Genomic DNA, 218,262 nt, shown 5'->3' on the forward strand with positions numbered 1-218,262 from the left:
GTGCGCTTGACGGGCACGTGACCACCCCTGCCATCCAAGTGACTCTCCGCTGGCGCCCACCTGGTGCTAATTAGGATCATTCCCTCTATCTACACTAGAGGGCTCTCGCTATGGGACTTCCCGTTGTGTGAGCACGTGACCTGCGGGAGCGGGGGAGGGGGCGCGTGATCCGCCCCCGCCGCCCACGTGACCCACTCAGGGCACCCCAGGTGCTCGTAATTAGGCTCATTAGTCCTTCCTGCCATAGAGCGCGCTGGATATGGCACTTCCGGTGCGATGAGCACGTGACCCACCCCCCCACCCCCACCCCCCCACACCGTGACCCGCCCCCGCCGCACCAGGTGCTGCTAATTAGGGTCATTACCTCTTCCGGCACAAGAGGGCTCTCGCTATGGCACTTCCGGTGGGGTGAGCGCGTGACCTACCCGGGAGAAGCCTGTGACCTGCTCCTGGCGCCCACATGTTGCGCCCCGCCCCCGCCCTCCACGTGACCCGCACGTGACTGAAACAGCCCCAACCCCTGCCGGGCATGTGACCCGCTCAGTATGCCCACGTGGCAGTCATTAGGCTTATTCCATCTATCAGCATTAGAGCGGGCTTGGTATCTGATTACTGATTGGAAACCACTATTTCGAGGAACTTATGTTGTGGAAGTTTCTAATTCATCTCTAGTTTTAACCATAGCAATGGAGGTGAAAATAAAATTTTATAAATGCTGGAGGACTCTTTCCTCAGCGGATTAAGCTTCTGACTGTTGAAATTAGGTAAGATTATGAAATCATAGATTTGGAGACTCTTTTTTTGAACCGGCCTTCTGGAGAAATCTAGCAATAAGTATTAGCAACAGGAGTATCTGGACCCGCTCGTAACAGGCACGTGACGCCAATATTACGGGCACCCCTCTGCCCCGCCTAGGGTGAAAATGGACAAGGCAAGAAACAACAAATACTGGAGAGCATGTGAAGAAAGGGGAACCCTCTTATGCTGTTGGTGGGAGGGCAAGTTGGTGTAGCAACCTTGGCAAACAGTGTGTAGGTCCCTCAGAAAGTTAAAAATAGAGCTAACCTATGACCCAGCAATTGCACTACTGGGTATTTACCCCAAAGATACAAAGGTAGTGAAGAGAAGGGCCACAGGCATCCCGATCTTCATAGCAACGTCCACAACAGCTAAATTCTGGAAGGAGCCGAGATGCCCTTCAACAGACGAATGGATAAAGAAGATGTGGTCCATATATACAATGGAATACTACTCAGCCATCAGAAAGAACGATTACCCAACATTTGCAGCAACATGGACGGCACTGGAGGAGATAATGCTAAGTGAAATAAGTCAAGCAGAGAAAGACAATTATCATATGGTTTCACTCATTTGTGGAACATAAGGAATAGCAGGGAGATCGGTCGGAGAAGGAAGGGAAGACTGAAGGGGGGGTAAACAGAAGGGGGAATGAACCACGAGAGACTATGGACTCTGAGAAGCAAACTGAGGGCTTCAGAGGGGAGGGGGATGGTGGACTGGGATAGGCCGGTGATGGGTATTAAGGAGGGCACGTATTACATGGAGCACTGGGTGTTATATGCAAACAATGAATCATGGAACAATACATCAAAAACTAAGGATGTACTGTATGGTAACTAACATGACATAATAAAAAATAAAAAATAAATAAAACAGAAAGTGTACCATCTGTGACTCCAGAAGCTATCAGGAGCTGGAGAAATCTGTATGTCCAACTGAACAATCCCAGTGAATTCCCACATTCATGGGACACCTGGACCAAAATCCTGAGACCCACATTCACCCCAACCCATTCTCTCTACTTAGCCCCAGACTGCCCACAGAATGGTCTATCAGAATTTCCATTCTCCTAGGCACTGACACTAACCATAGTTTGGGTTTCAGCGGTCCACCCCCAGAGGCCTGGATCCAAAGACATAGGGATTGGGGAACCCTGAGTCATAGGTGATCCCTCGGCATGCCGCACAGAATGAAACCGTGCCATTTGGGACTCCAGAAACTATTCAGAGCAGGAGAAATCTGCATGTCCCACTGAGTCGATCCCAGACAACTCCCATATTTAGGGGACCCTTGGACAAAAATCCTCAGCTGATATTCACTGACTCCAATCAGGCCCCCCAGGATGATCAGCACAAAGCTGGTAGATCAGACCTCCCATGCTCCTAGCCCTAACCCAAATGCTAGGTGGGGTTCTCAGAGGTCATTCCCAGTGGCCTATCTCCAAGACAGAGGGCTTGGGGAAACCTGAGCCATACCTGGGAATCAGCATGACACAGAAGGAAACCATGCCATTTGGGAGCTGTAGACAGAATCCGGAGCATGAGAAATCGGAATGCCCACCTGAGCCGATCCCAGGGAACCCCAACTTTCGCCACACTACTTGCTGAAAACCCTGAGCCTGACGCTCACCCCAACCCACGCCCTGAATTCAGGCACCCAGGTTCGTGTGTATCCAGCTGGCATATCACATCTCCTATGGGCCTAGGCCCTAACCTTACCCCAAGTTGGGTTCTGAGGGTTCCATTCCCAGAGGCCTGGCCGTAAAATCCAGAGACTGGGCATCCATTAGCAATACCAAAGGCCTCAGGCTGACAGAGAAGGAAACTGTTTCATTTGGGACTCCAGAACGTATGCAGAGGAGGAGAAATCTGAATGTCTACCTGTGTCAATTCCTACGATTCCCACATTCACTGGTCCCCAGGCCACAAACCCAACACTTGACAATCACCCCAACCCATGCCATCAACACCCCCCTCGGGTAATTAGCCACACAGCCAGCCTATCGGAACTCCCATTCTCCTAGGCCTAACCCCTAACCCTAGTTTTGGTTCTCAGAGGTCCATTCTGAGAAGGCTGGAAAGGGAGATGTGGCTCCTGATGGGGACACGCAGCTACCCTCCGGGCAGGGCATCATCCTTGCCTACAGGGGATCCATGGAAGTGTTCCATCGGGCGACTGACAGGGCTGCCTCTCGAGAAGGCTACCCTGGCATCGGTTTGCACAGAACAGAGGAGGAGAGCTAGATGGGAAGGAAGACAATACCCTGGAGGCCATGGTTGCTGGTTGCTGACCTGGGGTCATGCCATGAGCCCACATGGCACCTTTCTTTTAGAGAAGGCTACCCATGCACCTCCTAGAAAATATTTCTAATGAACTACAAGTCCATCAGGACTACGGTGTGAACCATGATGGAACGTGGCCAACATGGTAGGAGTCAGTGATTCTAACAAGGGCTGACCCCCCCATCTCACAAAACCTTCTTCTGTCCCCATGCAACTCATGGTCTACCCTCAGAAAACCCCCCAGGAAACAAACCTTTAATCTGAATGGTCCCTTCACCTTCTGCTTCAAATCTCGTCCAACCACAATCATAGGAAACTAGAAATCCATCTCAAGAAGAAAATGGAACAAAAATAGGTGGCGATTTCCCAACATGCTACCGAACAACCCACAGAGAAGAAATCAAAAGAAATTTTACAAGTACCTTCACACAAATGAAAAAGAGAGCTTACAAAAACTTACCGAAGGCAGCAAAAGTGGCTCTAAGGTGGACGTTCTCAGAAATGCAGGTCTTCCTCAATCCACAAGAAAGCTCTCCATAGACAACATAATTTTAAATGGTAAAGAAGTAGGGGGAAAAAAGCAAAGCCCCCAATTAGTAGACATAAGGAAATAACAAAAAGGAATATGGAAATAAATCCAATGGAGACTAAAAGGACCAAAAAAAAAAATCAATGAAAATAAGAGCTTCCTTTTTTGGAAAGATAAACAAAAACATAGCTAGACTCACCGAGAAAGAGTGGGCTTGTCAGCTGGTCCCCTGAGTAGAGCTGGATAGGTACCAGACCATCCTAAAAACCCAAGGAATCAGCCTGAAACGCAGGAAGATACATCTGGATCTCTACAAATGAACTTCTCCAGCAATAAGTATTGAGGTACGAAGCGGGGAGCCGTGAAGCCACGCACAGATATCGGACGATAAACGGAAGGGGGAGGGAGCCGCTGCATTCAGGTGCCAGGGAGCGGTAGCCACCTGCACAAGGGAGCGGGCGGACCGTGAGCCTGGGAACGCGTGTGTGAGCAGACTGAAAACCGGAGCTCTGGAGCGCGCGCAAACCACACTGAAACGGAGAGCTCGGGAGCGCGCGCGGAGGCAGCTGGCGGCTGGCAGTATTAGAAGCACAAAGGACAGAGATGTGCGGGCCCCGGAAGTGAGGGCTGAGATGCTGGCTGTGGGGGCACATCCCGGGATGCTGCAGGATTTAGCAGCACCAACAGAAACAGAGTTAAAGAGGCCAGAAGAGCTCAGTGGAGAGCGGACTACGATCTCTCTGTTCTGAGACAGAGGCTGGGATTCGGCCACTGCTGCTCTGACTCTCAGAAGAGGCACAGCAAACCGCCAGGGAAAGCTGCCACAGAACAAAACCCTGGAAATACCGGCTCACATTGTGCCCATCCCCATCCCCCCTTGCAGGGGACAGGGTGACTCTACCCAAACAGGGTTGCTTGAGTATCGGCGCAGCAGGCCCATCCCCCAGAAGGCAGGCTGAAAAATCAAGAAGCCCACATCCCTAAGGTCCCTATAAAACAAGAGCACACTGCATGGGTCCTGGTAAATAATTTGGGCTCTAGACAACCCCACAACCTCTCCTCATCAGAATGACGAGAAGGAGAAATCCCCCCCAGCAAAGAAAAGACAATGAGTCTGTGGCCTCTGCCACAGAACTGAGGGATATGGATATAACCAAATTATCGGAAATGGAGTTCAGAGTAACAATGGTCAAGATGATGTGTAGACTTGAAAAAAATTAATGAAAATATTAACAAGCATATAGAATCTCTAAGGGTGGAAATGAGAGCGAATCTGGCAGAAATTAAAAGTGCTATGAATCAAATGCAGTCTAAACTAGATGCTCTGATGGCCAGGGTGAATGAGGCAGAAGAACGAATCAGTGAATTGGAGGATGGGTTAGTAGAAGAGAAAACTAAAACAGAAACTTGGCTCAAAAAATTCCAATCTCAAGAATGTAGGTTACGGGAGATTACTGACTCCATGAAATGTTCCAATGTCAGAATCATCGGCATCCCCGAGGGGGTGGAGAAAAACAGAGGTCTAGAAAAGATATTTGAAAAAATTGTAGCTGAAAACTTCCCTAATCTGGCAAAGGAAACAAGCATTCGTGTCCAAGAGGCAAAGAGGACCCCTCCCAAGTTCAACCATGACAAACCTACACCACATCACGTCATAGTGCAATTCGCAAATATTAGATCCAAAGATACAGTATTGAAAGCACCCAGGGGAAAGAAATTTCTCAGGTACAAAGGCAAAAATATCAGAATTACGTCAGACCTGTCTAGACAGACCTTGAATGAGAGAAAGGCTTGGGGGGGGGGCAATTTTAAAGCTCTTTCAGAGAAAAACATGCAGCCAAGGATCCTTTATCCAGCAAGGCTGTCATTCAGAATTGATGGAGAGATAAAGACCTTCCAGAATCGCCAGACACTGACCAATTTCGTAACCATGAAACCAGCCCTACAGGAAATATTAAGGGGGGTTCTATAAAAGTAAAAAGGCCCCAAGAGTGATACAGAACAGAATGTTACAATCTATAGAAACAAGGACTTTACAGGCAACATGGCATCATTAAAATCATATCTCTTGGTATTCAGTCTCAATGTGAATGGCCTAAATGCTCGCATAAACGCCACAGGGTTGCAGACTGGATAAAAAGACATGACCCATCCATTTGCTGTCTACAGGAGACTCATTTTGAACCTAAAGATACATCCAGACTGAAAGTGAAGGGATGGAAAACCATTTTTCATGCCAATGGACCTCAAAAGAAAGCTGGGGTAGCAATTCTCATATCAGACAGATTGGACTTTAAACTAAAGACTGTTGTTAGAGATCAGAAGGACACTATATTATTCTTAAGGATGTATCCAACAATTGGATATGACAAATATAAATATCTATGCCCCCAACAGGGGAGCAGCAAGATACACAAGCCAACTCTTAACCAGAATAAAGAGACATATAGATAAAAATACGTTAATAGTAGGGGACCTCAACACTCCACTATCAGCAATAGACAGATCACCTAAGCAGAAAATCAACAAAGAAACAAGAGCTTTGAATGATATACTAGACCAGATGGACCTCATAGATATATATAGAACACTACACACCAGAAAAACAAAATACTCATTCTATTCGAATGCACATGGAACATTCTCAAGAATATGGGGTGTCTGGGTGGCACAGCAGTTAAGCGTCTGCCTTCGGCTCAGGGCGTGATCCCGGCATTATGGGATCGAGCCCCACATCAGGCTCCTCTGCTATGAGCCTGCTTCTTCCTCTCCCACTCCCCCTGCTTGTGTTCCCTCTCTCGCTGGCTGTCTCTATCTCTGTCGAATAAATAAATAAAATCTTAAAAAAAAAAAAAGAATAGACCATGTTCTGGGTCACAAAACAGGTCTCAACCAATACTAAAAGACTGAAATTATTCCCTGCATCTTCTCAGACCACAGTGCTTTGAAATTGGAACTCAAATACAAGGAAAAATTCGGAAGAAACTCAAACACTTGGAAACTAAGAACCATCCTGCTCAAGAATGATTCAATAAACCAGGAAATCAAAAATCAATTTAAACAATTTATGGAGACCAATGAGAATGAAAACACAATGGTCCAAAACCTATGGGACACTGCAAAGGAAGTCCTAAGGGAAAAATACATAGCCATCCAAGCCTCACTCAAAAGAATAGAAAAATCTAAAATGCAGTTTTTATATTCTCACCTCAAGAAGCTGGAGTTGGAACAGAAGAACAGGCCTAACCCACGCATGAGAAAGCAGTTGATCAAGATTAGAGCAGAGATCAATGAATTAGAAACCAGGAGCACAGTAGAGCAGATCAACAGAACTAGAAGCTCGTTCTTTCAAAGATTAAATAAGATCGATAAGCCCCTGGGAAGACTTATTCAAAAGAATAGAGAAAGGGCCCAAATTAACAAAATTATGAATGAAAAGGGAGAAATCACGACCAACACTAATGAAATAGGAAGGATCATTAGAAACTTTTATCAACAGCTTTGTGCCAATAAATTAAATAATCTGGAAGAAATGGATGCCTTCCTGGAAACCTATAAACTAAGACTGAAACAGGAAGAAATTGATTTCTTAAACAGGCCAATTAATTATGAAGAAATTGAAGCAGTTACCAAAAGCCTCCCAAAAAACAAGACTCCAGGGCCTGATGGATTCCCTGGGGAATTCTACCAAACACTCAAAGAATAAATAATACCTATTCTCCTGAAGCTCTTTCAAAAAATAGAAACAGAAGGAAAACTACCAAACTCATTCTATGAGGCCAGTACTACGTTGATCCCCAAACCAGGCAAAGACCACATCAAAAAGGAGAATTACAGACTGATTTCCCTAATGAATATGGATGCCAAAATTCTCAGCAAGATCCTGGTTAATAGAATCCAACTGTACATTAAAAGGATTATCCATCATGACCAAGTGGGATTCATCCCTGGGATGCAAGGGTGGTTCAACATTTGCAAATCTATCAGTGTGATAGATTATATCAACAAGAAAAGAGTCAAGAACCATATGATCCTCTCAATAGATGCAGAAAAAGCATTTGACAAAATACAGCATCCTTTCCTGATTAAAACCCTTCAGAGTGTAGGGCTAGAGGGTACATTCCTCAATTTCATAAAAACCACCTACTAAAAGCCTACAGGGAATATCATTCTCAATGGGAAAAAGCTGAAAGCCTTTCCCCTAAGATCCGGAACACGACAAGGATGCCCACTCTCGCCATTATTATTCAACATAGTACTAGAAGTCCTTGCAACAGCAATCAGACAACAAAAAGGGATAAAGGTATACAAATTGGCAAAGAAGAAGTCAAACTGTCTCTCTTCGCAGATGACATGATACTGTATATGGAAAACCCAAAAGAATCCACTCCCAAACTACTAGAAGTTATAGAGCAATTCAGTAATGTGGCAGGATACAAAATCAATGCTCAGAAATCAGTTGCATTTCTATACACGAACAATGAGACAGAAGAGAGAGAAATTAGGGAATCCATTCCATTTACAATTGCACCAAAAATCATACGTTAACTCGGAATTAACTTAAGCAGAGACGTAAAGGGTCTATATTCTAGAAACTACAAATCACTCTTGAAAGACATTGAAGAAGACACAAAAAGATGGAAAAATATTCCATGCTCGTGGATCGGAAGAATTAACATAGTTAAAATGTCTATGCTACCCAGAGCAATCTATACTTTCAATGCCATCCCAATCAAAATACCAATGACATTTTTCAAAGAACTGGAACAAACAGCCCTTAAATTTGTGTGGAACCAGAAAAGGCCCCAAATCGCCAAGGAAATGTTGAAAAGGAAAAACAATGGGGGCATCACGTTGCCAGATTTCAAGCTATACTTCAAAGCTGTGATCACAAAGACAGCATGGTACTGGCACAAAAACAGACACATAGACCAATGGAACAGAATAGAGAATCCAGAAATGGACCCTCGGCTCTTTGGGCAACTAATCTTTGATAAAGCAAGAAAAAACATCCAGTGGAAAAAGTCCTCTTCAATAAATGGTGCTGGGAAAATTGGACTGCTACATGCAAAAGAATGAAACTTGACCACTCTCTCACACTATACACAAAGATAAACTACAAATGGATGAAAGACCTTGATGTGAGACAGGAATCCATCAAAATCCTAGAGGAGAACATAGGCTGCAACCTCTTTGACATCAGCCACAGCAACTTTTTTCATGACACATCTCCAAAGGCAAGAGAAACCAAAGAAAAAATGAACTTGTGGGACTTCATCAAAATAAAAAGCTTTTGCACAGTCAAGGAAACGGTCAAAAAAACTAAGAGGCAGCCCACGGAATGGGAGAGGATATTTGTGAATGACACTACAGATAAAGGACTGGTATCCAAGATCTACAAAGAATTTCTCAAATTCAATACACGAGAAACAAATAAACAAATCATAAAATGGGCAGAAGATATCAACAGACACTTTTCTAATGAAGCCATACAAATGGATAACAGACACATGAAAAAATGTTAGCCATCAGGGAAATTCAAATCAAAACCACACTGAGATACCACCTTATGCCAGTTAGAATGGCAGAAAATTGACAAGGCAGGAAACAACAATTGTTGGAGAGGATGTGGAGAAAGGGGATCCCTCCTACATTGTTGGTGGGAATGCAAGTTGGTACAGCCACTCTGGAAAACAGTGTGGAGGTCCCTTAAAAAGTCAAAAATAGAGCTACCCTATGATCCAGCCATTGGGTATTTACCCCAAAGATACAGATGTAGTGAGGAGAAGGGCCTTATGCACCCCAATGTTCATAGCAGCATTGTCCACAATAGCTAAATCGTGGAAGGAGCCGAGATGCCCTTCAACAGATGACTGGATTAAGAAGCTGTGGTCCATATATACAATGGAATATTACTCAGCTATCAAAAAGAATGATTTCTCAACATTGCAGCAACATGGACGGCATTGGAAGAGATAATGCTAAGTGAAATAAGTCAAGCAGAGAAAGACAATTATCATATGGTTTCTCTCATCTATGGAACATAAGAACTAGGAAGATCGGTAGGAGAAGAAAGGGATAAAGAAAGGGGGGTAATCAGAAGGGGGAGTGAAGCATGGGAGACTATGGACTCTGAGAAACAAACTGAGGGGCTCAGAGGGGAGGCGGGTGGGGGAATGGGATAGGCTGGTGATGGGTAGTAAGGAGGGCACGTATTGCATGGTGCACTGGGTGTTATATGCAACTAATGAATCATGGAACTTTACATCAAAAACTAGGGATGTACTGTATGGTGACTAACATAATATAATAAAAAAGAAAAAGAAAAAGAAAGAATGTAGAGCAGAATTCGCAAGCGTTGCCAATGTGAATGCAAAATGGGGCAGTCACTCTGGAAAGTGTTTCACTACCTTTTAAATAAAGCTAAGCATACACATACTATATGATCCAGAATCCTACTCCTTGGTATTTACCCAGGAAAAATGAAAACTTATGTTTACCAAAAAACAAAACAAAACAAAACAAAACCCTTGCACAGGAATGTTTCATAGCAGCTTTATTTATAATACTCAAAAATCGGAAAGAACTGAAGCCCCTAGCTGGTGAATGGATACACAAATTGTGCTGTGTCTGTTAGAGGGTTGCAGGGTTCTCGTCTCATGGAGCCCAAGAACAAATCTCACAGACACAAAAGGATGAAGTGAAGTGAAAGTTTATTAGGGTAAGGTGACAACAGAAAGGAAAGAAAAGGCTTTCTGCAGTGACCGGGGTCCCGAATGGGTGGCCACTGAGGGCTGTCACTGGCAGTCTTTACTGAGAACTGACCAGGAAGCTTGTGCCCTTGAGATTCTGGTGCGGTCTTCGTTTGAGCACGGACTATTGATAACCCCCTTAATGGCTTACTTCTTTGAGGTTTGGTCATTTTCTGTGATTACAATGTAGCCGCCAAAGAAAAATACTCCCTAACATCCGGGGCCACGTGGTCTGTTCTGGTCTATTCCGTTTTCTCTTGTCTTAGGCTTTTGTGGCCAGAAATAATTTCAAAGCCTAGTCAGCCCCATCCCCCAACGAAGGCTCCCTGTCTACACCTTAACCCTTTCCTTACTCATATCCATCCAACAAATGGAATATGACTCAGCAGTAAAAGGAACCAACAGCTTGCCTGGATCTCAAAGACATGATGTTGATTGGAAAACGCCAGTCTCAAAGGTTACATCCTACATGATTTCATCTACATGACAGTCTCAGAAAGACAAAACTGTAGTGACAGAGAACTGAGCAGTGGTTGCCAGGACTTAGGGGAGGGTTCCTAGGGAAGGTATGACTACAAAGGAGCAGTACCAGGGAATTTCTTAGGGTGATGGAGGTATTCTGTACCCTGATTATGGTGGTGATCGCACAAATCTATATTTTTAAAAAGTTATGGAACTGTGCACCCCCAAAAAGGTTAGTTTTACTGTAAGTTAACCTTAAAAAATTAAATTAAATTATAGAACACAAAATAACAATAATAAATCTATTACATGTTAACATAAATAACACAACTTGTGGAAAATAGTTATATTGTAACAAGGAGAAGCTTAGCATGTCTGACTCCACTTATTTTTATTTCCCTTGCTGCTGTGACCTATATATAGCTTAGAACTTTCTGCTTACCCCTGTGCGTAGGCATGGTGTCATCAAAGAAATTTTGCTTACAGCCAAGAATTACAAAACCGATTTCTTACCCAAAACCTACCTCATCCAAGGAGGTAAGAAATTACGTACAGAAATGACTATGCTATGTTTAAGAGTTACAGGAATGACCTGACCAGAATCCTGTAACAAAAATCAGCTGACCAGGACAAAGAAGCTACACGCCCTTCCTCAGATGGCAACAGACATCAGTCACCCTTTGACTCCCACCCCTCCCAGTTCCCTGCTCAAATTTTTAACGCTCAGAGAGATGGGTTTTTGGGACAATAGTCTGCCATCTCCTTGGCTTGCTAGCTTTCCAAATACAGTCTCTTTCCCTGCCCCAACTTCTTGCTCTCGACTGATTTGTGTGTTTTCCAGCAGGTAAAAAAGGCTTGGACTTGGTTACAACATTCCCAAAAGAAAAAAAAAATGTGGTGAGAAAATTGGCATTGTCTTACGATTTTGCAAATCTCTTTAAGTAATGTCTGCTTTGGTATTTGACACTGGATTCTCATATATGCTTCTGCATTCGATTTCTTCTGTTTTTTTTTTTTTAAGATTTTATTTTATTTTTTTTTTTATTTATTTGACAGAGATAGAGACAGCCAGTGAGAGAGGGAACACAAGCAGGGGGACTGGGAGAGGAAGAAGCAGGCTTCCAGCGGAGGAGCCTGATGTGGGGCTTGAACCCATAACGCCGGGATCACGCCCTGAGCCGAAGGCAGATGCTTAACCGCTGTGCCACCCAGGTGCCCCTGATTTCTTTTGGTTTTGCACATCATGTAGTCTCAGAAAAATTCAATTATACACTCATGAGATAAGAGTAAATTAGGCAAATATTCTTAGTATTATTCTGAGAATAGTATGACCTCATGTCCCCCCAGAAAAGTGTTGGGGACCCTTTGGGTTCCCTAGAGCACACTTTGAAAACCACTGGCCTGTGATACAACTTTCTACCAGAGGAAGTGCTTTTCTTTGTACGATTAATTTTTTAGAAAAATATTTCTTTATTCTCCACAGAAATAAAGTCACTTAACATAGTTATTGTTTGATTATGATACACAATCATAATGTTTAAAGTCAAAGTTGGACGTTATTGTAGTTAGAGGACCACTTTGATTTATGATTTCCAGCAATGAATTGCCCAGGAACATGCCAAAGATGTTATTTTCATTTTATGGGATTAAGAATATCAGTTATTTGCCATCAAAACTTTAACGCTGTCATTTCTTTATTTGAGTAAGTAATAGTATTCCTTGCAAGAGGAAACTCACCTTGGTTGAAAAGATGTTTCCATAACTGCAGGTCATAACTGCAATGTTATATGGGCAGAGCTGTTCTGCTTATAACCCATTTACAGTCTCTAACTCAGAAAGCTTTACCTCCTCAGAAACCACGAAATCAATAAGCAGCTTAGGTAATCTGCACATATGTATATTGGGACTGGTTGCAGCATCAGAAAGAGCCATTTCCCTGCCTCTCTGAGTGTTGGGCAATGCAAAGCTGGGGCAGGTGCCACCGCCCTGGGGCTCTGACTCTGCAGGTTTGCCTGGGTCTCGGCTCTGAAAGTCCACCACCATCTCAGGTAACAAAGACTGTAACAGAATAATCTGACATAGTCTAAACCATAGTTGGAGCTGTGTTTCCCCAGTAACCAGTCTCATTATCGAGGATTGGAAGCTGACCATCTCGCTAACAATTACAGATGGCTCGACTACCTTTCCAGCCACTCTCACAAGAAGTCAAGGCAGCCAGGCCTTCAGTGGAAAAGGAGAAAAGAAAGACCAAGCTAGCAAGACTCTCCTTTGTCCTAGAATATTGTGAATGAAGGGGAAGTTTTTCTTCTCTAACTAGGCCTTGTTGAAACACTTAAGAGTCTAGACTCCCAGGGAGCACTCCATGGCCCAGGATCTCCTTTAGAGGGAATCCTGGATCTAGTATGCAGACTATGTCAAGAACTCTCACACAGAATGGTGGTTGCCAGGGGCAGCCAGACTGTGTGGGTGGTACAGGAAGTGGGGAGAGTCGGCCAAAAGGTACAGACTGCAAGTTATGAGATGACTAAGTTCTCAGGCTGTGCTAAAGAGATAGTGACCACAGTTAACAACACTGTGTTATATACTTGAAATTTGCTAAGAGTAAATCTTCGATGTTTCACCACACACAAAACAATGGTAATTACGTGAGGTGATGGAAGTGGTCATCATTGTGCATGTACCAAATTGATGCAGGCTGGCTGGGTCCAAGGATCAGACGGGGTCCCACAGGATCCGCCAAGAGGGCACTTGGCTTTGGGCAGGGTAGAAATCAACTGTGAGTTGAGAGGAGGTGAGAGCAGAGTTTGTGGAAGACCTAGAAAGAGAACAGGTACAGACAGAGGGTCCGGGAGGCTTGGGAGGAAGAGTGAGTCTCATCTTTGCTTGGTGTCTGGGGTTTTTATTGAGGGATGTGGTCTGATGCACGTGTCCTCTCGCATCCAGCAACGAAGACGAGTGTTTAGGTGTTCTCCGTAAGTCACCTATGCCCTGGAGCCAGGGGTCTTGACATGATGACCCCGCCTGGTCACTCCTCAGGTGTTCTCTGTTGTGCTGGGAGTTAAAGAAATCATTAACTCTTTGACCTTTACAAGGACGACACACATTATCTGTACTATAAGGCGTGTGTAAGGGGGGGTGCAGGTCCTAGCAAGAAAAGAAGCAGGAAAGGGAGCAAAAAAGCAGTCCTTCATGGGGTCCCTTTAGTTTCCCTGCCACAAAATCATCCTGTTGTACACCTTATATGATAGTATCTATCAACTATATCTTAGTAAAGCTGGGAAAAATCATCTTTCAAGAATTAAAACAAAAGAACTCCTACAAGTCAACAATAAAAAGAAAAAGAACCCAGTTAAGATGTGAACGCGGACTTGAGTGGACGTTTCTCTGAAGAAGATCTGCAAACACTCAACAGTCATATGAAAGATGTACAGCATCATTAATTGTCAGGAAAATGCAAATCAAAGCCACAGTGAGGTACCACTTCACAAATATGGTACGTGTCAACATTAAAAATAAAAGAGCCAGTTACCATACTATCAAAATGAGTTTATTCAGTAACAGCAGAGGAATTGCAACTGGGGACAAGCAAACTATGGAAACCACGGGCAAGTCTGGAGAACGAAGGGAAGGTCAATTTTTTTTAAAGATTTATTTATTTATTTGGGGTGGGGGGAGGGGAGGAGAGCATCTCAAGCACACTTCACATTGAGTGGGGAGCCCAACGCAAGGTTCGCTCTCACAACCCTGAGATCATGACCTGAGCGGAAACCAAGAGCCGGACACTTCACTGACTGCACCACCCAGGTGCTCCAGGAAGGTCAACTTTTATGAGGTTTTAAGAGGAAATTGGGGAAACTCGTTTTGAAGAAAAGTTTGAGAAGAGTAAGACTCTGAGGCTGTGGTGATTTGTCATCAGCCAGCAGTGGTTAGTGTGCTGTTCCTGGGGCCAAGACAGAGCCTCCTTCTTTTTTATGAAATTCCTACCTGTGTCCTCCCTGGTCGAGGTCAGAGTTCTGTTCCTTCTTGCTGCTGGTTACGGAAGCAGCAGCGAGTGGTGTACATGTGACAGTCCCCACCCAGGGCTTCCCAACTCTGTTCTTACCTGAGGCTTTCTAGGTCTGTTTTCACACAGCTATAACAAAAATAAGAAAAACAGAGAATAAGTACCGGAGAGAATGTGGAGAAACTGGAAGCCTCTCTCATTGCTGGTAGAAATGTGAAACGGTATAGGCAGCGTGTAAAACAGTTTGGAGTTCTCAGAAAGTTAAACGTAGAATTAGGAAGCAGCAATTGCATTCCCAGGTATATACCTGAAAGAACTGAAAAAACCTTGTGCACAGACGTTCATCGTGGCGCTATCAATGACGTTCAAAAGGTGGAAAGAGCCCAAATAAACAAATAAACAAATGTGGTATATAAATACAACAGGATGTTGTTTAGTTTTAAAAAAGAAAGAAAATTTCGCAATATGCTACAGCATGAATGAAACCTGAAAACACTGTGCTAAATGAAATAAGCCATTCACACACACACACACACACACACACACACACACACACGTAATTCCAATTTATGAGATCCCTGGAGGAGGCGGACTCATAGAGACAGACAATAGAATGCTGGTTGTCACAGGCTGGGGGACAGAGAAGTGACCGGTTACTGCTGGGGAGAGACTGCCTGATGGGGACCCGGTCTCCTTGGCTGTAAGACAAACAATATGGCGCTGGGTAGAGGGGATGTTTGCACAACCTTGTGAATGTACTGCATGCTGCTGAACTCTATACTTTACCTTTTTATTTATTTTTTATTTTTTTTTAAAGATTTTATTTATTTCTTCGACAGAGATAGAGACAGCCAGTGAGAGAGGGAACACAAGCAGGGGGAGTGGGAGAGGAAGAAGCAGGCTCATAGCAGAAGAGCCTGATGTGGGGCTCGGTTCCAGATCGCTGGGATCACGCCCTGAGCCGAAGGCAGACGCTTAACCGCTGTGCCACCCAGGAGCCCCTATACTTTACCTTTTTAAAGATGTATTTCTTTATTTTATAGAGATAGAGACAGAGAGACAGAGAAAGAGAGCCAGCGAGAGCACAGCAGGGGGAGGGGCGGAAGGAGAGGGAGACGGAATCTCAAGCTGACTCCCCACCGAGTTTGGAGCCCGACATATGGTTTGATCCCACGAACCTGAGATCATGACCTGAGCCAAAATCAAGAGGCGAACACTCAACCAACTGAGCCACCCAGGCGCCCCTGAACTGTATACTTTAAAATGGCTAATTTTATGTTCCTTAAATTTCACCTCAACTTTAAAAAAAACAAAAAAGCAGGAGAGGGTCCTTCATGGTGAGGAATAGCCTGGAGACCAGTGCACAGATCATGGAAAAGAAAAGAAAAGAGATCTTTGGCACAACGTAGGTGTGCAGGCCAGGAGCTGAGAAGAGGTCCCTCAGCCTGTCGGCCTCCCTTACTGAATGGCATTGACCACTGTCATCCTTATCTGAAGCTCAGATTTTATTTTGTTCTGTTCTTTTTTTTTTTTTAAAGATTTTTTAATTTATTCATTTGACAAAGATAGAGACAGCCAGTGAGAGAGGGAACACAAGCAGGGGGAGTGGGAGAGCAAGAAGCAGGTTCCCAGCGGAGGAGCCTGATGTGGGGCTCCATCTTAGAACACCGGGATCACGCCCTGAGCCGAAGGCAGACACTCAATGACTGAGCCACCCAGGTGCCCCTATTCTGTTCTGTTCTTATCAGAAGTACCTGTGTTATTCCCACGTCTGTACTCATGCTTTCTTCACTGTTGCAACCAATAGGTTATCTTGAGAACTGACATGCTTGGAAAACCAAGAAAAGGAAGTGTGTGTTGCAAACAGCTTTGGCCTGGAGAAGAGGTGATAATGCAGAAAATGGAGCAAGAGTTGAGAGGAAGGATGCAGACAGCCTTCCCGAAAACCTTTGGGACAAGCACACATTCAGAGGCATGAGAAAAGGCTAGACTCCCAGCATTCACTCAGGTGGGCTAGATAGACTTTTATGTGGAAATCTAGAGAACTTGGGGACATCTGGTTTATACTGAGAAGCACACAATACGGCAGAAATCTGCCTGTGGAGTGGAATTCTGGAAAGGCTCATGGCCCAGAACATAGTGCGTGACTCCAGGCACAGCACCTGCCAATCCCGAGAAGACTGATAATTCTCATAACATTCCCGTAACATTCAGGGAGAGGAATTCACACAAAGGTCAGACTAGCTTCTCAAAATCCGGCTCGCAACCCTTGCCTTTGAAATCCCAAAAGTTGCAGAAGAGATCGTATGAAAAGTGCCACGATAGGAGTTTCTTGGGGAGGCTGGGGCTTGGTAGAAAACTGTCATTAGTTCTGGTTGGTGGCAGCCTGCCCTAGCACCAAGCACAGGGACTCTCTGGGGTATCCAGGATTGTTGGTGATGACACCAAAGCACAGCTGGGGAGACCCAGGGGACACAGGCTCCATGTGGCTGGGATGATGGCTGATGCCGAGAACGCTATCTGGCACACAGGAGCTGATAAAAATACTGATATGTATCTGAATGAGTGGGAGATAGAGAAGGGGGCTTGATCCCAGCTGCAAAGGAAGAGACCTTACTGAACCCTCATGTGCAGTCACTAAGGAGCACGGAAAAGAAAGCTGCTGAGTCAGAGCTCAACCCCATCAAAATCCGGAGTGGGGAGCATCGCTGCAATCCCTTCATTACAATGCATTCAGGTTATTGTTTGGTTGGCTGGTTGGTTGTTTTTTTGTAGGCTCCACACCCAGCATAGAGCCCGATGTAGAGCCCATGCAGGGTCTAACATAGGTCTTGAACTCATGACCTTGAGATCAAGACCTGAGCAGAGATCAAGAGTCAGAGGCTTAACCCACTGTGCCATCCAGGTAACCCTGTTTTGGTTTGGTTTTAATCCTTCTATTTTCAGACACTAATTTGTCACTTACTTGTCCATAAAAATTCCCTTCACAAAAAATATAAAAAGGAGCCTGAAAAATACGGCTTAAGGAGTTTTTTGTGTCTCCTTCTGGTAGTTTCTTGTATACTCCACCACAGTTTCACTTTTAATTTTGGGTAACTACCAGCTGTGGGAATTGACTTCTAAGTACTTTACGGACCACACCCACGAAGGCCGAAATACTGAAACAGACAGAATGCACTCCAGAAGGCTAGGAGCTCACCGGGACCTCAAGTGCTTAGCCGTAATTTGCATATTAATGGGACCATCAAGGAGCTTGCGAAATTCCTTTACAAACCGGTGAAGGAAGTCTGAGATTTAGGACCCAACCTTTTTTTTTTTTTTTTAAAGACTCATTTATTTATTTGAGAGAGAGAGAGAGAGCGGGATGGCGGGGCAGGGGTGGGGGCGTGGGCAGAGGCCTAGGGAGAGGGAGAAGCAGAGCTGAGCGTGGAGCTGAGCGTGGAGCCCCATCCCAGGACCCTGAGATCATGACCCGAGCCAACGCTTAACTGACTGAGCCCCCCAGGAGCCCCAGGGACCAAACTCTTATCCAACAGACTATCAGCTGCCAGTTACCAGCATCCGGGGATGTCATGCTGTGTGGTCTTAAGCTCTAAAACACCCTCTGCTCTCTTCTCAGCCGAAACGTCTATATTTCCATTATAAACATTGTGCATGGAATGTTAGTAAGTCCGTAAGATTTCCGTGACTACATTTTTGGAAGGCAACTCTGCACTATTAATTAATTAATTACAACGGACAGCACATGTTTACAGCCAGGCACCCATTTCAGGCACTGTAAAAATATATGTGCAGGCTTACTGATGATGTTCCCACCCCTACAAAAAAACACTCAAAAAATAAAAAATGGAAAACAAATTGGAAACAAGTTAACGCCTACCCACAGGAGAAAGATGAGTGAAGTCATGATCTATGCAGACTGAGACACAGGGACGCTGGTGAGGGACGCCCTGCTGGGTGCCCGAGGTTCGGTCTCCAGGGCACAACAGCTCTACCAGGGCACCTGTGACTTGGCATTTGCTTCCTTGCTGAGACCAGTGAGCTCTGACCTCCATGCTGTCCCTTCTGTCCTGCTCCCCTTTGTCACGTCAGACGACCCCGGTTCCGCGTATAGTGAAGCTCTGCGCACTCTGCCTTGATCTGATGGCCTCACAGCCCAGTCATCAGACTTTCCCTCTGAAACACTTTGGATTCAGCAGCTCACCACCCCCACTGTCATTTCTCACCTAAACGCTGGTACCAGCCTCCTAACCGGCCTCCTTGTGTCCGCTCTGACCCTTTTTGCCACACACGAATCGAAGAGATCATTGCACAATGCAAATTATTGTGTCATTCTTGAACCCTCTGATGGACTCCCCCACATTTGGAGAGAAGTTGACATTGCCTCACGGAGGCCACACCTCTTGGCTTTATCTTCCTCTCTGTTGCTGTCAGTTGTCTCTCAGCCACCCCAATCTCACTCCCTTTCTGGGCCTTACACAGGCGGTTCCTTGTGTTTCCAACACTCATCTTTCAGATCTTCCCAGAGCTGCTTCCTCTTCGTCATTCAGATCTTTATTAAAGTCTCTGCTTTTCAGAGAGGCCATCCCAAATATCAGATGAAAGCAGTTTCACAAATTCTTATCTTTTCCACGGTAGATACCAGTGCCCTACATGATCTTTTATTTTTGTTTAAATATTTATTCCTATCTTTTCAGAAGATAGGACTCGTGCGGAGGACTCTGGCTTGTGATTGGAAAAAGACCCAGCTCACAAGAGGGAATCAAAACATGGAGGAAGAGCAAAGAGTAACACACCAAATTGTTCACATTGGTTTCCCTGAGCATGGGGAAGGCAAGAGAGATGAGAAAAAAATAAGACCATAAAATTTTTTTTCATGTCCATGATAAGAATGAATGTATAGTGATAACTGTTTTGCACATACATAAAAGCGAGCATGTGTTAATGTGTGCTTATGTGATTAATGAAAAATTACTTATGACTTTTGATAAAGATAGGCAGGAAGACTTCATTTAAGGAGGCTACCACAACAGGGTGTGTAGTCAGGGGAGAGAAAGAGGGTTGACTCAGAATACAACAAAGAAAAATGGGAACTTACAACCCAGCAAGTCAGTGGATAGAAAACTTAGAGGAAACATCAAGGGTAGAGGGGAGTCTGGCCCAACAGGATCCTGCTGAACCCTAACAGGACCCTGCTGAAAGCAGGCTAGGGTGATCAGATAGGACCCAACACCCCTGAAGAGGCCATGCCTTGAGCTTCCGTGATGGGCGTCATTGTCAATGAGCTAATAGCATGCTGAGAGCAAGTACAGGAAATACATGTGGGGGCCCTGCTGGGGGTAGGAGCCAAGGCTGTCAGCAGGGAAGGCAAGCGTATCAAAGACAAAAGTCACCAGGAGAGGCCTGCCCCAGCGGCCCAGCAGCCTCTGCCCGCCCTCATGAGGCCAGATCACCTGCAGGTACGGTTCCAATGAGGACGTGGATGCCGCAGAGGTGTGACTGGTTCCTTAGCCCTCTCCACCACGCAGCTCTGTGACTGCCTGGGAGAACCTTACATACAAGCAGAAAAGTCCCAGGATAAAAATGGATGAACCGTCCATACACTTTTTAAAATATTTTGCTTATTTATTTGACACAGAGAGAGAGAGCACGAGCACACAAACAGTGGGAGTGGCAGAGGCAGAGGGAGAAGCAGGCTCCCCACTGAGCAGGGAGCCGGATGTAGGACTCGATCCCAGGACCCTCTTATCATGACCTGAACTGAAGGCAGACATTTAACCGACTGAGCCACTGAGGGGCCCTGAAACCACATCACTCTTTGAAAATTTGATAAAATCCCTGATAATTTCCCTGGCCATTCGATATTTTATTATCTGTAATCTTTCAACACATCTATTTGGATGAAGTTTATTCAGTAATCAATGGATGGCAGATATGTCTGTTTTGTCAATTTAGACTGTATTTTCCTCTGAGTTTATCGTCTCCATTTTATGGGTTTCAACGGGGCCAATGGCTTTCAAGTTCGATTATAAGAAACTCTCGTTTTCTACATAGGTTACAACTGGCCATTGGTCTTGGTTCAGATCATGGTAGTCTGTTACTTATTTACTTCCAGTATAATTAACATACAGTGTTATGTTGGTTTCAGGTATAGATAGTTGCATTTTTATGGAAACAAAGCTAAACTTGGGATTGCGCTCTGACCAAAAGTTCACTAACAGCAAATAAATCATAACCTGTTAAGTAAAGTCTTCAAGGCAAAAATACTATAGTAATCCACTTTGAGCACTTATGTGGTCATGCTCCCTGTCACTGTCTCTGAGATTGTGAAAGCAGAGTGGAATACAGATCATCCTTGTTTAATAGACGAGAACACTGTGTTTCATGGGTATGAAGTAACTTGGTCAAAGTGACACTGGTGTTAGTGGCTGAACTTTTGAGAGCTGGAAAATGCTCATTGTTGGAGCCGTACAATGGTGCTGTGATCCGGTCTCAAGCTGTTAAGCCCATGTTGAGTGTGAGGACTGCATAAATGCAAAAGCAAAAATGTTCTGATAGGAAATGAGAGAGAACTTTATTGAGCACTTTTTTTGGGCAAAAGATTTAAAATAAGCATAAATAAGGTTGATGCACTCAGAGAACTATGGAATACTTTCATAATTTCTTAAAGAATTGTAGTGAAAACGGAGTATCCCAAGATTTCCCAGCTGTTAGTAACACAGTGCTACCACGTGAACACCAATGCCAGTCTCGCAGCTCTGAGTGCCCTCCAACCACATCACGCCGCACTCGAGGTGAGCCCCTGTACTCTTGGGCCTCTCGCGGGTGCTGCTACTTGGTACTTTTCACTGTGCTGCTCTCGTGCCCTTTAAGCCCTGGAAGCAAGGCCAGCGGTGGAGGCTCAGCTTCCTTGTTGCCCCACAGCTCTCAGATGAGATGAATGTTCCTCTCTTAATCCAGGTCACGGTGGGTCACGTGAGCCACAGTTTTCCCAAAGCCTATTGAAACCACATCAGTAACGTGGAGCTGTCTTGTTCATTACTTACCCAAGTCGACAAATCCAATTTGTGAGATAATATCAAATTGTGGTGAGGAACTCTGGGGTCATTCTACCTCAGTTTGAGCCCTGGCCCCACCACTCATTGTTGGTGTGGCCTCGAGTGCCATAACGAATCTATTTCTGTTTTCCTGCATTTTAAGTGCAGGCAATGCCCAGGGGTTTCTCCTGACACGCCGACTGTGTATTAATGGGTCAGCACCAGCTTGACATTCCACTGACTCGCAGTAAATGTGCTATTATTCTTTTTGTGTTGACACTGCTGCAAACTGTGAATAATACAGACTTGTCCTCAAGATGTTTCTAGTTCAGTTCAGTTCATTTGGGTCAGTGGAGTTTATTTCAACTATTTGTCAACGGTTAATAATAAAAAAAAGTATTCTTCTAAAAAAGATGAGAGTCTTCAAAGAAATATAGGCTGTTTGGTAAACAAATAATTGTAATGGGTACAATAAAAAGAAGTGTGAGTAAGGTAAAAGGTGCAGCCACAGAAAAAGACACCAGGAACTTTAAATTTTATTGTAATATTAACCTTAAAAATAAAACTGTTAGTTATTTTACCAGCAAAATGGGTTTATTTGGGAATAACAGAGAATTGCAAGCTATAGCCCAAGCAAAGACAAGTCCAACGAACAAAGGAGAGTAACTGTGATTTCATGAAGAAGGTGCAGGAAGTTGGGAGGGGTTGTTCCGAACGCACATCCATTGAAGAAAGGCAAGAGCTCAGGGTGGTGTTTCTCACTGGCTGAGTTGCAGGGATAGTCGATTTCTTGCCCGTGATGCAATCAAGATCTTTTCCTTTTGGGGCCTGATATTGACCGTTCTTTCCTGTTGAAGATTCTTCTGCTGGAGCGTGTAATTGACAATTCTTCTATGATGAATGTTGAATAGTACTGCTCCCTCTTGGAGCCTCCACTTCCAGCCTCTCAAGTCTACTTGAGTGAGGTTTCCCTTTGTTAATTTCCACAGTAATATGAGCCAGGCTACATTGGCGGACCTGCACTTCCCAACCACACTCCATGGAAAGCTGGAATGGGATCAAGTGCCAGGACATTCCACTATTCAACTAGACAGTGGTGAACGGGGATAGAAAGGTAAGCTTTGAGCCAACAGAGGGCCGAAGTCACATCAGTGGAGCTAAGATCAGCTGACCAGGCTGAGGGGAGAAGCAGCACTAAACAAGGAAAGCACCATAGCGTTCAGTGAGTCAACAGCAGAAAGATGAGGGCCTTGGCTGTGGTTTCAAATGGAGTTTGGAGTTCTGGAATTTTCTTCCCAGGCAAATGGCTTCAGGGTTTTGATGGTTGCTCCTTAAAAGAATGTTAAATAACAAGCAAACAAACAGAACCTATTCAACACCACACCAATTTTTAGGTTATTTAAATTGCCTTATCACTTGTTTACAAAAACAAAGAATTTATTTGCCAGGATGTTGCAGACAGGTTTTTAACACAGTACTGTCAACCTCTTGGAACCAATGTGACTCTTCCACTTTATAGAAAATAACCACCCTCTGACCTGGCTAAAGCCAGTCCTCATTGTCAAAGCAATCAGCCAAATCAAACACCAACTCACATTCTGACAGAAAAATCTTATTTTTTTGTTTAATTCAAATAAACACAGTATTGAAAGTCTGTGACAGGAGACTTGACAAGAGCCTGTTGCTTCCATAAAACATCACTCTCTCGGGGGTGAGGCATTCTCAAACTATCCCCTTGTTTAGCCCTCAGAAGTATTTGTTTATTTATTTATTTATTTGACAGACAGAGACAGCCAGCGAGAGAGGAAACACAAGCAGGGGGAGTGGGAGAGGAAGAAGCAGGTTCCCAGCAGAGGAGCCCGGTGTGAGGCTCGATCCCAAGGCCCTGAGATCATGCCCTGAGCTAAAGGCAGATGCTTAATGACTGAGCCACCCAGGCGCCCCTTTTGAAAGTTTTTATCATGAACAGATGTTGAACTTTCTGCTGCATATATTAATATAATCCTTTTTTACTTTTTATTATTATTTTTAAAGATTTTATTTATTTATTTGACAGAGATAGACAGCCAGCGATGGGGGGAACACAGGCAGGGGGAGTGGGAGAGGAAGAAGCAGGCTTCCCGCCGAGCACGGAGCCTGATGTGGGGCTCGATCCCAGAACACCTGGATCACGCCCTGAGCGGAAGGCAGACGCCCAACGACTGAGCCACCCAGGTGCCCCCCTCAGAAGTATTTAAATCCATGCTCCACAGTCAGTTTGGGAATGGGTGAGAGGCTTTGGTGAAGCAGGAGAAAGGCGGCTGTGGAAGGGAAGGTGAGGAAGGCGACTTTGCAGAGCAGAGATGCTTTTTAGAGCAGGTTAGCTGTAGAAAAGAATACACGCCCAAGGTGAGAATCTGGAAGTCGGTTAAATAAAAGCCATAGAACCTCCAGAAGTCTTCCCATATCCCAAGGGGTAGACATACCCCAACTTGAACACCAATGATCTAAGTTCCCTTAAGTTTGGCGTGTGTGCCAGGATTGAGTGGATTAAAAAGTACACTATCAGAGTAGTAACTGAGAGTGCTAGGAAAAACTTCTCCAAACTTGGAATTTAAAGAGGGAGATGCTGTATCCATACTAGAAGACAATTGTTCAACAATCCCACCTAAGGGTCATCTAACTCTCCAGGAAAAGAACTGATTGTTTATTTTTATTTTTTTTTAAAGATTTTTTATTTATTTATTCGACAGAGATAGAGACAGCCAGCGAGAGAGGGAACACAAGCAGGGGGAGTGGAAGAGGAAGAAGCAGGCTTATAGCAGAGGAGCCTGATGTGGGGCTCGATCCCATAACGCCGGGATCACGCCCTGAGCTGAAGGCAGACGCTTAACCGCTGTGCCACCCAGGCGCCCCCTGATTGTTTATTTTTAACTATTTATTATTAGTAGGCCCAGACATTGTACAGCCCTGTAAAGTTAGAAGTTAGACTGTAATAAACTGATCAGTTGATTTTTTTCTATGGTGGGAAAATTACATAACCCCAAATGTTACAGTTTAATTGCCCTATAGGACATTAACTAGGGCTGCATCAAGTTTAGCAATCATTATTCCCTTTTTTTCTCACTCACTGTAACAATCCTACTTTTTCAGATTCTCTTCTGAACTCACTTTATGTGTTCCCTCATTAATAAAGTAAATTATTGCACTCATATGTGGAATTTAAGAAATGAAACAAATGAGCAAAGGGGAAAAGAGAGAGAGAGACAAACGAAGAAACAGACTTTTTCTTTTTTTAAGATTTTATTTATTTATTCAACAGAGACAGAGACAGACAGCAACAGAGACAGAGACAGCCAGAGGGAACACAAGCAGGGGGAGTGGGAGAGGAAGAAACAGGCTCATAGCAGAGGAGCCTGATGTGGGGCTCGATCCCATAACGCCGGGATCACGCCCTGAGCCGAAGGCAGACACTTAACCGCTGTGCCACCCAGGCGCCCCCGAAGAAACAGACTCTTAATTAATAGAGAACACACTGACGGTTAGCATAAGGGAGGTGGGGGGGATGGGTGAACTAGGTGATGGGGATTAAGGAGTGTGCTTGTGAGGAGCACTGGGGTGATGTATAGAAGTGTAGAATCACTGTCTCGTACACCTGACGCTAATATAACACTGTATGTTTACTAAGTGGAATTAAAATAAAATAAGATAAATGAAATATTGGCGTGTCCTCACTAACTCTTTGGGTGAGAATTATGTTAACATTTAGATGATTACATGTTGACAGAGAAATATGCATGAAGTGCAGAGAAGGCACAAGGAAAGGGTATATGACACAGAAGAGGAGAGATGAAGAATACCAGGTGCAGATGGTACCTGAGTTGAGGGGAGGGGTGCAGGTTATTCTAGACAGAGGGAGCCTCATGTGTAGGAGCTCGATGACATGGGCATAGAATTATGCCAGGTAATGAGGCTGAGAGATGGGCAAACTGAGAGATCCAGGGCCATCCATGTCATGCTAATGAATTGGAGGTTTGCCTTGCATAAAAATAGGATACCTTGAAGAATTTTTAGCAAGCAAATGACCTAAGATGGATTTGTATTGGAAATACCAATTTTGTTTGAAGAGTGCATACGTAGATGGAAGTAAACCCAAAGAAAAAGACACTAAATTACTGAGAAAGGAGAAGGGTATGAACTAAGGCAGTGGCAGTGGCAGTGGCAGTGAGCAGGTGCAGAATGACTTGAGGTATAGAGTAAATAGGGCAAGGCGGTTGCTTGGATGTGTGGGTAGGAAAAGAGAGGTAGGAGTTGGGAAAGGCTATACGCAACATTTGATAATTGATTATGAGGGGGTGGCAAGGAGGAGGAGCTGACCTACATCACCAATAATTCCTGCTTTAGGCACAGAGATTGCATCAGGCGGCAGCAACACACATTCAGCATGTGAAACAGAGAGAAGTAGGGCAAGGAAGAAAGTCCTTAAGTTCCTCTCCTTTTACGTAATTCACACACATTATAGAATAAACTCTTTGTCTACCTGCCTCGCTCAAAATGCTATCCTTCCTTATGAAATGTTTGCCTGTCACATCTGATTCTGAATCATCCTAGTATCCATTACAGCCTAATATACACTTTTTTTAATAATAATATTTTTTTTATTATATTATGTTAGTCACCATACACACTTTTTTTTTTTCAAAAGGTAAATCACAGGATGCCTGGGTGGCTCAGTCAGTTAAGCATCTGCCTTCGGCTCAGGTCATGGTCCTGGGGTCCTGGGATTGAGTCCCGCATGGGGCTCCTTGCTCAGCGAGGAGCCTGCTTCTCCCTCTGCCTGCTCCCCTGCCCCACTTGTGCTCTCTCTGTCTCTCTGACAAATAAATAAAATCTTTTTTAAAAAGTTTTTAAAAAAGACAAAAACAAAAGGTAAATCACATTTACCTTTTAACCAAATTTGCTAAATGGAATGGCTCTGTAATGCAAGGAATTGGGAAGATTAAGGATAGTTCTCCATTGAAAAAGCAGGAGGCAACTAAAGTGAATCCTTTCGAACAACAAACAAATATGGAAATATAGATATGTGTACGCTTGAGAGGGCCTAGATGCATTGACAGCTCAGTATCAACAAGCACACCCACCACCCAAATCTTGGTTTCTAAGTACCACTCTTATAAAAGGAATCAGAAATGGCTGACTCTAGGGCTGGGCTGAGAAAATACAAGATGAACCTGGAGTATCTTGTAGCATCATAAATAACAAAGTTCTTTTTTTTAAAGTTGATTTCTCTAGAGGACACAGGAGAAAACATGAAAGAGCCCCCAATGACCAAAGATGGAACAATTTGAACAACAAAAAAAAAATGTTAGAATTCTAGGTTGAGGTTGTCCTTTTCTCTTCTTTCAATACTCTCAAAATGTCACTCCACTGTCTTCTAGCTTGCATTGTTACCAAGAAAAATATGCTCTCATTCTCATCTTTGCTCTTCTGTATATGATATGTCTCTTTCTGGGGGCTGCTTTTAAGATTTTCTGTTTATGACTAGTCTTAAATAATTTAATTATGATGTGCTTTGGTGTAGTTTTCTTCATGTTTCTTGTGCTTAGGGATTCTGGAGCTTCTTGGATCTGTGAGTTTATAGACTTCATCAAATTTGTAAAACTTTGGCCATTATTTCTTCAAATACTTTTTGTGCCCCTCCCCATTCTCCTCTGGGGACTTGAAGTATATATTAAGCTAATGTGTGAATCTGCCATGCACACTCCAGTTCCAGTTTTTGTTTTCAATCTGTGTCATTTTGCATAGCTTCTATTGCTATTTTCAAGTTCACTGATTTTTTCTGCCAAGTCTAAAATATGTCATTCATCCCATCCAGGGCAACTTGCATCTTTGACGTCTTATTATATATTACTAACGCCAGTGGAGCCCACAGCACGAGTTTGTTGTATAACCTGCATGGCTGATTCTGTTATTCTTCTTAGAAAATATACCTCTGTATGGATACTTTCAAATGACCTTTGAGTGTGCAGATTCTTTCTTTTTCAATGAGTCTGTTGTTGAACTCTCTGTTGTGTTTTTCATTTCATTCATTGTGTTCTTCAGCACCAGAATTTCTTAGTTCTCTTTTATAAATTCTGTCTCCCTGTGGAACTCATTTTACACATGTATTGTTTTCCTGATTTTGTTGAGTTGTCTCTCTGTGTTCTTTTGTGTGCTCACTGAACTTCTTTAAATAATTATTTTGAATTCTTTGCCAGGAAATTAATAGCGTTCCAGCGGAGACTGTAACTGGAAAAGTATTCATTTTAACCTCTGTTAAAATGTAGATGTAAGACAGCATGATTAATTCATTTAAGTGGAAAAAAATCAACAAAAATATATAATCAAAATGAATAAACTCTTGCATTCCTCCTCCTAGGGAAAACAAACTGTATTAGCAGCGGCACCTGTGTGGCTCGGTCAGTTAAATGTCTGTCTCCGGCTCAGGTCATGATCTTAGGGCTGGGACTGAGCCCTGCATCAGGCTCCCTGCTCAGTGGGGAGCCTGCTTCTCCCTCTGCCACTCCCCCTGCTTGTTCTCTCTCTCTCTCATTCTGTCAAATAAATAAAATCTTAAAAAAAAAAAGAACTGTATTAGCACATTTTGCTCTGACATGGTAATACTGATCATCAACAATTGTTAGAAGATGGAAGAGGGATAGTCAAGTATCCTCCAGACTGAGAAGGCACTTTAAGACCAAAAAATGAAGAAGGCCACTCCATACCGTTTACACAGTTTTATTCAGGGTAACGTAATGGCAGTGGGGGGCAGGCGGGGAGCATCAGGCAGATGACCATCCAGGTGCTGTGTGGCTATTCTCTGATAAGTCCAGACCTTAATCCACAGATTGTACAGGGCCAGTTAAAGTGGAGCCATCTGTGTACCAGAGGGGAGGGAGGGGAAGAAACTATGTTATCTCTACTAGTTATCTAAAGAACTTTAGGGAACATCAGAACAAGCCTTCTGCATGCTGGTCAAGGCATACATTAACCTCCAAAGGGCTTGTAACACAGAGCCCAGAGGGAGGTCATTGCACAAACGTAAACAAGATGTGGGGCCAAAGACGGAGTCAGTATTGTCAGCACTCTAACCAGCATTACAATGGCATTCTTACCTTCTACTGATTCTAAGATTAACCTTAGGAGATTCATACCTTGTTCTATATACCCTGCCAATGTCATAGCAGATTTCAGTGGATGCTATGGTAAAGAAAAAAATAAGCTTCAAAAATCTCCAGTGCTCCCTCTAGAACAACTCTACTGTGAGAGTATCTTAAGAAAGTGGCTTACAAATTTTTCTGGTTTTTGGTCCCAGCAGACAGGAAATGATACTCTAGCTCATAAGTGATATCATCGTTATAATCAAATCATATGACATCGTGCATATATTTTCCTTCTTGTCTAGAAAACTATTTGTTGAAATTAAATACTCATTCAGAAAAGTAGGCAAATCTAAGTATATAACTGATGAATTTTCACCAAGTGTACATATCTGTGTACCAGAACCCAGATCTAGAAAGATAACATGATCAGCCTTGTAGAAACCTCTACAATACTGATTACCCTGACTCTGAACAACACAAATTAATTTTTTTGTATTTTTGAATCATGTAAAAGGAATCATATTGTCTATATTCTTTTATGCTTGACCTCTTTTGTTCAACATCATCTTGAGATTCAGTGATGCTATTGAGAATAGTTATAATTCATTCATTTTCACTGCTGAATGGTATTCCACTGTGTAAGCCACCATAATTTAGGAGATAATGTGTATATTTTCTTTCCAAAATAATTCACTGACTGCATTACACTTTACAAATTCCTTTGTGTAAAACAGGGTTTCTCAGCCTTAGTACCATCGACATTTTGGACTACATAATTCTTTGCTGTTAGGGACTATCCTATGCATTGTAGGGCGTTTATTAGCGTCCCTGGCCTCTTAGCAACATCCCCTGTCTGGTGATCATGACAATAAAGAACATTTCCAGAAATTGCCAAATGTGCCCTGGGAAGCAAAATTACCCCAGGTTGAGGACCATTGGTTTGAAGAATGGGACAGTTTCAGAGAAACTTGGGACATGTGTATGTGCCATTAGAGAAAGTCTACTTAAAAAAAAAGTTCATCTTGTTTTTGCTTAGATTTAAGCATGTGAGCAAATATAGCCTACTCATAAGTAATGCAACAAATAGCAAAACCCAAACTATTTCTTTTATTTCTTTAAAATACGTTTTAATTTTGGTTTTTTTGGGGGGTTATTTATTTTATTTTAAAATTTTTTTGGATTTAATACTTTTTATTTATTTTTATTTATTTATTTATTTATTTATTTATTTATTCATAATAATATTTTTATTATATTATGTTATTCACCATATAGTACATCCCTGGTTTTTGATGTAAAGTTCGATGATTCATTAGTTGCATATAACACCCAGTGCACCATGCAATACCTGCCCTCCTCACTACCCATCACCAGCCTATCCTATTCCCCCACCCCTCTCCCCTCTGAAGCCCTCAGTTTGTTTTTCAGAGTCCATAGTCTCTCATGCTTCATTTCCCCTTCTGATTACCCCCCTTTCTTTATCCCTTTCTTCTCCTACTGATCTTCCTATTTCTTATGTTCTATGAAACCATATGATAATTGTCTTTCTCTGCTTGACTTACTTCACTTAAATTCCAGCTAGTTAACATACAGTGTAATATTAGTTTCGGGAATACCATAGAGAGCATACAACACCTGGTACTAATTGAAAATCTCCAAGAAACAGACTCTTAGCTCTGGAGAACACACTGATGGTTACCGGAATGGAGGTGGGTGGGGAATAGGTGAAATAGGTGATGGGGATTAAGGAGTACACTTATGACAACATAACACTATTTCAACAAGGGAGGAAGTGTACATAGCACATTAAAAGAGGCAACAAAGTCAAAGGCTTCTGCAAAGTGTGTGTGCGCAATATATTCAGATGTTACTCAACTCTTCTCAGAGTCACTTGGAGAGAGGATATCCAGAAAGAGAAAATAATTGAGAGCTTTACATAATAATCTCAACTAATTATCTCAGTCAATCATCTCTACATATATATAATCATATAATGTGCTTTCTGTAATCATCACAACAGTCCCAACAAGGTGGGTATTAACATCCCAAATTTGTAAATGGGGAGAATGAGGATTACAGACGTTAAACCACTTTTTCAAGATTATACAAGCAATAATCAGTGAAGCAGATCCCAGCTCAAGTCGGTCTTTCAACTACTATTGCTACCACTACCTTTCGTCTATTTCTTAAGAGTTTCCAGTTGAAGAACCACAGGAGTTTTCAAGTATTAAATATCTGATCCACACGAGCCTCAACTAACAATTCCAGCTAAAGTTCTAAAACTCGGCTTAGACATATCAGGTAAGAACAAGAGGCATGTACTTGTTCATCATTCTTTGGGTTGTCACTTGTTCCATTTGTACATGAACATTTCTGCCTTCCAAAACAGGATTAGCAACACAATATACTGTAGGAGTCCAGAAAAATGAAGTAGGAAAGACTTCCAGGACATACTATGGGGCCTTCCTTCCTAAATACACCCTGTCTGGAACAGTATTAAGCTGGTTTAATTTCTGCTACAAGCATTTACTGACCATCTCCTACGTTCTGGGCACTAAGCCAGGCCATGAGACTACAAAGGTTAAGGGAGAGAAGTTCCTTGTTCTAAAGAAGTGTATGGTGTGATAGGCAGAATTCTAAGATGGTCCTTACAATTGTTCTACTCTAGTGGGCATACCCTGCATTATCCCTCCACTTGCCTGCAGGCAGGACCAGTGAATAAAATGGGATATCACTTCTGTGATTAGGCTACTAATCAGTTGACTTTGGTTTAATCAAAAAGGAGATAATCCTGGGTGGACTTGGTCTACTCAAGTGAGCTCTTTAAAGGAAGGTGAAGTCTCAGAGAGAAGTGGGAGGAAGCAAACTGTTGTGGAAAGGACCACTTAGCAAGTAACTGAACAGCCTCCAGATATTGAGAGGAGTAGCTGACTAACAGCCAGCAAGAATATGGGGCCCTTAGTCATAAGGCCACAAGGAAATGAATTCCAGCAATAACTTGAGAGAGCTTGGAAGCAGATCTTTACGTAGTTGAGCTTCCAGATGAGTATGTTGTCAGCTGACATCTTGATTTCACCCTTGTGAGACCCTCAGCAAAGCCAGTTAAAATCTGCCAGATTCTTGCCCCACAGACACTGAGATAATACACTGGTACTGACTTAAGCCACTAAGTTTGTGGTAATTTTCTATGTAACAATAGGAAACTAATAAAAAGTGTATAATTCATTGTATTTTTTTAGCGTGGGAAATTGGTTTGTTTTCTTTTTCGGATTATAAAAGTATACTATTACATATTCATAGCCCCAAATCAGAAATTTATATGAAAAATATTCTTAATTCTAGAGCCAATCATTATTAAATACTTTCATTCTTTTTTTGATTAATGTTTTTAAAAAAGATCAAACATTACTGTTTGTCTTTCTATGCTACAGTATTGTATGCATCTTTCTATAATATTTCATGTTCATGTATATCTTTAAAAATCAATAAAGATAAAAAGGCAGCACTTACCACACTGTGTCCTACACATCTACAGGATGTTAATCAGCGTTTCAAGAATAAAAATGTTTGAGAAACACTGCTTACTATATTTTCTCTTTCGAAAATCATGATACCCATCAACATATTAAAACTAGAGGAAATCTGGCAAAAAAAAGAAAACATTTTAATTTTGTTATTATTTAACACACAAAGTTATTTCCTACCAGGGGAACACTCTTCCTCTTGCATACCTATTAACAGAGGAGCATCTTTTCATTAATAATATGAATTCAAACAATGGAGATATCTAAACCCTCTTGGATGAAATAAGGTAACACTCTTATCTTTCAGTGAGCACCATTACTTTCCTAGAGTCTAAGATGTTGAGTTAAATTATGTGGAGTCCCAAGTTTTTGACCTTGATTAGTGCAGAATTAAGAGGTAAGGACAAGGGTCTATTTAATTCCTACGGTATAGCTCTCAACATAATGTAATTGTACAATTCACCTCTTTAAAATTACTTTCACGAGTCTCCAGATCAAGAGATCAGACCTCACAGTACCATCAACAAATGCTTTTTACAGTGTTATATTTCTGGCAATGCATTTTAAGTGGGATTTTCATAAACTGGTATGCATCTGGAGGATAATCAGGAAAGACGGCAGGTTTATCTTGACATTTTAAACAACTGCAATTAGACATTTTTGTATAGACATAGAAGGCAGAAGCAGGATCAAAGCATAGCCAAAAGAGGCAAGTAGTCTTTAGCTCAATAAAAGAACATAAATTCAAAAAATGACAGCTATCCACAAGTGAATCGGGTGTGCTTACCATTACCTCTTCTCTGGCTTTATTTAAGTAGAGGTTAGAGGACAACCTGCTTGAGATATTGTTGGGAAATTTCCTACTCTCAATTCAATGCTGTTGACTTCTAAAGTCCAGTCAGTCTCCTATTGTGAACTAAAGGGTCTTCAGTCAAGGCCGATAGCAGTACAGTCTCTGCATTAAGGGGCAATCCGGGTTGGTTGCTTGAGATAAAAAAAAGAACAGTGTTCTTTCAGGAAAAGCCAATTTTGGAGATCCATGTACTTTGGCAGGCAATGTCTGAACAGTAAGTATAAATTAAGTTATAGCTCTGTACACCAAGGGCTATGAACTAAATTGTATCCTCCCCCCAAATTTAGATGTTGAAGTCTTAACCCCCAATGTGATGGTATTTGGAGATAGGGCCTTTTGAGAGGTAGTTAGGTTTAGATGAGATCATGTAGGCAGAAGTGCTCATGATGGATTTGTGCCCTTATAAGAGAAAACAGAGCTTGTCCTTGTGAGGACACAGTAAGATGGCCATCTGTAAGCCAGGAAAAAAAGCTTTCATCAGAACCTGATTACTGGCACCCTGAGTTCAGACTTCCACAGACTTCTAGCCATTGGAACTGTAAGAAATAAGTTTCTGTTGTTTAAGCCATCAAGTCTCTGGTATTTTGTTATGGGAACCTGAACTAAGACACCGAAGTTACACTAGCTCAAGGCCTGGGAGGGACCTAAGCCAGCGTGTAGACTATATCAGAGCACACAAAAATCTTAAGGATTGTGCATGAACTGTTTGGAATGTTAACTTTAAAAATAAAACTGCCACTTATTTTACCAGCAAAAATGGGCTTATTCAGAAATATCAGAGAATTGCAATCCAGGGCAAGAAAGCAAGCTGTGTCAAACCCATAGACAAGTCCCAAGAACCAAGGAGAGGAAGGTTCTCTTACAGAGGAAGTTGGGAGGGCTGTTACAAACAAAAAGTCCTCTTGGGTAAACCAGGGGTTTGAAGTATAATGGCTTTTCCTTGGTTGGGCTGGTGGAGCTGGGGAGAGAACGGTTCTTCCTCCTGCTGGAATAATACAGTAGCTAAAGCACCCTGGACTTGCAAGCTGAGTCTCTTCTTGTTGGGTCTACAGATGATGGGAAGTGATAGGGCATGAGAGCTCGTCCTTCTGGTTTCCTTTTATTAACTCTTCACAGTAATAACACGAGTTGTAAATCAATGGCAGACTGACTGGACTTATTTCACCGTTAAGTCCATCTGGGTCTCCCTAATAAGGAGAAAGACATAAGGTCTTCAGGGTTTCAAGGCATTCCTCTTCTTTCAAAGAGGCATTGAATGCTCAACCACCTAGCAGGAAAAAAATATTCTGAGTACATTTGTACTCCAAACTGGTGCAACGGTCCTACCTGTTTGTTACCTTAGCTTTGTACCTACCAAGTCACGTTCCCTTTGCAGGGTTGGCACCTGCAAAACAGGATGTATCTACAAGGTCCTTCAGGGCCAGTCATCACGAGAGCAGCATTTATGAAGCCCGGATTAGTGTAGCCTGCTTCTGTACATCATCACCTTACCCAGAGCAGGCTATTATTCCTATTTCACACATGAAGTTCTGTGATTCGGGGTAGTCGGTTCATATTCGCTGTGGAACCAACAAGTAGCTCGAGACTGAACAGGGGCCTGCATGTTTCCCATACTGTCCTTCCCACGCATCCCGCAGCCTAACGGAGCTCTCCATCAGCTTCTTTAGATTCTGGAGAGGACAGTTAGGGTTATTCCAGACCGGGGTGGGGGAGCTCGTGGGGGAGAACGTGTCCGTGCCTGTACCTGATAAGGACACCAGGAATCCCGGCAGAGGTGCCGCAATTACAAATAGCCCGCGCACTTGCGTCGGCGCGCCACACTGGGTGGTGTGTCAGGAAACAGAAAGTACGGCTGGGGCGGTGCTGGGAGATGACGTACTTCCGGCGCGCGGCGGCGTCCGGACGCCCTGGGGCCTCAGGAGACGTGGAGGCGGGGCCCGAGGTGGGCGGGGCGCTGCTGGAGGCCTCGGGAGCAGGCCCTGAGCTTGAGGCGGGAGCTGAGGCGCGGGGCGGGGCCTCCTGACCGGCCGGGGCCGCCGCTGACGCCGCTGGCCGCCGCGAGAGTTGCGGTCGTTGCGGCGGGTGCAGCCGGCGGGTCCTGCAGCTGCGCTCCCTTCCCCGCCTCCTCAGCGGCTCCAGCCCCAGCCGCCCTTCCAGCCCTCGGCGTCGCCGCTGGCGCCGCCGCCCGACCCGCAGGCCGCCGCGGGCCGCGGAGCCCATGAGGGCGCGGGCCCCGCCGCCGCATCCGCGGCGTCGCCGTCGTCCCGGAGCGTCCCGAGCCGGCGCGGACATGGCCGCGGCATGAGCGCGGAGCCGCCGCCGGAGCCTGAGGACAAGGCGGCGTCGGAGCCCGCGGCGGGAGCCATGCCGGAGAAGCGCCCGGGCGCGCAGGCCGCTGGCGGCATCTCGGTGAGCGCGGGTGCGGGTCCCGGCCGTGGTGCTCAGCGCGAGGCTCAGGGTCAGGGGAGGCTGGGCGGGGCGAGAGCGCGGGGCCGCGGCCGGAGCGCGGGGTGGGAGCGCGGGGCCGGGCCCTGCGGCCCCCGGGCTTTGGGGAGACGTGCAGCGTCCGCTTCCGAGTCGGCTCCGGTTCTCGGAAAGCCCGTCCTTTCCGGGCTTAGCCATTGGATTCCTCACCACTGGGCTTTCCTAGCGCCGCTGTTCGCCACACGGAGCTCGAGGGCCTTATTGTTTCCAAGAGCGCTAGACGCGGGGCCCGGAGTATAAGTGATTCTGTTCTTTGGAGAGTTTTCAGACGTGTGATTGGCGATAGCATGTCCGTGGTGCAGTTTCTGGCCGAGCCTATATGATGTGTGCGGGCCTCAACCGGGAAGTTGGCGGTAGAGGCTGGGCAGCACCCCGCTTCTTCCTCCTCTTCCGTGGGAGGGCAGGAGCTCGGAACAAGCTGCTGACGCCAGGGCCCGGCTGCGGAGCGTGTACAGGCCGGTCTCGCGCTCCGCCTTTACTCCAGGTTCAGGTGGCTTCCGAAGCCCTGACTTAATTGGCCCGGGTTCGGCAGAACAGCCTTTGTCAGTGGCGCTTTGGTTCGTTGTGGGGGAAGACTAAGCAGAGAGAGTCAGTCATTTCTTAAAGACTTTTTTTTTTTTTCCTTTTTTGGTCTGTTTAGGACAGGAAATACAGAAATGTTACAGTACTAGAAACTAACACACACAAAAACCTTGAAATTTTAGGAAAATTAAGTGTACGTAGTCGGCTTCACATTTTTTGCTTACATACCTATATTTGCTTTTTAAAAATGCTACATGATTATTCTTGGGTGATGTGAGTCCCTATTAGTAGAATTGGGAGGGTGGGTGAAGTGGCAGGAGCAGTAAGTAGAATGGAGCCAGAAGAGTTGGCTTCTAGTCTTGGTTCTCTGAGAACCAGGGTGCACGAGGCAAGGTCTTGGCGCAGCCCTGCCACTCAATGCCTCACCTGTAGCAGGAGAGCTTAGTAATGTTGAAGGACCCTCGTTGCTCAAGTGAGTTCTTATTTTTGAAAAAGCGTTAGGAGTTCCTCATTTCAAAGATAAGATTTCTGTAAAGGGAATTTTATCTTCAGGGGGGGAAGGAAATTCCAGAGAATTCGTTTCTCTCATTTTATTTTTGATTGTTTAAAAAGTAGACTTGTCATCTTCCTTCCCCCTCTAAACTAAACCAAACTGCCAGGTCCTCCTCCTGTCTTTGAATTGATAGACCATAATTACTAACCAGAGGCCATGCTAGCAACATGAGAGGTAGCTTCCTTCATCCCTTAACATGCTTACAACATCCAGTACATTACTAAGTCTAGCTAATTTTACCAGGCAAAGTATTCTGTGCATCCCTATGATTCATTTCCTTAGCATTTTGACTTAGATTTTGAGTTACCTTTTGGGACCCTTGCTTACCTCACCATTAGTCTGCTGTCCACAATGTTGATCAGTGTGATCTAACATGTAAATATAATTACTGCTGTCCTTAACTTTTTTCATTGGCTCCCTTTGGTTTATAGGATAGAAAAATAACCTGGCAGGTAGAAGCATTATAGCATAGTGATTAGGTGAGCATGCTTGGATCCCAGTTCCCACCTTTTATTACCTGCATAACTTTGGGCAAGTTACATAATACCTCTGAATTGATAATAGTATTTACACAGGGGATTGTGAGGGTTACTGCAACCTTGCACCTACTAAGTTCTCAGTAAATATTCGCTGTTATTAGTTCTCAGTAGTTTTCACATGAATGATTGGTCAGAACGTATAGGTGATTCCTGTCAGTCCTTTAGTAAGATAAAGTCACTAATTTTATGTGCTTAGAGCTAGACCTTTTTTTTTTTTTTTAATATTTTATTTATTTATTTGACAGAGATAGAGACAGCCAGCAAAAGAGGGAACACAAGCAGGGGGAGCGGGAGAGGAAGAAGCAGGCTCATAGCGGAGGAGCCAGATGTGGGGCTCGATCCCGTAACGCCGGGATCACGCCCTGAGCCGAAGGCAGACGCTTAACCGCTGTGCCACCCAGGCACCCCTAGAGCTAGACCTTTTGAGGGATGTTTACTCAAGGAAACTTTTAGACTCTTTATTCCCTGATTCCTTCTCCTGTGGACCCTGATGCTAATCTGCTAATTTGGGCACAAGTACACTTCTGCCCAGTTTTTCCTTGTCTCTGAGGATGCATGGAGTCAGTATTGATAAACCAGCGAATATGGTTTTCTGATGCTTGCTGTTCCTAGTGAAATGACTAGCGTGGGCAGGTGGCACAGTTCAGACGCTGGTGCTTTTTGGAATGTGTGGTGGCTGGGAAAGCAAATGAATGCCTTTAATCATATAGTTTCATGTTGTATGCCGGTACCCCAAAATTATGTGCCTTTCCTGCTTGCACTTTCTGCCTATTATCACTTCCAGGAGCTACGTTCTGCAGCCTCCATGACTTGATTTCATTTTAATGTATTGGAATTTCCTTATAGCTTGATTCCAGTGATACTCATGGTTTCAGGTTCTTAGATGCTAATGATTATGGAGAAGACTGCTCATACACAGGGAACCTGTGGACAGCTTTTCAGCCTTGTTTGGCAAAGAGATGTATTGACCTGGAAGAGATTGACAGATATGGATCTCTCTGTGAAGAAGGGACTCAAGTATTTACTTCAAGAGATCAGTGCCTTGTAAAAAAGGGATGTATGTTTAGCAAATAAGTTCTTGTTTTATTTCCTCTTTGCTCTATCCTTCCCTAATCGTGTGTACAAACAACTTGAGATGCTTTATTAGAATTGTTCGCATTATCATTAAATGTATATTTTTCATTATACTTAACCTTCATAGCCAGGTAAGGGAAAAGGGTTTTTTTTGGCATCATTTACCCGTGAGCATCTGATGAAAATTAAGGATTTGCTGCAAAGAAACCACAACTAAGTTGAGCATTCTATTTCAGGATGTTCTTGGGCTCCCAGAAGCCAATGCTTGGAAACAGGTTAAGAGCCCTGGTATAAGGCCTCTCAGGATCAATGTTGTTCTGGTGACATTTGATGTCTTTTAAGTTGATTTTCCTAAGACTGTTTCAGAGGGTTTCCTATAAGGCTAATTTTGATTTTTGAGAACAAGAATATTATTTATTATGTAGGCAAAATGGAAATAATAACTGAAGAGCAGCTTCAGGTAAAAAAAAATGCTAAAATGACTTTATAAAAAGATAAAAGAGGATCTAGGTACAGATTAGGGAAAATTAACTATAAGCTTTTAATTCTTTCTTGACAGTGTTAGGGACCAGTATGATCATTTCGATACTAAAATAGTATGGGGACATTGACATAGCAACCTCTCAAGTAAATTATAGCAGATAAGGGGAGAAACTGAAAGCATTTGTGAGCGGTTGATATATTGCAATTTAGAAAAGCCAATATGTGGTGCTTTCATAGAAACATTTACTATATTTCATATTTAGAATTATGCAAATTTCTAGTCAGCTCACTGTCATCACAGCTAGCCTTTGTCATAACACAGGCTTATCCTTGCTTTTGTGTTGTTCTGGGCCTGGCATAGGTGGGATTTTGGAGACCTTGCTACTTAGGATATTTGAGTGTTCTTTTTTTTGTTGTTTTGTTTTGTTGAAGCTTTTTTTTTTTTAAAGATTTTGTTTATTTATTTATTTGACAGAGAGTGAGAGAGACAGCCAGCGAGAGAGGGAACACAAGCAGGGGGAGTGGGAGAGGGAGAAGCAGGCTCTCAGGGGAGCAGGGAGCCTGATGCGGGGCTCGCTTCCAGGGTCATGGGATCACGCCCTGAGCCGAAGGCAGACGCTTAACGACTGAGCCACCCAGGTGCCCCTATTTGAGCGTTCTTTTCCACCATTATTCTTACTAAATTAAGTCTTTAAAGGTAGGAACTATAGCTGTGTATTTTTAAATCTGAAATAGTCTTTTAGGAGATGATCAGTAAATATTAATAAAGAAGTAAGTCATTCAGTCTAGCTTTAAGCTGGTTTTTTGGCTTATCAATGACAAGCTTGTCTTTGACTTCTTTTTCCCCTCTTGTCATTTATATAATATGCTTTGGCCTCATAAAACAAATTGGGGAGTTCTGGTTTCTTTTCTCTGAAGGTTTTGTGTAAGATTGGTAAATTAATAACAGAACTTTATGGTTTTTAGGCTGGGGTAATGTAGTTATGTTTCTATTTTGAGTTTGGTTTTCTTTTTTTTCTGTTTTAGTAAGTTGTATTATGTTAGGAATTTGTCCATTTCACCTGCAGATTAACTGGCATAAAGTTGTTCCTAATAGCCTCTTAGGCTTTTTTAAACTACTATAAGATCCTTACTATTTTTATTGCTGAGACTGATAATTTTCACCTCATCTTTTAAAAAAAAAACAATTCTCCGGTGTATTGTGGGTAATCATCAGTTTTGCAGATGGTGATGATTTTGTGTCTTGCTTCTGTATTTCTATGTTATATGAACTAGAATATCCAGGGAAAGGTTAGTAGCAATGGTAAAAGTGCACAACTTTATTTTCATAACAGAAATCCATTTTTTTTTCATTAAGGATGGTGTAAACTATATGTATGAGATAAATATGCTTTATTACATGACAGAAACATCTTTTTATTTTTCATTCTTTTTTAGTGCTCTCCCTCCTTCCCCTCTTTTTCTTCCTGTTTAGCTCCCTCGCTCCTTCCTTTCCAGTTCAGTGTCTCATAGAACCTTCACAAGTGGGCTACGAAGTCTGAGATGTGCCCTGGAGAAAGAGGTTGTGGCATAGTAAGGACATTGCTTTATGAGAATTGGAGAGAAATTTGTCATTAATCCCTGTAATCAACTATAATAAATAATCTGCTAAAACATATATATATATATATATATATATATATATATATATATCTGTGATTTATGTCAGCTTCTGTCTAGCTGCCTGACTTTTTAATACTTAGTTCTTTATTTGCTTATATTTCTAAAATAGCTTTATTGAAATAAAATTGACATAGTAAAAACTATGTTTAGAGTGTATAGGTTTGTGTTTTGAAATGTGTATACACTTGTGAAATCATTACCCCAATCAAGATAGTGAATATATCCATCACTCCCAGAAATTTCCTTGTGCCCATTTTTACATCCTCTCTTCACCTACTCCCTAGGCAAGCATGTATCTACTTTCTGTCACTATATATTACTTTTAATTTTTTAGCATATATTCTTTTTGGTTTGGCTTTTTTTCCCCCTCAACATAAATTATTTTGAGATTTGTCCATGTTGTACATAAATCAGTGCATTCTCTTTTTTGCTGAGTGGTATATTCCATTGTAGGGATATACCACAATTTGTCCGTTCAGCATTGATGAACATTTGGTTTATCACCAAGTTTTGGCTAGTGAAAATAAAGTCTCTATGAGCATTTGTCTACCAATCTTAGTATGGGATATACTTCTTTTAAAAAATTTTTATTGTGTTATGTTAGTCAGCATACAGTACATCATTGGTTTTTTGATGTAGTGTTCGACAATTCATTGTTTGCATGTAACACCCAGTGCACCATACAATATGTGCCCTTCTTGGGGACCTGGGTGGCGCAGTCGTTAAGCGTCTGCCTTCGGCTCAGGGCGTGATCCCGGCGTTCTGGGATCGAGCCCCACATCAGGCTCCTCCGCTATGAGCCTGCTTCTTCCTCTCCCACTCCCCCTGCTTGTGTTCCCTCTCTCGCTGGCTGTCTCTATCTTTGTCAAATAAATAAATAAAATCTTTAAAAAAACATATATATGTGCCCTTCTTAATACGCATCACCGGCCTATCCCAATCCCCCACCCCTCTCCCCTCTGAAGCCCTCAGTTTGTTTCCCAGAGTCCACAGTCTCTCATGGTTCGTTCCCCTGTTTACCCCCCCTTCATTCTTCCTTTACCTTTTCCTATGGATCTTCCTGCTATTTCCATGTTCCATAAATGAGCGAAAGCATATAATTGTCTTTCTCTGCTTGACTTATTTCACTTAGCATAATCTGCTCCAGTCCCGTCCATGTTGCTGCAAATGTTGTGTAATCGTTCTTTGTGATGGCTGAGTAATATTCCATTGTATATATGGACCACATCTTCTTTATCCATTTGTCTGTTGAAGGGCATCTCGGCTCCTTCCATGATTTAGCTGTTGTGGATATTGCTGCTATGAACATTGGGGTGCATAAGGCCCTTCTCTTCACTACGTCTGTATCTTTGGGGTAAATACCCAGTAGTGCAATGGCTGGGTCATAGGGTAGTTCTATTTTTAACTTTTTGAGGGACCTCCACACTGTTTGCCAAAGTAGCTGTACCAACTTGCATTCCCACCGACAGTGTAAGAGGGATCCCCTTTCTCCACACCCTCGCCAACATTTGTTTCTTGCCTTGTTAATTTTTTGCCATTCTAACTGGCGTAAGGTGGTATCTCAATGTGGTTTTGATTTGAATTTCCTGTATGGGATATACTTTTATCAGAGTGGAATGGCTAAATCATATGGTAGGTATATTGTTTAACTTTTTAAGAAAACTGCCAAACTGTTCTCTAAAGTTACTGTACAATTTTACATTGTCACTAGCACTGTGTGAGTTCCACTTCATCTACACCCTCAACACTTAGTCAGTTTTAGCCCTGGTAATAGATTTGTAGTAGTGGTATCTTACTGTGTTTTTAATTTGCATGTCCCTGTGGCTAATGATGTCAGCACATTTCATAAATTTATTTGCTATCTTTGTATCTTCTTAGTGAAGTATCTGCTCAAGTCTTGCCTATTTGTTGTTTTAGGTTGTTTATTATCTTTAAATTGATTTTTGAGAGTTCTTTATGTATTTGGGTTTTATGTCTTTTGTCAGATATATGCTTTGCAAATATTTTCTTCCAAGCTGTGCTTTTAGAGGAACAGAGTTTTTAATTTTCATGAAATTTAATTTATTCTCTTATGGATAGTGTTTTTGTTTTTACATCTAAGAAACGCTTGCCTAACTCATTATCACAATAACTTCCTTCTGTGTTTCTAGAAGTTTTTTTAGATTTTACAATTAGGTTTGTGACCATTTTGAATTAGTTTGTAATATGGTGCAAGGTGTGGTGGAATTTCTTTTTTTGTGTATGGATAATTGATTGTTGCATAATTTGTTAAAAAGACTTTTTTTTTAAGACTTTATTTGAAAGAGAGAATGTGTGGTGAGGAGGCACAGAGAGGAGAAGGAGAGAGAGCCTCTCAAGCTGACTCAGCTCTGAGCATGGAGCCTGATGTAGACCTCAATCCCACAACCCGAAGACCATGACCTGAGCTGAAACAGAGTCCAGTGCTTAACCAACTGAGCCATCCACGCCCCCTGAAAAGACTTTTTTTTCCCCCCACTAAATTGTGTTTGCACTTTAGTTGAAATTCAGTTTCAGTTGTCCATATATGTGTCAGTCTATTCTGGATTCTCTGTTTCATCTATTTATATCAGTACTGCTTAATCTGTATTACTGAAGGTACATAATACTTGAAACAAGTAGTGTTAGGCTTCCAGCTTTGTTTTCTTTTAAAATTGTTTTGGCTATTATAGGTCCTTTGCATTTTAGAACTATAGAATCAGATTGTCGACTTCTACAAAAAAACAAAACAAAACAAAAAAACAACCCTGCTTATATTTTCATTGGGTTTGTGTTGACTCTGAAGATGAGTTTGGGAAGAATTGAAGACAACATTGAGCCTCCTCATCCACGAAGGTGGTACTGCTCCATTTATTTTGGATCTTCTTTTAAATTTCCCACCTGTATTTTGTAATTTTCAGTATATAGGTCTTTTACATCATTTGTCAGATTATACCCTATTTCATATTTTTTGATGGTATTGTACATAATAGTGTAAACGTATTAAAAAACGTGAACTCTTGGGGCGCCTGGGTAGTGCAGTCGTTAGGCGTCTGCCTTCAGCTCAGGGCGTGATCCTGGCGTTCCAGGATCGAGTCCCACATCGGGCTCCTCGGCTGGGAGCCTGCTTTTTCCTCTCCCTCTCCCCTGCTGTGTTCCCTCTCTTGCTGGCTGTCTCTCTGTCACATAAAAAAAAAAAAAAAAAAAAAATCTTAAAAAAGTGAACTCTTAAAAAATTCAGATTCATAATTGTTTGTTGCCAGTATATAGAAATACAGTTAATTAAAGAAATTCTTAACATTGCGATATAATACACATAACATCAAATTGACTATTTTAACTTTTTTTTTTTTTAAGTGGGCTCCACTCTGAGCCCAGTATGGGCCTTGAGCCCTGAGATCAAGACCTGAGCTGAGATCAAGAGTTGGATGCTGAACTCACTGAGCCACCCAGGTGCCCCTTTACCTTTTTTTTTTTTTTTTTGAGATTATTTATTATTTGAGAGAGTGAATGAGAGAGCATGAGGGAGGTGGAGGGTTAGAGGGAGAGGGAGAAGCAGACTCCCCACTGAGCAGGGAGCCCAACACAGGGCTTGATTCCAGGACCCTGGGATCATGTTCCCGGCCAAAGGCAGACACTTAACCGACTAAGCCACCCAGGTGCCCCAACCCCTTAACCATTTTTAAGCATGCAGTTTAGTAGTGTTAAATATATTTACATTATTGTGAAACCAATCTCTAGAACTTTCTCAGTTTGTAAAACTAACCCTCTGCATCCATTACATACCCTTTACCCTGTCCCCCGTTCCCTGATAACCACCTTTCTGCTTTCAGCTTCTGTAAGTTTGACTACTCTAGATACCTCATGTAAGTAGAATCATAGAGTCTTTTTGTGACACTTAGCATAGTGTCCTCAATGTTGTTGTTGACACATGTTGAAATATGTTGTCTTTAAGATTGTTGAAGACGTATAGTCTGCCTCAGAATTTCCTTCAGGACTGAATAGTATTCCATTTTATGTGTATGCCACATTTTGTCTCCATTTATCTGTTGAGTATTTCATTGCTTCTGGGTTTGTTCAGATTTTTGTTTTTTGGTTTTTTGGGGGACTATTGTGAATAATGCCTTTGTGAACATGGTTGTACAAATAAATATTTCTTTGAGACCCTGCTTTGAATTCTTTTGGATAATTACCCAGAAGTGGAATCACTGGATCATGGGATAATTCCATTTTTAATTTTTGAGGCACCACCACGCGGTTTCCCTTTGTGGCTGCACCATTTTAAATTCCTGCCAACATTACACAAGGGTTCCAGTATCTCCACGTCCTCACCAACACCCATCGTTTTCTGGTTTTTGTTTTGTTTTGGGGAGTAACCATCCTGATGAGTGTGAGGTGATACCTCATTTTGATTTTGCATTTCACTAATGATCAGTGATTTTGAGCAGCGTCCTTTGCTCATTTTCAAATTGGGTGGTGGTTGTTGTCATTTTGAGTTGTAGAGGTTCTTGATAAATTCTGGAAATTACTTTCTTATCAGATACCTGTGTTGCAGATATTTTCTGCATAGGTTGCCTTTTCACTCTGTTGATCGTATCCTTTGATATGCAGAATTTTAAATTTTGGTAACTTCCAACTTACTGCTTTTACTTTTGTTGTCTTTGTTTTTTGGTGTCATATCAAGATATCATTGTCAAATCCAGTGTTACGAAGCTTTCCCCTTATGTCGTTTTATAAGAGTTTTATGTCTTACATTTAGGGTTTTGGTTCTTTAAAAGTTAGTGATTTTGATGAAGCCCAATATCTACTTTTTCTTCTGTTGCTTGTTTCTTTTGTTGCTTTGGAGTCATGTCTAAGAATCTATGACTAAATCCAAGATTTACCTCTGTTTTCTTCCAGGAGCTTTGTGGTTTTAGCTTAGGTCATTTATCTGGTCTAAGTTAAGTTTTGTGTAAGGGGTGAGGTGGGGTGAGGTAGAGTTCAGCTTCATTCTTTTTTTTTTTTTTTTTTAAGATTTTATTTATTTATTTGACAGAGAGCCAGCGAGAGAGGGAACACAAGCAGGGGGAGTGGGAGAGGAAGAAGCAGGCTCCCAGCAGAGGAGCCCAATGTGGGGCTCAATCCGAGAACTCCAGGATCACGCCCTGAGCCGAAGGCAGACGCTTAACGACGGAGCCACCCAGGCGCCCCCAGCTTCATTCTTTATATGTGGATATTCAGTCTCAGCATTGTTTGTTGAGGAAACTGTTCTTTCCCTTTTGAATGGATTTGGCACTTTTGCCAAAAATCAGCAGGACATAGATATATGGGTTTATTTGTAGAATCTCAGTTCTAGTCAGTTGGTGTATATGACAGCCTCTCTTCTCTTCTGCTTCCATGTTGGCAAGTTTACTGTGTACTGTGATCTTTGAGTTGGGGATCATGTTTGGGACAAATGGGAGTAGCTTTCAACCTTAACTTTTTCCAATTGAAGGTGGATGACCTGATTGACAAAAGCCAGATGCTCTAGTTCATCTGATGTTTTCATGTCACGGTGAGAGAGCAAGTGAGGGGTTTAGTGGAGATTGTTCTTTTGCCCAGATAGACACTAGCCAGGCCAGACTCCTTAGTGTGGGAAAGGGGGGGTGGTGGGTCAGTAAAGGGCTGGCTGCATTTTGCCTGAGGAACTGTCTATGTTTGGCTCCTGTCACCTTTCTTAGGCTGTTGCAGCCCAGGCTACCTGTCATATGTATGTGCTGTTTCTGTTTGTGGCGAACTTCGGGCTCTGTAAGAAAGAAAGGTAGTGTAAGTAATACAGTGGTTAGTAGCATACACTCTGGAGCTAAGTGATTTTCTGGATGGAATACCAGCTTAGGCACTTAGTAACTGTGTAGGATGGGCCAGTTACTTAAATTCTCTGCATCTGAGTTTTGTCACCTATAAAATGGGAATAATAATAGTTTCTATCTCAAAGAATTTATTGGAGATAAAATGGTAGGATCTGTAATGTGCTTTCATCAGGTCTTGGCATGGTGTCTGTTGTTGATTCTGCTGCTGTTGTAGGGTAATTTTTGCCTAAGTATAGCTTAGGATCTTTTGTGGTAGACTGCCCCTAACCTGTGTCCTTGTTCTTTAGAGTGTTTATTTCGGTTTAAAATTTTATGTTCCATGAAATGGGAACACGGATGGTATCCTCTGTTGATACCATTGCCCCCAGCATCTAGCTGATATAATAGAACTCAACAAATACATGTTGAGTGAGTTGGAATTGAATATTTTCATTCTTAGAGAAGATTGATAGAAATATTTCCAAAAGCAGGGGGCGCCTGGGTAGCGCAGTGGTTAAGCATCTGCCTTCGGCCCAGGGCGTGATCCCAGAGTCCTGGGATCGAGCCCCACATCAGGCTCCTCTGCTGGGAGCCTGCTTCTTCCTCTCCCACTCCCCCTGCTTGTGTTCCTTCTCTCGCTGGCTGTCTCTCTCTCTCTGTCAAATAAATAAATAAAATCTTTAAAAAAAAAAAATATTTGCAAAAGCAGTCCTTGGCATCTCTGTTTGCTTTAAGTCAAGTGATGGTTAGTAAATTATAGTTTGAAAAGTTGAGTTAAAAGCAGTTATCTTACAAATGTTTAATAAATGCTTAGTCTATCCAACATTATAGTCATTGCAGTTATTCGACTATTTAATGCAGTGCTGAGAAAATATTCATAATTTTTATGGAAAAGTTATTTCATCTAAAGAAGCAGTAAAATTGTTTTTCCTACTGGCATTCCAGTATTAGGTGGAAGAAAGCAAAACCTTCAGGTATAATCATTTATTTGTTTTAAAACTATTTGTATTCTTCATCTTTGTGTTTATATTTAAAAAGATTTCTGATAAAGAATTTATTTTTGATGGAGCATTTTACTAACCAGATAAATACAAGTGATACAGGCAAGAAGTACTAAATGTCTGAATTATTAAAATACTAAGAGCTTATAGTGAAACATCCTTCTCATAAATGTCCTCAGAAGTACTGCAGAGATGACTTCGAATCTTATGGCAGTACGTACCAGTTTTCCATTAAAATGTGTTTTACAATAATTTTTCTGCTTAGAAGTACAGTAGAGCCAACAGTTTACAGTTACAGTGTTAGTTCCTTAGCTTACCCTTAAAAATGAAACTCAAATATTTCATTTTTAATAGCTTAATATTGTTCATGGTATAATGATATACTTGATAAGGGGATTTTTTATTGCACATAATAGGAAGTACAGGAATTGTGTGCTTATTTTAGCAGTTTAATATCACCAGAGACCTACTGGACTCATTACGTTCATGTGCTCTGCTCTTCCCAGGTGCTAGTTTTTGGTCTTTAGGATTGACCACGTGTGGTCTCCAGTTGGTGACGTTGCTAAGTATCACATACTTACACAACAGCGCCCTTGCACTGGAAACAGCAATGTTTTGATACATGTCCTTAGAAGAGTGAAGCAAAGTCCCTAAACCCTCCCACATATTTCCCCTCATATCTCACTGGCCATAATTGGGTCATGTGGTTCATTCCTATTTTAAGTCATTGAATTATCCTGGTCAAGTTGGTTCGTCAAGATTGAACTTCTGGACCTGAAGAGTTCCCGAGCCTGCAGCATCAGTCTCTATGTACACAGTTGCTGAATCATGAACACAGTTGGAAATTTGTTAGCAAATATGTTTTGGGTATGGGAAGTAAACTTTTTCTGTCACAAAAGCCTGTGATCTGTTGCGTTCAGGGTACATTTAGAGAAATACTATTGAGATCCTTGTCTTCGAGAGGTATTGTGTAGAATAGGAGAGACTAGTTGTATGTGGAAGAGAGGCTACGGGGATTTGGTAGGGAAGCACCTGCCTCTGCTCAGGGTAGTTAAGGAACGTCAGCAGCTTCTCAGGTATTTTATCTGGTATTTATGAACTCCACTCTGTATTCCACTTACTCACGTTGGGGCCAGCAAACTTTTCTCTGTTAAGAATCTGATGATAAACACAGCTTTGGAATAATTTCGGAAATCATGAGCTGTGAGTCCTTTCACTTTATTATTTTTTTTCAAGATTTTTTGACCATTCTGACTTCTTTGCATTTCTGTGTGAAGTGTAGGATCGTCTCATCGAGCTCTGTAATAAAAGACTGCTGGGATTTTGATACGGATTGCATTTAATATGTAGATCCATATGTGGAGTATTAACAGTCTTAAACCTTCTGATCCATGGGCATGGAATATCTGTATATTAATTTCAGCTTCATTTTGTTTCAGCATACAACCTTTGCATTTCTTTTGGTAAACTGATTCCTAAGTATTTTTATGCTGTTGTAAGTGGACTTGTTTTATTAACAACAACAAAAAGAATCTGAGTAAATATTTTAGGCTTTGCTGCCATATAGTCCTTTGCAGCTACTCAACTCTCCCAGTGTAGCACAAAAGCAGCCATAGACACACATAAATGAATGAGCATTGCTAAATTTCAGTAGAACAATTTATAAAAACGGGTGATAGATTTAGACTGCGGGCTATAGTTTACCAGCCCCTGCTCTGATATTTCCTGTACTCTTTTCTTTCCTCTTTCAGGATGTTTTTGGTATTCCCGTCCATTTATTTTTTAAAACTTTATTTTAGGGTAGTTTAGACTTACATAACAATTGGAAAGATTACATAGAGAGGTTTCATAAACCCCATCCCCATTTCCTTCTATTACTAGCATTCTGTATTAGTGTGGTATATTTGTCAGAATTAATGAACCAGTGTCCATGCTTTACCATCATTTAACGTCCACACTTTATTCACATTTTCCTGGTTTTAACCGAATGCCCTTTTTCTGTTCCAGTATTTCATTACATTTAGTTGTCATGTCTCCTTAAGTTCTTCTGGGCTGTGATAGTTTCTCAGACTTTCCTTGTTTTTGATGACCTTCACAATTTTCATGAGTCCTGGTTAGATATTTTGTAGAATGTCCCTCAGCTGGGATTCATCTGCTGTTTTCCTCAATATTAGGGTGAGATTATGGGTTTGGGGGTGGAAGCCCACAAAAGTGAAGTGCCATTTTCATTGCATCGTATCAAGAATCCAAATCACTGTTGATGTTAACATTTTGTCTGAGGTAGCGTTTGTCACCTTTCTTTATAAAGTTACTCTTTTCCCCTCTTTCTGTGCTGTACTCTTTGGAAGAGAGTATGTGAAGCCCGCATTTGAAGAATGGGAAGTTATGCTTCACTTTGATGAGTGCAGAGTACCTGTGTAAATTGTTTGGGTTTCCTCTGCATGGGAGATTTGTCTGTTCTTCCCCCATTTGTTTACTGCATCATCTTATTAGTATAAACTTACAGATGCTTACTTTATAACTTGGGTTATAATCCAGCGCTGCTTTATTTTGTTGCTCATATCACTCCAGCTTAGGCATTGGGAGCTCTTCGACATATCCCCATGTTTTTGTTGTTTTGTTAGGTTTTGTTTGTTGTTGTTGTTGTTTTAGCGCCTATACTCTGGCACTAGATGCTCCAGGTCCCTCTTGTATATTTCCTGCCTTAGTCCTAGAATTAGCCATTTCTCCAAGGAACCCTGGCTCCTTCTGTAGGAAAATTGTATTTGAAACCAAGACCTGCGTACCAGATAAAGTGCTGTTGGGCTGCCAGGGTCATTACTTTTAGGTTCTCAGGTGACAGGTCAAGGAAAATACATGTGTGTTTGGGTTAGCCTGTGTATATACATACACCTATAAATATGTCTATATATGGCCGTCTATATCCATGTGAAGCTAGAATTAGTTCATAATGATATCCAAATCTAATCTGTTATCACATGGTTCATTCTGTCTCTCCCCTCTTGTTTATTTATAACCTTCCACTTGGGCAATGAAAAAAGTTAACTCCCACCATTTGCTATCGTTTACATAATTGTTCAGTTACCAGTTACAGGACACTGGTTTCAGAATTATTACCTGTACCCTTTTGTCAGAGTACAGTGAGGTTCCTTTTGCCTTCAGTCTTGCAGGCTCTACTCATTCCTGATGTTACTTAGATCACTAACTTTTCCCCCTACTCTCTTCAGTGAAGTTGACATTTCATGAAATGACATGAATACCGTTAGCTCTTTGTCACATTCTGCAGTCCATGTTGAGATTCTCTGACCTCTTAAACATTTTTTAAAAAATTAACATGTACTGAGGTTCACTCTTTGTGTGAAAGTCTGTGGGTTTTGACAAATACATAGCACCGCTTATCTACCATTACAGTGTTATATGTAAGTTTCACTGCCTGAAAAAGTCCCTTGTGCTTTAACTGTTTAACCTTACCTCTTCCACCCCTAGCAACCAGTGATCTGTTTACTGCCTCTGTAGTTTTACCTAAATGGAATCATACAGCATATAGCCTTCCAGACTTTGTTCTTTTCACTTAGCAGTGTGCATTTAAATTCTGCCATCCAGCAATTGCATTGTTTTAATTTGCATTTTTAAATGACATGTTGAGCATCTTCTCATATAGTTATTCACCGTATCATTTTTGGTTAGGAGTCTGTTCAGATTCCCCCTCCCCAACCCTGCTTATAATTAGGGGATTTATTAACTCACTTAACAAGAAAGCTGTTGATAAGACGGTTTCATGATTGGTTCAGTTAGCACGCAAGCAGTATAGTCTTGAACCCAGGTACTTTGTGTTTTCTGTGTATTGACTTGTCTGGCTTTTCTGCTCTCAAGGTGGCTGTCATCAGTTCTAGCCTTTACACACCATCAGCAAAGTCCAGAGGCAACCAAGAGATAGTCTCTTTCTGTATCTTTCTCTCTCTCTCTTTTTTTACCATTGCATTTTTTTATTGAGATATATTCACGTAAAATTCACTGTATGCAAGTGTACAATTCAGTTATTTTTGGTATATTCACAAATTTGCCCAACCATCATCACTGTCAGAACATTGTCATCTCCCCAGAATGAAAGCCAGTACCCATTAGCAGTCACTCTTCATTTTCCCCTACTCTCAATCCTTGGCGACCACTAATCTGCTCCCTCCGTGTGGAATTGTGTGTTCTGGGTATTTCAGTTAAATGGAATCCTACTATATGTTGTTGCCTGTCCTCCTGGCTTTTCTTAGCATTATGTTTTCGAAGTTCATCCATGTTGTAGCATGAATTTATACTTTATTCCTTTTTATAGCTGATTAATATTACATTATATGGATATATCACTTTTTGTTTATTCATCAGTTGGTAGACATTGGGTTGTTTCCACATTTGGTTACTGTGAATGATGTTGTATGGACATTTGTTTACAAGTTTCTCTATGAACATGTATTTTCAGTTGTCTTGGGTATTGGAGTATACAGTTGCTGGTAATTATATGGTAACTGTTGAACATTTTGAGGAACTGCCAAACTGTTTTCCATAGTGGTTGTACCATTTTATACCCCCAATAGTTCTGTATGACAGTTCCTATTTAAATCCTCATCAATGCTTGTTTTTATTTTTTTTATTATATCCATTCTAGTGGTTCTGAATTGGTATATCGCTGTGGTTTTGATATTCATTTTCCTGGTGGCTAATGATGTTGAACATCTTTCTTTTTTTTTTTTTTTAATTAATTAATTAATTAATTAATTTGACAGAGAGACAGCCAGCCAGCGAGAGAGGGAACACAAGCAGGGGGAGTGGGAGAGGAAGAAGCAGGCTCCCCGCTGAGCAGGGAGCCGGATGCGGGGCTTGATCCCAGGACCCTGGGATCATGACCTGAGCCAAAGGCAGATGTTTAACGACTGAGCCACCCAGGCACCCCTGAACATCTTTTCATGTGTTTATTGATCACTTGTATATCTTCTTCAAGAAATGTTTATACAAGTCCTTTGCCGGTTTTTAAGTTGGGTTACTTGTCATTATTTTATAAGTGAGTCGTAAGAGCTCTTGATTTAAGTCCCTTATCAGGAATGAATTTTGCAAATACTTCCTTCCACTCTATGGCTTGTCTTTTTGTTCTTTCAGCAGTGTTTTTCACAGTGTAAGTTTTTAATTTTAATGGAGTCCAACATACCAACTTTTTCTTGAATGGATAGTGACGTTAGTGCTGTATATACAAACTCATCATGAAACTAAGGGACGTACTTTTAGCTCTGTGGTCTATTTTGAGTTCTTTTTTTTTTTTTTTTTTTTAAAGATTTTATTTATTTATGTGACAGAGAGACAGCCAGCGAGAGAGGGAACACAGCAGGGGGAGTGGGAGAGGAAGAAGCAGGCTCATAGCAGAGGAGCCCGATGTGGGACTCGATCCCGGTACGCCGGGATCATGCCCTGAGCCGAAGGCAGACGCTTTAACGACTGCGCTACCCAGGCGCCCCTTGAGTTCCTTTTTTTTTTTTTTAATTGTGGTAAAATATACATAACACAAAATTCACCATTTTAGCCATTTTTAAGTGTAAAGTTCAGTGGCATTTAAGTACATTAACATTGTTGTGCAACCATTACCATTGTCCATCTCCAGAACTTTCCATCATTTGAAACTGAACTCTATATCCATTAAACAGTAACTCATCGTTTCCCTTTCTCTCTAGCCCCCAACAACCATCATTCTACTTTCTGTCTCTTTGAATCTCATATAACAGAATCATACAGTATCTGCCCTTGTATGACTGGCTTATTTGAATTAGCATGATGTCATCAAGATTTAGCCATGTTGTAGCACTTATCAGAATTTCCTTCCTTTTCATGGCTGAGTAATAGTCCATTGTATGCACATACCATATTTTGTTTATAAATTTATCTGTCAGTGGACACTTGAATGGCTTCCACCTTTTGGCTACTATGAATAACGGTGGTATCAACATGGGTGTACAAATATCTGCTTGAGATCCTGCTTTCAATTCTTTTGGATACATACCCAGAAGTAGAATTACTGGATATTTAGTAATTCCATTTTTAATTTTTTAGGAACCCCCATACTGTTTTTCACAATACACCAACAGTGTGCAAGGGTTCCAGTTTCTCTACATCCTTGCCAACACTTGCTGTTTTCAGGTTTTTAATTTTTTTTCTTTTTAATCATAGCCATCTTAATGAGCACAGGATACGATCATTGTTGTTTAACTTTGCATTTCCCTATTGATAAGTGAAGAGCATGTTTTCATGTATTTTTTTGTCCTTTGCCCATTTTTTAATCCGTTTGGTTTTTTGGTCTTTGAATTAATAGGAGTTTTTAAAGTATATAATCTGGGTAATCCTCATTGGTTATACGATTTGCAAATATTTCCTTCCATTCTTTGGGTTGCTTTTTCACTCTGTTGATAATGCCCCTTGATGCACAAAAGTTTTGTTTTTTTTTTATCAGATTTTCTATTTTTTTCTTTTTTGCCTGTTCTTTTGGTGACATTGAAGAAAGCATTGTCAAATCCAGTGTCACGAAACTTTCCTTCTTTGTTGTCTTCTAAGAGTTTATAGTTTCAGCTTTTACATTTAGGGCTTTGATCCTTTTTGAATTAATTTTTTGTGCATGGTGTGAGCTTTGGTCCAGCTTTATTATTTTGCATGTGAACATCCAGTGTCCCCACACCAGGTGCTGGAGAGACTGTTCCTCCTCCGTTGAATGGTCTCAGGACTCTTGTTGCAGATCATTTGGCCATTACACAAGTGTTTATTTCTGGACCATTATTATATCCCACTGGTCTTTATAAGTCTGTTTCTATGCTAGTACCACTCCGTTTTGATGAGCTTTGTAGTCTGCTTGGAAAGCACGAAATGTGAGTACTGCAGTTTTGTTATTTTTAAACATTGTTTTGGCTATTATTTCAGGGTCACTTGAGATTCCATATGAATTTTAGAATGGGTTTTTTTTTTTTTTTTTGCAAAAAATGTAATTGGGATTTTTGTAGGAATAACATTGAATCCATAGGTCATTTAGGGCTATTCACATCTAGACAACATTAAAATTTCCTGATTCATGAACATGGAACGTCTTTCCATTTATTTTTGGTCTTAATTCCTTTCAGCAATGTTTTGTAGTCTTCAGTGTTGAAGTATTTTCCCTTACCTTGTTCATTTTTCCTGAGATTGTATTCTTTTTGATGCTATTGTAAAAGGAATTGTTTCTGTAATTTCCTTTCTAGACTGTTCATTGTTACGGTATAGAAATGCACCTGAGGGGTGCCTGGGTGGCTCAGTCAGTTAAGTGGTTGCCTTCAGGTCAGGTCATAATGTCAGGGTCCTGAGATGGAGCCCTGCATCAGGCTCCCTGCTCAGTGGGGAGCCTGCTCCCCTCTCTTCCCCACTCATGTGGGCTCTCTCTCAAATAAATAACAAAAATCTTTTAAAAAAATGCAACTGATACTTGCATGTTGGGTTTTGTTTGTTTGTTTTTTGTCCTGCAGTTTTGCTAAATTCATCTATTAGCTCTAAAGTTCTTTTTGTAACCTTTAGGTTTTCTTTATGTAAGATGATGGCATCCCAGAACAGAAATGGTATTACTTCTTCGTTTCCACTTTGGATGCCTTTTTTTTCTTATGTAATTATTGTGGCTAGAACTTCTAATACTGTGTTGTGTAAAAGTATTGAAAGCAGGCATCCTTTTCGTGTTCCTAATCTTAAAGGAAAAGTTGTTTCAGCCTTTTACTTCTGACTGTGATGTTAGGTGTGGATTTTTCATTTGTGCCATTTGTCATATTGAGATAATTTCCTTTTATCCCTTTCAAGATTTTTTATCATGAGAAGCTTTTAAGTTTGTCAGATGCTTTTTCTGCATCAGTGGAGATGATGTGTTTTCCCCCCCTTCATTTTAATGTGATGTGTTCCATTGATTGATTTGCATATGTGAACTTTTCTTACATTCCAGGAATAAATCTCACTTGGCCACGGTATTAGAGCCCTTTTAATAGGCTGCTGAATTTAATTTGCTGGTATTGTGTTAAGGATTTTTGTATTGTAACATAAGGGAAATTAATCTGTAGTTTTCTTTCAGTATCTTTCTTTACAGGTAAATGCTTTCTTCATACAATGTGTTAGGAAGTGTTCCCTCCTCTTCGTTTTTGAGAAGACTTTGAGAGTGATTGATTTTAATTCTTCAGATGTTTGGTAGAGTTTACCAATGAAGCCATGAGATCCAGGGCTTTTCTTTGTTGGGAGGTTTTTGATCACTGATCCAATACCCTTACTAGTTTTAGGTATATTCAGATATCCTGTTTTTTCATGATTCAGTCTTAGTAGATTGGATGTTTCTAGAAATTTGTCCATTTCATCTAGTTTATCCAATCCATTGTACAGTTGCTCATAATACTCCTTTATAATCTCCCTTTCATTTCCAACTTTAGTAATTTAAATCTTCCCTCTATTTTTCATGGTCAGTTTCACTTAAGATTTGTTAGTTTTTTTGATAGTTTGATGATTCTGTTGCTTTTCTGTTCAGTATTGCATTTATTTCTGCTCTAACCCTTTATTATTTCTTTCCTTTTTCTTTGGTTTAGTTTTGCTTTTTTAGTTTCTTACAGTGAAAAGTTAGGTTATTGATAGCAAATTTTTTTTTAATAATAAGGCATGAACAGCTATAAACTTCCCTGTAAGCACTGCTTTAACAGCATTCAACAAGCTTTGATATGTTGTGTTTTCATTTTTGTTCATCTGAAAGTTTTTGTGATCTTCCTTGTGATTTCTTATTTCACCTATGGTTATTTAGGTATGTTGTTTACTGTCCACATATTTGTGAATTTTCCATATTTTTTAATGTTGATTCCAGGTTTCATTACATTGTGGTCAAGAGAACGTACTTTATATGATTTCAGTCTTTTTAATTTATTTAGACTTGTTTGATGGTATTTCTGTGTATACATGAGAACGTAACTGCTGTAGTTGGGTGGAGTGTTCAGGAAATGTTTGTTAGGTCTAGTTAGTGTAGTGTTACTAAAGTCTTTACTTTCTTGTTGATCTTCTAATTGTTCTATTCATTATTAGAAGTGGGTAGGGAGGGGCGCCTGGGTGGCATAGCGGTTAAGCGTCTGCCTTCGGCTCAGGGCGTGATCCCGGCGTTATGGGATCGAGCCCCACATCAGGCTCCTCTGATATGAGCCTGCTTCTTCCTCTCCCACTTCCCCTGCTTGTGTTCCCTCTCTCGCTGGCTGTCTCTCTCTCTGTCGAATAAATAAATAAAAATCTTAAAAAAAAAAAAGTGGGTAGGGAAGTCTCCAACTATTATTATGAATTGTCTCTTTCTGCCTTTTATTTTTAAAGGGTGTGAATGCCAGTGGGTGAGGGAGAATGAATGATTTAATGTTACATAATACAAATATCTTTGATATTGACTGTAAAGAAGTCCTATAAATCAACATGAAAGATTCCATTCTTCATTGAAAAAATATGCAAAGGAATGATCAATTAGTAAACAAAGAAGTACAACTTTCTAAAAAGCATAGGAAGTTCTTCTTCACTTGTAATCACAGAAATGCAAAATAAAATGATATAACCATTAAAAAGTCTAACTAGCAAATATTTAAAACTTATTTGCAGTCTTAGAATATGGGGAGATAGGTATTCTCAAACACTGTTAATGGTTCTACAGGTTACTCTTCAAAAATCATTAAACTGGTCCTTACATATCTGCTAAATTGAATCCAGGCTTTGTGTTTGTTTTATTTTGGCAAGAATACTTTATATGTGGTTTATTTCTTGTGTATTGCATCATGCAGCAAATAACCTTTGACTCTTTTTGTGATGTTTTAATTGATCAGGTCTTGTCAGCTTGATTATTCTCTTGTAAAGTGCCTTAACAGCTTTTACCTAATGGTTTTACAGCCATTAATGGTTGTTGCCTAGATTGACTATATTAGGTTACAAGGTGGCAGGATTTTAGGTTAATCATTTCTTCATTCATTATCAAAATTCTTTTTTAAAAAAAGCACTTTTCCTAGTCAAATGTTTGGTTATCTTATGATACAGAAAAGCAGAATAAATGCTTCCTTTTGCCCTCTCCTTATTTAGGAGTTTCCAGAATAATGGCTTAGTTTTCTGGCTTCCTCCAAAGATTGATGGACTTGTGAATTTGAACACATATGATAATGTTTTCAACCCATGGCTGATAGTACTCTTTTTACTCAGTCTTTGCCCTGTGGGGGTTCTTTCAGGTTGGCTCTTGAATCCTTTTGATATGACTGTAGTCTTCAGTAACATCTTTGCTTTTGGCAAGATAGGTTCCAGAATCATTCTCTTTTTAGCCCCAAACCTGGAATTTGTCCAAAAGTCCCCTTTTCTTTTAGTGGGAAATGATATTTGAAGACCATAGTTTTGAGCTCTAGGGGGTATTCACTCCTGTAGGGTTGCTCAGTTTTTTCTAGGTCTTTTCAGTGGATAGAACTAGAAAATTCTAACTATTTTTCATTAAGGCAATGTAGATCATAATGTGTGTATTTTTTTAAACCAAATTTAGAGTTTCAAATTTTTACTATATTTTATATTTACTATACTGTATTAATTTTATATTTGTATCTTTTCTCTTACAGTGAAAATCTCAGTTCCTAGTGACAATAGCATGGTAACTTATAGTCTACTTACATTTGAAAGTTTGCAAAAAATAAAAACAATGTTATTACCACCAATATGATTACTTAACATAGTTTGATTTGATTTTCTATTTATCCTTAGAATATAGCTTCTAAGGGTATTCATTCGAATTCTGTGTTTTAAAGCAACTAAACCATGACACTCTATATGGTAGATGGACATATTTAATTTTGTTTTAGAGTTAGCTAAAGCATTTGCTGGTTCCTCAGTTAAGTGTATGAAGCAACAGAGGAAATACAGCTTCCCTCGTGTCGCTTTCACTCCATTCTCTCCTTCCTGTATGGAACTGCATGGGTGCTTACTTATCTTGACAGCTTGTGTTTTGTTTAAGCAAATAAATGTGTGTGCAAAGGTATTCATATTCTTTGATCCTCTCTCAGGTAAAAATAAAAAGGTACTACACATGGCACATTATTCTGTACCTTGCTTTTTGTTTTGTTTGTTCGGCTACTGTAGTGTTCCCCTAGCCTTGTGCACATGACACTGCATATTTTTGCCATATTGTCTTTGTGAGAAATCCCTATAGTGGGGTTGTTGCTTCATAGGATAAATACGCAAGTAATTTGGCCAAATATTGCCACATTGTTCCATTTCTCATCCCCATCAGCAGTGTAAGATCATATTGTCAAACTTCTGAAATTTTGCCGTTCTGATAGTGAGGAATTCTGAGTATAGCTTGATTTTGCATTTTTCTAATTATGAATAAAATTGTTGAAGGGCTTATTCTATGAACTGTTCATATTTCTTGCCCATCTTTTTGTTGGGTTGTTAGGCGTCTTGATTTTTTTAGAAACATTTTAAATGTTAGAGCTATTAACTTAGCTGATACAGTAAGTTGAAGTAGTTTTTTTCACCCACAGTTTGTATAGCCTTTTTTTTTAAGATTTTATTTATTTATTTATTTATAGAGTGCACATGAGCAGGGGGAGGGGCAGAGGGAGAGAGAATCTCTAGCAGACTCTGTGCTGATTGTGGAGCCGTATGGGGGCTCGATCTCATTACCCTGAGATCATGTCCTGTGCTAAAACCAAGAGCCTAATGTTTAACCTACTGAACTTTCCAGGTGCCCCTGTACAGCTTTTTGATTACAGTTGGTTCAATTTTAATTGTAATTGATTACAATTGAATAAACAGAAAGCAATATATCCACGTAATGAACTATTATTTGGCCATAAAATTGAATGATGAACATGGATGATTCTTGGAAACATGCTAAAAATGGAGGAAGCAAGGCACAGTAGGCCACATGTTCATTTATGAATTCCATTTATATATGATTCCAAGAATTGGCAAATCCATAGATACAGAAAGTACGTTAGTCGTTACTAGGAAATGGGGTGAGGAGAGAATGGGGAGTGACTGCTAATGTATATGAGGTTTCTTTTTGGGGTAGTGAAAATATTTCAGGATTAGATAGTGGTGGTAATTTTACAGTCTGTGAATATACTAATAAACACTGAAATGTACACTTGAAAATGGCTAATTTAATGGAATGTGATTTATAGATCAAGAAAAAATTAAAATTGCTTATCATCAATCTAATCATTAGAGCATTAAACAAATTCAAATTGAAGGGCATTCTACAAAATAATAGGTAAAGAGTATACCAGTGGTCCTCAAAAGTGTCAAGATCATGAAGGTAAAAAATAAAAGCCTCAGAAGCTATCTCAGATTGGAAGAGCGCAAGGAAACTTGAGAAAAAAGTGCTAAATCCTGGTTTAGATCCTAAATTAGGAAAAGAAAACATTAGTAGGAAAAATGGTGACGTTCAAATAGCATATAAATGAGCTTAAATTAGTATAGCAATGTTAATTTTTAGGTTTGGGTAATTGTACCATAGTTATTTAGGACACTGACATTTGGGGAAGTTTGGTGAAGGATATACCGGAACCCTGTACTGGTTTTGCAACTTTTCTGTAGGTTTTTAATTGTTTAAAAATAGAGCGGGCGGCTCAATTGGTTGAGCATCTGACTCTTAGTTTCGGCTCAGGTCATCAGGGTCTTTCTCCCTCTGCTCCCCTCCCACAACTCCCCCCCCCCCCGCCCCACTCTTGCACATTCTCTAAAATAAATAAATCTTTAAAACAATAAATTGTTTAAAAATAAAAACTATTAATTGCAGCAACATTAAAAGTGGAAATTCCATAGTAAGATCAATAGTGGAATGGTTAAAATTATGGTACATTCATACAGTGGAATACTGTATAGCCATTATAAAGAATGAAGATTTGCATGCAGTGACGTGGAGATAAATAGATAAAGGTTAAAAAAAGGCAACATGTATATTCTGTTACCAGTTATGAAAAAGTATGTTTTTACCATGTGAATGTACATGCATAAAAATACATGACCGATTTCTAACATTGTGAATACCTACGGGAATAGACGTGTATATTCCCTTACTTTAAGGGTTTACAGTGTTCGTATATTAGTGTAACAGTTATAATTTCTATGTATATTTATTCTATACAAAATAATGCAAAAAGACAATAGTCTCATTTGTCTCCTGCTTTATAAAAATGCTGAGTGCAATTATGTATCCCTTTAATACTGGCTTTCACAAGTTCGGTATTCTGCCTCTTTGTGTTAAGGCTCATCAGCTGACTTTCAGCGATATGTGTGCAGTGAATCATTGGTTGGTTGCTGTGTTCTACTTCGAATGAAATCTCAGGGAATGCTTGTTTTGCACAGTGTCTTGTTTTGATTACTAGTTATAAACTTCTGAATAGCCAGAGTGATGTTAAACCTCTAGTCACTTCTCTTTGGGAGAGAACTATGGTGGGGTTAGTTAACAGGACTGAGTCTAGAAGTTGTTTTCCCTCTCAAGCAATACAATGTTAATTTCTCAAATTAGAAAAAAAATACTCAGTGCTGAGTATTTCCTATGATGCATAGTATAGGGTCTTTTAAACAGAATGCTGGGGACCATGTCTTTTATTCACCTACAGGCTAACTTCAGTATGCTAGGAGAGTCATCAGTTCGCATTCTGGTGGGAGGGCCTTCTGTCTCCGTTTTAGAGAGGTTTCCCTTTATGGATTTTCACAATTATGTGTGGACTGAGGGATGAGATTGGAGAACTACAAAAGGGGTCTCAAGAAAGTTTTGAGTTTAAACTTAATCAAGGGGGGGTGTATCACTTAATGATTGCTACATAAGAAACTACCCCCAAATTTAGTGGCTTTAAAACAGTGGCCATTTATGACCATTCTTCAGCTTGGGGTTCTTCACTGGATTTGTTTGGAGTTCTTCATGCTTCTGTAGTCATTTGCAGGCTTGATGGAATTGGGTGACCTGAGACAGCCTTGTTCCTCTTTCAGGCAGCGAGTAATGGCTGTTCACTGGTTGGCCCAGGACTCATGCTTTCATCCTTCTGTGCTGGGCAGGCATTTCCATGCAGTCTTGAAGGCGTCTGGAGGCCTAAGGTCAGAAGTCTGTGTTGTCACTTCACCTGACATCTGTTGGTTTGAGTCAAGTTGTTAAGCCAGCCCAGATCCAGGGAAGTGGAGAAATAGACTCCACCTTTTGATGGCATAGGCAGCACAGTCATACTGCAAAAAGATGATGTGCACAGGAATGAGATTCGGAATCTGTAGGTCAGTCGTCTTTGCAGTCTTCTGCAGGTGTCATAGGATGACATACGTATTTTAGAATGATCACTCTGAGTGTGGTATCAAGAAAGATTTGGAGAAGGCAGGGAAGAGAAGTCAAGGTAGAGGTAAGAGGCCATTGCAATCCTCTGTAGGAGGGATGGTAGTGTGAATGAATAAAGACATCACCACACACTTATCATCGAAACCTCTCTCGATGTTCTGTACTGATGTATAAAAGGGCAGATGGACAGAGGAGACTTCGAACTGATCCAGAGAGGCTGCACTAGATCAGGCCCAACTGGAAATAATTGGTTAGGTTTTGTTAAAGTTTTTCTGACAAGCTCAGATAATTTAAGGGAGAAACTTGTGATACTTTTTTTCATCAGCATACTGGCCACCAAGAGCTTAGGAAGAATTGGAAGGAAGGCAGATTTATTTTTGTCACCTCCTTATATCCCGTTGCCCACACTAAAGTTCCCACTATACCAAGGCCTGCCTGCCTGTCCTAGTACATTTCTCTCACGTATCACTGGTATTGGCTAGGAGTAGTTGATAGTTAAAGTAATCTGCGTAGAGGTGAGAATGAGAAAGTGTTTGCATTTTAGAAGAGGTCTTTGTTAAACAATTTCTAATTGATACATCTAAATATATAATACGTAAACAAAAAGGTGGGTTGTCTGTTTTTTTTGGAAGGTGTTAAAATAGCGTAATATCCTAAAAATACATCACACAGATTAAAGTGTGTATCTGTTTTTATGTGTAATCAGCATTGCCACCACATGGATCTCTATCCCATTGGTCTCCGTAAATAGAGCTTCATTGCCTCCGAGAGCACCAAACCATGGAAACGGCAAATGAGAAATAGAGTTGTCTTCTTATGCTTCCTTTTGTGCACTGTTTTCAGAGTTTTTTGAGATTCTTGTATGCGTGATACTTAATAAATGAAATGATGCAAGAGCAGTAGTTGGGCTATTTATTTACAGGTTCACAACAGCGTTCAGAAGCAGTTGTTTTGTAGTGTGACTACACTTGGGTTGGTGACTATCAGAATTTTTACCCAAATAACTAGGAATTATTAGTAAATGTGTATACGCTAATTTACTTTTTTTAAATGCGTTTTTGCCACCACTTATACAGTTTTTTTCCTGTAGGTTTTGAAAGGTTCTAAACATAACTCATTTTACAGACAAATACATAAGTGTGTATCTCTGAGCTATAAGGATTGTTTAAAAACACACCTTACTTCAATACCATTATTACAAGGAGCATAATTCTTTTTTTTTTTTTAATATTTTATTTATTTATTTATTCGACAGAGAGAGACAGCCAGCGAGAGAGGGAACACAAGCAGGGGGAGTGGGAGAGGAAGAAGCAGGCTCCCAGCGGAAGAGCCTGATGTGGGACTCGATCCCGTAACGCCGGGATCACGCCTTGAGCGGAAGGCAGACGCTTAACCGCTTTGCCACCCAGGCGCCCCAGGAGCATAATTCTTTAGAACCAGCTAATATCCAGTCCATTTTCAAATTTCCATGATTGTCTCAGAATTGTCTTTTTTCCGGGTAGTTTGAGTCAAACCCCAAAGTCCTACAATACTGCTTTTGGTTAATATTTTCCTAAATTTCTTTTAATTTATATACTAACATAGTTCTCCCTCCTTTTTCTTTTTTTCTTTGCCCACACCATTTCCTTGTTGAAGAAATTGGGCCGTCTGCTTCAAAAAATTTTCTGCGTTTTGGGTTTTGCTGTTTAAAAGATCAGAGAAAAGATGTTAGTCTCTGAAGATGAGATTCTTTTTCCATCTCAGAGAGAAGGGCTATTTGGTTACGTCATTGAACAAAGACAAAAATCCTTTCCTTCATAGCATTTAAATTACCATTTCATGGGCAGTAGACAAAAATGAATCCTAAAGTTTGTTGGAAATCCTCTAGAAAACAGTAAGAGCATAACACGGGGATAGGGAGCTGTGGGGACCTCCTTGGACTAGTGGGATGTGGGTGGGGCTGAATGCCCTGGAAGTCTGACAGGGTGGAGCCCGAGGAGTTGCCAGGATCTGATTTACATTTATATGGGGACCCTGGCTGCTGTGCAGTGGGTGAAGGAGGAAGGGTAGGAAGCCAGTCTATGACCTGGGCCAGAAGTGGTAGAGGGTTAGATGGAGGGCAGTGTGGGGCAAGTCAAGGGTAACGGCAAAGTTTCTGTCTCTAGCAGCTAGAACGACTTAATCAGGGGCAGAGGCTGAGTAGTTCCTGCCGTTTCCATTCACTATTCTGTTGGTAAAGGACTGTTGAAAACTAATACTTTTTGAAGGTTATGTTCAAGGCCTTTTGGTTTGGAAGGGGTGAGTTATTAGATACTTAAATATTTTTTCTTTTAAACTTTGTAAAATGCTTTCTGTTTTTGCAGATGTGTTGTTTAATGGCATTTAAAGGTACCTTTCATTGGACATTGCAAAAATTTAGAGATTTGCAAGTTTATATTTTTAAGAACATTTGTTCTTGGCTCTGAAAATTTTCAAAACTACAAAAAAATTCAAAGTAAAATTATATTTCCTTCATCAAAATTCAGCAGTTAGCATTTTTTGACATTTGCTCTAGGAAGTATGTATGTACCTTTGTTTTTTGTTGTTGTTGTTTTTGCCAAACCATTTGACAGTAAGTTGCAGACATCAGGAACACCCATATGATTACCTAATGGAAAGTCCATATTCATATTTTATCCTTTATTCCCTTTTCCTCCAGGATCCAGTCCAGGATCCCGCATTTCGTCATTGTGACTCTTGCCTCTTTCAAGATGTATGAGTCTCCTGACCTTTACTGTCATCTTCTATGACATTGACATTTTTAAGGAGACTGTGCCTGTTATCTTGTAGAATTTCCCAGAGTCTGGATTTGTCTGATCATTTCCTTATGATTAGATTCCAGTGAAATGATGCATATTTACTTCTACCTTTTAAAGACTTAAAAATATAAGCATAGGAATAGTGAGGGTTTTACAGAGTCTTTTGCAAGCATCACTTCCTGTTACTACCAGGTGGTAGTAAGGCATCTAATCTTGTAATAAGCATTGTCACAGAATCAGTGTGAAGTTGAAGAGAATTTTAGATTTATCTCCAGAAGTGTTAAACTGCAGACAACTAACAGAATAGATACCAGAAACAGAAAGCTGGATTTTGACCCCTTGGTATGGACTGTGTTTTCCTTATTGTTCTTCCTTCCTCCATCATTTAAATCATCTGTGCTGCCCTTGAAGCTTTTGAGGAAGTGACCACTTGCCCACCTCTTTCTTTACATAGCTAGAGAAACCAGGCTTAGAAAGGCCAAGTTGCTGAGGAACACGTAATTGGTAAGAGACAAAATAGTCGGGTCTTGGAACCTCAGTCTCTTAAAGACCTAGTTGACTCTCAACCAGAGCTCAGTTATTTGCATTGATGGTAACTTTGGCACCTTCTGTGGCTAGGTGAGGAATCAGGGATGCCACACAATGAAGTTTTATCATATATTACATGGATAGGCCCTACGCTTATTTAATGCGGCATTTATTTTGTGTGTTAGATATCATTTTAGCAAAATGGATTTCTTTTATCTGTCTGCTATTTTTCATAATAACTTTCTTCCTTTTTTAGCTACAAGGCTTCGGCAGACCAAGTGTATACCATGCTGCTATTGTCATCTTCCTTGAATTCTTTGCGTGGGGCTTGTTGACAACTCCAATGTTAACTGTAAGTATTGCTGAACAGGTCCTTGTTCATGAAAGCAAATCAGAGGCTCTTAAGCAACTACCCCCAGGGCCAAATGTTTAGCTTTGTGTTTGAGAGAACCTCTTGACAGCGCTTTTAGACTGTTTATTCCACTGGGTTGTGTCCACTGTGTAGACTGTGAACTACCTGCAACAAGACACCTGGGGTGCACGTTCAGTATTCTTGGGCAGCAAGGCCCTCCCACTGAACCGGAATCTTGGATGTGCTGTGAGTGAACTGTAGGTATTTAGGAAGACGGTGAAGATGCACTGGGGAAACCACTGCAACGTTTTGTTGAACTTTGTAACTTACCTTGTATGGATGTAATGGCCTTTGACTGAGAACATAGTAAATAGATTGGTAAGTACCTTGGAACAGTGAAAGTGATCATTGTAAGAATGTTCAGATTTCATATTTGATAGCTAACTTCCCTATAGCCACTTCTTCGCAGAGGCTGTACTGAATTTCTTAGCAAGAACGTAGATGTTTGATATGTGTTGTGGTTAGAGGAAGGGAGATGCTTAAGAAAGGATTGGCCTGTAGATTTTGGTGCTTAATTACTATTTTATTTTTTTAAAAGATTTTATTTATTTGAGAGAGAAAGTGCATGTGCACGCGTGTGTGCGAGCAGAGGGAGAGAGAGAAGCAGACTCCGGGCTGAGGACAGAGCCCGACACCAGGTTCAGTTTCAGGACTCTGAGATCATGACCTGAGCCAAAATCAAGAGTCAGACACTTACTCGACTCAGCCACCCAGTCGCACCCCAATCACTTACAATTCTAATAAAAATATTTTAAAATTGAAGAAAAAGATATTTTTAAATTGGCCTTACATTTCAGTTGTCTTAAATTGTTCTTTAAAAATCTGTGGTGGTGAACTCTTCCCAGTCACCATTTTGCCTTATCAGAGAATCTGAATCCCTTTGGATACAGATCAACTTTGTTCCGAGATTAGCTTTAGAAAACAGGGAACTTTAAAGTGTGGCTATTAGCCTTACGTAAGACTTTGTTATTTTTAATTCTTCTGGTGCAATTAAAATAAAATTTGATTAATTAATTAAAATGACAGCTTGGATGGAACAGTCAACTTAAAAGATTGCCTGTGTTCTTAAACCGCTATTTTATTCTTTCTCATTACGCTACCTTTTCCTTCTTAATGCTTTACTACAGAAGGTAATTGGTTATTAGTTAAAGGGGGTAAGTGGTCCCCATTTTAAATTTCATGAGCCCGCTGTGTTCACCACTGTTTTGGACTGCCTATGACATAATTGGTGCTCAGTAGATATTCTTTGAATAATAAGTATATGCATTGTAGGCACACATGTGTCCTTGAGGGATTGTTTCTTTGAGACATATTTTCAGTATGAATATAGACACACCAGGCTACTCATTGTAAGGAACTGTGTTACTTAATTCCCCGACCCCCTGCCCACTTGTGTGTTAAGTGTTTTAAATAGTATTTTTCTAATGCAACCAGAAATCTGCTGTAGTAGTTCAGCAGGTTTCTCAGTATAGACTTCATCCTATAATCATGCTCTAGTAAGAATTCAAAGCAAAGTGAAGAATACTTTAATGTTTTTGAGGCCTTTTAAGAAATTCTAAAACCACCTTCCAGACAGTTAAAATCTTTGGGGACCTTTTTGGCCCTAGACCAGATTGTCAGATCCCTTTTAATTTTAATTACTTAATTTTATGTGCCTTTCTTCTTACTGCCCAATGCAGATAATTTTCCTAGGGGTTCTTTGTCCTTGTTAGACCCTGGAATGCAGCCTGAGAAGCCAGCTAGAACTGCTGCTTTATTTCTTCTTTGCAGTTTCTGAGTGGTTTTGCTGCTTGCAAAGATTTGGTTAAAATAAACATGTGTGAGGAGTGCAGGGTTGCTAGCATCACTCTGACACACTATATTGTCATAGAAGAAGTGTTGCTGAGTTAATAGGTGGGTTCATTCTCTTTTTTTCTTTTCTTTCTTTTTTTTTTAGATTTTTATTTATTCATTTGAGAGAGAGGGAGAGAGCAGGGGGAGGGGGAGAAGTAGACTCCCTGGTGAGCCGGAAGCCGGACATGGGACTCGATCCCAAGACCTGGAGATCATGACCTGAGCCGAAGGCAGACGCTTAACCATCTGAGCCACCCAGGCGCCCACATTCTCTTTTTTTCTGAGCTCTTGGTGTTGCTAAATTAAGCTACGTGTCCTTTACTGTCTATCTCCCTTAGCCTTTACACCACAGTTTGCTACCTGTTTCTGTTCTGATGGGGTGGGGCTAGCTCCTTCCTCCTTTTGGGGGAAAAAAAAGATTTTCTCTGGCATATCCCCTCTACCTCCTCCCTTTTCTGGTTGGACAGAGAACTGATAATGTTAGGTTGTTTGATAAGAGACAAAATTTAGGGTTTACTTCATTACAGCAGGAGTTTGTTTATCCTCTTCCTTTATGTTGGGGTTTGGCCTCCTGTATCTGTCACCCACTGTGGTGTAACTGTTAGGATGATGGTTCATGTGTGGGTTTTTCCAGCTAAAACTAGTGGCCAGCACTCTGTCCTGTTTCCATCGGGTGAGAAAACCAGTCTGAAGTAAGGAGGTGGGGATACAGAACAGTACCTACATATTAATATTTGAGATTTTTTTGAGAACTGAGATATTTGCTGTCCTTTATTTTCTTTCCTATTTTTCCAGTACAGAGAGGTAGAGTTCAAATGCCACTAGCTGAGATGACAAACCTTTCCTAAACCTTAAGAATAATCTTGTTAGGGGAAAGGTTGGAATAATTTCTGTGAATGCGTTTTACTTTCATAGCATTCCACGCGACCTTACTGAAGTCTGATGTCGGTATCTTCACCCTCATCCAGGGCGGCAGTGTCAACACGAATGAGTTGAAGGAATGTAAACACTTCATGCTTATTTACCTCGTTTATTCTAGTGTCATTAAGTCTTCTAATTCCACACAATTAAGAATAAAACCTACAGGACACATTGTTTTGTTGTGTGCATCACTGTTCATTTATATCCACCATTGTCTTTGCTGTTTATTTCATGTTGTATCTCAGGTCTTACATCTGGACTATTTTCCTTCTTGTGGAAGTACACTTTTTAAATCTCGTTAGGTGGAGTCCATAAGTTAGTAGACTCACTACTATAAGTTTTTGCTAGGTTAAAAATTGTGCTCAAAGCACATTTTAACCAGGTAGAATTGTAGGTTGGCATTTGTCGTCTTTTCCTCGTTACGTTGATGACAGAGTAGCATGCTTCTTGTCTGGGCTCCATTGTTACTGTTAGGAAGATATCTCAGCTGTTGCTCATTTGAAGGCAGTCTGTATTTCTCTTGCTGCTTTTTGTTTTGTTTTGGTTTGGTTTTCTGATTGTGAGTTTGGATTTCTTTTTATTTTGCTTAGAATTTATTCTGCTTTAATCTTTGCCCTAATGTCTGTCATTGGTTCTAGTACATTCTCAGCCATTGGCTCCTGAAATGTTGTGTCTGCCTCATTCGCATTACAAGACAAGTTTAATTAAAGTTGTATCATACTTTCTTACAGGATCCTTTGTGTCTTTTACTTTCTCTTTTATTTTTTATCGTTCTGTCTCTCCATGCTGCATTCTGGATAGTTTCTGTTACTCTCTTGGGTTCAGTAATTCTCAGCCATTTCTAATCTTGTTAAACATCTCCATTGAGTGAGTTCCTAACTGAAGTCAGTACATTCTTTTCTGTTTTGGAATTTCTTTTTTTTAAGATTTTATTTATTTATTTGACAGATAGCCAGCGAGAGAGGGAACACAAGCAGGGGCAGGGGGAGAGGAAGAAGCAGGCTTATAGCGGAGGAGCCTGATGTGGGGCTCAGTCTCAGGACTCTGGGATCACGCCCTGAGCCGAAGGCAGACGCTTAATGACCGAGCCACCCAGGCACCCGTGTTTTGGAATTTTTGTTCTTTTTAAAATCTGTGCACTTTTCTTACAGCTTGTAGTTCAGAAATTTCAAGCTTATTTTCTATGTCTTGGAATATACTAAGCATATTCATTTTTCTTTTTAAAGATGTTATTTGAGAGAGAGAGAGTGTGTGTGTGTGCACGGACCAGTGAGGGGAGGGCAGAGGGAGAGGGCAGCAGACTCCCTGCTGAATGAGGAGCCTGAGATCATGACCTGAGCCAAAGTCAGATGCTTAACCAACTAGCTGCCTAGGTGCCCCAAGCATATTCATTTTACATTATTTCTGTTAAGTAGTTCCAGAATGGGAGGTCGTTGAGAGTCTCTTTCTATTATTTATATATTTTTATTTATATATATATATTCTTTCTTGCTGTTTCTTGCTCATAGTGTCATATTTCCTTTTGTATCTGATTACCTTTGATTATGTCCTGGTCATTTTATTTGAAAAAAATACATGTATGGTTGATTTGAAGCCTAGATGATGCCTTTTCAGGATTGATTTTATTTTTTTAACTTTTTTTAAAGATTTTATTTATTTATTTGACAGAGATAGAGACAGCCAGCAAGAGAGGGAACACAAGCAGGGGGAGCGGGAGAGGAAGAAGCGGGCTCATAGCGGAGGAGCCTGATGTGGGGCTCGATCCCATAACGCCAGGATCATGCCCTGAGCCGAACAGACGCTTAACCGCTGTGCCACCCAGGCGCCCCTCAGGATTGATTTTAGATTTTTTGTGTTAGCCAACCAGAGATGCTACCAGTCTGGAATCACTATGATCCAGATTTAAGGCTTGAGGGTTCCTGGACTGCCTCGGTTACAGGAAGCTGGGCTGCGGGTTCATCCTTGAGCTTATGTAACCTTTTGTGGTACCTGCTTGAAATTGGTGGTGGTGAAGGGTGTAGCCAATTAACAATTTATGTTTGCGGCAGATGCTTTTGTAAGAAAAGCACCTGAGTGCTCCCATGTAGTTCTTGCCTTATTTAGATTTCTGCCTCGTTATTTTTTATGTTTTTGTACTTCTAGGATATTTTCCATATTTCACTGATACTTAAAATGTTTTCATTCCAGGGTTCATCTTATTTACCTAACCTAACATTAACAGAGGCAAAAATCTTTCCCTTTATTTTGTTTCTGAATTTCTCTTGGTGTCTGTTTGCTTCTTGTAGGTTCTGCATGAAACATTTCCTCAGCACACATTCCTCATGAATGGTCTCATTCAAGGTGTAAAGGTAAGAACAGTGTTTGTGTGGTTCACAAGGAACCAGAGGCAGGAATCCTTAGTCACTTAACTCTGGAAGTTTAAATGGGAAGTAAATAATCACTGTTTGTTCTAAACTTTCACTTGGATTATCAATGTCAAAGTGAAATACAACCCAAGTCCATAAGGCATAGAACGGTTTACTGGTAAAAGCAGTACTTCATTTTTATTAACATGTACACAGCAGTCTCTAAAGAGTTTAATTATGTGAGGCTTTTAATTGCACTCTCATGTTCTTGTCTACTTTTGAGATTGACTCTTGTATTGAGGAAGAAGGCAGCATCAAGATTTCGTCAACTATATGGTAGTCTTTTGTCAAAGCTTGTTTGTGTTCCCGTCGCAGCTAAGTTCTCAACTGTGTAATTAATTAGCCTTAATTCATTGTTTAAATTTTAATGTGATATTTTTCAGAAAAGCTTGTAAATGAGAGATTAAAATAGAAGGTTGTGTTCTAGTCCCACTTCATAGTATAGTATACGGGAACAGTGTCTGATGGGTCCCTCCCAGCTTAGATGGACTTGACCTGTGAGCTGAGGAGCACACTTAAAATTATACCCTAGTAATTTGCTGAATTTGCAGCTTTGAGCAGCATTATTTGTAATGAATGTTATTTATTCTTTTCCTATTTTCTAAAAGAATTTGAGAATGCTTACAATAACAGCATTTTATTTTTTTATTTTTTTAAAGATGTATTTATTTTAGAGAGTGAGCATGCGTGGGGGGAGGGGCAGAGGGAGAGAATCTCCAGCAGACTCCGCACTGAGCCCAATGTCTCACCACCCTGAGATATGACTTGAGCCAAAATCAAGTCGGACACTTAACCGACTGAGCCACCCAGGTTACCCCTAAAGTGGCATTTTAAATAAAGGTTGAAGCAAGAAGTTTTTAGTACTCATTGAGAAGAGGAATATTATCAAGAATCTGGCATGTAGTCATTTAAGCACCTGTTTGTGATCAGCATAGATAAAAAGAAAAAATAAATGAGAGAATGCATTAATAAAAATATAACATACATTTATCCTTATAGTAGATTCTTGGGGAAGTTACTCCATAGATCTTTTTATTTTATTGACTAGCTAATAAAATGTGTTTTACTCTGGTTCTGCAAAGTAAAAGCAGCTAGGTCGGCACTCTGAAGCCAAGTAGCATGCTACACTTTGACCTAGAGACACCTACAGTGTTATTCTAAAAAAATGCAAAACACAGGCGTTTGGCTTGATTCAGGGGCTTGAACAGTGGCTTTGGCTTATTCCACTTCAGTATATAGAACTTCAGCTAATTGAGCTTTAATAAGGACTTCTGTCCTGTAATGATGGGTTATTGTGTTAGGGGTAGGGATAAGATGATAGCACCTACAGCGAAGTGTAGCTCTGTTAAGATTAATGTGCATGTTGGCGCGCCTGGGTGGTTCAGTCGTTAAGCGCCTGCCTTCGGCTCAGGGCGTGATCCCAGCATTCTGGGATCGAGCCCCACATCAGGCTCCTCGCTGGGAGCCTGCTTCTTCCTCTCCCACTCCCCCTGCTGTATTCCCTCTCTCGCTGGCTGTCTCTCTGTCTGTCAAATAAATAAATTAAAAAAAAAAAAAGATTAATGTGCATGTGAGCAGAGTGAAGCGAATGTGGCTTCAGATTGCTTTAGCTTTAAATCTCTGTTCTGCACATACTACTTTTGTTACCGTAGTCACAGAGGTCGTGGGATCGAGCCCCACACTGGTCTCCATGCTCTGAGGAGTCTGCTTGGGATTCTCTCTCCTTCTCACCCCCCCCCCCCACTCGGTCTTTCTCTAATAAATAAAATCTTTAAAAAAGAAAAAAAAAAGATCTTTGTAACAGGGTGATTTTACAGATTACATGAGCTAGTATTTGTAAAGCTATTAGCACAATACCTTCATGTGCTGAATAAAATGTTGCAAAGAGAAATATGTAAAAAACAAAAAACCATTAGAAGGAAGTCTTGGTAACCATTTTCTTACCAGTTTGGGAAAAGATTTTCTTTTCTTAGAAAAAGAATTTATAAAGGAAAAGATTGAGTCATTTACATAAGTATTTTAACTTTGGTAAATCAAAACCACCATAAAAATTAAGACAAAGGACAAAATGTTGTTTGCAACATGTGGAATAGAAGGAGGAGTACATAAATGTGCTCTCAAAGTAAAATGTTGTGAAAATGATTGATATCCCAGAAGGGCAAGGAAGAATGTAAGCTAGCAGTTTCCAAGAGATGTCAGCGTTAAAATAGGGTTATCACTAGTAAGCAATGAATCCCAAATGAAGTGAGATTATATTTTCACATAGACATTGGTAGAAAAGTTTAAACTGACAATACTAGTTCATTTTGTGGTAAATTGGCCCCACACATGGTTGATGAGAAGATAAATTGGTATAGCTTTCCCGGAAAGCAGTGTTTAAAGAACTTCAAAATATTCACTAACAAAGCAATTCCATTTCTAGAAAATTATTCTAATCAAATAGTTATTCAGAGAGTCAGGTAAAGGGCTGTTTGTGATAATAGCCATGGGAGCAATTAAAATGCCTTAAAATGAGAAGTACTTTGTGGCACAGCCGTATGATGCCATCGGTACGTGAAGAATACCACATAATGTGTGCGCCGGAGAGTCGTAAGACTCCAGTAAGGGTTTGGGTTTGTTTTGACCAGAATACATGCGTATGAGCAGGGGGGAAATGTGGTTAAAATGGAGGCACCTGAAGCGTTAAAGCAGATGGAGTTAGGGATGATGTGCAGTTTTCTTTCTTTGTAGATTTTCCGCGGCTAACTTGAACTTTGTTAAGTTTACTGTCGTAATGCATGGATGAGAAAGTTTGTATTTGGGGTGAGCACCCATAAAAGATAAAAGAGGAAACAGGTCTGTGAATTCTCCAGTTTCAGGTTTCTTCTCCGGCATCTTTATTCAGATAAAATTCCCACACCATGCACGTCACCCACTAAAAGTGTACATCCCACGGGTTTACTGTGTTTGCAGACTTGTACAGCTGTCAGCACACTGTCAGGTTTAGAACGTTCTCATCTCCCCAGACAAGGACTCTTGTACCCACTGCAGGCACTCCTCATTTGCCCCCATCTTCTTCAGCTGCAGGCAAGCACAGATCTGTCTGCTTCTATAGATTTGCGTGTTCTGGACTTTTCATATAAACGGAGTCATACTAGGACGCCTGGGTGTCTGTTGGTTAAGCGTCTGACCTTGGTTTCAGCTCAGGTCATGATCTCAGGGTTGTGAGATTGAGCCTCGTGTTGGGCTCCACGCTCGGTCAGTGTGGAGTCTGCTTCTCCTTCCTGCCTGTGCGTGCTCCCCCCCCCAATAAATAAATAAATAAATAAATAAATAAAAATAAATAAATAAATAAATAAATAAATAAATAAAACAAACAAACCTTAAAACACTTCAAAAAAAATGGAATCATACTATAAAATGGTCTTTTGTGACTGCCTTCCTTCACTTCCATGCTGTCATCCAGGCCCACCTGTGTTGTAGCACATGTTAGTACTTCATTTTTTATGGCCAAATAATATTCCACTGTATGAACATTCACAGTTCATCTGTTCATTAGTGATGGACATTTGGATTGCATCCGCTTCTTGGCCTGAGTAGTAATAACTGCTGTGAACATTACATTTGTATACAAGTTTCATGTGGCCCTATGTTTTTACCTGACCCTAGGAATACACCAAGGGGTACTGGAATTGCTGGATCATAGGGTGACTTGATTGTTTTAATTTTGTTTTCGAATTAACGTCTTTCCTAACCCTCTCTCTGGCAAGTCGTATGTGTTCTTCGTCCCCTAGACTTCTGAAATATGGGTGACTCAAGCCTTGGACAACAGTTTCTTCTATCTCTACACTCACTCCCTAGATGACATTATCAGACTTAACCACTTTCACATCTCAAATATCTTCCTAGACCTTAGTCCAGAACTCCAGAGTTGCATACCCAGTGGCCTTACTGACACCTCTCTTTCCTTGTCTGATAAGCATCTCAAAGTTGACATGCCAGAACTAAGTTCCTGATCTTCCTCTCTTGCCTGACCTCCTAAGCCTTCCTCATTTTAATTACTGGTCATGCCATTCTCACTCAGACCAAAATCCCTGGAGTCAGTGTTGACTCCTTTCTCTTCCCAAAACCATTCCATCAGCAGACTCTGTGGTTGTACCTTCAAAATAGATCTGTAATGAAAACACTTCCTGGTCTGCTTTCGATAGGATTCTGATAAAATACAAGCCAGCTTGTGGCATTCTTAACCAATCCCATCCCCACTCCATTTTCTCCTCTGGCATCATCCCTGTTCTCTTCTGCACTCCCTGCCGACCTTGTTCCCAGCAAAGCTTCCTTAGCCTGTGCTTGCCTGAGGGCTTTGTAGGTTCTGTTTTTTTCTGTTTGATTGCTTTCCCCCCAGATTCTGACCTCACTCCGGAACCCTTAGCTTTTCACCCAGATGTCGTTTTTTAGTAAAGCCTTTACTGACCGTTGTCTAGAATAATGTAACCTCATCACTTCAGTCCCTCTTCTCTGCTTTGTTTTTCTCCAAAAGGGTTATAATTTCACCTCTGACATGATATGTGTTTTGCTTTATGTTGTTATTGTGTGTCCTTCTCAACCTTTTTCTTTTGGACTAGAACCTACTTGAAGGCATGAATTTTTGTCTGCTTTGCTTACTGCTGTCCTCAGCACCTAGAACAGTTCTTGGCAAATGACAGATATTCAGTAAATATTCTTTTTTTTTTTTTTAAAGATTTTATTTATTTATTTGACAGAGATAGAGATAGCCAGCGAGAGAGGGAACACAAGCAGGGGGAGTGGGAGAGGAAGAAGCAGGCTCATAACGGAGGAGCCTGATGTGGGACTCGATCCCAGACTGCCGGGATCACGCCCTGAGCTGAAGGCAGAACGCTTAACCGCTGTGCCACCCAGGCGCCCCAGATATTCAGTAAATATTCTTGATGTAATATTTCTTTCCAGTCTTTTTCTTTTCCTTTTTTTTTTTTTAAGATTTTATTTATTTATTTAAGATTTTATTTATTTATTTGACAGAGAGAGACAGCCAGCGAGAGAGGGAACACAGGCAGGGGGAGTGGGAGAGGAAGAAGCAGGCTCCTAGCAGAAGAGCCTGATGTGGGGCTCGATCCCAGGACGCCGGGATCACGCCCTGAGCCGAAGGCAGACGCTTAACGACTGCGCCACCCAGGCGCCCCCTTTCCAGTCTTTTTCTGTGCATTTTTAAATAGTCAAGATCCAGCTTACACAGAGACTGTAACAATTTATCTTTGTTCTTGTATCAGTAATCACTGATTATATCATAATAATTTCTCTGCAACATTAAAAACTACATGAAGTATAGGCAGCCCCGTTTTTGCACGTTCCAGTATGCACAAATTTCAGTTATTCAAGTTCAGTTAAAAAATACCAGCCCCCTGCAACAATACAGCTCAGATCTCCATTACTATGGTATATTAACTGTGAGTAATGCACAAAGTATGAACTGCAGCTAGCTCCTCGGTCCGCAGAACACTCCATAAACAACGGAAGAACGTCGTGATCAGTGACCGTCCTCGGCACCTCAAAACGTTGGTGCCCGGTCACTCTGCATCTCTCAGTTCCTGCACAGACAGCAAAGCGTGTAGCTGTGTTGCCTCCTTGTCTCCAGTGATAAACCCATATGACAGTACAGAAATGGATCATTGGAAAGGAACTGGCCAGCAAGGGTGGAAGTGCAGTTAAGTAATTACCGATCATGCTAGAGGTGAAATTCAGATAGGACCTCTGCAGAATTATAGAAGGAATGAGCTGGTTGGGGCGTACAGCCAGAGGAACGTAGTAAAGATAAATTCATCAGCATGAAGGAGAACAGTGTGATGAAGATGTCCCAGGGGAAGTGATGTCAGCAAAATGCTTCACATTGAAGGAACTCTCAGAGATGGTATTTCATGACATTGAAAACACAAAGGACAAAATGTTGGAAGTTGATTCAGATGTAGAAAGGCATCTGACAGTTTGCCAATGCACAGAAGTTACTCACTGCACATCATATGTTATAGGGCTTTGTAGGAAGGCAAGCACTGTTCAAGTGACTCTTGATAAGTTTTTTATAAGGAAATAAAACACTTCATTTCTTAAGGTTTTAAATTACAGTGTAAATAAACATTAGTAAATATTTTGCTGTTTTTTCTTTTCATTAGTATTAAGAGATGAATAACATATTAAAAGGTTTATTTTAAGGAATGGACTCACATGAAATGGGGGCTAGCAAGTCTAAGATATGGAGGGCAGGCAGAACTCTTTCTTCTCCTGGAAACCTCAGATTTTGCTCTTAATACCATCAACTAATTGGACGAGCCTCCCCCCATATTATTGAGAGTAATACCCTTTACTTTGAAACCAACTGCAACAAAATACCTTCACAGGAGCACCCACACTGCACTTGACTAAATAATGGGGTACTGTAGCCTGGCCAAGGTGACACCATTGTAGTAGTTTTAGCCACACCAGACTGAGATGCCATGGTGTAACTTGGCAGATGAAGTCTGGTTGTGACTGCTGGGTAGTAGCAGCAGGTGCGGTGACTGTAATCATCTTCAGCATTAAAACCAGTTGGTCTGATGACCCAGTGTCTGCCTTGTAACTTCTCGAAGCTTTACCTTAGCAGCTTTGTTTTACATTTATTACAAAATTAGACCCAAACACAGCGGCCATGGGTCGAGGTTGGGTTATGCTCAGAGAGGTCAGTATGGAGAGGGCGGCTCTAAAGCAGGAGGTGATGATCTTGTCTACCTTTGTATCCCAGTGAAGGCTTGGGAAAGCGGAGAAAGTAGAAACCCAGCAGGCCAGCTAGTGGGGGGCCGCAGGGGTTCACATGCAGATGAGCTGCTTCGCAGTCTACACTTGACCACCAACTCTGATGAAGGAAATGGCATGTAGACCTTCTGCCAGGATGCTCTTCAGGGGTGTTTGGTATGTCCCAAGTTTCTCTACTCCAGGAGTTGCTGCTCAGCTGTCTCCTGCTGTTTAAATGAATTAGATCATCAAGCAGTGCTTAGCATAGTAGCTTAGCATAAGGACACACAAACTTTTGGTTGACATATATATATATATATATATATTTTTTTTTTTTTAGATTTTATTTATTTATTTGACAGACACAGCAAGAGAGGGAACACAAGCAGGGGGAGTGGGAGAGGGAGAAGCAGGCTCCCAGCAGAGCAGGGAGCCCGATGCGGGACTCGATTCCAGGACCCTGGGATTCATGACCTGAGCTGAAGGCAGACGCTTAATGACTGAGCCACCCAGGCGCCCCATTGGTTAATTTTTTAAAAGGTTTATTTATTTATTTATTTATTTATTTATTTATTTATTTGGGAGAGAGTGCATGAGCGGGGGGAGGGGCAGAGGGAGAGAGAATCTCCAGCATACTCTCTGCTGAGTGTGGAGCCTGGCACGGGGCTCACTCTTACAACCCTGAGATCACGACCTGAGCCGAAATCAAGAGTCAGATGCTTAACCGACTGAGCCACACAGGTGCCTCTTGGTTGGTGTTTTTAAGAATTAAAAAATCAAAAACAAGGTATTTTTAAAGTTCCCTCAAGCTACTCTTTGGTATTAGTAAGTCCAGAATGTTTTCCTACATACACACAGACACACACACACACGGAATAATTCTTTATTTGGACAAGGATTTAAAGGTTGTCCTTTTTATTATCTGTAAATAAAATTATCAAACAACCTACTTGAGCAATGACTTTGTAAGTTTTAAGTACAGTCTTTTCATGACAGACTGCTAATTTATCCATTTAATAAAACAGGTGTGGGACACCTGGGTGGCTCAGTCAAGCATCCAGCTCTTGGTTTCAGCTCAGGTCATGATCTCATAGTCGTGGTATAGAGCCCTGCATTAGGCTCCACACTCAGCATGGAGCCTGCCTGGGATCCTCTGGCCCTCCTGCTTGTGCGTGCACGTGCTTTCCACGCTGCCTTCTGAAACAAATCTTCAAACTAAAACTAAAATAAACACGTAAGATTGCCCATAAATAGGAAAGACTAGTACTTTTTGTGTTTCAGGTTGGAGACCCTGAAACGTCAACAGAGTAGTTTAATGATTGGTTTGAATTGCAGGCTTAGGGGTTAGGACCCAGGTTCTGGGGCCCCCTCACATCCAAGCTGAATCCTGCCTCTGCTGCTGTGAGCCTCGGGCTAGCTGCTCACCCTGCTAGTGCCTCCCTCTCGGTGTTGGACGTGTGTGTGAAAGGCGTGGAGGTTTGGCTTATCTGGATGCTAGCAGTTATTGTTACTGTTAGTTTAAAACATACAGAACTTCTTGGAGTCAGAATTTGAAGCAGTGGCCCTACTTCTAAGATTAAGGAAAAGTCTGTTTACTTATGTTTTAATTAAAACAATTTAATTTCACTTTCATCTGCTTTTTGTTTCTTTTAGTGAATCTTCCCTATTCTCTCCCTTTACCTCAAAACAAAACAACACACCCTGGCCCTCCTGCCCATGCCATTCTTTCCTTGAAGTCTCTGGCACCAACTGTTCTTTGACCCTTCTCCAGCTTTGCAGATTCACTTTTCCAAACTTTAATTGAATTAAAATCACTTTATATGTCACATTTCTCGTTTGCCCTCTTGCACTGACTGATGCATGCCCTGTGAAGGGAAGCTCTGCACTGTGCAGAGTCTCAGTGGGTCCTAGGGCAGAGAGGTGACCCTGTGTTAATATTGTTCTTACGTGAAAATATTTGTACTAGTCAATTATACAAATAACACAGTTCCATCGGTGTATGATTTTCCCTTTGATCTCTTAAGAAATGAGCTAGAAGTCATTATTAGTAAATTACTGTACGAAAGATCGAGATGAACAGATCTGACTTTGGGGTAACCAAGTCTGCATGTTGCAGGTTCCTCACAGCTTATTGAAGAGTATGGAAAATTTATCATAGTATGTGAACTTTTTCATGGAAAATTGAAAATTTTCAGAAGAAGTTAAATGACTTTGTACTCTATTCTTCAGTGAAGCCATTGCTCCCTCACATTCATTTGCAAAGTTAATTATGAACAGTTTTAGTTTTAAAAATATGGACCCAGCTGTTTTAGTCAAGTATTTGCCAACTGCGTCTGTTAAGGACAGCTTCTGTGATGGCTCTGTGAAGTGTAAATTCTGGTGTGTTTGCTTCAGGTGAGTTGTATTTGTCATTCTTTGTATGCTTTAAAATGTTTATTGGATAGGTGCATTTCACTGAACACTAAACTCTAATTAGAGCCTAAACGTCCTGTCAGATATACTGGCCAGGGCGCCTGGGTGGCTCAGTCAGTTAAGCGTCTGCCTTCGGCTCAGGCCATGATCTCAGGTCTGGGATCCCTGCTCGGTGGGAAGCCTGCTTCTCCCTCTCCCTCTGCTGCTCCCCCCTGCTTGTGCGTTCTCTCTTTCCCACTGTCAAATAAATAACATCTTAAAAAAAAATACTGGCCAATTAATTATGCCACCTTAAACACCCATGCCCGCTGGGAAGTTAACTAACTGCAGGGGCCGTGTGCACCTTGGAGAATTTTGCCGTCTGCAGCTGGACTCCTACACACCAGGTTGCGTCTAGTACTGGTTTTGCTGTGCATAGTATCCGTTGATCCTCCTCATGTTTGGATTTCATATTTGCAAATCCACCGACTCACTGAGTTTATTTGTAACCCACATCGACACAGTGCTTTTGTGATCATTCATGCACCTAGGTGGGGGGGGGGAGCGTGAGTTACCAGCCATTCGTTTGTAGCTGAGGTCAGATTTCTGTCTGCTTGGTTGAGGTCTTATACTGTACATGTGTGCTTTTTGTGGTCCATTTAGTGCCACATTTTTTTGCATCAGGGTGTCTTTTGTTGGTGATTTGGCTGTTTACAATGTCCCCCAGTGTCGTGCTGAAGTACTGACCGGTATGTCTAGGGGAAGGAGGTCTGTGATGTGCCTTAACGGAGAATATCCTGTCAGATAAGCCTCATGCAAGGCATGAGTCATGGTGCTGTACACAGCTCACTGTTCATAAGTCAACAATACGTATTACATAAAGTGTCTTTAAGCAGAAACACACATAAATCATGGTCGCGTATTGATCGGTTAATGAAAATAGGTGACCAGAGCCTTGCGGGAAACTAACGCGAGTTTCCCTGAGGAGCAATCGTTCCACGCTCTCTAGTTCAGTGTTCGTGGTAGCCTTATAGAGCATAACTACTGTGGTAATGAGAGTCAGCCATTCTTCTGATGAAGACAAGGTCTTTGAGGTCTGTCTGGTGTTAATTTTTAAACATTTTGTTCTTGTGTGCAAATTGTGTCCTGCATCTTTGGGACTGAAAAAGTACTTGCCCAACCAGTCAGGGTACAAATGCCCTCAATCTGTTGTTCTCACAATGTGGCCTAATAGGTTCTAGGGCCAGATCAGGTAGTGAAGAAATCACTCTGGTATAGGAAAAGTCTTTGATTTTTAGAAATTCATGTTTTCCAAAAGGCAAGTACAGTTGACCCTTGAACAACCCAGGTTTGAATTGCATGGGTTCACTTGTAGGCAGGCTTTTTTTTTTTTTTTTTTGGTCTTTGATAAATGCAGTACAGGACTGTAAACGTGTTTTGTCTTATGATTTTCCTAACATTTTCTTTTCTCTAGCTTACTTTAAGAATACAGTATATAATACATAAAATATACAAAATATCGTTAATCGACTATTTACATTATTGATAAAGCTTCCGGTCAGCAGTAGGCTCTTAATAGTTCAGTTTTGGGGGAGTCAAAAATTATATGTGGATTTTTTTTTTTTTTTAAGATTTTATTTGAGAGAGTGAGAGAGTACACAGCAGGGGCAGAGTGAGAGGAAGAGGGAGCAGCAGACTCCCCTTCTGAGCGAGGAGCCCGACGTGGGGCCCAATCCCAGGACCCCGGGACCCCGAAGGCAGACCCTTAACTGACTGAGCCACCCACACGTCCCGCCTTCTTATTTTTTTGTTTAAAAATGGCATACATTCCATATTTTAAAGCATTGTGTGAAGTCTGGAATCAGAACTGTCCAAACAACTTTCCCAGAGTTCTTTGTGGTTTAAAGAGTTTTAGTTACTGTTTTTGTGGTGGTGGTGATTTTTACTGCCTTGTCCTCTTAAATTTCTTTACATATTTTTGTTGAACAGTTCTATACTGCCCACGTATTCAGGTACTTGAGATTTTTAGAGAATTTTGAAGCAGGATAAAAAATTATCTTCTCTAAAATTCTTGAAACCAGTAGTCACAAGTCCTGAATTTAAGCCCCAGTTTCTGCAGTTGCTCGGCTCTTTGTTAAGGGAAGATCATTTAATCCTTGATCTGTTACTTTCTTGACCCAAGGACAGGCTAAATGGAAATTCACTGTGGTTTAGAAATTACGTTACAGGGTTTGATTCCTGGGCATGGATTAATACTTATTTCAGAAGAGCTAAAAAGCTTTCTCCTCACCCTGCCATCAAGTCTCCTTCTTACCTCCCCTTACTTCAGTTTGCCTGACTCCGAGCTGGTGGGCTCTAGGGTTACTGGTGGCTGACAGGAGATTGGAATCCTGTTCCTCTCTTCTTCCCAGCTGTGTGACTTTGGTTTCCTCTGTTGAAAGCCCTTACTTACCATGCCTTGTGGTTGGCACCAAGGGTACAGAGATGTAAAGAAACCATCCCTCTGGCATTAATCTCCATTTCTAATCCGATAGAGAAGATGGACAATTAGCGAGTGTTTAAATTACAGTAGAAGAGAGAGATGCGCACCAGGTGGGAGGGCTCTGTTTTTGCACCCCACAAAAACCAGTGTGATTAATTCTGTTTGAGTAGCCAAGAGAACAGATAGAGGAGGAAGTGCTTCTCACCCGGGAGTTGTGAGGAATGACTAGTAGTTTACGCAGTCCGAGTGTGGGAAGTGTAGCGGGCACAGCGAAGGCCCATTGGCACAAAGGGAAATGGTAAGCTCAGAAAACTGAGAAGTACTACATAGAGCCGAAGCATAGAATGTGTGTCAGGTGCCAGATTTTGGAGGGTACTGTTGTATGCAATGCTGAGCAATTTCGGATACCCAACGGTAGAAAACATAATGAACACCCATGTACTTATCATCCAGTTTCATTATTTATCGACATTTTCCTATTCTTGTCTCCTTTGTCTCAGTTCCCCCCACCCATTTTTTTTATAAAAGGAAAGTTCAGAAACTCATTATTTCGCCCATAAGTACTGCTGAAAAATTTAAACTGTGCACAGAGACCACGGCAGGGTTTTAAAGAGTTATTATTATTATTATTTTAGAGCGAGAGAGTGAGGGGAGGAGCAGAGAGGGAGGAAGGGGGAGAGAATCTGAAGCAGACCCTGCTGATGCGGGGCTCAGTCTCACGATCCCAAGGTCATGAAACCAAGCTGAAACCAAGGGTCAGACACTTAACTGACTGAGGCATCCAGGTGCCCCAAGACCTCGCCAGGGCTTTCAAGAAGGGATCAGAGCAGAGGTCTGCAGCTCACCAAGGGGATCACATATTGTGGGGAGGACCGGGGTCAGAGGCCAAGTAGGCAAGAAGATGTCTTCGCTGCAGCAGATGATTCGGAGCTGTGCGTATTTTTTAAACTGAATTAAGTTTCTGGCCTCGTCCTGTGTGCTTGCTGTGTGTATTCATCTCAGGGGCCATCTGTAGGTGTACCGAGTTCATATCCCTTCTTCTCCAGAAAAACAGGCTCTTCCCTGCTTTTCTGTTTTCTAACAACATGCTTAGAAATTCTTCAGAATGTTTTTTTCTAAATTTCCAGTGCTGCTCTTTTATTTGGGCAATAAACAAATGAAATTGTAGTGATAAATTGATTGCTCTGTCCTGGGCTGTCAGACCATGGACATGCTAATGGACCGACTTGCAGTTATGTGGGGTTTGTCTGTCTGTCTGTCTGTCCAGTTAGCCACTGTGTAGTACATCATTAGTTTTTGATGTAAAGTTCCATGATTCATTAGTTGCGTACAACACCCAGGGCTCCATGCAATACGTGCCCTCCTTACTACCCATCACCAGTCTATCCCATTCCCCCACCCTCCTCCCCTCTGAAGCCCTCAGTTTCTTTCCCTGGGTCCATAGTCTCTCATGGTTCATCTCCCTCTCTGATTTCTCCCCCTTCAGTTTCCCTCCCTTCCCCTGTGGTCCTCCGTGCTATTGCTTATGTTCCACACATGAGTGAAGCCAGATGATAATTGTCTTCCTCTGCTTGACTGACTTCATTAGAATGTTTTTAAGTGATAGTTTGTTTTTAATGCTTCAAATCATTCTGTTATGGGGCCAGTAAAATAAATTGGAGGATTTAGAAAGTAAGAATTACAAGTGATTGGGGGACCACGTTGTAAATTTGACCTTTGTTTCTGCTTTCGTCTCCAGGGCCTGCTGTCTTTTCTGAGTGCCCCCCTCATTGGCGCTCTGTCTGATGTGTGGGGGAGGAAACCCTTTCTCCTCGGCACTGTGTTCTTCACCTGCTTCCCAATTCCACTGATGAGGATCAGCCCATGGTGAGTGGCTTGGCCCTCTGCCGTCATGACTGACTGTTTTGGGTCACATGTGAATAATAATACATCTGCAAAGCATTTCTTAACCATTTCAAAGCGGTTGATACCTGTATATTTATTTGATCCCTTTGGTAATACTGAAAGCCAGTTTGGGCTCTAAGATGTTTAGAGATGTCTCTCAGGGCAGCTCTTGTTGCCATCAGGTCACTTAAAGGGACTGGGTACTGGGAGGGGCTGACGGTCCCTGTACTCACCCCTGTGGCTCAGTTGACTGCAAATGTGTTGTCCTCTCACTGTTCTAGGGCACCGGACGAACACAGTTTATATCAATAGACAGGAGTCATTTCTGAGTACATGGTAGTTAGACCAAGAGCCTGTTTTGTCTAAATCATAATACAAATTTGAATTTGATCTTATCTTTTCATGATAAGTAGGAGAGAATATTTAACATATAACCAAGTAACCAAAGATGGTTTGGAATTTGCACCTGAGCTGTACCTTAGTGGTTTTTCTTGGCTCCAGAAGATGGTATTTGGCCAAAATTTCTGTTGCTGAGATGCTCGTCCTAAGGTGTGAAGAACACATCTCAAAATGGAAGGGGGTGTGTGTGTTTTAATGCATTAGTATTTCTTTTTTTGGCTCATGTGAGAATGTCCTCATTTGATTATCTGATAATTTTATGTCAGTATATGTTGCACTGTAAATATGTTGGTTACCCATAGTGGATCATTTTATTTTCTACCAGATGATGAATTTTTATCAAATACTTTTTGATATTGAGTCTTTCCAAGAACAAGTCATGCTTTTCCTTTTCTTTCTTTCTTTTTTTTTTTTTTAAAGATTTTATTTATTTATTTGACAGAGATAGAGACAGCCAGCGAGAGAGGGAACACAAGCCCGGGGAGTGGGAGAGGAAGAAGCAGGCTCATAGCGGAAGAGCCTGATGTGGGGCTCGATCCCACAACGCCGGGATCATGCCCTGAGCCGAAGGCAGACGCTTAACCGCTGTGCCACCCAGGCGCCCCCATGCTTTTCCTTTTTATTTTTTCTTTTAAGAATTATTTATCTATTTATTTATTTGACAGAGAGAGAGAGGCAGACAGCGAGAGAGGGAACACAAGCAGGGGGAGTGGGAGAGGGAGAAGCAGGCTCCCCGCAGAGCAGGGAGCCTGATGTGGGGCTCGATCCCAGGGTCCTGGGATCACGCCCCGAGCCGAAGGCAGACGCCCAACGACTGAGCCACCCAGGCGCCCCAAGTCATGCTTTTCCAATAAATGAGGGCTTTTTTTTTAATGTCCTCTCAATACCTTAAAGTATTTTTTCTTTAGATTTTGAAATGATTTTGCCTCTTCCCTTCCAGTTTTCATGCTGTTGCTTTTGCTTATATTGATTAATGAGTAATGTTAAGTAAAAGTGATAATGGACTTAACATCTCATGTATATAAAGAAAATGTAATGTTTCATCATTTGAGTGCTAAGGTAGCTTTTGCACTGAAAAATATTATGTTACTATAAAGAATTATATTAATAGATTTTCTAATAATGAAATATCCTTATGTCTTAGGATAAACCCTACTTTTTGTTCTGTGGAATTTTGTTTGGTAGTATCTTAACTAGATTTTTTTTCAAAGCATCTGTGCATATGATTGAAATCTTAGTCTTAACTATGTTAATATTTTTTGTTGTGGTTTCTGCTTTTGTGTAGCTCTTGTATTTAAGATTTTATTTATTAGAGAGCACACACGCACGCCAAGAGCAGGGGGGAGGGGGGAGGGGGAAGGGCAGAGGGAGAGGAGAGTTAGAGTCGCGCTGAGCAGGGAGCCCCACATGGGGCTCAGTCCCAGGACCCTGAGATCATGACCTGAGCCAAAGGCAGACCCTTAACTAGCTTACCCCAGGCTCCCCTTAGCCAGACCCTTAACCCTTAACCCAGACCCCCCTGTGTAGCTCTTTTAAAGTTATTTGCTGTAGGTGCCTTTTTCGATAAAGCTAGGAAATTTTAAGTTTTTATATCTCTTCTGTTGGCTGCCTTTAAAACGGTATCTTTACTTAATCCCCTTACTCTTTCATTTTTTCAGCTGCATGTACTAACACCCTTTAAGCAATTACAAACTTGGTGTGTTTCTACTCTTCCCCATCTTGATTATCATTTTATTAGTTGTCCTTTATATCTTTAAATATACATACACATGTATTTGTTTTTAAATTTATTTCTTGGTTTGTAATCTTCACGTGATAACTTTGGCTCTGGTCATCAGAGTGTATGCATACTACCTCTCTCCTGGGTAATTAAAATAATCTTTTTGTAGGTGGTACTTTGCGATGATTTCTGTGTCTGGAGTCTTCTCGGTCACGTTCTCGGTGATATTTGCCTATGTCGCTGATGTCACTCAAGAACACGAGCGAAGTACTGCCTACGGATGGGTAAGATGAGAGTGTGTGCTTTCTAACCTAATTAACTAGGGTTCTATGGAAAAGTGTACTGGAAAGTAAGATTGAAAAGAAATTATACTGACTTACCTAAGAAAATTTAAAGCGATTGAAATTTAAAAAGGAGATTTATGAACTTGAAAATAGCAAGATGGAAATTACTAGTAATGTATCCTCTAGTTTTAGGGTTGGAAATTTGGCGGGAATGTGAGTTGTCAGCTACAGAATTGTTTCAAAAGTTGATTTGATTTGTTTCATGTTAGCTTATCTCTTGAACCATGAACAATAAACGGGCTGAGCATGGACAGGCGCTGCACCTCAGCCCCGTTACTCCACGGTTACTGTATTGCTGGTCCTGTGTCTCAGGCACTTAACGTGGGACGTGGTACTGTAGAAAAAGGACTTCATTTATTCGGCAAGTAATTGTTGAGTGAATAACAAAAGTTTATAGGAGACCTTGTTTGAGATAATTGAGTATTAGAGAATCATTTCTAATTTTCTGAGGTGTGATTATGGCTTTTGGTTCTGAAGGGGAAGAAAGACTTGTACAAATGGCAGGCTGAAGCCTTGAGGTCAGAGTGTCATGACTAAAGTGGTTAGGGGCAGGGTGGGGGATAGATGCCATGTGAGCAATCTGTAGGTGTGTGTCCAGTGCATGAAATTGCTGAAGCATCGGGTGTTGTTGAGGGGGGAGTTTTCCCTTTTTCCCTTCTAGGTTCTTTGGCTGCCCTAATAATAATTAAATAGACATAGGACAGATTAACAGGAGGGAAGCATTTAATTTTGTACAGAGCTCCACAAAGGCCTGAGAGACTCAAAGGCCGTTGGGCAGTTGACACTTATATGCCATCCTGAGCTAAGGAAAAGGGGATAGGGGTCTGGGACTTCAGAGGGAAGGAAAACCATTCACAGGAAGATGAAAAGAGCAAATGTTTGGTAAATAAATGTTTGCCATGCCATGCAAATAAATCCGATATAAAAAATTATCTCTGGCAATAGCTCTCTTCCTGATATAGGCCCCCTATCTAAATTCTTTTAGGCTCTGAAGGAGAGGCAAAAAAGCTTTCCCTGAGTCTGCGGGTCTTAATTGCCTTCAACCAAACAGTCTCTGTGCAAAGGGGGTGTAGTTGGGGTGGTCCCCTCAGCGTGCATGTGCTCTTCTCTCTACTTCCTGGTGTTGGAAAATGTTCACAGTGAGAAAAGCTGGAAGAAGAAAAATCTGGTGGGGTTGCTGACCAGGTTGGAGGAGGACTGAAGGCCAGAAACCCAGGTTACTTCTCTCCTTTCCCAAGCCTTTGTCTTTCTTTTAAATCCTACTTCCTGGAAGATAGTAAGGAGTCACAACGGCACAAAGATGAGTTATTGCTGTTCATGAAACACACCAGCAGCTTTCACTTTGTTGACTTGAGACACTGGTTTAAAAACTTCTTCAGCGTTACTTCCCCTCCGCCTACTACCTGCTTTCCACTCCCGTTCATCTTCCCTCCCACCCTGAATGTCTCTCGTACCACATCCTAAAACTGTCTTCAGCTGCCATCTCCAGAATGCTGTGGAAGAGGGCAGAGGGGAAGGCGGCTAGAAAGCCATCAAAGAAGGCAGGGTGTTCAGGGTGGCTCGTAACAGCCAGCAGAGTTGAGAAAGTGCCAGAAGCCTTATTTACCACATTTGTGCAGCTTTTCTGTACATCATGGGAAATACCCATTGAGATACTCATTTCCCTCCATTTTTTTTTAAAAAAATTATTCTTTGCTTTCAGCCAAAACAAAACAAAACAAAACACTCACAAAGCTCTTGTGCTGAGTGTCAGTGCGTTAAGGACAGATTTCAGGGAAAGAGCGTGACTCGGCCACCCTCGCTAGTTCACCTCATTTGTAAAATGGCACTTAGCTTGTGGTGGTCTAGGGCTGTCGAGAGGAGTCGGTGAGAGGGGGGCTGGCTGTGCTGTTGGCCGGCAGGTAAGGTGCCTGGACTTGGTCACAGAAGTCAGGGTGTTGGCCAGTGACTAACCTTTACGTGTACCCTAACTTGTCACACGTTACGATGACAGAACTTAAAAAAAAAAAAAAAAACAGAAAGGGAAAGAGCTTGCAGGCTGCGCATCTTACAAATAAAGGAGGATTTATTGCCAGTTATTGACAAGATTGTCAGTCCGGTCTGGCTGGAGTTTTAGATCCGTTAAAGAATGTATAAAATACGTGCACTTTCCTTCCTTAACGGGACTCCTCCTCTACAGCGGGAAGGTGGCAGCTCTTTCAGGGCTGCGGCGAGGAATAGTCCTGTTCAGTGAGTTAATGCCGAGAGCGCGCTGGGGTGAAGTCACCGTTCAGGTCTATTTCCCAGAGCCACAGTGAGTGTGAGGTGAACTAGGGATTTAGATAAATACACAGACTGAGCAACAGTGCTGCTCTGATTTTTGAGAAAGATACGTTTTACATAGAAGTTCATGGGGTCCTAGATCCCAGAAACTCAGTCCTCCAGCAGGCAGTGAGCCTCAGCTGTTGGAGAGGAACAGAACTGATGGGATGAACAACTGGGGAACTGCGGCTGCGCTCTACCCTTTCTCATACTTGAAACTTGGCGACTAGCTTTTTACTTATATTTCCATGTTGCACGTGATTAAATTGGCTCCCACAATATTCACAATTACTACCTAGAGATTTTCATACTAAATTCTTACTGTTTCTCACTATGAAATGGAAGAAACCAATCTCTCAGGTGCTATACCTGGTTCAGTGTCCCACTTAGGGAGGAAGAAATACAGATGGTCCGCAGCAGAGGGATTGACGGGTGGAGGGAATCCCTAGCGCCGAGGGGCCGGACTGAAGTCAGGGCTGCGTTAGGAAGACCGGCAGGCCTGTCCCTCTCTGCTGAGCGCGTCTGCACTGCTGTGCCAGTCCTACACTCAGTTGATTTATTTTTTTTAAAGATCTATTTTATTTTAGAGAGAGAGGATGAGAGGGGAGAGGGAGAGGGAGAGAGAGAAGCAGACTTCCCGCTGAGCGAGGAGCCCCATGCAGGGCTCCGTATCATGACCCTGAGATCATGACCTGAGCTGAAATGAAGAGTCAGACACTTAACCGACTGAGCCACCCAGGTGCTCCCCTAAACTCATTTCTTAAACTCTATTTTGAAAGCTTAAGAGAGATTCTCATTAAGATTTGTGCCTCTGTCAATTTCAGGTTTTCTCTGTAGCAGTGACAAATAATTACGGAAATACTAGAAAACAGAGCACTTCTTTCTCAGAGCAGTGTTATTTATTCGAGGTGCATCCCGTGGATGGGAAAGATGAGTTCAGTTCACCATGGCTTGGCGTGCATGCATGATTACTGAGCATTAATCCCATCCCATCCCAGGTAGCTACTGCATCCCTTCCAGAGTTTCTGAGGAGCTTAGAATGCAGTCATTTTCCGTTCAAAACTCACGTATCAAATGTATTCTTACATATTAAATCATTGTTCTAGAATATTCCATTGTTTGTAGTCACCGAATCTTGAGTTATTGAACATTTTATTTTAGAAAGTGTCCATTTGGCTAGAATACAATTATGATGGTAGATTTAGAAATGTCATTGACAAATAATGAAATAAATTGTTTTCTTCTTTAAACTCAAGTGATCGTTAGATTCTTTAGACCTGGAATACTGTGGGGTTATGAAAAGCAGTTTCAGCTGAAATTAAGCAGCTGTAAGTCTAACTGTACGTTTTGGTGGGAAAGATTATTTTAGAGATTAGAAAATGGCTTCTCATTCTTGCTCATATGAACTTAAGAGTTATTTAACTTTTCTGTTGCTATTTGTACATTGAGTAGTAGAGTATCTTGCTTACAAAAATATGAAGATTAAAAAAATGAAAAACTTACGAATAAATGACTTATTGACCCATTTTGTGCAGAAGTGAGGTGGTTAGGGGCGCCTGGGTGGCACAGCGGTTAAGCATCTGCCTTTGGCTCAGGGCGTGATCCCGGCGTTGTGGGATCGAGCTCCACATCAGGCTCCTCCGCTAGGAGCCTGCTTCTTCCTCTCCCACTCCCCCTGCTTGTGTTCCCTCTCTCGCTGGCTGCCTCTATCTCTGTCGAATGAATAAATAAATAGAATCTCTAAAAAAAAAAAAAAAAAGTGAGGTGGTTAGCGCTGGAGGACCCTGTGGCGTGGTCCCCTAGCTGCCTGCATGCCACTGCAATTTATAATGTGCTTACATGACTGCCTTGATCTTCTCAAATAATATGGAAAAACCTGAAGGGCGGGAGCCCTCTGCTTCTCATTCGTCTGGTACAGAGTGGGTACTTAGTAAATACTGAACCAGGACATTCCTGTTCCCCAAGTTGGAATTCTCTGTGCCTCCTTTTCTCCCCCAGTTTTTATTGGACTTTTGGCTTCTACAGTATTTTTAGTATAATACTAATTTCAGATATATTTTCACATCATTTGCGGGTGATGGGTGAAGGAAGGATGTCATTGGCTAACCAGGTGTCATAATTTTAGCCACAGAGAATGATTTCTGTGGTTTCTTTTAAAATCCATTGGAAGTTTAGATAACCAATATATAAGTCTGTTTTTGGCACTCAATCTGGTTATAATTTGGAGACTGTCCATTTAAGCTTCTGAACATTCAGATTACATTCCTAGATAAAGGAAGCTCTCGACGCGCTTACAGGAAAACCACGTGAAGAGGCTCCACGTGGATTCAGGTGCAGATCTGAGCAGTTGGTTCTGTGGTCTCTGGTGTAGAATGGAGGTGGGGAGTGATGGAGATTAACAGCCCAGGGATCTCTAGTTAAGAAGTTTCAACCTCTCTCTCAACAGAACTTCGTTCTTGTTGTTACAGCTTTTTCTCAAGGATATCAGGGATTTTTTCCCCCTCCTCCATGGTAATGAAATGGTCACCAAATAATAAAATGGTAAAACAGTGCATGTTTTTAGACTATGAAATCAGCACTGTGTAAATTGAGGTTTTCCCATTAGCCCTGCAGACATTTTTTTTTCATGCCTTTCTCCCCACATCCCTGTTTTCCAATTAAAAAAGAGTAAAGTATGTACGTTTTTTTATGGGGAAGTTCTTCTCAAAGATTATTTTTTACTCTTGTAGCTTTTCAGGATATCTCTAGTTTGTAGTTTCTGAACAAGTCCTTAAAAGGAAATGACTTTCATTCTTAAAATGTACATGCTGCCCATTCCTTCTGTTTTGTTTAAAGCCAGGGCAGCATGGCTGCAGGTGCGTGTCTGTGGCCCCTGCGTGAGAAGCAGGAACACAGGTGCACATCTGCAACACCTGGGGCTGAGTGTGTGCTTTCTGCATGTATGTGGTAGAAGATGGGACCCTGGGTGAGAGAGTGCTTTTCCACAGGTCTCGGCCACCTTTGCAGCCAGTCTGGTCAGCAGCCCGGCCATCGGAGCGTACCTTTCAGCCAGTTACGGAGACAGCCTCGTTGTGCTGGTGGCCACAGTGGTGGCTCTTCTGGACATCTGCTTCATCTTACTGGCTGTTCCAGAATCTCTGCCAGAGAAAATGAGACCGCTTTCCTGGGGAGCTAAGATTTCTTGGAAACAAGCAGACCCTTTTGCGGTAAATAAATATCCATTTCTATCTCCAGTAAAAATAGAAAAAAGATTTAATTGCAAGTAAGGCACTAGAGTTGTCTACGCACCATGGAATGTGTAGAATTTATATTTCTTTACAAATTTTTTTTATTAGGGAGGAAGAGAGGGATGGGCAGAGGGAAGGTGAGAGAGAATCTTACATGCTCCATGCCCAGCATGAAGCTTGACTTGGGGCTCAATCTCATGAGTCAGACACTTGACCAGCTAAGCCACCCAGGCGCCCCTACCTAGAATTTATTTTTAAGTCAAGCATGTGGTAGGTATCCTAAGGAAAGAGAGAAAAAAAATGTCCACTTAATCCCTGATGAGGGTGTAGGAAGGAAGTTGTTTTTTCTTATTGCATGGTGGTTTTCACTTTTTTTTTTTTAAACAAAACAAAGGTGGCCATTTGAAGTGTTCGTTTACGTGCACTTAAATTCAGGAAAGACGACTAGATCTGGTCTGACTACCGTAGTTACTTTCTAGGTTGTTAACATGCATCCACTTTGACCAGAGGCTTTGAACTTGTATTTTGCAGGTTGAATGGACTCTTTGTTTTCTGTGACTTTTAAAAATATTTGGCATTTTTTATTTTTCTGGGGGGGGGGGGAAGTATCCTATTAACAAATAGAAAAAGTACCGAGAAGAATCTTATCCCTCCCCTTTTCCCATCATGTCTGACTTCAAATTGTTCTTGAAGAAAATGTGTGCAGAAAAAAATAACCAGAGATTTGATTGCTGTTTTTAGTCACCCAAGTTTATTTTAGGAAAAATGTGTAAAAGGAAAATAACTCATCAAATTCTTTTCTAAAAAGGTCCCTCAGGTCATGACCTGGGGATCCTGCTCGTTTTCTTTCTGCCATGTCATCAGACGTTGATAAGGAGCCCTGGTCCAGCCTCCCACTCTCTTGTCACGTAGGGATTGAGTTATGCGTGGAAGCTCGTCTGTGAGGTGGGACTGCCGCCGTGTACGCTGTCACGGCTGCTGCCGGAATTACCAGGAATGCATGTAAATTCACTAGTCTCGTGTCTGGTGTGCAGCAAGTCTCCAGACGGGAGCTGCTTTTGCTGTGCCCCACACGGAGGTTACAGTTACGGTGACCCTAGAACGCAGTGACGCATTCTCCAGTCCTCAGAAAACTGCACACCTTTCGGTCTTCTCAGCAGGTCTGTGTAAGCAGGACCTCAGATCAAAGGTGTAGAATGCAGATGTTACTGGTGGGAGAGCATCTTTTCACTGACCCCGCGGCTGAGCGCACTTAACTTGCCTACAGTTTTACAGGCAAATTGAATATTAACATCTTAACGTGTTCATGGCCTTAAAAGGGTTATATTATGAATGAAGGAGATGAGATCTCTTAAAAGGTTTTGGAGCAATGTTTTTTTCAGGGTCTGTTCATAGGATGTGAACCAGTCTGGTTAACAAAGACGAGCAAGTGTTTGGGGGGGATTTTTGTTTTGGTTTTAAGCTGTAATACTTTAGAACTCTGGAATTAGAGGACTTGTAACCATAGAGTTAATGTTTACCTGCTTTTGTAAACCCTTCAACTTTTGTAATTCACCTTAATAGAGCAAAACAATGACACCAATATCCTGGAATATTAGTGACTTTAGTGTCTCCTGCTTTTTATGTGTCTCTCTTTCTGCATATTCCTAGTCACTGAAGAAGGTTGGAAAAGATTCTACCGTCTTACTAATTTGCATCACCGTGTTTCTCTCCTACCTTCCTGAAGCTGGACAGTATTCAAGTTTTTTTCTCTATCTCAGACAGGTGGGTAATGTGTGCCTAATAGGGTTAGAACACGAAGAAAACCAAAGGTTAGGATCTGTCTGAAAGTATTTTGGGGAAAACAGTATAGAGAAAAAAAATGTGTGGACTTGCTTCTAGTTTTACTAAGTGTAGATGCTGACCTATAATTAGCTGCCGGGGGACCTTCGATTCGATGATAAATACTGTAAAATGTTTACTCTGGGAAAAATTTCATTGAGAATTAGCATAAACAGAATTTTTATCATAATGTTTTAAATCTTCATTAAATTTCAGATAGAGGTCAGGTTTGTTTGATGTGACCTGACCTGGGACATCTTCCGTAGTATAACTCAGTGCTGCTGTGGGCTTCATGGCGGCTTGCAAGCAGTAATCTCAAAACGATCGCTCCCCGACCTTTTTTCTCTTTAAAAGTTTATACTTTACCTTGTCCCCTCAGAAGGCAGTTGACTTAAGGCAATTTAAAAAAGAGCTCCCTTCCTAGCTGTTGTTCCAGTTCTCTGGGATGGCAGAGACAGGAGTTGCCTTCCATAGCATTCCTGCCCTGGTTTTTTACTGATTTCCCGGGACGTCCTTCTAGGGGCTTACTCCACCTGGCAGAGCAGGCCTCCGCCTAAGATAAATTCCTCTATTTTGGGGGGTATTTTTAAAGGAAACTTGTTAAATTCACCATTCTCAACAGTTTTCCTGAAAGTGTGAGACTAATATTTTATATGCTGGCCTCTAAGTAAAACTATTTTTCAACCAGTTCTTTTTTGGTTTTGCTCATTTTGGGTGGGCAGATGCTGGAGATTTAGTGGGAAGAATGGTGTGGCAGCATATTTAATGTAGAAAATTATATATGTATTTATAATTATGCATCAAATTAATTGCATTTAATGCAGGAAAAATGGGAAAGCTTAAGGAAATGAAAAATCCTCTCATTGGTATTTTCTTCTTCAACCCTTTTTTCTATACATACTGTTTATGTCACTACCAGCATCACTTAACAGTAAATCAGAAATCATTTTCTGTTATTTTGTATTTGTGCTTGCTTTTAAGAGCAGTTCACATAAACGCATTTGGTATTTTTGTAAATCCTATATCTGATAAGGAACTTGTATCAAGCCTTAACTTTTATAATTGAACAATAAAAAGAACCCAACTGAAAAAATTCAAAAAAAGATTGAATAGATACCTGTCCAAGGAAGACACACAAATGGCCAGTAAGCACATGAAAAGATGCTTAATATTAGCCATCGAGGAAATGCAGATCAAAAGGAGATACCACTTAACACCTGCTAAGTAAGACGGCTGTAATCAGACAAAGGTGGGGAGAGGTGCCAACTCTCACACCGGGCTGGCGGGACTGTAAAATGGGGTGGAAGAGAGTCTGGCAGTCCCTGTTCAACACAGGGTTTCCAGAAAATCTATTCCTACGTATATAGCCGAGAGAAATGAAAACACAGGTCTGTGTAGAAACTTCTATACAAATATTTATAATAGCCAAAAAGTAGAAATAGCTGATGAAATGTATTGACTGATGGCAGCATATCTGTATGACGGGATGTTCCTGTTTGGCAATAAAAAGCAGCAAAGCGCTGGTACCTGCTGGAGCACAGACGACCTGTGAAAACATTACGCTAAATGAAAGAAACCAGGATCATATATTGTTTGAGTCCACGTATATGAAAAGCTCAGAAAAAACCAACCCAGAGACAGGAAGTGTATCACGGGCTGGACAGAGGGACAGGCTGCGGGAATGGGACTCCCGATGGGGGACCGAGTTTCTTTGAGGAGTTGAGGACATCTTCTACGGTTGATGGTGGTCATGGTTGGCCAGCTCTGAGTGTTCTCACACCACCGCACTGTGTGCTTCTAATGGGTGAATTGTAGGACACTGAAGTTCTAGCTTGATAAAGCTGCTTTAAAGATGTGTATGTTTATATTTACAAATACAGGTTGAGAAATAATCCCTAAATAAGGCCACTCTTCAGGTTCCAGGTTTTTTAGTTGCATTTGATTAGTGAGTAATGGGCTGTGTTTGCCAGCCATACTGACTTGGGAACCTGAGATTCTAGCTCTTTCATGAGCTAGTTCTGTGACTGGAAGCAAGACAATCATTTATTAAATGAATAGAATGCATACAATAATTTTTAAGTCCTTTTCCTGATTTTTACAGGATTTCAATAGAAGGCAAAAATATTTGACTTTTTAAAAACTTGATATTTAAAACCTAAAAAAGTTTTAGGCCTTTCAGAGCTTCTGTTAAGGTTAAGAGGCTTAGAAATTATTGCCCGCTCACTACGGTTGCTTCTAGAATCACCATGGAAGCTTTTTAAAACATGCCTGGGCCCAGAGAGTCTGATTTAATGGGTCTCAGGCGGGTCACAGCACTTCCTTGCTTACCCACCCTTCTCTGCTGTCCCCGTGATTTTACTGTGCAGCCGAGGTTGAGACCCACTGACTGCTCCGCGTGGATTCTCTGTGGGTCGCACCCAAGTCAGAGCGTCGTCTTCATGTTCTCTCTAGTGCTTGATGAGGTCGTGTTTGTCTCTCGGTGGGCTGGAGATGGGGATTATTTTTATGTTATCTGTATTACAAAAGTGTTTCCTTTACGTTTCCACAGGTCATAGGTTTTGGGTCTGTGAAGATTGCGGCGTTCATAGCCATGGTGGGCATTCTGTCTATTGTGGCTCAGGTGAGTGTCATTTCATCCATGTTTTTATCATTTTTATTTGGAAATAACTAGATTTATGGGAAACTCCAAAGAAATAAATGTTCCTGGGGAACCCCTGCACCCCTCTGTCAGCACCCCCTCCTCCCCTCTTACATCTGTGGTACCATATCAGACCCAGTAAACAGGCATGGATATGGTCTGCAGAACCATCATTATTTATTTATGTATTTTGAGAGAGAGAGGAGCAGGGGGAGGGGGAGAGAGGGACAGAGGCAGAGAGAATCTTGAGCAGACTCCACTCTGAGTGCAGAGCCCGACACAGGGCTCGGTCTCACGACCCTGAGATCATGACCTGAGCCGAAATCAAGCGTTGGACACTCAACCGACTGAGCCACCCGGGTGCCCCAGAACCATCATTTTTAATAGAATGTTGAGATTGTAATTTAGGAGGAATTTAATACAACTTTTCAGTACTTTCTAGGATATCTGTTACCTCTACTGGTCAGTTCAGCCTAACTCAAGATACTGCAAAATAAGCTTAAAATATAGAAACTCTCTCCTGGTTAATGAGGAAAGTTAGTAGCAGTGGAAAACAGAAATGAAATCAGTAACTGTTCCAAACCCTGCTATCCCCAGGACTGAAGAGATGTGGTAAATGAGTAAACATTAAACATCTCCCCACCTCTTTTCAGTATAGGACCACAAAAGGCGGGGTATGTGACCTTTAAGTGAACTCACTGAGGTGCCTGGGTGTGTTCACAGTTTCACATGGGACTGCCTGAGGCCATTTCTTGCTGCTTTACAGCACGCGGCCCAGCAGAGTGCTCTTCAAGGAGAAACAAGAAGGAAACTGTTTTGCTGCCCAAATGTTAGAACTGACAGGGCTCGAAGGACTGAATCAAGGCAAAAAAGCCTTTTATTTTTTCTTCCCAAACTGTATCAGTGAATGTAAATTATGTTGAACTTTCAAGTTGCTGATGATTTTGGTATTTATAACAAGTCTGATTAGATTAGCCCAGACTCCTCTTTTACCCTGTGCCTTTGCAGACTACCTGAGCTGGTCGTTTTAGCAGAGTATGTATTTTTGAAGTCAGGTTTGTATCTGTCCAGCGTTCTGACACTGCCAACTTCCAGCAGAATCCCACAGGTTCTATCATGTTCAGCAGGGGTTTCTCTTCCCTGGTGGTTAAGTGATTGGCATTTCTCCAAAGAGTCTGAGCCATGTCCTTCTCAATCATAATTGGTGAACAGCTCCGATGACCTTTTGGAAAGTGCTAGCAAAGCATTAGATAAACAGGCTTTGGAGAGGGGGCTGAAGGCCTTTAGCCCCAGGTTAGCCTTGGAGCCCCCACAGCTCGACTCAAGAGCTCCAGTCAGTACTGCATGGCTCCCCCCTCTCAGGCCAGGCTGCGTACGGTAGAGGCCCCTGGTCATCGTAAATGGGCTCCCCTCATCAAGCTTGCATCAAGTCTCTGCACTTGCGTGGTTTTTCAAGATTATCTCCTTTGTTTTTACAGACAGTCTTTCTTACCATCTTGATGAGATCATTAGGGAATAAGAATACTGTCCTCCTTGGCTTGGGCTTCCAGATGTTCCAGTTAGCCTGGTATGGTTTTGGATCTCAGGCCTGGTAAGCCTTTCCTTTGGATTCTCATAAACTTAACAGACGGAAGCAACTTTGAGAGGAACTCGAGTTGGTTGAGTGTGATGTGAAGGAAGCAAGGGTTATTTTGCTGGTTTGGTATACTCAGCATTTCCAAAAGGGTGTTTAGACTTAATTTGGGGAAGGGTGGAGCAACGTAATCTTAGATTGTTATGATTGCCTTTGCCTCAGCAGTGAAGTTCTTACTTAATTAGATGTGCATGCCTCCTCCAGCCCCTCAAAGTTTTAGGTCTACTTTTTAAACACATTTGTCAATTTTTAGTGACCTCACATAGTCCAGAGCAACACAAGACGACAAGGAAAAATGACTGGTTGTGACGGGGTTCACTGCCATAATTGGCTGAGTGACTTCGGGTAGTGACATAAAGCATCTGACTTAGACACACACGAAGACCTCCTCCAAAACCACGTGTGCCGCGAGGCAGTTACTACCGCCAGCACGAGATGCCCCCAGACAGGAAGGAGTTCAAAATAAGCCGACGAGTAAGAAGCACATATATGCCTGCTTACCAAATACCAGATTTTCTGTCTCCGTTTTACATACGAGATTTGATCCTCACTTTACACATGTAAATTGATGACATAACTTAGAGGAGCCAGAAATGTGGTCAGTGTTTCAGTGGTTGATTCTTCTTGTTGTTGAAGATTTCGGTCGTGTTAACTTTGGTTTACTAGCTGATTCGGTCAGACTTGTGCTACATTTCAAAGATTTTGTTGACATGTAGGGTGTTTTCTTTTCAGTAAGAACGTGCACATTAGCCTCCCCAAGGAAGTCTGGCCAAACAGGTTTTCCCCATTGGGCCTCACTTTGCTCACACTCATACTTCAGTCCCTTTTATAGTGACCCTGAACTTCAGTTCAGGTCTGTTCTGTCCACTGGTGGCACAGGACACTTGCTGAGAGGCGGCAAACGGAGCAGCCCGAGGACAGTGTGAAAATGAGAAGTACAGAGGGAACAGTGGAGAATCAGTGAGGAAGATGTGGTGTTTATACAGACATCCTTCTGAACTTCACTGAGCTCATACATCTAAAGATGGTAATGGGCAAACAAGGAGGAAGAACAGATTTCGAAGGAGGGCACGTAAAATAATGAAATCTTCCCAGCTGTGAAGTAAGCGCTGTATAAACAGTACAATGTAGGACCTTTCAGGTTAAAAAAAAAAAAAAATCCATTTTTTTAAAGAGGGAGAAATAAATACAACCTAACAGGAGGAAACAAAGCTTTTTGTGATTTTGGCAGATTGTGCTCTGAACAGTAAGCTCCTTGGGGCTGGCCTGCCACCTGACTGCAGCCGGTCTTGTCATTGCAGGATGATGTGGGCAGCAGGGACGGTGGCCGCCATGTCCAGCATCACGTTTCCAGCAGTCAGTGCCCTCGTCTCTCGGAACGCAGAGTCGGATCAGCAAGGTGAGGTCACTGTCCCCTTGCTGTTTTCCTCCTCTAGCTAAGATACACCTGAGGTAGGAGAGTCTGAGCCTCTCTCCATGTCACGCAGCAGGTGACAGCCATGTGGTCCCTTCTCAGCAAGTATACCTTTCTATTTTCCGTCCTGCTTTGATGTTACATTCCTTAATATGGACTGAGCAGTTCAGAGTACTAAGGATTAGAAATAGGACTATCCCCCAAAAAAGAACTGTCCATTTTCTCTCTTCAGTTTTGAGTCCTTTGTGTATTCCCACCAGAATTAACTGATCATTGTAACAGATGTATGTCAAATAACGATAGACTGGTCAGTAAAGCAGTGAGTTCTTTATTTAATCACTGTAATCACTGAAATTTAATTTGGAATCCAAGTCCATTAGCTTAAATTAGGAAATGATTTTTTGAGGGGTAAATAAGTATATATGTGTACTTGCTGTTAAATGCACAGTGAGAAACAATTAAAATGGAGACGACCATGTGGAGAATAGCACTCTGCCTTCTAGGCTCTTCATCCTTCTTGAACCTCTGGCTTCTGTCAGGCAGTTCCCACTCCCAGAATTAATCCTTTCCTTCTCCATCTGTTAATGGCTAACCTAAGTAGTCAGGAAGTAGTGAATTTTAGAAGGAAAATCTTTTAAATGCATTAGAGCCCTTTAAAAAGTTTTAATAAAAAACTAGATTGGGAAAGACTAATTCATTGCACCTCTTTTCCACATCAGAAATTGGCCATCTCATTCATACCCATTTTTTAAAGCGTCACTTGAAGACCACAGATTCTGTGTGTCACCCTATGGGAACTCCCTTGGCTGCGTGTCCTTGGGGAGGTGTTCCGTCTGAAGAAGTGAGCCAGCTGTGGAGGACGGGCCCTGCCTTGACGTCTGACAGGCACCATCTGGTCTTTCAGGACATGAATTCTCTCTCTCATTATGCTTATATGTTTTAATACAGATGTTTCTAAGTGTCAGCATGCATTACTAGATCACATTAAGTTGAATCATATTTGAACGATTTGGACTTAGGGAAACATCCATTTTCATAGGATTCAAGCTAGTATTTTATCTGCCACATAAGAGACCAGAGATCTCTAGAAGCTGGCACTTCTGGGAGTCTTCAGTGCAGGGCACCGTGAGAAGCAGCGTCTGTGAATGTGCCGGGAGCGCACAACTCCGGGCCTGCTGTGGGCTCACACACACGGCTCCGGGAGACAAAGGGCAGATTTCCACTGTAAAAAGGACCAATAGATGAGTAGAGGGGAACATCTCATTCCACAGAAAAGTGGAAATTGCCTATAAATGGAGAATACTGGAGTTTTTTATTCCCCATTTATAGGAAGGATCTAGCTGTTATGGGGGGAGTTCAGCCCCAAAAAGAGATTTCACAAACATCACTGTCATTTCATCTCCTTATAGATCTTAGGGCAGAGAGGACACCATTAAGGACATAGTGAAACCAGTAGTACGTTTGTGCACCGAATGAAACTGAGATGGGCGAAGTCCCTAATCTGCTTCCCTCAGCACAGACTAGTCAGTCCAGCCGAAGCAGTGTATCAGCGTTCGTAAGAAAACACTGTTACGTCCCTAATCTGGAGATGCTTTTCTGAGACGACTGGCTCCCTTCTCTGTGTTCTGATGTAGGAGTTGCCCAGGGGATCATAACCGGAATACGAGGTCTGTGTAACGGGCTGGGGCCAGCGCTCTACGGCTTCATATTCTACATGTTCCACGTGGAACTGACGGAGTTGGAACCGGAACTGAATTCTGACAGCGCTGCCCTGCAGGTAATTTGGTGATAAATCTACTTTTATAACCACCATTGTGTCTGATGATAGCAAAATCTGAACTTAAATTTGGAGAATGTTCTTGTTCACGTAACATTTCTCTTGTATGTGCTCCGTCAGTGCTTCCTGGGATTGAGGAAGGGTCAGTTCAGTGATGTCGTGTCTGCAAAAGCTCTGTCTTGATTTTGTTCAGAGTCCATTTTTACCTACACAAGTACTCTGATCAGAATGCTGTCCTCTGGGGAAGCCCTGAGAGGCCAAATAAAATGTGAAATGACCTAGATCCCTACTAGAAATCGAGCTGGAGGGCTTTTTCCTACTATATATTTCTCAGTCCATCCTTCAAGTGTAAATTTCTGTTCTTGATGTTCATGAACAGAGTGCAGGATGTGAGGTCACAGAAGGGAGCGGAGACCCACAACTGCCACTTGAAAGCTGTGGCGAGGTGGTGCAAAGAGCAGTGAGTTGCCCTCTGTCGTACTCCGAGTGCAGGCTCTATTAGAATTGGCCTTGATACGTAATGAAACGTTTGCTTGTGAGAAAATGATTGACTTTCTGATGGTTTGGGGCAGTCCAGGGCTAATTCTGGATTGAAGACTAACCAAATCCTTTATCTCCGCTTGTTTCCCGTGCCCCTCAGGGAGCGGTCATTCCAGGCCCACCGTTTTTATTTGGGGCATGTATAGTTCTTATGTCTTTCCTGGTTGCCTTATTCATCCCCGAGTACCGTCCAGGCAGTGGGATTCAGAAACACGGCAACAGTGTCAGCGGCAGCCTGAGCAGCGCCCCGGAGCGGGGCAGCGATGAGGACATCGAGCCGTTGCTGCGGGACGGCAGCATCTGGGAGCTCTCTTCCCTCGAGGAGTCTGGGAGTCAGTGCACAGAGCTGTGAAGTCGGCAGAAGGGGATCCTGCAGACGCCTCTGTGGGAGCCGTGGGGGCCACACGGCGCAGAGACGTCACGGTGCTGGAGGGGAGGTGCTAGTGCAGCTTCAGGGCCAGGTGTGGGAAGTGACCCTCTCCATCCCTCTGCCCCCTTCTGCTCCTTTTCTTCTTTGTGGCGGATCAGAACAAGATTCGAGGTACTTTCCTGCAAATTTTGCAACTCTCAAAGTCATCTGGCGTCCAGACTTGACACTCAAGCAGAAAGATTTCTCTGGTAGGAGGGCTTTCCTGGCGTAACTCTGGAGGAAGAGTGATAGCAGTTTTTCCATCTCCTTTTCAGCAGAAGGTGCAGGCTGGCAGTGGACTGCCATCTCGGGCAAGACTTGAGGTAAAAAGTCCCTGCTTATTTTCTTCCTTCCTGTTTCTCTGATCTGTGCCCGCTTAGCCCACGGGTGTTGCATGAGTGGCTGCTCCAAGAGTCACTCAGTATCAGGGATCAATTGCCTTTGTTCAAAGGTCAACAAAAACCCGAGTCTTACTCTCCTTTCCTTCTCTCTACTTCCTGTTCGTGGCTAGAATGAAATTCAGCATATACACCTCTGGACATTAATATTGATCAGTGATAACCTTTATTAGATAAAGGAAAATTTTCTTAAAAATTTAAATTATGAAGAACTAGCAACTCAGATCGCTGGACCTGGTGTTTTGGTCAGATCCAAGGTGATTTTACAGAAGAAAAAGGCACATGAAGCATTCTGGTGGCAACACAGAATTTGAAGGGAGCTTCTAAGAAAGTTTTCAATAATATAAATATTCCTGAGTGAGGATGAGAATTAGTGACCGGATACCAGTGGAGTTTACATCCGAGTTCAGACTCATAGAACACATTATCACCGTCTGCTCCTTGCTGCATCTTCTGTCTTCTCCTTCTCAGTTTTTCTCGTTCATCTCACTCCTGCCTTAACTGCTCTGCTGTATGCATCTGTTTTCAGTTGGGTCTGTTTATCGGACTTTTGAATTTCATGGGAATATGGCACATCAGATTCTTTATAAAATGTGGTTTAGGGAAGCTCAGTTTCACAATAAGTGTCTTGCTAATTTTTCGAGATGTTTTATGGACAGAAAACTTTACAGATTTATATGTATTTTGCTGCACCAGTAAATGGACCATTAACTAGGGCCCACCCACCTTTAACAGAGCACTCCTCTGAAAGTTTTATAGGTATGAAATATATGTAGATATTTGTAAGGAGTTTTAATTTTTTTTTGATGGGGTGCTGTGTAAATCTTGTATTTATAAATGTAATGAAGGTGTTGAAAGAAAAATATATATACAGCTTTTATAAAAGGATTGTGTACTGACTGAATACATTTAAAAGAAAATATATTTTGAAACCTGTTCTGCTATGAACAGAGATAACATATCTTTTTACTATGCTGTTGGTTTTTAAGTTAAGCTTCCTAATGCATAATAAATTTGCAATGGATACTTTTATGTCTTTTGTGTTTCTTTAAAGCAAATAGTACCATCGATCTTTGGGTTCTCTTTTGGGTGAGTGTCAACTACACTCTTAATCCTTAATTAAGCTAATGTAAAAAGGAGACGTATATTTTCAAAAAAATTTGTTTAACAGACTCCCTTCAAAAACAAATTGTAACTTTTTCATTTAAAATAAATAAACAGGTATACAAACATATTTGTACACCCACTTATCGGCATTATTCACAACAGCCAAAAGGTGGAAGCGACCCAAGTGTCTGCTGTTGAATGAATTGGATGAAGGAAATACAGCATTTACATACAGTGAGATCTCAGCCTGAGAAAGGAAGTAAATTCTGACTCAGGCCACGACATGGATTAACATTCAAGACGTGCTAAGTAAGCCAGTCACAAAAGGACATACACAGTTTGCTTCCACTTAGTCAAATTCAGACGGACAGAAAATAGAACAGTGGGTGCCAGAACTAGGAAAGAGTCAGGGAGGAATTACTGTCCAGTGGGCAGAGTGTCAGTTGTGCAGCAGGGATGTGGTGAGGACGGCTGCATGAAAGTGTGAACGTATTCAATGCCCCTGAACTAGAAATGGTCAACTTTGTTACGTATATTTTGCCACAATTTTTAAAAAATGTTCTCATGACATCTTTACTACTGTTTACCAAAACTGCAGCTTCTTTACCCAGTATAACAAATATCAAAACTGGGATAAAATCTATCATTTTAACCATTTACAGTGCAGTGGTTTTTAAATTATTTACAAGGTTGCACAGCGTTAGGGCGGTCTCCGGAACATTTCCATCAGCCCAAAAAAGAAACCCCATATCCATTAGCAATCACTACCAGTTCTCCTTCCATTACCTGGCAACCAGTAATATATTTTCTGTCTCTATGAATTTGCCTATTTGGGACGTTTCATATAAATGAAATCATACATTATATGGCCTTTTGTGTCCAGCTTTCACATAGCATGTTTTCATGGTTCATCCATGTTGAAGCATGTGTCAAATTTTACTTTTTCAGGATGATGAATATTCTGTCCTATGTATGCACCACATTTCCTTTGTTCACTTACCAGTCGAATGTAAACGGACACTTGGCTTGTTTCCCTGTGCTTTCAGTTCCTCTTAGGTATATACCTGGGATTGGAGTTGCTGGTTTATATGGTAACTCTGTTTAACCATTTCAGGAGCCAAAGTCTTTTTCATGGCAGCTGACATTTTATGTTCCCATCAGAAATGTAGAGGCTTCAATTTCTCCGTGTCCTTGCCAGCACCTGTTTTCTGTTTTGTCACTGTTCCTCGATATTCAGGTTGGTTTAAAGTGGTACCTCATTGTGGTTTTGCTCTGCGTTTTCCTGATGGCCAGTTATATGGAGCATCTTTCATGGGTGGTTGGCCAGATGTACATTTTCTTTGGAGAAACGTCTGTTCAAGTCCTTTGCCTATTTTTGAACTGGGATGTTGTTCTGTTGTTGAGTTCTAAGAGTTCTTTACATATTCTGGATACTAGACTCTTACCAGGTATATTTCGCGAATATTTTCTCCCGTTCTGTGGGTTGTCTTTTTCCTTTCTGGATCATGTCCTTTGAAAAGTTTTAATTTGGGATGCCTTGGTGGTTCAGTCAGTTGAGCACTGGACTCTTGGTTTGGGCTCAGGTCATCATCTCAGGGTCGTGAGATTGAGTCCTGCGTTGGGTTACACACACAGGGGGGAGTCTGATCGAGATTCTCTTTTTCCCCCTCCCGTCTCTCTCTCTCCCTCCCGTCTCTTTCTCTCTCTAAAACAAAATCTTTTTTAAAAGTTTTAATTTTGGGGGAGGAATTAAGATGGCGGAGCAGTAGGGGACCCCTTTTTCAGCCAGTCCCCTGAGTTGAGCTGGATAGGTACCAGACCAGCCTAAACAACCACGGAATCAGCCTGAGACACAGGAAGATACATCTGGATCCCTACAAATGAACATCTCCAGCGCTGAGTATTGAGGTACGAAGCGGGGAGCCGTGAAACCCGCACAGATAGCGGAAGATAAACAGAAGGGGGAGGGAGCCGCCCCGTTCGGGCGCCGGGAAGCAGTAGCCACCTGCACGGGGGAGCGGGCGGGCTCGCGGACCAGCACCCGCGAGAGAGCGGACTGAGACTGTGAGCCGGGAGCGCGCGCCACCAGGCATCTCGCGGAACACCAGAATCCCGGTGTGCTCACTGGATCCAGACTGAGACCGGGAGCTCCCGGAGCACGTGGGGGCAGCTGGCGGCATTAGAAACACAAAGGACATAGACGCGCCGGCCCTGGAAGTGAGGGCTGGGACGCCAGGTGTGGGGCGCACATCCCCGGACGCTGCAGGGTTGAGCAGCACCAACAGAAACAGAGTTAAAGTGGCCAGAACATCAGTGGAGAACGGGCCGCAATCCCTCTGTTCTGAGACAGAGGCTGAGATTCGGCCGCTGCTGCTCTGACTCTCAGAAGCGGCACAGCAGACCGCCAGGGAAATCCGTCAGAGAACAAAAGCCTGGAAATACCGGCTCACAGTGTGCCCATCCCCATCCCCCCTCGCAGGGGACACGGAGACTCTACCCAAACAGGGTTGCCTGAGTATCGGCGCGGCAGGCCCCTCCCCCAGAACACAGAAGGCAGGCTGAAAAATCAGGAAGCCCACAACCCGGGGCGCCTGGGTGGCGCAGTCATTGAGCGCCTGTCTTCGGCTTAGGACGTGATCCCGGCGTTCCGGAAAGGAGTCCCTCATCGGGCTCCTCTGCTGGGAGCCTGCTTCTTCCTCTCCCACTCCCCTGCTTCTGTTCCCTCTCTTGCTGGTTGGCTCTCTGCCACATATAAATAAATAAAATCTTTAAAGAAGAAGCCCACATCTCCAAGATCCCTATAAAACAAGGGGCACGGCCTGGGACCCAGTCAATAATTTGGGCTCTGGATAACCCCGCAACCTCTCCTCATCAGAATGACAAGAAGGAGGAGCCCCCCCCCAGCAAAGAAAAGACAGTGAGTTTGTGGCCTCTGCCACAGAAATAATGGATATGGATGTAACCAAATTATCAGAAATGGAATTCAGAGTAACGATGGTCAAAATGATGAGAATTGAAAAAAGTATTAACGAAAAGGTTACTGAGAATATAGAATCCCTAAGGACAGAAATGAGAGCGAATCTGACAAATTAAAAATTCTATGAGCCAAATGCAGGCAAAACTAGAGGCTCTGACGGCCAGGGTCACCGAAACAGAGGAACGGATTAGTGAATTGGAGGATGGGTTAGTAGAGGAAAAAACGAAAATAGAAGCTGGTCTTAAAAAAATCCACGCCCACGAATGTAGGTTACGGGAGATTAGTGACTCAATGAAACGATCCAATGTTAGAATCATCGGCATCCCCGAGGGGGTGGAGAAAAACAGAGGTCTAGAAGAGATATTTGAACAAATTGTAGCTGAAAACTTCCCTAATCTAGCGAGGGAAACAAACATTCGTGTCCAAGAGGCAGAGAGGACCCCTCCCAAGCTCAACCACGACAAACCTACGCCACGTCACGTCATAGTGCATTTCGCAAATATTAGATCCAAGGATACAGTATTGAAAGCGGCCAGGGCAAAGAAATTTCTCACGTACCAAGGCAAAGGCATCAGAATTACGTCAGACCTGTCTACACAGACCTGGAATGAGAGAAAGGGTTGGGGGAGCATATTTAAAGCTCTTTCAGAGAAAAACATGCAGCCAAGGATCCTTTATCCAGCAAGGCTGTCATTCAGAATGGATGGAGAAATAAAGACATTTCAGAATCGCCAGTCACTAACCAATTTTGTAACCACGAAACCAGCCCTACAGGAGATATTAAGGGGGGTTCTATAAAGGTAAAAAGGCCCCAAGAGTGATACAGAACAGAAAGTCACAACGATACAAACAAAGACTTTACTAGCAACATGGCATCATTAAAATCATATCTCTCAGTTCTTACTGTCAATGTAAATGGTTTAAACGCTCCCATAAATGCCACAGAGTTGCAGATTGGATAAAAAGAAATGACCCATCCATTTGCTGTCTACAAGAGACTCATTTCGAACCCAAAGATGCATTCAGACTGAGAGTAAGGGGATGGAGTATGATCTTTCACGCAAATGGACCCCAAAAGAAAGCTGGGGTAGCAATTCTCATATCAGATAGACTGGATTTTAAACTAGAGACTATAGTTAGAGACGCAGAAGGGCACTATTATTATTCTTAAAGGAAGTATTCAACAAGTGGATATGACAATTATAAATATATATGCCCCCAACACGGGAGCAGCAATATACACAAGCCAACTCTTAACCAGAATAAAGAGACATATAAATAAAAATACATTAATAGCAGGGGACCTCAACACTCCACTATCAGAAATAGAACACCCTGGCAAAAACTAAGCAAAGAATCAAAGGCTTTGAATGCCATACTTGACGAGTTGGACCTCATAGATATATATAGAACACTACACCCCAGAACCAAATAATACTCATTCTATTCTAATGCCCATGGAACATTCTCAAGAACAGACCATGTTCTGGGACACAAAACAGGTCTCAACCGATACCAAAAGATTGAAATTATCCCCTGCATATTCTCAGACCACAACGCTCTGAAATTGGAACTCAACCACAAGGAAAAATTTGGAAGAAACTCAAACACTTGGAGACTAAGAACCATCCTGCTCAGGAATGACTCGATAAACCAGGAAATCAAAAATCAAATTAAACAATTTATGAAGACCAACGAGAATGAAAACAAAACGGTCCAAAACCTATGGGACACTGCAAAGGCAGTCCTAAGGGGGAAATACATAGCCATCCAAGCCTCCCTCAAAAGAATAGAAAAATCTAAAATGCAGTTTTTATATTCTCACCTCAAGAAGCTGGAACAGCAACAGAGGGACAGGCCTAATCCACTCACGAGGAAGCAGTTGACCCAAATTAGAGGAGAAATCAATCAATCAGAAACCAGAAGTAGAGTAGAGCAGATCAAAAGGACTAGAACCTGGTTCTTTGAGAGAATCAATAAAATTGACAGACCACTGGCAAGACTTATCCAAAAGAAAAGAGAAAGGACCCAAATTATTAAAATTATGAATGAAAAAGGAGAGGTCACGACAAACACCATTGAAATTGGAAGGATTATTAGAAATTTTTATCAACAGCTATATGCCAATAAACTAAGCAATCTGGAAGAGATGGAGGCCTTCCTGGAAACCTATAAACTACCAAGATTGAAACAGGAAGAAATTGATTTCTTAAACAGGCCAATTAATTATGAAGAAATTGAGTCAGTGATAAACAACCTTCCAAATAACAAAACTCCAGGCCCGGACGGTTTTCCCAGGGAATTCTACCAAACATTCAAAGAAGTAATAATACCTATTCTCCTAAAGCTATTTCAAAAAACAGAAACAGAAGGAAAGCTACCAAACTCATTCTATGAGGCCAGTATTACCTTGATCCCCAAACCAGGCAAAGACCCCCTCAAAAAGGAGAATTACAGACCGATTTCACTAATGAATATGGATGCCAAAATCCTCAACAAGATACTTGCTAATAGAACCCAACAGTACATTAAAAGGATTATCCATCATGATCAAGTGGGATTCATCCCTGGGATGCAAGCGTGGTTCAATATTCGCAAATCAATCAGCGTGATACATTATATCAACAAGAAAAGAATCAGGAACCATATGATCCTCTCAATCAATGCCGAAAAAGCATTTGACAAAATACAGCATCCTTTCCTGATTAAAACCCTTCAGAGTGTAGGAATAGAGGGTACATTTCTCAATCTCATAAAAGCCATCTATGAAAAGCCTACAGCAAATATCATTCTCAATGGGGAAAAGCTGGAAGCCTTTCCCTTAAGATCAGGAACACGACAAGGATGTCCACTCTCGCCACTATTATTCAACATAGTACTAGAAGTCCTTGCAACAGCAATCAGACAACAAAAAGGGATCAAAGGTATCCAAATCGGCAAAGAAGAAGTCAAAATGTCTCTCTTCGCAGATGACATGATACTCTATATGGAAAACCCAAAAGAATCCACTCCCAAACTATTAGAAGTTATAGAGCAATTCAGTAATGTGGCGGGATACAAAATCAATGCTCAGAAATCAGTTGCATTTCTATACACGAATAACGAGACCGAAGAAAGAGAAATTAGGGAATCCATCCCATTTACAATAGCACCAAAAACCATACGTTACCTTGGAATTAACTTAACCAGAGACGTAAAGGACCTATATTCTAGAAACTATAAATCACTCTTGAAAGACATTGAGGAAGACATAAAAAGATGGAAAAATGTTCCATGCCCATGGATCAGTAGAATTAACATAGTTAAAATGTCCATGCTACCCAGAGCAATCTACACTTCAATGCTATCCCGATCAAAATACCGAGGACATTTTTCAAAGAACTGGAACAGATAGTCCTTAAATTTGTATGGAAACAGAAAAGGCCCCGAATTTCCAGGAACTGTTGAAAAGGAAAAACAAAGCTGGGGGCATCACAATGCCGGATTTCAAGCTGTACTACAAAGCTGTGATCACAAAGACAGCATGGTACTGGCACAAAAACAGACACATAGACCAATGGAACAGAACAGAGAACCCAGAAATGGACCCTCGGCTCTTTGGGCAACTAATCTTTGATAAAGCAGGAAAAAACATCCAGTGGAAAAAAGTCTCTTCAATAAATGGTGCTGGGAAAATTGGACAGCTACATGCAAGAGAATGAAACTTGACCACTCTCTCACACCATACACAAAAATTAACTCCAAATGTCTCACATCGAGGTCGAAAGACCTCGATGTGAGACAGGAATCCATCAAAATCCTAGAGGAGAACATAGGGAGCAACCTCTACGACATCGGCCAAAGCAACCTTTTTCATGACACATCTCCGAAGGCAAGAGAAACAAAAGATAAAATGAACTTATGGGACTTCATCAAGATAAAAAGCTTCTGCACAGCCAAGGAAACAATCAAAAAAACTAAGAGGCAGCCCACGGAATGGGAGAATATATTTGCAAAGGACACTACAGATAAAGGACTGGTATCCAAGATCTACAAAGAACTTCTCAAACTCAATACACGAGAAACAAACAAATCAAAAAATGGGCAGAAGATATGAACAGACACTTTTCCAATGAAGACATACAAATGGCTAACAGACACATGAAAAAATGTTCAAAATCATTAGCCATCAGGGAAATTCAAATCAAAACCACACTGAAATACCACCTTACGCCAGTTAGAATGGCAAAAATAGACAAGGCAAGAAACAACAATTGTTGGAGAGGATGTGGAGAAAGGGGATCCCTCCTACATTGTTGGTGGGAATGCAAGTTGGTACAGCCACTCTGGAAAACAGTGTGGAGGTCCCTTAAAAAGTTGAAAATTGAGCGGTGCCTGGGTGGCACAGCGGTTAAGCGTCTGCCTTCGGCTCAGGGCGTGATCCCTGCATTACGGGATCGAGTCCCACATCAGGCTCATCCGCTATGAGCCTGCTTCTTCCTCTCCCACTCCCCCTGCTTGTGTTCCCTCTCTCGCTGGCTGTCTCTATCTCTGTCGGATAAATAAATAAAATCTTAAAAAAAAAAAAAAAGTTGAAAATTGAGCTACCTATGATCCAGCCATTGCACTACACAGATGTAGTGAAGAGAAGGGCCATATGCACCCCAATGTTCATAGGAGCATTGTCCACAATAGCTAAATCGTGGAAGGAACTGAGATGCCCTTCAACAGATGAATGGATTAAGAAGCTGTGGTCCATATATACAATGGAATATTACTCAGCTATCAGAACGAATTCTCAACATTTGCTGCAACATGGATGGCACTGGAGTAGATAATGCTAAGTGAAATAAGTCAAGCAGAGAAAGACAAATATCATATGATTTTCTCATCCATGGAACATAAGAACTAGGATGATCGGTAGGGGAAGAAAGGGATAAAGAAAAGGGGGTAATCAGAAGGGGGAATGAAACATGAGAGACTATGGACTATGAGAAACAAACTGAGGGCTTCGGAGGGGATGGGGGTGGGGGAGTGGAATAGGCCGGTGATGGGTAGTGAGGAGGGCACGTATTGCATGGTGCACTGGGTGTTACACGCAACTAATGAATCATCGAACCTTACATCGGAAACCAGGGATGTACTGTATGGTGACTAACACAATATAATAAAAAATCATTAAAAAAAAAAGTTTTAATTTTGATGAAGTCCAGCTTCTCGGTTTTTTCTTTTGTTGCCATATCTAAGAATTCACTACTACATATAAGGTCATGAAAATTTGCCCATAATATCTAAGTTTTATACTTTGGCCCATCATGAATTACTTTTTATAGGTGATGGGAGATAGGATTTCAATATCATTCTCTCTCATGTGAGTATTCAGTCATCTCAATAGCACTCGTTGAAGCGATCTTTCTCCACTGACAGGTACTGGCACCCCTGTGAAAAATCTGATGAACAAGGATGTGTGTGGTCTCTCTCTGGACTTTTAGTTCTATCCCACTGGTCTGTTCTTACGCCAGGACCACATGACTTTGACTGCTAGGTTTACAATAAGTTCTAAAATCAGAAAGTGTGAGTCCTCCTATTTGGTTCTTTAAAGATTGTTCTGGCTGTTCAGTGTCTGTTTCATTCAGCTTTTCCATTTCTGGGGCGGGGGGAAGGCAGCTCGTACTTCGACAGGGATCACACTGAACCTGTAGCCACTGGATGGTGTCGCCATCTTAACAGTGTTGAAGCTTTTCTATGCATGGCCATGGGATTTCTTTCCATTAGTTCAGACTGTTCTCTGCTAGTGTACAAAAATACAACTGATTTTTGTGTGCTGACCACGTATCCTGCAACTTCGTTACATTAATTAGCACCAGTAGTTCCTTTTTTGTGGATTCATTAGGGTTTTCTGTATATTAGATCATGTCCTCTCCAAATAGATAGAGATAGGTTTTTTCTTTTCCAGTTCAGATGTCTTTTAGTTATTTTCGCCTAATTTGCTGGCTAAAACTTACAGTGCTGAGCAGCGGCTAAAGCAGGCACCCTCGTCTTGCTCCTGATCGCAGGGGAAAGCTTTCAGCTTTTCCCCACTGAGTAACTCATGTTAGCTGGAGGTATTTCATAGACTCTCTTCAGCATGTTGTGGGAAGTTCCCACTATTCCTGGTTTGTTGAGTGGTTTTTTGTTTTCTGTTTTTTAATTAGGAAAGGATGTTAAATTCTGTTAAATGCTTTCTTTGCACTGAGATGACTGTTCCATTCTTGTTCACATGGTGTCTTACGCTCACTGATCGTTACGTGTTGACCCACCCTTGCGTTAACGACTGAGATAAATTCCCACTTGATCATGGTGCGTAGCCACTTTAATACGATGCAAAGCACTAATCGTTGATGTTGTTCTAGGATTTTTGCATCTATGTTCTTAGGGGATATTGGTCTTTGCTGGTAATGTCTGTGGTAATGCTGCCCATGCAGAATGAGATGGGAAGAGTTCCCTCCTCTTCTGTTTTCTCAAAGGGTTTAAGGAAGATTGGTGTTGATACTTCTTTAAACACTTTGGTAGAATACTACAGTAGCAGGGTGTCCCACCCCAGTTATTTAAACAACTTAATGAAAAGAACTGTTTACTAGGCAACATGGTTCTCAAACCTCAGCAAGCGTTCGGGTCAGTTAGAGGGCTTGGTGAGCACAGGTTCCTGATCATACATCAGTTACTGACACAGGAGGCCAGGTGGTGCTGGAAAATATCTGCCCTCCTAACAAGTTCCCAGGAGAACGTGACATTGCTGATCATGGGACCAGAGTTTGAGAACTCGGGTTCCACGGAATCGCGGGTAACCAAATGCAATTTCCCTGGGCCAAGGGAACAAAGTGTTCACCACTGAATTATTAAACCAGAGTCTTACGGAAGGGCTGCCACCTGGCCAGTGGTGGGATTTCTAGGCTTGGAGGGAAGTTCTGGGGGGTGATGGGTGGGGCTGACGCAGTGTACCTGGTTCTGCCTGTGCTGGAAAAACCGCAAACTGGGTTTGGCTGCTGCTCTCGGGAAGAACCGCCACTGCCAACGTGAAGAAGCGTCATCAGAGTGAAGCTGTGAGAAATGAGAAGACAGGAAGGAGTCAGTCCCTCCTCCTCTTCAGTCTGCGGTTTCTATCTAGCACAAAGCAGGACAGGTATGCCGAGTAAAGGACAGGTTCGAACTGAGAGACCAAAACTGGTGCCCTCAGCACACCTGCTACACACGTGAGCGGCTGATCCTCCCCAGCACCTCTCCCGTGACCCAGATCTGCAGTAGCTACAGGATCTGGATCTTCCACAGTTCTGTCCTTTTCCCCTAACTTTTCTACTGGGCATTAAAGTAGAACAATGTCGGGGATAAGGGTGCCAACCCCCTGTGCGGTCGAAAATCCGCATGTTACTTGACTCACCCAAAACTGGACTACTGATCGCCTACTCTTAACTGGAAGCCTTATCAGTAACGGTTAACACATATTTTGTATGTCACGTGTATTACGAAACTGCATTCTTACAATAAAGCTAGAAAAAAGAAAATGTTAAGAAATCTTAAAGTACATTTACAGTATCATTTCATAGAAAGTCCATGTAGAGTGAACCTGTGCAGTTCAAATCCTTGTTGCTCAAGGGCCAGCTGTACTGAGAAGTGCCTCAGAGAATCTCCTGGGTTCCAGACACAGCCCTCCTTCCACCCACTGATGCCAGCAACCCATTTGCCTGAGGAGCCCAAGTGGCAGTCTCTTCCTCCAGCGCAGTGGAACCATAGTTGTGTCACCTGTGTTACCCATGTTCCCTGCCAGTAGCAGCTCAGCAGCTCTCAGGATTGCCGATGCTTTAAGTGTGATGGTAAGGAGAATGCATTCCACTTCCTTAGTTGGAAACCCTTGTGCTCTGGCTGAGAGCGCCATATACTGTCTCATGCAAAGCAGACACTGCCCCGTTACAACTCCATTCTTTAAGGTTTGGGGTTTTTTTGCTTTGGATTCTTACTTTTGACTAAAATTGTACACAACCATATATTTTTGTCTAAAATAGCTAAAACAAACATACAGAGCTTGAAACAATGAGACAATGATTACAATACACACCATGAACATCAGCTATACACCTTAAGTACATACAATATCTATGTCAATGACAATAAAGCTGTTTTTAAAAGTCTCATAGGAAGGGAAAGCCAGGAAGATGGTGGAGTTGGAGGGCCCTACATTCCCCTTATCCCAGGGATACAACTAGATAACACATCAGCATAAACAAGCCAGAAAATGACCTGAAGACTGGCAGAACAAACTCCACAACTAAAGGGAGAGAAAAGGCCACATTTAAGAAGGCAGAAAGGGCAGAGACACAGACTGGGTGCAAAGAGAGACTACAGCCATCTGTGGTCAGGAGAGAGCCAGTGGCATAAAGAAGGGTGAGAAACTGACTATCACACCAGGGAGCCTGGGGAGGAAAATCCCCCGAACATTTGGCTGTGAAAGTGAGGGGCCAAATTTAGTGAGTTCTTAGAACCAGTGGGACTTAAAGCCTGGAACTTTAAAAATCAGCGGGCTTGGCTCTGGGAGAGCCAAGAGGGCATTAGGAAGCCTAATCCCTGCCCTTAAAGCCACAGCACCACCAAAACCAGCAGAGATACAGCATGGGGGCAAACAGGAGGGATTGCGATTTACTCTTCTCCGAGAATGGACAGGAGATGTCCAGAGATCCCTCCAGGAACAAAGGAGCCGGCAGGTGCTATTTCTCTCCCCCTCCCCTCACCATAAACACAAAGCCACCTGTGGGAAGTGGCACAGCACTGACATTCACTAATTCGCTTATATCACGCCCTACCCACCCACCCCACAGTGGATCCACCCTTCCCAGTCATGCTTGCCTCAGTCCAGCTGCTGTGAGCCCCCTCCCTAAGAAGACTGATGCAAACCCCACCAACACTACCTTTCCAAACCACACATTTTGCAAACGGACGAGCACACACCTTGTTAAATATGCCATACCCCAGCTGGGTCCAAACACTACCCACAACACGCAAAGAGCCTCTGCAGACAACTGGAGTAAAGGGCAAAGCAACCAGGACATAGGAAACACACACGGGAAGATGCTCCCTGAAGCACCTGGCCCTGGGGAACAGGAGACACTGCACTGCATGACACTATAGGACCTCCTCATAAGGCCGTTACCCAGAAGAGCAGGAGACATAGCTGACCTTCCTAATACACAGAAACGGAGAGAGGTCGACAAAATGAAGAGACAGAGTAGTACGTCCCAAATGAAAGAACAGGACAAAACCACAATAAGAGACCAAAACAAAAATGGAGATAAGTAATACGCCTGATAGAAAATTTAAAACAATGATCACAAAAGATACTCACTGAACTTGAGAAAACAGTGCAGGACTTCTTAAAAAAGAAATAATACTTCTTAACAAAGAAATAAAAAAGAACGAATCACAGATAAAGAACATAATAAATGAAATTAAAAATACACTTGATGGAATAAATAGGCTAGAGGAAGCAGGGAACGAATTAATGACTTGACAGAATAAAGGAAAGTAAGCTGAGCAAGCAGGAGACAAAAAAGTTATGCAAATTGAGAACTGACCTAGGGAAGTCAGTGAATCCACCAAGTGTAGGAGCATTCATATTATAGGGATCCCAGCAGAAGAGAGAAAAAGGGGTAGAAAATTTATTTTAAGAAATAACAGCTGAAAACTTTCCTAACCTGAAGAAGGAAACAGACATCCAAATCCAGGAGGCAGAAAGAACTCCCATCAAAGTCAACAACAGCAGGCCAACACCAAGATATATTGTACTTAAATTTGCAAAATACCGTGACAAAGGAAAAAATCTTAAAAGCAGCAAAACAAAAGAAGTCCTTAACTTACAAGGGAAAACCCAGAGGTCTTGCTGGAGATTTCTCAAAAGAAACTTAGCAAGCCAGAAGAAAGTGGCATAATACATACAAGGTGCTGAATGGGAAAAATCTGCAGCCAAGAATAATCTATTCAGCAAGGGTATCATTCAGAATAGGTGGACAGAGAAAGAGCTTCCCAAACAAAAACTGAAGAAATTTATGACCACTAAATCAGCCCTGCAATAAATATTAAAGGGACTGTGAGTGCAAAGGAGAGATCAAAAGTGACAAAGATGAGAAAGGAACAGAGATAGAGAACCCAGAAATGGACCCTCAACTATATGGTCAACTAATTTTTGACAAAGCAGGAAAGAATATCCAATGGAAAATCAACAGTCTCTTCTTAACAAATGGTGTTGGGAAAATTGGACAGCCACATGCAGAAGAATGGAACTGAACCATTTTCTTACACCATACACAAAGATAAACCCAAAATAGATAAAAGACCTAAATGTGAGACAGGAATCCATCAAAATCCTAGAGGAGAACACAGGCAGCAACCTCTATGACCCCAGCTGCAGCAACTTCTTGCTAGACATGTCTCCAAAGGCAAGGGAAACAAAAGCAAAAATGAACTATTGGGACTTTATTAAGATAAAAAGCTTCTGCACAGCAAAGGGAAACATTCAATAGAACTAAAAGGCAACCCACAGAATAGGAGAAGATATTTGCAAATGACATATTAGATAAAGGGCTAGGATGCAAGATCTATAAAGAACTTATCAAACTCAACACCCAAAACCCAAATAATCCAGTCAAGAAATGGGCAGAAGACGTGAACAGACATTTGTCCAAAGAGAACATACAAATGGCCGACAGACACATGAGAAAAATGCTCCATGTCACTCAGCATCAGGGAAATACAAATCAAAACCACAATGAGATACCACCTCACACCAGGCAGAATGGCTAAAATAAACAACTCAGGAAATGACAGATGTTGGCGAGGATGTGGAGAAAGGGGAACCTTCATACACTGTTGGTGCGAATGCAAGCTGGTGTAGCCACTCTGGAAAACAGTATGGAGGTTCCTCAAAAAGTTAAAAATAGAGCTACCCTATGACCCAGCAATTGGCACTACTAGGTATTTACCCCAAACATACAAATATAATGATCTGAAAAGGCACATGCACCCCAATGTTCATAGCAGCAATGTCCACAATAGCCAAACTGTGGAAAGAGCCGAGATGTCCACTGACAGATGAATGGATAAAGATGCACTGTGCATATACATACATGCACACACACACATATATACACACAATGGAATATTACTCAGCCATCAGAAAGGATGAATACTACTATTTACATCGATGTGGATGGAACTGGAGGGTATTGGGCTAAGTGAAATAAGTCAATGAGAGACAGACAATTATCATATGCTTTCACTCATATGTGGAATATAAGACACAGCACAGAGGATCATAGAGGAAAGGAGGGAAAACAGAATGGAAAAGTCATCAGAGAGGGAGACGAACCATGAGAGACTCTTAACTACAGGAAATAAACGGTGGGATGCCAGAGGCGAGGTGGGTGGGGAGATGGGGTAACTGGGTGATGGGCATTAAGGAGGACACACGATGTGATGAGCACTGGGTTTATATGCAACTGATGAATTACTGAACTCTATATCTGAAACTAACGATGTACTATACGTTGGCTAATTGAATTTAAATTAAAAAAAAAAAGGAACAAAGAAAATTTCCAAAAAACAATGACAAAACAAGTAATAAAATGGCAATAAATATATATCTATCAATAATTTATTTGAATATAAATGGACTAAACACTCCAATCAAAAGACGAACAGCGTCAGAATGGTTTAAAAAAAAGACCCATCTATATGCTGCCTCCAGGAGACTCATTTTAGACCTAAAGACACTACAGATTGAAAGTGAGGGGAGGAGGAGCGCCTGGGTGGCTTCGGTGGTTAACTACCTGACTTCAGCTCAGGTCATGATCTCGGGGTCCTGGGATTTAGCACCGAGTCCGGCTCCCTGCTCAGTGAGGAGTCTTCTCCCTCTCCCTCTGTCCTGCCCCCGGTGCTCCCTCTCTTAAATAAATAAATAAAATCTTAAAAAAAAAAAAGTGAGGGAATGGAGAAATATTTATCATGAAACTGGATGTCAAAAGAAAGCCAGAGTTTTAATACTTATATTGGACAAACTAGACTTTAAAACAAAGACTGTAACAAGAAATGAAGAAGGGCACTAGATCATAATAAAGGGGACTGTCCAACAAGAAGATACAACAATCATAAATATTTATGCACCAAATATGGGAACACCCAAATACAGCAGCTAATAACAAACATAGAGGAACTAATCGATAGTCATAAAATAATAGTGGGGAACTTTAACACCCCAGTTACATCGATGGACAGATCATCTACACAGAAAATCAACAATGAAACAACAGCTTTACATGACACACTGGAACAGATGGAATTAACAGATATATTCAGAATATTACTTCTGAAAGCAGCAGAATACAAATTATTTTCAAGTATACATGGGACATTCTCCAGAACAGATCACGTATTAGATCACAAAATAGGCCTCAACACACAAAAAGACTGAAATTATACCATGCACCTTTTCTGACTACAATGCTGTGAAACTGGACGTCAACCACTGGAAAGAGCACAAATACACTGAGGTTAAACAACCTGCTACTAAACAACAAATGGGTCAACCAGAAAACCAAAGAAGAAATTTTATTTTATTTTATTATTTTTTAAAGATCTTATTTATTTATTCGACAGAGAGAGAGAGACAGCCAGTGAGAGAGGGAACATGAGCAGGGGGAGTGGGAGAGGAAGCAGCAGGCTCCCAGCGGAGGAGCCTGATGCGGGGCTCGATCCCAGGGATCCGGGATCACGCCGTGAGGTGAAGGCAGATGCTTAATGACTGAGCCACCCAGGCGCCCCAGAAATTTTTAAAACATTACATGCAAACAGATAAAAATGAAAATGCAATGCTCCAAAAACCTTTGGGATGCAGTAAAAACGGTCCTTTTTTTTTTTTTTTAAAGATTTTATTTATTAAAGAAAGAGAGAAAGAATCTGAAACAGACTCTACACTGAGCACAGAGCCCTACGTGGGGCTGGAGCCCACAGCTGGGAGATCATGACTGAGCCAAAACCAAGAGTCGGACATTTAACCTAATAAACCACCCAGATACCCCAAAGTAAAAGTGGTATTAAGAAGGACGTGTATAGGGGCGCCTGGGTGGCACAGCGGTTAAGCGTCTGCCTTCGGCTCAGGGTATGATCCCAGCTATGGGATCAAGCCCCACATCAGGCTCCTCCGCTATGAACCAGCTTCTTCCTCTCCCCCTCCCCCTGCTTGTGTTCTCTCTCTCGCTGGCTGTCTCTATCTCTGTCGAATAAATAAATAAAATCTTTAAAAAAGAAAAAAAAAAGGAAGTGTATAGCAATACAGGCCTACCTCAAGCAAGAAAAATCTCAAATATACAACCTAACCTCACATCAAAAAAAAAAAAAAAAAAAAAAAAAAGAACAAGTGAAGCTAAAACCAGCAGAAAGAAGGAAATAATAAAGATTAAAGCAGAAATAAATGATATAGAAACTAAAAAAAACAACAGACCAATGAAACCAGGAGCTGGTTCTTTGAAAATCAAAACAAAACAAAATTGGTAAAACTGATAAACCTCTAGCCAGACTTATCAAAAAGAGAAAGGATCCAAATAAACAGGGCGCCTGGGTGGCACAGCAGTTACGCGTCTGCCTTTCGGCTCAGGGTGTGATCCCGGCGTTATGGGATCGAGCCCCACATCAGGCTCCTCTGCTGGGAGCCTGCTTCTTCCTCTCCCACTCCCCCTGCTTGTGTTCCCTCTCTCACTGGCTGTCTCTGTCAAATAAATAAAATCTTTAAAATCAAAACAAAACAAATAAACATCACAACTGAGAGAGAAATAACTCCACAGAAATACAAACAATTTTAAGAGATTATAATGAAAAACTGTATGCCAATAAACAGGACAACCTAGAAGAAATGGACAAATTCCCAGAAACATAAAAACTATCAAAACTGAAACAGGAATAGAAAATATGAACAGACCAACTACCAGCAATTAAACTGAATCAGTAAAGAAAACTCCCAACAAACAAAAGTCCAGAACCAGAATGCTTCACAGGTGAATTCTAACAAAGAAGTTTCTCTTCTTAAGAGCTTCTCTTCTCTTCTCAAACTATTCCAAAAAATAGAAGAGGAAGGAAAACTTCCAAATTCATTTTATGAGGCCAGCATCACCCTGATACCAAAACCAGATATGGACACACACCCCCCCCACCGAAAAAGAGAGAGAAACAACCAGCCAATATTTCTCATGAGTATAAATGCAAAAATCCTCAACAAAATACTAGCAAACCAAATCGAACAACACATGTAAAAAACCATTCAGGGAGCATCTGCATGGCTCAGTCAATTGAGCATCTGCCTCTTGATTTCAGCTCAGGTCATGATCTCAGGGTCCTAAGGATCCACCCCGGCATTGGGCTCTGCTCAGCGGGGAGTCAGCTTGTCTCCCTTACCCACTACCCCTCCCCCTGCTCGCTAACTCTCTTACAAATAAATAAAAACTGTTTAAAATTTTGAAAAAAATTTTAAAAAGCATTCACCACAATAGGTGGGATTTATTCCCAGGGTGCACGGGTAGTTCGATATTCACAAATCAATGTGATACATAACATCAATAATAAAAAGGATAAAAATATATGATCATTCCAACAGATGAAAAGACACCTGAAAAAGTACAATGTCTACACATGATAAGAACCCTCAACAAAGCAGGTTTAGAGAAAACATACCTAACATAAATAATAAGGGTCTTACATGAAAAACCTGCAGCAAACATCATACACAATGGGGAAAAGCTGAGAACTTTCCCCCTAAGGTGAGGAACAATACAAGGATGTTCACTCTCACCTCTTTTATTCAATACAGTACTGAAGTCCTAGCCACAGCAATCAGACAATGAAAAGAAATAAAAGGGATCCAAACAGATAAAGAAAAAGTAAAACTTTCACCATTTGCAAATAACATGATACTGTATCTAGAAAACCCAAAGACTCCACTAAAAAACTATTAGAACTACTCAATGAATTCAGTAAGGTCACAGGATACAAAATCAATGTACAGAAATCTGTTGCATTTCTATACACCAATAATGAAGCAGCAAAAAGAGAAATTAAGAAAACAATTCCATTTACAATTGCACCAAAAAATAAAATGAAATAAAATACCTAGGAATTAACAACAGAGGTGAAAGATCTGTACTCTGAAAACTATAGAACACTTATGAAAAAAATTAAAGATGACACAAAGAAATGGAAAGACATTCCATGAACTTGAACTGGAAGAACAAACAAGGTTACAACGTACTACCCGAAGCAATCCACAAGTTTAATGCAACCCCTATCAAAATACCAACAGCATTTTTCACAGAACTACAACAAACAATCCTAAAATTTGGATGGAACCACAAAAGACTCCAAACAACCAAAGCAATATTAAAAAAGAACAAAACTGGAAGTATCACAATCCTAGATTTCAAGATATAATACACAGCTGCAGCAATCAAAGCAGTAAGGTACTGGTACAAAAACAGAAACATAGATCAATGGAACACAATGGAGTGCCCAGAAATAAACCCACAATTATACAGACAATCTTTAACAAAGCAGGAAAAAATACATAATAGGGGAAAAACCAGTTTCTTCAACAAATGGTTAGGAAAACTGGATAGCTAGCTACATGTAAAAAATATAAAACTAGGGCTACCTGGGTGGCTCAGTTAAGTGTCCGACTCTTGGTTTCAGCTCAGGTCACGAACTCAGGATTGTGAGAATAGAGCCCTGCATCGAGCTCCATGCTCGGCACAGAGTCTGCTTGAGATTCTCTCCCTCTCCCTCTGCCACTCCCCCTGCTCTCTCTAAAGTGGATGGGTAAATCTTAAAAAAAAAAGAAAGAAAGAAAGAAAGAAAGAAAGAAAGAAAGAAAGAAAGAAAGAAAGAAAGGGAGAGAGAGAGAGAAAGAAAGAAAGAACAAAAAGAAAAAAGGAATAAAATGGCATCACTTTCTTACACCACACACAAAAAATAAACTCAAAATGGATCAACTCAACTCCTACAATTCAACAATCCACCCCAAAAAATCCAATTAAAAATGGGCAGATAACATGAACAGACACTTCTCCAAAGAAGATATACAGATGGCCAATGGACACATGAAAAGATGCTCAACATCGTTCATCATCAAAGAAAGGCAAATCAAAATAAAAATGAGGTATCACCTCATACTTGTCAGCATAGCTAAAATCAAAAACACAAGAAAACAGTAAGTCTTGGCAAGAATGTGGGAAAAAAGGAACCCTTGTACACTGTTGGTAGGAATGCAAACTGGTGCAACTACTACGAAAAACAGAATGGAGGTTCTTCAAAAAATTAAAAATAGAGGGGTGCCTGAGTGGCTCAGTTGGTTAAGTGTCTGCCTAAGGCTCAGGTCAAGGGTCCTGGGATTGAGCCCTGCGCTGGGCTCCCTGCTCAGTGGGGAGTCTGCTTCTCCCTTTCCCTCTCCCCTTGTTCATGCTCTCTCACTCTCTAATAAATTTTTTTAAGTCAAAAATAGAATTATTATATGATCCAGTAAATGCACTACTGGGTATTTACTCCCAAAATAAAAACCCACTAATTTGAAGAGATACATGCACCCCTGTTTATAGCAGCATTGTTTACAGTAGCTAAGTTATAGGAGTAGCCCAAGTGTCCATCCATAGATGAATGGATAAAGTGTGGTATAAATATACAATGGGGTATTATTCAGCCACAAAAAAGAGTACCTTGCCATTTGCAACAACATAGATGCAGTTAGATAGTACAATTCTAAGTGAAATAAGTCAAAGAAAGGCAAATACCATATGATTTCACTCATATGTGGAACTTAAGAAACAAAACAAATAAGCAAAGGAGAAAACAAAAGACAAACCAAGAAAAAGATTCATAACTAAAGAGAACTGACGGTTACCAGACGGGAAGTGGGAGGAATGACTGTGAAACAGGAGATAGGGACTAGAGAGCACATTTATTATGATGAGCACTGTGTAATGTACAGAATGGCTGAATCACTACACTGTACATCTGACACTAATATAACACTGTATGTTATCAATATTGGAATTAAAATTAAAAAAACAAATGTTTAAGTCTCATGGGATACTTCAATTTAAGTGGGAAAAAGTATATTTCTATGTACTAGCAATAAACAATTAGAAAATTAAATAATTTCATTTACAGAATAAAAATTATATGATCAATTGAATAGATGCAGAAAAAACATTAAAAAATTCAACATTTATGACAACCATTCAGAGTGGGTATAGAGGAAATGTATCTCAACAAAATAAAGCATATATGTTACAAGCTCACAAATAACAAACTACTCAATGGCGAAAAGACTGGAGCTTTTCCTCTAAAACTGAGAGCAATATAAACATGCTCACTCTTGCCACTTTTATTCAACACATTATTGAAAGTCTTACACAGAGCAATTAGGCAAGAAAAAGAAATAACAGGCCTCCAAATTGGAAAAGAAGAAGTAAACCTGTCACTCTTTGCAGATGACATATTATTACATGTAGAAAACCCTAAAGATTCTAAACAAAGAATCCAGTAAAGTTGCAGGATATAGCATCAATATACCAAAAAAAAATCATGTTAGTTCCATACACTAACAATGAACTATCAGAAAAATTAAGAAAACAATTCCATTTACAATTGTGCCAAAGTGAATACAACACCCAGAAATAAATTTAAGAAGGTGGAAGACCAGGGCACCTGGATGGCTCAGTTGAGCGTCTGACTCTTGGTTTCAGCTCTGGTCATGACCTCAGGGTTGTGCGATCAAGCCCACCCCCCCCACACACACACTCTCTCTCTCCTTCAAATAAATAAATAAGTCTTAAAAAGAAAAAGGGTGAAAGAACTGTACACTTGAAACTATAAGACACTGATGAAAAAACTGAAGACGCAAATAAATGGGAAGATGCTCAATCTTCATGGGCTTGAAGAATATTGTTAAATATGCATACTATCTAAAGCAAACCTCAAATTCAACACAATCCCCATTAAAATTCCAGCTGTATTTTTCACAGAAATAAGCAATTCTAAAATGTGTATAGAACCATAAAAGATCCCAAATATGCAAAGGAACCTTGAGAAAAACCAACAAATCTGGAACGTCACACTCCCTGACTTCAAACAATACTGTAGAAGTATAGTAATCCAACAGTATGGTGTTGACATAAAAACAGGCACATATAGGTCAGTGGAACATAACAGAGAGCCCAGACATTAACCCTTTCATAAAGAACCAATTAACTTATGATCAAGGACCCCGAAATATACAATTGGGGGGAAATACAGACTGCTTTTTTAAAAAATTCTATTTATTTATTTGACAGAGAGAGAGAGTACAAACAGGGGGAGTGGCAGGCAGAGGGAGGGGAGAAGCAGACCCCCGCTGAGGCTGAGCAGGGAGCCCAATATGGCGCTCGATGCCAGGATCCATGTGGGATCATGACCTGAGCCGAAGGCAGACATTTAACCAACTGAGCCACCCAGACGCCCCCGGAAAATACAGACTGTTAAATCAGTGTTATTGGAAAAGAGGACAGCAACATGCAGAAGAACGAAACTGGACAATTATATTGCACCATTCGCAAAAATTAACTCAAAATAGATTAAAGACTTGAAGGTAGAACCTTGAACTATAAAACTAGAAGCAGTAAGCTCAATGTCAGTCTTGATAATAAATACAAAGACTTATAGATGCCCAACAAGTACATGATTCTCAATGTCACTTCTCATCAGGAAAATGCAAATCAAAACCACAGTTAGCTGTCACTTTACACCTGTCAGAATGGCTAATATAAAAAAAATTAACATGTTAGCAAGAACATGGAAAAAAGGGAACACCTGTTCACTGTTGGTGGGAATGTAAATCGGTGCAGCCACTATGGAAAACAGCATGTCATTTTCTTAGTAAATAAAAAATAAAACTACCACAGAATCCAGCAATTCCACTTCTGTGTATTATCTGAAGAAAACAAAAACACTAACTTGAAAAGATACTTGTATCCCCATTTTATCTGCAGCCTAATTTACAATACCCAAGATACAGAGACAATCTAAGGGTCTCTCAATGCCCTCATGGACAAAGTAATGTGATACATACAGATATAGACACATAAAATAAAACTTATTCACCAGTAAAAAAAAAAATCTTGCTTAAAAAAATTAAATTTATAATAGCTTCCCCCCAAATTAGGATTAAATCTAACAAAATATGTGAAGGATCTGTATGCAGACTACAAAGCACTAATGAAGGAACCCAAACAAACAAGACTTACATAGTGGAAAGGCAGCATGGCACAGATGTGAACTCCCCAAAACTGATCTACAGATTTAATGTAATTCTTAACAAAATCCCCGCAGGATCTTTGTAGATATACATAAGCAGATACTAAAACCTATACGGTAAGAATGCAGTAGTAGGATAATTTTGAACAGAAATCACGCTGTCTGATTGTAAGCAGCACTGTAGCCACAGTAATCAAGACGACGCAGGGCTAGAAGGGACAGACACAGAGCAAAGAACCCACAAACAGCCCTGCATGAGCGGCCAAGTGACCACAAAGGTGCAAAAGCAAGAAGGCGCTACAGGAAGATCTAATTCTTTACAACTGCTGCACATTTCTGTAGCCCTGGGGCTGTATTATGACTTTTAACTATTCCTCCACATCCTTTCAATGTATTTTCCACACTATAACCGGACGGGTCCTGATAAAAATCTATCAGATCTTGTCCCTCATTTGCCCAAGAACTGCGGCCCTTCGTACAGCCCAGAGAGTCCACATGCCCTCCCCCAATCCTGCTGCCCCCCTGCACACTAGCCACCCCCAAATCCCTCAAGCTGGCTGCTGCCTCGGGTTTCTCACGTCGTCCCCCTGATGCTTTTCCTGACAGTCCTACTGAAAATCACCACCCAGTTCCCAGAACGATCTCTACCACTCTGACCTCTGGAGCACAGCACTGTGCTGTTCTGAAGGCTGGTTTGTTGGGGAAATGCACTACACTCTGCCAGAAGGTGGTGAATTTGTTCCTGCTCTTCGCCGCAGAGCCAAAACTACAAACTATCTGGGAAAATTCATCCTGTGAAGAGCAGTGTGTTGGTAATCTCACTCTAAGTCCACAGTACGGTCTGCTCACATTTGGATCTCGCACCCACTCTGCTCCCCCGGGACCTACCCTGGAGGAGCTGCAGGGGACGTCCCTGACATGTACTCACTCAGGGTCTGAGCACTGGCTTGAGGGTCAGCAGCAGCGAGAATGATGTATGGGCCGGAACAGCTTACAGCAGGAACAGAGAGGACAGACAGACCAAGGGTAAGAGACACAGGCACCGGAAAGGGGCAGGTGTTCCCTCCGCGGACCTTACCAGTAAGGACAAGCGGTCTGGGCAGGGAACACAGAGGACCACTGGCTGGAGCTTCTGTTCTCGGACAGCCTGGATGTTCTTCTTTGTTCCTGACTGAATATTCCACAAATAGTTGTAGACACCATCCCTCGCCAGCTGGGACTCTGGGCTTCTGATTTTTTTAATGAGATATATGCCTTCTATCCCTTAGCACATACTTTCTCAGACTATCTGGACTGAATTCATGACTATTGTATTTAGCACTGAATTTTCTCATGTATTTTGTGATTTTTGTCTATGTCCCTGTCTAGTGGTGACAAGATGTCTCTGCTCTTAGCCTTACAGTTGTTCACATTACGGGTCCAGGCACAGACCTCCTTGGTGCTCCTGAGCCAGAACCCCCAGCAGGCAGCTGCGGCATGGAGAGAACTCACCCTAAGTCCTAGGCGCCCCAGACCAGGTGCCTGGTGCTGCCACCTTCTCAAAGATACAGAACCTGGCAGGCTCTGAACTTCAGGCTTTTCAGTTGCTGTTCTATTTCTTGTCCAAGGACATGGCAATCTTGGGCAATGGAGTCTGAATTTTATGCTTTTTATGTGTTTTTCTTTTTTCATTTTAAGTTCTGTGATTAAGGTAAATGGAGTGAGCATCCTCACTAGGATTTCCTGTCTGACTTTCCAGCTTTATTGTGTTTGAGGTTTTTTCTTCCTTCCTTATTTTCGATGTTCGCCTGATCTTCCTTGATGTTGCACCCAGAAATCTCCTATCTCACAATTTATTTCTATTACTGAACACTCTTGAGCTGTAATATCAAGACAGTAAAAAGTCAGCTAGTGGGGAAAGATGGCGGAGGAGTAGGGGACCCTACTTCAAACAGTCCATGAATCAAGCTGGATGTCTACCAGACCATTCTGAACACCCACGAAATCATCCTGAGACATAAGAAGATACACCTGGATCTCTACAAATAGAATATCTCTGGCGGTTGGTCTCCAGGTATGAAGCGAGGAGCTGAGCGACTGTGGGCAGATACTGGAAGATAAATGGAAGGGGAGGGAGCTGCTGCGCGCAGGCGCTGGGAAGCAGTAGCCACCTGCACTGGGGCACGGGCTGGACTCGCGGACCGGCACCCGCGAGAGAGCAGACTGAGACCGTGAGCCCGGGAAGGTGCGCGCAACCGGACTGACAACCGGAGCTCCAGAGCGCACACTCGAACTAGACTGAAACCAGGAACTCGGAAGCACGCATGCAACCAGACGGAAAACCGACGCTCCGGAGCATTCTGCGAACCACACTGTAACAGGGAGCTCGGGAGCGTGCGTGGTAACCGGGGGCGGCTGGCGGTGTTAGAAGCACAAAGACAGAGATGTGCCAGCCCTGGAAGTGAGGGCTGGGAGAGTGGCTGTGGGGTGCATATCCCGGGATACTGTGGCGTTTTTAGCAGCACCGATGGAAACAGAGTTATAGGGGCCAGGAGAGGTCAGTGGAGAGCGGACTGCGATCTCTCTGTTCTGAGACAGAGGCTAGGATACAGCCACTGCTGCTCTGACTCTCAGAAGAGGCACAGAAAACCACCAGGGAAAGCCGCCAGAGAACAAAAGCCCGGAAATACCGGTTCACATTGTGCCCATCCCCATCCCCCCTTGCAGGGGACAGGGAGACTCTACCCAAACAGGGTTGCCTGAATATCAGCATAGCAGGCCCCTCCCCCAGAACGCAGGTGGAAAAAAATCAAGAAGCCCACATCCCTAAGGTCCCTATAAAACAAGTGCACACTGCCTGGGTCCTGGTCAATAATTTGGGCTCTGGGCAACACCACAACCTCTCCTCATCAGAATGACGAGGAAGAGAAACACTCAGAAAAGAAAGGAGAGAGAGAGTGTGGCCTCTGCCACAGAAATGATGGATATGGATATAACCAAATTGTCAGAAATGGAGTTCAGAGTAACAATGGTCAAAATGATGTGTAGACTTGAAAAAAAATATTAACGGGAATAGACTCTCTTAAGGGCAGAAATGAAAGCGAATCTGGCAGAAATTAAAAATGCTATGAATCAAATGCAGTCTAAACTCGACGCTCTGACAGCCAGGGTAAATGAGGCAGAAGAACGAATTAGTGAATTGGAGGATGGGATGGTTGAAGAGAAAGTTAAAACAGAAACTTGGCTCAAAAAAATCCAATCTCAAGAATGTAGGTTATGGGAGATTACTGACTCAAAGAAACGTTCAATGTCTGAATCATCGGCATCCCCAAGGGGGTGGAGAAAGACAGAGGTCTAAAAGAGATATTTGAACAAATTGTAGCTGAGAACTTCCCTAATCTGGCAAAGGAAACAAGCATTCGTGTCCAAGAGGCAGAGAGGACCCTGCCCAAGATCAATGAGGACAGGCCTACACCACGTCACATCACAGTGCAATGTGCAAATATTAGATCCAAGGATACAGTACTGAAAGCGGCCAGGGGGAAGAAAATCCTTAGGTACAGAGGGAAAAATATTAGAATAACGTCAGACCTGCCTACAGAGACCTGGCAGGCCAGGAAGGGTTCGTAGGGTATTTTCAAAGCTCTATCTGAGAAGAAAATGAAGCCAAGGATCCTTTAATCCAGCAAGGCTGTCATTCAGAATTGATGGAGAGATAAGGACCTTCCAGGATTGGCAGAAACTGGCCGAATTCATAACCACCAAACCAGCTCTACGTGAGATATTAAGGGGGGTTCTATAGAAGAAGGCCCCAAGACTGATACAGAACAGAAATTTACAATCTATAGAAACAAAGATTTCACAGGAAACATGACATCATTAAAATCTTATCTCTCAATAATCACTCTCAATGTGAATGGCCTAAATGCTCCCACAAAATGCCACAGGGTTGCAGATTGGATAAAAAGACATGACCCATCTATTTGCTGTCTGTAAGAGACTCATTTTGAAACTAGAGATACATTCAGACTGAAAGTGAAGGAATGGAAAACCATTTTTCATGCCAACAGACCTCAAAAGAAAGCTGCGGTAGCAATTCTTGTATCAGACAGATTAGATTTTAAACTAAAGACTATAATTAGAGATACAGAAAGACACAATATTATTTTTAAAGGATGTATCCCACAAGTGGATATGACAATTATAAATATCTATGCCCCCAACAGGGGACCAGCTAGATACACAAGCCAACTCTTAACCACAATAAAAAGACATATAGATAATAATACGTTAATAGTAGAGGACGTCAACACTCCGCTCTCAGCAATAGACAGATCACCTAAGCAGAAAATCAACAAAGAAACAAGAGTTTTGAATGACATACTGGGCCAGATGGACCTCACAGATATATACAGAACACTACACCCCAACAACAGAATACTCATTCTTTTCGAATGCACATTGAACTTTCTCCAGAATAGACCATATACCGGGTCACAAAACAGGCCTCAACCGATACCAAAAGGCTGAGATTATTCCCTGCATCTTCTCAGGCCACAATGCTTTGAAACTGGAACTCAATCACAAGGAAAATTTTGGAAGAAATTCAAACACTTGGAAACTAAGAACCATCCTGCTCAAGAATGATTGGGTAAACCAGGTAATTAAGAAGGAGATCAAACAATTTTTGGAGACCAATGAAAATGAAAACACATAGGTCCAAAACCTATGGGACACTGCAAAGGCAGTCCTAAGGGGAAAATACATAGCCATCCAAGCCTCACTCAAAAGAACAGAAAAATCTAAAATGCAGTTTTTATATTCTCACCTCAAGAAGCTGGAGCTGGAACAGAAGAACAGGACTAACCCATGCACAAGAAAGCAGGTGATCAAGATTAGAGCAGAGATCAATGAATTAGAAACCAGGAGCACAGAAGAGCAGATCAACAGAACTAGAAGCTGGTTCTTTGAAAGAATAAATAAGATCGATAAGCCACTGGGAAGACTTATTCAAAAAAATAGAGAAAGGACCCAAATTAATAAAATCATGAATGAAAGGGGAGAGATCACGACCAACACCAATTAAATAGGAAGAATCATTAGAAACTTTTATCAACAGCTTTATGCCAATAAATTAAACAACCTGGAAGAAATGGATGCCTTCCTGGAAACCTATAAACTACCAAGACTGAAACAGGAAAAAATTAATTATTTAAACAGATGGATTAATTATGAAGATTGAAGCAGTGATCAGAAACCTCCCCAAAAACAAGAGTCCAGGGCCTGATGGATTCCCTGGGGAATTCTACCAAACATCCAAAGAAGAAATAATACCTATTCTCCTGAAGCTGTTTGAAAAAATAGAAGCAAACGGAAAACTTCCAAACTCGTTCTATGAGGCCACTATTACCTTGATCCCCAAACCAGGCAAAGACCCCATCAAAAAGGAGAATTACAGACCGATATTCCTGATGAATATGGACGCCAAAAGTCTCAACAAGGTCCTAGCTAATAGGATCCAACAGTACATTAAAGGGATTATCCATCACGACCAGGTGGGATTCATCCCTGGGATGCAAGTGTGGTTCAACATTCGCAAATCCATCAGTGTGATAGAACACATTAATAAGAAAAGAGACAAGAATCATATGGTCTTCTCAACTGATGCAGAAAAAGCATTTGACAAAATATAGCATGCTTTCCTGATTAGAACCCTTCAGAGTGTAGGGATGGATAGAGGGAACATTCCTCAATTTCATAAAAACCATCTATGAAAAGCCTACAGCAAGTATCATTCTCAATGGGGAAAAGCTGAGAGCCTTTCCCTTAAGATCAGGAACACAACAAGGATGCCCACTCTCGCCATTACTGTTCAACATAGTACTAGAAGTCCTAGCAACAGCAATCAGACAACAAAAAGGGATAAAAGGTATTCAAATCGGCAAAGAAGAAGTCAAACTGTCTCTCTTCACAGATGACATGATACTCTATATGGAAAACCCAAAAGAATCCACCCCCAAACTACTAGAAGTTATAGAGCAATTCAGTAATGTGGCAGGATACAAAATCAATGCTCAGAAATCAGTTGCATTTCTATACACTAACAGTGAGACTGAATAAAGACAAATTAGGGAATCAATTCCATTTACAAGAGCAACAAAAACCATAAGGTATCTCAGAATACACCTAACCAGAGAGGTAAAGAATCTATACTCTAGAAACTACAGAACACTGATGAAAGACATTGAAGAAGACACAAAAAGATGGAAAAACATTTCATGCTCATGGATCGGAAGAATAACATAGTTAAAATGTCTATGCTACCCAGAGCAATTTACACTTTCAATGCCATCCTGACTAAAATACCAATGCCATTTTTCAAAGTGCTGGAACAAAGAATCCTGAAATTTGTATGGAATCAGAAAAGACCCCAAATCACCAAGGAAATGTCGAAAAAGAAAAACAAAGCTGGCGGCATCACGGTGCCTGATTTCAAGCTATACCACAAAGCTGTGATCACCAAGACAGCACGGTACTGGCACAAAAACAGACACATAGGTGAATGGAACAGAATACAGACTCCAGAAATGGACCCTCAACTCTATGACCATAGCAGGACCCTTTGACAAAGCAGGAAAAAATATCCAGTGGAAAAAAGACCGTCTCTTCAATAAATGATGCTTGGAAAATTGGACAGCTATATACTGAAGAATGAAAGTCGACCATTCTCTCACACCATACACAAGGATAAACTCTAAATGGATGAAAGACCTTGATGTGAGACAGGAATCCATCAAAATCCTAAAGGAGAATATAGGCAGTAACCTCTTCAACATCGGCCACAGCAACTTCTTTCGTGACACGTCTCCAAAGGCAAGGGAAACAAAAGCCAAAATGAACTTTTGGGACTTCGTCAAGATAAAAAGCTTCTGCACAGCAAAGGAAACAGTCAACAAAACAAAGAGGCAACCCACGGGACGGGAGAAGATATTTGCAAATGACACTCAGAAAAAGCACTGGTATCCAAGATCTATAAAGAACTTATCAAACTTTAACACCCTAAAAACAAATAAATAAAAAAATGGGAGGATATAAATAGACACTTTTCCAATGAAGACATATGAATGGCTAACAGACACATGAAAAAATGTTCAACATCATTAGCCATCAGGGAAATTCAAATCAAAACCACATTAAGATACCACCTGACACCAGTTAGAATGTCTAAAATTGACAAGGCAAGAAACAACAAGTGTTGGAGAGGATGTGGAGAAAGGGGAAGCCTCTTACACTGTTGGTGGGAATGCAAGCTGGTGCAGCCACTTCGGAAAACAGTGTGGAGGTTCTTCAAAAAGTCAAAAATAGAGCTGCCCTATGACCCAGCAATTGCACTACTGGGTTTTTACCCCAAAGATACAGAGGTGGTGAAAAGAAGGGCCATATGCACCCCAATGTTCATAGCAGCAATGTCCACAATAGCCAAACTGTGGAAGAAGCCAAGATGCCCTTCAACAGACGAATGGATAAAGATGTGGTCCATATATACAATGCAATATTACTCAGCCATCAGAAAGGATGATTACCCAACATTTGCATCAACATGGATGGAACTGGAGGAGATTATGCTAAGTGAAATAAGTCAAGTAGAGAAAGACAATTATCATATGGTTTCACTTACTTGTCAAAGGTAAGAAATAGGGAGATCATTAGGAGAAGGAAGAGAAAAATAAGGGGGGAGGGACAGAGGGGGAGATGAACCATGAGAGACTATGGGGTCCGGGAAACAAACCGAGGGTTTTAGAGGGGAGGGGAGTGGGGGGATGGGCTAGCCCAGTGAAGGGTATTAAGGAGGGCACGTATTGCATGGAGTACTGGGTGTTATATGCAAACAATGAATCATGGAACACTACATCAAAAGCTAATGATATACTGTATGGGGAGTAACAGATCATAAAAACACACACACACAAAAGACAAGAAAATATATATCATAATAAAATATACATAATCCAAAATTTACCCCTTTAAAAAAAAAAGACAGTAAAAAGTCAGAGCTATACTTCTGAATTATTTTTGTTCTCTATGTTTAATGACAGTGATGATTTCGTAGTAAATGTATATAGCACATAAAAGAAAAAGAGGGAGAAGTGATACTACCTAATAAGCAAGTACAGTAACCTACTTCCTGATCTGACCATAGTAATTCTAGAAAAAAGCACTGTCCTTTTCTGCCATGAAAGAGCACTTGAATCTTTTGTGTGTCTTCTTTTCTACTAGCATGGCAAGCTGCCAAAAGTCTACTTAGGGTAGGCTGGATATAAAAGTGGTATCAGCAAAGATAATCACATACCACAACTGCTTGTGAATTTCTTTTTTAAGGCTGTGGCCCTGCAATTACATAAAAACCAAAGAGACTTTTTTCCCCCTGAATATATTTGGAAACTGTTTTTCTGCTTTATTGGTTTAAAAACAAACAAAAAACCTTTCCTTTGTGGCAGAGTTTTCAACTGACTGGAATTGTTACCTTATTATAATCTTTCTTTAAAAGAAGTCCCTTTCAATTACATTCTCATGTTATTTCCTTCAAGAATGAATGAATGAGGGGCGCCTGGAGGGCTCCGATGGTTGGGGACCTGCCTTCAGCTTGGGTCATGATCTCCAGGTCCTGGGATGAGCCCCATGTCAGGGTCCCTGCTCAGCAGGAAGTCTGCTTCTCCCACATCCTCTGCCCCTTCTCCCCGCCCGTGCTCTCTCGTGCGCTCTCTCTCTCAAATAAAATCTTAAAAACACACACACTCAAAAATCAAACAAACAAAAAACCAAGAAAAGAAGAACAAATTAAGCCCCAAGTTGGCAGAATGGAGGAAGTAAAGAGTAGAGCAAAAATAGAGAACAGAAAAATAGAAAAGATTAACCAAACTAAGACCTGGTTCTTTAAAAAGATGAAACTGACCAACTCTTAGCTACAGTAGCCACAGAAAATAGAGAGGACCCAAGTCAATGAAATGAAAAATGAAAAAGAAAACATTACAACTGATACCACAGAAATACAAAGGATCAAAAGAGATTACTATGGATTATATGCCAACAAACTGAACGATCAAGCAGAAACAGAAAAATTTTCAGAAAAATACAACCTACCAAGAATGAATCAGAAAAAAAATAGAAAACGTGAATAGATCAATTACCAATAAGGAGACTGAACTGGTAATCAAAAGTCTCCCAATGAAGAAAAGCCCAGAACCAGATGGCTTCCCTCATAAATTTTACCAAACATTTAAAGGAGAATTAACACCACTCCTCCTCAAAGTTGTCCAAAAAGTCGAATAGGAGAGAGTACCCCCAAATTCATTTTACAATGCCAGCATTTCCTGAACAAAGACAGATAAGGACACTACTAGAAAACTGCAGACCACTATCCCAGATAAATGCAAAAATTCCCCAACAATATACTAGCAAAGTAAATTCAACAGCCCATTAAAAGGATAATGCAGAGGTGCCCGGGTGGCTCAGTCGGTTAGGCCCCTTCAGCTTGGATCACTATCTCAGGGTCCTGGGATCAAGCCCTAAGTCGGGCTCCAGCCCCAAGCCATCAGGCTCCCTTCTCAGTGGGGAGTCAGCTTCAAGCATGCACACTCTCTAATAAATAAAATCTTTAAAAAATAATAAAAGGATAATTCACTATGATCAAGTGAGATGTATCACTGGGATACAAAGAAGGTTCAACATATGCAAATCAACCAATATGATACATTGCATTAACAGAAAAAAATCTTAAAAGTCCCATCATTTCAATACATACAGAAAGAACACTGGATAAAATTCAACATCCTTCCAATTACAAAGGCCATGTACAACAAGTCCACAAAACAAACATACTCTAAGGTGAAAGGTCAAAAGCTTTTTTCAGGACCAGGATGAGAGTGCTAACTCTTGCCACTCCTTTGAACATAATACTGGAAGTCTGAGCCAAAGAAATCAGGGAACAGAAAGAAAATAAAAGGCATCCAAATTAGAAAACAAGAAGTAAAACTGTTTCTATATACAAGTAACATGATCTTAATAAAGAAAATCCTAAAGACTCTGCTAAAATGCTGTTAAAACTAATAAACGAACTTAATAAAGTTGCATAGTACAAACACATAAAAAATCAGTTGCAGGGGTGCCTGGGTGGCTCAGTGGTTAAGCGTCTGCCTTTGGCTCAGGTCATCATTCCAGGGTCCTGGGATCAAGCCCTGCACTGGGCTCCCTGCTCGGTGGGCAGCCTGCTTCTCCCTCTCACACTCCCCTTGCTTGTGTTCCCTCTCTCCCTGTCTCTGTCAAATAAATAAATAAAATCTTCAAAAAAAAAAAAATCAGTTGCATTTCAGGACTTCTGGGAAAATGGTGGAATAGGAGGATCCTGTGCTCACTTCGCCCCATGCATACAACAGGTAACACCCACATCGGTGTAAATAACCCAGAAAATGACCTGAAGACTGGCAGAACAGACTCTCCACAGATAAATGTAGAGAAGGGGCCACACTGAGGAGGGTAGGAAGGGTGGAGATATGGTCTAGAGCCAGAAAGACCCACGGGACTGTCCACAGAAGGATGCTAAGGGTGTGGCCAGAGGAGAGGAGCAGATGCCCCTCCAGGCACCTCAGACACGGGACCTGCCCAAAGAAGTCAAATCCCCATACCATTTGACTCTGAAAACCAGAGGGGACTGGTTTAGCAAGTTCTTACAATCAGTAGGGCTTACCACCTGGAACTTTAAGAATTAGTGGGATAGGCGCTGGGAGAGCAGGAGGGTGAAAGTAAACTGAGTCTCCGCCCTTAAAGACAACAAACAGCCCCACTGAGACAAAGCACAGAATCAGCAGTTCCAAAAACACTTGAGGAATACAAGAAAAAGATTTATTTACTAATCTCAGAGCAGGTGCTGGAGAAGCAGGAATCTTTGGAAGATGTGTCCAAGAGCAAAGGAGCTGGTGAGTGTCATACAACATCTGAACCCCCAGCACAGATACCGGGACACCTATGGGAACCAGCACAGTTTAACACTCTCTAACTAGCTTCCTAACAGTGCACACAGGCCCATATCCTTCTGCAGACTCAGCCCCTTCATCTCAGCCTCCACAGTCTTCCTTAGGCGGCTGCAGTTCCCCTCACAGAGTGGACTGGCACAGGCTTTGCTGGCACTGCGCTCCATCCCCATGCTCTCCTGCAAACTCCCACCCACCAACATACCCTTACCAGAGTCCATTCAAAGCAGTGCCACAAGCATGGCAGTGCACAAGCGACCCCAACAGAAGCCAGAACCACTTCATAGTGACTCCTGCCCCAGGGAGAGACAAAGATAACCACATACAATAGTCCAACTGCGTCCCCAGCAGCGGACCTGGGGCAGACATCTGGTCTGACTGCAGGACCCGCCCACCAATGAAAGCTTCTGAGGGGACAACACAGGAAGAGTGACCTGCAGTTTGGTGCTACTACATCTCTGGCAAGACTTGGTCTGACTCAATTCAAGCCCCAGGTGGCCCAGACAAGCCCACTAACAACACACGAACCAAACCCTGCCCACAGCAGGCAAAGAGAGCCATTGCAGATAACTGGCCTGAAGGCAAATGTGGCTCAGCCAAAACAGCAGGCACATGCAACACACAGGAGACACCCCTGAAGTGCCAGGTTCTGGTGAGCAGGGGACATTGTGCTGCAGGGCACTATAGGACCTCTTCTTCATAAGGTCACAACTTTCAAGAGCAGGATTTGTAGGTGACTTTCCTAACACACAGAAACAGACACAGAGAGCTACGCAAAAGAAGGAGACAAAGGAATATGTCCCAAATGAAAGAACAAAATAAATCACAGCAAGAGCGCTAATTTATACACCTGATATAGAATTTTAAATAATGGTCAAAAAGATACTTGAGAAAAAAGTGGAGGACCTCAGTAAGACCCTTGACAAAAAGAAAACATAAAAAAGAACCAATACAAGATGAAGAACTTGATACTGAAATTAAAAATACACTACAGAGAATAAATAGACCAGAGGAAGCAGAAGAAAACAATCAGTGACTTGGAGGACACAGTAATGGAAAGCAATCAATCTGAACAGGAGACAGAAAAAAGAATAATAAAAAATGAAACAGACTTAACAAATTCCATGACACCATCAAGTGTAATAACATTCACGTTATAAGGATCCCACAAGGAGAAAAGAGAGAAAAGGGGAAGAATATTTATTTCAAGAAATAATACCTGAAACTTTCCCACATCTGAGGAAGGAACAGAAATCCTGATCTGGAGGCAAAGACTCCCGAACAAAATCAACCCAAGGAGGTCCACAACAAGAAACACAGTAAATGAAATGGCCAAAAGTAGTGACAGAGAATTCTAAAAGCAGTAAGAGTAAAGAGTTACATACAAAGGAAACCCCACAGAGCTATGAACTGACTTTTCAGCAAAAACTTTGCAGGCCAGAGGGAGTGGCATGATATATTCAAAAGTGCTGAAAGAAAAAAACATACAGTAAAGAATACTCTATCCAGCAAGCATACCATTCAAAATAGGAAAGATAAAGAGTTTACCAAACATGTTAGAAGAATTCATCACCACTAAACAAGTCTTACAAAAAATATTAAAGGGGACTGTATGAGTGGAAAGGAAAGACCATAAGCAGGAGAAGAAAAGTAGGAAGCACAAAAGCAGTAAAATTCAGTATACCTATAAAAATCAGTCAAGGGATTCACAAAATGAAAGAATGTAAGGTATGACACTATATACCTGAAACATGGCAGAAAGAGGATTAAAAATTTAGTGCTTTTAGAATTAAACTTAGGCAACCATCAGCTTAATACAGACTGCTATATGCATAAAATGCCATGTATACACCTAACGGTAACCACAAATCAAAAACTTGTAAATGATATGTAAAAAATAAAGAAAAAAGAATCCAAAGTATATCACTAAAGAAAGCCAGCAGGGCACCTAGGTGGCTCAGTCAGTTAAGCACCTGCCTTCATCTCAGGTCATGATCCCAGGGTCCTGGGATCCAGTCCCACATTTCACTCCCTGCTCAGTGGGGAGCCTGCTTCTCCCTCTGCCCCTCCCCCATGCTCAACGCTCTTGTTTAAAAAATTAAACAATTTTTTAAAAAGATTTTATTTATTTATTCGACAGAGATAGAGACAGACAGCGAGAGAGTGAACACAAGCAGGGGGAGTGGGAGAGGAAGAAGCAGGCTCACAGCAGAGGAGCCTGATATGGGGCTCGAACCCATAACGCCAGGATCACGCCCTGAGCTGAAGGCAGACAGTTAACCGCTGTGCCACCCAGGCGCCCCAAAAAATTAAACAATTTTTAATTGTTTAATTAAATAATTAATTGCTTAAAATTAATTAAACAAGGCATCCAAATTAGAAAACAAGAGATAAGACTGTTTCCATATACAGGTGACATGATCTAAATACAGAAAATCCTGAAGACTCTGCTAAAAAGCTGTTAAAACTAATAAACAAACTTAATAAAGTTGTATAATACAAAAACAACATAAAAAATCAGTTGCAGGGACACCTGGGTGGCTCAGCCATTAAGCATCTGCCTTCGGCTTGCTCTCTTGTTTAAAAAATTAAAATAAAGAAAGCCAGCAAACCATGAGAAAAGAGCACATAAGAAAGGAACACAGAGAACTACTAAAACAACCATAAAGCAAGTAATAAAATGGCAATAAGTACATACCAATCAACAATTAATTAGAATGTAAATGAACTAAACACTCCATTCAAAAGACATGGGGTTACACAATGGATAAAAAAAGCAAGACAGGGGCGCCTGGGTGGCACAGCGGTTAAGCGTCTGCCTTCAGCTCGGGGCGTGATCCCGGCGTTATGGGATCGAGCCCCACATCAGGCTCCTCCGCTGTGAGCCTGCTTCTTCCTCTCCCACTCGCCCTGCTTGTGTTCCCTCTCTCGCTGGCTGTCTCTATCTCTGTCAAATAAATAAATAAATAATCTTTAAAAAAAAAAAAAAAAGGCAAGACAAACCTATATTTTGCCTACAAGAGACTCATTTCAAACCTAAAGACACACGCTGAAAGTGAGGGATGGAAAAGCAATTATCATGCAAATGGAAGCTAAAAGAAAGCTGGGATAGCAAGACTTGAATCGGACAAAATATACTTTAAAATAAAAACTAACAAGAAACAAAGAGGGGCACCTGGGTGACTCAGTCAGTTGAATGGTGGACTCCTGATTTTGGCTGAGGTCATGATCTCGGGGTCCTGGGATCAAGCCCTGTTTCAGGCCCCACACACGGCAGGGAGTCTGCTTGAGAATTTTCTCTCTCTCTCTCTCCCCTTCTCTCTCTGCCTCTCCCCCCACTTGCACACATGCACGCGCACACTCTCTCTCCTCTTAAAATAAATAATCTTTAAGGAAAAAAAAAAGAAACATATGCTACACAATCATAAAGGGAATGATCCAAAAGGAGGCTACAACAATTGTAAATATTTATGTACCAAACATGGGAGCACCCAAATACATAAAGCAACTATTAACAAACATAAAGCAAAAAATTGATAGTAATACAATAATAGCAGGGAACTATAACACTCCACTTACATTAATGGATAGATCACGGAAACAGAAAATCAACAAGGAAACAATAGCTTTGAATGACACATTGGATGAGATGAATCTAACAGATACACACAGAACATTTCATACTAAGACATAATACATATTCAAGTACATAGAGAACATACCCTAGATCATGTCAGGCCACAAAACGTATCTCAACAAATGAAAAAATACTGAAATTGTATCATGCATCTTTTCCAACCACAATGTTCTGAAACCAGAAATCAACCACAAGAAAAAATCTGGAAAGAATAAATATACATGGAGGTTAAATAACAAGCTACTAAACAATGAATGGGTCAACCAAGATTATCAAAGACAAAGTCAAAAAAAAAAAAAATACACGGAGACAAATGAAAAGAAAACCACAACCAGTCCAACGTATTTGGGATGCAGCAAAAGTTCTTCTAAGAGATTATAGCAATACAGGCCTACCTCAAAAGCAAAACAAAAACAAAAACAAAAGCAAAAACAAAACAAAACAAAACAAACAACTTAACCTTACACCTAAAAGAACTAGAAAAAGAAGTACAAAGCCTAAACCCAGTAGAAGGAAGGAAATAATGAAGAGCAGAAATAAGCAAAATAGAAAAACACCACCACCACAAAAACAGATCAATGAAACAGGAACTGGTTCTTTGAAAACATCAACAAAATTGAAAAACCTTTAGCCAGACCCAACAAAGAGGGAAAAATAAAAAAATTAAAAAAAAAAAAAGACTCAAAATCAGAAATGAAAGGGGGGAAATAACAACCAACACCACAGAAATACAAAGGATTCTAAGACACCACTATAAAAAAAATTATATGTATGTGCGTGTGTGTGTGTATGCATGCCAGTAAACTGAACAGTCCAGAAGAAATGCATAAATTCCTAGAAACATATAACTCCCCAAAACTGATACAGAAAGAAATAGAACATTTGAACAGACCGATTAGCATTGAAATTGAATTGGTAATCAAATAATTCCCAACAAACAAAAGTCCAGAAACAAATGGCTTTGTGGGGAAATTCTACCATATAAATACCTATTCCGCTCTAACTATTCCAAAAAAAAAGAAAAGAGAAGCTTCCAAATGCATTGTATGAGGCCAGCAGTACCCTAATACTAAAAGTAGATGAAGACACTACAAAAAAAAAAAAAGAGAGAGAGAGAGAGAACTACAGGCCAGTATCTCTGACTACAGATGCGAAAACCCTCAGTAAAATAATAGCAAATTGAACAAACAATACATCCAAAAAACTATTCACCACGATCAAATGGAACTTATTCCTGGGATGCAGCAATGGTTTAATATTTGCAAATCAACGTGATATATAACATCAACAAGAAAAAGAAAAAAATCATGATCATAAAACAAAATTATGTCTATTACAGTAAATGCAAAAAAAGCATTTGACAAAGTAAAAATCCATTTAAGATAAAAAATCTTAACAAAGTAGGTTTAGAGGGAACATACCTCAATGATAGATATATACTTGAAAAACAGCTAACATACACAATGGTAAAAAACTGAGAGCACTACCCATAAGGTAAGGAACAAGACAAGGATGTCCACTCTCACCACTCTTATTCAACACAGTACTGGAAGTCCTAGCTACAGCAATCATACTATAAAAGGCATCCAAATTGGTAAGGAAGAAGTAAAAATGTCACCATTTCCAGATGACATACTATATAAAGAAAACCTGAATGACTCCACCAAAAAACTACTAGAATTGTTAAGCGAACTGAGTAAAATCATAGGATACAAAATCAATATACAGAAATGCTGCATTTCTATATGTTTAATAATGAAGTAGCAGAAAGAGAAGTTAAGAAAACAATCCCATTTACAATTGCACCAAAAAAATAAAATAAAATTGGGGCGCCAGGGTGGCACAGTGGTTAAGCATCTGCCTTTGGCTCAGGGCGTGATCCCGGCGTTATGGGATCGAGCCCCACATCAGGCTCCTCTGCTGGGAGCCTGCTTCTTCCTCTCCCACTCCCCCTGCTTGTGTTCCCTCTCTCGCTGGCTGTCTCTATCTCTGTCAAATAAATAAATAAAATCTTTAATAAATAAATAAATAAATAAAATAAAATAAAATGAAATAACTAAGAATAAACTTAACCAAGGAGGTGAAAGACCAGTCTGTACTCTAAAAATATGAAACACTGATGAAAAAAATTGAAAATGACACAAATGGAAAGAAATTCCATGCTCACAGATTGGAAAAATATTGTTAAAATGTCCATACAACCCAAAGCAATCTATACATTTTATGCAACCCCTATCAAAATACCAAAAGCATTTTTCACAGAGCAGGAACAAACAATCATAAAATTTTTATGGAACCACAAAAGACCCCAAACAGCCAAAGCAATTTTGAAAAAGAAAAGCAAAGCTGGGGGCATCACAATTCTGGACTTCAAGTTATATACAAAGCTGTAGTCATCAAAACAGTATGATACTGACACAAAAACAGGCACACGGATCAATGGAACAGAATAGAGAGACCAGAAATAAACCCACAATTATGCGGTCAGTTAATCTTCGACAAAGGAAATAAGACTATACAACGGAAAAAGGACAGTCTCCTAAACAAATGGTGCTGGGAAAACAGGGCAGCTTCATACAAAAGAATGAAACTGAACCACTTTCTCACACCATACACAAAACTAAACTCAAGATGGAGTAGGGACTTCAACATAAGACCTGAAACCATAAAATTCCTGGAAGACAACATAGGCAGTAATCACTTTGACATCAGTCGTAGAAAGATTTTAGAGTATGTCTCATTTGCCAAGGGAAACAAAATCAAAATTAAAGTATTTGGACTACACCCAAATGAAAAGCTTTTGGACAGCAAAGGAAACCATCAACAAAACTAAAAGACAACCCAGCGAACGGGGAAGAAGATATTTGCAAAGAATATACCTGGTAAGGGGTTAATATTCAAAATACATTAAGAACTTAGCAACTCAACACCAAAAAAAAAAAAAACCCCACAAAAAATCCAGTTAAAAAAGGGCAGAAGACATGAATAGACATTTATTGACAACAGAACATGAAAGATGCTCATCATTCATCATGAGAGAAATGCAAATCAAAACTACAGTATCACCTCATACCTTTCCAAATGGCTAAAATCACACAGAAACAAGTACTGGCAAGGCGTGGAGAAGAAGGAATCCTCCTGCACTGTTGGCAGGAATGCAGATTGGTGCAGCCATTACGGAAAACAGTACGGAGGTTCCTCAAAAAATAAAAATATAACTACCATATGATCCAATAATTCCACTACTGGCTATTTACCCAAAGAAAACGAAAGCACTAATCCAAAAAGAAATACACACCCCTATGTTTACTGCAGCATTAGCCAAAATATAGAAGCAACCCAGCTGTCCATCCATAGGTGAATGTATAAAGATGTGGCATATATACTCAGCCATAAAAAAGAGTAAAATCTTGCCATCTGCAACCTAAATGAATCCAGAGGATATAAAGCTAAGTGAAATATAGTCAGTCAGAGAAAGACAAAAACCATATGACTTTGTTATGTGAGTTTAAGAAATAAAGAAAAAAACAGATAAAGAAAAAGACTCAAATATAGAGAACAGGTGGTTGCCAAAGGGGGGGAAGGGTGAAATAGGTGAAGAGGATTAAAAGTACACTTATGATGAGCACTGAGTATAGAATTGCTGAATCACTGTATTGTACACCTGAAACTAATATAACACTATATGTTAATTATACTTGAACTAAAAAAAACTTTTAAGAAGCTTTTTATATATTAGTGAGTTAGCCCTTTATCTGTGAGGGATATTGCAAGTATTATTCCAAATGCATTATCTGCCTTGTCCTGCTTATATTTTTTGCCATACCATTATTTTTAAATTAGTTGCATTTCTTTTTATTTATTTATTTTTTAAGATTTTATGTGTTTGAGAAAGAGAGAATATACTAGGGGCGGGGGGTGGGGGGGAGTTGGAGAGGAAGAAGCAGGGTCCCCACTAAGTGGAGAGCTGGATGCCGGGCTCAATCCCAGAACCCCGGGATCATGACCCGAGCCAGAGGCAGACACTTAACCAACTGAGCCACCCAGGTGCCGCACCCCTACAGTTTTAAATACAAATTTCTTTATCACTTCTCTTACTGCTTTTGTTTTGAGTAATAACTAGAAAGTCCTTACCCATACCCAAGTTATGAAGGAATTCTTTTTCTTCTAGTAATTGTGTGGTTTTTTCTATTTAGATTTCTAACATAATTGGAATTTGTTTTGGTTTGTTAAGTATGGACTCAATTTTATTTTGTATCCAAATGGTTATCTCACTGTCACAGTGACATTTATTAAATAATTCATCTTTTCCCCAGTGATTTTTTATGCCATATTTAGTATACACTATCCATATATACTTCAGTTCATTTCTGGATCTTAGACTTTATTCCCTTTTCTGTGTACTCATGCTCTAACTCTACAATGTTATAATTACCTACGATCTAGAGTATGTTAGCAAAACCTCCTTCACTGCCAGTCCTTTTCAAGACTTCCAGCTTTTTAATTGCTAAATTTGTTTGCAAATTCAGCTTTTATCTCCAGCATGAAACCTTGTTTGCTTGTTTGGGGAATTATGTTAAAGTTCTGTATCAACTTAGAAAGAATTTATACCTTTTGACAGCATTTGACCAAGTCTATTTTGTGACTACTATAAAAATTTCTTCTTACATCTTTTCACATTCTATTTCTAAGTATTTTATCTTTCTAAAAAAATATGTTGAGATTTTCCTTATTGTCATAATGTGCTTTTTTAAAAAGGCTATTAATTTTGTGTATTAATTTAAAATCCTACTGCATTATTCAGTATTTTTTAAAATTATGACTACTGAGCTTTCTAGATGTATTTTATTTCTCCTGCAAATAGTTTCACTTCTTTTCAAATTTACACAACTCTTCTTATTGTCTCACTGATTTCACTGGCTAATGCCAGTAGTAAAAAGTTAACATACTTGCTTTGATTCTGAACTTAAGAAAATGTTTCTATTGTTTTACATATTAAGGAAGACACTTGTTTTAGTCCTGGGGTACATCAATTCTTATTGAAGTGATTTTTTGGGGGCAGGGGGGTTAAGTGTCAGACTCTTGACCTCAGCTCAGGTCTTGATCCAGGGTCATGAGTTCAAGCTATGAAAAAAGAAAGAATGAAAAGGGTGTTGGATTTTGTAAAAGATCTTTTCAAGTGCTTAGGGGAGAAATTTTATGACTCTTTTCCTTAAATCTATGTATACGATTAGTTACACTGATTCAATCCCAAATACTGAGGCATCCTGGCATTTTTGGATAAATTCAACCTGGTGAGGTTGTATTTTAATATGCTGTTGGTTTCTGCTAATATTTAAAATTTTTAAATCAATATTCATTACTGAGCTTTATCTAGAGTTCTTTTTGTACATTTTCCTTCAGGTCCAAATGTTATAGTGTCCCATTTACTAACTTGAAGCTTTCCATCTTTTTGGTAGAATTCTTCTGTGAAACTTTCTATGACTGATGCAGTTTTATGAGAGGGTTACATTTCTTCTTCTAATAAAATTTGTTTATAAATTTATGCTTTTTATCATAACTTGTCACTTCTGATAAATGTATTTTCCTAGGAATCTACTAATTTATCAAAGCTTTCTTTTATTTATTTTTACTCTCTTATTGTTACTTTACACAGAATTAGGAAAATAGGGATACCTGGGTTAAGAGTCAGCTAAGCCTCCAATTCTTGATTTCAGCTCAGGTCATGACCTTGGGTCGTGGGATGGAGCCCCATGTCAGCTCAGCGCAGTCTCCTGGGGACTCTACCACCCCTCCCCCCCCCCAAATTAAGAAATAAATCTTTTTTAAAAAAAAGAATTGTGAAAATAGTTAAACTGCTAAAATGTCCTCTTTCACAGTTATTTCTCCTGGTTACTTTTTCCATTTTTCTTTTTTTTTTTTTTTCATTTTTTTCTTGATTTGTGGTGAGTGGTTTGACTATTTTGGTTTTTATTGCACTATTTATTTATTCACTTGCATAGTTTTCATTTCTCTTTTCAGCTTTATTAATTTTGGAATTTACTTTTCTAACTTATTCCTTTCTGCTCTGTTTTGATTTACTTTGTTAGTTTTTTTTCTTCTGAGTTGATAATTTAAATCTTTCTTACTGTCTTAAGAATTCAAGGCTATAAAATTTCATTTAATTGCTTTAAGTGTTTGTTGTAGTTTCCGATATATTGTGCTTTACAAATTTTCTTTTAACATTTGCAATATCACTGCATTTTTTTCTTTGAACGACTTTATTTTTGATGGCTTTTTAAATTCCAGGTGTATGTCATTTGAAAAATTAATTTCTAGTTTTGCTCCATTGTGAGAAAAGAATGTTCTTATTTTTACTTTAAGGAAATCACTTTTTTCTTTGAAATCTATTATTAGTTTTATGAATGTTTCACATGTGCTTGAGAAGATGGTATTATCTTCCTATGAGTGTTACAAATCAAGATTTGTGCATAAAATCGACCTTATGTTCGCTGTTTCAGATCCTCATTTATTTTTTTGGTCCTGTGAACTGATAGCTGATATTTAGTTTCCCTATCTACAATTAGGTTGTCTTCCACTTAAGGTTTACATTTTTCTAGAGTGATCATATTTTTTCTAAAATAGGTCTTGTTTATTTCATGCTGCTTATTTCTATTTTTTTATAATAATTTTTTATTATGTTATGTTAGTCACCATACAGTACATCCCTAGTTTCTGATGTAAAGTTTGATGATTCATTGTTGGCATATAACACCCAGTGCTCCATGCAATACGTGCCCTCCTTACTACCCATCACCGGCCTGTTGTTTATTTCTATTCTTATTAGTGTCTACTGTAAAGTGGGAAAGGGGGTCTTTATTCCGTTACATCCTTAAACTACCGTTTTAATAACTCCATCAGAATAATTTTATCCCCAGCTCTCCTACTGGATTCTATTATTTATAATGACATGAAGAACGATGATGGTGAAACAAATGGAAAATAAATCTTCATAGAAACGATTCAAGTGATCTGTGCTCAGAGTAAATTGGTCCAGCCTCCCTGTCCAATTGTGTTCAGCCTTAAATCCAATTTTAAGCCAATGTTTTCTCTTCAGAAAATGAGCACAAGCACTATCTGACCTAGCCACTTGCCGCATTCCTCAATTCTGAGCTCTTCAGGACATTGCCTGGTGACTTTTACTGCTTTACTTAGGCCCAAAGCTGGCAAATTTGGGCCAATCCCCCCGAATCCCCAACTATCCACCAAAGAAGAGAGTGAACATCTTCCCTCACAGATCTGGCAATCATAGGCACCCAGAAGCAAAATATTCTTTCTTGTTTAAAAACAAATTCGGATCTTGCATGCACACTGTTAGGTTTTTCTCGTCGCCAATGAAATCAAGACCGCAAGGCAAGCATGGTTCAAGGGATGAACTTTATTAAAGCAAGCACCCTCGGGCGAGGTTCCACGACTCAGGAATGAGCGGTGAGTCGGGGAAGTCGCGCCCAGGGCAAGGTAGCGAGGGTTTTTATTTGGTACTGCTGGGGGTGGGGAAAGTCTGTCTTGGAGAGTCGAGGCAGGTTTTTATTGGGTACTGCTGGGGGGTGAGGAAAGTCGGTAGGACGGGTTTCGGTTTCCCGCCTAGGTTTTGGTTTAAATCTTGGCGGGAGAGTCGGCCATCTCGGGTGTCTGGGCCCCTTTTTCTCGGCCAGGCCAACACACACCAAACTAAACGTCTGTTTTGATCTATCTTAGATGATTTCCGCCTCTCCGCATGGGAACTACAGTGATGTTCTAAGAGGCCCGTCCGCGGTTCATGGCTCTCACGTACTCACAGCCCTCCTCTCCCCTACGGCACACCTCCTTCCAGTCACAGCACCGCATTCTGTATCCTCGGAGATTCCTATCCACCCAGCATCCCAAACACGGTCTCACCGGCAAACACAGCCAAGCTTCGCTCGAGCCAATCCTACCCCAATCACGTATTCCTACTGGCCCAAGCTCAGGACGCGGCTAGTTCCACCGATACAACCCCACCGAGAACGCCGACGTCATGTGCACTTTCGTCTCAACTCGGACAACCGGAAGCTGGGCCAGAACTCTCAGGATTCCTCGGGGCCCACCAGGCAGTTACGGCGGCCCCCCCCCCCCCGCCCAGGGCGGACACCGAGAGGTAGGACGACCACCCACCTGTGCACCCAGCAGTTCTTATTTGCACAACTTCCGCCGAGTCCCAGGCGCCCGAACTGATCGCTTCCCTCGCCCGACCAGCCGCTTTTAAAGCTTTGCGCGGCGTGGCCCACGTGCTTCTGCTCCGGGCCGAGAGTTTCTCGGGTCCGTCCCGCTGCTTTTACGGCTCTGCGCGACATTTCCCAGATGCTTGCGTTGGGAGCCCCTGCGCGACGCTCGGCGCCCGGGCTAGTGGGCTGGCCCGGAAAGACGGTTCCTCCAGAACCATGTGGGACTGTGCGCTCAGGCTTGGTGCTGGCAGGTCTGCAGGTACCGGCCTCCGTGTCTGAGCCACTGAGCCGGCGCTGCGTCGCAACTCCATTTACCCGGGGTTTGGGCGCTTCTTTGGGGGTTGGCGGGAGAATTCGACCTCTGTGGGCTAGGGGTCCTGGGGCACCAGCGCGGCCGATCCGCAGGGCAGTGTGGGTCGTTCCTGACTGCGCCTGGAGGTCGCTGAAAGCGGGGGCTTCCCACATCCTGGGGAGGGCGACCGGTGGGCGCCTCGGGGCGGCGGAGGGGTGACGCTTGTGTGTGCGGCGTGTGCCGTTGTCCCCGGGGGCGCCTGTGACCCTCTGCCGCGGCGTGTGCGGCCTGTGCCTGTGCCTCCAGCGCCCTGCGGCGGGACTACTGCTTCCCAGACGCCGCAGCTATGATGCGGGCAGTCGGCCAGAAGGTTCTGTGTGTGAGTGCGTGGTTGGGCCTTGACGGGGGCTGGAGCTGAGGGTACTTTCGAAGTGGGTCATTCTGGACTCCCAAGGAAATCTTTTCCACTTTCCCGGTTCGGCCCTTCGCCAAGAGGTGCATGTCTGAAAACCACTTACGAGGTACCTTGGTGTTTCTTTCTCGTTTTCTTTTTGTGATAATTCATTTTTTCCTCAGCTTTGATTTCCTTGCCTCCTGATTTGAATTTTTTGTCTCCCTTTGATGCCTGACCTAGGCCCAGCAAGTGACCCGGTTTCCAGTATTTACCATTTGAGAAAACGTTGGGGTCGGGTGCCTATGTAAAGAGCCCAGTGTGTCTTGCCGTCCCCCTAACCTCCTATCAGTAATTAGATAAATGTTTCCGTTTTCTTCTGTTTTGTCTTTTTATTTTATTAAATGTATTTTTTCTGCTTATAAAATTACAGATCAGTTTGGAGAATTTGGAAAATACACAAAGTAACAATAGAAATATGAAAACACTCAGGTAACCACCCTGGTCACAACATAGAACATCCCATTCAAAATCAAAATCATGCTTCCTATCCACCCGTAACTTTCACGATAATCACTTTTTTCATTATAGTTTACCTACCTAATAATTAATCAGTAAATGATAGTGTACTTTTTATTAACTTTATGTGACTTTCTGTCCTTCTGTATTATTATTTTTTAACATTATAATGTGAAATGTGTCTGTATTGTGTATATTTTCATAATGTTGGATAGTGTATCCTTATTTAAACAGGTTAATTTATATGTTCGGTATATCATTGGTGGTTAGTTTGATACTTTTCAGTTTGGGACTATTACACTTCTGCTGGAGCAATTATTTTTTTTAAAGATTTTACTTATTTATTCGACAGAGAGAGAGACAGCCAGCGAGGGAACACAAGCAGGGGGAGTGGGAGAGGAAGAAGCAGGCTCATAGCAGAGGAGCCTGATGTGGGGCTCGATCCCAGAACGTCGGGATCACGCCCTGAGCCAAAGGCAGACGCTTAACCGCTGTGCCACCCAGGCGCCCCCTGCTGGAGCAATTATATGCGCAACTACTGGTATGCAGGTAAGCACCTTGCTCTAGGACATGGGCATACTGTGAAGATAACTGCAGGTTTGGTTCCAGGCTGTCACTATAAAGCAAATATCACAATACAGTGAATCAGATTAATTTTTTGGTTTCCCAATATATATAAAAGTTATATTTACACTATACTTTGGTCTTTTAAGTGTGCAGTAGTATAATATCTAGAAAAAATGATGTGCTTTAATTTAAAAATATTTGATTAAAAAATGTTAACCATTATGTGAACTTTCACCGAGTTGTAATCTTTTTGCTGTTGGATCATCTTTCCTCAGTGTTGATGGCTGCTGACTGATCAGTGTGGTGGTTGTGAAAGTTGGGGTGGCTGTGATTATATCTTAAAATAAGACAATGAACGTTGCCACATCAATTGACTCTTCCACAATTTCTCAGTGGCATGTGATGTTTATAGCATTTTATCCACAGTAGAACTTCTTTCAAAACTGGAGTCCATCCTCTCAAACCCTGCCACTGCTTTATAACTAGGTTCATGTGATATTCTAAATCCTTTGTTATCATTTCAGTAATCTTCACGGCATCTTACCAGGAGTAGATTCCATCTCAAGAAACCACTTTCTTTGCTCATCCATAAGAAGGAAATCCTCATCTGTTCAAGTTTTATCATGAAATTTTGGCAGTTACATCCCATCTTCAGGCCACACTTCTAATTCTAGTTCTGTTGCTGTTTCCACCACATCTGCACTGACTTGATCCACTGAAGTCTTGAACCGCTCAAAGCCACCCATGAGGGCTGGAATCAACTTCTTCCAGACTCCTGTTCGTGTTGATAGTTTGACCTCTTCCCATGAATCATAAATGTTCTTAATGGCATCTGGGATGGTGAATCCCTCTCAGGTTTTCGCTTGACTCTGCCCAGATTAAGTGGAGGAATCACTATCTATGGCAGTGGTAGTCTTACTAAAGGTATTTCTTAGAGACTTGAAAATCAGAATTACCCCTTGATCCGTGGGCTGCGGATGTGTTAGCAGCATGAAAGCAACATTAATCTTGTCCATCTCCATCAGAACTCTTGGGTGACCAGGTGCATTGTCAACGACTCGTTCTATTTTGAAAGAAATCTTTTTTTCCTAAGTAGTATGTCTCAAACTTGAGCTTAAAATAGTCAGTAAATTCCACTGTAACAGATGGCTGTCACCTAGGCTTTGTTCCATTTGTAGAGCACAAATAGAGTAGATGTAGCAGGATTCTTAAGGGCCCTAGGATTTTTGGAATGGGCAAGAGCGCTGGCTTCCACCTCAAGTCACCAGCTGCATTAGCCTCTCTTGAGAAAGTCAGCCTGTCCTTTGAACCTTTGAAGCCAGGCATTGACTTCTTCCTAGCCTGAAAGTCCTAGACGGCATCTTCCGATGGAAGACTGTTTCATCTCTATTGAAAATCTGTTGTTTGGCGCGAGCGCCTTCATGAATTCTCCTCGCTAGGTCTTGGGGGTCCCTTGCTACAGCTTCTCCGTCGGCACTCACTGCTTCACCTTGCACGCGTACGTTTTGGAGACACCTTCCTTCCTTAGCCCCGCCGACTTCTGCCAGCTCTCAACTTCTCTTCTGCAGCTTCCTCGCCCCCTCATCCTGCACAGAACTGAAGAGTCAGGGCCTTGGTCCGGGTGAGGCTTTGGCCGAAGGGAATGTGGCTGGTTTGAGTGTCCGTCCAGACCAGACAGACTCTCTCCGTGTCAGCAGGGAGGCTGTTTTACTTTCTCATCATTCGAGTGTTCGCTGGAGTAGCGCTTGCCATGTCCTTCAAGATCGTTTCCTTTGCATTCGTAACTAGGCTAACCGGCACCAGAGGCCGAGCTTTCGGCCTGTCTTGGGTTTCGACAGGTGTTCCTCACGAAGCTTACTCATTTCTAGTTTCCATGGGAAGTGAGAGATGTGTGACTCTTCCTTTCATTGAACACTTAGAGGCCACGGTAGGGTTATCAACTGTGCTAATGTCAACACGGTCGTGTCTCAGGGAATAGGGAGGCCCGAGGAGGAGGAGAGAGATGGGGAAGGGCCCGTCAGTGGAGCAGCCAGAACACACACAACATTGATCAGTTAAGTTCTCTGTCTTATATGGGCACTGCTCGTGGTGCCCCCAAATTACAGTGGTGACGTTGAAGATCACAGATCACCATAACAAATATAATGAAAATGTTTGAACAGATCAAGGATTACCAAAATGTGACACTGGGACACAAAGTGAGCAAATGCTGTTGGAAAAATGGCACTGATAGATGCTTGATGCAGTGTTGACACAAACCCTTGTAGGGAAGGACAAAGGGGGCAATAGCAGTGAGGCACAATAAAATGAGGTATGCCTGTATATACTTAGAAGGGACATTGCTGGGTAATTGGATCATGCCTGTTTCAGCTTTAAAAAAATGCCAAATACTTTGTTAAACTAAATGTATCAATTTGCACCTTTCCATACGCAATGTAGGAGAGTTTTCCTTGGCTCTTCATTCCTTCATTCGACATAAGTATTTCTGTTCTGCTGGTTGTAATGGCATCTCATTGTGCTTTTAAGTTTTTTATTGAACACTAACATAAGTAGAAATAAGTAGAGAAATCATGACTGCGTAACTTGTGAATTTTCACAAACTGGTTCTCTGGTACCATCACCCAAATCAAATGGAACATAATCAATGTTCCTTCTCATGCCCACTTCCAGTCACTTCCCACTCCTCTATCCTCCAGAGTTAACCTGTTCTGACATAGTTTTTGAACTTTACATAAATGGAATCATGCAGTGTGTGCTCTTTCCGTGTCTGGTGCCTTTTTCTTAACATTCTGTGTCAGTGTTGCTGCATTTTCTTGAAACTCATACATTTTCATTGCTGTTCTGTGTTGTTTGTAAATACCACATCTTCCACTCTGATGTTGGCCGGCATTTGGTTTCTATCCTTTATTATGAAGAGAATTGCTGTGAGCCTTCTAATGTCATTTGGTGAACTTGTGTGTGCATTTCTTTTATGTGTGATACATACCTGAGGTGGAATTGCTGGTCATAGAGTATGGATATGTTCAGCGTTAGTAAGTAGTGACAGTTTTCCAAAGTGGTTGCACCAATTTATATTTCTCATCAGTTTGTTTGAGAGTTCTAGTTGTTTCACATCCCTACCAACATTTAGTATAATCAGGCTTTTTAATTTAAGTCATTCTGGTAAATGGATAGTGGTATCTAATTTTGGTTTTACTTGACATTCTCTGATGACTAATAAGCACCTTTTCATATGTTCATTGGAAAAAATATATCCTTTGTAAAGTGACTGAGTCAGTCAGATAACATTGGGTTGTCTGACTTTTCTCTAATAGTGTACATGGTATCCAGATAAACACAAGTTCTTAATTTTAATATAGTCAAATTTGTCAAATTTTTTATGCTTACTGTGTTTTATTTCCTGTTCCTTATATAGTTGTCTTCAACTGTTCTTTATAGTATTTTATTTCTTAATCATGGTGATAGGTACATATGTTTTTGTTATATTATTTTTTAAATCCTTAAGTCTGAGGTGTTTAATCATTTTAAGATTTGGTTATATTTTACATGTTTTAAATTTTTTTTAAATTAGAGTATAGTTGACACACAATGTTACATTAGTTTCAGGTGTGTAACATACTAATTGAACACGTCTATACATTATGGTACGCTCATCACAAGTGTGGCTGCTATCTGTCCCCATACAGTGCTATTACAGTATCATTGATTATATTCTCTATGCTGTGCCTTTTATTCCCATGACCTATTAATTCCATGTAATTTTACTAGATACTGTCAGATTGTCCTCTTGAGGGCTGCTGTACCATCACTTCCACCTGCGGTGTACCAGAGTACCTATCACAGTGCAGTCTGACCCACAGAGTATGCTGTCAGGCCTTTGTCTTCACTAATAAATTGTGATACATACGTCTGTATATCCATGACATCATCACCACAATCAAGATCGTGGACATACCTATCACTCCCAGAAGTTTTGGGGGGCCCCTTTGTAATACCTGTTTCCCATTACTCTTCATCCTTCCCCTCAGCATCAGGCAATCACTGATCTGTTTTCTGTCGCTGTGTGTTATTTTGCATTTCCTAGAATTTTGTGTAAATGGAATAATAAAGAATGTATTTATAATAAAGAGTCTACCCTGGCCACACACACAACCTTCATCCTGGCCCCCTCCCCAGCCATAGTAAAAGCCAGAGTCAGGGGCGCCTGGGTGGCACAGTGGTTAAGCGTCTGCCTTCGGCTCAGGGCGTGATCCCGGCGTTCTGGGATCGAGCCCCACATCAGGCTCCTCTGCTGGGAGCCTGCTTCTTCCTCTCCCACTCCCCCTGCTTGTGTTCCCTCTCTCGCTGGCTGTCTCTATCTCTGTCAAATAAATAAATAAAATCTTTCAAAAAAAATATTTTCCATACAGCCATGTACATTAGTTTTCTTTTTTCTCCTGAGACCTTTCTTACAGAGCCTTCTGCCCTGCTCCAAAATGGAGTCACTTAACTGACGTTTGGCTGCTATGAGTTATTTTACCTAGAAGTCACTTTTGCTTATTATACTAGAACTTTGCTTCAATATTGAACCTCTGTGATGCTTCCTTTGGGGGTTGGGTGGGAGGGAGTTAGGGAGCCCTATGTCTTCTCATGCATTCCCATTACCTCCAACTTGTACTCTGCTAGCTTTATAAAAAAAGGTTCAGGGGTATCTGGGTGGCTCAGTAAGTTAAGGGTCTGCCTTTGGCTCAGGTCATGATCCTGGGGTCCTGGAATCGAGCCCCAAGTCAGGCTCCCTGCTCAGCTGGGAATCACTTCTCCCTCTCCCTCAGCCCCTCCCCCACCCCCCACTCATGCTTTCGCTCTCTCTCTCTCTCTCAAATAAATAAAATCTTTTTTTTTTAAGTACATATGCATTTGAAAATGATCTGGTGTTTTTTTGAGTCATCACATAGCTAGAAATGTATTCATACACACTAGGTTGATAGTTTGGGTGCAGAATTCAGATCAGTGTTGGTTTTTCTTAGGGTGCTGGAAGAATTGCTTCTTGGTCTTCCTCCTTCTAGAGATGCTATTGGGAAGCTCCTTGCCATAACACCTCTGCACCTGTCACTGGAGCTGGTTTTTCTAACCGAAGGTTTTAGGATTTGTCTTTACATCAGGTATTATAAAATTTTACTTGTAAAGTAGTTCCTAAGTCATCTTGTAAGGAAGCTCAGAATTTCTCCTTTCTAGAGCTTAAAGACAGAAGGGAAAAAGAAACATTTATTAAGATCTGCTCTTCCAGGGACACCTGGCTGGCTCAGTCAGGAGAGCATGCAACTCTTGATCTCAGGGTTATGAGTTTGAGCCCCACACTGGGTGTAGATTACTTAACGACAACAAAAAAAGATTTGATCTCCCAGGAAATGTGTTGAGTGTGTGCATATATGCTATTCTTTTTTAACTGTGAGATTCCTTTGCTTTTGTATATCCATCATGGGATCACAGAAATGCCCATTTTATACAAGAAACTCCACATGGAGAAAATGGAATGTTTCAGAATGTGAAGACCTACTGCTTTGTTCACTAATTTCTTTGGAATTCTCCATGGCATGTTTGTTGGCACAGAGTAGCTCCCCTTTTATACAGAACTTCTTCCCTGTCTGTGTTCGCCTCTGCTTCCTCTCCATGTGTGCTGTTCCAGAAAGTGGAGGTGCTCAGTGAGGTGACTGTACATTTAGTCGAACTGCCTGAACTCTGTGCAGAGTTTCCTACCGAGATGTGATGTTGGGTGACCACAGGAACTTGGTCTCAGTGGTAAAGACGTCTGTTCTCCACATTACGAAATCCGCTCTTAGGAATCTGCTTCCTACACTGTGAATTACTTATTTGCCATTTGAATAACCAGCTGGATTTCTGCTTTCCGTTCACAGAGAGGATTTCTGCTTTCCATTCTGGCTTCATAGATTAGGGTGGAAACTTAATTTTCTTCATTTTTCATGATATATGCTTTTCTCAGTTTGGCCCTTCTTTTAATTCTATTTCTTTCTTTCTTTCTTTCTTTTTTTTTTTAAAGATTTTATTTATTTATTTGACAGAGATAGAGACAGCCAGCGAGAGAGGGAACACAAGCAGGGGGAGTGGGAGAGGAAGAAGCAGGCTCATAGCGGAGGAGCCTGATGTGGGGCTCGATCCCATAACGCCGGGATCACGCCCTGAGCCGAAGGCAGGCGCTTAACCGCTGTGCCACCCAGGCGCCCCAATTCTATTTCTTTCTTGACCAAAGGACTGGATATGAATTCCGGGACATCCCAGCATAACTCTTGTTTTCTTGTGAGCAGGACGTCCCATTTCTAAGCCAGCTGTACTCTCCTTACTGGAGCAAGGGCAGGAGCCCTGGACAGGTGACAGAGCACCAGCTACATGCCAGTGCTCAGGTAAGTGAGGGAATGTTGGGGGCATCTAAGGGGGCATTTCAGGTAGCAATTTACCTGTAGTGAGGAGGCAGCACCCCTGAGTCTGGAAGATAGAGTTTTTAAGCCTTGTGGAGATAGTGCTATATGCCGAGTGTCTTTCCCCTCGTCCTCTCCCTCATCACACCCAACCCAATTTACTCTCCTTTTATCATCCAACACTTCTTCCTCAACCACGAAAGTTACTGTATATTTTGTATTTAAATCCTTCTTAGCTTATTTATTTTGAATTTAGACTTGTACAAGTGATACTCTTCCTTACAAAAGTGTGTGTGTGTGGTGTGTATGTGTGAATAGTGGGGGGTATGGTGTATGTGTGTGGTGTGTGAAGTGTGTGGTGTGTGTGTATGTGTATTCTATTTCTATTTTGGTTTTCACTGAATGACCTGTCCATGTTTTCTTCTTTTTAACCAGTTTTTGTTATTCACCCATTCATTTATTTATTGTTTTAACCAATATGTCTTGAACTTGTAAATTGTGCAAGGCAATCTCCTGGGTGTATATTCAAAAATGTGTAAATCATGAAGGGTTTCATAGTTTAATAAGGGCTGAGAATGTGCACATAAAGAACCCACACTGGGTAGAATCTGCCACAGGAGAATCCCACACTGAGAGCTCAGGAGGAGGCCAGGCCTGGAGAGGACAAGTGGACGTGAGTAAGAGTTGGAGTGAGTGCAGTAGCCTGCGGTGAGGGGCTGGGAATCCAGTCCGTGCTTGCATTGGGAAGAAAAAAGGGCAACAAGATTAAGGAAGGGGGGACCTAAGAGAGTGTGTGTTTGATTCAGCAGGTATTTACTGGGTGACTATTGTATGCCAAGTCACAGCAGTGACGGAAATAGTTGTAGTTCCTGTTCTCTCAAAGCATGCATTTTAACAGGGGGAAATAAATAATAGACAGTTGAATACGTAACATCAGATGGTGTTAAGTGTTGTGAAATTTTTTTAAGCGAGAGGATAGTGTGGTGTAATAAAGAATTTAACCTTTCCTGGAGACAGATGTGTCTTTGCTATTGGCTTCTTCTGAGCCTGATGATATGCCTTTGGACTGTCATGCCTAATTGTCTTGGGGTGAGAGCTGCCCCACCCCAAAGTTTAACGGTGTGATTTCTTGTGGGAACTTTGTCATGCATGATCAGCTTGACCTCCAGAGGTGCTAGACATTGAGGTTAGCCACATGAGCAGCTGCGCGTGGAGCCCAAATAAACACTCAGGACGTCAAGTCTCTGGTGAGCCTCCGCGGTTGGCAGTACTATGTGCATTATTGTCACAATACAGTGCCAAGAGGAGTTAATGCTGTCTGTGATTCCATGAGGAGAGGAAATATGGAAGCTCTGGGTTTGGAACTCTCCTAGACTCTACCCTATACTTCTCTTCCCTGCCTGATTTTAATCTGTATCTTCTCTGCATAAGCCATACCCATGAGTGAGTTCTGTTAGTCCTTCTAGTGAATAACTGAAACTAAGGGTGTTTTAAGGACCATCCCCACAAACTCACAAATGGTGTCAGGAGAGAAGGGAGTCTTGACTGTGCTCTAACTCTGCATTTGGTGTGAGAAATGGGATTTACTAGAATGACCCTGACAAATTGAAATGTGTAGTTTGAGAAGATAAAGGAGAAGGCATGAGAAATGATAAATCTTTATTCCTGGGGGACCATAGGCTCACCTACAGTATAGAACTATAGCTGTGTTGTGATCAGTTACTAGAGGTAAAAGTTACCAGTGGGATTTAGAAATGATGGATCTAACTCCCAAGAAGCTGGCTCACTGGATGCATAAGGAAATGCAAAGTAACAAGAAATATACAATCCCTTGGTCATTGTGGCCCTGTGATAGTTACAATAACAGTGAAGGAAAATATTGGCATGGTTCCTGATGCTGGGCCAACCTGAGGTTGTGGCAGGTCCAAGCTACATGCTCTGCTCTCAGAGCTGCTATTGATGGGCAAAGTTAAAATGAAAACAAGAACAGTGTGGGCCAACCTCAAAATCTGCTGGTCCAAGCTATAGATGTTAGCCTCAGGGCTGCTACCAAAGGGAAAGTCCTGCTAAACAACAGAAAACTATGAAAGTCAGAGTAATTTTCAGGAGACTGGGGAAAGACAAAGAGGAGAACTAGGCCCAGCTTTAAAGGGTTGGAGACCTTTAAATGTTAAGAAATGGGATGAACTGATGGGGACAAAGCAAAGGTCTTAATGTAGCACTCTTAGAGGTTGGGTAGACAGATGGGGAGTTCCTGCTAGTCCCCAACTTTGAAAGGTCTTATACAAACCTACTTTATTTACTCTAGTTTGGAATAATTTAAAAAAGCTAGAAGGCAGAGTGACAATGAGAAACCTGACTTTGGGGTGGTGCTCCTACAATCTAATCAGTATATGGATTGACAAAAGGGCCAGCATCCTTTGGCCTAATCCCTAGCTTGGGATCCAAAACCACATGCACATGAGTGGGGACATGGTCAGGGGTGAAGGAGAGACTTTTCTGGAACTTGTCATTGGCATGAGCCTGATATACTGTGATCCAAAACCTGTTGGTGAAGTCCTAAAGAGAGCTACATTTAGGTTAGGAGGATATGGGAATGCTGTGTTTGATGGTATTAAGGTGACAGTTTGGGTAAAAATGAGACTATTTCAACAGATTTTACATGACGTGGTTGTATCTTATTTATCTGATTATATTATGGAAGTAGATGTTATATCTGACTGGGGAACATTTCAGCTACCTAGTATTGTAGAACAGAAGGCACATAAACCTGCTGTCTAGTGACATTGATTACGTGTCCGCAATAGGAGTGACTAAGATGACGCCAGCCCACACAGATTATTAGTTTGATAGACTGGAATCACTGATGGCAAAGACATTACCACATTAAGTAATGGCTGTTAGAAGCCAAAGTGCTGGTGTGGACAGATGTTCTGAACAGTCATCCTATACAGAACACAGGCTGAGGCTTAGGGCAAAAGCCATTGGTGACTTCTGGGGCTTTATACCAGAAAATTTCCACTTGAGAGACAACTATGAGCTTGCTATTGGATATTAATTAAAACTGCCCCTATTACTGAAAGACAGAAAATAATTCTGAAATACTCTTCGTATCTTGGGTGATGGAGGGCAGTACCCAAAAGAGTTCCATACAAAACTGGAAATAGTTTGTGCAGAAACATCCTACCAGGGAAATGCAAAGATGTATTTATAATATTCACAAGCAGATAGCCTCTTTTTCTGAGAACCAACTTTGGAATATCACCTGAGGAGCTTCCTGATCCTACTGCCACTGGACAGTGCCCTGTAAAGAGCTTTCTAGAGACCAACAAAGAACTGCTTAGTGTATGGATGACAATTCTATGGTGAATGGACAGCATCTGGTTTGGAAAGCTACCACACTAGAAATGACTGATGGGAAATCTGTCTGAAAAAGTAAAAACATATCAGCTCAGTGGATGAACTGTGTGCTATTCTACCCTAGTTTGGGTTTGTTTGTTTGTTTGTTTGTTTGTTTGTTTGTTTGTTTTTTTTTTTTTAAAGATTTTTTATTTATTTATTCGACAGAGATAGAGACAGCCAGCGAGAGAGGGAACACAAGCAGGGGGAGTGGGAGAGGAAGAAGCAGGCTCATAGAGGAGGAGCCTGACGTGGGGCTCGAACCCGGAACGCCGGGATCACGCCCTGAGCCGAAGGCAGACGCTTTAACCGCTGTGCCACCCAGGCGCCCCTGTTTGTTTGTTTTAACCAATTCATGAGTAGTGGCTAATGGTCTAGCTGTATAGTTAGACAGATGAGCAGTAGATGCCTTTATTAAAGGGGTGCCTATATGGGTCATGACCTTATGGAAATTTAGGAGGCACATTAAAATAGGTTTTGCTAAAAGCCATCAGAAGAATCTTCATGATCAGTAGGTGACTGGAACTCTCAAATGGATATCTTGGTAAGCTCACTTGAAGTAGCCACCTGGGTGCATGAAACGAGTGGAGGTGGGAGAGAAGAAGCAATGCAGAGATGCTTGGAGGAAGGCCCCACACAAAGCTGGAAAGTATATGAAATTGGATTGGTACTTACAGCTCTGGGTGTTTATGATTACATTTCTTTCCTCATCACCTCAACTTTCTTTGTTCCTATCTGATGTAATGATTCTGGGACCAGTCTTGCAACTGGAAGCAGGGATAATCCCTAAGCAAGAAACTATAATTATACCTTTAAACCTTTACATCAGGATTCCTAAGGGCCTGAGTGGATGGTGCCTTCAACCTTTCTGGGAAAACTGAGGTTTACCACGTGGTGTACAACTCCTGACAGACTGATCACTTGTATAACTATAAATTTCAATGACCAAATGCTTGTAAGAGTCCCTGGTTATCAGGGACAAAGTACAGTAGTGGCATACCTGACTTCCCACAGTGTGCTCTGCACAAACACATACCACCCTTGTTTTTGTGCATGAAAATAAGTAAAATAGGAGGGGGCAGGAAGGTGGAGAAGTAGGGGACTTCGATTCAACCAGTCCCCTGAATTTAGCTGGATATCTACCAAACCATTCTGAACACCCATGAAATCAGCCTGAGATGTAAGAGTATATATCTGGATCTCCACAAGCAGAAAATCTATGGTCTCGAGGCTGCATCTTGCCTGGATTGTGGTTGATGTTTTGGACTGTACATTCCCTCAACCACCCCTCAACAGAATGACTAGGAGGAGGAACTCCCAACAAAGAAAAGAGCCAGAGACAATGGCCTCTCCCGCAGACCTAATGGATATGTATATAAGCAAGATGTCATAGATAGACTTCAGGGTAGAAATAATGAAGTCAATATCTAGGCCTGAGAAAACCATTAGTGGCAATATAGAATCTCTAGGGGCAGAACTGAGAGCTAATCAGGCCAAACTCAAAAATGCTATGAATGAGATGCAGTCTAAACTGGATACTCTAACAGCTAGGGTAAATGAGGCAGAAGAATAAATCAGTGACCTAGAAGATAAGCTGATAGAAAGGAAGGAACAGGAGGAGGCCTGGGACAAACAGCTTAAAATCCATGAGAACAGACTTAGACTAATGATGCCATGAAACGTTCCAATGTCAGAATTACTGGGATCCCTGAGGGGGTGGGGAGAAAAAGAGGACTAGAAGGTATCTTTGAGCAAATTGTAGCGGAAAACTAACTTAATCTGGGGAATGAAACAAGCATTCATGTCGAAGAGGTAGAGAGGACCCCTCCCAAGATCAAGGAGAAGAGACCAATGCCCCAGCATACAATAGTAAAACTTGCAAAACCTAGATCCAAGGAAGATATCCTGAGAGCAGCCAGGGGGAAGAGATTCCTTACATACTGAGGAAGGAACATCAGAATAACGTCAGACCTGTCCACAGAGAACTGGGAAGCCAGAAAGGGCAGGCAAGACATATTCAGGGTACTAAATGAGAAGAACATGAAGCCAAGAATACTTTATCCAGCAAGGCTGTCATTCAGAACGGATGGAGAGATAAAAAGCTTCCAGGACAGGCAGACTGAAAGAATATGTGACCACCAAGCCAGCCCTGCAAGAAATACTAAGGGGGATTCTATAAATGAAGAAAGACCCCCAAGAGTAATAGAAACATAGAAACAGGGACTGTACAGACAATAGGATGACAATAAACACATATCTTTCAGTAGTTACTCTCAATGTGAACGGCCTAAATGGTCCCATGAAATGGCATAGGGTTGCAGATTGGATACAAAGACAGGACCCATCCATATACTGTCTACAAGAGACTCATTTTGAACCTAAAGTCACCTCTAGACTGAAAGTGAGGGGATGGAGACCATTCATCATGCCAGCAGAACTCAAAAGAAAGCTGGGGTAGCAATTCTTATATCAGACAAATTAGAATTTAAACCGAAGACTGTAATAAGAGATCCAAAGGGACACTACATCATTCTTAAAGGGTCTATCCAACAAGAAAATCTAACAATTGTAAATATCTGTGCCCGCAACATGGGAGCAACCAACTACATAAGGCAGCTGTTAACCAAAACAAAGAATCAGATTGAAAATAATAAATTAATAGTAGGAGATTTTAACACTCCACTCTCAGCATTGGACAGATCATCTAAACAGAAGATCAACAAAGAAACAAGAGGTTTGAATGACACATTGGACAAGATGGACTTCGTAGATATTTACAGAACATTCCACCCTAAAACAACAGAATACTCATTCTTCTTGAATGCACATGGAACTTTCTCCAAAATAAACCACACACTGGTCACAAATCAGGTCTCAGACAATACCAAAATGCTGAGATTATTCCGTGCATGTTATCTGACCACAGTGCCTTGAAACTGGAACTCAATCACAAGAAAAAATTTCAAAGGAATTCAAACACTTGGAAGTTAAAGAGCATCCTGCTAAAGAATGATTGGATCAACCAGGAAATTAAAGAAGAACTTAAACAATCCTTGGAAACTAATGAGAACAAAAACACTTCAGTCCAAAACCTATGGGCTACTGCAAAGGCGGTCCTAAGGGGGAAATACATAGCCATCCAAGCCTCTCTCAGAAAATTACAAAAATCCCAAATGCACAAGCTAACCTTACACCTAAAGGAGCTGAAGAAAGAACAGCAAATAAAGCCTAAACCAAGCAGGAGAAGAGAAATAATAAAAATTATTAAACCAAGCAGAGCTCAATGAAATAGAAACTAGAAAAACATTGAACAGATCAATGAAACTAGAAGCTGGTTCTTTGAAAGAATTAATAAGATCAATAGACCACTGGCCAAACTTATCCAAAAGAAAAGACAAAGGACCCAAATTAATAAAATCATGAATGAAAGGGGAGAGATCACGACTAACACCAAGGAAACAAACAATTATTAGAAATGACTACCAGCAACTATATGCCAACAAATTAAGCAACCTGGAAGAAATGGATGCCTTCCTGAAAACTTACAAACTATCAAGACTGAAATAGGAAGAAACAGACAATCTGAATAGACCAATAATCAGTAACGAAATTGAAGCAGTAATCAAAAACCTGCCAAAAAACAAGAGTCCAGGGCCCGATGGCTTCCCAGGGGAATTCTACCAAATACTTAAAGAAGAAATCATACCTATTCCACTGAAACTGTTTCAAAAAAAATAGAAACAGAAGGAAAACTTCCAAACTCCTTCTATGAGGCCACCATTAGCCTGATCCCAAAACCACGCAAAGACCCCATCAAAAAGGAGAATTACAGACAAATATCCCTGATGAACACGGATGCCAAAATACTCAACAAGATCCTAGCCAATAGGATCCAACAGTACATTAAAAGGATTATTCACTATGACCAAGTGGGATTTATTCCTGGGATGCAAGGGTGCTTCAACATTCGCAAATCAATCAATGTGCTAGAGCACATGAATAAAAGACAAGAACCATTTGATCCTCTCAATTGATGCAGAAAAAGCATTTGCAAAGTACAGTACCCTTTCTTGATTAAAACTCTTCAGACATAGGGATAGAGGGAACATTCCTCAATATTATAAAAACCATCTATGAAAAGCCCACAGCTAATATCGTTATCAATGGGGGGAAAGCTGAGAGCTTTTCCCTTAAGGTCAGGAACACGACAGGGATGCCCACTCTCACCACTATTGTTCAACATAGTACTAGAAGTCCCAGCCTCAGCAATCAGACAACAAAAAGAAATAAAAGTTATCCAAATTGGCAAAGAAGAAGTCAAACTCTCTCTCTTCACAGATGACATGACACTTTATGTGGAAAACCCAAAAGATTCCACCCCCAAATTACTAGAACTCATACAGCAATTCAGCAATGTGGCAGGATACAAAATCAATGCACAGAAATCAGTTGCTTTTCTATACACTAACAATGTAACTGTAGAAAGAGAAATTAAGGAATCGATTCCATTCACAATAGCAACAAAAACCATAAGATAACTATGAATAAACCTAACCAAAGAGGTAAAGGATCTATACTCTAGATACTACAGAACACTTATGAAAGAAATTGAGGAAGACACAAAAAGATGGAAAAACATTCCATGCTCATGGATTAGAAGAATAAACATTGTTAAAATGTCTATCCTGCCCATATTCAATGCCACCCCTATTAAGATACCATTGACATTTTTCAAAGAGCTATAACAAACAATCCTAAAATCTGTGTGGAACCAGAAAAGACCCTGAATTGCCAAGGGAATGATGAAAAAGAAAAAGATTACATTGCCTGACTTCAAGCTGTATTACAAAGCTGTGATCACCAAGACAGCATGGTATTGGCACAAAAACAGACACATAGACCAATGAAACAGAATAGAGACTCCAGAAATGGACCCTCAGCCCTGTGGTCAACTAATCTTCGACAAAGCAGGAAAAAATATCCAATGAGAAAAAGACAGTCTCTTCAATAAATGGTGCTGGGAAAACTGGACAGCTACATATAGAAGAATGAAACTGGACTATTCCCTTACACCATACACAAAAATAAACTCAAAATGGATGAAAGACCTCATTGTGAGACAGGAATCCATCAAAATCCTAGAGAAGAACATAGGCTGCAACCTCTTTGACATTGGCAACAGCAACTTCTTTCAAGACACGTCTCCAAAGCAAGGGAAACAAAAGCAAAAAATGAACTTTTGGTACTTCATCAAGATAAAAAGCTTCTGCACAGCAAAGGAGACAGTCAACAAAACTAAGAGGCAGCCCACGGAATGGGAGAGGATATTTGCAAATGACATTTCAGAGAAAGGGCTGGTATCCAAGATTTATAAAGAACTTCTCAAACTCAATACACAAGAAACAAACAAATCATAAAATAGGCAGAAGATATGAACAGACACTTTTCCAATGAAGACATACAAATGGCTAACAGACACATGAAAAAATGTTCAAAATCATTAGCCATCAGGGAAATTCAAATCAAAACCACACTGAGATGCCACCTTACGCCAGTTAGAATGGCAAAAACTGACAAGGCAGGAAACAACAATTGTTGGAGAGGATGTGGAGAAAGGGGATCCCTCCTACATTGTTGGTGGGAATGGAAGTTGGTACAGCCACTCTGGAAAACAGTGTGGAGGTCCCTTAAAAAGTTAAAAATTGAGCTACCCTATGATCCAGCAATTGCACTACTGGGTATTTACCCCAAAGATACAGATGTGGTGAAGAGAAGGGCCTTATGCACCCCAATGTTCATAGCAGCATTGTCCACAATAGCTAAATCGTGGAAGGAGCTGAGATGCCCTTCAACAGATGACTGGATTAAGAAGCTGTGGTCCATATATACAATGGAATATTACTCAGCCATCAAAAAGAACGAGTTCTCAACATTTGCTGCAACATGGATGGCACTGGAGGAGATAATGCTAAGTGAAATAAGTCAAGCAGAGAAAGACAATTATCATATGGTTTCTCTCATCTATGGAACATAAGAACTAGGAAGATCGGTAGGAGAAGAAAGGGATAAAGAAAGGGAGGGTAATCAGAAGGGGGAATGAAGCATGAGAGACTATGGACTCTGAGAAACAAACTGAGGGCTTCAGAGGGGAGAAGGGTGGGGGACTGGGATAGGCTGGTGATGGGTAGTAAGGAGGGCACGTATTGCATGGTGCACTGGGTGTTATATGCAACTAATGAATCCTCGAACTTTACATCAAAAAAAAATAAGTTGGTAAAATATGAATCTAGCTGAAATGGGAAAAAGGTAAAGAAGAAAAAAAAAACGGAAAATTTTAGTCTGAAGGATAAATGAGTCATGAGAAAACACCTGGAGATCAATATACTGTTTTCCCTGGTGCTGGAGTTTTACAGTTTCCTGGGATCCATAAGCTTGTCATTCACCTATTCTTCCAGTCTGTCTTCTTTTTTTTTTAATAATATTTTTTAATTATGTTAGTCACCATACAGTACATCCCTAGATTTTGATGTAAATTTCCATGATTCATTACTTGTGTATAACACCCAGTCTGTCTTCTGGTGGAGGGGCCTGCTGTGCTGTTTCTCAGGTATCTGCCTGGGTGGAGTTGCCCCACCCCTTGTCAGGGGGATGGGCTTAATGTAAGCTGGTCCTCTGTGGCTTTCTTCCCTGGTGGCTTTCCCCACCTCTTCAGAGGGTCAGCGCCAAAATAGCCATTACTGGATCTCCCAGCCAGAGCCACAAGACTGCGGTCCCCACTCTTCAATAAACCTTCTGACCAAAATGTCTCCCTTTCTGTGTGCACCAAGCTCCACAGACTCCTGCAGGTAGCTCCTACTGCAGTTCTCACCGGAAGGATTCCCAGGAACCTAAGAGGGTCTCTGTACTTTGTGTCTTTGGGCTCGTTCGCACACACCCTGCCCTGATGCTCCCAGGTCATGGCTGGGTACCGCCCTACTGTCCTTTCCAGCACCGCTGTCACTCTGAGAGCTGTTGCCCAGTCATAGGCGCAACGAGTTTGTCCCTCCCAAGGGATGGTAACCAGTCCACACATTCCAGTGCTTTTCCAGGTGTTCAGGCAAAGAGCAGTGTCCCTACTGGCTGGCTCCCAGTTTATGACAACCAGAGCTGAGTCCCTCCTGGGCTCGCTGACCATAACCCCTCTGCTGCTTGGGCATTCTGTCAGTTCAGGCACCCTCCTTCTTTCTGTCTCCTGAGATCCTAAGACCACAATGACTCACCTAGAATTCTACCTTTTTCATCCCGAGCCCTTTTCAGAAAGGGATGTCTCTCACTGCAGATTTCTAAGGGTTCCAATTCTGCACCCTGGTGTTATATCAACTTCCAGTAGCCAGCTTATGGAGGCTCCCTCCCCCCTCCGTTCATCTTCCGATATTTTCCTGCAGATTCATGACTCCACACCTCCTATCTTGCAAAAAGCAGTCATTTTTGTTTGTAGATTTCCAGATATATTTTCTTACATCTCATGCTGAATTCATGGGTGTCTAGAATGGTTTGATAGATATCCAGCTAAATTCGAGGGACCAGATGAAACGACGTCCCCTACTCTTCTGCCATCTTGCCTCCCTCTCCTAGTGATGGTATATTTTTAAATTTCAATGAAGCAATGAGAAATTTAACATATATTGGGAATTACAAAAAATATATTGGGAAATGCTATCTCTAGGATTTGGAATAATTTGAATTAATAAAATTATCTCTTAACATGTACTAAAGTGAGATATGAATCCATCTTTTCATTTTGTCTTTTAAAAATCAACTTTATTGATATAATTTACATACAACAAACTGCATCCATTTAGTGTTCAATGCATTTGGCAGTTGTGTACATCTATGAAACCACCAACACAGTAAAAATACAGAACATTTTCATCATTCACAAAACATTTCTTGTACCCCTTTGATGGCCATCCCTCCCTCTCCCCCCAGCCCCAGGCAACCACCAATCTGATTTGTGTCACTTGACTATTAGTTTGCATTTCCAGAATTTCATATAAATGCAATTATTCAGCATGTGATACTCGTTTATGTCTGGCTTCTTCTTTTACTCAAAATTACTTTGAAATTCATCTGTGTTGTTGCACATGTCAGTAGTCATTGCTCTTTGTTGCTGAATAGCATTGCAGTAGTCATTTATGGATAGCCCACATTTTGGATATTTATTCACTTGATGATGGACATGTGGGTTGTTTTCAGTTTGAGCCTATTATGAATTAAACTATCAACTATCATGTACAAATCTGTATAGACATAAGTTTTTGTTACTCTTGGGTTGAATATGGGAGTGGAATGGCTGGGTTGTATGGTACCTGTGTGTTTTAACTGTTTAAGAATTTGCAAACCATTTTCCAAAGTGTTTGTGTCATTTCAGATCTGCATTTGCCACAAAGGAGTTCCAGTTGCTCCACATCTTCCAACACTTGTTTCTGCCAATCATTTTGACATTTTCATGAGTATAGAGGTATCATTGTGATTTTAATTAGTATTTCCTTGATGGCGAATGTTGAAAATCCTTTCTTGTCCTTCTTGGCCATGTCACATCTTTCATGAACAATTTGTTTGAGTCTGTTGCCATTTTTTATTGGATTATTTGCCTTCTTACAATTTGGTTGTAAATTTGTTTATATTTTCAGAACACAAATCTTTTGTCAGATAGTTATTGCAAATATTCTATTCTGTATCTTGTCTTTTCATTTTCTTAGCAGTACCTTTCAAAGGACAAGTTTTTAATCTTGAAAAGCCAAATTTATCATTTTTTTTTCTTTTATACTTCATTACTTGTGTCCTATTTAAGAAATCTCTTCCTATGGTTCTGGTACATTTTAAATGGCTGCTCTTTAATGATATTTACAATTTATTTTATGGTTATCAACTTTTTCATTTCCTTTTCAATTTTGGTCAATTATGTCCTGCCAGGTAATCATTCATTTACTCTAGGTATTCTCTTTTGACCCTATTAATTGATCCAATATCACTTGTGGTTCTTCTCACTCATTATAAATCTTATGTAAATTTTCTCTCTCTCTAATTTATTTAAGTTTATGTGGGGTTATCTACTGGGGTTTTAAAATATTTTTCTATCTTAAAAGAGAAAAGATGGATTACTTTACAGAGAAAATACCATATGATTTCACTCATATGTGGAATTTAAGTAACAAAACAGATGAACATAGGGGAAGGGGGAAAAAAAGAGAAGCAAACCATAAGGGACTCTGAATTATAGAGAACAAACTGAGGGTTGATGGAGGGAGTTGGGCAGGAGATGGGCTAAATGGGTGATGGTATTAAGGAGGGCACTTGTTCTGTTGAGGACTGGGTATAATATATAAGTGATGAATCACTAAATTCTATGACACCAATATTACACTATATGTTAACTAACTAGAATTTAAATAAAAATTTGAGAAAAAAGATGGATTACTTTATACATCTTGATGCCTGAATAAACTTAAGCATGCTTTCAGATACAAAAGAAACCTAGAATAGAATGGTTTATGCAAAACCTGTTTATTTCTATCACCTAGCAAGTCAGGAGGTAACTTGCTACTAGTGTTGACTAAATACTGTCATGACCAGTGTTTCTGAATCTTTCCCCTGCAGTCGAATGATTTGATAGATAAACCAGAGAAGGTTGCCACTGTCCCAGGCATCATGTACAAGGCAGGAAGAAGGGTAAATTGATGGCAGTGGTTAAATCTATCCCTTTTCTTAGGACAGCAAAGGTTTTCCCAGAATGCATCTACCAGTGTTTTGCTTTTCCTGGCCTAAGTCAATTACCTGGCCACTACCATCTTCAAAAGATGGTAACAAAGTAAGTAGTGAGGGCGAAGCATTGGAATTGCTCTGCAAACCCACACTGTCTACAATTGTGAAAGTGGCTATCCATGCCCAAGAAAAAAAAGTCACTTTCCCAAAAGATATACAACATACACCAAAAAAGACACTTAAAAAATCTTATAATATGTGAAGGTCAACTAAGACTAGAAATTCAGAAATTGAATGAAGAGAGAAATATTTAAACATGGTAAAAATAATCATGTGAATGGGAAAGTATATACAAAGTCAAGTAAAGCAATAGTTTTGTTAAAGGAGTTATTACCTTTAACATACAAAACAACTGTTACAAATTGACAACAATCCAAAAGGAAAGATAAATAAATGGTTTATAAAGGCAACTTAGAGAATAGAAAATGGAACGGTCAAGAAACATTTAAAGAGGTATATTAATATGTAAATTAAAGTAAGTTATCACTTTGAAATCAGAAAACTTCTCAAAGTTAAAGAGTAGCCACTATTTTTAGTAGAGGGGAAGGGTGGCTTTATTTACTAATGTTGGAAATATGAAATGTTAGTCTTATTCCACAGATATCTGGCAATTTCTATTAAAATAAAGCATAACTCAATCCATCAGTTTCAGTGCTAGAAGTAGGTTGCAGAAAGAAAGAAAAAAAGCTCCAGTAGGTAAGGACATGGTTATGACTGTCTATTAGCCCATTATGCTATCCTACTTCTTGAGGGTGGTTACGGATCATTTTTCCTAATGACAAAAATGTGAATAAACAGTGGCAGGAGACGATGAACAAATTATGACCTGTCCACACCATGGACCCTTTTCAGCTAGTTGAAAGTTATTGTTGAGTGCAAAAGATGCAAAACTGTGTGTGTAATAAAATCCCATCTTAAGACAATGAAAACACATTCATATGTGTGCACAGATATTAATGTGTCTGTATGACAGAGTAAAAAGAAAACTACGAAGTTGACTACCATTGCTTATCTAGTGACAGACTGTTGGTGTGGCTGGAGTTGCTATGAGAGTGGAGAAAGTGCAAAATTCAGGAGATAAAATATAAGTCACACTTACACAGTTATATGTGTTTCAGTGTATTTTTTTTTTAATTAAAAGAAAGGCTGTTGTCTTGTGGGGATACTTCTGTCAATGAGTTTGCAGTTCTCCACTAGAGGGAACTCCTTTCCTGGGTCATATCCTTTCCTACCTCTAGCCAGTCCTCAGAGGGGAGGCAGAAGGCCTTTTCCACCTGTGCTTTGCATCTGGTGATTGTCCTTCTCTACTGCTACAGCAGTGCCATGTTCACATGTGTATGGCCCATGTCATCTCATTCCCTGGGCAAAGACCGGCTGGTCTCCATCCTGGACAATGTTGTCACTCCCATGCTAAACCCCATCGTCCGCACTTTGAGGAATAAGGACATCATAAAGGCCTTGAAAGTGGTAGAGGAAGAAATTTCATTTCCCTTGCATTGTAATATTTATTTTTCTGTAATACTTAACAATAGAAAATTAGCTGTCTTATTGATACAATCCAGTTGCTTCTTGCCAACATGGCTAATAAAACTCGAAGAATTAAAAGGTAATTTCAATGATAAAACAAATTGGGCAAAATGTTAACCGATGAATTTGGGTAAAGGGTTACTATATATGTTTTGTATCCTTCCTATTCTTGAACACTTCTATCTGTTCTATACGTTTGAAACCATTCCTAAATAAAAAGTTTAAAAGGTTAAGAAAAAAAAGTCAATTATTGGGCTGGCCTATTGGTCCCCACTGGTTTGAGACACGGGCATGAAATTTAACCAATAAACAAAACGAAATATATTTCTTGAAACACTTCTTCCAGTTTCCTTCTGGTATGAATTTTACGGCATTTTATGAAAATGATGTATTCTCATAAAACTTATTCTCCTCCATTGTTTATGATGTCTTATAAGATGTAACTTGTGGACAAAGACTTTTTGACATACAACAATTCTGTAGTATGAGTAATTTATAACTGGTTCAAACGTAGAGAAGTCTTTCTCGTCTTTCTCATTTTCAGGAAATACACAATTTCACTCATGCACAAATACTGAAAACTGATTTCTGAATGAAGCTATTTCCACACAATGTGCATTTATTTTGTCTACTTGCAGCAGAAATTTTATAACTTCCATGTGATTCTCCAGTCACTGCTTTTTAGGGTTCTCTTTACAAAATGAGCTTCTAACCTGTTATTTCTCTCATCTGTGAATTTGCCGATGTTCAGAAATTTAACTTTTCAGTTTCAGGATGATTTTCTAGTATTGTATTCATAAGGTTTCTCTCCAGCATGAATTCTCTGCTATGTAATGACATGATGATTTGTAAATGAAGTCCTACTTACATTTAGTAAGACAGAAAACTACTCTCTCCTATGAATTATCTGATGTATGATTAAATGTTGGTTTGAGTGAAAGTTTTCTTAGTTACTGAATTCACAGAATGAGATTTTTTTAATTTTTAAAAATTAATTTAAAATACATTTTAAATTTAAAAATTTAGACTGTAAAATTGTTTTTAGAAAGTTTTGCTGTAAATACAAATGAACTATAGTAGTGAAATAAAAAGATATGCCTAATTCACACTACTCCCCCTGGTAAGGTCCTTGCTGTACATGCCTTCAATCAATACCGACCCTGGAGTTCCATCTAAGTAAGATTCAACTCTCCCATTTCATCCATAACTGTCCATCATCCATTCCCCAAGCAATTCTCAGTGCCCCTTCAAATATGTGGAGGCCCACAAAAGGAAGTCTTCCTTTCTCCTAGATGTTACTGCCCTGTTGACAAAAGGTAATGCAACTTTGTTTGTTTTGTTTTGTTTTGTTTTGTTAGCTTAGTAATGTAGAATTGTATTCTTTAAAAATGTGCCTGGGCAGGTACCTGGGTGGCTCAGTTGGTTAAGCATCTGCCTTCATCTCAGGTCATGATCCCAGGAACCTGGGATGGAGCCTGCTCAGCAGGGAGTTTGCTTCTCCCTCTCCCTCTGCCCCTCCCCCTGCTCTCTCTCTCAAAATAAATAAATAAAATATTTTTTTAAAAAAGTAAATAAAATGTGCCTGGGAATAAAAAGGTTGACAATCACTATCTCAGTAATCCTTCTAAATTAATCTTTGAAATCCTTATTTTCAAAACCCTGGGCTCTTAGACCAGTCTCCATTAACTTCACTTCCTATTTACTATCCAAAGGAAAAAAAACACACTATTAAAAAAGAAACATGAAGAGTCTCTTAGTCGATCTCCGTTTGCTAAAGTTTGGCTTCCATAATAAAATTTGACACCACCAAAAGTAATTTTCTCTTATGTATCAAAGTTTACAAAATCTTTAACAAAACAGTAAATGCCTTAACTTTTACCAACAACAAAAAAATGGGAATAGTGTCACACACAAATGAGAGGATTTTCATTTTTTAGTTTTAATTAAAAATATATATATTTCTGAATTCCACACTCCTTAGAAAGAACAACTCTCAGTGCATTGAATCCGCTAATGACAGAGCAGGTGGTATAGACCAGTATGGTAGAAGAAAATATGAAATATATTTAATTCTGTTATGCACTGGAGGGCTACCAAGAAGTGAGAAACTGCATGAGTAAGATTAGAGATAAGACATAACCTCTGGAATTTGGGGCTATTTATTAAAAAGAGGTGTTTGCAAATTTTTAAAGCAAATGCGGGCCAAGAAAGGTTAAGACAGTTTTTGACAAATTTATGGGACCTATTGGTACAAATACTAGAATTAAGTTCCTTCCCAGGATGAGGCACCTGGCAATCTCCCCAAGTCTACATCTCTAGGGTATCCCCTAGAAATAAGAGTGAAAAACGCCAGACATGCCTTCATGGGGACTGGACCCCAGTCTTACTCTCATTACATGACTGCATGAAGACAAACAGGGGTGTTCATGCTCTTGCCTAGTCACCTGTTAAATGTCAAAGGCAAATCTTCTCTGGAAGAAGGTATCATCCAGACCACCTCAGTATCTCTACAATTTTTAATATATAGTGTCTGGTAGTTGATTGAAAATCACCAGGTACAGGAGAAGACAAGGGTCACTGAAATATGAAAGAACCAATGGAAAAAGGTTAATGGGGTGTAACTAATAGTGTTATTTCTAGACAAAGCAGAGGAAGATAATGAATCAGAAGCATACTTTGACTAGATAATAGCAAAAAATTTCCCAAAATATGAAGAAAAGAAAAACCCCACTAGGCTACAGATTTTAAAAACACTGCAAGCCCCAAACAAATACATAGAAAATCACACCTAGGCATATCACTGTGCAATTGTTGGCAGCCTAAGACAAGGCATGAATTCTGAAGGAACCAGAGAAAAGGAAAAAAAGCACATTACCTTCAAAGGTAATTACATTGAAAGCTTATTTTCCAACAAAACAGTGAAGCACAAACTTTAACAAAATATATTCAAAATACTAATAGAAAATAACTGTCACCTTAGAATCTTATATTCAGTAAAAATATCTTTCAGAAATGAGGGTAAAACAAAGACATTTTCCAAGAAACAAACAAAATTTGTCACTAGCAATCACACACCAAAAGAAATGCTAAAGGGTCTTCTTCAGTCAGAATAGAAATGACTCTAGAGTGAAACTTAAAAGAAGATTAAGTATGAGGGTTAATCTAGGTGACTACTGACTCTGAGACAATAATGACGGACCACATCAACTACTTACAAAACCCAAATGCATAACGTCAATACCACGTAAGTCAGGAGGGAAATAAAGGGACTACTTGTGTAGCTGCTCACATCATCCAGAGCGGTGTGGATACTAATTTAAATCAGCCTTCAGTAAGTGAAGAGTACGTACGGTATTAACATCTGATGTAGTCAATTTTAAGGCAAAAAAACATCAGCAGCAATAAAAATGGACACTTCATAATGATTAAGTTTCAATTAACCAGGAAGAGTGTGACGATTCTAAATTTGAATGTATATAAAAACAAAGACTCAAAACAAAAATGGGTTGATCTAAAGGAGACACAAATTCACAAATATTCTGGAAGATAAAACACTTTAGAATCTGATGGAATAAGTCTGGAAGATTAGAAAGGGTTTGAAAACACAGTAAGATTAATTTGTAGAGATTGGGGGGGAAAGGAAGAGCACTCTTTCAAATGTGCAACTCCGTTCTTTAAGAAGACAAACTCAAAGGCAAACAGTAGCATCCAGCGGTAACCTAGCATGTGATGACTATGCAGAGAACGTATTAACAAAATTGGAAGAAAAGAATTCTAGGTTTTGAAACCCATTCTCTTAATTTTTCTCTTTCCTAAACAGAAATCTGCAAACAGGGGCACCTGGGTGGCTCAGTCATTGGGCGTCTGCCTTCGGCTCAGGGCGTGATCCCGGCGTTATGGGATCGAGCCCCACATCAGGCTCCTCTGCTGTGAGCCTGCTTCTTCCTCTCCCACTCCCCCTGCTTGTGTTCCCTCTCTAGCTGGCTGTCTCTATCTCTGTCAAATAAATAAAATCTTAAAAAAAAAAAAAGAAATCTGAAAACAAACAAACAAAAAAATAGATATTTCTGTGGATGAGGCTAAGTGTTCAAAGTGACGACTGCTGTATCTGTGACCTGAGACTAAGTCCTGTGGACTCAGAGCTAGTTCTTTTTTTTTTTTTTTTTTAAAGATTTTATTTATTTGACAGACAGACAGACAGCCAGCGAGAGAGGGAACACAAGCAGGGGGAGTGGGAGAGGAAGAAGCAGGCTCCCAGCGGAAGAGCCCGATGCGGGGCTCGATCCCAGAACTCCCGGATCGTGCCCTGAGCCGAAGGCAGACGCCCAACGACTGAGCCACCCAGGCGCCCCTCAGAGCTAGTTCTAAGGTGATAGTAAGTAGTCTATAGGGCTGCTACTTACCTCACTGGTCACTTTAGGTATGGATACAAGCTGGAAAAACTTTATCTCCTAGGTGTGAGTTACCTGGGCCATGGTAGGGAATGAATAAACAAGGGAACATACTGGTTAACTAAAGAGGCCTGTGAATATTAAAGTAAGCCTGTGGTTCTGATTTGCCAATCTCAAAGTCAAATAAGAAGATGTTTATCCCAATTTCCACATACTGATACTGTAAACAATAAATAACTGACTTTCTGAATGGGGAAAAAAAAAGAAAGATCCTTTCTTTGTGTCTTTAATGTCAATTTTCACAAAAACTTCTGGCTTCTCTTCATTATAGACTTGAATTGTCTATACTTTTGCTTTCATTTCAGCATCCTTAGACAATGAAAAATTTTCTCAGCACTCTACTCATTAAGAAATTTCTTTGGTCAATATTGAATACAGCCCGGAATTTATAAAGCTGCTTATCCATAACATGTAACAAGAAAGATTGCCAAGTTCTCTCCTTGCATTTTTACTATTATTTGCAGGGGCTTGACAATCCCAGTATCTGTCCAGTAATTAAGCACGGCCATCACACATTGCTTAAACACTTTCTTCCAAGTGTCTCCCCCATATGTGAAACTGGACATCAGCTCTGTGATCCAGACATTCATACTTCTGACCAGAGGTAAGGTGGCTTTGATTACCTCCTGCTTCTTAATCAAGCTGTAGCCTCTCACTACTGTGTATCCCCACACCATGATTGTGATGCTGGGCACTCCACTTCCCCAGAATCCGATTTCTGATGTATACTGAGCTGTGGCCTCCAGTTTAAGGCTTTCGTAAAGTCACTGCCTTTATAGGGTTTCTGTTTAGTATGAATTTTCTGGTGTTTAATAAGATTTGATCTGATGGTGAATGCTTTTCCACACTCAGCGCATATAAATGGTTTCTCTCCTGTGTGAATTCGATGATGTTCATGGAGTTGTGACTTCTTAATGAAGGCCTTCCCACAGTCACTGCATTCATAGGGTTTCTCTCCAGTATGAATTCTCCGATGCCGATTTAAATGTGATTTCTGGATGAAAGACTTCCCACATTCTGTACAAATATAGGGTTTCTCTCCTGTATGAATTCTCTGATGCATAATTAGTGTTGATTTTCTTGCAAAGGCTTTCCCACATTCGCTACACTCATAGTGTCTCTCTCCAGTGTGAGATTGCTGATGTATATGGAGGCCTGACTTCCGAGTGAAGGCTTTTCCACAGTCACTACATTTATAGGGTTTCTCCCCAGTATGAATTTTCTGGTGTGTAAAGAGATTTGATCTGTCAGTGAAGGCCTTTCCACACTCAGCACATCTGTAGGGTTTCTCTCCTGTGTGAATTTGCTGATGTACATGGAGTTGTGACTTCTTTGTGAAGGATTTCCCACAGTCACTGCATTCATAAGGTTTCTCTCCAGTATGAATTCTCTCATGGGTAATAAAATGTGACTTGTGGAAGAAGGCCTTCCCACATTCGGTGCAAACATAGGGTTTTTCTCCTCTATGAATTCTCTGATGCATACTTAGTGTTGACTTCTGGATGAAGGCTTTCCCACACTCACTGCATTCATAATGTCTCTCTCCAGTATGGCACTTCTGATGTATCCTGAGCCGTGACTTCCAGGTGAATGATTTTCCACAGTCACTGCATTTATAGGGTTTCTCTCCAGTATGAATTTTTTGGTGTTTAATGAGATTTGACCTGTCAGTAAAGGCCTTTGCACATTCAGTACATATATAAGGTCTCTCTCCAGTATGAATTTTCTGATGTATAATGAGATTTGTCTTGTGAGTGAAGACCTTCCCACATTCTGTACATATAAAGGGATTCTCTCCTGTGTGAATTCGCTGATGTACATGGAGTTGTGACTTCTTTATAAAGGACTTTCCACAGTCACTGCATTCATAAGGTTTCTCTCCAGTATGAATTCTCTCATGTGTAATAAAATGTGACTTCCGGATAAAGGCTTTCCCACATTCAGTACATACATAGGGTTTTTCTCCTGTATGAATTTTCTGATGCATACTTAGAGTTGATTTCCTTGTGAAGGCTTTTCCACATTCAGTACATTCAAAGTGTTTCTCTCCAGAATGGATTTTTTTATGTACATTGAGGTTTGAATTCTGAGAGACATTTTTCCCACATTCACTACATTCATAGGGTTTTTCTCCAATATGAATTCCCTGGCATCTGAACAGATCTGACTTCTGCATACAGGCTTTTCCATATCCACTGCATTTACAGTGATTCTCCTCAGTGTGAGTTTTCTCATGATTTGACTTGAGGGACAAGTCCTTCTCATATTCAGTGCGTGTACAGGGTTTCCCTCCTATAGAAGCCTTCTGAGGTACAGCAGGTTGGGGCTTCTGAGTGAAGACTATCTCACATTTGCTGCATTCATGCTGTTTCTCTTCAGTATAAATACTTTGATGTGCAAAGAGGTGTGGCTTCTGGGTGAAAATTTTTACATAATCAGAAAATAAATTGAGATTCTCATCAGTATGAATTCTTTGATGTTGAATGAGAGCTTGCTTATGACTCAGAAGTTTCTTATACTGGTTATATTCACAAGCATTCGTTTCTGTATGAGAATTCATAGGAGTGAAAATATTACCATATCCAATAATCTTATCAAGATTTTCTGTTGCATTGTTTCTATAATCACATAAGCTTACAATAGGCTTCAAACTCCTTCCAAATGATTCATAGCTCTGGAGTCTTTTTCTTGCAGGAACAAGGTATGTGTTTACACGGTCAATTTTCCCAATGTCCTTATATTCACAATCTCTCTCATTAAATAGCGTTCCCTTGTTGATAAAGGGAACTTGTGTTATACTTGTGTTCTGGTTTTCCTCACATCTCCCTGTCTGTTTATCATCTTGCCACAATTCTAAAATGGAATATGGGTCATTGCTTGTGAAGAGATTAATTCTCTCAAACTGGATTGAAACTTCTTCAGACATTCCCTGCTGTGAAGTTTCAAAACCAATATCCCCATCTAAAACAGAAGGAAAAAATAAAACACACAAAGGAAAGTTAAGAGAACATAGAAGGGATAATACAGTTGATTTAGGGTGAATACAGAGAACTGTGAGAGGCTTTATATAAATATAACAAATATGTATAAAATACATATGAGTAGTAATAGATTTATATATAATGTATAGCAATAAAACAAATACTTGTCTTGCATTTACTAAATAATAAGCAGTACCATTTAGATGTGCCAGGCATTGTTCTAAGTTCTATATCTAACTCATTTAATCATCACAACCCATTGCTCTTGGTATCAGTATTGTCTCCATTTTACAGATGAGGAAACTGAGCCACAGAAGAGGCAGGTATGTGCCCAAACCAAATGTTTAGTAACTGGAAAGAAGAGATTCAAAGTGAAGCTACATCAGCTCTATGTATGTAGCAGAACTACACAGTAAGCTGTCAGAGAAACAAAGTGACAAACTGTGTGGCTTAAAAGAAGTACTTGAGTCTATATCCTTGTTATCCTTATTATTCTTGTTAATCCTTCATCCACTAATCTCTGTACTTTCTCTTTCCCTATTAATCACTCTGCCCTAAATATCAATGTATTTATGTAGAGTAAAACTATTTTTTTAAAGATGTATTTATTTGAGAGAGAGCGAGAAAGAGAGCATGCACGTGAGCAGGGGTAGGAGGAAGAACAGAAGGGGAGGGAGAGGGACAAGCAAAGTCCATGCTGAGCGCAGAGCCTGAAGCGGGACTCGATCTCATGACCCCAGATCATGACCTGAGCTGAAATCAAGAGTCAGATGTTTAACCAACTGAGCCACCCAGGTGCCCCTAGGGTAAAACAACTGTAGCTTCATTCATTCTCATTTAGCCAAATGGCAAAAAATGTCTGTGACTCAATTCTTTATTCTGGTTTGGGGTGCAGAGATATATGCACTCAACAGGAGGCATATAACAGGAGAAAGGAGCAGCTGTCTGAAGCAGGGCCTGAAAGTCTTCCATCAGAACCTCTCCTCTCCCTTTAGCAGTATGAAGCTTGTAGCCAAGTTCATGGCTGCCCTCAAACAATAGCCTGATTTATGGTGAGGTGAAGCAAAGTAATTCAGTTCTTACCAGTCAAATAGGAGTAAAAATTATGTTGTGCGACAAAGCCCATGTCTTAAGGATGTAGGCATGCCTCCACAACCCTCTTCTCTTCCCACTGGCTGTATTCCAGACTGGTGGCACCCAGCTCTGTGGCCTGTAATGCCCTAGGCACAGGCTGGAAAACTATGGCCCTCAGACTAAATCCAGGCCTCCACCCAAAAACTAGAAATGGATTTTACACTTTTGAATGGTCAAAAAGAAAAATCAAAAGAACATGACACATGAAAAATATATGAAATTCAAATTTCTGTGTACATAAAGTTTTTATTGGAACAGAGATTCATTCATAGTGCCTCTAGCTGCTTTGGGGCTAAAACAGCAAAACTGAGTAGTAATGACAGCAATCATATGGCTCATAAAGCCTAAAATAATGACTTGTGGGTCTTTACACAAAATGTTTGCCAGCCTCTGCTCTAGCGGATGGCCATGCAATGACTTGGGAACTCACATGATACTGGGTCAATGTTTATGTTCTCTGGGTCTATTAGTGACAGGAGCTTGCTTTCCCCAATATACCATTCTTGCCCAGAATAAGATCATTAATACTCCAAATTCTGGAAGAGCATATAAGACATAGTAGATTCTCAGTAAATATTTACATAAAAATAGATACTATTACCTTATTCTACTAGAGTTCTTGAGTATAGACACAGTCCAACCTCATATCCATTTCATTCTGCCTCCAGGGCCTTGTCATACCCCCAGACATATTCTTTAGGTGCTATGTTACATTTTTACTCACACACATTAAAGGCTTTTACTAATCCTGAGAACATCTAATACCGGATTCCTGGGGTGCCTGGGTGGCTCAGTCGGTTAAGTGTCTGCCTTCCACTCAGGTCATGAATCCAGGGTCCTGGGATCAAGCCCTGCATCTGGCTCCCTGCTCCGTGGGGAACCTGCTTCTCTCTCCCTCTGCTCCTTTTCTCCCCCATCCCTGCTCATGTGCTCTCTCGCTCTCTCTCTTAAATAATTAAAATCTTAAAAAAAAATACTGTATTCCTAAATATGGATTTTGATTCTTTTGCAATCTTTCACTTTCTTTAGCTTATAAACCCACTGTTACATCTGGCAACATTTACATTGCTACCAAGAATGTTCAGTGTAAAAATCTGCTCCTGTGCTAAAAAGTTTAATTATATGCAATTCCTGTCACCACTGACTCAACTGCTCATTCAGTAAAAATACAGGGTCATAACTTCAGGCCAATAAAATGTGTATATGCAAGCTATCTTTCCACTAGTCACTAACGTCTCTTTTATTACTAAATCCAAACATATACAGTTGACCCTTGAACAACACAGGTTTGCATGGCATGGGTCCACTTATATGTGGATTTTTTTCAATAAACACAGTGTAGTACTGTAAATTAATTTTCCTTATGAGTTTTTTTTTTTAAGATTTTATTTATTCGACAGAGATAGAGACAGCCAGCGAGAGAGGGAACACAAGCAGGGGGAGTGGGAGAGGAAGAAGCAGGCTCATAGCGGAGGAGCCTGATGTGGGGCTCGATCCCATAACGCCGGGATCACGCCCTGAGCCGAAGGCAGACGCTTAACCGCTGTGCCACCCAGGCGCCCCTCCTTATGAGTTTCTTAATGACATTTTCTTTTCTCTAGCTTACTTTGCCATAAGAATACTGTATGTAATGTATTTAACATATAAAATATGTGTTAAATGACTGTTTATGTTATCGATAAGGCTTCTGGTCCACAGCAGGCTATTAGCAGTTAGGTTTTGGGTTAGTCAAAATTATATGTGGATGCATGACTACATGAGGAGTTGGCATCCCTGACCCCCACATCGTCCACAGGTCAACTATTTTCTTTCCCCACGCAGCTTTTTTTTTTTTTTTTTGATTCTCTGTTTCTTTCAAAATTCATTGTTCTTTTACGTATCATCTAGGGGTCTCTCTTTAACTTAAAATAATAACAAAGACCAGATATTCTGAGCCACTCATATTCATGTTTAATTGGCAGAGATGTGCACCATAAACAACACTTAATGCACAAATGCTGACATTTTAAACACTTCATGCAGTTCTTTTCCTTTTCCAATTACAATTATTGGCCCTTTGAATTGTTCCTAGCAGAAGAAGAATTTTAAATCCCTCTGAAAGAGAAAAATAACCTCCTCTGCCTATCACATAAATTCAAGAATTTAATTTTGCTAAATATTCCTTATAGAAACATTAAAAAAAAACGGGCAGAAGACTCAGTTATCACATAATTTAATGTGGTTTTGTCTGAGTTTCTGTGGACTGTTGAATTAGAAAAGGAACAAGCCACGTGTGCTTATGCATGTAATGGTCAGGCCCACTCAAGAGGTAAGTGAAGTCTAAGCACAAAGAGTAAGTATCTGAATAGGCAGATCGCAAAACAATCACACGGTCAGATGCAGGGGGATCATTAAAAAACATTAAAATGAAGTAAACGTAATTATGGACACTAAACAGAAACAATGTGAACTGCACATATGAGGCATGTTCTTTCTTTAGCTTACAAACCCACTGAGAGAAGAATTTGTCACGTGTTAGATAATAGGCAGTACCTTTAGTTTGGCTCCTAGCTATGACAGGATAAACATGGTGTTTTAAGCAATGAAATCTATTAGTAGCACCTAAGATAAATTAGTAAAAAAAAAAAAAAAAAAAAAAAGGCGTGGGGAGGGATTACCACATCCAGATAGGGTTAGAATAACCTAAAGGCATGAAAAAATATAGACAGGGTTTTGAGTAATATCACTGGAAAGTAAGAGGAGGAGGGCACCTAAATGGTATTTTCTAGAAGACAAAAGTTACTAGAAAGGACAGAAAGAATTATTTGAGAAGATGAGTCACCAGGAAAGTAAAAAAACCACAACAGAACGTGACAAAATTTTGAAAGGGGAGCCATCTGCTTTTAGCATGCTGCACTGTACCTGCTCTTCCCTCACACAACTGGCCACCTGATGGGCCTTTATATGCAAAAGGTATCAGTCATTACCCTGATTATTCTACACAACAGCCAATGCCTGCTTAAGACACACAACCAACGGTGACAGCATGAAATGCATTCCCGAGCCAAACCTAGTCACAACTTATGCAGGAATTGAGACACCTGATTCAATCTGAGACACACATCTGTCCCTAAATGCCAATTTTAACTTTGAACGTGGGTTGGTTATATATCTGACAGAGGCTTATAGGACTCAGCAAATGTAGCATAAAGCGGTGCAGCTCAAAGTATGTAGTTGCCAGCAGGCAGGAGAGCCTGATAGCAAGAGAAGAAAACGACCCCTGTGGTGGTGGGGATCATCTAGATATCCTGCTCACTGAACCAACCGTTAAGTTGTCTATAGAGGAAGAATGGATCTCCACCCCAAATTTGGTTCAGATGTCAAGAGTCACACCAATAACGTGTGAAAAAGTTCATTACTCAGCAATGAAACTTTCAAGGAAGAACTCTCAAGCAGGTTCAAAGTGGCTTGAGAGAGCAAGAAAAGGAGATGGACTGGTTTTTTTATGGTGGTTGGGGGTAGGGCCAGGATGACTGCTCCTGTGCGGCTTCCCACCAGCACTAAGGGAGGGAGCACCTGGGCTTTCTTATCAGTTTGCCCAGATGTGGGACTGATGGCAAGAAGAGAGGGGTGTGAGGCTTAGAGGATGTCAGCAATCAAATATCAAAAATGAAGTCAGATGTGATACCTAAAGCACAAGTCACAAAACCAAAATCAACAAGTGGAACTATATAAAACTAAGAAGCTTCTGCAACAGTAAAAGAAACGAACAACACATGAAAGGAAAACATATGGAATGGGAGAAGACATTTACAAACCATGTATCTGACAAAAGGTTAATATCCAAAATATGTAAAAAACTCTTACAACTCAAGAGCAAAAAACCAAATAACCCAATTAAAAAACTGAAAAAGGACAAGAATTCTCTATCCAGCAAGGCTATCATTCAGAACAGAAAGAAATAAAGAGTTTCCTAAACAAACAAAAGCCGAAGGAGTTTGTGACCACTAAACCAGCCCTGAAAGAAATATTAAAGGGGACTCTGAGTGGAATGAAGAGACCAAAAGTGACAAAGACTAGAAAGGAACAGAGAAAACCCCAGAAATAACAACAAAACAAGAAATAAAATGGCACTAAATACATATCTATCAATAATCACTCTGAATGTAAATGGACTAAACACTCCAATCGAAAGACATAGGGTGTCAGAATGGATTAAAAAAAAAAAGACCCATCTATATGTTGCCTACAAGAGACTCATTTTAGACCTAAAGACACCGAAGTGAGGGGATGGAGAACCACTGAACCATTTATCGTGTGAATGGGTGTCAAAAGAAAGCCAGAGTAGTGGTACTTGTATCAGAAAAACTAGATTGTAAACCAAAGACTAGGGGCGCCTGGGTGGCTCAGTCAGTTAAGTGTTCAACTCCTGATTTCAGCTCAAGTCATGATCTCAGGGCTGTGAGACTGAATCCTGTCTCGGGCTCATATGCTGGACATGGAGCCTGTGTAGGATTCTCTCTCTGCCTCTCCCTCTGTCCCTCCCCACCCTGCTAAAAAAATAAAATAAAATATAAACCAAAGACTATAACAAGAGATGAAGAAGAAGGGCACTATATCATAATGGGGTCTATCCATCATGAAGATCTAACTATTGTAAAAATTTATGCCCCCAACTTGGGAGCACCCAAATATGTAAATCAATTAATAACAAACATAAAGAAACTCACTGATAATAATGCAATAATAGTAGGGGACTTCACACCCCACTTACATCAATGGACAGATCACCTCTGCAGAAAATAAACAAGGGAACAATGGCTTTGAATGACACACTGGACCAGATACACTGGACTTAACGGAGATACTCAGAACATTTCATCTTAAAGCAGCAAAATACACATTCTTTTCTTTTCTTTTCTTTTTTTTAAAGATTTTATTTATTCATTTGACAGAGATAGAGACAGCCAGCGAGAGAGGGAACACAAGCAGGGGGAGTGGGAGAGGGAGAAGCAGGCTCATAGCGGAGGAGCCTGATGTGGGGCTCCGTCCCATAATGCCGGGATCACGCCCTGAGCCGAAGGCAGACGCTTAACGACTGAGCCACCCAGGCGCCCCTACACATTCTTTTCAAGTGTATATGGGACATTCTCCAGAAATGATCACATATTAGGCCACAAAGCAGGCCTCAACAAGCACAAACAGATTGAGATTATACCATGCATATTCTCAGATCACAGCACTATGAAACTTGAAGTCAACCACAAGAAAAAATTTGAAAAGACCACAAATACATGGAGGTTAAACATGCTACTAAACAATGAATGGGTCAACCAGGAAATCAAAAAAGAAATTTTAAAAAATATGGAAACAAATGCAAATGAAAACATAAGAGACCAAAATGTTTGAGATGCAGCAAAAGCAGTCCTAAGAGGGAAGTATATAAAATACAGGCCTACTCAAGAAGCAAGAAAAATCTCAAATAAGCCACCTAAACTTACACCTAAAGGAGCTAGAAAAAGAACAACAAAGTCTAAAGCCAGCAGAAGAAGGGAAATAATAAAGATAGAGCAGAAATAAATGATACAGAAACTAAAAAAATAGATAAATGAAACCAAGAGCTGGTTCTCCAAGAGCATGGAAATACAAACAATTATGAGAATATTATGAAAAACTATGTGCCAACAAATTGGACAACCCGGAAGAAACGGATAAATTCCTAGAAACATATAAACTACAAAAACTGAAACAGGAAGAAATAGAAAACTTGAAGAGACCGGTAACCAGCAAAGAAATTGAACCAGTAATCAAAAGTCTCCCAACAAACAAAAGTCCAGGACCAGATAGCTTCACAACTGAATTCTACCATTTAAAGAAGAATTAATACCTATTCTTCTCAAACTATTCCAAAAAATAGAAAAGGAAGGAAAACTTCTAAATTCATTCTATTAGCCCACTATTACCTTGATACCAAAACCAGACAAAGACTCCACTAAAAAAAGAGAACTACAGGCCAATATCCCTGATGAACACGGATGCAAAAATTCTCAGTAAAACCATTCATGATAAAAACCCTCAACAAAGTACAGACAAAGAGAACAAACCTCAACATAATAAAGGTTATATATGAAGAACCCACAGCTAATAGTGTCCTCAATGGGGAACAACTGAGAGCTTTTCCTCTATGGTCAGGAACAAGACAGGGATGTCCACTCTCACCACTGTTATTTAACATAGCACTGGAAGTCCTAGCCACAGCAATCAGACAACAAAAAGAAATAAAAGGCATCCATATCGGCAAGGAAGAAGTCAAACTTTCACTATCTGCAGATGACATGATACTCTATATAGAAAACCTATAAAACTCCACCCAAAATTGCTATAACCAATACATGCATTCAGTAAAGTTGCAGGATACAAAATCAACATACAGAAATCTGTTGCACTTCTATACATCCATAATGAAGCAGCAGAAAGAGAAATCAAGGAATCGGTCCCATTTACAACTGTACCCCAAATAATAAGATACCCTAGGAATAAACCTAACCAAAGACGTAAAAGATCTGTACCCTGAAAACTATAAAACACTGATGAAAAAACTGAAGATGACACAAAGAAATGGAAAGACATTCCATGATCATGGACTGGAAAAACAAATATTGTTAAAATGTCTATACTACCCAAAGCAATCTACATATTTAATACAATCCCTATCAAAATACCAACAGCATTTTTCACAGAGCTAGAACAAATGATCTTAAAATTTGTTTGAAACCACAAAAGACCCTGAATAACCAAAGCAATCTTGAAAAAGAAAAGCAAAGCTGGAGTCATCACAATTCTGGACTTCAAGTAATATTACAAAGCTGTAGTGATCAAGACAGTATGGTACTGGCACAGAAACAGACATACAGATCAATGGAATAGAAAAGAAAACCCAGAAATGAGCCCACAAATATATGGTCAATTAATCTCTGACAAGCAGGAGAGAATATCCAATGGGAAACAGTCTCTTCAACAAATGGGTTTGGGAAAACTGGACAGCAACATGCAGAAGAATGAAACTGGACCACTTTCTTACACCATACATAAAAATAAATTCAAAATGGATTAAAGATCTAAATGTGAGACAGGAAACCATCAAAATCCTTGAAAAGAACACAGGCAGTAACCTCTTTGACATCGGCCGTAACAACTTCTTACTAGAAATGTTTCCTAAGGCAAGGGAAACAAAAGCAAAAATAAACTATTGGGACTTCATCACAATAAAAGCTTCTGAACAGTGAAGGAAACAATCAACAAAACTAAAAGGCAACGTATGGAATGGGAGAAGATATTTGCAAATGACATAACTGATAAAAGGACAGTATCCAAAATATATAAAGAACTTATAAAACACAACACCCAAAAAACAAATAATCCAGTGGAAAAAAATGGGCAGAAGATATGAACAGACATTTTTCCAAAGAAGAATTACAGATGGCTAATAGACACATGAAAAGATGTTCAACATCACTCCTTATCAGGGAAATACAAATCAAAACTACAATGAGATATCAAACCACACACCAGTCAGAATGGCTAAAATCAACAACACAAGGTACAACAGGTGTTGGCAAGGATGTGGAGAAAGGGGAACCCTCTTACATTATTGGTGGGAGTACAAAGTGGTGCAGCCATTGTGGAAAACAATATGGAGGTTCCTCAAAAAGCTGAAAATAGAACTACCTTATGATCCAGAAATTACACTATTAGGTATTTACCCCAAATATACAAAAATACCAATTCGAAGGCATACATGCACCCCGATGTTTATAGTAGCATTATCAACAATAGCCAAAGTATGGAACGAGCCCAAATCTCCATCCACTAATGAATGGATAAAGAAGAAAAGAAGATATGGGGGGTATATAATGGAATATTACTCAGCCATAAAAAGAATGGAATCTTACCATTTGCAATGACATGGATGGAGCTAGAGAGTATTTTGCAAAATGAAATGTCAATCAGAGAAAGACAAATACCATATGATTCCTTTTGTATATGGAATTTAAGAAACAAAACAAATGAACATAGGGGAGAAAAAAGACGCAAACCAAGAAACAGATTCTTAACTATAGAGAACACACTGATGGTTACTGGAGGGGGGCGGGGGGGAGTTAGTTAGATGTGTGATGGGGATTAAGGAGGGCACTGTGATGAGCACTGGGTGTTGTATGGAAGTGCTGAATTACCATATTGTACACCTGAAACTAATGTTACATTGTATATTAGCTAATTGGTATTTAAATAAAAACTTGGGGAAAATGGGCAAAGGCATTTGCAACTACATGGATAGAGACAGAGAGTATTATGCTAAGGGAAATAAGTCAGCCAGAGAAAGACAAATACCATATGATTTCACTCACATGTGGAATTTAAGAAACAAAACAAATGAGCCAAGGGGTAAAGAGAGAGAGAGACAGACAAACCAAGAAACATTCTTTTTCTTTTTTTAAAGATTTTATTTATTTATTTATTTATTTGACACAGAGAGAGCGAGACAGCCAGCGAGAGAGGGAACACAAGCAGGGGCAGTGGGAGAGGAATAAGCAGGCTCCCAGTGGAGCAGGGAGCCCGATGTGGCACTCGATCCCAGGACCCTGGGATCAGGCCCTGGGCCGAGGGCAGACGCTTAACGACTGAGCCACCCAGTTGCCACAAGAAACAGATTCTTAACTATAGAGAACACACTGCATGCCTGGGTGGCTCAGTCGCTTAAGTATCTGCCTTCAGCTTGGGTTGTGATCCCAGGGTCCTGGGACAGAGTTCCATATCAGGCTCCCTGCTCAGCGGGGAGTCTGCTTCTCCCTCTCCTTCTGCCCCTCTCCTGTCTTCCTGCTGTCTCACGCATGCTCTCTCTCTCAAATAAATAAATAAATAAAATCTTAAAAAAAAAAACTGTACAGAATATACTGATGGTTACCAGAGGGGAGGGGTGAGGGAATGGGGAAATAGGTGATGGGGATTAAGGAGTGCTCTTGTGGTGAGCACCAGGTGTTGTATGTAAATGTTGAATTACTATATTGAAACGAATATAACACTATATATTAACTACTGGAATTTAAATAAAAACTTAAAAAAATATATCTAGATGAGAAAATAAATGGACAAAGGACCTGAATGGATAGTTCTTCAAAGAAGATATATGAAAGGCTGACTGGTGTATGAAAAGATGCTCAATCATCATCAGAGGAACGTGAATTAAAACCACAATGAGATTATCACCTCATGCCTGTTAGAAATTTCCATCATCAATAAGATGGATAGCAAATGCAGGCACGGATGTAGAGAAAAGGGAATCCTCGTGTACCCTTGGTGGGGCTGTAAACTGGAGTAGCCACTACGGAAAACAGCACAGAGGATCATCAAAATTAAAAACAGAAATATCGTATGATCCAGTAATTCCACTTCTGGGAACATATCCAAAGAAAACAAAAACACTAATTTGAAAAGATATCTGCAACCCCCCATTCACTGTAGTAATATTTATAATAGTCAAGACATGGAAACAACCTAAGTATCCATCAATGAATGAATGGATAAAGTTGTAGTGTATATATACAATGGATTCAGCCATAAAAAATGAGGAAATCCTACCGTTTGCAAGAACATGGATGGACCTTGAAAGCATAATGCTAAGTGAGGTAAGTCAGAGAAAGAGAAATACTACATAATATCACTTACATGTGGAATCTTAAAAAAAATTCATAGAAAAGGAGATCAGACTTGTGGTTACCAGAGGCAGAGGGTCAGGGAGAGGAACCGGAGGAAGGTGGTCGAAAGGTACAAACTTCCAGTTACAGGTACAAGGAATGTGATGGCACAGCATGGTGACTGGCGCTAACGCTGCTGTACAGTATATAGAAAAGCTGTTAAGAGAGTAGATCCTGAGTTCTCATCACAAAGGAAAAACAATTTTTCCTATTTCCCTTTTTTTTTTAATCGTATCCATATGAGAAGATGGATTTTATCTGAACCTATGGTGGTAATCATTTCACAGTATATGCAAATCAAACCATCATGTTGTATACCTTAAATTCGTACAGTGATATATGTCAGTTATTTCTCAATAAAACTGGAAAGAGTAATGAAGTCAAAATCTATTACAAGATATATGATGAGATGTTCAAAATATTTAATTAGAGAAACACAAATTAAAGTAGTAATTAGTAAGTATAATCCATTGGATTGGCCAAATTATTAGAAAGAGGGGCAGGGATGTAGGGAAACTGATATCCTTGTACACTTGGGATTGTAGAATGACATATCCAATCTAGAAAATACTGTGGTCATACTTCATCAAATAGAATATTATTACCCAATGAGAAGGCAACCCTATTACTCTTCCCAAAGAAATTCTCATTGCCAAAGAATAGATTCATGAGGAAATTTATTGCAGTACTGACTGCAGTAGTGGGGAGCTGGACAAGTAAAATGTGGTATATATCCACAGTACGGAATGTGGCATCGGTTAGAAGCAATGAGCTTTTCTAGAAAAACACATTGCAACATGAACCAATTTAGTGCTAATAGAAAAAAAATAAGAAACTGAGTAGGACAGATAGCACAGTACCATTTCTACAAATTAAAAATACCAACAATTTAAATTTTACAAATACCCTACAAATTCAAGGATAGATAGCAAACATATCAACTACATTAGAGCAGCTACCTCTAAAGATTAAAACAAATACGAGGAGTGAGAATTAAAAGGGAGAACTGAAAAAACAAAACTGGGGCGGGGGGTAAACACACGGATAATGATATTAATTAACAAATAAGGAACATAATAACCTCAATTTCCTGTAAACAAAGCACAAAAACGTTTTGTAAAATGCCAAAATAAGTAAATTACTTAGAAAAATCAAGTCAATGTTGTGTTACACTAGCCAAGTAAAAAGAAAATTTCAGGCAACATAACTACTACTGTCATATACAGCAAAAAGCTGTCCCCTGAATGTAGCAATGGTACCCTCAAAGTTGATGGATGGAGGAGGCATGGGAGATAATAAAGGGAGGCCATCTCTAAATGACAATTCTGAAGCACTAAGGGGAAAGAGAGAAAATGAAAAGAAACTCTCAAGAATGTGTCCCAGAGTAAATTTTAAAAAGTCAATGAGTATCTGAATATGTAAGAAAAGGATTTAAGATGTGATGGGGGCACCTGGGCAGCTCAGTCACTTAAGTGTCTGCCTTCGTCTCGGGTCATGATCCCAGGGTCCTGGGATCGAGTCCCACAACAGGCTCCCTGCTCAGTGGAGGGTCTACTTCTCCCTCTCCAACTGGTGCTCGCTCGCACGCTCTCTCTCTCTCGCAAAAAATAAATAAAATCTTAAAAAAAAAAAAGATCTTGATGTGATGGAGGTAAAAAGAATAAAAATGCTAGAGAAAGGGAGAAAAACCATAAAGCAGGATCCCAGATCCAAAGTACCAGTAATTATAGCACATTCCCTCCTAGAGAGTCAAACGAAGACAAAAATAAGAGGGAAGAGGCCTTAGGTGGGGATGGCTTTCAAATGTCTATGAGGACTATACCAACTCTACCCGTGCAGTTCCAAAAGTACAGAGTATTACAGAAGTGTCATATTAACAGCATTTCACAGCTGCCAGCCTCTGCCAGTACAACTCCAATTCATTCATGCTGTCTCCCTATGCTCTTGTTCTCTACTCACCGAGACAGCTCTGACTTGAGATTTCACCATCCAGCATACGTGGCTCTTCTTGCTCCAAGTTGAAGATGACTTCTGGTTTGGGAACTTGACACCCTATTAACAGGAAATGATAGAAGATTTGGTTTCAGAGGCCATTCAGTGAAGTATTCCATTTACTTTTCAGAAAAGTTCACGCAGGGGCGCCTGGGTGCCTTAGTCATTAAGTGTCTGCCTTTGGCTCAGGGCGCGATCCCAGGATCTTGGGATAGAGCCCCGTATCATGTTCCATGCTCTGCTGGGAAGCCTGCTTCTTCCTCTCCCACTCCCCCTGCTTGTGTTCCCTCTTTCGCTGGCTGTCTCTCTCTCTGTCAAATAAATAAATAAAATCTTAAAAAAAAAAAGAAAAGAAAAGTTCATGCAGAAGAGAAGTATATTCATAATACCCCAAAGGGATAATTAGACCTCCCACATACCTCAGAAATCCCACAGATTTCAAAAATTCCACTGAGAATGAAAAATATACTCAAACAGGTACAACCTTATCCCCAGTGGAGCTGTTCTTACCCACTGAGATCAAGTTGAAATAGTTTTCCAGCATTACATCTCTGTATAGGCTTTTCTGAGCAAGGTCCAATTGTTGCCACTCCTCCTTGCTGAAGTCTACTGTTACATCCTTGAATGACACTGCTCCCTGAAAAACACATTCCTATTCAATGTGAAGGATGAGGACTGGCGAATGGAAACAAGATATTTAGGAACTACTTTTAATAATTTTTAATATGCTACCACATATAAGGTTCTCACTAAACACCAAAATCTTATATTACTATCTTGAAGGAAAAAATAAATCTTATTAAAAGTATCATGCCGGGGCGCCTGGGTGGCACAGCAGTTAAGCATCTGCCTTCAGCTCAGGGCGTGATCCCGGCATCAGGGGGATCGAGCCCCACATCAGGCTCCTCCGCTATGAGCCTGCTTCTTCCTCTCCCACTCCCCCTGCTTGTGTTCCCTCTCTCGCTGGCTGTCTCTATCTCTGTCGAATAAATAAATAAAATCTTTAAAAAAAAAAAAGTATCATGCCATTCCTTCTGTGGTACTGATGATATTCTGGGTAGTTTTGGTCTTGCTTTTATTGATATACTAGTTTCAAAGAAATAAGCTACGAAATTTCATAAAATTGTAAACATATGATTTGTGCATTCTTTTCTATGCCATGTCATTAACACTTCACGTAAAAAATAAAATATATTCTGCCATTCATTTTGAACTTATCCACTGAATAAGTCCATTCTTTCTTTTAAAAAGATGATTTTAAAAAGGCTTTTTTCCCCCCAAAACAGTGTGGTACTAGCATAAAGAGAGACATATAGGTCAATGGAATGCAACAGAGAATCCAGAAATAAACCCTCATATTTATAGTCAACTGATATTCAACATAGGTGTCAAAATAATTAAAAATGGAAAAAAAAGGTTTTTCAACAATAGTGCTGGGACAAGTGGATAGACACAGGTAAAAGGATGAAGTTGGACTCCTACTTCATACCATATAAAAAATTAGCTTAAAGTGGATGAAAGGCCCAAATATTCTTATATTTAGCCAAATGTACATTTAACTAATTTTGGCACTGGATTTGGCAATGATTCCTTAGACATAAAATCAAAAGCGCAAGCAACTAAAGAAAAAATAGATAAATTGGACTTAATTAATTGTGCTTAAAAGGATATCATCAGAAAAGTGAAAAGATGGGATGCCTGGGTGGCTCAGTCAGTTAAGCATCTGCCTTCAGCTCAGGTTTTGATCCCAGGGTCCTGGGCTCAAGTCCCACATCAGGCTCCTTGCTCAGCGGGGAGCCTGCTTCTCCCTCTGCCTGCTGCTCCCCCTGCTTGTGCTCTGTGTCTCTCTGACAAATAAATAAATAAAATCTCTAAAAAAAAAAAAGTGAAAAGACAACCCAAAAACTGGGATAAAATTTTTGCAAATTATATGTCCAATAAGGGACTTGTACCTAGACTACATAAAGAACTCTTATAACTCAATAAAAAATAAATAATCCAATTAAAATGGGTAAAGATCTGATTATACATTTCTTCAAAGATAAACAAATGGCCAAAATCACATGAAAAGATTCTCAATATCTTTAGTCATAAGGTCATATAGAAAATACGCCTTCAGGGGCAACTGGGTGGCTCAGTCGTTAAGCGTCTGCCTTCGGCTCAGGTCATGATCCCAGCATTCTGGGATCGAGCCCCGCATCAGGCTCCCTGCTCAGCACTCCCCCTGCTTGTGTTCCCTCTCTCGCTGCCTCTCTCTTTGTGAAATCAATAAATAAAATCTTAAAAAAAATACCCCCTCAAATTCACTGAAATGACTATAATAAAAAAGATGTTCAATATTATTTGCCATCAGGGAAATATACCCACTAGGATGGCTTCGATAAAAAAGACAGATAATAATAAACATTAGTGAGGAAGTGGAAAAATTGGAATCCTCATGTGGTGATGGTGAAAATATAAAATGGTACAGCCACTTTGGGAAACTGTGGCATTTCCTCAAAAAGTTAAACATAGAGTTACAATATGACCCAAGGGGTCCACTTCTAGGTATATACCCAATAGAAATGAAAACATTTGAACACAAAAAACTTGCACGTGATTGTTTATAATAGCATTATTCATAATATTCAAAAAACAGAAACAACCCAAATGTCTGTGAACTAATGATGGCTTAAAAAATGTGCTATATCCATACAATAAAATGATATTCAACCATAAAAAGGAATAAAGTACTGATATATGCTACAAAGTGGATGAATCTTGAAAACATGCTAAGTAAAAGCAGTCGCAAAAGGCCAGATATTGCATGATTCCATTAACATAAAATGTTCAGAACAGAACTTACTGTTACAGAAAGAAGATCAGTGATTGCCTAGGGCTAAGAGGAATGTGAGGGTTAGGGGGTGACAGCAAAAAGTATAAGTTTGGAGGGGGGAGTTAAAGAAAATGTTCTAAAACTGATATCGGTCATACAACTCTGTGAATATACTAAAAACCAATGAATGTATACTTTAAATGGATGAATATATGGTGTAAAAAGGACTCTTTTGAGGCACTGCCATTTCCAGATGGGATACAATACCTTGTGGCAGTCTGGTGTTTCTTCCGAGAATAACTATAAATGCCATATGAAACACTGAAATCAACTGTTTCAAAGTACAGGAAAGCTCTTAGGGGTTAAAACTCTGGAGAGAACATTGAAGATTTAAGATGATGTATGTAGCTACTTTTACACTGGAAATATTTACCAATTCTAGGTGTTGGCAAAGGTAGAAACCAGCTTTGAACCAGTAGAAGGCTGTAGCTGGATGACAGAGAAACCAGGACTCAAACACACAGCCAGTTTTCTCCTCAGGACATCTGCCAAATTCTAAGGCTAAATGGGCAAAAGACTAAAAACTTAACCAGATAGCATCTGAAAAAGCAAAGCAAAATTTCTGTAGTCTGGGAAGAAAACAGAGTTGGGCATCTACCAGGAGCAGGGTCCACAGAGGACAAACTGGGCTCTCAGCAGAAAATCCTGGATGGCCAGGGTGAATCAGAGGTTGATTAAGTCTTAGGGCTTCAACTTGGCCTTGATCAAACACTGTGCCTGATTGGATAAAGGTGCAAAGGGATAGATGAACCCTCTGTTGAGAAAGATACCACCATCCAGATCCTCTACAATGCTTCATATACTGTTACACACACACACACACACACACACACACACACACACAAATTCCTATGCATACCAAAAGATAGGTCCAAATACCCAAAATCAGATGAAAAAATATTCAACAGAAATAGTCTTACAGGGAACTGGAGTTAGATGAAAAGATGGAGAATTTCATTAGAGAAGTAGGATTTATAATACAGAATCAAATGAAAATTCAAAAGTTAAAACATTTAATATCTTTTTTAAAAAAGATTTTCTTTATTTGACAGAGAGAGAGACAGCCAGTGAGAGAGGGAACACAAGCAGGGGGAGTGGGAGAGGGAGAAGCAGGCTCCCAGTGGAGCAGGGAGCCGATGCGGGGCTCGATCCCAGGACCCTGGGATCATGACCTGAGCCGAAGGCAGACACTTAACGACTGAGCCACCCAGGCACCCCAAAACATTTAATATCTTAAATCAAGAACTGAGATAGGTTTAACAGAATACAGAATTATTGAAATAGAAGACAAGAAAATGGAAAATATCCAAACTGAAGCACAGAGATTTTTTTAAATGAAAATAAACACAAGATCATGTGACACGTCACATATATGACACAGTGAAAAAGAATAAATATTGTAGTCTGAGAAGATTGAGGGACAGTGTGGGGCAGAAGCAATATTTGAGAGGTATCAGTGAATGACGTCAACCCAAACATTCAAGAATCTCCTCAAATCCAACTTTATAAAACTGCAAATATTGACTATAGAAAACAGTAACAGTAATATCTAGCAATGTTTAAAATATATGTAGAATTTAAATGCATGAAAATAATAATGCAAAAGTGAGGGATGGTAAATGGAATTAAGGTGATTTAGTATCCCAGAATTATTGAAAAAGAGGTAGAAATAATAATGAGTTAAAGATGAATATTATAATATCTATGGTAACAAATAAAAGAATATATATAATGAGCAAGTTAACAAAGGAAAAAATGAAATTTTGAATAATCTAAAAGATCAAGAAAGGAATGGGAAAATAATATTAAATAGATGGTTCAAATGTAAAACTAATAAGACAGCATATATAAATGCAAGTATATCAGCCATTACATTGAATGTAAATGGACTAAACGTTCAAGATAAAGCAAAGACTAAATAAATCCCACTTGATCATGATGAACAATCCCTTTAATGTATTGTTGAACGTAGTTTGCTAAGATTCTGCTGAGGATTTTTGCATCTATGTTCATCAGGGATATTGGTCTAAAGTTTTCATTTTTGTAGTGTCTTTGTCTGGTTTTAAGAGCAGGGTAATGCTGGCCCTTCAGAATGTATTTGGAAGCTTTCCTTCCTCTTCTGTTTTTCAGTATAATTTGAGAAGAGTAGGTATTAACTCTCCTTTAAATTCACCTAGAATTCACCTGTGGAGCCATCTAGTCCCGGACTTTTGTCTGTTGGGAATTTTTTCATTTTCAGTTCAATTTCATTTCTGGTAATTGGTCTGTTTTAGATATTGTATTTCTTTTTGGTTCAGTTTTAGAAGATTGTATGTTTCTAGGAATTTATCTATTTCTTCCTAGGTTTATTCCTAGGATGCAAGAATGGTTCAATATTCACAAATCAATCAACACAATACACCACATTAACAAAATGAAAGATGAAAAAATCATATAGTCATCTCAGTAGATACAGAAAAAAACATTTGACAAAATGTAACACCTGTTCATGAAAAAAAAATTTCAACAAAGCAGGTTTAAAGGGAACACAACTCAATATAATAAAGGCCATAAATGACAAACCCACAGCTAACATACTCAATGGTGAAAAACTGACAGCCTTTCCTCTAACATCAAGGGCAAGACAAGGATCTCCACTCTCATCACTTCCATTCAACGTAATACTGGAAATCCAGGACGGAGCAAACAGAAAGGGGGAAAAAAGGCATCCAAATCGATAAGGAAGAAGTAAAACTTGCAGATGGCATGGTACTACACACAGAAAACCCTAAAGCCATCAAAATAATTTTAGAAATAAATAAATTCACCTTTGCTCATTTGCTTTGTTTCTTAAATTCCACATATGTATGAAATTGTACAGTACCTGTCTTTCTCTGACTGACTTATTTTGCTCAGCATTATACTCTCTAGCTCCATCCATGTTGTTGCAAATGGCAAGATTCCATTCTTTTTCACGTCTGATATATATATATATAGAGAGAGAGAGAGAGAGAGACACACCTGGGCTGTTTCCATAATTTGGCTATTGTAGATAATGCTGTAAACATCAGGGTGCATATATCCCTAAGAATTAGTATTTTTATATTCTTTGGGTAAATACCCAGTAGTGTCTTTGCTGGATCATAGGGTAGTTCTATTTTTTTACTTTTTGAGGAACTCGCATATTGTGAAAAAAAAAGAGGCAATCCAAGAAACAGACTCTTAACTATAGAGAACTGATGGTTACTAGAGGGGAGGTGTGTGTGTGTGGGGGGGATGTGTTAAATAGGTGATGGAGATAAAGGAGGGCACTTGTGATAAGCACTGGGTGTTGTATGGTATTGTTGAATCACTATATTGTACACCTGAAACTAATACTATACTGTATGTTAACTAAGTGAATTTAAATGAAAACTTAAAAAAAGAAAGAAATTCAATAAAGTCGTAGATACAAAATAAATATAGAAAATATACAGATATTAGTTACGTTTCTACACACTAACAACAATGATGAAAGAAAGAAACTGAAGGCAACACAAACTAATGGAAAGATATACCATGCTTACTGATTGGAAGAATTAATACCGTTAATATTCCATACTATCCAAAGCAATCTATAGATTCAATGTAATTCCTATAAAAATGCCTATAGTGTTTTTCACAGAAGTAGAATAATACTAAAAAAATTTTATGGAACCACAAAAGACCCTGAATAGCAAAAGCAATCAAAGAACAAAGCTGGAGGTTTCACAATCTAATATTTTAAGAGCTACTACAAAGCTAGTAATCAAAACAGTAGAGTACTAGCACAAAAAATAGACACCTAGATCAATGAAACAAAACAGAGGCCCAGAAATAAACTCATGCATAATTATACGGTCAATTAATCCACAACAAAAGAGACAGGAATTTACAATAGGGAAAAGCCAGTCTCTTCAATAAATGGTGCTGGAAAAACAGGACAGCTACATGCAAAAGAATGAAACTGGACCACTTTCTCCTACCATACACAAAAATAAATTCAAAATGGATGAAAGACCTAAATGTGAGACCTTAAACCATAGAACTCCTAGAGGAGAACATAGGCATTAATCTCTTTGACACTGGCCTTAGCAATACTTTTTAAGATATGTCTCCTTAGGCAAAGGAAACAAAAGCAAAAATAAACTATTAGGACTACAACAAAATAAAAAACTTCTGCACAGCGAAAGAAACAATCAACGAAATGAAAGGTAACCTACTGAATGGGAGAAGATATTTCCAAGTGGTATGTCAAATAAGGGTTAATATCTGAACTATATAAAGAACTTATACAATTCAACACCAAAAAAACCCCAAATAATTTGATTAAAAATGAACAGAGCTAAATAGACATTTTTCCAAAAAAGACATACGGATAATCAACAGACACACCAAAAAATGCTCAACATAACAAATTATCAGGGAAATGCAAACAAAACCACAATGACATATCATCTGACACCTGTCAGAATGGCTAGTATCAAAAAGACAAGAAATAACAAGTGTTGATGAGGACGTGCACTGTTGGTGGGAATGCAAACTGTGCAGCCACTCTGGCAAACAGTATGGAGGTGCCTCAAAAAAAAAAAAAAAATAGGAATACCATAGAATCCAATCACCCACCACTGAGTGTTTACCCAAAGAAAACCAAAACACTAATTCAGAAAGATATATGCACCCCTATGTTTTTTGAAGCATTATTTACAATAGCCAAGTTATGAAAGCAACCCCAGTGTCCACATCGATAAATGAATGAGTAAAGATGTTGAGATTCCGAATCTTGGCTTCAGCTTGGGTCATGATCTCAGGGTCATGAGATTGAGCCCCATGTTGCACTCTGTGCTCAGCAGGGAGTTGGCTTGGGATTCTCCCTCTTTCTCTACTTTTGCCCCTCCCCCTGCTCGCACATGCTCTTTCTCTATATAAAATAAATGAATAAATCTTTAAAAATTTTTAAAAAAATAAACATGTGCTATGTATAAATATAGTAAAATCACTAAGTATCACTCAGACATAAAAAAGAATAAGATCCTGCCATTTGGGACAATATGGATGGACCTACAGGGTATTGTGCTAAGTGAAACAAGTCAGAGAAAGACAAATATCATATGTTTTCATTTATATGTGCAATCTAAAAAACAAACAAACAAAGTAGAAACAAACCCATAAATACAGAGAACAAACTGATGGTTGCCAGGGGATAAGGGTAGAATGGGTGGGAGGTACAAACTTCCAGTTATGGAATGAGTAAGTCATGAGGATGAAAGGTACAGCATAGGGCACAGAGTCAACGGTATCACGACAGCGTTGTATGGTGACAGATGGTAGCTACATTTGTGGTAAGCATAGCATATATAGACTTGTTGAATCACTGTATCGTACAGCTGAAACCAATGTAATTTTGTGTGTCAACTGTATTTCAATAAAAAAATTAAATAAATAAATAAAAATAAAAGCCGAGATTGAGACTTCTGGTTCTTAAAAAAATGGGAGTACGTGCATTCCACCCTATTTCTCCTGCTAATTACCTAAAAACCTAGAAAAATACACAAAACATTTATCCACACCCTTGGCTTTCTCTCAAGAGCTTTCTTGACAGTAAAACCAATTTTGGCCTCTTTTGGAATCTTGACAGCCTGAAAATTTCCCAAGTCTCGTTCCTTATTGCTTAACAGTTGTCCCCTTGATCCATCTCAACTGTCACATTTCACTATAATCAGGAAGAAGAAACTTGGCTACATCTTCAACCCTTTGCTTGGAAATCTCCTCAGAGAAAAATCCACGTTCATCACCGACAAACCTGTTTTCCACATAACTACAGAACAAACTTCATCTAGGCTTTCTGCCACTGCACAACAGGGTACCCTTTCCTCCGTTTTCTAGTAACATGCCCCTCATTTCCTTCCAGTCGTCACCAGCAATACCTTTAACAACCATTTGTCTCAAGACTCTGTTTATAACAATTTAGGTATTCTCTAAAACAACACAGGTTTTTCCTACTGTGCTGCTCTTTCTGAGCCCTCTAGTAGAGTGGTTAACAACCATATTTCTACTACCAGTCTGCTCAAGGAAATCCAGGCTCCTGCTATTGTGTTCTTCAAAATTCTTACAGTTTCTACCCCCAACTGAATTCCAAATCTACTTCCATTTTTACGTACTTATTACAGTAGCACCCACTTCCAGGTACCAAATCTGTAATGGCTTCCTATTGCCGTTCTAACAAATCACCACACAGTTAAAACAACACGAATTTATTATCTTATGGTTCTGGAGTCAGAATTTCAATACGGATCTTGCTGGGTTAAAATCAAGATGTTAGCAGGGCTACATTCCTCCTGGTGGCTCAAAGGGAGAATTCATTTCCTTGACCTACACAACTTCTAGAAACTCACGGTCCCTTCCTCTACCTTCAAAGCCAGCAGAGTGGCATCTTCAAATCTCTCCCTGACTCCTGCCTCCCTCTTTCACTTGTAAGGACCCATGTGCCTACACTGGGACCACCCAGATAACTCAGTATAATCTCACTACCTCAAGATCCTTAATTTAGCCACATCAGCAAAGTCCCTCCTGCCATGGAAGGTAACATATTCACACTTTCCAGAGATTCGGATGTGGATATCCTGGGGGGCAATTATTCTTATTATCACAACTAGTAAGAGAAAATGAGATGGTAAAAGTAAAAACAATGGCTTCAAAATTGTGAGTAAAAATGATTTACAATCTAGAATTTACACCCAACCAAGCTATGAAGTTACTGAGAGTGAAATAAAGACATTTCCAGATATGCAAGGACTCAGAAAATTCACTACCTACCCACACTTTATAGACAGCTACTGTATGACAGGCTCTAAAAATGAAAGCAGAAATCAAGAAAGAGGGGCGCCTGGGTGGCACAGCGGTTAGGCGTCTGCCTTCGGCTCAGGGCGTGATCCCGGCGTTCCGGGATCGAGCCCCACATCAGGCTCCTCCGCTATGAGCCTGCTTCTTCCTTTCCCACTCCCCCTGCTTGTGTTTCCTCTCTCGCTGGCTGTCTCTATCTCTGTCAAATAAATAAATAAAATCTTTAAAAAAAAAAAAAAGAAAGAAAGAAATCAAGAAAGAGCCTAAAACAAGAGATCCAACACTTGATGGACATGAAAGGAATTCCTAGGACTATGCCAAAGGGAGACCGCAAGTCAGCAGCTGAGTATCAAACAGAGAACACTGTGAGCAGGTCAGGTCAAAGACCACGAGAGAAGTTTCTTTAGAGATGAAATTAAGAGCCTAAAGTCTAAAGCCAAATTACCTGGGCTTACACCTGGCTTCAACACTTACTAGTGGTGCAATCTTGGGCAAGTTACTTACCCTTTCTGTGCATCTGTTTCCTCCTCTGTAAAGTGAGGATGATTATAGATAACCTCATAGGGGTTGTAATTAAATTAGTTAATAGTGCTTACAGTGCCTGGCAAATAGCAACCATTATAGTAAGGCTTGTGATTACCATTACTGTTATTACCTAATATATTTTAACACACTGAAAAGATATTTCTATACCTGGGAAGATTTATGGAATTAATTGCTATATAATCACAATGTACACAAACACACACAGACACACATATACATAAATGAAACAAATGATTAAACCAGTTATTGATTACAGGTAAAACAAAAAGTAGTGCACAAAAGGTAAAGGAAATGGTTCAGCTGTGAACATAATTAAAATAATCCTCACATTAAATACAGCCTATTGATTTACCCAAAACGATAATATTCCTAACATAATTCCTTTCATAAGGAGACATAAGAAATGTGCATGTGAGTGTTGAGGGCCTAAGTGTTTCAAAGAGAGTTAAATCCTTATTTTCCACTGTATTAAGTCAGTGATACTGCCTAAAGCTGAAAGCCGAGAGGTACCAATATAAACATGCTACTTAGACGTATAAGAGTCAGTACTAAAATAAGCAGTTCAATTGAGTTCACAGTGATTACCTTTGAAGAACTGGAATTTGAGAGCTTAGCAAAGTTCTATGAAGCCTCAAAGACCTATGTGACTGAGTAAATACAAGTATAACTTCCATGATATTCCAAATGAAATATTTACTTTTAAAAGTTAAAATGAAAAGAACAAAGAGGTAAATATAATTGAAAAAAACAGGAGTGCCTGGGTGGCTCAGTCGTTAAGCGTCTGCCTTCACCTCAGGGCATGATCCCAAGGTCCTGGGATCAAGCCCCGCATCGGGCTCCCTGCTCCGCTGGGAAGCCTGCTTCTTCCTCTCGCACTGCCCCTGCTTGTGTTCCCTCTCTCGCTGGCTCTCTCTCTCTCTCTGTCAAATAAATAAATAAATAAAATCTTTAGGAAAAAAAAGACAGGATTCTTCTTCTAAAAAAAAAAATACATGAGCATGCTTAATATAAAATAAGTCCTCCTTAGGAAAAAAAAAAACAGTGAACTGAGTTCCATTCCTGGAAAGATGCACTTGCCCCTTCTCATCCCACTAAGTACATCTAGAAACCATAGATATCATCCATAAAACAAATATGAGAAGACTTCATAAGGCTAAAGAAAAAAAGTCAAACTGGCTAGGGACCTCAGAAACCAAGGAACTACATAGCATGAGTTCCTGAAGACTGCTTCAAAGAGTCCTGACAGGTGCTAAAAAGCCTACAAGACAGTATCACCAACGAGAGCACACAAAGAGAGCTCAAAGAGAGTTCTGTCTAGCTAAAAGACCAGCAAAGGGGCAGAAAGGCAGAAAACTTTTAGGCAAAACATACTCCAGCCAGACAGAACAAATTAAAAAAACAAACAAAACCTTTGGGCCTGACCCGAAACCCATTAACAAAGACCCAATGAGTAGCCTAGACTCCCACTCTTGCCTAGCTAAACAAAGATGCCCCTTTCACACTCCAAAGGTGTGGAGTGAGAAAAACCCAGGTGGGGAGTTGGAACTTTCATCCATACATAGTAGTAATAAAATAAAATAAATAGATAGTATCCCTCATAAATATGATATAAAAATCCTTAACAAAGTATTAACAAATACAAATATATAGAAAGAAGTATATGCCATAATCAAATGGGGTGTATTCAAAGGTTGCAAGGCTGGCTCAAGATGTGAAAATCAATCAATTGTAGGTGGGAGGAAGGAGGTGTCTGAGGGCCTAGCAGGGCCTCCTGCTGCATGAGAAGACAATAAATTTTATTCTTTAAAAAAAGATGTGGTCCACATATACAATGGAATATTAGTCAGCCATCAGAAAGGATGATTACCCAACATTTGCATCAATATGGATGGAACTGGAGGAGATTATGCTAAATGAAACAAGTCAAGCAGAAAAAGACAATTATCATATGGTTTCACTTATTTGTGGAACAGAAGGAATAGCAGGGAGATCATTAGGAGAAGGAAGGGAAGAAGGAAGGGGGGCAAACAGAGGGGGAGACGAACCATGAGAGACTATGGAGTCTGGGAAACGAAGTGAGGGTTTTAGAGGGGAGAGGGGTGGGGGGATGGGCTAGCCCGGTGAAGGGTATTAAGGAGGGCACGTATTGCATGGAGCACTGGGTGTTATAGGCAAACAATGAATCATCATGGAACACTACATCAAAAGCTAATGATGGGGGCGCCTGGGTGGCACAGCGGTTGAGTGTCTGCCTTCGGCTCAGGGCGTGATCCCGGCGTTATGGGATCGAGCCCCACATCAGGCTCCTCCGCTATGAGCCTGCTTCTTCCTCTCCCACTCCCCCTGCTTGTGTTCCCTCTCTCGCTGGCTGCCTCTATCTCTGTCAAATAAATAAATAAAATCTTTTAAAAAAATAAAATAAAATAAAATAAACAAAAGCTAATGATGTACTGTATGGTGACTAACATATAATAATAATTTTAAAAAATAATAAAAATAAAAAATAAAAAAAAAGAAAGAAAGAAAAGAAAATCAATCAATTGTAGTCTATCATAGTAATAGCCTAAGGAAGTAAAATCCCATTACCATGTCAACTGATGCAGAAAAACCATCTGACAAAATACCTGTTCATCATAAAACCTCAAAACTTTGCTTCAGAAAGTAGTCCTTGGACAAGCAGCAGTGACACCCTGCGGGAATTCCAACCCTATTAAATCAGAGCCCTAAGTCACGTGCAAGTGTGAGAAGCACTGCTTTGTAACAACAGAAAACCTATCAGTGCCCTTTTATTAACAGTGCTGTTGAAGACACTGTTCTGTCTCCATCCATCTGAAGGGCCATCAAAATTTTTCTCAAGCATCAGGAACCAGGATATCTTTACTACAGGTGAAATAAATTACTTATCAACAATATAAATCAGTATCTCATTTCCATTATTGCTAGGTCTTTCAGGAAGATCAGAGACAATCTCACAGTTCAAAGTTCACAACTATATAAAACCACACAAGTCACACATATCTATATTCCAAGCTTGGCCTGGAGTTAATAGTCACCTTTTTTCCCCCCAATCTTAATTTTTATTTATTTATACTTGCCCATCTTACTATATGGATTATTAAATGCTTCCTAAAATCCACTAGAAAATAAACCAACAAATAAATAAAGCAAAAACAAATAACTCACCAGGGACTTGGTCATTTCTGGCTCTTCTGGGAAAGAGGCTGAGATCTGAGAAATGAGATGGACAGAAGGACAGATGAGAGAGGGAAGTGTGCCAGAGTCCCACACATGGACACATATATCATTTAGCATCCATGCACCTGACCCAAAAACTTATTTCTAGACCGATATCATCAAAAATCATCCTGTATTGCACAAAAATTTAAATGCAGGAATTTTACCACAACATGGCTAATAACAAAATAAAAAGGCTAGAACATCTTGATACCCAGTAATTGTAGACTGCTTAAATAATTTACAGGCCATCCTGAGAACATAAAGTTATATAAAATTAAATTATAGTAGAAAAATATGTTAAACTGACAAGTAAAAATAAAAACATGTACCAAACAGTATGATTCCACTTTCACTGAACAATATGTGTGTACGTACGCATGCACACATACATGCATACACACGTCTATGAGTGCACTCACGCACAAAAAGAAAATTATCTGGAAGGAAATATACTACCACGTTAATAGATATATTATTTGGGTGATGGTAAAATTACAGGTAATTTTTATATTCTTCTTATTTGCTAGTAAAAACCAAAGTAACTGTTTCTAAAGAATATAATGAGTTTGCTCTGAGCTTCTGTGATGAGCCCGTCCCGACCAGTGAGAACATTCACAGGAAAGACCAAAGAGAGAGCCTGAAGCTTTTTCACTTTTCTCCTTTCCTTACAGTTCTTAAAAGGGAAACTTCAATGGAAACTTTGTCTTGGCTACAATGTGGTGAGTGGATTTGGTTCTAGTTAATAATAAGCCTTAAAAGCTGATTTGAGTCACTATTTTCCAATATTTTTATTTTTTTATTTTTAAAATCGATCTTTCTTTCTTTCTCCCCCCCCCCTTTTTTTTAGTAGGCACCACATCCAGTGTGGAGCCCAACGCGGAGCTTGAACTCACAGCCCTGAGATCAAGACCTGAGCTGAGATCAAGAGCTGGATGGTTAACTGAATGAGCCACCTAGGCACCCCTAAAAAAATTTTTTTTAAGTAATCTCTATGCCCAACGTGGGGCTCAAACTCAGGACCCCAAGACCAGAGTCTCCTGTTCTACTGACTGAGCCAGCCAGGCACCCCTTTCCAAAATTTTTAATGACAGTTTTCTAACAGAAAGAAGAATTGAATGATTAGTACAAGAAACACATATATACCCTCCACCCAGTTTCAACAATTAGTATTTTGCCATATTTGCTTAATCTTTCTACACACATAGTCACAGTAGGTTCATATGTGTATGTATACATTTTTTGCTGAATTATTTGAAAGTTGTAGATGTCATGACACTTCATGCCTAAATACTTCACATAAATTTCTTAAAAGATCATTATTATGCCTGAGAAAATTACTAGTAATTCTATATCATTTTAATATTCAGCTCATATTCAGAATACCCCAATTATCTCAGAAACACCTTTTTTTGCTGTTGTGTTTGGAAGCAGATTTTAATCAAGACTCGCACATTAGTCATTGTGTCCCTTTTGCTCTAGACCTCCCCAATATTTTTTCATGACAGACCATTAAGATTTATTTTAGCTTTGAATTTTTATATTAGGGGGATGGGGGACTGGGATAGGCCGGTGATGGGTATTAAGGAGGGCACGTATTGCATGGTGCACTGGATGTTAGACGCAAGTAATGAATCATGGAACTTTACATCAAAAACTAGGGTTGTACTGTGTGGTGACTAACAGAACATAATAAAAAATTATTATAAAAAAAGAAGTATTCCTATTAAATACACTTTTCTAACATAAACATTTTAGTTACTTCTTTGTTAATTTTTTTTTTAAAGATTTTATTTATTCATTTAACAGAGAGAGAGAGACAGCCAGCAAAAGAGGGAACACAGGCAGGGGGAGTGGGAGAGAAAGAAGCAGGCTCCCAGTGGAGGAGCCTGACATGGGGCTCCATCCCAGGACTCCAGGATCACGTCCTGAGGTGAAGGCAGACACTTAACGACTGAGCCACCCAGGCGCCCCACTTCTTTGCTAATTTTCAAACTGTGTAAAATGTATATAAAATACATAAATATTAGGTATCTTGCATTTTCCCCTACTTTCCACACCTGTGCATCTGTCATTCAGATCAAGATAGGGAATATTTCCAGGATCTTTGGAAAGTGTTAGAGATTGAAATCCTTGCTTGTGAAACTTGTAAAGAAAGCATTTTTGCTGTCTTTCCTATATAGCTGTACCCTAGGGTAACCAAACACTTCATGAAGGAGTTTCTCTCTCCCTCTTTTTGTAATATTCCAGCTAATAAATGAAAGAATGGTAGAAGTGAAAATGTCCATCTTGTACCCCTAACGAAACAGTGGATCTATGAAACAATCAACAGCCGCTCACATCACAAAAAGAGATAGCCAGATATTGTGTGTCTCCTGATGGAAGTACACACCACCACTCAGGAAGTAGTCTTGCCCCAAAATAACAAAAAAAGAACCTGAATCTGACCAAGCCTCTAAATCCACCTACCAATCCAATCTACATGAAATGGTATTTTTAAATATATTACAATTTTTTAAGGTATGTTAATAGCACTAAGGCTATTTTTATTTAAGATACTTATTTTTAGGTTTATATATTGAAATATTTATGGGCGAAACGATACAATGTATGAGATTAACTTCAAAATAATCCAGCAGAAGAGAAAAAAATATGGGGAAAGGAAGGTATAGATGACAAATGATTGGGCGTGACTTGGTGACAGTAGAATAATCACATTGACACCCACTGACCAATGGGCATATGGAGCGGTTCATTATATTACTTGCTCAGCTTTCCTACTTTTGACATTTTTATAGTAAAAAGTTAACAAAGTCATGTTTTAGATAATCAGAGAAACCTGACTACAGATTATCAGATGAGGGAACTACTTACTATTGGGGAGCTTCTGTTATATTGGTAATGGCTAGGTGGGTGTGAGAAAAAAGTCCACATCAGGACCTACATGCTGAAGTATTTGTGGGTGAAATGACATGGTATCTGAGATTTATCTTAAAATATTATGGTCAAGGGGGTCCTGGGTGGCTCAGTTGGTTAAGTGTCTGCCTTCAGCTCAGGTCATGATCTCAAGGTCCTGGGATTGAGCCCTATGTAGGGAATTCCTGCTCAGCAGGGAGTCTGATTCTCTCCCTCCGCGCCCCCCCCCCGCCCCTCCCCACTGCTCATTCTCTCCCTCTCTCTCTCTCAAATACATAAATAAAATTTAAAAAAATATATTCTGGTCAAAACAAAGTAAGTGGGAAGAAATAGGTGAAACAACACTGGCAAATAGTTGATAATTACTGAGACTGGGTGATAATGGGCATTTGGGGTTCATTATATTATTTTCTCTACTATACATTTAAAATTGTGTCATTTAAAATTTTCTATAATAAAACTTAAAAAAAGTCTCAGCAAGCCTCGGTGGCTCAGTTGGTTAAGCATCCCACTCTTCATTTTGGCTGAGGTCACGATCTCAGGGTCGTGAGACCAAGCCCAGCCACCCACGTGTGCATGCTCTCTCTCAAAAAATAAACAAACAGGGGCACCTGGGTGGTACAGCGGTTAAGCGTCTGCCTTTGGCTCAGGGCATGATCCCGGGCGTTATGGGATCGAGCCCCACATCAGGCTCCTCCGCTATGAGCCTGCTTCTTCCTCTCCCACTCCCCCTGCTTGTGTTCCCTCTCTTGCTGGCTGTCTCTATCTCTGTTGAATAAATAAATAAAACCTTTAAAAACAAACAAACAAACAAACAAAGACTTCTAAAAAAAAATCTCTCCCACTACAACAAACAGATTTGGAGTATATGGCATCAGCCATAAACTGTTCACATTGCAAAAGGATCATGTTTTGTTTTAGCAAGCCCAGTTCTAAAAACAGTCCGGCTTCTGAGGCTCCCCTCCCCTTCACAGGAGCTGTCACATTCCCGAAGAGGCAGGATGTGAGCTGGATCCTGTGGGCAAGTTCTCCTTGGCTGTCATGTTCACACTGGGCCTCACGTCTGTGTATCTTAGAACTCAAATCTTCCTAGGAGCCCAAGGATGGGTGAACGGCTGAAGACTACCAGCAATATTGGGCCAAGGTGGGCTGGACTCTGAAAAAGAGATTCTGAAGGCTCACTGAGTGCTCTGACATCAAGGCTCTGTGGAAACACAGAGGGATCCTGCAGAGAGAGTGCCACATGGTGACAGCCACTCAGCTGTCCTCCCAAGAGCTTCCTACAGTGTGGAACAGGTGGCACAGGGCAACAATAAGAAGTACAGAGCCAAATAAGAAGTGACAATCTGGAGAACTCACTTCAGTCTCAGTTTCCCCATCTTCATACTTTTTAGATAAACAAACTTATAATACTTGAAAAGCACCCAGACCATGTGTGGCATATAAACACTCATTAAATATTAGCTATTGCTATTATTGCAATATCAATAATCCATGTAGAATGCAATTACTGTACCAGAGGTCATCTGACATTACAGCCCACTCAAGTCATCACCTAGTTCCTCACTCCCACTCCTCAATCTGCTCCACTGTCAGCTGCTGCACACTGACCTCCCCCTGGAGAATTATTCACACCTCAGAATCACTGGTTCCCATATCCTGCTGCCCACAGACCCCAAATCACTCATTCTGCAGTCCCTGATCATAGAGCCTCCAACAACTCTACCGCAGTGGTCCTGGCTCTCCAGCAATCAGTCCCATGCCCTGTAAAAGAAAAATTCCTTCCATGTGTTTTTCCTCTATTCTCAATACCTCTGATCACCAAATGTGTGTATATGTGTTGGAAGCAGGGAGGGAAAAGGATCCCTACATTAAGCAATTCCGCAACACCAGCTGAGTGTCCTACAATGTAACTCAATTCTGACATCATCAACTCGGAGTTAGCATCAGATCACACAGGTTGAGGGTTCAGTCCCACAAAGTGCCCCCACTCCAGCTTCAGATGCCAATCATAAGTCCAGAGTGTTACTTGTTCCTTATCAATTGGCTGTAAATCAGAGATTCCCAGGAACCCCAGCTTGGATTCCATTAATTTGCTAGAGCAGCTCACAGAATTCAGGATAACATTTGACTTACTGGATTAACAATTTATTATGAAAGAATATACCTCAGAAACAACCAGATGGAAGAGACGCATAGGGCAAGGTACATGGGAAGAGGTACTCCACTCTCCCAGAATCTTTATGTGTTCAATCCAGAAGCTCTCCAAACTCCATCCTTTTGGAGTTTTATGGAGGCTTCATTACATACAGATGATTAATTAAATAATTGGCCATCGGTAATTGACTCAACCTCCAATCAGGAGGTGGGTTTCAAGTTCTAATCCTCTGGGTGACTCAGTTAGTTAAGCCTCTGACTCTTGATTTTGGTTCTGCTCATGATCTCAGGGTTGTGGGATGGAGCCCCATGCTCAGCAGAAAATCTGCTTCTTTCTCTCTCCCTCTTCTTCTGCCCCTCTCCCTGCTGATGCTTTCTCTCTCTAAAACAAATAAATCTTTTTTTAAAAAAGAATATAAAAATATACATTTCATAAATAAAGATGTATTTAAAGGAAATTTTATACCCTTATAGGTATCCAGTATAAAACTGAGAAAATAAGAATGACAATTTACATCAAAAAGAGAAAAAAAAAGAAGTATCTTTTAAAAAAGGGATATAAAATTAATATAAAAAGAGCAGAGATGGGGTGCCTTGGGGGCTCAGTCAGTTGAATGTGGAACTCATTTCTGCCAGGGTCATGATCTCAGGTCCTGGGACTAAGCCTTTCTATGAGGAGTCCAGCTTGAGATTCTTTCCCTTTCCCTCTGCCCCTCCCACCACTCACGTGGGCAAGTTCTCTCTTTCAAAAACAAACAAATAAATCGTTAAAAAGAAAAAAAAAAAAGAGTAGAGATTATAAACACAACTAGTACTTTAAATTGGTCCATAAAATAAAATTTGAGATACCTGATAATAAAAAAGAGAAAGAAAATATAGATTACGAATAGCAACCTAGCTACTAATCTGGATAAGTAAAAAATCAAAATAAGGTAAATGAAGACTTATATGCAACCTGATGGCATATTTTTTTTAAATCTCAAGCAAAATATAGCATGAATAAATCATAAATAGGAACAAGCCAAAAAGCCTAAGAGAGAGAGGATATCAATTAATTTCTAACATCGCTCACCCCTCAGATCCCTCATTATTCAGGCTCCACAGTTATCCACCATACTGACTCCACAGACCCCGTCCCTCCCCCCGACCATCCACCGTCAGAGACCCCACAGACCCCGCCCCTCCCCCGCGCATCCACCGTCAGAGACCCCACAGACCCCGTCCCTCCCCCGACCATCCACCGTCAGAGACCCCACAGACCCCGTCCCTCCACCAGGGATCCACCGTCAGAGACCCCACAGACCCTGTCCCTCCACCAGGGATCCACCGTCAGAGACCCCACAGACCCCGCCCCTCCCCCGCGCATCCACCGTCAGAGACCCCACAGACCCCGTCCCTCCACCAGGGATCCACCGTCAGAGACCCCACAGACCCCGTCCCTCCACCAGGGATCCACCGTCAGAGACCCCACAGACCCCGTCCTTCCACCAGGGATCCACCGTCAGAGACCCCACAGACCCCGCCCCTCCCCCGCGCATCCACCGTCAGAGACCCCACAGACCTCGTCCCTCCACCAGGGATCCACCGTCAGAGACCCCACAGATCCCGTCCCTCCCCCGACCATACACGGTCAGAGACCCCACAGACCCCGTCCCTCCACCAGGGATCCACCGTCAGAGACCCCACAGACCCCGCCCCTCCCCCGCGCACCCACCGTCAGAGACCCCACAGACCTCATCCCTCCACCAGGGATCCACCGTCAGAGACCCCACAGATCCCGTCCCTCCCCCGCGCATCCACCGTCAGAGACCCCACAGACCCCGTCCCTCCACCAGGGATCCACCGTCAGAGACCCCACAGACCCCGTCCCTCCCCCGCGCATCCACCGTCAGAGACCCCACAGACCCCGTCCCTCCACCAGGGATCCACCGTCAGAGACCCCACAGACCCTGTCCCTCCACCAGGGATCCACCGTCAGAGACCCCACAGACCCCGCCCCTCCCCCGCGCATCCACCGTCAGAGACCCCACAGACCCCGTCCCTCCACCAGGGATCCACCGTCAGAGACCCCACAGACCCCGTCCCTCCACCAGGGATCCACCGTCAGAGACCCCACAGACCCCGTCCTTCCACCAGGGATCCACCGTCAGAGACCCCACAGACCCCGCCCCTCCCCCGCGCATCCACCGTCAGAGACCCCACAGACCTCGTCCCTCCACCAGGGATCCACCGTCAGAGACCCCACAGATCCCGTCCCTCCCCCGACCATACACGGTCAGAGACCCCACAGACCCCGTCCCTCCACCAGGGATCCACCGTCAGAGACCCCACAGACCCCGCCCCTCCCCCGCGCACCCACCGTCAGAGACCCCACAGACCTCATCCCTCCACCAGGGATCCACCGTCAGAGACCCCACAGATCCCGTCCCTCCCCCGCGCATCCACCGTCAGAGACCCCACAGACCCCGTCCCTCCACCAGGGATCCACCGTCAGAGACCCCACAGACCCCGTCCCTCCCCCGCGCATCCACCGTCAGAGACCCCACAGACCCCGTCCTTCCACCAGGGATCCACCGTCAGAGACCCCACAGACCCCGTCCTTCCACCAGGGATCCACCGTCAGAGACCCCACAGACCCCGCCCCTCCCCCGCGCATCCACCGTCAAGAGACCCCACAGACCCCGTCCCTCCCCCGACCATCCACCGTCAGAGACCCCCACAGACCCCGTCCCTCCCCCGCGCACCCACCGTCAGAGACCCCACAGACCTCGTCCCTCCACCAGGGATCCACCGTCAGAGACCCCACAGATCCCGTCCCTCCCCCGACTATACACCGTCAGAGACCCCACAGACCCCGTCCCTCCACCAGGGATCCACCGTCAGAGACCCCACAGACCCCGTCCCTCCACCAGGGATCCACCGTCAGAGACCCCACAGACCCCGTCCCTCCCCCGCGCATCCACCGTCAGAGACCCCACAGACCCCGTCCTTCCACCAGGGATCCACCGTCAGAGACCCCACAGACCCCGCCCCTCCCCCGACCATACACCGTCAGAGACCCCACAGACCCCATCCCTCCCCCGACCATCCACCGTCAGAGACCCCACAGACCCCGTCCCTCCCCCGCGCATCCACCATCAGAGACCCCACAGACCCCGTCCCTCCCCCGACTATACACCGTCAGAGACCCCACAGACTCCCATTATTCCATTCACTGCCCGCCCCCTCACTGACCCGACGCTAATCATAGACATCAGAGACTTTTCACAGCTCGGCTACAGATGCTCCCATCGCCGCACTCACCTGCCCCTCACCCACGCTCTCTCAAGACAGTGGCCATTTACCTCCGGCGGTCATTAAATCCGGCCGACCTCTCTCACTGGCTCTTGGTCCCTGCGGGATTCCTTACGCCGCCGCCTGCATGTGCGCATGCTCAGTAGAGGCTGCTCGGCGGTAGATCTCCCGGACTCCACAGGGCTCTCTGCTAAAATCGGCCCTCCCCCCAATGGCTGACTCGGCGCCAACATGGCGGCGCCCATTAGCCACACAGGCCTGCGGGCGGCCATGTTGAAGTGACGCAGACTGCAGCTCAGAGTTGTCCCGGGGAGAGGGGGCAAGCGGAGGTACTACTCCCGGAGTAAGCCAGGGAACAACCAGAGTCCTTCACCGCAAGGCCCCCAGGGCCTGTCTGCGTGCCCCTGTGTACTCAGCACCACCACTGAGCCGATCAGCAACTACAGAACACTTCGCCCCGAGACAGCGAGGTACACATTCTATTCAAACACCCACGGAGCACGTACCGAGATATAGCATAACCTGGGTCGTAAAACTTATCTTATCAAATGTAAGGACTGAAGTCACACAGGCTATGTTCTCTGGACCCAGTAGAATCAAAGTAGAAATCAGGAACAGAAAGACGACAGGAAGTTAACACTTAAAAATTAAACAGCACAGTTCTAAGTAATCCATGACCCAAAGGGGGGAGTCTCAAGATTTTTAAAATACGTTGAAAGCATGAAAATGAAAACGTATCAAAATTTGTAGGCTGTAGCTAAGGCAGCGGTGAGAGGAAATTCTGTACCAGAGAAAATTGTAAAGGTTTACGTTACAAAAGAAGAAAATTCTCAAATCAATTACCTACACTCCCGCCTCAATAAACTAAAAAAGGAAGAGCAATAAATCTATAGTAAGAAGGAAGGAAATAATAAAGAGCAGAAACAATGAAATTGAAAAACAATAGAGAAAACAAAACAATACGCTGAAATGCGTAGCTGGAAGAGGTATCTGGCGCCCCGTGTTCATTGCAGCATTATTCAAAGAGCCGAATCGTACACAACCTAAGCGTTCATCAGTGCATGAATGGATAGAGAAATGAAGTATGTACATACAGTGGCATGTTTTGCCACAAAAAAGAAGGAAATTCTGCCATTTGCAACAACATGGATGGACCTTGATGGTATTATGCTAAGTCAAAAAGTCAGAAAAAGACAAATATTGTATGTTCTCCCATATATTTGGAATCTAAAAAAATGAAAAAAAAATTACTGAATTCATAGATACAGAGAATACAGATCGGTTGTTGCCAAAGGTGGGGGATAAGGGGAGTGCTGAGTGAGGGTCTTCAAAAGGTGCAAACTTCCACTTATGAAAGAAATAAGTCTTGGGGATGTAATGCATAGCATGGTGACTATAATTAATACAGTATTGCATATTTGAAAGTTGCTAAGAGAGTAGAACTTAAAAATCCTCACTGTAAAAAAAAAAAATATATATATATATATATATATATATATATAACTGTGTGGTGATAGATGTTAACCAGACTTATAATGGTGATCACTTTGCAATATATACATATAGCAAATAATGTACACCTGAAACTAATGTAATATGTCCATTATATCTCAATAAAAATTGTAATTAGTGAGATAATTGATGTGTTAACTAATCTTATTTTTGTAATAGTTTTATAATATATATGTGCACCAAATCATCACGTTGTGCCTTTTAAACTTACACAATGTTATATGTCAATTAGATCTTCGTAAAGCTGGGGGACGGATTCAAACTCAAGCAGTTACTAAAAAAAGACACAAATAGATTAAAATTAATGGAGAACGCTATAGCATGCTAAGTAACACTAACCAAAAGAAAGTTACGCTGCTATATTTGAGGGGCGCCTGGGTGCGTCCGTCAGTTAAGTATCTGTCTTCGGCTCAGGTTATGATCCCAGCGTTCTGGGATCCAGCCCCCGTCCGGGTCCCTGCTCAGTAGGGAGTGGGCTTCTACCTTTCCCTCCACCACGCCCTCTGCCACTCCCCCTGCTTGCGCTCTCTTGCTCATGCTCTCTCTCTCTCTTTCTCATAAATAAAATGTTTTAAAGTGTTATATTTGAGACAAGTCTGACGTCAAAAGAAGGAAAAGTATCAGTGACAAAAAGGGCATTACATAATGATATAAAATACATAATAATAAAAGGGTCAATTATTCAAGATGACATAATCTTTAATGTGTATGAGGCTAAGAACAAAGAGCTAAAATATGTCAGTCAAAAACAGCAAGGAGACTTAGTCAAATCCACTGTTATAATTGGAGACTTCAATACTCCTCTATCAGCAGTTGACAAATCCGGCAGGCAGAAAATCCATAGTGATATATTTGAATGGAACAGCACCATCAATCCACTGGATCTAGTTGACATTTATAAAAATTATTCATCCAACAACATGATACACATTACTCTCAAGCTCACATGAAACACTCACCAAGATAGACCACATTATGGGTCATTAAACACATCCTAAGTTCCAGGGAATACAAACTATACAAAGCATGTTCTCAGACAACAATGAAATTAAACTAAAAATCAGTAACAGAGAAGGAGTTGGAAAATCCCAAAATATCTGAAGACTGAGAACACAGCTCTAAATAACACATGCATCAAAAAATAAGTCTGAAGAGAATTTTTAAAAATATTTTAAATTAAATGATGAAAATATCATAAGAATTGTTGAGATTCAGCAAAAGTATTACTTAAAGGGAATATACGGTATTGAAGGTGTTAATTAGAAGGGGGAAAAAAGTAAAATCAATAATCTAAACTTCCACCTTAGGAAATTAGAGAAAGAAGAACAAGATAAAACTAATGCAAGGAGAAAAGAAATAACGTTAAAGCATAAATCAATGAAACTAAAAACAGGATATTAATAATCAATAAAACCAAAAGCTATTTCTTTGAAAATATCAATAGAATTGATAAGCTCCTTGCCAGGGTAACTAAGAAAAAAAGAGGACAAAATTATTAATATCAGAAATGAGAGAACATCACTACTGAGCCTATGGATATTAAAAGGACAAGAAAGGAATTTTTTTGAAGAATATAATATTTTTAGGGGCACCTGTGTGGCTCAGTTGGTTGAGCAACTGCCTTCAGCTCAGGGCACGATCTCAGGGTCCTGGGATCGAGTCCCACGTTTACTCTCTGCTCAGCGGGGAGCCTGCCCCTCCCCCTGCTGTGTGCGCACTCCTACTCGAGAGAGAGCGCGCGCGTGCTCTCTCTCTCTCTGTCAAATAATGAATACAATCTTTAAAAAAAAGAATTTATTTTTTTTAAGAAAAGTTTAAACTTCACAGCAAAATTGAGAAGGTACAGAGATTGCCTGTATACTCTGAGCTTCCTTCCATGCGTAGCCTCTCCCTACTATTAATATCCTCTGCTAGAGTCGTACATTTGCCACAACTGATAACCCTACATTGACATATCACACTCCCCCAAAGTCCACAGTTTACATTATGGTTCACTCTTTGTTATACAGTCTAGAGTCTGGACAAATATATAATGACAAGGATCCATCATTACGGTACCCTCTGTGAAAATCCTCTGTTCTCTGACCATTCATCCCTTCCTCCACCTCAACCCCTAGAAACCATTTATCTTTTTCCTGCCTTCATAGTTTTGCCTTTTCCAGAATGTCATATAGTTGGAATCCTATAGTATGTAGACTTTGGCTTCTTTCACTTAGTAATATGCACTTAAGTTTCCTCCAAATTTTTCATGACTTGAAAGCTCGTTTCTTTTTAGCATTAAATAAATACTCCATTGCCAAGATGTATCACGGTTTACTTATCCATTCATCTACCAAAGGACATGTTGATTGCTAACAAGTTTTGACAATTACAAATGAAGCTGCCATAAATATCCATGTGCAGGTTTTTGTGTGGGCCTAAGTTTTCACCTCCTTTAGGTAAATACTAACAAGTGCAAATGCTGAGTCATATATTGAGTATATTTAGTTTTGTGAGAAAGTATCAAACTGTATTCCAAAGCGGTTACACCATCTTGCATTCCTATCAGCAATAAATGAGA

General features: G+C 41.0%; 3 protein-coding genes and 1 long non-coding RNA gene across 16 annotated transcripts; 2 read left to right on the forward strand and 2 right to left on the reverse strand.

Annotated features, from left to right (window-relative positions):
* The first annotated feature begins 35,364 nt into the window (after positions 1-35,364).
* SLC71A2 (solute carrier family 71 member 2) lies at positions 35,365-103,875 on the forward strand. Its single transcript, XM_045772442.2, has 12 exons — positions 35,365-35,773; positions 65,395-65,490; positions 70,590-70,652; positions 84,077-84,204; positions 86,511-86,625; positions 91,974-92,192; positions 93,864-93,977; positions 96,583-96,654; positions 98,151-98,263; positions 99,607-99,704; positions 101,354-101,496; positions 102,137-103,875. Exons 1-12 carry the CDS (start codon positions 35,666-35,668, stop codon positions 102,386-102,388), a joined length of 1,521 nt encoding a protein of 506 aa, XP_045628398.1. The 5' UTR covers positions 35,365-35,665; the 3' UTR covers positions 102,389-103,875.
* On the reverse strand, positions 43,513-150,247 carry LOC123776458 (uncharacterized). Of its 7 annotated transcripts, none has more exons than XM_087858847.1 (3): positions 149,075-150,247; positions 113,888-113,986; positions 43,513-43,857 (listed from the first exon to the last, which is right to left on the reverse strand). In XM_087858847.1, the coding sequence occupies exons 1-3, from the start codon at positions 149,587-149,589 to the stop codon at positions 43,743-43,745; spliced, it is 729 nt and encodes a 242-aa protein (XP_087714973.1). In that variant the 5' UTR covers positions 149,590-150,247; the 3' UTR covers positions 43,513-43,742. The 7 variants fall into 7 exon arrangements, with proteins under 7 accessions (XP_087714973.1, XP_045628403.2, XP_045628400.2 ...); XM_045772447.2 differs by lacking the exon at positions 43,513-43,857 and adding an exon at positions 63,241-63,514; XM_045772444.2 differs by lacking the exon at positions 43,513-43,857 and adding an exon at positions 74,006-77,692.
* LOC123776459 (uncharacterized) lies at positions 149,247-175,173 on the forward strand. Its single transcript, XR_006775355.2, has 5 exons — positions 149,247-149,383; positions 150,241-150,299; positions 150,679-150,875; positions 157,196-157,291; positions 169,116-175,173. It is a non-coding gene; the product is annotated as an uncharacterized LOC123776459 (long non-coding RNA).
* Positions 175,174-176,182: 1,009 nt separating this feature from the next.
* On the reverse strand, positions 176,183-214,327 carry ZNF484 (zinc finger protein 484). Of its 7 annotated transcripts, none has more exons than XM_087858843.1 (6): positions 214,200-214,324; positions 205,773-205,817; positions 203,381-203,509; positions 192,839-192,965; positions 192,296-192,388; positions 176,183-179,448 (listed from the first exon to the last, which is right to left on the reverse strand). In XM_087858843.1, exons 2-6 carry the CDS (start codon positions 205,785-205,787, stop codon positions 177,143-177,145), a joined length of 2,670 nt encoding a protein of 889 aa, XP_087714969.1. In that variant the 5' UTR covers positions 205,788-205,817; positions 214,200-214,324; the 3' UTR covers positions 176,183-177,142. The 7 variants fall into 7 exon arrangements, with proteins under 7 accessions (XP_087714969.1, XP_087714970.1, XP_045628395.2 ...); XM_087858844.1 differs by having other exon boundaries at positions 214,241-214,320; XM_045772439.2 differs by lacking the exon at positions 203,381-203,509 and having other exon boundaries at positions 214,241-214,327.
* Positions 214,328-218,262: the final 3,935 nt, after the last annotated feature.

Source organism: Ursus americanus, chromosome 34, assembly GCF_024610735.1.
Source record: "Ursus americanus isolate L20-20 chromosome 34, mUrsAme1.1.p, whole genome shotgun sequence".
NCBI lineage: Eukaryota > Metazoa > Chordata > Mammalia > Carnivora > Ursidae > Ursus > Ursus americanus.

Bases quoted from the DNA above. Each gene is read 5' to 3' on its own strand.
- SLC71A2 (XM_045772442.2), top strand. From the start codon at position 35,666: ATGAGCGCGGAGCCGCCGCCGGAGCCTGAGGACAAGGCGGCGTCGGAG. The intron at 96,655-98,150 runs GTGAGTGTCATT...TTGTTTTTACAG, and splicing joins TTCTGTCTATTGTGGCTCAG to ACAGTCTTTCTTACCATCTT. The intron at 99,705-101,353 runs GTGAGGTCACTG...GTTCTGATGTAG, and splicing joins CGCAGAGTCGGATCAGCAAG to GAGTTGCCCAGGGGATCATA.
- LOC123776458 (XM_045772444.2), bottom strand. From the start codon at position 149,589: ATGTGGGAAGCCCCCGCTTTCAGCGACCTCCAGGCGCAGTCAGGAACG. The intron at 113,987-149,074 runs GTGGGTGGTCGT...CATTTCTCACAG, and splicing joins AAGAACTGCTGGGTGCACAG to CTTCACTCTGATGACGCTTC. The intron at 77,693-113,887 runs GTACACTGCGTC...TCATTTAAACAG, and splicing joins TCCAGCACAGGCAGAACCAG to CAGGAGACAGCTGAGCAGCA.
- ZNF484 (XM_087858843.1), bottom strand. The intron at 192,389-192,838 runs GTAAGAACAGCT...TCCTGTTAATAG, and splicing joins TTTCAACTTGATCTCAGTGG to GGTGTCAAGTTCCCAAACCA. The intron at 179,449-192,295 runs GTGAGTAGAGAA...CTTCTGTTTTAG, and splicing joins CTCAAGTCAGAGCTGTCTCG to ATGGGGATATTGGTTTTGAA.